The 288,358-nt window shown below is 39.9% G+C and overlaps 2 protein-coding genes and 2 long non-coding RNA genes across 4 annotated transcripts; 3 read left to right on the top strand and 1 right to left on the bottom strand.

Annotated features, from left to right (window-relative positions):
- Positions 1 to 77,600: 77,600 nt before the first annotated feature.
- Positions 77,601 to 149,869, bottom strand: BEND2 (BEN domain containing 2; the record flags this gene model as incomplete). The annotated part of the gene is made up of 16 exons (XM_084788640.1): positions 77,601 to 78,032; positions 80,285 to 80,488; positions 83,251 to 83,440; positions 86,433 to 86,554; positions 87,678 to 87,878; positions 92,078 to 92,212; positions 95,233 to 95,379; positions 101,681 to 101,827; positions 103,114 to 103,239; positions 107,855 to 107,974; positions 108,225 to 108,546; positions 109,614 to 109,691; positions 128,613 to 128,779; positions 133,627 to 133,770; positions 138,287 to 138,496; positions 149,632 to 149,869. The coding sequence occupies 16 exons, from the start codon at positions 149,867 to 149,869 to the stop codon at positions 77,905 to 77,907; spliced, it is 2,679 nt and encodes an 892-aa protein (XP_084644766.1). The 3' UTR covers positions 77,601 to 77,904.
- LOC311602283 (sex comb on midleg-like protein 2) lies at positions 149,744 to 222,141 on the top strand. Its single transcript, XM_084790156.1, has 16 exons — positions 149,744 to 149,919; positions 154,590 to 154,632; positions 160,723 to 160,793; positions 161,663 to 161,897; positions 165,204 to 165,292; positions 172,102 to 172,345; positions 187,351 to 187,434; positions 188,916 to 188,999; positions 192,871 to 192,936; positions 194,312 to 194,395; positions 196,855 to 196,938; positions 201,210 to 201,514; positions 212,835 to 212,949; positions 214,993 to 215,196; positions 216,081 to 216,263; positions 219,951 to 222,141. Exons 1-16 carry the CDS (start codon positions 149,914 to 149,916, stop codon positions 219,962 to 219,964), a joined length of 1,911 nt encoding a protein of 636 aa, XP_084646282.1. The 5' UTR covers positions 149,744 to 149,913; the 3' UTR covers positions 219,965 to 222,141.
- Positions 222,142 to 224,090: 1,949 nt separating this feature from the next.
- On the top strand, positions 224,091 to 225,561 carry LOC311602284. The gene is made up of 3 exons (XR_014780715.1): positions 224,091 to 224,178; positions 224,759 to 224,897; positions 225,524 to 225,561. It is a non-coding gene; the product is annotated as an uncharacterized lncRNA (long non-coding RNA).
- Positions 225,562 to 225,573: 12 nt separating this feature from the next.
- LOC311602285 lies at positions 225,574 to 255,243 on the top strand. The gene is made up of 3 exons (XR_014780716.1): positions 225,574 to 225,688; positions 226,078 to 226,155; positions 255,212 to 255,243. It is a non-coding gene; the product is annotated as an uncharacterized lncRNA (long non-coding RNA).
- Positions 255,244 to 288,358: the final 33,115 nt, after the last annotated feature.

Raw genomic sequence — 288,358 nt, 5'->3', positions numbered from 1 at the left:
TGGGTTGGTGATCTGGGAAGGTCTCTGTTTTGTCAGGAGTCTGGAGGCCTCTCACCAGGACAGACAGACAAGCCTACTGATCTAGTCCCCAGCCGCTCCTGTTGCTGCTGCCATTCCTACACTGCTCCACTGGCCACCAGCCTGGATGACAGCCCCAAATGCAGCCTGAGAGTTCTGACAGTCCAATAGCTGCCAAGTCCCCTGCCCAGAGTTCCCTGCCTTAGCTGCTGCAATTGGAATGACTCTTTGCAGTTCCTAATGCAAAGCTTTATGTTTCACAGACAGAGCTCAGAGACTACCACAGGGAAAAGGAATATGCCAAGTACACACAATTTGTCTCTTTAGAACACTGTTCCCATTTTTCCACATAACAGTTGCTTTTTCATAGCTGCTTCCACTGGTCACTGGCCTCCCTGCTTCCAGCAAACACAGCTCTTCCACCTCCCAGTGGGGACAGCCCTAAGGAAGTAATCTCTGACTATGTGAACTCTTTTATATATAGTCTACAGGGGAGGTCCACTGGGAAAAATTCTGTTCCATGTGATTTCTCAAGTGGGCAACCATTTTCTGATATGAAATCCTCCTGAATGATCAAGTAAACACGTCCATTCACAGATTAAGCCCCCACAATGCAAAAACTAAGTCGACTTTGCCTGATAGAATGGCTGTGTTTTCCAGGATCCGAACTATTTCCTCAATCCTGGGAGCTTCTCCAGACCCATATCAACAAAAGTCAAAAGTGAAAGTCAGCTTGGCAGACAGCAGAATAGTCAATGGGCACTCTGCTTTAACAGGGTTGCAGGGGAATGAAGACCATCAGAAAGGCTACTTAGGAATAAGAAAATTGTCAAATCCTTGAACTAAATCGTACTGGTTCTAATTCACCTTCAAGAGCTTCACATGTTCCTTTTCCCTCACCCCAATGTTAGCAGAGAGCTTTCTATTAATATTTCTACTATGGGAATTCTGGAAGTACTATTAGCAAGTCAATCTAATACCCATTTTCATGGATGTCATAATCAAAAGCAGAAAAATTGACAACCAAGAGAGGTAAGCTTGCGTGCCAGAATTTTCCTACTCCAAAATGAGACACCCTAGCAAGTGTATCCAACCCATGACCTATACGGGCTGCTAGTGGTCCAGGACAGCTAAGAATAAAGCCCAACAAAAACTCACAAACATCTTTAAAACAGAATGAGACTGAGAGGAGGTGTTAAAAGTCCCATTGTGATGTTTTCAAAAATAAATTTTGCAGATTATATCATGTCTCAATGTCACTCACACATATAACATACAAAAATATCAAAAGAAAATAGCATTAAGTTCATGGAAGCAAATTGAGAACATTCTAAACTTGATAAAGTGCTAAAACAACCCACATGTTCAATGGTTTCTCTCTGTGGTTGGGAATAAAGAAAGGATTCTATTTTTCTTCTTAAAAAACATAATTTATGTATAGTAACACGTTTTTCATATTAAATAACACTATAATAGAATGATTTTATATAGTTTTACACAGAAGAAAAAGAAAAAAAAGGTTACAGAACTCCTCACCTGGAACAGTTTTTTTATTTAAGTAAAACTCACTTTTTCTAAGTGGGTGAGTAAGACAAAAGTATTCCATTTTCAATAATTTTTGCAGGTGTGTGTGGTTGTGCATGCATGTATGTATGTTGTTCACATATGTGTGAACATGCATATAGAGGGGTAATGTTGATAGACGGTGTCTTTCTTTTTTTTTAGACCCATATTTGTCACCATGCACAAAACTCAAGTCCAAGTGGATCAAAGACCTCAACATAAAACCAGACACATTAAATTGGTTAGAAGAAAAAGTGGGCAAGAGCCTGGAAGACATTGGCACAGGAGACAACTTCCTGAATAGAACACTAACAGCCTAGGCCTTAAGGTCAACAATTAATAAATGGGACCTCATGAGGCTGAGAAGCTTCTGTAAGGCAGGAGACACTGTCAACAGAACAAAGCGACAGCCTACAGATTGGGAAAAGATCTTCACCAACCCTACATCTGACAAAGGTCTAATATCCAAAATATATAAAGAACTCAAGAAATTAAACACCACCAAACCAAATAACCCAATTGAGAAATGGGGCTCAGCACTAAACAGAGAACTCTCAGCAGGTGTCTTTCTTAACTATGCTACACTTTTATTTTTTGAGGCAAGGTCATATTTTTGGTTGTGAGCCTAGCCTTTAGCAGCTGAGCCATCTCTCCAACCCAGAGGGAAAGTTACTCATTGAGCTTGGAGTGCCAGTGATCTCCTGTCTCTGTCTCCTGAGTTCTGGGATTCCCTGTGACCACCATTCATGCTGAGCTTTTACATGGATGCTGGACAGCTGACCTCTGATCTTCACACCTCCACAGCAAGTGCTTTGTCCACTGAACCATCGCCTGAACCCCCCTTTGCCATCCTTAGCCAGCACAGCACCAAACATTGCAGGAGGCATGATCAGCCAATAAAATGAAAGAATATACAGAGAAACTGAAAAGAAAGAAAACTGGTGCAGATGAAATTATTGTCTAAAATAGAAAACCCCAAGTAACATTTTAATTATAAAATTAATAATATGACTTATAGGCCTCATATAGACAAGGAAAATTACCCCATTTATATGTACTAATAATAAACACAATGAAAACCAAAATTTAGAATACAATTCCATTGCATTTACTCTAAAGAATTAAACACTTATATATAAATTATTTTGAAACACGTTTAGGATCTGCATCCTTCAGATTACAAAATGATGTTGAAAGAAATCTTAAAAGCCTGAAATAAATGGAGAGACTTACCAAGATCATAGATTAAGAGACCCACTATAGGGAAAATATCCTCAAAATGAAATCTATAAGCTTAATACAATTATTGTAAATATCCTAGTAAGACTTTCAGAAGACATAGACAAGATTATTCTAAAATGTATATGGGATGTCAAATGGCCTACAATAGCTAAAATAACCTTTAAAAAAATAAAATGGGAGAAAATTCTCCTAATTGGTACTAAGACTTACTTTATAGTCATAGTAAGTAATAAAGTATGGCATTGCTAGAAACCAGACACAGATAAATGGAAAAGGATAAAGAACCCAAAATATCTATCTACAATGGATTTCTGACAAACATGTAAGAGTAAATCAATTGAGGAAAAAGCCAGGCATGGTGGCGCATGCCTTTAATCCTAGCACTTGAGAAGCAGAGGCAGGCGGATCACTGTGAATTTGAGGCCAGCTGGTCTACAAAGTGAGTCCAGGACAGCCAAGGCTACACAGAGAGACCCTGTCTTGAAAAACAGAGAGAGAGAGAGAGAGAGAGAGAGAGAGAGAGAGAGAGAGAGAGAGAGAGAAATACATAATTTTTAGACATCCAGCATAGGGGCAATTAGTCATTCATATGCAGGAAGAATATGAACTTAATTATTATACCTTAGATGAAATTAATTCAAAATATAAAATGTAATTCAAAGAAAAAGATAGGAAAAATCTCTTGAAATTTAGACAAAGACAAAATTTTAATTTATTGGTAAATCCAGAAAGATTTCTGGAGTTAAGAAACAAACCAAAAAGCACAATTCATAAGAGAAAAAGGTGACGAGTATATTTCATAAAATGTAAATCTTTTGCTCTGGGAAGTATTCTTTGGAAAGGATTAAAAGACAGTTATACACTAGGAGAAAATATATGTAATGCACATGAGACTTGCACCTAGAATTTCTGAGTGCAGCATTAGAATGAGCAAACCAGTCAACTAGAAAACAGGCAAAATATATTTAAAAAAGCATTTTATCAGAGAATACACAAATGGCAAAAAAAGCATCATCCACCATTAGGAAAATATGGGTTTAAACCATAGCGACATACCACTATACACTAATATGAATGTGTAAAATAAAAACTATTGAAAAAACCAAATGATACTGTAGTTCTAGAGAACATTGATTACTTAGACTCTTCTGGGAGTGCAAAAAGGCACAGACAGCCTGGCCAATAGGTTGGTAGTTCTTATAAAACTAGGTATGTGTTTATCATAGAAATCAGGTTTGCAGAAAGAAAGAAAGAAAGAAAGAAAGAAAGAAAGAAAGAAAGAAAGAAAGAAAGAAAGAAAGAAAGAAATCAGGATTGTACATACCCTAAAGAAATAAAGCCTATGTTCACTCAAAAACCTATACACAAATGTTCACTACAACCCAACATGTAAAATGATAGCCCTAATGTCTTTCAGGAGGTGAATCCTTAAACAACCAGTGGAAAAGAAATCCATGGAAATGAAAAGATTATGTGCAGGTCACACTTGGAATCCCAGCACTCAAGGGTCTAATATGTGAGGATCACTTCAGATTTGAGGATAGACTGGTCTACATAATGAGTTCCATAATAATCTGTGCTATAAAACCCCTATCTCAAAATGAAGAATAACAAAAAGTTCATGTATACAATGTTGAAATTACAAGCTAGGCATAGTGGCACATGCCTGTAATCCCAACACTAAGGAGGAAGAGGAAGGCATATCAATGTGAGTTCAAGGCCAGCTTATTTTACAAAATGAATGTAGGACAGCCAAGGCTACATAGAGAAACTCTGTCTTGGAAAAACCATAAGGAGGAAGAAGAGGAAGAGAAGGAAGATTACGAAATAATAAAACTATAAAAATTTATAGACAATAATATTAGTATTACAAAGATTAAGGAACATACAATGGCTATAGAGAACCAGCATAAGACCTCATGACAATGGACGAATTCTGCATTCTTTTTTGTTTTTAAATATATTTTATTAATTTATTCATATTACATCTCAATTGTTATCCCATCCCTTGTATCCTCCCATTCCTCCCTCCCTCTCATTTTCCCCTTACTCTCCTCCCCTATGACTGTGACTGAGGGGGACCGCCTCCTCCTGTATCTGCTCATAGGGTATCAAGTATCTTCTTGGTAGCCTGCTATCCTTCCTCTGAGTGCCACCAGGCTTCCCCCTCCAGGGGACGTGGTCAAATATGGGGCACCAGAGTTCATGTGAAAGTCAGTCCCCACTCTCCACTCAACTGTGAAGAATGTCCTTTCCAGAATTCAGCATTCTTATTGTGACTACATAAAGTTGCACACATGATACAGACATATGTACATGTATGCACACAAGAAAATATGTATAGCTAGTGAAATCAGAACAAGATCTCAAGATTATGTCGAGGTTAACTTTAGTTCAGTACTGTAGTTAAGTAAGAGGCCATCACTGGTGGAGATGGGGTGTGGAGTGCAGAGGGCCCCCCCATATATACCTTTACAATTTCCTGCTGATATATAAGCATTTTAAAATAAGTATGTTCCATATTTTTTACATTAAGAATCCTTCATATAGCTTTAAAAAGTGATGTCACAGCTATCATTGGATCCTACATGAACCTTCCAGTAGCTTAAGAGATTGTGTAGGGCAGAATTGTTCAACTCTTTTATGGGGAAAGAAATGCACATAAGCAGTTGCCCACAGTCATTCAGTTGCCAAGAGATGGTGGAAACAGATAGTTAACCTCAGTTTGATGATAATGTAGACAAATGTGTTCTGTCTCCTTTTCCTCTCCCCAGGCATGAAGCTTTCTGTTGGGAATTCATCTGAAACAGAAGTTTATTTCATTGTATTCTTTAAAGCTGAGTGATTTGAGTTCTAAATACTGATTTATTCATGCTTGTAGGAAGCTCTTTTCTTTCTTTCTTTCTTTCTTTCTTTCTTTCTTTCTTTCTTTCTTTCTAACATTTTAGGCTCTCTCTTTCATGTCCTGTTATCACACAAAAATCTTGAAGCCTTTTGTAATGTCTAGGAAACAGACAAAAGGCTGTGCCAGCTACACAACTGACAGAGAAAATCTGTGCCAGCTATACAACTGATAGAATTAATATCTACAATCTTTAAAGAATCCAATACAACAGCAAAAAAACCCCACCACTACCACCACCACCACTACCACAACCCTCCTAAATCATGCAGACAATGAATGAGCAAATGAACTAGATTGTTCTCAATAGAAGAAAACAAAGAGCAACAAATTCTTGTAATGATGCCAGGAAATAGAAACCCTTATACACCAATGATTAGATTGTAAATTAGTGCAACCATTACAGAAATCAGTGTGTCAATTCCTCAAAAGATTGAAATTAAAACTAAAACTGTCATAGTTTTTGGTTATACCACTACTGGATAGACAATCAAAAGCATCTAAGTCAGCAAACCACAGAGATAGCTGCACATGCATGCTTATCACAGCCACAGATGAATGGATAAAAGAGTTAACCCAGAAGCAGAAAGAGTTAAATGGTATATACTCACTTATATCTGCATACTAGCCCAAGGGGCATGTCCCAGAAAAGCCTTCACTTACCAAGAAAGTGGGACAGAGGGGAGGACATCCTATTGGAACTCTAGGTGAGAGAAGCATGGGAGAATGGGGAAATAGAAGGATCCAGAGGGTCCTAGAAACCTACAAGAAGAACATTATGATGGGCGGATGTGGGTCCAGGGGTCCTGCTCAAACTATGGCACCAGCCAAGGACAATACATGCAGTAAACATCGAACCCCTACCCAGATCTAGCCAATGGACAGGACATTCTCCACAGTTGACTGGAGAGTGGGGACTGACTTTCACATGAACTCTGGTGCCCCATATTTGACTACGTCCCCTGGATGAGGAGGCCTGGTGGCACTCAGAAGAAGGATAGCAGGCTACCAAGAAGAGACTGGATACCCTATGAGCATATACAGTGGGGAGGTGGTCCCCCTCAGTCACAGTCATAGAGGAGGGGAGTAAGGGGAAAATGGGAGGGAGGGAGGAATGGGCGGATACAAGGGATGGGATAACAATTGAGATGTATTATGAATAAATTAATAAAATATATTTTTTAAAAGGTGTAGAATATGGGCTAGTGAAATGTAGTAGATATAGTAGGTAAGGCTGCTTGGTACAAAGCCTGAAAACCTGAGTTCTATCCCTAGGACCTACAAGTAGAAGAAAAAGTTATTCTCTGACATCTAAGCATAGTCACAGATCAAACACACACACACACACACACACACACACATGCTCAAACCCTCAAAATAAATACGTGAAAATGTAAAAGTATAAAACAACATGGTATATACAAATAACAGAGTTTTATTTTACATAAAGAAGAGTGAAGTCATGTCATCTGCAGAAAAAAATGTATGGAACTGTTAACTGTAATAAAACAGTATCAGAAAGACAAATATCTTCTGTTTTCTCTCATATGTAGAATTTATATTTTAACATAGATACATGAAAGTAGATGAAAGACCATTTGTGGTAAAGAAGGGGCATAAAGTGAGGGGAAGGAGAGCAGGAGAGGGCACTGGGAAGGACAATACATCCTGTGCAATCAATACTTGTAATAAGAAAGCATAACGGGAGTGAAGAGGGTCCAGTGGGGGAAACATAAACAAAGCACATCATGTATTTATATGAATATGTTGTATTGAAGCTTTTCACTTTGTTGTAACTGAAAATATTAATTAAAAAACTGTGTGTGTGCACAAGACCTGAACAAGATCAAGGGAGAGAAAATCCCTGCATGGAGGTAGGTGATACTCACAACATCTTACCCCTAGCTAAAGAGCTATTGGTGACTGATCACTGCTGGAGAGAGAGTCAGCTTTCTGTAATGACACAGTCCCTGAGAGGCTGCCCGTGCTTTAGTAGATGGCCTATAGCTATGCACATACTATGCCCGTGCTTTAGCAGATGATGGCCTATAGCTATGCACATACTATGCCCGTGCTTTAGCAGATGATGGCCTATAGCTATGCACATACTATGCCCGTGCTTTAGTAGATGGCCTATAGCTATGCACATACTATGCCCATGCTTTAGTAGATGGCCTATAGCTATGCACATACTATGCCTGTGCTTTAGTAGACGGCCTATAGCTATGCATATACTATGCCCGTGCTTTAGTAGACGGCCTATAGCTATGCACATACTGGCAAGAAACAAAAATGTGTGAAGTTGGGAGAGAATGGTGGTTGGGAAATGGAGGAGCAACCAGAGTGGAAGAAATGTGGGTGCACTTGAGTAAAACACATTGTACACACACACACACACACACACACATACACACACACACATACACACACACACATACACACACACACACATACACACACACACACACACGCACACGCACACACACACACACACACACACACACACACATATATATATATATAAATTTTTCAAAACGTTAAAAAATATCAGTCACATTTAGATTAAATGTTATTCCTCTCTCTCTCTCTCTCTCTCTCTCTCTCTCTCTCTCTCTCTGTGTGTGTGTGTGTGTGTGTGTGTGTGTGTGTGAGAGAGAGAGAGAGAGAGAGAGAGAGAGAGAGAGAGAGAGAGAGAGAGAGTCTTTGTGAAGCTCCTTTACAGAGGAATTGTGAGCTGCCTTGCCTACCTCATGTCTTTTATGAAGAAATGCTTTCAAGTATATGTAGCTGAGCCCATATGTTCAAGGAGTCAATTGTATATATATTTCCCTGAACTAAATTCCATGTACAATACAATGTAAAGTCAATGATTAGTTATAAAGGTAATAATTGAGATTTAAATTACTAACGTGCAACAATAAACTATAACAATTACTCAGGAAAATGTTTTCTCAAAAACATTATTCATTTAATTTTTCTTATTTTTCTTAGTTTTTTACTTTCATTATTTTTAGCAAGGTTCATGCTGAGGTCCCAGGCTTGTCTTGAACTTGTGATCCTCCTGAATGCTGGAATTATAGGTGTTCACCACTGACCTCAGTTTTTGCTTCACCTACGAATATGAAGTAAAATGTAATAATTATTAATAATTTGCAGCTACAGAAAACAAACTTTCAACACATCTGTACATGTGTTTTGTTTTGTTTTGTTTTTTTTGCTGAAATTCATGATAGTCAAAGTCTTTCAGGCATCAGGATAAAACACTGTGGGAGAAGTGAACTGCAAATATAATTTCAAAGAACAAAAAGAACGATGTAAAATTTCTGACTGTCAAAGAGCTTGTCATGCACTTTTAAAAATGGATGATAGTGACTGTCATAATTATAGTTCGATTCCAGGAGATACAATATAAGAGTTTTCTTTCTGAGTGTCAATATTTATGCTATACTGCCTATCACATCATTTGGAACTGCTGTATTTAAATATATGAAGGACTGCATGTACCATGTAAGAGAGGGGGGAATTTTGCAAAATTCTTTCAGGGTTGAAAAGCTGACAGATGTAGCAAAGCAAGTTGGGTGATGAATAAGATCATCTGAGTAACATCCTCCCATAGACACAGCACATGGAAAAGCCACTCACACACCAACTACCTTCACACAAAGTAAGGAAATGAGATGATGGGTTATGGTGGCGATTTTTAGTATAACAAAGCCAAAGGACAAAGGGAAGACAGGAAGAAAAGAGCTGCTCTTCTCTCAAGTGGGCCAGTGCAAACAGATGCCTTCTGCTTGGAGATTGGTGAAGGAATTAAGTCAAGGCATTACCAGACTAGCCACAGTGAAACCCAACTTTAAGCAAGAGCTCTCAAATTCTGGGGGCCAATACCTGCAGACTAGACCTCTGGGTCTGCTTCAGGGGTGACAAATAAGTGCTTCCCAAACTGTACTCTAACTTGGTGAGTGCAATGTGGAGGCTTAGGGGGTTTAGTCTTGCAACGTAAGCTAGGCCCACTGTGGTGAGAACAAGCAAGGCAGTATAAACGAAAATGCTCAGATGCAGGCCAGAGCTCAGAGAGCTTTAGACCACCTCGACATTAGGCAGAGACCTGTAAACTGTAGAGTGGACTCAGGTTTCACTCTTCATCATAATCATTCCTAGAGTGAGCCTAGGGAACTCCCACCTCTCCTGAGATACAGAGCAGGCCCTTGTGACTGTGAGAATGAGATGTAACCAACTTAGTGTCCTCTCCAGTGACCAAGGAACTGTCTCTACAGTCTGTCCCCCAACCTTGGGCATAACAGCAGTATCCAAGCCAGTGTTTATAGACAGAGTTGTAGACTGGCTCCTGTACCAGGGAAAGACCTGCGCACAAGTAGAATGGCCTCACATTTCAGCTGCTTCACTGACAACTGTGGCACGCTCCCTTGAAGCTATGCAGGACATGTGCCTTTGAGATTCAGGCACAGCATGGCTTAGGTGGCCAAGGGACTGTCTTTCCCAACCCCCAGCCTCAAGTATTATATAATGCTATATATTCCCATTGAATGAGAGATGTAATTGTAAGTATAAGACTATAGAATTTAATACCAGGCTAGTGAAACAGCACTGTGCAGATCACAATGGTCCCTATGCCCAGGGCTACCTGCATATGGAGCCTCTACAACAGGCCTAGGGGCTGTGGGGAAGAAACATGACTCCAGTCTATCAGATTTCTATTCCTGCTAACTTTACCTGTGGCTGGTTGACGTCATCATGGGCCATGCATGACTCTTTTTCAGCACTAAGCAGTCCCTAGCAGAGTTGGCTTTAGGCCTGCATCAGTGTTGTGCTAGCTTTGTCAAGCAGTGGGCTCATAGTTGTAGCACGATTTGGAAGCACTCCTGGATAGAGGTATTACATAGGAATATTACACATTCATTGTGGCTTGGCTCAGAGCTAAGAAAATCCCCACAGTGCCTGACCACAGGCCAATATGGACTGTATAGCTGGGATCTTGGGACAGGTTTAAGGGGATGCACTTCTTTGTAGACACTTTCCTGGTTCATCCTGAACCACACAAACTGGAGGTGTTGGAACAATCTTGGTCTTGGATTTCCTTCTAGTGCTCAAAGAGTGATAACACAGACTCTTGGCAAACACGGACCTGGGCACCATTCCTTACTGAAATCATGGCGTGAAGCATAAACTCAAAGAGAACAAAACAGTTCATTTGGTATTTCTGCAACAATAGGAACAAGGCCAGGGATTTCAAGACACCAAAACTTCACCTACTAGTCAAAATATGTGTCAGAAACTGACCAGGCAGCGATCAGTAGGAAAGAGGACACAACGTTCTGGTTTCATTCTATTGCTGTGATAAACTGCTCTGGCAAAAAACAATGCAGGAGAAGAAAAAGTTTATTTGGATTATACTTCTAGGTCACAGTTCCTCATTCAGGAAGTCAAGGCAGACCTGCTTGTTATTCTACATAGCCCTCCCATCAAGAAACGTCACAGCCAAGTACAGCAGGGACCAAGGAGGACACCACTTATTAGCTGGCTTAGGAAAATAGGGTCATGGATAAGGAACTTTCTTATTCAAGCCAGGGCCACTCACTCAGGAAATAGTGTCTCCCATGGTGAGGTGGGCCCTCCTACACCAATTAAAAAGAAAGGCAACCCTCCACAGACATGTCGACAGGTCACTGTGATTTAGAGAATTCATCAAGTGACGTTTTTCCTCTCAGGTGATAGCTAGCCTATGTCAAGTTGACAGGTACAGCTAACTCAGCCACATGATAAATAATTTAAAACAGCTAATTGGGGGATAGTTAGTGAACTTCAAGAAAACAGTAGCAGAATTTCATACTGTGATAGAGAAACTCAAACTTACAGAATAAAATGTTTTACAAAAATCAAGAGAACTCAGTGTTAGATTTTGGGAGCATGGTACTAAGTTTCAAAGCAAAGTCCTGTACTTCCTATCCTAGAGCTCAAAACTATTATCAGCAAAATAAAAGTCAAATAGAAAGCATCAGTGTCAGAACAGAAGGAAGAAATATAAGTACTAAGACAGACTGAAAAAATAGTAGCCCTCCATTATACATGTGATGAACAAGCTGAGAAAGAAATCAGGGAAACAACATCCTTCACAACAGCCACAAATGATATAAGATATCTTGGTATAACTCTATCCAAGCAAGTGAAAGACTTGTATGACAGAGATTTATATGACAAGAACATTAAGTCTCTGTAGAAAGAAATTGAAGAAGATACCAGAAGATTGAAGGATCTCCCATGTTTGAGGATTAGTAGGATTAACATAGTAAAAATGGCCATCTTACCAAAAGCACTCTAGAGATTCAATGAAATTCCCATCAAAATCCCAACACAATTCTTTAAGGCCTTGAAAGTGAAACCACCAACTTCATGTGGAAAAATAATAGACCCAAGGATAGCTAAAACAATTCTACACAATAAAAGAGCTTCTGGAGGTATCACCATCCCTGGTTTCAAGCTACTGCAGAGCAATAGTAATAAAAGCTGCATGGTATTGCCGTATAAACAAACATTGATAAATGGAATCAAATCAAAGACTCAGAAATAAACCCACACACCTGATTTTTGACAAAGAAGTCAAAACCATACAACAGAAAAAATAGCATCTTCAACAAACGGTGCCTGACTAACTGGATGTCTACATGTAGAAAAATGCTAATAGATGCATATTTATCACCCTGCAAAAAGTCAAGTCCAAGTGAATCAAAGACCTCAACATAAAACCAGATATACTAAATCTGATAGAAGAAAAAGTAGGGAGGAGCCTTGAACTCATTGGCGCAGGAGACAACTACCTGAACGGAACACCAACAGCTCAGGCTCTAAGATTAACAACGAATGGGACCTCAGGAAACTGAAAAGCTTCTGTAAGACAAAGGACACTGTCCATAGAACAAAATCACAGCCTACAGACTGGGAAAAGATCTTCACTAACCCTACATTTGACAAAGGACTAATATCCAAAAATATATAAAGAACTCAATAAATTAGATACCAACAAACCAAATAATCCAATTTTAAAAATGAGGTACAGAACTAAACAGAGAATTCTCAACAGAGGAATATTGAATGGCTGAGAAACACTTAAAGAAATGCTCAATGCCCTGAGTCATCAGGGAAATGCAAATCAAAATAACTCTGAGATTTCATCTTACAACCATCAGAATGGCTAAGATAAAAAAACTCAAGTATGTAGAGCAAGGGGAACACTCTTCCACTGTTGGTGGGAGTGCAAACCTGTACAACCACTTTGGGAATCAGTCTGGAGGTTTTTTAGAAAGTTGGGAATAACACTACCTCAAGACCCAGCTATAGCACTCTTGAGCATACATCAAAGTTGCTCCATCATAAAGCAAGAACATTTGCTCAGCTACGTTCATAGCAGTTTTATGCATAATAGCCAGAAACTGGAAACAATTTAGGTGTTCCTCAACCGTAGGATGAATAAAGAAACTATGGTACATTTACACAATGGAATACTACTCAGCTATTAAAAACAAAGACATCATGCAAATTACAGACAAAGGATGGAACTAGAAAAGGACATCCTGAGTGAGGTAACCCAGACCTGGACAGACACACATGGTATGTACTCACTTATGAAAAGACATCGGCCATAATGTACAGGATAACCATGCAACAATCCACTGACCATAAGAAGCCAAGGATGGCCCAAGGGAAGATGCTTGAATCTCATGCAGAAGAGAAAATAAAATAGTCATCTGAAGTAGATGGAGCTGCATGGGAGAGCTGGGAAGGGTAACAGGGGCAGGTATCAGGTGTGGGGAAGGGGGAGAGTGGAAGGGGAAGAACCAGGAGAGTGTGGAAATTGGTGAGGGAGCATCTCTGGGACAGATGAGCCCCCAGGAGTCAATGGGGGTGATCCTAGCTAAGAATCCTAGTGGCTGGTATTAAGGAGCCTGAAGTTACCACCTCCTATAGCCAGGTGGGGCTTCCAGCATAGAGAGGGGAACACCAGACTATCCATAAAACATTCAAACCAAATTTAGTCTTGCCTACAACAAGTGTGGGGATAAAGATGGAGCACAGATTGAGGAAATGACAAACCAATGACTGCCCTAACTTGAGACCTATCTCATGCCGTTATTAATGATACTCTGTTTTACTTGCAGACAGGAGTCTAGCATAACTGCCTTCTGAGAGGCTTCATCCAGCAGATGATGGAAACAGATGCAGAGACCTACAGCCAAACAATAGGCAGAGCTTGAGGAGTTTTGTGGAAGAATGGGAGGAAGGATTGAGGGAGCTGGAGGACCAAGGACACCACAAGAAGATCTGGGCACATGGGGACTCACAGAGACTAAACCACCAACCAAAGAGAATATATGGACTGGTCCTAGTCTTCCTGAACATATGTCTTCATGTGACTCCCCTAACAACAGGAGTAGGGGCTATCACTGACTCTGTTGCCTGTCTTCGGATCTCTTTCTTCTAACTGCGGTGCCTTGTCTGGCCTCAGTTAGAGAGGATGCTCTAAGTACTTCTGGGACTTCAGGTACCAGGGTGGGTTGGTACCCCTTAGGGCACACTTCTTCTCTGAGAAGAAGGAAAGAGAGGAATTGGGGGCAGGGAAGGACATGAGGGTGGGACTTGGGAGGGGAGTAGGGAGGAGTTAAGATCAGGCTATAAAGTAACTAAATAAATAAAATTTTAAAAAAATATTGGAAGCAAAAAAAAATGTCACAAAGAACAAGAATAAAATGAAGACACCTCAGATGAATGTATCTACAGGAATAAAAGAGCAACTATTTGAGCTACTGGGTTGTGAGAAGGATCAAGACTACCAACGGAGAGCCCATGGATGGAGCTGTTTTGATTGTAGCGCTTGCCTAGTGTGAAGCCCAGGTTCCATTCTCTAGCTCAGCATAAATCAGTTGTAGTGGCGCATCCTGTAATCCCAGCGCATGGAAGGTGAAGGCAATGGCGTCACAAGACCAAGGCTTTCCTCACCTTGGCAATTTAGTTAAGTTTGCAGCCAGCCTTGGCTACATGTAATCCTGTCTCAGAAGGGAGAAAAAGGCCATAGGAATATAAAGCTTATTCAAAGAGATAACAGAAAACTTCTCAAATGTAGAGAAAGATGTAAATATCCAGGTACAAGAAGGTCAGCAGTCAGAGTTCACCAAACCTCACCAACCCTAAGACCATAATAATCACACTTCCAAAGGCAAAGGACAAAGAGAAAATCCTGACAACTGCAGGAGAAAAAAATAAAAGGAAGCCAGAAGTGTGCCCCATTCACGTTGGCAGCATACTTCTCAACGGAAGCTTCTATGACAGCACCATTCTTAATTTCTGCCTCAGATAAACTTCAATTGCCACACAGCAATGTTACTCATTTTTCTATGTTGACTTTGTATCTTGCAAATTTGCTGAATTTGTTTGGTTATAATAATTTGTTTGATGAAGACTTTTTGAGACTCCTATGTATCATGTTATATAGGGAGACAATTGACTATTTTTTTATTTGAATACCTTTTTAATTTCCCATTTGCCCTGGCTAGAACTTCTAGTGCCAGTGGAAAGAAAGTGGTTGAACTGAACTACTGTTTGCTCCTCTCTAACTATAACTTAGTGCCCATCAGTTGTCTTGTTGCAAATCTTAAGACTGATGAGCTGATGGCTACTAAGTTATAGTTGGGTGAAAGCAAAGAGCTCTGGACTCCCAAGGCTTAACATGGTGACTACAGATAACAATAATATACAGCACACTTGGAAATGTAGATACATCTTAAAATTTTTACCACAAAGAAGTGATAAGCATTTGATTTAAATATTACACCATGTATACATATATCAAAACATTGCAGGTCCACACTAATATGCATATTTTTCCAGGCATGATAAGATACACCTGTACTTGGGAGGCTGAGGGAAGGTCACAAGGCCAAAATCAAGGCCAGCTAAATAGCAAGACGACCCTATATTTAAAATATATGTATAATGTATTGAATTTCAGTGAGCCTTAGTTTTTATTTTGGTTTTTGAGACAGGGTCTGGTTCTGTAGTCCATGTTTGCCTGTATAGACGAGTCTAGCCTCAAACTCACATCAACCTACCTATTTCAGTCTTACCAATTTCAATATTGAACTGAAGATTTTAGAAGTCAAAAGATTGGGCTGGAGAGATGGCTCAGCCATTAAAGGCTAGGCTCACAACCATAAAATTCAAAAGATTTTATATGCAAGCAAAGGAGATTTAGAAAGTTATTAGTTTTGATCAGAGTTTCCCGCTGTGTAGTGTATGGACAAGTCTTCTCTTAGGAATCGGGATTATTTTATGTGGAACAATGATGCTCAGTGATCATGCGGAGAGGTGCAGGGTGAAGGTTAAGGAGATGAAGGCAGGGGTAAATCTCCATCTGCTCCTTGTACTGTCCCATGATCTCTCATCCTCTACCTAGTCAATGCACTCAGTCCTCTTTCTTCTCAGTACCTTTCTTTAACCACTACACCACTGCATTTCCAGCACTGCTCTCTGCTGCCACCAACTTCCCCTCCACCGCTTCTTGCAAAACTTATCTCAGTGGTCCAGACCTCAGATCCATAGTAAACAAACAAAGTCACTTCTCATATGGGCCATCAGAGGGATGGCAAACATTCTTATAGGGCCTCCAGGCCTGGGTTAAATATACAACATATATGTATTGCTCGTGATTTGTTGGCACATAACATCCATTCCCTCTCCATCATTTTTCACTGCACTAAACATTCTAGAAAGTTAGACAGATTTGTCTCTCAGTATTTATAGAGGAGTCATCCAGGATAGCCCCTAGTTTCCGAAATCTTCAGATGACCAAATTCTTTATTGAAAATACTATAGTATTTGATCTAAACTATGACTTATAGTTTAAATCATTTCTAGATTGTTTTAAATATGTAATACAATGCAAGGTTATGTAAATAGTTTTTTTTTTGTTCTGGAAATATAGCTCAGCTTACTATCACATCTGGTTCCTGTGATCCACATGGAAGAAGGAGAGAAATGACTTTGGTGAATTGTCCTCTGACATCTACGCACGTATGATATACATGTGTTTGCATGGAATCTCTGTCTCTGTCTCTGCCTCTGTCTCTGTCTCTGCCTCTGTCTCTGTCTCTGTCTCTGTCTCTCCTCTCTCTCTCTCTGTCTCTCTGTCTCTCTGTCTCTCTGTCTCTCTCTCTGTCTCTCTCTCTGTCTCTCTCTCTGTCTCTCTGTCTCTCTCTCTGTCTCTCTCTCTCTCTCTCTCTCTGTCTCTCTCTCTCTCTCTCTCTCTCTCTCTCTCTCTCTCTCTCTCTCTCTCTCAATGTAATTGGTGGAGGGAAGGCAATGAGATGGCCCAGCAGGTATAAAAGGACTTGCTGTCAAGTCTAATGATCTAAGTTTGATCCATAGAATCCACATGGAAGAAGAAAATTGACTCCCACAAATTCTCCACATGTATAATGTGACATGTTCATGCCCCCCTCTCTCTCACACACACATTAGTTAAAGTTTTAATAGTTATATTATATTGTTCAATGAATAAGAAAAAAGTCTCTACATGTTCATACAGATGAAATTTTCTTTTTTCTCATTAATTAATTTATTTATTCACTTTACATCCTCATTGCAGCCTTCTCTATCCTGTCCTCCCACTCTCTTCCCCTTTCCCCCTCCTCTTCTCCTCCTCCACTGAGGCCAGACAAGGCAGCCCAGCTAGGGGAAGGTGACCCAATAGCAGGCAACAGAGTCCATGTCAGAGACAACCCCCACTCTAATTGCTAGGGGACCCTTATGAAGACCAAGCTGCCCCTCAGCTACATATGTATAAGGGGCCTGGGTCCAACCAGTGCAAGCTCTTTGGTTGGTGGTTCAGTCTCTGTGAACTTTCATGTCCCTAATTTGGTTGGCTCTGTTGCATTTCTTGTGCAGTTCTTGTCCCCTCTGGGTCCCTCTATCCTTTTTCCCCACTCTTCGACAAGACTCCCTGAGCTCCACCTAATGTTTTGCTGTGGGTCTCAGCATCTGTTTTGATCTGCTGCTCGGTGGAGCCTGTTAGAGGACAGCTATGCTAACCTCCTGTCTGCAAGCATAGCAGAGCATCATTAATAGTGTCAGGGCTTGGCTCTGTCCAGTGGGGTGGGTGTCAGGTTGGGCGAGTCATTGTTTGGCTATTCCCTTAATATCTGTTCCATCTTTATCCTTGAACATTTTGTAGGCAGGGTAAATTTTGGGTTGAAAGTTTTGTGGGTGGGTTGGTGTCACCTTCCTCCACTGGAAGTTTTTCTTGGCTATAGGATGTAGCCACTTCAGTCTCCGTATCCCCTGACTGCTTGGAGTCTCAGCTAGAGTTACTCCAATATCCTTTTAGGAACCTACCATGTCATAGGTCTCTAGTTTGTCCCAGATATGTGCCCCCCCCATTGATTTTCTTCTTTCTCTCAGCCCTCTCGACTCCCCACACCCCAACCCCTGCTCTCCCCACACCTGATCCCCACCCTCATTCCCCCTCCTCTCCTACCCAGTTCCCTCTATTTGTCCACTTCTATGTCTATTTTATTTCCCCTTCTGAGTGAGATTCAAGCATCCTCCCTTGGTTTCCCCCCTCCCACAAATTCTCTGACCTCCACATATACAATGTGACACATTCATGGCCCCAATATATACAAAATACATGATGTAATAAATGCTTTTAAATAGTTAAACTTTATTGTATAAGGGATAAGAAAAATATATACATGTTCAGTACAGATGCAACTTCCTAAGCATAGTTTTGATTCCCAGTTGGTTGAATTTGAGATGTGGAACCCAGATATGAAGGGCTTGAATGCGTGCTTTTAGCCTCTCTTTAACTCAGTTGTACAGATGGGTAAGTTTTACCCATGGAATGTCACTTGTGTGCCAGAGAACATGTCTTTGGCCTTCAGCAGAGTCTTAGAATATCTCTGTAGCAGATTCCCACTGTCTACCTTGTTCCTCTATGCTGTCCAGAGTCATCAGGGGCGTGTCCTGCTACTCAGATGCCCTGTTCCAATGGCAGTCTAGGAGGTCACCTTGCTGGTTGCTGTGAGAGGTGGGATTTTGTTGGGCTAGTCATGACCTTCTGGCACACATTCCTGCTTAGCCACCACTCCCAATAATATGAGAACATCTGATTTTCTAAATTCAGATCCCTTCAGTTTACATGCCTAACAAGGCATTTGTTTCTATCACTGAAATCCATCCAGTAGAACCAAGTGCATTGTGGGTTAAACACACTGCAAGGTTCCAACAGGAATGATGCATCATTCATCCACTATCAGCAGAGGTTTTCTAGTTAGTGGTATTCAGAGTGAATCTTTTGCTGGCCCAATCCTGAGAAAAATTCTCTTAGAGTTTCTGTAAGAAAATAATTGAAAATACCCCACTACTAAGACTCAAAAAGTCAGCCTCAGGCTGATTCCAGCCCCTACATTTCTTTTACCTTCTGCTTGGTTGCACTTGACCACAGAATCTTCTCTGATGCCCCTGAACTCTCTCTCCAGGCTAATGCTAGGAGACTCTGCCGACTATTCCTCCATCAGTCAGACCACATGGACAATGCCAAAGGTTAGTTACCACCCACAGATACTTCACAGAAATTATGCAGCTCCTCTGTAATAAAGACAGAGAAAGGATGCAAGTATGGAGAATGATTAATGGCCCCTTCAGAACTGATGGAAAGCAAGGGCACTTGACATTTGGGGTGTTTATATTTTCTCACAGCACAACATTCCCATATGGTAGCAACCTGGGGCACAAAACAACAGCCTTGTTGGGGGGAAGAGGAGGGCTCTGTGTTCTTCAATTTCTCATGAAAGAGAGCATGCCTTTGGGGGGAAGTGTTGTCATAGGGGGCTAGGGTCTCCTGTGGTGTTTGGCAAAGTTGACGTCCGTGAAAAGTCCAAAGGTGATATATTTAATAGATGGACCATTTTCTTTCATCTTTATGGTAAGTGTCTAGTCCCATGGGCAATTCTTAAGGACAAACACAGCAGGTAAGAGGAGATGGCGTCCCTGTGGTAATATTGCTGGAACTGAATGAGGAGGAAGGCTGAAAGCTAGCAGCATGGGATTCTGCTTCTATAAGAAGAATCAAAGGGAACATGATGAAGGGTGAAGCTGATGGGGAGGGGAGAAACAAAGAAATAGAAAGCATACAGCATGGGCATATAAGAAGGATAATGATGAGGGATCCATTTCCATGGGATACCCGGGGGGAAAAGGAAGCTGAAACTCTAGGAAGGGGAGACAGAGCCCCGAGACAGGCCATTGCCAAATAGTTCCCCTCCATAGCCACGGAGATTGGAATGTTTCTGTTTGTCATGGGCCTATTTTTGAACAGCATAAAAATTTTTACAGCACACAGACACACACACACACACACACCGAGAGAGTATATTTAACACTTATCCAGAAGTTATTGCAATTTTTAGAGGTAAAAATTGGGGAAAGGGCTTAAGTTGTTTTATGTTTTTTCCTTCTGATTATAAAAGTAGTACATGTACATTGTGGAAAATACAACTATGTAAGAAAGAACAAAGGCTCTATGCACTTTCAGCACCCATGTCTGTTTTTTTTTTCTTCTTTTTATGGATCTTTCTGAGAAAACAATAAGACCACTCAGTATATGAGGTCATATATCCTCATTTCTTCGCTAAATATAATACTGTATTTTCCTATATCTTATTCTTTGAAACCATGCCTTTTGAGTGAGTATGTTAGGATTTATTTTATGTCAATCTTTCACAATTTTCTGATCATTTTCTTAGCATAGATTGTTTAAAAACTGAATTACTATGTCAATAACAGTTTTAGTTCTAAGGGCTTTATAATTATGCCTATTATTAGCAGAAAATATGTATCAATTTATACTCCTGCTACAAAAAAAAGGTACACTCAAATTTCTTTTTGCTTTGTTTATAAAGCAGCTAGACTCTGTCAATGTGGTATTATTGCTAAAATAGATTAAGAAATCTGATGAGTGAATTGTACATATTTGAGGAAGTAAGTTTGCCCTTTTATGCCTTAATTGTCTTGAAAAATATACTTCAAGCTTACTATTATTTGAAATGTTCAATATCTTTAAATTATGCATATATGTGTATGTCTGCATGTCTGTTTTTGCACATGAGTGCAGTGCCCATAGAGGCGAGAAGAGCGTGTCAGATTCCCCCCCAAAGCTAGAGTTACAAGTGGTTGAGAACCATCTGACATGTTTGCTGGGAACCAAACTCAAATCCTCTGAAAGACCAGCAAATGCTGTTAGCTGCTAAGCCATCTCTCCAGCCCCCTTGAAATTATTTTTAATCAAGAAATCTTTTTGAAGAATAAATGTTCAAATAGCACAATATGAAAGAAATAACAGAATATGAGAAATGCATAGACTGTTGAAAATCTGCTAAGCACTTGTGATGAACAGAATTTAACACTCACCAGAATAGTCCCTAGAATACATTATGAAAGGATGGCTTTACATCTTCTTTATTCACTGTTGTGTTATCATGCAAAAAATATATGCTGGAGACATACAAGGTGTTTATTAATAATATGGAATGCATGAATGAATTCATGGGGAAAAGTTTATTACTTAGATGTGGTCAGTACTCTAATGCTCTGTCAATACCTTTTGGACTATCTACAAAGAATTTATAGTTTGAGTAGGCAGGTGCCCCCATACTGGCAGATTTCTCCCTCTGGCACCTGGATCCCCCTGCTTGAGATTCTATATGACTACTGTAACACGTACAAACCATGCAGAGCATACCAGAAGTGCTAGCAATCAAATGTGAGTACAGTATGTGGCAAATAAATATCCCAGCTATCTTGCCCCTCGGTGGTGCAGCTGAATCTTGTTTGACATCCTCTCAGAGATTCCTCAGTAGTAACAAGTCCAGAGGACCCTAGCAGTAATCTGCTCATTAACACACCCTTTTTTCCCTCAACACCCTCACTTTGCTCTTAGGAAATAGACTGATAAATTCAGACAGAGGGGGGAAACTTAAATAAGATTTTGTGATTCTGTGTGCATGTGCATGTGTGTCCAGAATAGCCTCAGTCTTAAGAATGTTTTGAAAACAGACATCGAGAAAGAGGGTGGGTAGGTAATTCCATTAGAGATTTTAAATGGAATGTTAAACAAAGAAATAGAAACAACAGAACAAGACTGCATTAGCCTACAAGGGGCTCATCTCTATGTTATGCTGGTGAGAGAAAGAGAAAATAAGCTGCAGAGGGGGTGGCAAGGCCGTGAGGTAGGGCATTCCCAAATGTACATGCTCAGAAATCACACTGACAGAAGAGGTTCTGAGCACCCTGAGTCTATTTATTTATTTAGATTAAAAGAACACAACATTTCTTCAAGGCATATACAAATGTCCACCAAACTCTATTCCAGCACTAAACACAATGTCTACATGTGAAATTCAGGTAGAAAAAAACTTTTAAAAATCTGATTATAAGAGTGGAATGTGTACTCAGTGCTGAGGATAACTCAGAATCTGGTTTCCTGGGCTCTAGGGAAGACCTTACTACAAAAATGCCCATCACCATGAATCATCTGTTTGAGTTGCTCAGATAAAGCACTCCAGGATCATATTTTTCTGAATCAGTCCAGGCACTATCACATTGGTGAACACAAAGTAAGTCTTAAAGCAGAAGTCATTTGCTGTTTGAAACACTATTTGAGGATTAGTATATAGAAAGCATAAGTGTCTGTGAGAGAGAGGGGGGGACAGAGACAGAGAGACAGAGAGACAGAGACATAGAATCAGAGACAGAGATCAGAGACAGAGAGATAAAGGGAGAAAGGGGAGAGAGAGTAAGAGAGAGAGAGAGAGAGAGAGAGAGAGAGAGAGAGAGAGAGAGAGAGAGAGAGGCTGAGACAGAGACTCTTTGTCTCTAGCTACAAAGATGCTTGGGAAATTAAAAGCATTTTGTCATCTTGAGAGATATTAGCTTAAAAGATAACCTAATATCCAAATGTAAGAAAGGTGTTCAGAGGTACCACGACAAAAAAGAATTATGATCAGGACAAGTAGCTGGGTTCAAGGACACACACTCTGATACCATCTAGACTAGTGTTATCCAATAAAAATTAGAGTCATGGTTGGGGAAGGGGAAATAAGACGACCCAGATATCCAACATCACTAAAGGCAGCCTCCAGACCCATAAGAGCTCTCTAGAGAACACCCTGCAAAGTAGGTCTTAACCACTGATATAGGCAGTACTGATTGGACTAAGTAGGTAATAAAACACAAAAAATCAGGAGTGGGGGATCTGGAACAAGTATTAGAGAGGGAGTGAATGTGATCAAATACATTGTATACACATATAAAATTCTCAAAGAGCACATCATTTTTTTTTAATTTTAAGGGAAACATGGGACAGCAAGATGCCTCTGCAGGTAGCTCATCACAATTGCAGCTAACCACACTCCATGTGCTCAAGAGCCACATGTAGCAACTGGCTGCCATACTGAATAGTACAAACATATTTTTCAGAACGGAAGCATCCACGCCTTGCTTTCCCCCTTCTCAGCTGAGTTACTTGCCACACTTGTACTTGGCAACCATTTAGAGAATCCATGTTTCCCTTGTAGTGAGAGAGAAGAAGTGCATTACAGATGAGCCAATTTGGAGCTTCTCAGTGCCGAGGCTCTGTCCTCCCGGCTTCCTGACAGTCTATGCTCATAGTCCTCCCCAGCCATCAGCCTTCTGCTAACCCCTCTAGGATATTTCCCTCATAGGGGCTGGTGACCCGGCACTCACCTAGTGTGCAAATTTTAAAGGGTTACCAAAACAGTCAAAAATTCCTTTATTATTATTATTATTTTATTTGACACATCCGAGTGTTTGCTTGCATGTATGGATATGCACTCTATGGATGCCGGGTACCCACAGAGGCCAGAAGAGTGTGCTGTGTTAGATTCCCCTGGAACTGGATTTACAGATGTTGGAAACAATCATGTTGTCTATGAGATCAACGCGTGTTCTTAACCACTGAGCCATCTCTCCAGCCTGAACATCTGTACTTTAGTGAACCATTTCTAAAAACTAAAATCACTGTAAAAAATCCATGATTAAAAACATGTCAAAACTTTAAATACTAACAGTACACAACAAGGCTGGTATTAGGGAGAGGCTAGTTAATTTGGTAGTGGGGACAGGATGAGTCCTTCTCCCTCCTTTTATGTCAAATGTTGTTCAGTGTCCTAAAATGATAGAATGGAACCACTTTCCTAGCACACAGTAGGGGCTCTTGGATAAAAGTATAAGCATTGAGTGAGCTTTATTATTTAATATCATATTGATGTCTGATGAAAAGCAGTGGTGTATCTATTGGGTTGACCCAATCACAAACTCTCCTTAGAAGACCATTTTGTTGCTTTTTTTTTGTCCTGTTTTTTTGAGATTTACCCATGTAACCCTAGCTGTCCTAAAGCTCACTATGTAAAACTAGGAACTCACAAGGACCTCTCAAGGGTTAAAGGAATACATCACCATACCTGGCTACAAACTCTTATTTTTTGTTTTGTTTTTCAAGACAGAGTTTCTCTGTGTAGCTGTCCTAGACTCCCTTTGTTGACCAGGCTGACCTTGAACCCATAGAGATCCAGTTGCTTCCCCAAGTGCTGGGGTTACAGGCATACCCTACAGTGCCTGGCTCCATTAGAGAAACTTTAACTTCACAAATTGATTGTAACATTTACAGTGGTAAGAGTCATGAGTAAGAACATGCAAGGACAAGGATAATTTTAAAAATTCACATCTGGGTAGCTTTCAATCTCCACACTTTCCCAGTCAGGCATACAAAACAGCTCTTCTACAGTGGGCAAATCATACTGTAGGAATCCTTTCTTCTTCCCACACAGAGTCCAACAGGTGAGAGGTATTTAAGCCAATAGCAAGGGCCTTGGTAGGGGAAGAAGAAGGAAAGGTTTCCAATGTGCAACCCATGGCCTGAGGAATTGAGAAATTAAAGAGGAAATAATCAGAATTTCTTATCCCCTAATTTTTAACCCCTCTCTTTGTCCATAGGCCATTCTCAGAGTCCTAGCTACATTGCACTGATCACCTGTCCTCTACTGGACCAAGAAGTGACTCCAATCTAAGTAAACTTTGGAGTAGAACTGACAAGGAGAGGTCACAGACCTGCATCAGATAGTGACCTGAACAAAATATCAATATTTTGGACACTGAGAACATTTTCTTGCTTCAGCTCATGCTCTCACGACTACTGCCACGTCTACTATGGATAGAGACTGTCCCAGTCCCAGAGTCAAGCTCCTCAGTTTACAAAACTGCACATAGAGGAATTTGACCAATAAAAATGGGGAAAAATATCCTTCCTGCTGTAAATGTATATGTCACTTGCCATTTAACCTCAGTCCTTCACACGACTTAAATATAATGTGGGTTCTCCTCCAGAGCACAAAATCAAGAAAAGCCAAAGCACAAAACCAGCCTCTTTTTTAAATATAGAATTTTATATCAGATGGAAAAAATCTTAAAACCCTAGAGGTATCTCCTTGCATATCATGATTCTACTTATTTTTCCCCCTTTAAGAATAAATTTTCCTTCCTGTGAGTCTATTCAGGCAGTCAAAAACACTATAAAAGACTGAATGCTTTTCCTGATCAAATGTACATGGATTATAGAATGTGCCAGCTATGAAATGCACTTTGTTTGAACTTTAAACTCATTTCAGTCCTCAGGTTTATTACATTTTTTTTCCTCTGTATAATTTGCTCAACATTTCTACTCTGTTCAGGGAACAATTGAGAAGGTGGCATATAGCTGAAATTAAAACCTGCCACTTCCCACATAAACAGGGTAAATAGAGTAATGCTGCTTGCATTGTTAAAGGCAAAAACTTGAAATTTTCTTCAGTGGTATTGGAAATATCATGTATTAATTTAAGCCAGTGTCCTTCAGCCCTTCACATTTCTATGAATTTAATTAATGAGAAGAATTAAACATCTATATTTGTTTTTAAAAACATTTCTCAGGCTGGATAGTGATGGTGCACACCTTTAATCCCAGCACTCGGGAGGCAGAGGCAGGTGGTTCGAGGCCAGCCTGGTCTACAATGTGAGTCCAGGACAACCAAGGCTACACAGAGAAACCCTGTCTCGAAAAACAAAAACGAACAAACAAACAAAAAACCCCACAACAACAACAACAACAAAAAAAACATTTCTCAGAAAAGATGTGTAGACATATGGGGATGCAAAGGGCCTATGCAGGTATACATGTGTGTGTAGACATGGGATGTGCTTATATGCACATATAGGAGTATGTGTGCATGGAAGTGTGTAGATGGCCTGTATACATGTGTGTATTGTGCATGCATGACAAAATACCATTTCTAGTGTGACTTTTCAACCTAATTTCTAAGTGTATTCCTGCAATACACTGTGCAGCCAGACTTTTCAGACCCAGACTACTTCAGACAATATTGAAAAGTGACATAATAGAATATTTACTTCTAAACTGTTTCAAACAATGATTGTTATTCTGAAGAAGAAAGTGTTAAAGTAATTTTTTGTTGTTGAAGGTTAATCAACTTGGGTAAACCTTTACAGATGGCTTCTGGTTTATTTAGTGAAATAGCTTTGATCTTGGTGACCTGAGCCTATCATTGATTTCATTTTATGGTTACCTGTGTCCAGGGACATATGTGTAAAGTTAGTACTGTCTCCTGTGTTGGAGTTATGACCAAGTCACCAGCACCAATTGGGAAGCAGCCATGCCCAGGTCCTTTAATTTCTCTCTGATTTGCAACAAACTTGTACCTTGCAGGCTCAGGGTCTTTACTGGTGTCTGAAGTGCACTCTGGGGAACTTCTGGTATTTGGTATCACTGGTGTTCTATGCTTTGTGTTGCTATAATAAATGAAGACCATAATAAATAAAAACTATGACCAAAAAATTTTGAACATTGTTTGGCCTCCATCTGACATCGTCCATTGGATAGAATTAGTTTATTTTCTGTAAATGGCTGAATAGTTCTCTTAATCTCAATTTGTCAAGCCTATGGAAAGCAGCTAAAATCGAAAAGTTCTTTGGTTCCTGCCTTGGAAAGGAATATTCTGATCAATATAACCATAATCAGACTATAAGGAAGCTGGAACTCATAGGGGTGTAGCTCAAAGAAACTCTACAGAACTGAGTGTTTATCTTAGTCACTGTTCTGCTGCTGTGAAGAAACCCCACCACCAAGGGAACTCTAATGAAAGAAAGCATTTATTGGGGGCTTGCTTACAGCTTTAGAGATTTAGTCTATGGGAAGCATTGCAAGGTAGGACTCAGGGATGTCTCTCTTTTCCTTTATCTTTCTTTGATAGGTAATGAGATAGGGGTTGACAAGAAAGAAGGGGGGATATAGAAATATATAGGGATGATAGAACAAAAAGTGTGTGTTTTTTTAAATCTACTCTTCAACTTAAGGTCTTAATTGTTATTAACAAATAAAGTTATTTTTAATTCATTGGTATAGAATTTTGTATATTGATGCAAAATAACTTTGATTTTCATACATTGGTATAGAATTCAAATTTAAGATTATTCTGCACACACATTATATATATTTCCACTCTAATATGAGGTATTGCACCCATACAACTCAGTTATAATACAAGGTTTACTTCCAATACATTGAAAGTGCTATTGCAGGCTGTTTAGGATAATTAAGTAATATAGGCTAATTGTTAGTTGAACAAAGCGTGGTCATGTCAATTGCTAGTCTATTTTTATCACAAGAATATACGTCTTAGGTTTAAAAGATATATAGGATTCTATAGATATATAAGGTAAAATAGTTAGATATGGTCTTCCAAAGCCTCAGAGACCTAGAGAATATTTAAATTAATTCAACATTTAAATATGTTTTCATTATTTTTAAAGATTCTTTGACAACTAGACAGGTTAACTCATGGTAACATCCAGCCTACTTCAAGGAAAACGATGAGCATCAAAGAACCTCCTTGTGGAGATGGCTTCAAATGTGGCTTTAGTCTATTCTTAGTGACTACATAATGATATGGTGTCCAATGTCATTAAAAATACGATCTATATACTAATACAATAGCAGTGGTGCACAACTGAAGTAGATTTGTCTCCTCTCTTGTGGGCAATAAGCAATTTTTGATGGTCCTAAATAGACGAAAACAATCTTTTGTCTCTGGGCCAGCATATAAGTAGCTGGAAGTTAACAGTCTCTTATTCACAGACTAGAACAAACTGAACAGTTTGAAAAGCAAAAACACTTTTCAAAGCCACCAGAGGATGCCAACCACTGGTCTCTAATTTTGGAGAGATGGGCAGATATAAAGAATAACAGCCTGCCACCGGGAGCAGAAGGCTCGATGGCAACGAATAGGAAGACAACCTAAGCTTTAGTTGATGGACTTCTGAGGGCTCCATATGGACATGCCAAAGATATAAAAATAGGAAAGCCAGTGTTTGGGACCCCTAATTTCTGTTACTTTTACCTCCAGCATCCCTAGCAAGTTCTTAGCTTAGAATGCGGAGTGAGAGAGCCCTCTTTTGATTCTGTGAGTGGGACAGTAGCCATTTTGAGATATGCTTAAGAATTTCTGCTTTTTCAGGCACGTCCCTGGAGGAAAACTATGAGAGTCCAGCTGACTTGGGAGAGGGAAGTACCCTCTTCTCTTTCGGTCTTACTAAGGAGATGCTAAGAGAGACATGTGGGCTCACAGCTAATGGACAGGACTCACTGAAAAACTGACATCACACGCTATGGAAAGCAATTCCTCTCCCCACTCTTTGTCATTGCTTCATTAAGCCCAGTATAGTAAGTAACACAAGAAAGCACCTTAAAGAATTACGTGTCTCAAGCCTGCTTTCAGAAGTCTCTAAAGAAACCCAAAGACACAGGAGAAACCAAAACAAGCACACAAGGGAGTATTGGAACATTTAACACTTGTGGCTGTAACAAATAGTAAATAAAGGAAAACTCTTAGTCACATAAGCAATAAAGCAAATTAATACAATAACTTTTTTTTTTACTTTTCAATTTTACAAGTAATGTTTAGATTCAATCCTACCAGATTTAGTGATGAGAACAGCTTCAGTATATTCTTCAAGCAATAAATATTGGTAAGGCTTCCTAGCAAGTGATTTGGAAATATGGATGAATTACATTTGAAAATAATTTTAAACTTCTCCTGAGTAGACTAAGAATTATTTTGGTCCATAATGTCAAAGAGTATGTGATGATGAACGCACCTGAATCATCCTTCCAACTTTGTCTATAATAACTCTCTATTGGGACTAGCCCAAAGAGATGACTAAGTTGGAGCACCGTTATTATTTTCAAGGAACATATGCCCATATGGGGAACTACTCAGAACATAATGGGGAAAGAAGGATATAAAACTGTATACTTCATATCCCAATTTTCTAGAGAATGTATGGGCGAAAACAATGAAGAAATGTTGTTAGTAGTCTCTGTAGCAAAATTACGGGCAGCTTCTAGTTTCTCCTTTATTCTTTTCAATGTGTCCCCCATGTTTTCTATAATAAAAAAGGGTTTATGTTTATAATCAAGAATAAAGTTAATGGAATGTTCTAGTCATTTGTAACTTGACTACATTGCTGCTAAAGGGAAATTCTATCTTGATTATTTGTAAAGTACAACATGTTTGTCAGACTTCAGAGAGTCTCTACACATTAAGAACTGACTCAGATATGAAGATGGGCCTAGGTAACTTCCCAACCCATTGTCTTTCATTATCGCTCCTATATGTGGCACAACTTGGAAGTTGGAGTATTTTGAAGACATAAGACTCCTCAAAAACACATCACAGGTAGCTGAGTAGTCAATGTCACAGAAAAAGTAACAGAAAAGGAAAATAGAGGAGTCTTTTAAAATCATTTATTTACTCTTTACTTATTTCAGAAAGAAAAGAAGAGGGGAGAACACTCCTTAAATAAAAAAGAAAAACAAGGAGGCAGAGGCAGGTGGATCTCTGTGAGTTTGAGTCCAGGACAGCAAGGGCTACACAGAAACCCCCTGACTCAGCAACAACAAAACAAGATACAGGCCAGATACTTGTAGTTCTCACCTCTCATCAAGAAGAAAACTTCTCTTTGCAACAAAGACCACTACAGAGAACCACCACAGATTGAAATGCAGAGCTATGGAGCCCAGTCCCAATGGACACTTCTACAAAACACCCCCACACCTAAAGCTTAGGGAGCATGGCCAAAGAAGGGCTGGGAAGGTTATAAGAGGCAGAAGACTGGGGAGTTTGCTACGAGCTTGTGGCTCCTAGAAATGTCAGAAGCCACACTCATAGCATGACAACCTAAACATGCGCTGAGCAGGGATGATATCAGTTGACATGATAACACAGACAGGGTGCGTGGAACGTGTGTCCACTAGGCCACAACAAGAAGTGCCGGGAGCAGGAGAAATGGTCCTCCCCAGGGAAGAGCATGCCAGTTGGTTGTCCAATACCAAATTGTCAGCCTAGAAAACATACAAGTATCATCATACAGACTGAGTAGGTTGGATTTATATATTTAGGGGTGTGTGTGTGTGTGTGTGTGTGTGTGTGTGTGTGTGTGTGTGTGTGTGTGTGTAAAACAACAATTAAAGAAAATAGGCCATGAATTTGAAAGACAGCAAAGGGAGATACATAGGCAGATTTGGAGGGAGGAATGGAAAGGGGGAAATGATGTATAATCTCAAAAAAAATAATGTAGAAAGGCTGAAGAGTTGGCTTAACAGTTAAGAGCACTGACTGTTGCAGAAAACCTGGGTTCAATTCTCACTACCTACATGATAGCTCAAAACCATCTGTAACTCCAGACCCAGGCGATCTGAAGCCCTCTTGTGTCCTCCTGGGCACCAAGCAGGAACATAGGACACAGACATATATACAGGAAAAACACCGAAACAAATCAAATAAGACAAATAAATCTAAAACAAATATAATGAGAAATAATTAAGGAACGCATTTCATGTCGACATCTGGCCTCCGTACATGCTGACATAGGCAAGTATAGTCCCTTGCATACATGCAAACACACAAATACACACACACACACACACACACACACACACACACACACACACACATCACATGGGCCAGAAAACTGTGGAACTCTGGGAGTTGGCCCAGCAGGGCCCAGAGTAGGTTTGCTCCCTCCCTGCCCTGGGCCTGCATGTCCTGGCACATGCAGTCCTGTGCCTCCACCCTCACCACCTTTGAGGTGGTCGTATAGCCTGGTGGCCACTTTAAAATTCCTCTTCCCTTATAAGGTCATGTCCAGCAGCACTTGGAATTCCTCCTCATGTAAGTAAAACATTCCCAGCACACTGACCTCAGCCAATGATGTACACTCACCCTCATAGCTCCTACTCATCTCACCAAGTTTAAATAGCCTTTGTTCCTCCTCCCAATTGCTGGCAGATGATGCCTGTCTCTGTAGAAGTCTGTTTCTCACTGTGCTTACAGGCACCGAGGTCTCCATCCCTCCCGGCCATTCCCATTTTGCTCCTCCTCCTAGGATCCACATGTTGTGACTGTGAGTGGTCACTCTGTAAGCTGTAATGGTGGGGAAGCAAGGCCAGAAATGACAAACTTACATAAACACACACACACACACACACACACACACACACACACACACACACACATTCTCTCTCTCTCTCTCTCTCTCTCTCTCTCTCTCTCTCTCTCTCTCTCTCAACTTAAAAGTAGAACTATCATATGTTCCAATAGTATTTCTTCTAGGTATATATCTAAAGAAATTAAAGCCAGTGTGTCAGAAACATATGAACTCTCATGTTTATTACAGCATTATTCATTTGTAGCCAAATTATACAAGCAACAAAAAGGTCATCAACAGATTAATGGATTTTTATATTGTAGAATATATACATATATGTATACAGATATAGTAAATACTATTCATCCTTTACAAAGCAGGAAATTTTGCATCAATAGAATAGATGATCCTGGAGTACATTATGCTGTTATTTTTTTAAAGCAAATACAGTAAAACAAATACCACATGATCTCAACTACATGTGAAATCATAATGAGTTACATTAATAAAAGTAAAAAGTAGAATGATGATTTCTAGAGATAGAGAGGCGAAGGACGGGTCCATGAGTGCAGAGTTTTATTTGGATGGGAGGAATTCAGTGACAATAGCAAATAATTATGTGTTATATATTTTAAATGGCTATAATAATTCCTGTGTTTTCTATGTTCTTACAAAAAAGCAGTGGTTAGGTATTTAAGATAACTGATGTGTTAAATACCTTGATTTGTTTATTCCAAAATGTACATATGTATCAAAACTTCATTCTCTGCCTCATAAATATAGACAGTTATACTTTGTTAATGAAAAATAAAACTTTAAGCAGTCTAGAACCACCATAAAGGTTGTTTCCTACGTCCCTGGGATGTTGGGGAGAGGTGTGGATATGAGTTTTGTGTTTGTTGCAATACCCTCTTCAGGAAAAAGTCTCTCCTGCAGGATGAGTTGAGAAAGCCTCAAGACAAAATGAGTCAGTCTGATAGAACCGTAGCCGAGCACTGCCCTACATTGGGACTCTTTCTGCTTTTTACTTTGGGAAATAATTTGCTTAATTTAAAGCCATTTTAATATAGGTTGTCTACCATATAAAACCAAACCTGTCTCTTTTTTTCATTTGCAAAATGGAGACAGAACAAAGCTAGAAGAAAGAAATACAAATGCTTTGCAAACAAAAAGAAAATGCACTCTTCTTGCTCCAGATTCAGTAAAAGTCCTTGCCTTCAGGTCTTCAGGGAATAAGGCAGAGAACGATAGAGAGTAAACCACACAGCCTTGCTCCCATGACTCTTTGTGCATGCACACACCTAGGTGGTTTTGGTGGCAGGGATGGCTGCTAGTACTTAGACTACATGAACTGGTTCTGTTGTCTTCATCCTGGTGAATAGCTTTAACTTTGATTTGCTAAGAATGCAGCAGAAGGCTGAAGACAATGCGCCAACGTTATAGAGAGATTTGGATGATTATTCAGGCAACACACTGTCTCTGTCATCTTCTCATTTGGAAAGTTACTGACTTGCACTCCTGGTATACTCAAGTAATCAGTTTTATTCCTTCTCAAGTCTCTGATAGGGTTGAAGATCAGATACTTTAGTTTTACAATTAGGCTTAGTTATTTAGGGGTTAAGATGTTTTTAGGTCTAGATAGATGTTTTAAGTTGATAATGATGAGATATAATAGATACTGATTTGCATTCAGATTTTTAGATGCACCAAGATAAGAAAGATGTTTTCTTCAAGGCTGTCAAATACAAATAGCCAGATCACTAAGAATGTAACATTTATATAATTCCTCATTGTGTCATGGCTCTTCTTGTTATAGGTAGTTTATTGTATATATGAGTAATAATATAAATATATATGTAAAAAGTATGAAAAAATAAAAAAATAAAATTGTTGGCAAATAAAATGCAGCTGAGCCAGGTCTGGTAGTGTAGATCAATAATCCCAGCTACCCAGGAAGCCTAAGCGGGGAAGATGACAAATCCCAGGCCTGCTTTTGCTACAGAGTGAGGTCAATATCAGCCTTAGCAATGTGGTGAGACCCTAACTCAAATGTGAAAAATACAAAAGAGCTCAGCGGTAGGGCACTTATGAAGCATGCGTGAGGTCCTGTGTTTCACACCCAGTACTGAAGAAGAGTGCATCTGATTGTGAGAGAAACGCAAGGCAAGCAGTTCCCTCTTTGCACAAGCTTCCTGATCATAATAGACCTCTGCCCATCACACACCCTCCTCCTTAAATACTATCATCAGTGGCAGGGTCATTAGGGAGAAAAGCGATGAAGAGGAAATGATTAGAAAAGTTACATCTGCTATTCAGGCAGCTGTTATCTTTCCTCATTAGGACAATCAATCATTTTTCAACATCATTTTTATAACTAGGAAAAGGCTTCATTTATTCAAAGATGAAAGAGCAGGAATAAGGGAGTTAAATCCCAGCGGTCTTTAGCTCATAGGATTTTTAAAAATATTCTGTTCTCACCAATGGACTAATTAAGCTTTCAGAAAAATGATAAACCTTCGGCTCCTCTGTCTCATTTACACACATTCCTCTGCACAGTGAGTGTCCAGCCACCTTGGTCATGCCTTCCCAGCTGACCTTTCTCTCCAGCAGCGTGCTCATAGACTAAAAGATGGCTTCTCTGAAACCTCACAGCCAAGTTGCACACTGTCACACAGGCGTTGGGATGCAGAGCCTGAGAGAATCACCATTCTTATGACGGTGAGCCCACCCACCGTGGGAGCTCATCAACTGCCCAGGGTCCTACTATTACCATATCTTGAGCATTGGGCATGTTCCGTAGCTTCTTGGTGCCCCGGTGTTCTCACCTGTCAAATGGAAACACATGCCTATCTCCTAGGTCGGTTGAAGGTTAACACTAACTGGAAAGCTCTTGAGACAGTGACTGCAGAGTACACAGTAAATGTGAATCCGAAGCATTTTTTTTCCACTTTTTAGTATATATCCATGAGTGTTTTCCTGTTTGTATGTCTGTGCACCATGTTCATGCCTTATGCCCAAAGAGGCAAGAAGAGAGCGTCAGATTGCCTGGGACTAGAGTTACAGATAATTATAAGCTATCATGTAGGAGCAGGGAATCCAACCTGGGTCCTGTGGAAGAGTAGCCAGTGCTCCCGTGGCATCTCCCAAGTCCCCAAAGCCTGCCTGCTTTTATGGCTGTTGCTGCAGTGATTGTCTTGTCCACTTCTTAAGATGCCTATGTCCCCACTGAGCCTCTCCCCCAAATGCCCGGGGCTAGTTAAGCCCAACTGTCTGCCTGTTCCTGTTCTATTCCTACATCCTGGCTGGGAAAAGCTTTGGAGAAGCATCAGGAGAATGTCTAGATTGAAGTTTCATGGCTCCAGTCTAAGTCCCATTCCTCAGACCCTTCACAGTCAAGATCCAGATAGAAAGAAAACCACAGCAACTACCTTAGCAGAGGGAAAGCAGGAGTTGGAGAACTGAAAAGGCGCACAGAGACAGTGCCACAGAAGCAGTAACTTGGAAGAAGTCACTTTGAGTGAGCAGGGTGGATCTTCTAGGTTATGAGGGCCTAGGAGGCAGGAGGGGTGGGGTGGGGGAATAGGGAGCGGAAACCAAGGTCCGTGAAAGAAAAGCCCCACTAGGTCCTGCTAAAATCTCGTGGAGAGCACACAAGGACAAGACTTCTGATAGTGGTGGAAAAGCAAGAACCTGGATGGGAGTAAATTATCACTCTGGAGGGTGGGGTGGGGGCGTTCACAGTAACAGGAAGGAGCACTCTGCCATTCTGGGTTTGACAGTAGACTAAATGTCAAAGCCCATGCTTCTCCAGCCCCTCCTGCATCACTCTCTGCAGTATGGACTCTAAACAGGAGCTCTAGGTATACGGCCCCTCCCTCAGGGCACTCTCACTGCAAAGTGGATGATTTGACACTGCATTCAAAACTCCCTCCCACCACCCTTGTGTGCAAATCATGTGGAACTAATTACATTTACCAACACTGTTCTTACCTGGAGTGCTCATCTCTGGAAAGTCTATGTGGCCTGACTAGTCCTGTGCAGGTGACCTCACTTTAAACCTAGAGGACTTCAGTCAGCAGATGCTTCCACGGCCCCACCCACGTTCTCTTGTTACTCCTTCCTACTTGGGAGGCTGCTTGCCTGGACCTCCAGTGGCTTTATGTCTGCCTGCTGGCAAATGTTTGGTTCAGGTGGGGCCAAAGCTGTACACACTAGACAACTAATGGCCCTAGAGGTAGTCATTGGGAAAGGCTGAATCATAGTCATTGACAAAGGCTGAAGCAAGTGTGATGAATAACTGTTGTGGCTTCGTGGTCCCTGAGCTCCATGATCTGGGGCACATTTTACAGTATTTCCCAGAGTTCCCTGGGAAGATTGAATGTAAGCTGCCTACAGTGTCAAGTAGCTTACAATGGACCTTTGATTCCCTTCCTGCTGTTCCCTCTCTTAATTCCCTGACCTTTCACCTACTGTGAAAGGACTCTGGTCTGCTTGAGCATGGCAAACATGGCTCTGGTAGGCCTTGCCCTTTGCTCTGATTCCCTCTCCCTTGCTTAAAAAATTTTTTAGATTACAACCCTAAAGCTAGCCACCAAGGTCTAGTCCCTTATTTGGCCACTTGCTCCTCCTAAGGTTGACTACAAAGGTCCAGCTATTAAAATATTGGATCAAAAACCCCCTTTGCTCACCTAGTTAACATGCCTAGTTACAATTAATCACCTCATCCTAACACAGGGTTTCCTCTTGTCCTTTTTTTTTTTTTTTTTTTTTTTTTGGTTTTTCTGAGACAGGGTTTCTCTGTGTAACCTTGGCTGTCCTGGACTCCCTTTGTAGACCAGGCTGGCCTCGAACTCACAGTGATCCACCTGCCTCTGCCTCCCAAGTGCTGGGATTAAAGGTGTGCGCTGCCATGCACGGCTCCTCTTGTACTTTTATTAACCGCCATTTTCCTATGGGCCACATCTATCTCCTCTCTATCCAGAGGCACTCCTCTGTCCTCTAGGATAAGTACCCTTTCCCCCTCTCCCTTGTCTCTGTCCCCTCCTTGCCTATCCTCTATCTCCTGTCTTTGTCTCTGTCCCTTGGGGTCGGGGAGGCGAATAAATATCCGTCATACTGAGAACTTGGTCTTGGTGTATCTTGAGCCGACTTTGAGGTTCCTTATCCATGGTTTCATGAGCTCACTTTCCAAGAACTGCAAATCTCCCTTTACGGAACCTAAACAAATATGGTTCTTTCTTTGACTGTGTCTAATGTGTTTGTTGTTGTTGAGGGGTTTCTCCTTCCCTAAGCGCTCTCATTTTTCTGAAAGCCAGAGCTTATTTCATGACATAATGATGGAAATTCAGGACAAAACAGACCAGGAACTATTCTAGGCGGGGATTGCAACACCTGTCAGAAATAGATTTGTCCAGTAGTTTCCCCCCAATCCAATAAACTCCCCCCAAAACCCAAAACTTTGGTTGAACTAAACATCAGCACCAGTCAAATGGTTATAATTGACATCTACAGATTATTTCGGGTAAGGCCATCCTCCACCACCCACAAAGCAAAAACAAAAGACACACTAACTGGGGATTTGCATCAAACTTTGGGTTTAGCGCGCCCTCTAGTGTTAAAATAGTGGTAACACACCAACTGTAGTCAAGGCAAATCTGCACTTAAGGCGCCACCTCGCGGTAAATTTGAGATAGTAACTATATTGAGTAAAAGTTTGAGAGTGTAATAAGTGACTGCCTACTTTGAAAACACAAACAGCAAACCAGATAATCAAGACTGAAATCAATACCTAAGTCTTCAATGAGAAAGTGTAGTCATAATTCAACAAATATTAAGAATTTGAAGATGCTGAAATAGGTAAGGATAATTTGGTTAAGATCGTAAAACTACAGGAAGCAAAGTAAAAAAAAATAGACAAAAAGATATTACAACAAACTAAAACTACATAGAAAACACTGAACAAAAAGAAAAGACAAGCTTTTAAATGAGGGAAAATATTTTCAAACTATGCATATGAAAAGGAATTGATAGCTACAGCATATAAGGAACTCAAAATAAATAAATAAATAAATAAATACTTTAACAGCAAAATACATATTAAACAGTCCTAAAATTTGGCAGCTTGTTGTAATGGTGCATGTCTGTAATCCCAGTACTTGGGACATTAAAGTAAAGAATTGGTCATAAAACCAGAGACACTAAGTCACATAAAACCAGAGACACTAAGTCACTTAGAAGAAAAAGTGGGGAAGAGCCTGGAACATATTGGCACAGGAGACAACTTCCTGAACAGAACACCAACGGCCCAGGCATTAATGTCAACAATTAATAAATGGGACCTCATGAGGCCGAGAAGCTTCTGTAGGGCAGGAGACACTGTCAAGAGAACAAAGCGACAGCCGACAGACTGGGAAAAGATCTTCACCAACCCTACATCTGACAAAGGTCTAATATCCAAAATATATAAAGAACTGAAGAAATTAAACACCACCAAACCAAATAACCCAATTGAGAAATGGGGCTTGGAACTAAACAGAGAATTCTCAACAGAGGAATATCAAATGGCTGAGAAACACTTAAAGAAATGCTCAACCTCCTTATTCATCAGGGAAATGCAAATCAAAACAACTCTGAGATTCCATCTTACACCTATCAGAATGGCTAAGATCAAAAATTCGAGCGACACCACATGCTGGCAAGGATGTAGGGAGAGAAGAACACTCCTTCATTGCTGGTGGGAATGCAAACTAGTACAACCACTTTGGAAATCTATCTGGTGCTATCTCAGAAAAATGGGAATAGGGCTTCCTCAAGACCCAGCTATTCCATTCCTTGGAATATACCCAGAAAATGCTCCAGCACACAACAAGAAAATTTGCTCAACCATGTTCATAGCAGCATTATTCATAATAGCCAGAACATGGAAACAGCCTAAGTGTCCCTCAATAGAAGAATGGATAAAGAAACTGTGGTACATATACACTATGGAATACTACTCAGCTATTAAAAACAAGGAATTCCCGAAATTTGTGGATAAATGGATTGAGCTAGAAATGATCATAATGAGTGAGTTAACCCAGAAGCAGAAAGACTCAAATGGTATATACTCACTTAAATCTGCATATTAGCCCAAGGGGCATGTCCCACGAAAGCCTTCACTTACCAGGAAACTGGGACAGAGGGGAGGACATCCTATTGGGACTCTAGATGAGAGAAGCATGGGAGAATAGCAAAGTAGAAGGATCCAGAGGGTCCTAGAAACCTACAAGAAGAATATTATGATAGGCAGATTTGGGCCCAGGGGTCACGCTCAAACTAAGGCACCAGCCAAGGACAATACAGGCGGCAAACCTTAAACCCCTACCCAGATCTAGACAATGGACAGAACACTCTCCACAGTAGAGTGGAGAGTGGGATATGACTTTCTCACATACTCTGGTGCCTCACCTTTGACCATGTCCCCTGGAGGGGGAGACCTGGTGGCACTCAGAGGAAGGACAGCAGGTTACCAAGAAGAGACTTGATACCCTATGAGCATATACAGGGGGAGGTAATCCCCCTCAGGAACAGTCATAGGGGAGGGGAATAACGGAAAATGGGAGGGAGGGAAGAATGGGAGGATACAAGGGATGGGATAACCATTGAGATGTAACAAGAATAAATTAATTAAAAAAAAAAGAATTGGCATGAGTTGAAGGTCAGTCTGGCCTAAACACTTGGATGCCAAACTAGGGTACACACTGAGTTCAAGGCCAGTTTGAGCTACAGAGGGAGATATTGCCTCTAAAACGGAACATAAATAGATAAATAGGCAAATAGTTTAAGTGAACACTTCTCAAAGTAAGACATGGAAATTATCAACCTATGTATAAAAAAATGCTCAGCATCACTAATAATCAGGAAAATACCAACAAAACCCACAATGGTGTAGTAAGAATGACTATCATTGTAAAGAAAAAGTAACGACTACCAGTGCTGGCGAGTAGGTGAAGCAAAAGAGCCCTTTGCACGTTGTTGGGGGATGGTAAGCTAGTTAGCCACTGAAAAAATAGTATGCACGTTCCTCAAAAAAGAAAACTACATATGACTGAGCCATCCCACTACTGGATAGATAGCCAAAGGAAATGAAAGTAGTATGCCCAAGAGACACCTTTACCCTGCCCTGTAGACAGTATAACATCAGAAGAGAGACAAAGAAACAGACACGAAAACGTTGCTGTCACCAGTAGAAGAATGGAGGCTTGGACTCTTGACAGTCTACATCTTGTGTGCACACATTCACCCGCCGCATCACCCACCCTACCTCTCCTAGGCTTAGCATTACTGCTGTTATTTTGCAAACGGACTTTGTTCTCTGAATGCAGTCATTTATCAAGATTCTGGATTCAGTGAGAGAGTAAACACGTTGCAGGTTTCCTGGGCTTCCGAATCTCAGCTCTACCACATATCCATCACACCATGACTGAGTGCTGCCATGTGTCTCTGCTCACAGCATCTGGGATGATGCAAGTATAATATCTTGTAAACGGGGGAACTCCAACCAAGCACAATATTCTAATATTCAGCTCTTTCTAGAGTAATGGTGCTCAATCTTCCTAAAGCTGTGGCCCTTTAATATAGCCCCTCATGTTGTGGTGACCCTGAACCATAAGATTATTTTGTTGCTACTTCATAATTGTAATTTTGCTACTGTTATGAATTGAATGTAATTCTCTGATATGCAATCCCTGTGGGAGTCATGACCCTCAAGTTGATAAATGCTGTTCTAGAAGCTACTGATTCCTTTTCACTTTTAACCTGGCTTGAACATCAAAATGAAAAGATACCCATTAATGTGTGGGACTCCTACAGTTATCATGTTGATGCCAATTTGCATGTATTCAGGAGATCCATAGACTAGGATGAAATCCAAATAAAAATGTAGCCAACAAATAGCCAGAAAAAAAGATAGCCATCGAAGCATTAGGAAAAAAAAAAGGTTGTTTTGAATTTCTTCAAAGCAGAGATCTACTTTGATATAATTCCATGGCCCACTTCTGTCCTGATAAGAGATGGATAACCAAGACGGCCAGATGTGAGGGATAGTCTCTCTATAGAAATCTTTTGATTAAGCGCTGCTTTCATTTTACAGCAATTCATGTTTCCTTCCCTGCTTCATTTTGCATCCCAACTCCTATTCCCGTCCACAAACCCAAGGCTCTGAATCTTCAAGCCAATACCACAGTGCACCAGAATACGTGATTATGTGTAGTCTAATTTCCTTTTGGTTATGTTCGCGTTCAGTTATTTTATACATATTGAAAATAACTCAGTATGTATAATCTTTCCTTTGAATTTTTAAGCCGTGATTTCAGTCTGCTTGAAGATAAATTGGACATTATTCTTAAGGCTTGGCGTGTTCTGCTTAGCTGCCCTGGGGTTTCAAACAAATGTGTTCCTTTTCTCCTTTTAGTGAAACTAAGCTGAGTCTCAAAGTCTGCCTCTTATTCTTGTGATTTCTTATTATTTCTTTTCATCCCTGGAAGAAACCTCACAGTTCAGCATGAGCCAATGCCTCTGTCGTTGGCTGAGTGATGTTTGCTTAAATAACAGCCCTTCCCAGATGGCTGATGCTAGCTTCAGGTCAAAACATAATGAAACTAGAGAGTGATCAGTGCTCAGAAATCACTGGAGTGTGGCTGGTTATGTTGGTATAATGCAATCCCATCAGCCCCTCTGATTCATGGCATACCTGAGAAGGAAACTGTGGAGAAGGCTTTTTTAAAAAATAATTTTCTTGCTTCAAGAGTTATTGGAAATGGTTGTTTCTGGCTGCTGAAGATAAAAGCCTCAGGGGGGGAAAAAGGAAAAAGAGCAGTGTGTGCATGTGCATGTTTACATGTGAATAATTAGAAATTATGCTCAATAATCATAATATCCTGTTTCCATTGGTCATTCCAGGGAAGAATGTCAAAGATAATAGACTGCACCACTTATTTTCAAAATTATGGAAGACTTTGTTGCCTATTAGGGCTCTTAAAGAACCTGGCAAAAAAAATTAACCTTAAAGGTTAAAATATGTATTTTCCTTTCATTTTATCCTAGTGTACTTCCACAAAAGTATTCAACGTCAAAGGTCAATTAAAATTCCTATTTTCTTTTTTATCATATTTATTATTGTGTGTGTGTGTGTGTGTGTGTGTGTGTGTGTGTGTGTGTGTGTGTGTGTACAAGGGCCATAAGGCCTGGGGATGAAACTCAGACCATTGGCTGAAAGTGGCTTTATCTACTGAGTCATTTCACCCATTTTAATACTTCCATTTTTATCTTATATAGAAATTATTTTGAATGACCACATGAAATGTACTTAGTCTATGAGAAGGGAATGGAACTAGCATTAAAGACAGAACACCCTTTATTCACTACCAAATTTTGTACTCAACAGTAGTAAGTCAGGCACAAATGACTCGTTTTATCTATCTGTTGTTCTGCAATTTCAAGGCATAGTCCCACAGATGGTCTCCTTTCATCTTCACAATACCTCTGCGGACAAGAAGGGCAAATGTTATTTGGATCATTTTCTAGTTGAAGAAACAGGAACTCAGAGGGTGGTGTGGAGACTGGGCAATTGTCCCTTTGCTATGTTGGCATAGACCAAACCTACATTTCCCAAGATCCCTTGGGGCTAGCTATAAATGTAACACAAATCCTCTCTAGTAGAGTAATAAAAATGAAATGTACGGTTTAAGGGATTGATTCATTAAACCTTCATATGTACAAATTCACATTATCCTCCCTCACTGACCAACTAAATGAACATTAATCTAATGATTAAGCCAACAACAAAGCTACAAGATGGAAAAAGTCTGAGGCCTGAGTCATTACTAGGAAGATGGCTGTCCAGGAAAGCTAGCTATCTAAGAATATGTGTTGGATAGTTGTGTGAATAAGGAGTATGTTGTTTTACATGTTTAGCGTTAGTGTACAGAATTCAAATGACTCAGCCAGTGTTATATAGCTAGTTTTCTGAAGATCCAGTACTAAAACTCTGGCTATCTAGTGCAAGTATGTCTAACCTGTGGCCTACAGACCACATATATTCCAGAATAGCTGTGATTGCAGCCCAGCATGGTTGCAGATGACATCATATCATAAGTTCAATAGAACAGACCCCTGATGATGTCTAGTTTAAAATTCAGTTACTCACCAGCATCAACTGTATGTGAGATGCTGGCATGCACCCCGTTCTATTCCAGTAATTGAAGCATTTAAAATCATGACAAACTCACACACAGACTCTAGAGCTCCCAGTGTTCCCTTCATTTTTTGCTTGTGTTTCTGAGTAACTATCTGAGCAACACCTAAATACAGTGATGGATAGCAAGCTTTAATGGTCTAGGAGGACCCATATCTGAAAACTATCAACCCTGAGTGCTTTTCCTTCCTAATAGTATAACCAAGAACTAGTACAGGGTTTGGAAAGAAGACTCAGTAGGTAAAGTACTTGTTAGACAAGGATGAGGGCCCAAGTTCAGATGCTCAGAAGCCTTGTAAAAAGCCAAGGGTGGCAGCACACATCTGTAACCCCAGTGCTTGGGAGGCAGAAAACAGGAGGACCTAGAAGCTTGCTGACTAGTCAGTCTAGACAAAATGATTATATCCATATTCAGTGAAAAAATGTCTCAAAACTAAGGTGACACACATATACACAGAGTTATTAAGATATTTATTTTCTCCTGTTGACAGCCTCAACTGCACTTTTGCTTTAAAAATCTACTAAAAGAAGCACATACCCAGAATACAAAGCATTTTATGTCACACTAGGTGTGAGTTTCCCTAAGGCAAGACTGTACGTGCTAAGGTAGGTAGAAGGGTGCATACATGAGGTGAGATGAACTGGAAAAAGGAAGTTTCCACACCAGATACCCTCAGTGTTTCAGAACCCTGGAGAGCTCCAAGTGCCCCATGGCAGTCAAATTGTTTATTCTGGGACCCAATTGCATGTACCATGATTTCTTCTGAAGTCTCTAGTTGATATGGAAGTGTCTTGGTCTCTTTGTAACAGGAGGCTCATTCTCATTCTTCCTGAAGAGTTCAGGACCTGTGTCCAGGTGGAGGCTGTCATATCCTGGGAAAAATATAGAAAAGTACATAGTAAAGAGACATCATACTTTTAAATTATTATATGTTCTAGACATTCTCTTTCAGGTTGCAAGTTTGTGTTTAAGTGCATCTGGTATCCAAGTATTACAGCTTAAAGAAGCCTTAGTAGATTAGGAGGCACTTTATTAGCCCCTTGACCCTCTCAGGCAGATTGCCTACATTACAGTTCCTTTCTTTTGAGAGGTGTATTGTCAGGCAAGTTGTTGCATTCTCCATGAAAACAGGTATTCCAGTAAAATAACTTTGTTGTAAATGAATGTTTTAAAACCTCAATTGTTAAGCTTATTCTTCATTTTGGGAGACAATTAATGTTTTTATATTAATTAATATATCATTACTTTACATCCCAGTCATAGCCTCCTCCCTCCTCTCCTTTCAGTTCCACCCTCCCTTTCCACTACCCTCTCTTCTATTCCTCAGAAAATAACTCCCCCTACCCACCCACCCCAGCTTATCAAGTCCCATCAGGATTGAGTAGTCTAAGGTACTGATCCAGTTTTTCATGTTTTGTAAAAAATACTTTCCCCATGTTATGTCATTTTTCTATACATAATTTTAATTTATGGATACAACTATTTTGGTTTTAAATATGATTTTTATCACTTCAGACATATAAAATTAAGGAGAATTCCAAGTACCTAAAATTGTAATACTTTCCTTCTTACATTAATTTTTATAATAAAGCCATCTGGCATTATGGACAAAGTATGAGTATTAATCCATTTTTTCTCTAAAATATTAACAGATGTTCCAAAATAATTTATATTACAATCTTCTTTTTATTTTTTATCTTTTGACTTTAACCTTTGGCTCTGGTAAACCGTGTAGATTGAGATATAGGAGGATACATTTTAAATATCAGAAAAGGAAGTAACATGAGGTAAGATAAAATTGCCCAGCCCTTTCCTATGTGGGTTGTACCACCCCAATCTTCAGGGGTTTACAATCTTATCAAAGTTCCAATTTTGTGTATGCTTATGCAGGTATTCATGCATATGCATGCAGAGGCCAGAGGTTGGTGTCAGGTGTCTCCCTTCATCACTCTCTATTTTCCTTTTTCAGATAGGGTCTCACACTGAACCTGGGATTCATTGACAGGTGTAGACTGGCTGAGTATCATGGCCCTGCTCCTCCTGCCCCACTTCCACAGCACTAGGATTACATATGCATGTGACCTCACTTGGCTTTTTGAGTAAATGCTGGAGGTAAACATCAGGTCCTTACACCAAGCATTTTACCAATTGAGTCATTTCTCTAGGCCCAAAATTTAAAAAATTAACCATACCGCTTATGTGTTTGAATATAGCAACCCAGTAGTCTTCAAGAATTTTAAAGTGGATGCTCAAGTTTCCCTAACATAAGACAGACACGTAGTAATGTGTAGTTTCTGAGCTAGATGTGTAGCTCAGTGGCAGAACACTTAATATAGCATGTGCAAAGTCCCCAAGTGCAATCCCCAACACTATAAAAATACGTAGCATTTTTTTAAACCTCAGTGATTCCCCCAACACTTTGATTTGGAAATAAATGTATTGAGGACCATCATCTGTTGCATAACTTTTCCTGAGAAGTCTATTTCTATTTACCCCACATAAAAAAAGACATTGATAGATCAAATAAAGTATTTCATTCAAGTCACACTTGAATATCCAACAAGTTTATTGGAATTACTTACAGAAGTTTACATGAGTCAAGGGAAGCCTTACCAATAGAATGTTATCATATGAAATTTACATTGCTTACTGCTTATGTATCTGTGCTGTCCAGTTTCATGTCAACTTAATACAAGATAGAGTCATCTGAAAGGAGGAAACTTCAATTGAGAAAATGCCTCCATAATACCCAGCTGTAGGGCATTTTCTTAGTTATCAGTGGAGGAGGACGCAGTCTATTGTGCATGGTGCCATCCCTGGGCTGGTGGTCTTGGGTTCTATAAGAAAGCAGGTTGAGCAAACCATCTGAAGCAAGCCAATAAGCAGCTTTCCTTCATAGTCTCTGCATCATCTCCTCCATCCAGGTTCCTGCCCTGTTTGAATTACTGTCTTGACTTCCTCCAATGATGAACATGGAAGTCTAAGCCAAATAAACCATTTGCTCTCCAAGCTACTTTTGGTCATGGTGTCTCATCATAGCAGTAGTAATCCTAACTAGGACAATATCCTAGGTGGAAGGTTGCACCTTGTTAGTCTCCTGAGTCCCCTGCTCCTTACACGTTGGTCCCTAAGCCTTATCTCATAATCACAGCTGTTCTGATTCAAACAGCTTACACAACAGCATCGTGTTGCTCATAGTTTCTGCGGTATACCCCACCCCCAATTTTTTACATTTCCTTCATGTCTCAAAATAAGATGTAATAATTTCTATTCTTTAGAGGTCTTGCAGACCTTTTATTAGATTTACTTTCATGTACTTGGCATTAATTTCAGTTTTCTTGGCTTCTGATTTGAAGAAATAAATTAGATTTGGGGATATATATACACTAAATTGGTTAGATCATTTAGATTTACTGTGAATATAATAATTATCTTCAAATCCTGATAGCTTCTTTTTTTTTGTGCTTCAGCTGTATTTCATTTTCCTTATTTTAACCACTGACTACAACATTGCTTTCAATGTTCAACACTAGTGCTTCACAGGTAAATTCTTGCTTCATTTAGTTTCAGTACTTGTGAGTGTGTACATGTGTGTGTGTGTGCACACGCGTGTGTATTTTTGTCAGAGAGAGGGGGGAGATTTTGTATGTAATATCAGGCTGGACTTGAACTCAGAATAATCCTGTGCTGGGATATTATAGCTCACTGTTAGCAAGCCTTGCAAGAACATATTCGTTTTCCTCCAGGCATCTAGAGGACATTTCAACATTGTATCATTTAATAAAGTGTTTGCAAGCAGGACCTTAGGGGATCAAAGATGTTTTCTGCTATTCTTACTGAGTTTTATTTCTTTATTAAAGCATGGCAGGATGCCTAAATAAAATCTCTATCTCTATCAGAAGAATGCAATTGTTTTCATTTATGCTGATAGATCACAATTGTACTATTTGAGTTTTTACTTTAGAGACAATTTTTTCACTTCAGAATCAAAGCCTAATTGGAGCTGAGAATGGGTATATACACACAAAATTCCAACTCCTTTCAGGAAAGGCAAGAGGATCAAGAGTTTGAGACAAGCATGGACTACAAAATGAGACCATGTTGAAGAGGAGGAGGAAGAGGAGGCCCAACCAGTGAGATGGTTCAGCAGGTAAAAGCACTTGCTGCCCAACCTGAAGACCTGAGTTCAATCCCCAAGAGTATAAGAAGGGGAAAGCTGACTCCTGAAAATTGTCCTCTGACCTTTATAGGTGCACTTTGTGGTATGTGTATGCACACAGGCAATGTACCACATATGTGCATACATTCCACATAAATAAATAGGATAAAAACATCAAGGTCAAAGTCAATTTTGCCAAGTTGTATCATGTTCTAGAACACTTCTGCTACCCTGACTAAGTATATCTTTCAACTATTATGTTTCAGAGGAGAACTGACAAAATCATGGTTCATGGAACTTCATTTGAAAGAACGGAGTACAAGTCTGGTTTTAGATTTGATGAGCTAAGGGCTTGGGAGGAGCTTCTGAGGAAGATGCTCCGCAGGTAATTCAAACAATGAGCTAACTTTTTAAAAGATGCCAGAGACATGGGTTTGAGTGTCATCAGCAAAAAGGTGTCTGAATCCATCTGAATGCAATGTTGTTAGTGTGAGAGGATTGGGAAAGGAACCCGAATCCCGATCACGGTTTAGAAAAGATGTGTAAAGAGGTCCAATCATCATTCAGAGGCTCCCCAGCGGCATGGGCCAGGGTGCAAGGATGGAGGGCAGATGAGTGTGAGTGGAGTGCATGATGCGAAATTGAGAAAGAATATCAATAAAATTTTAAAAAAATAACAAAACACACATAAGCTAAGATATAGGAGGACCAAGAGATAAGAGATGCAGGAGAAGTAAAATCAGTGTATTGAGTTTCAAGTACTAGGGAAAAATGAGGTGGAAATAAGGCTCTAGACTTGGTAGCTGGGAGACCATCAAGCTATTTCCTCCCTTGCTGATAGTTTTTTTTTTCCTTTTCATCATTATGAAGTTCTTTGTTTGTGAACTCATTACAATTTTCAGGACTACTAACCACCATGACAACTACTAAGAATATTGTCTGCCACCCCACAGAAAAATGCAGGACTGAGTCCTTAATGAGCACTCCCTAATTATAGAGCCAGCAGTCAAAAGCTGACCTCCTAAATAGCAAGCTTTCCTAAGTCAGCTGAAAGCACTCACAGAAAAGGGGCAACCAGAAAGAGGTTCTCTTTGCAACATGACTGCCTTTGCAGAACCAGTTACCTGGACTTACGTAAGTTACCATATTAAATCTTCCCTTGTCTGCTTCTTGCAGCTCTTGCCAGCACTAAAGTCCTTGTTGTTTCTCTTCTTTTTCCTGCTAAGCATTCAGTACATAGTCCAGGTGGCTTCTAGATCACCATCCCCTTGCCTCAGACCCCAACAGGCAGGAACTGTAGGTGAGTGCCTCCATGCCAGGACCTCAGGCTCCTTTTTAAAAAAGATTCTTGGGTCACCGGAATCACAAGAAATGTGAAGATGACTACTCTATTCAGATGAGTTCTTTTTCATGTAGCCTTGGCTGTCCTGGACTCGCTTTGTAGACCAGGCTGGGCTACAACTGAAAGACATCCTCCTGCCTCTGCCTCCCAAGCGCTGGGATTAAAGGCATGCACCACCATGCATGGCCTCAGCTGAGTTCTTCAGAAAGAATAACTGATGTTGGTGAAGATTTTCCTGGCTAGCCTGGAGACTGTGTGGTGAGAATAAGGCAAGAAACAAATTACAGTATCATCAGATGCTTTGCAACAACCCTCAGGCGTTCCGTGAATGTCATTTCACAGGATAAATACTTACTGTGTGTTTACTCTATTGAAAGCAAAGGAATAAGCAAGCAAAAATGGTAAGCACAAATATATCCGCAAAACTATGCATTGAGTGCTATCCTTTTTCAGGGAAGCTGTTGTTTTCTGTTGTCTTGCTGTTGTTGTTAGGATGGATTTGGTTTTCTTCAGATAGGGTCTGCTGTGTAGCTCAGAATAGTTTTGAAGTTACAGTCCTCTTGCCTCTACCCTCTGAATGTTGGTGATACATATATGTGCCACCATGCCAAGTTTTAATCATTATTAGCCACCGATTGGTAAATAAATCTGTCTTTATTGAGTGGATGAAAAACAGAAGCCAAATATTTGGCTGCTTATTAAAAGACACATATAAAATATAAAATTGTATTTCTGCTAAAATGAAAGACATATGAGACAAATACTAGACAAATTATCCAAAAACTAATATCAAGAAAAATAGAATTCAAAGGAGAAAGTAGAACTGAAACAGGACCTCATTTGTCAATAAATAACTAACCCACCATGAATCTAGAATAAATTTGAATATCTATGTACTTAAAAGGTACTTTCAACATATATATAAAGCAAATACTTATAATAATCTGACATTAAAGAAAAACTTGCTTAAGTTTTCTCAAAAAAGTTATTAAGAAGTCAAAATATATAGAGAATAGTAGTAAAGATTCAATATGTAATAAAACATAGCTTAACAATATTTATATACAGAACATTGCAGTCAACAAAAACAGAATACACATTCATTTTCATGGAACACTTTAAAAATTGACGACATACTAAGAAAGTTATAAAGAGAATCCCTTCAAGTGTGAAGGTGACAACTATAGAGTAGTTGCTGGCTTGGCATTCCTACTGGAGCAAAATCTACTGATACTTTAAAGTAAGGGACTGTGATGTCCCAGGCCTCATGTGTCTAAGGTAAGAGTAGATGGCTGAGATCCAGAAGTGAGATCATGTAAAAGCCCAAGATGTCAGCTTGTCTTAGTCCTGTTCTATTGTTGTGATGAGACATCATGACCAAGGCAATTTACAAAAGAAAACACTTTAGTTGGGGCTTGCTTACAGTTTCAGAGAGTGAGCCCATGACCATCATGGCAGGGAACCTGGCGGTAGTAGGCATGACACTGGAGCAATAGCTGAGATCTTACATTCTAATCTGCAGGTAGTAGTCATTCAGAAAGAGACAGAGAGAGTAGAGGCAGACAGAGATAGAAAGAGACAAAGACAAAGAGCCAAGGAGACAGAGACAAACTGGGCCTAGCATGGGCTTTTTTACAACTTCAAAGCCCACTCCCAGTGGCATATTTCTATCATGAAGGCTACACCTTCTAATCTCTCCTAAACACTCCCCAAACTAGCGACTAACCATTAAAACATATGAGTCGACCAGGGCCATTCTTGTTCAAATCACCATAGCGATGAATGGGAAAACAAGACACAAATAGTTTGGGTTTGCATTTCCCTAATGGCTATCAATGGTGGAAATGTCTCTATGTACTTATTGGCCATTTGTATTTCCTCATTTGAAAAATGATGTGTGACTTTCACTTCCTCCATGATTTATTAGATTATTTGCTCTTTTGTTTTTCATTTTAGGATTCTTAATATACTCTGGGTATTAACTCTTTATCAGATAAATTTCTAGGAAGCTTTCACATATGAAATCTAAGGGACAAATGAAAAGAATATGACAGTAAAAGAAGAACTCACTATGTAGCCCAGATCAATCTCAAATATTCAGCAGTCTTTCTGTCTTAGCCTCACAAGTGCTGGGACATGAGTCTGCAAAATCAGTTTGTAAAATTAATTCCTTGAGTATTTCACAGATATTTATAATATCATATGATCATATCACCTCTCATCTCCCTTCTTCAACTCCCTCTGGGATCCCCAAAAATATCCCTTTCACATCTTCATGTCATTTCCTTACAAAATAAAAGAAGACTGAATCCTGTTAGTGCTGCTCATAATGTGTGGATAGGGTCTATCCACTGGGCCACGAACAACCTATAGTGACGACACCCCTCCAAAGAAAAATGACTTTGTCTGCTAGCACCTACTTACTGCCAATAGGTCCTCCTCCATCAGTGGAAACTCATGAGCTCTTCTCCAATCCATGTTAGAATTTTTGCTGGCTTAATCTTGTGCAGATCCTTTACTGATAACCACAGGTGCAGTAAACATGTCATGCCAGAAGACAGCATTTCACAGAACTCCATCCTATCCTCTGGCTCTTATATTTTTCTGTGATGCTGCCTGAGCCTTAGTTGAGGGAAGCTATAAAGATGTCCCATTTAGCAACGATAAGGGACAGTTACTTTTTTTCAGCACTTAACTAGCTATAACTCATCCAAAACCATGTTTATAACATTGAGATTGGAAATAGTTATGACGGTTTTGTTTGTTTGGGTTTTTTATTTGGCGTTTTTTGTTTTGTTTTGTTTTGTTTATCACTCTTCCTGAATTCACCTTTGTATCCAGTTGAACTTTCCACTTCAATGGTCTCTTTCTGTAGTACTTTTGTAGATAATATTAATTCATTTTATTTTTAAAATAAGCCCTTGAAATAAAAAATATTGTTTCATTGTGATTTGGTTTGGGATATTTGCCCAGTTTTAGAAAAAATTACTGGGTGGCATCAATATCATATTGTGTTAACAAAATATTCAAATACTGTTCCATGCTTATGCATATCCCTAACCTACCAGCAAAGCACTCATTTTGCCACCAGAGAAGCAGGCTGAAAGTACCAAGGAATAAATGAGTTCGTGTTACCTCAGTTTGGCAAAGTACCTGAGAAAACTAATTTACAAGGTCAAAAGCTAACTTTTGACTCGTGGTTTTGGAGTAGATTGGCACTATTGCTGAAGACAAGGCAGCACATCACAGTTCAACTTATGATCAAAGACAAAAAAGAGAGGAGGAAAGTGGGCTACCACAATCTTTTGGGGGAGCAGTTTCCCAATACCCTAAATTCCTCACACTGAGCCCAGAATTCTTAAAGCTTTCACTATCTCACAATACTTTCAAGTTGGGCTCCCAGCCTTTGGAACACAGGCCCTGAAAGATATTTATTCAAAAATACAGCACTCCATAACAGTACCAGCCCAGAAACTGATAAGCATTGGCATGGAAATGCCTCTGCTTCCTTGGCCATAGGGGGCTTTCTCCCCTGTCTTTTAGTGGTATTGTCTGGATTATTTTACAATATCACCCTTAGTGAATTCTCTGTTGGCCTCTTTCACTTCTTCCTTGCTCCCCACAAGTGTTTCCTTCATTTCTCAACTGAATAACCTGAACTTTAACCTTTGTTTTTCAGTTGATTTCTGTGGGCTTCCAAACTGATAAAATTTCATTCAGAAAAAATATTGCAGCAGATTTTGCATGAGTTCTACTTATTACTTAGTTAGAGATAATTGAACATTTGGTGTTTGTTTTGATTTTGTGTAATGTAGAAACGGTAGACACAAGAAAATTTAGTAGGAATATGAGGGCACGGTAGAGTTAATGACTCCTTATAAGATAGGTATAATAGCTGGGCGTGGTGGGGCATGCCTCTAATCTGAGCACTTGGGGAGACAGAGGAAGAGAGATAACTGTGAGGCTAAGGCCAGCCTGGTCTAAAAATTGAGTTCAAGACAGCCAGAGAAACCCTGTCTTGAAAACAAACAAACAAACAAACAAACAGGATGGGTGTCACAAATATGGGTACTTTGAACTGTGACACAATTATAATGGGGTCTTTCATGACTGAATTAAAGTGAAAATGTAGCATTTAGCCCTGCTGACTCCTTCATGGAGGACTTGTCTTCCCCCCAGAGTTTTCTAGTGAAAATGGTGTCCTTTTCTGAGGAACTGTGTCCCCTCTGTGTAAAATCAGAGCGAGGCCTGACTTGAGGCAGCCCACACCACAGCTCTCACTATTCTCAGAGGCAATTAAGGAGGGTTCTTCTACCCTTTCTTCTTTACAAGAGGATTTTCGGTCATTCATTGTTCCTTCCTTACAATGACCTGACAAGGAAGTTTGGAGAGAGGTGGGAGATTGGTGGGTGGGTTAATCAATTCCAATAATTCCTTGCAATGTGCTCACATCCTTCTTTGGAGAGAAGAAAGTCACTGAAGTTCATACCAATTCTTCCTTTGAAGTGACTAGTAGGACAATGGAAAATAATTCAAAAGGATCTTTTCTGTTCTTTTCTTTTCTAAAATAATTTAAGATTTTACTTCACCACTCGGTAGTTTAGATAACCTTTGGAGTTATATTTATGTTACTCCTCCTGTTCTATACTCAATATCCTAAAAGGCCAAAATCACTCTAAATAATAAGGCTTTATCTGTATGTAATAAACTGAACCTGAAATCCTTTCAAATGTCTTTGCTTCTGGGACTATTACTTTTCATCTTCTTTTGCATAAAAATCTTTCATCTACATAAATGAAGTGTACATTATAAACTGGAAAGGCATGGGGAAAATAATGAGATAATGGATAATTCATATATATACTTATATATGCAACACATATATATGCATACATATTATAAATGTTGTTTCTTAAATATACACAATACAATTTGTTCCTTTAAGATGTAAGAAGGAGAGAGCTGGCAAGATAGTTCAATCAGGAAGGTTCTTGTTATCTATCTAGCCTGATGACCTGAGTTTCATCCTCTGAACCCACACAGTGGAAACAGAGAACCCACCAAGTCTTGCAGGTTGTTTCTGGCCTACACACACACACACACACACACACACACACACACACACACACACACATACACACACACACACACACACACACACACACACACACACACCACAGAATGTTTTTAATTCTTCAAAATTATAAGTCAGCCTTTCCTTGTGTCCTGATACCAAGAAACACTTTCTACCAATACCTCCATTGGCCACACTGGACTGGGACTCAGGTAAGTGATTATCACTATCCTTTCTGTCCTCCATTATGATCTGCCCAGTCTCACCAGCAACCCAGTGACAGCACTCCTCCTCTAACCTCAAGTCCATTGACTCAAGACTCCAACTCTTGGTATAGACCTAGGGTTCCCTTAACAGTCTCATCTCTCTATCCCTAGACATATTCTTTGTCCTAATGCATCCTACTTGTGGAAGCCTCTCCTCCCATCCCAACTCCAACTCCCTAGGAACCCTGCCTCTTGGTGCTGACAGGAGCCCCCTTAGTCTTCCGCATACCTCTTTTTGGCCATTTCTCTGAGCCCATCTCTATTTCTCTCTGCTACCCATTCTCTTTCAAAAGCACTCTCTCCCAGGCAACCCACAGCTACCACACTTTATGAAGATCCTGAGAGGGCAGAGGAAACCAAAGAATGAAACACCCATTCATCAGAGAGAAGACCAGATATCAGAACCTAAAATCACTTCAAACACCATAATTCTAGATGCCTAGACACCAGCACAAAAACACAAATATTAACAGGTAAGACAATATGCCTTTACAAGAACCCAGGAACCTATGACAGTAGGCCCTGAGAAACGCAACACAGCTAAAGCATAAGACAAACAATTGTGAATATGTTCAAGGACATTAAAGAGAATATGAATAAACCCCTTATTGAAGTCTGTGAAAACACAAACAAATAATGAAATAAAATAATGAGAAACAGTTCAAGACATGAAAGTAGAAATAGAATCAATAAAGAAATCCCAAACTGAGATAAAACTGGAAATAAAAAATTTAGAATGTCAAACAAAATCTCAGAAGTAAGCCTCACCAGCAAAGTATGAAAGACATAAGGGAGAAAATCAGGTGTTGAAAACAAAGAAGGAGAAGTGGACTCCCCAGCCAAAGAAAATTTAAAAATATTTAAACACAAAAAAATCCAGGAAATACGGGACATTATGAGAAGATGAAGTCTATGAATAACTGGGATACAATAAGAGAAGAAACCTAGGTCAAAGGCACAGAAAAGTGAAGACAGAAAGCTCCTACTGGCTTGCTGACTAGTCAATCTAGGCAGGTAGGAGAGTTTCAAGTTTAGTAGAGATTTATCTCAAAACAAAAAGACCAGAGTAATAAAGGAATACACTCAAAATTAACCTTTGGCTCCTGCATATGTGCACATGGTCATGCCTACCATCCAACACATATGTACTTCATACATACATATATACATACATACATACATACATACATACATACATACACACACAAGTAAATGAAGTACAAATTGTAAAGAAAATTAAGTAAGATCCAGTACGCAGCTTTAGGAAAACAATAAGAGAAGACATGCTAAAGCTCAGGAAAGACACAACATTGTCCGCATCACCCTCCAAGTCCAACAATCCCACCACCAAGAAACACGCAGCTTCTTGGGAGAAGGGAGAATGATAAAAAAAAAAAAAAAGTACTCACGGGCTTATAATACAATTTAAGGGAAACTCGGGAACACATCAAAGCCCTACTACCACCCATGCCTATGGTCCTAGGCCACTGCCTAAGGCTGGATCCTATCCTCCTTCAACAAGACAGCCTCATGCTCCAGCCCACACCACCACCAAATGTGGCACCAACATGAAACGTAATCCGTGACTGGCCTGATTTCAACTACAATGAGCTTCATGTATGAGCCAGGTTAACATCAGTGATGGCAGCCTAAGGGTTGTATCCAACTATCATTAACCTTGGGCAGCACTGTATAGAGAAAGACTCTTCCTTGGTACTAAGCCACAGGCCCACTACAGTGAGATAAGACACTAGCCAAAGCACAATTCCTGAGCCCAAGGCTTGTGCCTATGGATGGAGCCTCTGAATCAGTCCTCACACCAGGCAGAGACTCCAGCCTTTACCAGCCAGAGATCTATCATATATCCCTTCAATACCAGAAAACCACTGACGGCTTATGCCTTAAACAAACCTCAGTGGCAAAAGTGGAGTGTGGGCTTTGGGCTGTCTCTTGCTGGGCTGTGCACATGGCAAGACCTAGCACCAGGCAAAGGAAAATGAAAAGAAAATAAGAACAAATAAAGAACATTTACAGGAATTATGGCAAGGAAGTCCCAGCAGGGAGGAATAATTGAAAAGCTGACAAGAGAGTCCATGTCAGAGACAGCCCCTTCACCCCTTACTAGAGGACCCGCATGAAGCATGAGCTGCCCATTAGCCACATCTGTGTAGGGGGCCTAGGTCCAGTACTTCATGGTCCTTGGCCTGGTTAATTGGCTCTGTTGGTCTTCTTGTGGAACTCCTGTCATCTCCAGGTCCTTTTTCACAAGACTCCCTATGAGGTTCCACCCAGCAGCAGTTCGGAAATAGATGCTGACACTTACAAGGCTTATTTGAAATACTAATACCACAAAACTTCCCAGAAAAAGATACCAATATATGCATACAGGAAGATCAAAAATCATCAAATAGATTCAGCTCAAATGAGTCAACTCCAATACATAGTAGAATCAAGTATACATAAATTGATGTGTGGAAAAAGCAAATGTTGTTCCATATACACAGTGCAATAATATTCAGCCACAAAAGGATGTAATTCTATCATTTGTGACAACATATATAAACTTGGAGCATATTATGATAAACGAAATAATCCAGACACAGACAGACAAATATTGCATGATTTCAATCATTACAGAATCAAAAAAATTAGGTCTCATAAACACAGAAAACTACAGGCGAGTCTGGGCCCTGGGGTCCTCCGCAAACTATGGCAACAGCCAAGGAAAAAATAGGCAGTAAACCTCGAACCCCTACCCAGACTAGCCGGTGGACAGGACATTCTCCACTGTTGAGTGGAGAAGGAGATCTAACTTTCACACAAACTCTGGTGCCCCATATTTGAACATGTCCCTTGGATGGAGACGCCTGGTGGCACTCAGAGGAAAGATAATAGGTCACCAAGGAGAGACTTGATACCCTATGAGCATATACAGGGGGAGGAGGTTCCCCTCAGACACAGACTTAGGGGAGGGGAGGGGAGTAGGGGAGAAGTGGGAGGAAGGGAGGAATGGGAGGATACATGGGATGGGCTAACAACTGAGATGTAATATGAATAAATTAATAAAAAAAGCCAAAAAAAAAAAAAAAGAAAGTAGAATAATGCTTACCAGAAGCTGAGAAGAGGCTGAAGGAGGGAAAGGGGATGCTGGTGAATGTGTGCACCCTTGCAACTGGAAAAAATTCCCTACTGCATGGTAGGATGACTCTAACTACCAATGAGGTAGTGTACATTTCAAATTTTCTAGAAGGGTTTAAGTGTTTCATCACCAAGAAGTGACCTTTTTTTGAGGTAATAAATATGCTAATTACCCTCATTTTACAATACACCTAGATATCAAAACATCACATTACATACCCATCAGTTTGTAGGATTGTGTTATTTAGAAATACATTTTTAAAAAGAACAAGAGGGCTGGGGAAATGGCTCAATCGCAGCACTTATTGCTCTTACAGAGGTTTGGGGTTTGTTTCCCAGAACAGATGAGTTATCTCACAACTTCCTGAAACTCCACCTCCAGGGAATCTGATGCTTTCTTCTGGCCTTTGAGGGTACCGTATTCCAGTGCAAAAATCCACTTAAGAACACATATAATTTAAAATACATTTAAAAGAACAAGTAATGGATGGCTACTAAGAAATGGTACCTGAAGTTGTCCTCTGGCCTACACACACATATATAGCCAAGTACACATGCACAGAGAGAGAGAGAGGAGAGGGGGAGCAGAGAGACAGAGAGACAGAGACAGACAGAAACAGAGGGACAGACACAGAGAGAGGCAGAGAGAGAGACACACAGAGGGAGAAAGAGACCCTGCATGCATGTATACACACAAAAAAGAAAGTGGAAAATAAGTATACACACATAAAATTGTCACAAAGTATATTCACAGTTTTGCAAGTGCCTCTATTTGGAGATCATGACAATGAAGTATAGTATTTACAAATTATAATGGTGTTTTTACATGTATATAAATGTATATGGGGGGTTGAAATAAAAAAAATAGGCCCAAACTGGCCATCCCTGTTGGTACAGGCCTGTGATCTCAACGATTCCGAAGACTGCAACAAGAAGATCAAAAATTAAGGTCTTCCTGAAGTAAAAGTTCAAAGTCTTCCTGGCTAACTTCATAAGACCCTGGTTCAAAATAAAAAAATAAAATGAAGTCTGTGGATAGCTTAACAGGACGAGTTCAATCCACAATATCACCTCCCAAAAGACAAAGTTGTAAACTTTCAAAATAATATGTTATAAGAATGTGATTCCAACAAACAAATTAAAATGACATAAAGAAAATTTTGGCTTGGATACTATCATTCAGTACCCAGATTTCTTCTTCAGGACCCAAACCCACCCAGAAGCTTCTGTGTGAGCCAATAGAATGCTGGCAACTGTCTTTAGCTAAATAGAGCTGCCCAACCAGAGGTCATACCTCCATGACCGAGAATGGACTCAGATGTTCTTTGCAGAGACGCAAGGGTTTAAGCTAAGGCCTTTCTTGTAGCTGTACCATAGTTGAGACCTTTCTAGTTATGAACTCTGCTGCTTTGTTATGAGGCCATCATCCCACTAGAGTTCCTGCCTGCTTCTTAATGGATGAGCTTGTAAGTGTGTGCATATGGACACTTTGATTCTCAGAGCTATAGCTTGCCAATTGGTAACAGCTTTTTAATTTTTATTCTTCGAGAACTTCATAATGCGTATAATAAAATCATCACTGCCTCCCATATTTTTAGTTTTGTAAGCTGGGTTATGAAATGTTTTTGTTGAAATCATGTGGTAAATATTGAAGATCTGTTTACTGAACATCACTGAAGGCAAGAAGGTTCCGTTTGTAATGTAATATTTTTGTCTTGATTCTCTAGAATTTTTTCATTTTAAATAAATTACACTTGTTCCAACACCTTCCACATTTGCGTGCTGGAAAATTTAATCATAAAATGGTCATTCTATCCAGAGTAATATACAAATTCAATACAACTCCAATAAAAATTCCAGGTCCATTTTCACAGACATAGAAAAATGACATTAAATTTTATATAGAAGCAAAGAAGACCAAAGCTAAGCCAAGAAATGCTCAATAGAAAGGATTCTGTCTGTAGGAGGTATCACCATACCTGGTTTCAAATTATACTGCAGGGAAATAGTAATAAAAATAGCATGATAGTGGCACAAAAATAGATCATAGATTAATGGAATAGAATAAAGGACCTAGATAGAAGTCCACACAAATATAAATACCTGATTTTTCACAAAGATGCCAAAAAATGAATTGGAGAAATGACAAAAACTTCACCAAATGTACTTAGAAACCTGGATATCAACAAGCAGAAGAACAAAACTATCTCCCCACCTCTCACGGGAACTTCAAATCCAAACATATCAAGAACCTTAATATAAGGCCAAATACCCTGAAACTCATTTTTTAAAAAGGAAATACAGTTAAATGATGTTCTAAACAGGACCAATAGCCCTGGAAATAAGACCAATGATTGACAAATGGGCTCTTACAGACCTAAAAGGCTTCTATACAGCATAAAAACCCTGTCGTTCTAATAAAGAGGTGGCCTACAGAGCAAGAAAAAAATCTTTGCCAAATATACATCTGACAGAGAATTACTGTTCAGAAGATACAAAAAATGACCATCAGTTGTCTTATTTTGTTTTCTGTTGCTGTGGTAAAACATCATAGCTAAAAGGCAGTTGGGAAGGAAAGGATTTATTTCAGCTTACAGGTTATAGTCTACCATGAAGGGAAGTCAGAGCAGGGCAGGAACTTGGAGATAGGAACTGAATCGGATGCCAGGGAAGGACTTCACAGATTGAGCACAGAACACCCTTAAGACTAATAATAATACCAGTCTTTTCAAAGAGGAAAAGTCAGACCTTAACTTCTTTAAAGCCCTACCCCCAGCCCCAGACTGGACCTTGCCAAATCTGCCACTGGGCAAGGATACAGAACAAACATTGCATTCCCTTATCCTTTCATCAGAGCACAGCCTTAAAAGATGACATGATATTACAGAAACACCCACACATCCGAGTTCATTCTATTCACAGTAAAGCTAAGAAAGGGAAACCAGTCTAGATTTCCATCAGCTGATGAATTAGTAATGAAAAATGAATGACGAAGATGATGTGAAGCCAGGCACTGGTGATACAGACCTTTAATTCCAGCACTTGAGAGGCAGAGGCCAGTGGATCCCTGAGTTTGAGGCCAGCATGGTCTACAGAGTGAGTTCCATGACAGCTAGGGCTACACAGAGAAACCCTGTCTTGAAAGAAAGAAAGAAAGAAAGAAAGAAAGAAAGAAAGAAAGAAAGAAAGAAAGAAAGAGAAAAGAAAAAGGGAAAAGAATGTGACCATATGATACACAACGGAATTTTATTTTGCTATAAAGGAAACTGAAATGTGTAGAGAAATGGGTGAAAATGGAAAAACTATACTCCAAGAAGCAACCAAGGCTTAGAAGGACAAACATCACATATTTTCTCTCATATACAGATCCAAACTTTGATTCTTTACTTCTGTTTAACATGGAGTACCCTGTGGAATCCAGAAAACTAGGAAGGAGACATGAGGGTGGGTAGCATAAAGGAGAGAAATAGTAAGAGAGATAACAGGAAAGTGGGAAATACTGGCCATGAAAATGTTTAAGTAAGAAGGGAAGCAGGAAAAACGGATTGAGGAGCAGAGGGTGCAGGAATGAAAGAGATGGGGAACAGAGGTGGGGAGGATTAACCAGGACAAAGGGACTATAAAGAAGCCATATGGATGCCCGCTATCCTGTAACCCAAATAAAATATACAAAAGAATTGAAGGGCATTTTCCTGAATGGCTGGATGGTGCTGCTTCTAGAAGCAGTAGCTTACTGACATGGTTTACAGATGCAGATATGAGACTTTCACAAGAGTTGGTCAGGAGTTCTCAGATCCTCCAAATAACACAGGCTTTTGCCGCCCTCTTTTGTTGTCCACCTGAACTGTAGAATAAAGACAAAATTTGCAAAAAGATACCATACACCTCAGATGCAAGGTAGAGAAAAATCAAGATGCAAGGTAGAGAAAAAGCAAACTGGAAACAGCTGCAAGTGTCCTCTATGATGACTAGCATTCAAAGCTCCAGAATCCCCCATGCTAGCTAGTGTTCAAAGCTTCAGAGCGAACCATGGGGGAGAAAAGCCATCATTGGCCTTGCCCAGTTGCGAGCTATCTGTGAACCAGAAGGCCAACATTCCATGCAAGATGGACTCTCCTGTTACAGTAGTGCTTGCCTGTCATAGGCATTAGCAACTGCCCTCTGATTGGATGTGACAAACATCCTGGCATAAGGAGGTGCTAGGCCTAGGTAGAGAGCCTATTACTGTTGTTTAAATAAATAGACATCACTTTTCTTTTCTTTTCCTTCTTTCATTCTTTTCTTTTCTTTCTTTTTAAAGATTTTTTGTCATATACATTTATATTATTACACATAAGTAGAAAAATTACATACAGCAATAAGAACCAAGAAACAATCAGGGATCACATGAATATTATATTCAAGGTGGTTTGGCTAATTGCTTTTGGCAACCTTGTAGAAAACATCTTTCCTATATTGGTGACTCTAAAATTCTAAATGAGAATCAGTATCTATCATCTTACCCACTAAACAGCTTAGGTTAATTGTAAGACTAAAATATCTGGTCTTCAACCACATCGGAGACTTGAGAAGGACTGAAACTGAATTACTTGAGTGAACTGCAAGTGCGGGTTAGCAGCTTCCAAAATAAGAAGGGGGGGGGGGGAAGACAGAGACAGTTTGCTGCCTGAATAGTCACCCAAAACTCTTTATAACATTGGAGCATCATCTTCAGCCTTCTGGCCCTGTAGATCTAACAGACATATTTGTGAGGCAGGAACTATTGAGGACTTGCTTACCTGACTTGGCAGAGTTGGCCGTCGACTCTGCCTGCATCCAAGTTTGCCCATTTTTATGCAGAATTCTGTCCGTGGCAGAAACTTGGACAGTTTCCAGTGGCTGGGTTGCCACATTTGAAGCCATCTCCATAAGGAGGATCGTTGATGCTCATCATCTTCTTGAGGTAGGCTGGGTGGTGCCAGGATTTAACCTGTCTTCTTGTCAAACAATCTTTAAGATATTAAAAGCTTCTTAAATGTCATATTCTGTAGGTCTCTGAAGACCTTATCTAACTTTTTTACCTTATCTATCTATAGGATCATATCTATATGTTAAACCTATGATGTATATTCTTGTGACTAAAAATAGGCTGGTAGTTGACATGACTATAATTTGATCAACTAACTATTGGCTTGTATTACTTAATTATCCTAACCAGCCTGAAATAGCACTTTCCAGGTATTGAAAGTAAGCTTTGAATTATAATTGAGTTGTGTAGGTTCAGTGCCTCATATTAGAGTAGAAATATATATATTGTGGAGAATAGTCTTAAATTTGGATTCTATATCAATGTATCAAAGTTAATCTTATTTTGTATCAATATACAAAATTCTATACCAATGAATTAAAAAATAACCCCCCTTTTTTGGTTAGTAACAAATAAGGCCTTAGGTTGAGGAGTAGATTTAGTAATCTACTTTTTATCCTGTCATCTCTATATATTTATATATCTTCCCTTCTTTCTTTTCAACCCTTATCTCCATACCTGTGAAAGAAAGATAAAGGAAAAGAGAGGCATCCCTGAGTCCTGCCTCGTTTTCTCTCTGTATAAGAGCAATAATAACTTATAACCAACTCCCAATGAAAATAAGCATCTGTAGCCCAAGAAAGCAAACAGAAACCTACCCACCTCCCCTTAGGGGAATTGTGGGTGTCATTCTCTTAAGGTTTTTCCAGCTGATTTGGGGTGAATAGTACCTTTGTACTATTTTGGGGGGAACATGGTTAATCAAGCCAGAAATAGCATTTGTGGTCCAGTTTCAAATGTTGAGAAATTCCAGGCTTAATAAAAGTCCAATGTGGGACATTATAAAATACTGGGTCAGTTTCTATGGATGTGTTCTTTGAAGCTGTCCTGTTTTGATGAATATTTGACAGCACATGCTGGTGAGTATGCGAAGAATGAGGAACAATCCTACATTGCTGGTAGGAGCTCAAACTTGTGCAACCACATTGGAAATCAGTCTGGTGCTCTCTCAGGAAATTGGGAATAATTCTACCTGAAGACCCAACTATACAACTCCTGGGAATATACCCAAAAGATGCTCTACCATACAACAAGGACATTTGCTCAACTATGTTCATAGCAGCCTTATTCGTAACAGCCAGAGTCTGGAAACAACCTAGATGTCCCGCAATCAAAGAATGGATAAAGAAACTCTGGTCCATTTATACAATGGAATACTATTCAGCTATCTAAAACAAGGAAATCTTGGAATTTGCAGGCAAATGGATGGAAAGAGAGACAATCATCCTGAGTGAGGTAACCCAGGCCCAGAAAGACATGCATGGTATATACTCACTCATAAGGTGATATTAGCCACTTAATACATGATAAACATATTACAATACAAAGACAGAAGCACTAACCAAAGACATGTAAGATGTGGGCCTAGTCCCCCTGCTCAGTTATAGTAGATAGGCAGCACAGTCTCCTTGTGGGTCCCACAATACGGGTATTAGGGACTACTTCTGATAGAGACTTTGGCCTTCCAAAGTTGATCACTTCCCCTCTGGCAGGGTGGCCCTGCCAGACCACAGAGGAAGAAGACACAGATATTACAGATGAGACCTTATAGGCAGAGGTTAGGGGAGGAGGGCTTCTTTTTTATTATTAATTTATTCTTGTTACATCTCAATGGTTATCCCATCCCTTGTATCCTCCCATTCTTCCCTCCCTCCCATTTCCCCCTTATTCCCCTCCCCTATGACTGTTCCTGAGGGGGATTACCTCCCCCTGTATATGCTCATAGGGTATCAAGTCTCTTCTTGGTAACCTGCTGTCCTTCCTCTGAGTGCCACCGGGTCTCCCCCTCTAGGGGACATGGTCAAATGTGAGGCACCAGAACACGTGAGCCTCACATGTGAGGAGGGTTTCTTTATCTGAGAACTAGGGGAGGGAGGGAGAGGGGATGAGGGAGGGTGGGTGGGACAGAGAGGTGATGAGGGAGGGGGACTACAATTGGGATGTAAAGAATTCAAACTGCAAAACAAGCAGGTAAGTTGTAGTGCTAAACCCACTAAATGGGAATAGCTCTGAGACTGCCTGAGACATGAATGTACATGCATAAAGAAGGCTTCTTATTGGTCACAGAATGCCTGTGACTTATTCTTCATATGGCATGAATGAATATTAGCAGACGTCTTTTTTCTGCTCATACTAAGAGCAGAGAACAAGCCTTAATTGTTCTGTGCATCATATACACCTCATATATTTACAATTTTAGGACTGTTTAATGCTTGTGAGAATTTATATGTTTTCAGAACAGAAGAACTGGACACTGATGCTGGATCAGACCTGACAGGATTCATTCCTCTCAGCATGCTGGACACTGACATCCTGCATCCTTCATGTTCCAGCCCCAAGTGCATCAGTTGCTGTTACTCATCAGAACAGGACAGCTCTCAGGACAGCTTCAAACAAAGCTTCCATACAAATTGGTCCAGTAATTTAGACTATCCCACACAAGACTTCTTGTTTTTGTTTGTTGGGTTGGTTTTGGTTTTGTGAGACAGGGTTTCTCTGTGTAGCCTTGACTATCCTGGACTCACTTCCTAGACCAAGCTGGCCTTGAGCTCACATCGATCCACCTGCCTCTGCCTTCCTTAGTGCTGAGATAAAAGGCATGCGCATAGCTTTTCTTTAAAAGGCATAGCTTTTCTTTTAAAGGCAATACTTATAGTCAGCTCAAAGGAACGCTTAAACTACATGGTTACTCATGGAGCCTAGTAAGTATCAGTACAGCACTGCAAAAGTGTCTTCAAATTATTTCTTCCTTCCACAGACATCATCCATCACTTAAGTAAACCCACGATTAGGCTGAAAACACAAGTGCTAACGAAGCAAAGTGATATCCTCTAAGATGTTACATTTATTTCCAGGGCATTTACTCTTAAGAAGGCTGCACTTAGGTAGTGCTTAAATAGCAACATTTTCAAACTGCCAACATTCCTCAGTAATTGAGTATGGTGCAGATGTAGATTCACAGTTGTTTCCTGTGTTTGGGTCTGAATTGTCCTGTTGAATTAAGAGTAAAAGGCTGTAATTGTCTGGAATGGATATCTCAGTTAAGCAAGACCCTTAGCTGGTCCTGTGGACATGAGTAAAATATATTGGAGTATAAGTCAATGTCTGTCTGTCTGTCTGTCTGTCTGTCTGTCTGTCTTTCTCTCTCTCTCTCTCTCTCTCTCTTTCCCTCCCTCCCTCCCTCCCTCCCTCTCTCTCTCTCTCTCTCTCTCTCTCTCTCTCTCTCTCTCCCTCTCTGTGTCTCTCTCTCTCTCTCTCTCTCTCTCTCTCTCTCTCTCTCTCTCTGTGTGTGTGTGTGTGTGTGTGTGTGTATTCCTGCACATTTGCACAAGCATATGTATTCATGTTTTTACACATATAGAAAAAAAGAAAACCTGCCCTTGAAAGCTGGGATTTCCTTTAAGCACACATCTGAGATCACTTTGGCTTAAAAACAACAACAACAACAACAACAACAACAACAACAACAACAACAACAACACAGGGTCTCAAAAAAATTTAAAAACAAGAACTCCAAGGGTCAGGGAGGACCACACCCATACATAGAACCTTGGAGGCTCAGACCTCATTTTCCAAACCAGATCAGGACATGCATGTTCACCCTGAATGAACCACTGTGGCTGATGGAAGGAAGGCTCCTATACTCATTGTAGCTAATCACTTTCCATTGCAGCGGTCAGTCCCTATTATCTCTGAATTACAAAGCCTCTGTCATGCCACACATGTCAACTCATTGAGCATGGCATAGAAATGCTCAAGTGACTTTACTAAAGTCAGTGCCTTTCAAATAGCTTTTCACTTCCCCTAATAAGAAAGCTATTTCGTGGAGGTTAGAGAGATTGTTCGATGACTAAAGTGTTTCTTGCAAGGTAAGAGGACCGGACTTCAAAGCTGCAGATACCACATAAAAACTGGGTACAGTGCCCAATGCTTGCAATACAAGCACCTGGTGGCTGAGCAGATAGATTCTGAGACCTCACTGGCCAGCCGCTCTAGCCAAAGTGGTGAACTTCAGCTTCAGTAAGCATTCCTGTTTCAAAAAGTTTTTTTCTTTTTTGTTGTTTTTCTTATATATATATATATTTATTAATTTATTCATATTACATCGCAATAGCTATCCCATCCCTTGTATCCTCCCAGTCCTCCCGCCCTCCCATTTTCCCCTTATTCCCCTTCCCTATGACTGAGACTGAGGGGGACTTCCTCCCCCTGTATATGTTCATAGGGTATCAAGTCTCTTCTTGGTAGCCTGCTATCCTTCCTCTGGGTGCCACCAGACCTCCCCATCCAGGGGAAAGGGGAGAGAGAGAGAGAGAGAGAGAGAGAGAGAGAGAGAGAGAGAGAGAGAGAGAGAGAGAGAGAGAGAGACACAGAGACAGAGCGACAGCGACAGAGAGACAGAGAGAGAGACACACAGAAAGAGGGAGACAGAGACAGACAGAGAAGAGAGAGAGAGAGAGAGAGAGAGAGAGAGAGAGAGAGAGAGAGAGAGAGAATGGTGTTGAGTAAATGAAAAGGTAGTGAGGAACTGAGTGGAGTTGGGGGAGGGAAAACCATGATCAGAAAATATTGTATAAAAAAGTTTTTCAATACAAAAACCTAAAATGGAGAAGTAATCAAGTAAATATTTTTGACACTAGGCTCGCAAGTGAGCATACCTGCATACACACATCACATACACAAAGAAAAATAATTTAACATGGGATCTATTATATATCTATATATATCTATTTTAAGTATAAAATAGACAGAAGTTTCTTAAACCAATTTCTCTACCGCTCTTCTCTCTTCTTACATTTCTATGCTTCTGTACTCTTCTTTTCTTTTTTCTTTTTTCTTTTTTTAACAATGCTAGTCCCACCTCATCAAACTCCCTAAGGTCAAATCTGTGTTTTTGTCCCAGATTGTTGATACATCCCCCACTCAGGTCATGTATCAAAACCCTAGCTTTCAAAATGATAGGTATTGGGAGGTAAGACTCTTAGGGAATGACTTGGTCATGAAAGTGGAGCACTCATGAATGGGATTAATGCCCTAATAAAAGTGATGCCAGCAGGCATGATACACACACCTGTAATTCCAGCACAGGAAAGGCTAACAAGGTCAGCGTCAATCTGTGCTACTTAGTGAAAATTTGTAGAACTTGTCTCAAAAATCTGAGAAAGCCAGGTACAGCAGTGCATAGTCTTCAATCCTAGAACTCAGGAGGCAGAGACAGGTAGATCTCTGCTAATCTGAAACCACCCAGCTCTACATAGTGAGCTCCAGGCAAGCCAGAGCTACATACTGAGACTGTGTCAGAAAGAAAAAAGGAAGGAAGGAAGGAAGGAAGGAAGGAAGGAAGGAAGGAAGGAAGGAAAAGTTTTCTTTAAACTCAACTTTATTTGAGGTGTCTAGGCCTCAACCTCCCTTCCCATCCCCCAACCCTGTGTAGGACAGAGAAGGTTAGTGGGAAGAGGGGGCCCCTTTACTTCTTCCGGCTGTTTATAGCTGGAGGGTCTTTGAGACTATATCAATCTCTACCACCAACAGAGGCAGCCAGCAGTCTCCTCCAAGCAGCTGTTCCCAAAGGCATTTCTCTCCATCTGTCTTCTCCAAACCACTAAGCTATCTGTCTCTGGTCTCTTCAAACTGCTACACACCACGTGCCAATGCCGCACTCCACACCATGCTGTCTCTGAGCTCTCATTTATATCCTCAGAGCCCTAGACCACACCTGGGGCTCCACAGTATTGTTAGTCTGGTTGGCCAGTTCCCTCTGGGGATCTCCTTCCTCTGCCTTCTGAAGTTGGAATTAAAGGTGGGTCACCACACCCACACAGCATTTGTGTGAGTTTCTAAGGATCCAAACTCTAGTCCTAACATTAAAATGGTGCCTTTACCCCCTGAGCCATCTCTCCAGCCCCATACATTTATTTTGCACTGGACACACTGTCATACCACCCAATTTTGCCTACAATAGTATGGCTGTGATTGTAGACTATTGGATATAGTGAACTGTAGGGTTTTTTTTTTTACTGCATACACAGGATTTTTGATCTTATAGAAACCATTTAATTGCAGAAATAAAGGCTTTTAATATTTTCTACAGCAAGTTAAATAAGCTGGTGTATCGCTATACTGTATTATGTTAGAGTGTTTGTGAAAACCGTTGCTTGAGTTGCTAAGTTTTCATTAAAAAATGGTCAGTGGAGCCAACAAATCTGGGTCGGGGTGGGGTGGGGTGGGGTGGGGTGGGGGCACTGCAGAGACTGATACACCAACAAAGGACCATGCATGGTGAGGACCTAGACCTCCTGCTCAGATGCAGTAGATAGGCAGCACAGTCTCCTTGTGGGTCCCACAATATGGGTAGTAGGGGCTACTTCTTACATGGACTCTGATGCCCACATGTTGATAACTTCTTACTGGTGGGTGGCTTTACCAGGCCACAGAGGAAGAGGATACAGACAGTCCAGGTGAGACTTGATAGGTTGGGGTCAGAGGATAAAGGAGGAGGGCTCCCACTTTCTAAGGACTAGGAAGGGGGGATGAAGAAGGGAGACTGGAATGAAGAGATGAGGGAGGGAGCTACAATCGAGAAGCAAAGTGAATAAATTAAAGATAAAAATTAAAATTAAGATAAAAAATAAAATTAAAAATTCTTTAAGTGAATTTTGGCTTGAGATTAGGAAAGAATTTCCAACAATTTTTACAACAGCCTTAAACATATTTTTGCCACTTTTTTGTACAACATGTTTGCCCAAAGTGAAATCTAAGCATTGACAATTACAAAATCAAACTATTGGTACCATTTCAGGAACAGCAGCAGAAATGAGGAATGCCTTTGTTTATTTGGCACCTACTTTCCATAGGCCTCTGATTTAGTGACAGAGTCTTTGTTATAAGGAAGTTCAGCTTAGTAGCAAAGACAAATGATGAAAAAAGTGAGGTTAAGGCCTCAGGGTGCACTCATGCCACCTACTAGAACAAAGGAAAGGAATCTTTCTGGTGCTTGGGTTATGGATTCTTCTTTCAGATGGTGCTTTCAGAGGACATGAGACTGCTTTCATATGGAAATGGCCTTTTATACTTGAAAGATAAAAAGAGGAAAGAAATTAAGTTTTGATCTTCATTCTTTTTACACAAGAATACAAATTCTGGTAACAAAGCTGCTTGGCTTTATTTGTAATGCCTGAAATACTCATTAAACTGTTCCTTGCTGGTGGGTATGGGCATCTCAGGCTGTGAATACTTTTGTTTCTAATAGCCAACTCCAGAGGTAAAGAGAAGATCAAAACCATTAACAGGCTACCTGCACTGGGATCATAAGTGCACACCATGCCTGACTTTTTACGGAGATTCTAATGGTCTAAACTCAGGTTTCCATAAGTGTATAGAAAGCACTTTATCAACTCCAGCTCAAATGATGGTTCTCCCGATGCACCTCCCAAATGCTGGTACTACAGGCACCTACTGCCTTGATTTTATGCAGTGCTAGGGGTTTCGTGCATGGGTGCTCTAATACTCTACCAACTAAACTACATTCCTATTCCTGCCTTGACACACTCTAAATCAGAACCACCGTGCAACCAAGGATCTAGAGAAATTCACATCTCAACTTACCTTTCACCATGGGAAAATTCCAAGAAGGGGGAGTTGTGAAGTGGAGCTGAAGCTGGATAATCTCGCCCCACACTGAAAGACCAATTTTTTGCACATTGCTATGGCTAAGTAAGTGGGACCTACCATTGTCACCACTATTTCTGTCACTGAAATTCCACAGTTATCCACAACTAAAAGTGAGAAAAATTGGGTTATCTAGTTTGGTGGTATTTAATTTCTTCAGCTCTTTATGTATTTTGGATAAACATCCTTTGTCAGATGTACGAGTGGTAAAGGTCTTTTCCCAGTCTGTAGGCTGTCGCTTTGTTCTGTTGACAGTGCCTCCTGCCTTACAGAAGCTTCTCAGCCTCATGAGGTCCCATTTATTAATTGTTGACATTAAGACCTGGGCTGTTGGTGCTCTGTTCAGGAAGTTGTCTCCTGTGCCAATGTGTTCCAGGCTCTTCCCCACTTTTTCCTCTAACAGATTTAGTGTCTCTGGTTTTATGATGAGGTCTTTGATCCACCTGGACTTGAGTTTTGTGCATGGTGATAAATATGTAACTATTTGCATTTTTCTACATGTAACCATCCAAATAGACCAGCACCATTTGTTGAAGATGCTAAACTTTTTTCCATTGACTAGATTTGGTTTCTTTGTCAAAAATCAAGTGTCCATAGGTGTGTAGATTTATTTCTGGGTCTTCAATTCGATTCCTATGATCAACCAGCCTATTGCTATGCCAGTACCATGCTGTTTTAATTACTGTTGCTCTATAGTAGAGCTTGAGATCAGGTACGGAGATTCCCCTAGAGGATCTTTTATTATATAGCTATTCTGGGTTTTTTATTTTCCATATAAAGTTGAGAATTGATCTTTCAATGTCTTTTAAAAATGTGTAGGTATTTTGATAGGGATTGCATTGAATCTGTAAATTACTTTTGGTAAGATGGCCATTTTTACTATGTTATATTCTCCCAATCCACGAACAAGGGAGATCTTTCCATTTTCTTGTGTCATCTTCAATCTCCTTCAGAGAGTTGAAGTTTTTTTAAACAAGTCTTTCACTTACTTGGTTAGAGTTACTCCTACTACTTTATATTACTTGTGGCTATTGTGAAGGGTGTAGTTTCCTTAATTTCTTTCTCAACACAATTCTCATTTGTATACAGGAAGGCCACTGACTTTTTTGAGTTAATTTTGTATCCAGCCACTTTGCTGAAGGTGTTGTCAGGTGTAGTTCTCTGGTGGAATTTTGGGGGTCACTTATGTACACTATCACACCATCTGCAAATAGGGATAATTTGACTTCCTCCTTTCCCATTTGGATCCCTTTGATCTCCTTTTGTTGTCTCATTGTTCTGGCTAGAACTTTCAGCACTATATTGAAGAGATACGGATAAAGTGGGCAGCCTTGTCTGATCCCTGATTTTAGAGGAAATTTACTTGAGTTTCTCTCCATTTAATTTGATGTTGGCTATTGGCTTGCTGTATAAGATATGGGGCTCAGAATTAAACAGATAATTATCAACAGAGGAATATCAAATGCTGAGAAACACTTAAAGAAATTCTCGACTTCCTTACTCACTAGGGAAATGCAAATCAAAACAACTGAGATTCCATCTTACACCCATCAGAATGACTAAGAGTAAAAAACTCAAGTGACAGCACATGATGGTAAGGATGTGGAGAAAGAGGAACACTCCTTTATTGTTGGTGGGAGTGCAAACTTGTACAACCACTTTGGAAATCAGTCTGGTGCTTTTTCAGAAAACTGGGAACCGGGCTTCCTCAAGACCCAGCTATTCCACTCCTAGGAATATACCCAAAAGATGCTCCACCGCACAACAAGGACTTATGCTTAACCGTGTTCATTACAGCCTTATTTATAATAGCCAGAAACTGGAAACAATATAGATGTCCCTTAGTCGAAGAATGGATAAAGAAACTGTGGTACATTTATATTATGGATTACTACTCAGCTATTAAAAACAGGGACATCTTGAAATTTGCAGGCAAATGAATTAAACTAGAAATGATCATCCTGAGTGAGTTAACCCAGATGCAAAAAGATACACATGGTGTATACTCACTTATAATTGGACACTATCCCAACAAGGATGTCTTCTGAGAGTCTTCACTTAGAAGGAGATTGGGATAGATGCTGGGACTTCCTATTGGGACTCCAGGTGAGAGAGGTATGGGAGAATGGGAAAATAGAAGGATCCAAAGGATCCTAGAAACCTACAAGACCATCAAGGCTGGCCGATCTGGACCCAGGGGAGGGTGTCTGCTCAAACTACTGTACCAACCAAGGACAATGCAAGCAGTAAACCTAGAACCTCTATTCAGATCTAGCCAATGGACAACACATCCTCCACATTTGTGTGGAGAGCAGGGACTGACTCTGACTGAACTCTGGTGTACACTATTTGACCACTTCTCCTTGGTGGGGAGACCTGGTGGCACTCAGAGGAAGGGCAAGCAGGCTACCAGGATGAGACCTGATAGGCTGTCATCATATGGTGTAGAAAGAGGTCCTCTTCTGTTCCAGACCTAGGGGAGGGGAATAGGATGAAAGAGGGAGGGAGAAGGAATGGGAAGATACAAGTGAGGGGATAACAATTGAGATATTATCTGAATAAATTACTTACATTAAAAAAATAAAGAAAAGTGAGAAAAATAAAAATGTGCTTCCTAAATAATGCCAAGAGTAATTTCATCATTTTGTATTGGGCCATCAAAGTATGTAGCCAGTACCACACAGAAATATACAATATGTTGGGAATTGAGACTAAACTCATTTCTTGTGATGAAAAATAAAGTAACAAATGGAATTCTTTGATGTTTAGGGGTTCCTAGGATCAAATGAAGAGGGACTGTGCCTGCTCTTATTGTAACTTGTTATGACATGTTCAGTTGACATCCCTGGGAGGTGTGCTCTTTTCTGAAGTAAAGCATGGAGACGGAGTGGATCTGGGAGAGAGAGGAGGTGTGGGAAGGACTGAGAGAAGAGGAGGGAGGGAAAACTGTGGCTGCAATGTAATACATGAGAGAAGAACCAATATTTAAAAGAAAAAAAAGACTGCTACAAAGTGAGTCCAGGACAGTCAAGGCTACACAGAGAAACCCTGTATAAAAAAAAAAAAAGAAAGAAAGAAGAAGAAAAAGAAAAAAGACTGACCACTTGAGTTCAATCCCCAGAATTTACAGTGTAATGAGAAACTGGATCCTTGCCAGTCATTCCTTTACCTTTACCTGTAATGACATGTGCATGCTCACTCCCTTGTCTACATGCTCTTAAAATCAATAAATGTAATTTTAATATGAAAAAGCAGCTGTTCAATAAGAATTGGAGTTTCTTGTTTATTTTTAAGCCCTCTTTATACTCTTACTTGCTCTCCAAGTTCATGGCTTTTGTAATTGTTACTGCATGCATTTATATATTTTTAGAGGCATATACATTCCTAAATATAACCTGCTGAATTCATATACTGTTAATTGTATTATGTTTTCAGGGCTGAGTTTTTTTGCAATGGAAACTATTTTGAGGACAGGAATAAGAATAACTTTGGGCCAAAGGCTAAGGACAAAATGAGATAAGGAGACACCTTATCAGATAGTGGCTAAGAAAAATGAGAATAACCTGAATCTGATACCCTCTCCCCATCATAGAAAGGCCCAAAACATAAAAAATAGTCATGAAAACTCTCACTTGATGATGTTCTCCCTAACCTGCTTCTGCTTCTGCTTTGGATTATATCTGTGCCTCCAAGGAAACTCAAAAGCCCTAAGGAGCCTCAAAGTGGAAATGAGGTTGTTGTAAAAATATAAATAAATTTCTTGCCCACTTATGTCTGTGGACTGAAATCTGCAACGCATTGACCTTCGAAGCTGGTGTTTATTAATTATTTGAGATTGCTAACTAGTACATCTTAAAGGTGAATGAAGTGTTTTAAAAGCATGCTGTAAAAGTTCACTGTAAGCAGTATATTGCCTACTTTTGCTTAACAAAGAAGAAAGCAAGTGTTCTACATGTGTCTCAAGCATGAAACTGACCGAAAAGTACATCATTAACATGAAACACTATAACATTAGCAAAAGTTCTGTAGAATGTGTTTATTTAAAAAATGACCAAACCATTTATGTTAAGAACATTTTAAATGTTTATTCATCTTCTACAAATAGTGCCTGACTAACTGGATGTCTACATGTAGAAAAATGCAATTGGACCTATATTTGTCACCATGCACAAAACTCAAGTTCAAGTGGATTAAAGACCTCAACATAAAACCAGAGACACTAATCTGTTAGAAGAAAAAGTGGGGAAGAGCCTGGAACACATTGGCACAGGAGACAAGTTCCTGAACAGAACACCAACAGCTCAGGCCTTAAGGTCAACAATTAATAAATGGGACCTCATTAGGCTGAGAAGCTTCTATAAGGCAGGAGACACTGTTAACAGAACAAAGCGATAGCCTATAGACTGGCAAAAGATCTTTACCAACCATACATCTGACAAAGGATGTTTATCCAAAATATATAAAGAACTCAAGAAATTAAATACCACCAAACCAAATAACCCAATTGAGAAATGGGGTTCAGAACTAAACAGAATTCTCACCAGAGGAACATCGAATGACTGAGAAACACTTAAAGAAATGTTCAAAGTCTTTAGTCATCAGAGAAATGCAAATAAAAACAACTCTGAGATTCCATCTTACACCCATCAGAATGGCTAAGATGAAAAAATTCAAGCGACACCACATGCTGGCAAGGATGTGGAGAAAGGAGAACATTCCTTCATTGCTGGTGGGAATGCAAACTAATACAACCACCTTGGAACTCTATCTGGTGCTTTCTCAGAAAACTAGGAATAGGGCTTCCTCAAGACCCAGCTATTCCACTCCTTGATATATACCTAGAAAATGTCCCACCACACAACAAAGACATATGCTCAACCATGTTCATAGCAGCTTTATTCATAATAGCCAGAACCTGGAAACAGCTTAAATATTCCTCAGTTGAAGAATGGATAAAGAAACTGTGGTACATTTACACTATGGAATACCACTCAGCTATAAAAAACAAGGAAGTCCCGAAATTTGTGGACAAACGGATGGGACTAGAAATGATCATAATGAGTGAGTTAACCCAGAAGCAGAAAGACTCACAGGGTATATACTCACTTATAATTGGGCACTAGCCCAAAAGGCATGCCCCATAAAATTCTTCACTTACCAGGAGACTGGGATGAATGTGAGGACATCCTACTGGGACTCTAGGTAAGAGAAATATAGGAGATGGGGAAATAAAAGGACCCAGAGGGTCCTAGAAACCTACAAGAAGAACATTGTGATGGGTGGATAGGGGCCCGGGGGGGGCTCTCCTCAAACTATTGCACTAACCAAGGACAATACAAATAGTAAACATCAAACCCCTACTCTGATCTATCCAATGGACAGGACATTCTCCAAAATTATGTGGAGAGTGGAGACTGACTCTGGTGCCCCATATTTGACCACCTCCCCTTGGTGGGGAGGCCTGGTGGCACTCAAAGAAATAATAAGCAGGCTACCAAGTTGAGACTTGATAGTCTATGACCATATAGTGGGGGAGGAGGTCCTCCTCGGTCATAGACCTAGGGGAGGGGAATAGGGTGAAAGCAGGAGGGAGGGAGGAATGCAAGGATGTAAGTGATGGGATAACAATTGAGTTGTAATCTGAATAAATTAATAAAATTAAATTTAAAAAGATGACCGAAGCATTTATGTTAAGAACGTTTAAATGTTTACTCATTACATTTATTTGGACAAGAAAAATAAACATAAGTGTACATATCAATAACAGGTATTAAAATTAGACATTAGTCTGTAAATTTTTCAAAACAACAAAATGTACAATAAAACATCCAGTATTATCATGAAATTTATCTTGTGACATCAGATTTTCACAGAAGACACACACATTATATCTCAAACAATAGGAACTGATTTATACAAATAAAGGCCATTGTTTAGACTTTAAATGTACATGCCTAGCAGTTTTGAGCCTTAAACTGAAGTCCTTCTTATTATAGGATAGAAAAAGTAAATATCCAATATATCTCAAATGTGTCATCCAAACCTATCTAACTCCCAATCTTAAGTCACTCAAAATTTAAATGTAATGCCTCTAATTTTTCAAGTTTTCAATAGTTACACGGGCCTAATAACTATCACGCTGAATAACCTAAGTCACTTAACTGTGTTTCCGTTCCTGTGCAAAGTTCTATTGGAGGGATAATCCAAATAACTTATATTATCAATGAACAAGTTCAATTTGAAATATGTATATACAATTTGAAGTTAAGTTTTGACCAGCATGTAATTACATTTTTTTTTTTTTTTGGTTTTTTGAGACAGGGTTTCTCTATGTATCCTAGGCTGTCCTGGACTCACTTTTGTAGACCAGACTGGCCTCCAACTCACAGCGATCCGCCTGCCTCTGCCTCCCGAGTGCTGGGATTAAAGGTGTGCGCCACCACGCCCAGCTGTAATTACATTTTTTAAGCTATCAAATAGTTGCGTGGATTTATGGAAGACAATGTTATGCTTTTATGTATGTTTACAGCATAGATTTTATTTCTATGTCACCTCACACATCGATACTTGTGAAAGTGGTTAAACTGAACGGTGCAGCCAGAGACTAGCTTAGATGAGTAAGTCTAAATAATTCTTGTCAAAATTCTTTTGTGTAGTATAAAAGAGTTTTAAGACTATCTACTTTTAAAATCTGTTGTAAGCATACTTTAAACACAAAGATGTACATAGAAACACTATAGTTTGCTAAGCTAAAGGAAAATATTCATTTGTTTACTTATTTATTTAAATAAGTCTTAAAGCGTCTATTTTTGTTGTTATTGTTGTTGTTCTTTTGGTGACAGGATTTAACCCAGAGTCCTGGGCATAATAAGCATGTGTACTTCCTTTAGGCTATTACCACAGTTGCCCTTAACATCTAATATGTCATACACAATTTTATAAAACAATACTAGATTATACTAAAAGACTGAGTTTTCAAATAGTTGTGTGTGTGTGTGTGTGTGTGTTCTATAAATTGGGCACATAAATTTCACAAGTTGTGAAAATAACAGGACTTCAAAAATAGTTATACTATTTAACTGACTTACAGTACTTACAGTACCACTTTCCACTGGATTTTTTTCTCTGCTTTATTAAAACACTGAAGATGGTGAAGGTCAACTATGTAAGATAATATTTTGGGTTATGTTGAAGTTTTACATAAGAAAATTTTGCTCAGTAACTAATTTAAAATGTAATTTAAGTGTATATAATTTTGATAGGTTTATAGCTAATAGATGGCATTATAACTAGCAAAATATTTCCTAACCATAAATATTCAAATAATGGAATTATTGCTGTGGCTAAAACATCCAATAATGTTCTCTACAATAAGGGACTTATGTTAAGAACAAAATACTATTCATGAGCAAGTTGGATCTTTTTCGCTTCCCTAATATTCCTGCTAATATCCTTTAAGACTGGTTTTCAACATTCCTAATGCTGCAACACTTTAGTACAGTTCTTCATGTTGTGGTGATCCCTAACCACAAAATTATTTTCATATCTTCCTCATAACAGTAATTGTGCTATGGTTATGAATTGTAATTAAATATCTGACATGCAGGACATGTGGTGTGTGACCCCCGTGAAAGGGTCATTTAATCCCCAAAAGGTCACAACTTACAGGTTGAGAACCACTGTTTCAAGAGCACTTTTCTCTGAATTTCTGACCTATGTTGTCTTATACATGAAACACTGTCAGATTTCAGTTTGTGCGCACTCAACTAGGAGAATGTATCTGAATAATGGTAATATATTAAACCATTACCCAGATACTTCAGAAACCAAAAATAGTTTCTGTGTCTGAATTTGCTCAGATTCCTATTCTTCACAGATGTTGTTAAATTTTAATAAAAAGGAATGTCAACTGCCCTGGTATAGCTTCCTATATTCAACCTGAACAAATTGCATAATAAAATGTTATCAAGAGGTAATTTAGAGAATACTACTCTATCAATAGTATGTCAAGGCATTTAGGTCTTATCCTTGAAAGGCTTAGGTCAAACAAATGTGACAGCCATTTTATTATTGTATACAATATATAAGATAGCTGCTCTGGCTATGAGTAGATAACAGTTCCTTTCTGAATCAACAGTTTATACCTAAGTTCTAAAGTGTCAACTCCTTTGGCAAATACTACTTTTCTACTGTATCCAAGTTATGCTTGAAACATCTTGTATTATCCTAACTACAGTTCTCTACATGTATGTTGCAGACAATCAGATTTCTTCTACCACTAAGTGCTAAATATACCACTTTATATTCAAATAGCCATGTAAAACAATCATTTAAGAAGGTCCTAGTATTCCCCTAACTAGAGGCACAATGAAGCAATACACTGCTCCAGTTTGTCCAGAGACAAACTATTTCTTGAAAGCAGAAAAAGATTGTTTGCTAATTATTTGATAGTCAATACGAAAACTTTGGCATTATGACAATTATAGCATTACAACTTCAGAAACTTACAAAAATATCTACTACTTTAGAAAAAAACTGGCTGAGTGCATCAGTTACTTTCAACAGTCTGGTTGGCTCCATGGAAAGAGTTGTTGCTAGAAATTAGTATCATCAGATTGTAACAGACTTTATGCCTTGTCTAAAGGCTTGGAGACAGCTGTTGATGGCTGTCACACACAATTTCCAATTATATCCCGTTTCTTCTAAGTCATATTCAGGGTAGATGCCCTGAAGAAATTCTGGTGGTAAAAATCCAAAATAAAACAATTACTTCGAAATCACTTCTCAGAGAAATTAATTTATGCACTCATAGCTTTACTGTTTTGTCATTTTCTTTAGTTTAAAATGCTAGGGATCAAACCTGGGTCTACCACAGAACTGCACCACCAACGGAGGGTCTTTAAGAATTTAATGAATTGAAATGCATGGATTAAGGCCATCATTAAATTAGCTGGATAAATCTTTTCATTTGAAAAAATAATAACATGAAATAGCATCATGCAAAAATTATAATCTCTAATGATCTTGTTACATACCAGAAAATAGTAAACCTCAGCTGTCTTAATTACCCAAAATCAAGTCTTATTTTTAAATCTCAATCATGCACCTAGCATATTCATTATCTCAAAAACATGGATCTTAAGTCCTTATAATGTAAAAAACAAAACAAGAACAAACAAACAAACAAAAAACCCAACAATGTCTTCATAGTTGGAGACCCAGAAAGCTATTTTTTTGCTACTGGTGGTCTTATATATAACAAAAATTAAGGGGATTTGGATTTCATTCAGAAGTAGATGGTGCGTAAGAGAAGGTGACAAAAAAACAGTTCAAGAAGCGTTCTTAGAGAAAACGGAAAAACACGAAGGGAAAAGAGAAAACAGGTGTTCATTAGTACAGCAAACTGCTCTCAATTCTTTTGCATGTTAAGGCCCCAATGCCTTTGATCCCTTAACATCTGGTGGTCCCTACATGTCAGCAGCAGTTTGTAACACTGATCTCTTCATTTCTTCAGATTTAATAAGCTACTAAATCAGGACAATGCTGATACCAAAAAATTCATGGCAGTACATATGTCAAAAACTTTCACACCCAGAATACTACTGAGATCAGCAGTAGCCTAGAAAGAAGTTTTGTGATAAGTCACTGGATTCAGGGGCAGAATGTATTCCGATAAACACGTCTTTATTCCTGTGTGTGTATGTGCTGGTTCACATGTTTGTGGGGGGACAGAAGACAGTCTTGGGTGTCCAGCTCAGAAATGCCATGGCCTAGAACTCTCCAATACAGCCGACTGAGTGGCTCCCAGGCCCTAGAGAGCTTCTTCTCCCCAGCCCTGAGATTATAAATGTGTACCACCATGCCATGCATTTTTACATAGGTTCTGAGACTCAAACTCAGATCCTCACGCTTGCAAAGCACACACTTTAATGGATGAGCTATCTCCCTACCCCCTGACAGACACTTTTGTGAAATTAAAACAAGAAAAGGTTTGTCCCATGTTTCCATGACTATAACAATACAGCAGATAATGAATGCATTAGAAGACAAATAGCATTTGTAAAGCTTACAAGAAGGGACAGGCAAGTGAAGTTGGTTTGTGCTTCCAAAAAATGTGTTCTCTGAAACCCTAGTACTAAAAGAAGTTTAGGGGTAAGGTGTGCTTGTGTACATATGAGAAATACAATGTTCTGAAGTTAGTCCTCATTTAGGAGTTTATCTTGCATATAAGTAATCTTAAATGCTCTGAAAACATTAGAGATAGCAATATCAGTAACTTTAGCTGCAAAAAGCAAAAGGGTACAGGTGCTGCAGGGCACACAAATAAGCGAGTTTTATTGCAAAGTGGGTTTTTTGTTTTCTTGTTTGTTTTGTTACTTTTAGATCACACATAAGAATATACTGGGTTGCTGCCAGGTGCGGTGGCACACACCTTTAATCCCAGCACTCAGAGAGGCAGAGGCAGGTGGATCTCTGAGTTCGAGGCCAGTTTGCTTTATAAAGTAGGTCGAGGACAGGCAAGGCTACACAGAGAAACTGTCTAGAAAACAAACAAACAAACAAACAAACAATAATATACAGGGTTGCAATGCACTATGTTTTTTTTTTAGTATGAGTTGAAGTTAAAGATGAAAAGGATTGGATGAGATGATAGTAAATGTTTACAAAGTCAGGTTTCTTTAGTTAAACCTGAAATATCAGTGTTGTTCCAACTTGCTCCAAATTAAATTATGTGATATGAGGAAGAACCAAAAAGGTATCAATAGAGGTCAGGGTTGGAATCAAAGTTATGTATATCTGTGTTGAGCACCAGCAACACCAGAAGTGCAGAGAGAAGTACAAATCATGAACCTTCTTAGTCCCCAGTGAAACACTGAGTACAATTTCCATCTCTAAGAAAAGACTCAAATGGAATGGATTCTTCTTTTTGCCCCTTTCCCCTAACACTACTAACTTGTATTTAATCTCTCATGGTCTATATGTTACAAACCTCGGAGAGCATCAATCCTAGTGGGATCAAGGGTAAACAGGCCACACTCCATATTGCCGTAGACATTACTTCCAATTAGGACTTTCTCTGGAAACAAGTGGAGAACAATGTATTTGGCTGACAGATCTGGATGCAAACAGGCTTTTGCTATTTTCAGTACTGAATATGGTATTTGTATATTTCTAGATGGATCTCCGAGATACACTAGAAGCAAAACAGAAAGGCAGAGATTAGGTTGTATTTTCAAAAGGCACTATTAGAAAGATTAATTTTACTGGAATTTTAGATTTGAGAATTTGAGGGTTTAAAATAATTAAATCTTATACTTCTGGGTTTTTCTTTTATATGTTTTTGAGAGTAGGTAAAAAACCAGAAGTTGGGTAGATAAAGGAGATGGGAAGGATCTGGGAGGACTTAGAGGAGGAGAAAGACTATGATCAAAATACATTGTTTGAAATCTTTCGAAATAATTATTTAATGTGACTTAAAAATTAAAATAAAAAATTAGTAGATTATGAAGCATCATAAAAATGAGACATAAATTACTGTTGGCATAATTTTGTGTATTACCACTGTTTAAAAAGATGACTTTGTGTTCTGCTACCTCCTGGTATGCAATAAGTACTAAAAATATGAGTACTAAAAAATAAGTACTAAAATATTTAGTATAGTCTAAATAATTTTTTGCGTATAATTTCCTTACTCATAAGAAAGATTATTTTCAAAAATAAGCAACACAATTCTTACTGATGCATTTAAGCTTTGAAAAGTAGGCTTTCTAATTATTAATGCTGCCATCTCTTCACAATCAACAAACTTTAAATTATCATAGATAACATATTTGAGATTCTATTAGAACTTAAAATTTGTTAAGTTTTTTTTCCATTTTTCAACTCTAGATTATTAGCATCTACCTGAGACCCACAATGATTTAAACCAATCATACTTGAAAATTATTTGACAGTATATATGACAAAAAGTTACTTTTGGACAAAAATATCTCAAAGAAATATGGTATGAAGAACCTTATGATGGGTAGATCTGGGCCCAGGGGTCCTGCTCAAACTAAGGCACCAGCCAAGGACAATATGTATAGTAAACATCAAACCCTTACCCAGATCTAGCCAATGGACAAGACATTCTCCACAGTTGAGTGGAGAGTGGGGTCTGACTTTCACATGAACTCTGGTGCCCCATATTTGACCACGTCCCCTGGATGGGAAGGCCTGGTGGCACTCAGAGGAAGGATAGCAGGCTACCAAGAAGAGACTTGATAACCTATGAGTATGTACAAGGGGAGGAAGTCCCCCTCAGTCACAGTCATAGGGGAGGGGAGTAAGGGGAAAATGGGAGGGAGGGAGGAATGGGAGGATACAAGGGATGGGATAGCAATTGAGATGTAATATGAATAAATTAATACAATATATTAAAAAAGAAATATGGTATGATTCTTACAAGCCAATAAACATTAAGTCATTACTTAATGTGTATGAGTAATGATATTTAATAGAGAGTAAACTATTTAGAACCATCTCAGTGTGCCTAAGATTTAATTCTGGGAGATTAACCTAATAAGTTTATCAAGGGTCAGCAAAACTGTTGATATACTAACATAATTCAATTCCACAGAACCTAAAAGATCACCCAAAATATCGACTATGTCATTTAAATGGAGGTTAAAAAACACAATAGTGGGTAAGCTCCTTCTACAAATAAACTTTCAACAAAAAGCACTAAACAAAGAAAGGAGTTAAATATTCCAATTAAATAATTTTATTAATGCTCCTGTCTCTTCACCATCAACAAACTTTATATTAAATAAACTGGAATATACCAACTTTGTAATGTTATAAGCCTATTCTTGAGGGAAAATATATTCATATTTGATAAGAGTAATTATATGAAACTTCTAATGTTTTAAACTATTCATAAGAAAAAGAAATTTATAAGAAAATATAAGGGCCCACAATAGTTTTAAAAGGTTTCTTGAGCATAGAATCTTTTTCCCTTTTAAATATTTTTTCCATTTTTTAAGTTAAACAGCATAATATTTCTGCACAGAATATGGTAGCCAGCTGGTTCAATGTGCTTAGTGAAAGTGAAGTTCGGGTTAGAAAAGTGTGACCCATGTGCCCCCAAAAGAAATTTCATTTCTTTGTCAGTATTGTTGCTGATCTGGCTGTTGCCTATATGAAGCTCCAATTGTTTTTGTTGTTGTTCTTGGTTTTTTTAATTTGTTTTGTTTCTTTGTCTGATGGTTTTTATTGTTGTTTAACTCAGCCACTTTGTCCAGGTACAAATTTAACATGTACATAAGTTAAGTTACTTATGTAATAGAAAGATATATTCCTTCATAATTCCTTTTGAACATGATCCCCAGTAACAGTATATTAAATGTTGATATCGATACCATGATAAAGACCACCCCAGGGACCATTCATTTACTAGTGATTTTAATGACCAGCATCCTAAGGAAAATGTCATGAAAAGCACAGTGGCTGGTGGCTCAATTACAGAACCACTGTCACTCGACACAGTATATACAGTTGGCAGAGAAAGTAAAATTCCCTAAGGAATGAGATTTGTTAATTTCCACTCAAACCTCTTACTGAAGACCACCAACATGCCAGCCATAGAGACCAAGGACTGGGAGCTGAGCTCAGCTGTAGCTCCTTCCTGTCACCTGTAGAGAGACCCAGATGGTGTCTCTTCTGAGATCTCTCACCAGTCAAATGTCATCAGAGGGCTACTCTCTTCAGGAATAACATATTCAGTTTAACATTTAAAGTGGTCAATGTCAAACCCAAGTATCATTATTTCATTAACTCATTAGTATAAGAAGTTTACGTTGTTTCAATTTCTTACACAAGTTTTTCAACAAGCATAGAAGTAAACAATAATATAATAAACCCTACAAATAGATTATCAGGATCCACTACCTAGAGAATTTCTTTTTCAAAACTTACCTAGTTCATCAGCAATCATGGCTTCATTATCAGTGCCCTCAGCGTTAGCACTAGCATTCTTTTCAGAATTCCCAATTTCTCTTATTACAGTCTCCCTGACCTCCTGAAGCCACTTGGAAGGGCCCTCGCCCACATCATCACTGCTTCTGGTACACCAATCTCTGGGCACGGGCATAATGAAGTTTCTATCCTGAAACACAAAATCGTGTCTATGAATAAAATTCCATGGTGAGAAAGTATGTACATTTGTAAGCACCTACATATCCCTACCCCCAAGATGGCAAGAAAACAACTAGCCATTTCGAAAATGGAGGAAGGGCATTCATCATAAATACCAGGTACCCCAATCAAACTGTCAAGACTTGATATTTCTTGGGGAACCTGGAAGCTCCACCTAATGAACTGCTCAAAATAGGTGTGTAGTAAACATTCCAGAAAAAAAAATGAACACATGAGTGTTTCCTGTGAATGACAATTTTTGTTTTTAATATTTTGTGCTTTTGTTTTTAATCTCTTTTACAAAGTGTTTGCCTTGTCTTTAAGGAATCACTGCTTATAAAAATACCTTAACTGGACACCACCCTCACCAAACAGAAGATGTAGCCTCTGATATTTATTTTTTTTTCTCAAAACACTGTCTTTTATTTCTTAAATTTCTTTTTTTTTTTAATTAATTTATTCATATTACATCTTGATTGTTAGCCCTTCCCCTGTTTCCTCCCATTCCTCCCTCCCTCCCACTTCCCCCCTTCTTCCCTCCCCTATGTCTGTGATTGAGGGAGACTTCTTCCCCCTATGTATGCTCTAAGATTATTGAGTCTCTTCTTGGTAACTTGCTATCCTTCTTCTGAGTGCCTCTGATATTTATAACACATTATCAGTGTCTCACGTGATCAGGTTTGATGGTATGTTCTTGTAGTCCAGGTACTTGGGAGGTCAGGGTAGGAAGATCACTTGAGCCCAAGTTTGAACACTCTTGATGAGACCAGACCATAGTGAAGCAAGTCTCAATGAACAAAATGTGCCTCCTTTGATTCTGATATGTACAGGGTCACAACCACTATTCTAAATTATAGCCTCTCAAACTTTAGGGTACTTATAAATCATCAGGAGCCAGGGTCTTGAAAAGTGCAACTTCTGCTTCTGTGCATCTGAGGTAGACCCAAGGTTACAATTCTCACGTGGTTTCTGGGTCACAAGGCCACTTTTAATGGCAAGGACCTATATCTGACCTCTTATAAAACACACAGCAGGCACCTGGCAGCTACTGTTTCTTTTCTGAAGCCTAAGCAAATATGCAAATTCCCAATTTCCAGGCAGCATATTGATTTTGCATGCAAATTGTTTAGGATGCAGTTTTTGAGGGCTATAAAATGAAATGTTAAAAATAAGCTAATTTGGTTTCCAACAGATGGTGCTTGAGCTATCACTGAAATCCAGGCACTCACCAAGAAAACATCAACTCAGCTGCAACTACGCCTGGAAAACAGTTTCCATAAACTTACTCTAAAGAGACAGACATGACTAAATACTATAACAATAAAGTTAGGTCTTTAGAGAGACTGGTGAAAATTAGGAATTACTATTAACTTAAATACTTTAACAGGAAGAGACCGCAGTCATCTCTAATGGCCCATTTGAGGTTAAAAACACAACCCTAATGGACTTTAAAGGTGGATCCTATGAGAAAGAAACAAGACTGCTATTGCCATATAGTAACTACACAGGCTATAAAATACATGTGATATGGGCTGGGGTGATAGCTCAAAAGGGAAGAGTATTTGCTGTACAACCATGAGTAACTGAATTCAAATCGCAAATACCTGCATTACAAGGCAAGCATAGCTGTGAACATAAATTCTCTTGAAGTTATTTTTTCTTTTTAAAAACTTTGTTTTTTATAATTATTCACATTACATCCCAATTGTTACCCCCATTCTCTTATCTTCCCGTTCCCACCCTCCCTCCTTCTTCCATCCTATTCCCCTCCCCTAGACCTCTGACAGGGGGGCCTCCTCCCCCACAATCTGACCACAACCTATCAGATCTCACCAGGATAGCCTGCATCTCTTTCCTCTGTGTGCCCACAAGGACTCCTGGCCAAGGGTCAGTGATCAAATTGCAGGCACCAGAGTGGATGTCACAGGCAGTTCCCACTCTCCCCCACCTCCATGTGGAAATGAGCTGTCCATTGGATACATCTGAACAGGAGTCTAGGTTCTCTGCATGAGTTGTCCTTGGTGAATGCATCAGTTTGTGCAGGCCTCCCCTGGGGCTAAATCCACAGGCTTTGATGATCTCTCTGTGGGGCTCCTGAACCCTCTAGGTCCTTCCATTCCCCACTCTTCCATAAGACTCTCAGCACTCTGCCCAGAGTCTCAGCTGTGAGTCTGGATCCCCCACTGGGTGGACTCTATCAGAGGACATCTATGTTGGGCTAATATCTACTTATACGTGAGTATATACCATGTGTGTGTTTCTGAGTCTGGGTTACCCCACTAAGGATGATCTTTTCTAGTTCCATCCATTTGCCTGCAAATTTCATGATTTCATAGTGGTCAAGAAGCACTTACAGAAATGCTTAATGTCCTTAGTTATCAGGCAAATGCAAATCAAAACGAATCTGAGATTCTATCTACACCTATCAGAATGGTTCAGATCAAAAACTCAAGTGACAGCAGATGTTGGTGAGGATGTGGAGAAAGTGGAACACTCCTCCATTGCTGGTGGGAGTGCAAACGTGTACAAGCACGTTGGAAATCAATCTGCCACTGTCTCAGAAAACTGAGGATAGTTCTACCTCAAGACCCAGCTATACCACTCCTGGGCATATGCCCAAAAGATGTTCCACCATACTACAAGGACAGTTGCTCAACTATGTTCATAGCAGCTTTATTTGTAATAGCCAGAATCTGGAAACAATCTAGATTTCCCTCAACAGAAGAATGGATAAAAAATACTGTGGTACATTTACACAATGGAATACTATTCAGCTATCAAAAACAAAGCATGAATATTAAGTAGTGAAGCAAACAGACATTACAATTTGTAAAGGTCACTTCCACCTACCTAAATCAAGTAAATAGCACATGGCCTGAAGATTCTGAGTGCCATGCTATGAATTCTGGAGTTGTATGCAACATAGACACAGCATGTTCTATACAAGATAAAAGGTTACTTACTGTGGGTACTTCTGTTTCAGTAAATGAACTCTTAAACATAAAACTAATTGCAGAAAGACAGTCTTCCCAGTCTTTTCCTTCTTCTCTTAAGTCATAGTTTGGGAAAACTGCCAAGAGGTATTCTGCAGATAGAGAAAGTATTCACAAAAATTAGAAAAGTAACTAACAAATAAGTAAGAAATGTTTTATTTAAAATAAACAAAATGAATTTTTTTCTTCTTGATTGCCATTCCTTTCTCTATTCCCCCCCCCGACACACTGGGAGTTTAGAAGGTATATTTGATGAGGACACTACTGAAATATATCTTTGTTTCATGTATTTGTGAAAACACTCACCTAGGGGAGGGGGCAATACTCAGAACTCTGTGATTTAATTTTTAAAAAGTGCCAACTTTTTCAAGGTTCTAAGACCACTTACGGAAATGTTAAGACCACTTCCAGCTATTTTAGAACTAAAAAGAAGCAGCACTCTGTAAAGGGAAAAGTAAACATGATGACACTGTGCTCTATTTACTGATACACTTGTCGTGTCTGCCTTCTACTATATTATTCCTTCAGCATAAGATATTCTCTGTATATCATTCACCAGGACAAAGACAAAGACTCTTCCAGAAGAAGAGGTCAAATGTTCATCCATAGGGGTGCCTCCTCAGTGTAGCTGTCCGATTCTTAGGCCCCTCAAGACCACTACACTGGGGAAGGATTTCTAACTGTACTCTTCTAAACTGTGAGCAATATTCCACAAGCATAATGATTCTGCCTTATGGTGCTCTCAGTATCTGTAAATCCTAGGACCTCAGTACACATTTCTGGAAGGCAGGAAGGTTGACATGATCTGGATCATCTGTGGGATCCTACTTCAGCGTTGTTAGCCATTAGCCCTAAAATACTATTATTTCTTCCTAGCCTCTATTTATTTACTTATTTATTTGTTCAGCTTTTTCATCTTTCCCTCAACAAGTTTCAGTACTAGAAATATGATCTATTACTCAAAGGAAACAGCTACAATCAATAAGGCTGGTCTTAGTCGACTAGATAGGAATGAGCTTTACTCTTTGAATGCTATAGCCCATTGTGCATTCTTAGACCTTAAAATCAGTATCACACAATACAATAAACATTTTTAAAAATTCACAGATATCATCATTCTTTCTTTTAACAGCCAACAACATTCACTATATGACTAAACTATGATCAAAAACAAGATTTAAAAAAAAAACAAGATTCCTTAGTAACTTTACACACCTCTTATCGCACATACTCTGTTATGATCTGTGGGCATACAATGTGAAGCACAGTCTGCAACTGAGCTTATATGCAGGATTTCCTCAGAGAACATCAGGTTAGCCAAGTAGCAGGCTGCATAAGTAGGAGTTGGCTTATTTCTTGCAGTCACCAAATGAATATTAGGTAACCTGACGTTTCTTCCTGGATCACCAAGATATCCTTATAAAATACAGGGGAAATCAGAATTTTATAGTAAGACCCTATTAGAAAAGATATCATACATTTTGACCATAGGTCATAGACAAATTACCTAACCAGATAGTTTCTTCCCCTGCTAGCTAACTTTCATAGTACCAGAAAGTGCTATGAATGCTTCTGGGGGAAAAGTCATCAACAGTTTTACCCAGCTGTGAACCCTGTGGCCTGCACTAATGACCAGTATGGCAAGATATGCCTAGGGGTGAAATAGTGTCACAAGTGTTATGGGGGTAACTAAAGGCTTTCTTATTGAATGCAAGACCCACTATATAGGACATGGCTAGTCCTGCAAATATAGCCATGGACTCATGCTTCAAAAGCTCATGAGCCCCAGAAAAAAATACTCCTCTTATTATAGTTTCGAGCTGTTCTCTAAATCTGTGTCTCTATATCCATAGATTAGTACAGATGTGAGACCTCATCAAAGAAGCTTCTCTGTGCAGTAGACAGTAGCTAACATAGAAACTCTCAACTGATCACAGTGCAGTGAACACATGTCAATAGAATGCTCACCCACAAATGCAGAAAAGTAGGCTGAAAGATTGTTAAAACCCATAGGTTGGGGAAGACCAGAGTAAAACAATGTATTTAGACATGACAGGGCTGCCATACTCACGAACTCCCAGCAGCTGTGGTCACCTGCACAAAATCAAAACAGTGAACATTCTGGCATAAGGCGGTCTGGGGGTTGGGAGGTGGGAGGTGGGAGGTGGGAGGTGGGAGGTGGGGGGGGAGTGAGGAGGAGAAGGGGGAGGGGCTTTCCAGCCTCTACCACGAATTGAGAAGCTATTATTAGTTGATGGCTTTTGTTAGAGAGGAAAGTCAATTTACTTTAACTTCGTGGTCACTGATATGTTTTCCATGCCCCTGTGTTCAAAGCCATATTCATGAGTAAAGAAGAAAAATGTTGACTCAGTACACTATTAAAAAATAAAGGGAACACAATGTTGGGAGGGGTAACGAGGAAGAAGAGTTGGTGGATCTGGGAGGAGTTGGGGATAGGAGTAAGGGATGAGGAAAATGTATTGTATAAAATGCTCAAGGAATTAATAAAACATTACATTAAAATACAAGGGGAAAGGGAAAGAAAACCTCAGGAAGCATATCATTAAAATGCCCAAGAGCATTAAATTCATTGATTGTTCACACAAATTTTACTTGTGAGAATTTTTTCTATAATTACTTTTTTCATTAAATGGATCTCTTTGATGTTGTCTGTCCATCTGGCAACAGTGTTCATCTTTGCTAGTCTTGAACTTGCACATTTCAACTATCTGTTGATTGGCTTGAATATATTTCATTATCAGGCCCCAGGTAAATATGTAAACATGTTGATTTGTATTCGCCGTGCTCCCTTTTACACTGTAAGTACATTCAGAGTTATATGCGCCTTAAAGATAATATAGGAAGTATGTGGGGGAATATTTAAATTTTTCAAAGAAATAGTATTTATCGAGCTATTCTTACATATTTTGTTAATATTTAACTCTAAGTCCAGTTTCATCACTCGAGCAACTCTATAATCATTACCACTAACCAGATAAGAAAACTGAGACCTAGACATAGATTATTTAAACAAGGTCAGATTGCTGCTTATAGAGCCAATTTTAAAACTGAGTTGTGGAGGCTGAGTAGCTCAGTTGGTAAAGTGCCTGTCATGCAAATTTGAGGACATGAATTCAATCTGTAGCATCCATAAAAAACCAAGGCATTGTCTCGAATCCTAGTGTTGGGAAAGTGCAGACAGGAGGGTTCCGGAATTTCATTAGTCAGACAGTGTAACTAAATCAAAAGGCTCCAGGTTCAGTGAGAGACTCTGTCTCAAAAAATAAGTGGAAAAAGCCAGGCATGGTGGTTTGTTCCTATAATCCCAGCACTTAGGAGGCAGAGGTAGGTGAATCTCTCCAAATCTGAGGATAGCCTGATCTACAAAGAGAGTTCAAAAACATCCAGGGCTAAACAGAAAAACTCTGCCTTGAAATAAACCAAAAAAGAGGGGGAGACAATCAATTTCAACTTCTGGCCTCCACATGCATGTACATGCGCGCACACACACACACACACACACACACACACACACACACGTGAACTGTCTGCTAACTTCATCAATTATTTTCTCTATTTTTAAAATAACAGTTGAAATGATACTTAATGTAAAGGTGAATATTGCTTTTTGCAGTTAATATATCTTGAACAGTTCTGGAAGTTCTAATTTTATTTTACTTTTGTGGTCTGATCCATTTAATTGAAATAAACTGAAAATCAGACAATTTTATCTATATTGTCAGAATACACTGTAGCAGTTAGTACTGAAGAATATTTAGTATTTGATACTATTACTTTTCTCTCCTCATGGATGAAGGAACAATTATTTAGAATTAAACAATAAAAAAAAGTAGTTGAAGGTCATAGGATTAAAACACACTGCTGGCTGGTATGTAAATATAGGCAGGGAGATTTGAAATACCATACACTTAACCACTGTGTTTCACTGTCCCGTATTCCATGAACAGATCAAAAGTTACCTAATTAACACCCTAGTATTGGTTATTTGGTTCAAATTTTTTTATGATTGTATTAAAAAATCAGAAAATTGTGATATAATCTTTTGATTTTTTTTTTGAGACAAGGTCTTGACATATAGCCCAGGCTAGACTGGTATACACCTCAGTACTGCAGATTGATTCAAACTCATAAGCCTTCTTCCTTAGCATCCCAAGTACTAGGTTATATGCAAGCACTACCACATCTGGCTTATGTAAACTTTTAAATGCAATGTTTTATTATACCATCAGGTATAAATGGGATTAATTAATCAGCTAGCATACATGCTTCTGTATTTGTTTATGTAAATAGTTCTTGGAAGTTTTCACTGATTTATAATTCTTATTTATTTTTATTTAAATAATTTATTCAGATTACATCTCAATTGCTACCCCCTTACTTTTATCTTCCCATTCCCCCCTCCCTCCCTCTTTCATCCTATTCCCCTCCCCTAGGTCTGTGACAGAAGGGGATCTCCTCCCCCACCATATGATCATATCCTATCAGGTCTCTTCCTGGTAGCCTGCTTACTCTTCCTCTGAGTGCCACCAGTTCCCCACCAAGGGGAAGTGGTCAAATAGGGGACACCAGAGTTCATATCCAAGTCAGTCCCTGCTCTCCACACAACTGTGGAGAATGTGTTATCCATTGGCTGGATCTGGATAGGGGTTCTAGGTTTACTGCTTGCATTGTCCTTGGTTGGTACAGTAGTTTGAGCTGACCCACCTGGGTCCAGATCCCCCAGCCTTAATGGTCTTCTTGTAGGTTTCTAGGACCCTTTGGATCCTTCTATTTCCCCATTCTTCCTTACCTCTCTCACATACAGTCCCAATAGGATGTCCCAGTATCTATCCCAATCTCCCACTAAGTGAAGACTTTCAGGGGACATCTCTGTTGGGCTAGTGTCCAATTATGAGTATATACCATGTGAGTCTTCCTGGGTTATCCTCAGATTTATAATTCTTAAGAGAGTGTACCAGAATGTGCATTTTACTATATAAATTGTCAATGTTTTCCTACTTCAAGAAACAAAATAACCATTGGCTCCAAGAGTTAGCAAACTGCCATCCATGGGCCAACCTCATAACCTACATAGGTGAGAATGCGCTTGTCTACAGCCATACTCATGCACTGAACGTCATCTGTGGTTGGTTTCTTGTTTCCACAGTGGAGATAAGTACCTGTGAAAAATAATGACATCTACCCCTTTACAGAAAATGTTTGCTGATACATGCTGAAGAGCATTAATAAGAGATAAACACTTAGAAATCAAGATACAAAGAGACTACATTATTTAGAAGGCCTTCCATTAGCCTGGAGTCTCCTCAACTCTGCTTCTGTGACTTGGAAGGCATTACAGTAAGGAACATGGACTTTAAAGTCAGAGAACGAATATAGGGATAGAGTTTCACCAGCTTGAGTCACCTGCTGTGGAACCTTGAGAAAGACAGTAATTAAAGTTCCAACATTGTGAAGTCATTAAAAATGAGACGAGACACACCAGTTGATCATTACTATGCCTTTTACAAAACGTATTACATGCTGTCATTGTTATCAACATCACCTAAATCCAGCCCACTACATCAGAACAGTGGAAGATGATACTAAGTCATTACCTTCATCAATAACGTGTACTACATCATTACTGTGGTCATTCACGTGCCACACGGAAACCAAGCGATTCACTATCTGAGGTGCTTCTGGTGTGACTTCTGTTTGCAACATTTCATTAGGTAAAGCATTGTTAAGTTCTGAAAAACCAAGAAAACTCATCCATTATTTTATATCAATTCAATTCCATCATCCTCCAGGAATGAAGGAGAAATATGAGCATTCTCAGAAGAAAACCTTTGAAAATTTTCACTACATGACTTACCCTTAAAGAATGGCTACATTCAGTTCTTCAATGTGAAAGAATATAATGAAGTAGTCTCGAAGCATGAGGAAGGAAGAAAGAACAACAGACAGAGCAGAAATGTGCATGCGGACAAAGTAGATCATAATCCTATAGTACTGAAGAGAACAGAAAATAGTAGAGGCAGTGCTTTATCCATCTTTTAACTGAAATAAAATGAAAATCAGACTAATTTATCCATGTTGTCAGAAGACCACACAGTCCAGTACAACCAGGGCTACACGGAGAAACCCTGTCTCAAAAAACAAACACAAAAAGTAAAATGAACAAAGAAATCTAAACAATTTTAGAGTCGCTATCATGTCTGTCCAACTTGTATCCTACATTCTACAGGGCTTGCATGCAACCAAGGATAGCAACAAATGTAGCCCAACACCAAATCATAAATTACTTAAAATATTCTGAGATCTGTTGTGAGGTACTTTTGCAACCAGATTGTGTAGTTATTGAATGTGAAAGTTATAGATGACACCATCATTTAACAATATCAAAAGACAGGACACACCTGCACAATTCCACATACCAAATACAAAAATGATCATTTACACATTTGGAGAAAAAAAACAGTAGTGGCCAGCAGGTAGAGACAGGGATGGGGATAATGTTGATTGATGGGAAAGTTGATTGATGTAAGAGGACTACAGGAAGAGATGATGGTGACACTAGATATATTTGAGAGATATGTCCAGGATAAAGGATACATGATCCTCCAAATACTATGAAATGGAAATAAAATACACATTTAAGCACGCTCACAAATAAATACAAGTAACAAAAAGGAAGAGGGCATGGGGAGAGCAGTACAAAGGTGAGTTAGTATATTGATAGTATATTGATGCATGTGTGAAAATGTCTGATGAAATCCACATCTTTATATGTTAGATAAAAGGAATATATAATGAGACAAAATGAATACACATAAAGCTGAAGACATTTCAATAGTATCTGTAGATATCATGTCAATATTATGGTTATGATTTTGTCAGTTTTGGCAATTTTGGATTTTTTCATTTAAGAGAAATTGAATAACAGAAACAGTTTCTTGTTTTAATTATAATCATTAATTCTAACTACACAGAGTAGTAAATTTTTCTGAAAGTAGACTTTAATTAATAAAAGCTACCACTATCTTACACTAATGATGTTAATGAATCTAGATTAAATATGGTGACATCTAGGACATACTACTTTAAACTCATTAAAATGATGAAGCGAGACAATAAGAAAATATTTTGGCAACTGTCATCTTCCAAGAAGGTAGACATTTTTTCTCAGGGCTTCTTCTAGACTAGTTTGTGTTTTTGCCAACATTCCTATTTTAAGATTTTATTTCTTTTGTGTGAGGCAAGGTATGGGACAGGTACCATACATGTGCTAGTTAGAGGAATTAGCTCTCTTCCACCATGTGAATGGAACTGATGTCTCAGGGATTGAACTCAGGTCTTCAAGGTTAGTGGCAGTAGCATTTAATCTACCCACTGAGCCATGTCATCTGTATTTCTAGAGATAAAACAGTTTCAAATATTTAAGGAAAGGGGCCCAAACCACATATTTTCTATCAAGAAACCCTATAAAAACAAAGAGGAAGGGCTGGAAACATAATTCAGTAGTAGAGCTCTTGCTCAGCCTCATGCTCAAAAGGGAAAAAAAGAAGGGAAAACAAAGATGCTCCCACATGAGGGAAAACTTGACCTGTTTGTCAATGATTGAAGTAAACTTAGAGAACGGCTAGTTGGCTGTGTGGTGGTGGTGTGTGACTTTAATCCCAGCACTCAGGAGGCAGAGGCTGAGGCAGAAGCAAAGACAAGCAAATTGCTGTGAGTTTGAGGCCAGCCTGGTCTACAGACTGTTTCAGGATAGCTAGAGCTACACACAGAAACCCTGTTTTGGAAAACAAAAAAGCATGCCTAGTTAGTCATGGTGGCCCAAGCCTATAATGGTATTAACTATCTGGGAGAATGATGTGAATGGGTCATGTGAATCTAAAAGTTTCACAAGGCTGGGCAAACATACTGAGACTCCAATACAAAAGCAAATGTCTAAAGGAAAATCCTCAGATTTGAAAGTGATGAACTGTTAAATCCTGAAGCACTAAAAACAATAAATAAAGATGTCAGGCATGTGAGTCATGCCTGCAATCGCAATGCTTAGGAGGCTGAAGGAAGAAGACTGCCTCAAGATTAAGGTTAGCTTGCACTACATAGTAAATTCCAGGAAAGCCTGAACCACAAATCTAACAAGCAATAAGTTTGGCAGAAAAATATAGATGTGGAGAAACTGAAAACTGGATCACTTATAGCTGATGGGAAGGAACAATGATACAGCCTTGATGGAAAACTGTTTAGCTGTGTTGTATAAAATCAAACATAAAGTTTCCATGTAACCAAGCATTTTACTCTTGAATAGTTATCCAAGTCAAAAGTTATGCTTACACAAAAACTATCCACACAAGAGCAAAGAACATCATCAAAATGTATGAAAATTTTAAAATACTTATACACGAATGGTTGTAGTAACTTACTTATAATTGAAAAGTGAAAGCAATCTAGTGAGGCCCTTAAATAGGTGAACAGAAAAACATGTAGAACTGCACACACAGCATAGAATACAGCATTTGAAAGGGACTATTTATGCATTCACATGCAAGAACATGAGTTATGGTCAGTGGATTATGTTGGGGAAACAAGGGTAAAACATAAAGGGCATTTCTGTATTATTTCTTACAACTGTATGTGCATCTTGTTACCACATGCTTGGAAGCTTAGTTTAAAAAACAGCGACCACGAGCTGTGTGCTAAGGATGTTACTGGATCCAGATGACATAGTTCCACTAGTACTATGTGATTTCAAACTCACCGGTATCTGAAGAGACAGAAGGTGCAGCAGCAGGTTCTTGGCATCCACTATTTTCTGGTATAATTGGACTATTTAGTGTCTCAGTGTTATCGTCCACAATGTCTTCTGGATGAAGTGTCACTTCAATTAGCATTAGTTTTTCAATTACTGAAACACAGAAATTCTCAATTATGACTCTTGTACTGAGTGAAATTACCGTTCACTAAGAAGGAGAAAGGAAAATATACTCACAAAGAAATAAAATTCAAAGAATTTGTCCCAAGAAGATTTGCCCTAAAAATGGCAAACAAACATTCTTCAAAGAGAAATTTTATTACAAAAACAGGGGTCTTGGTACCTCTAGATAGAGACAGAGATGTGCAGAGACTGTATCACCTATGCTTTGCTATGGGGAATGTAAAATGGTTCAGCCTCCTCCCTGGAAAAGAGTTTAGCAGTTTCTTAAAACTAAACATGTTATTTCCATAAGGCACAACAATTACACTTATAGCATTCATACAGAGGAGACAAAAGCAGTTTACATTAATATAAGAAACCATACATAAATGTTCCTAGCAGCTTTAAAACTAGTAACATCAGAAAACTACAAAGAAAAAAATGACTGAGCTGTATAAAAAAGAAGAGTGTTCATATGTATAAAGTCATCATAATAAGAAAAGTTCATCAGTAGAAAGATCTATTGGGGAACCAAAAGTTGCATTTATACATAAATTTGCACACAATTATTCATAGAATCTTTATTGCCTAGAAACACAAACTAAAACAAAACAAAAACGGTGGACTCTGTTCCCTGCTTTTGGATCACTTCCTTCTAGTGGGGCTGTCTTGCCTGGCCTCAGTTGAAGAGAATGCACTCAGTCCTGATGTAACTTGATGTGCTGGGGCAGGTTAATACAGGGGTAGGGGGCTCCCCTTTTCTGAGAAGAAATGGAGGGGAAGAGCATGGGAAGCTGGGACCAGGAGGAGTGGAAGAAGGGGACTGTGTTCAGGTATAAAGTGAATAAATAAACCTAACACACACACACACACACACACACACACACACACACACACACACACACACACACCCCAGATTAATAGTTTAACAAAAGAGTGTATCCAAACAATGGAATCATATTCAATAATAAGGACAACAAACTATTACTTGTTTGCATCACCCTTACTCTCCCAAATTACATCTCAGAAGCATAGACAGAAAGAATGTAAGAGCCATAAGAAAGGTATGGAATATTGTCTTCTGGAAAAGGCATGACCGTTTAACTCACAGCAGCAGTGATTACCTGCACAATGCCTTTGACAAGATGGGGCCTGTCAAATTTATGTCATAAATGGGGCCGGACCAGTGAGGTCCCACCCCTTCCTGAGGTGCAATAGGCAGCCAATGGAAAGGGAGAGACATATTCTTTTTTTTATTAATTTATTCGTATTACATCTCGATTGTTAGCCCTTCCCCTGTTTCCTCCCATTCTTCCCTCCCTCCCACATCCCCCCTTCTCCCCTCCCCTATGTCTGTGATTGAGGGAGACCTCCTCCCCCTATATATGCTCTAAGAATATCGAGTCTCTTCTTGGTAACTTGCTATCCTTCCTCTGAGTGCCATCAGGCCTCCCCATCCAGGGGACATAGTCAGAAAAGGGGCACCAGAGTTCGTGTGAGTGTCAGATCTCACTCTCCACTCAACGGTGGAGAATACCATGTTCGTCGGCTAGGTCTTGGTAGGGGTTCGAAGTTTACTGCCTATATTCTCCGTGGCTGGTGCCTTAGTTTGAGGAGGACCCCAGGACCCAGCTCTGCCTGTCATAAAGTTCTTCTTAGGTTTCCAGGACCCTGTGGGTCCTACTATTTCCCCATTCTTCCATGCTACTCTCGCCTAAAGTCTCAATAGGATGTCCTCTCCTCTGACCCACTTTCCTGGTAAGTAAAGTTTTTCATGGTACGTATCCCTTGGACTAGTGTTTTGATATAAGTGAGTATATACCGTTTGGAGAGACATATTCTAAAGGGGTGTAGCCACTGGTGAGTTGCCAGTGGTCATGTAAATAACACCTTACCCATGTTCCTGCCTGTAAGTAATCCTATTTCAGCTTATTGGCTCACCACCAACAAAGAGGACAAGAAAGTGAAAAGGGGCATAGTTGAGAAGAGGAAGGACGCCATGAGGAATGTAGACACTTGTGATAATTTTTAAAAATGAAAAAAATTACATCTCAATTTCCGATTGCACTATTGTTACTCCTTCTTTCCTGAGGCACCAAGATGCCTGTTTTTGTAACAACCTTTCTATTTGAAAACAGTCTGGATGAATCACTAGAAAATTAAGATGAGTGAAAAGTAAAGCCCAAATATTCTTATATAACAAACGAGACAAAATTGTAGAAATGCAAATGATATCTATGGTAGCAAGGTGGCAGGGATAAGCCATAGGTATAAGGAAAGGTGACTATAATTGGAAAGCGAGACAGGGTAGCTCATGCCTATGTTGCCAGCATTCAGAAGGTTGAGGCAGTAGCATTGCTGGTATTTTCAACATTAGTTTGGGCTACAACGTGCTTCAAAAATTTAAGAAGAAGGACTAGAGGAAAAGGTCAGGGTTTTCTGTGCATCCTGCACTCCTCATACATTTATAAATTCAGATCTGTATAATGATTGTGAGAATTTATATTTTCAGAACAAAAGAACCGGAAACTGATGCTGGATCAGACCTGACAGTGTTCATTCCTCTCAGCATGCTGGACGCTGACATCCTGCATCCTTCATGTTCCTGCCCCAGATTCCTCAGTTGCTGTAACCCATCAGAGCAGTACAGCTTCCAGGACAGTGTTGTAAAAAGCTTCTGACCCCAATTGGTCCAGCATTTCAGACTGTCTCACACAGGACTCCTATTAAGCCTGCAATTTCTCAACATTTAGAAACTGGACCAAAAATGCTATCCCTGGCTTACTTAACCATTTTCCCCAATTATTTTTGGGCCCCTTCAAAGGCATTATTCTCCCCAAATTAGCCTGAAGAAATCTTAAGTGAAAGATGCCCCACTTCCCCTAAAGGGCATTGAGTAGGTTTTTGTTTGCTCTCTTGGGCTATAGAAGCTTATTTTCATCGGGAGTTGGTTATAAGTTATTACTGGTCTTATACAGGGAGAAAATTAGGTAGGATTCAGGGATGTCTCTCTTTTCCTTTATCTTTCTTCCATAAGTAAGGAGATAGGAGCTGAAAAGAAAGAAGAGAGGATATAGAAATATATAGGGATGATAGAACAAAAAAGTCAATTATTGAATCTATTCCTCAACTTAATGCCTTAACAGTTACTCACAAGGTTATTTTTAATTCATTGGTATAGAATTTTGTATATTGATGCACAATAAGTTTAATTTTGGTACATTGGTATAGAATTCAAATTTAAGATTATTCTTCACACACATTATATATATTTCTAGTCTAATATGAGGTATTGTACCCATTCAACTCAATTATAATACAAGGTTTACTTCCAATATCTTGAAAGTGCTATTGCAGGCTGTTTGGGATAATTAAGTAATACAAGCTAATTGTTAGTTGATAAAAGCATGGTTATGCCAATTACTAGTCTATTTTTATCATAAGAATATATATCCTAGGCTAACAGATAGATATGATTCTATCGATATATAAGGTAAAATAGTTAGATATGGTCTTCAAAAGCCCCAGAAACCTAAAGAATATGGCATTTAAAGATGCTTTTATTATTTTAAAGATTCTTTGACAAGTTAACTCCTGGTGACACCCAGCCTACCTCAAAGAAGATGATGAGCATCAAAGAATCTCTTTATGGAGATGGCTTCAAATGTGGCAAACAAGCCACTGGGTAAAATGTCCTTGTTTCTAACACAGACAGAACTTTGTCTTAAAAAGGGTAAGGTTGGATGCAGGCAGAGTCAATGGCCAAACTCTGCCAAGACAGGGTAAGCAAGTCCTCAATAGTTTCTGCCTCACAAATATGTCTATCAGATATACTGGGTCAGAAGGCTGAAGGTGATGCTCCAAGGATATAGAGAGTTTTGGGTGACTGTTCAGGCAGCAAACTGTCTCTGTCATTTTTTTGTTTTCCTTCTTATTTTGGAAGCTGCTAACCTGCACTTCTGATTCACTGAGGTAATTAAGTTTTATTCCTTCTCAAGTCTCTGGTGGGGTTGAAGACCAGATAGTTTAGTCTTATAATTAAGCTTAGTTGTTTAGGGCTTAATATTTTTTACATCTAGATAGATGTTTTAATTTGATAGAGATGAGATATGATAGATATTGATTTTCATTCAGAATTTTAGACTCACCAAGATAGGAAAGATGTTTTCTTCAAATTTGCCAAATACAAATAGCCAAATCGCTATGAATGTAATATTTATATAATTCCTTATTATTCCATGGTTCTTGCTTCTTGCTGTATATAGTTTATTAATTTATGTGTAATAATATAAATGTATATGTGAAAAAGAAATATAATAAAAAAGAAAAAGCATATTAAGTGCTGAAATAAATTTGATTGTCAGTGCTCATGTGGGTGTCTGACAACTGTACATAACTCAACTCCAGGAATTCAAAACCCAATTCTGATCCCCATGGACACTTGCATGATCTTATACACACATACATACACATAATTAAAAACAAAAATAAATGTTTAAGAAAATGGCAAGTTAGGTACATTGTGATGATGGAAATGACCTCTTCTTTGTCCACTGAGGTGGACACACACTTTTATTCATGGGATGAACTTGGAAAGTGCTTGACACACATTTGAAAATACAAATAAATACAAACAAATCTCTGGCATCACGATAAAATTTGTGGATTATACCAAAGTAATCCTGGTTGTGATAGTCAATGCATTTTTTGTAAAAATGTTACTATGGCAGGAGAGACAAATAATATACAAAATTGCCTTATTGTCTTACAATTGCATGTGATGCTGAAATACATTAGCATGAAAAGATTAATTTGATAAAAAAAAGTTGTTCCAGTGAGATGGGAGATGGTTCCATCACTAAAGCACTTGCCATGTAAAGGTGACAACCAGCTCCCACAAGAGAAGGAGGAAAGTGACTCCCCAAGGTTGTCCTCTCTCCTCTACGTGTGCATCATGATATGCATGTCATCCACAAATTCTTCCCTTGATATACACAATAATGATGATGATGGTTATAACACTAAAATATAATTTTAAAAATATAACAGGTACTGAGCACGGTAGGGAAAGACTGTTTTGAAAAAGCCATCACTTGCCACAGGTACGGCAGCACGTGCCTATGAGCACTCAGAAGGCAGTCAAGAGGACCATAAGACTAACCCAAGCTACGTAGTAAGCCCAGGTCAGCTTGGGCTATAATATGATCCTGTCTAAAACAAAGCAAAACAAAAGCTATCACTGACAATATCAAGAATGTTGGGAATGGAGAGATAGCTCAGCAGTTAAGAGCATTCATTCCTCTCACATAGCACTCAGACTCAGCTTTAGTTCAAGCACACATGATGGTTCACTGCCATCTGTAACTCCAGCTCCAGAGGATTCAACACCTTCTTCTGGACTCCAAGAGCATTGCCTGTAGCAGGTGCGCAAACATGTGTACAGGCAATACGTCCACACATAAAATCAAAAATAAATTAAGCTTTAAAATATATTAAGAATGTTAATGCAGAGGGGGCTGGAGTGATGGCTCGGCAGTTAAGAGAACTTATTGCTCTTTAAAAGTCCAAGGTTTGATTCCTAGAACCCACAGGGTAGGGTATAAGTATGCATGAGTCCAGTACAGAGGATCCAATGACCTCCTTGGGGACGAGGTATACACACGGTACACATACATATGTACATACATACATACATAAAAACAAATCACTCACACACATATAAACAAACACCAATTACCATTTATAAAAACCGCTACTTGGCTAATTATCCCCCTGTAACTCCAGTTCCAGAGGATTTGATCCTCTATGGCCTCTGAAAGCACCAGGCATGAAAAAGGTGCACAGACATGCATGCAGACAAAACAGCAAAACACATAAAATAAAATTCAATTTAAAAATGTTAATACGTCTCCATTTAAAACACTGTATTTGGGGAAAGGAAGATAACTCAGTGGATAAAGAGCCTGTCATAAGAGCATGGATAATGGAGTTAGTGTTCCCGGAACCCACAAAAAAGCCATGCCGGCCTGCGATCCCAGCACTCAGAGCATCATTGGTAGGGCACAGACAGGAGGTCCCCCAAGGTAAGCTGGCCAGCTAGAAGAAGAGATCTGCATTAGCAAATGAAGTGGAGTACAATCACAGAAGACAGCCAACAACTTCAGATCCACCCCCACACACAGACATGTATATCCACAAATGCAAACACACCATGCACACATACTAAATACAGACATACACGTGCAAAAATAAAAATACGTCTTGCACTGTGTATGTATTATTCCAAACTCACCCATCTCAGAAGTCACAGAGGCAGCTACAGTTTCAGGATCTGGGGGAACAGCGATCCCCAATAAAGCAGGGTATACTGTCTGTTTGTTGCCATCCACAATCACTTCAGTTACTTTTGGCATTTCTACCAGTACAACTTCTTCAATATCTGAAAGTAAACGATTCCCACCCATGAATTCTGTATAATATAAAGCAATCTTTCTCAGGGGAGGGGGTAAGTGAAATAAAAATGTTCTCAAAACAAAGGAAACTGTGATAAATCTTCCCCTAGTATACCCAGCCCTATAAAGAGCTAACAGAAGAGCCGCAAAGCTGAGGGATATGCTGTAAGGAGGGAAGTCAGAGAGTCAGAAAGGGGTTGGGAGAGAGCAATGGAAAGGTCAGTCACATAAATGTGGAGAAAGTGTTCCAACCTTGATTACAATGACAATGTAATGTCATCACCGTAAGATATTATCCTAAGACCCAGCAACTGCACTCTTAACATTTAGGAAAAAGTAATAGAACTCAGATCTACACAAAAGCCAGTACACAAATGCTTATACTGTTTTACTCCTAAGTGTAAAAATGGATGGAAAAAAAGCGTTATCTTTCAGTGGGTGAACAGCTAAAAACAACAGAGTTGGGGAGATGAGATGAGATGAGAGAGAATATGAACCATCTACAGATACCCACAAGGGGGATGAGCCTAAAGGGAATTATGGTGATGGGAACATCATCTACATACCATAAGATTTTCTCTATATGAGACTAGTAAAGCGACAGAATTATAGAAACCAGTATTAAGCAGATGGCAGTAACCGCTCATGCCTACATTTCCATTTCTCACTCCCAACCCCTTTCCTGACTCTGACTTCCCTCCTCACAGCATATCCTTTAGCTCTGCAGGTCTTCTGTTCACTCTCTACAGGAGTGAGTATGCTAGGGGAAGATTTATCAAGTTTTCATTTGTTTAGAGAACTTGAGTGAGATGGGTAGGGTAACCAAAAAAACAAAACAAAACAAAAAAAACAAAAAAAACCAAAAACACAAAAAAAAACCGAAGCAGCCAATGGTGGTGGTGTTATTCTGTATCTTGGTTACAGTAGTGACAAGAAAAGCTTCTCATATAGCAAGTCTATAAAGAAATAAATATGAGCGCACAAACTAATACAAGAAAACTTGGGACTTCTCAATAATATCTAAGTACCAGATCAATGTGAATATCCTGGTTGTATATTCAATCTTAGCTTTGTTAAATAATATTGTTGGATAAAATGATAAGATACAAAGGGGATTATGTTACATTATTTCTTACAAATACATGAATCTAAAATTACTTCAAAATAAAAATTTAATTTTAAAACTGAACTACAAGCATTTTGCATTAGGGATGCTGAAGTGTTTATGGTTTGCACCGCAGAATGTTTTTGGTAAAGCATATATGCAGCTCACCAGAATCAAAAGCAGGCCCTGTAGAGGAAGATAAATTTTGCAGGCCACTGCTATTTCTCATTTCAGGTGAGCAATTAACAGCCTCGGGGTTGTTTTCCAAGATGGCTTGTGGCATCACTGGAGTATCTACAAGAAAAACATTTTCAAGACTCCCAATTATGAATTCATGCATAGCAAAGCTATCCTTGAGTAATGTACAGGAAATAAACATGTTTTCACTATGACTAAGACCAAAATTACTCATCCTTAATAGACCTATCCTTTTTAAAAGGCTAAAGGAACATCATCTCTAAAGTACATGATGAAAAGAATGAAACCTTGAGAATGAGAAACAATGAAAAGATAAATTATGCATTCAAAGGAACTGTCACTCACAAATACAAGCGAGGAGATAAAAACCGTACAACTCCTTGGGAAATAATTCAGCAATGTCTTATAAAATGAACCCTGTATCATCATATGACTTAGAATTTCATGTAAGTTTATACAAAGCATACATGAAAACTTACAGTGTTTGCTTATTCTAACAGTGAAAAACTGGAAACATCTTCAATATAGTTCAGTGGGTGAACAGACAGATTGTACATCCATGCCATGGAATAGTATGCAATGCTAAAAGAACTACTAGAATATTGAAAAATGTGTTATTAACTTCAAGCAAATATGTTTCATAAGATTATACCCCCAAAATACAGTGCATGTGATTCAACTGAAGTAAGTAAAATGCAAATGAAATATTATAGAACGGAATTAAGCTCACAGATACTCAGCTGATGCTTAGGAAGGAGCAGGATGGGAGAGAAGAGAGATGAGAAAGGGAGATGGTTGTACTTTATAGAGGGGCAACAGGAAATATTCTTACAATGATGCTAGCAATCTTCTATATAATAACCTTAGAGGTAGACAAGTAAAAGCTCATGTGAGAAAACTTAATAAAAGTAATATAAACACTCATGCATACAAATGTGGATTTAAGCCATGTCAATTTCATAGTCATGGTGTTACATTTCTGCAATACACTGTCATTGAGGAAAACAAGTACAGCATAAATGAGGACTCTATGATTTCTTCCCACTAACCCATAGATTTTAAATTATCTCAAAATATAAAGCTATAAGAGGATGCGGTTGAAAAATAAGCTGCAAACTACAAATTCTAATTGACTATCCTTAAATATTATAAGGGAAATATACATTCCTATGAAGAGAACTAAAAAAGCCTAAAATAAAGGCAAGAAGAAATTATTCAAATGGAAAGAACCAACTGTGGGTCATTGGAGAGAATAAATTAGCAACAGAAAGGTCAGAAACGCAAAGGTGGAGAAGATGGGAAATTGGTATGTAAGTGCTGGGAATGAAAAATGTATAGAGTAGAAGAAATGGAAGACTGGCAGTCCTTACAAAACTGGACATGAAGAGGGCTAATTATCTAGAATATGCAAAGAGCTAAAACACTGAACATAAATAAAGAAGAAAATAAATAATCCAATTTTAAAAGAATTAAACAGAAAATTCTCAAAAGATGAAATAGATGCAGTTGAGAAACACTTTTAAAAGGGTTCAACATCATTAGCCACCAGGGAACTACAAATTGAAAGTATTTTGAGATTCACCTCACGAGACATTAGAATGGCCAAGGTTAATAAAACAGAGAACTGCTGAGGATATGGGCAAAGGAAGACAGTTATACATTGCTGAGGGGAGCACAAACTGGACAGTCACTATGGAAATCAGTATGAGGAATTCCCATAAAGCTGAAACTAGACATACCATATGACATACCAGCTCTTCCACTCTTGGGCATATACCCACAGAACTCTACATCTTACTACAGAAATAGTTGCTCATTGCTGCTTTATTCATAGCAGTTAGAAACTGGAAACAGCCTAGATGTCCATTAATGGGTGAACAGATAATGAAAACATGATATATTTACACAATAGGCCTTATTCAGCTGTTAAGAAAAAGATAATCTACATGTAAATGGATGAAGCTACAAATGATCATCCTAAGTGAGGCATCCACAACCCAGAAAGTCCCACCTTTTGTTTTCTCTTACATGTGGATATTAGCTTTTATATTTAAATGTGTCTTGTATTTAGAATGTTCCTAATGGTTAGATAGCTAGTAAGGGACCAGAAGGAAAGGTAAGCAGCCAAGGAAGGGGATATAGAACACAGTGTTAGAAAAGAATACAGGGAAAATTTGGACAGGAAGATTAAAGGGGGAAGGAATAGAATGGAGTTTGAAAAGCTGTATGGAAATCTACTACTATAGAAGCTTCAAATATACTGTGATGGTTTAAAGGAAAATAGCCCTCATATGCCCATATGGAGTAACACTATGAGGAGATCTGGCCTTGTTGGAGTAGGTGTGGCCTTGTTGAAGGAAGTATGTCACTGGGGGTGGGCTTTATGGTCTCAGGTTTTCAAACCAGGCCCAGTGTCTTGCTTTCTTCCTGTTACCTGCTGATGCAGATATAGAACTGTCAGTTAAATCTCCAGTATGGCTTTTACCTCTGTGCAGCCATACTTCTACCATGACAGGAATGGACTAAGCCTCTGAATCTGTAGACCAGCTCCAATCACTGTTTTCATTTATAAAAGTTGCTGTGGTCATGGTGTCTCTTCACAGCAATAGAAACCTCAACTAAGACAAATTCACATATAGAATCATGTGAGCTATAATAACAGCCTGCCTGTAAGATATGCCCACTGTGGCATGAGTTTTGTAAGAGTAATCAAAAAGAGAGGCAGAAGGGGCAGCACAGACACAGACAGGGCAGGTCTGGTGGCACATGCCTTTTATTTCCAGCACTCATAAAGCACAATCAGTTGGATCTCTTTGGACTCAAGGCCAGCCTGGTCTCAAGAGCAAATTTCAGGCCAGCTAAGGCTACAACATAGTGATCATATGTGTCAAAAGCATGAACAAAAGTGTGGCTTGTTCAGTGGTTAAGATTCCTTACAGTTCTTCCAGAGAGGATCAGAGTTCAGTTCCAAGAATCCAGATTGAGTAGCCTACAAATTCCTGGAAGTCTAGTTCTGGGGGCTCTGATGCCTTTTTTGGCCTCTGTGGTCATCCACATATACTACATGCATATATGCACATACACACATTTGAATATTCAATAAGTAATTTTTTAAAAGCTAATATGGCACCATGGTAGAACACTTGCTTAACAAGCACAAGGCCCTTGGTTCCATACCCAGCACTGCAAAATAATCTTATAATGTGGTAAAACTGAATAGAATAGATAATGGCCATTATTAGTATTAATAAAAGTACACTTGAGGACATCTCGATAAAATCTGTGGATTGAACCAATTTAAAACCCTTAGCTTATAATAGTTGTTAACTTTTAAAGACATCGTCACTGGTAACAATAGCTAAACCATAAAATTCTCTGTCAAATGCTTAAGAATGCATGTGAACCTGAAATAACTTCAAATGCGAAGGTTCGTTTTAAAAGAACGGGGCTGGAAAGATGGCTCAGAGGTTAAAAGCACTGCCTGCTCTTCCAAAGGTTCTGAGTTCAATTCCCAGGAACCACATTGGTGGCCCACAAACATCTGTAATGAGATCTGGTGCCCTCTTCTGGCCTGCAAGCATACATGCAGGCCCAACACTGTAAACATAATAAGTAAATAAATCTTAAAAAAAAAAAAGAACGACACAATATTGAACAGGTACAGAGAGACTGGATGTGGGAGGGGCTCAATAAGTCTTTCCAAAAGATGGCTAAGAACCAGAAGATCAAAGAATTTATGGTAAGACTGTGTCTTCTTGTAATACCAGAAGCTACAGTCAAAGTCTCACCAACATGACTGCCTACGCATGAGCTGAATGAGGGTGGCAGCAATGAAAAGCCCCGTGAGGCCTCCACCTTACACAAAGAACTGTAGGCAGCTGAGGAAAGCTGGAAATGGAAGATGTGGTCTTCCTCAGAAAAGAGCCCACCAACTGGTTGTTCAGTGCCAGTCAGCCCGGAAAACATACATATAGTTAGCATTAAACAAACTGAGCAGGTTGTATTTTATAGTATATATGTTTAAACACATATGCATGCACTAATAGTGAAAAAACACATGAATTTAAAGGTGAGTGGGGAGGGCTATATGGTAGAGATTTTAGGTAGGAAAGGGGAGGGAAAGTGTTCTAATTAAATTACAATCTCAAAAATAAAATAATAAATAAAATAAGCCCCACCACTGGCTGAGGAGCTACTATTGATAGCCGCTGAGAAAAAGAGATTCAATTTTCTTTAAGATGAGACTCCTGAGCCAGGAGTGTTGGTGCACACCTGTAATCCCAGCACTCGGGAGGCAGAGGCAGGCAGACTGCTGTGAGTTCAAGGGCAACCTGGTCTAAAAAGTTAGTCCAGGTCAGACAAGGCTAGACAGAGAAAACCTGTCTCAGAAAAACAAGAACAAACAAACAAGAAAGAATGGGGACCCCCCCCCCAGATATGCTACCTAGACTCCGGCAGATGGCCCTATATCCATGCACATAATGGCAGCACTAAGTAGACTCAGTGCATTAAATAAAGAGTGCACATGAGGTTGGAAATTAAACAGGGGGATGTTAGGGGAGGAGGTGGAGAGGAGAGGATGGCGAGGTGGATCTAATCAAAACATTTTATGCATACACAAAATTCTCAAGCAATAAAATCACTGACACTAACAATGAGGTAATTTTGGATTATGGAGTGCTATCTGTAATGGTTGTGATTTTGAACTCACCAATGCTGTGAAAGATTGGTGGAGTGACAATGTCTTGTTCATGGTGATTTTCCTCAGAAGTTGGGTTGTTGATTGTCACAGTGTAGTTTTCAACACTGGCATCTGCAATTTCTGGCATTTCTATAAATAAAGAAAATTAATGTTATAACAGCTTTCATATAGAGACTATAGTCTTCAGGAAAGGAAGAGGAATTAAGGCATTCATGGAAAAAGGAAATTTAGAATAGTTTGTCACCCAGGAACTTACCTATATGTGAGTCTAAAAAGGTCTCAACATAAATCTTATAATTAAAAAAAAAACCTAACACTAGTTTGTGTGACGCTGTTTTAAAATCTAAAGAGCACTATTTATGTGTCGTTACAGACTCACCCAAATGAAGAGGGATGTCATCAGTATCTGAGTTGGTATCCTCAATTCCCACAATAACCTGGTAAACCATATTGTTAGGGTCATTGTCAGGAATGAAGTCTGCTGTTTGCTGACATGTTAGGAGAGCTTCCAAAGCAGGCTGCTCGACTGAGGTAATAATACTGTTGATTCTTTGAACACCTCCATCACAGGGTACTGTGTCAGGGCCAGGAAACAGATCTTCAATACTGGCCTCTGCCACTGGCTGAGGAACTGTTCCCTCAGGATTGTCCTGGCCCAGAACTGCCTGCTCTATTTGGATGAATGACTCTATGCAATGTTCCTGTTGAAGAAAAGAGAGTGGAATGACTTCAACTTCCTCAGTTCCTGGACTTCAGTTCCTCCATGAGATCAGCCAATCAAAACGTTTCTTTTAGTAGTTGTTTTGCTTCTTGAGACAGGTTGTCATATTATTCAAGCTTTCTTACAAATGATGACTCTCCCACCCAGGCGTACTTCACCACACCTGGCTGTTACAGCATTGTTTTTGAAATTAAAACTTTATTATAAAGAACTTGCAAATCAAAAAAAAATGCCCTAAAATAACCAGACCCAAAGTAAAAATATTCTTGTGTGGTGAGCTGGAGAGATGGTGCAGAGGTTAAGAACACTGGCTGTTCTGTCAAGGTTCTGAGTTCAATTCCTAACAATCACATGGTGGCTCACAACCATCTGTAATGTGATCTGATGCCCTCTTCTGGCCTACAGGTGCACATACAGGTAGAGGACTGTATACATATTAATAAATAAATAAATCTAATAAACAAACAAATAAATACATCTTTTAAAAAAGATATTCTTGTGTGAATACATATCATATCTAAAATAACACTAACTCAGTTTAAATCAACTGTGAATACAAACAAAACTTAAAATGTGAATCAGAGATGGCTAAGTATACTGTTCTTCCAGAAGTCTCAAGATTGGTTCCCAGTACCCATAGCAAGAAGCCAACATGTGTCAATAACTTCCATCCCATGGGATTTGGCGCGCGCGCGCACGCACACACACACACACACACACACACACACACACACACAATTTTAAAAGCTGGTCATTTACATTCATTTCTGTTACTTCATTTTCTACTGATAAAGGTAAATCCTGCCTTTCCACTCTTCTCTAGTACATTTTAACTGGGTTTTATAAAAGGTCATTTAGTAACATAAAAGCATTTGTGGTAATTTGGTAAACCTGCATTTAAGCATTTTTCCAATAGAATTTTAGTCCCCTGTATGGTGCTGAAATAAGTGTAGATCAATCAACCGTGTTAATTTTGTGGTTTCCTGTTTCATATCTTTAGTTACTGGAAGTTTAGCAAAATTGTAGGAATCCTTTTGTAATACTTACACAGCTCTCGATTCTTAAAACTTCTTCGTAAGTATTGGTTATCTGCCTGTTAGTCTTTTCAAGAAGATCTTCTAAATGCTATTATAAATGAGAAAATTGTTATGTTCTCATTTTAAAAGAAAAAAATGTGTCTTTCTGGGTCTGAGTTATCTCACTCAGTATGATTGTCTCTGTTAATTCAGGATAACCAGATTACAATACAGAGACTGAAGTGCCAACCAAGGTCCATGTATGATGTGGGCCTAGACCTTCTGCTCAGATGTCGTAGATAGGCAGCACGGTGTCCTTGTGGATCCCAAAATATGGGGAGTAGTGACTACTTCTGACAGGGACTCTGGCTCCTAATGTTGATCAGTTCCCCCCTAGCAAGGTGGCCTTGCCAGGACACAGAGGAAGAGGTTACAAGTATTACAGAGGACACTGGATAATCTGAGGTCAGATGTTAGGGGAGGAGGGTTCACCTTTCTAAGGCCTAGGAGAGGGAGGAAAAGGGGATGAGGGAGGGGATGGCATCTGGGAGGTGATGAGTAAGGGGGTGGGATAAGGATGTAAACAATTCAAACAAACAGGTAACTTATATTGCTAATCCCACTACATGGCTCTGAGACTGACTGAGATATGAATGTCTATACATAGGCAAGGCTTCATGTTGGTCACAGATTCCTTGTGACTTATTATTAGATGCCATTCTTCATATGGCATGAATGAAGATTTGCAGATGTCTTCTGTTCATACAAAGAGCATAGAACCAGCCTTAATTGTTCTATACATCCCGCACAACTCATACAATTACAGTTTTAGAAATGTATAATGGTTGCGAGAAATTATGTTTTCAGAACAAAAGAGCCTGACACTGACATCCCGCATTCTTCAGGTTCCAGCCCCAGGCGCCTCAGTTGCTATTGCCCATCAGAGCAGGACAGCTTCCAGGACAGTGTTGTAGAAAGCTTCTGATCCCAATTGGTCCAGCATTTCAGACTGTTCCACACAGGACTCCTATTAAGCCTGGAATTTCTCAACATTTAGACTGGACGAAAAATGCTATCCCTGGCTTACTAAACGATTTTCCCCAATTTTATTTAGGCCCTTTTAAAGGTATTATTCGCCTTAAATCAGCCTGAAGAAACCATAAGAGAATGAAGTCCCATTTCCTCTAAGGGGCATTGGGTAGGTTTCTGTTTGCTCTCTTGGTCTACAGAGGCTTATTTTCATGGGGAGTTGGACTCAGGGATGTCTCTCTTTTCCTTTCTCTTTCTTTTGTAGGTAAGGAGATAGAAGCTGAAAAGAAAGAAAGGAGGATATAGAAATATAGAGGGAGGATAGAACTTAAGGTAGATTAATGAATCTACTCCTCATCTCAAGGTCCTAATTGTTACTCACAAATAAAGTTATTTTTAATTCATTGGTATAGAATTTTGTATATTGATGCAGAATGAGTTTAATTTTGATACACTGGTATAGAATTCAAATGTAAGATTATTCTTCACACACATGTATATTTCTACTCTAATATGAGGTATTGTACCCATCCAATTCAATACAAGGTTTACTTCCAATACCTTGAAAGTGTTGCTGCAGCCTATTTAGGAGAATTCAGTAATACAAACTAATTGTTAGTTGAACAAATCATGGTCATGTCAAATACTAGTCTAATTTTATCAAAAGAATATATGTCCTAGGTCTAAAAGATAGATATGATTCTATAGATATATAAGGTAAAATAGTTAAATAAGTTCTTCAAAAGCCTGACAAACCTACAGAAGATGGCATTTAATAGAAAGATCCAGAGGGTCTTAGAAACCTACAAGAAGAACATCGGAATGTGTGGATCAGGGCCCGGGGGGTCTGCTCAAACCACTGCACTAACCAAGGGCAGTACAAGCAGTAAACATCAAACCCCTACTCTGATCTAGCCAATGGACAGGACATTCTCCACAGTTATGTGGAGAGCGGGGACTGACTTTGACATGAACTCTGGTGCTCCATATTTGACCACCTCCCCTTGGTGGGGAGGCCTGGGGTGGCACTCAAAGAAAGAATAAGCAGGCTACCAAGGTGAGACTTGATATCCTTTGACCATAAAGTGGGGGAGGAGATCCCCCTCAGTCATAGACCTAGGGGAGTGGAATAGGGTGAAAGCGGGAGGGAGGGAGGGAGGGAGAGAGGGAGGGAGGGAGGAACGGGAGGATACAAGTGATGGGATAGCAATTTATTTGTAATCTGAACAAATTAATTAAATAAAAATTTTAAAAAGATATTTTTATTCTTCTAAAGATTCTTTGACAGCAAGACAAGTTAACTCCCAGCCTACCTCAAAGAAGATGATGAACATCAAAGAATCTCCTTATGGAGATGGATTCAAATGTAGCAAACCAGCCACTGGGCAAAATGTCCTTGTTTGGGCCACAGACAGAATTCTGTGTAAAAATGGGCAAGTTTGGATGCAGGCAGAGTAGACAGTCAAACTCTGCCAAGACAGGGTAAGCAACTCCTCAATAGTTCCTGCCTCACAAATATGTCTGTAAGATAGATTGGGCCAGAAGGCTGAAGATGATGCTACATCATTATAAAGAGTTGTATGTAACTGTTCAGGCAGAAAATTGTCTCTGTCATTTTTTCATTTTGGAAGCTGCTACCTGCACTTCCAGTTCACTCAGGTAATTAAGTTTTATTCCTTCTCAAGTTTCTGATGGGGTTAAAGACAAAATAGTTTAGTCTTACAATTAAGCTTAGTTGTTTAGGGGTTAAGATGTTTTTAGAACTAGGTAGATGTCTTAAGTTAATAGAGTTGAGATATGATAGATATTGATCTTCATTCAAAATTTTAGACTCAACAAGATAGTAATGTTTACTTTATATTTGCCAAATACAAATAGTCAAATCACTATTAATGTAACATTTATATAATTTCTGATGGTTTTGTGTTTGTTCTTGCTGTGTATATTTTATTTTATTTATGTGTAATAATATAAATATACATGTTTAAAAAGAAGCATAATAAAAATGGAAAAAAGAAGCAAACACAGTCATAAACACACAAAAAGGAAAGAAAAAATGCATGAGCAAATTTAGAAAGCATGGGGCTGGTGAGATGGCTCAGCTGTTAAGAGCACTTGCAACTTTTGCTGTAGACATGAGTTTAGTTTCTAGCACCCATATGGTGGTTCACAACTATGTCCAACTCCTGTCCCTCCTTCTGACTTCTCCTGGAAGCATGCATGCATGTGGTATACATACACACATGTAGGTAAAATACTTACATAAATAAAATTAACACATCCAATAAAATTTTAAAACAGAATAATTAATTAATAAAACAAAATATGAAGTTGACTTGAATTCTTGGCACAATAGAAGCTCTTCTGCAGTCATAAATGCCCCATTTCCTTGGTGAAGTCTGGGTGTGACACAAACCACCTGGCTGAGATTTGGACTCTCAGCCTGCCCCTACACTACCTGATCTATGCACACTTGGAAGAGACTCCAATGACAAAAGGTAAGCACGTCACAGCCCCTGACAGCCTCCCACGTGCTACAGCCACTTCCCATCAAGGAAGAGGGTAATTTAGAGAAATGCAAAAATCAAGGGCTGCACCCCACATCTACTGAATGAAGAACCCGAGTGGAAGCAACAGGTTGGGTTTTAACAGGCCCTCGGATGGGTCCAGATACATGATCAAGTGAGAAATGCCCAGGACTGTGACACTGCGCGAAACATCACAGCTTTGGGGAACATGATTGGCTCCAATATCAGAACATTGCCACTAGTTACTCAACTTCTCTGTGTTTCAGTTTTTCTCATGTTCAGAATTACGATGAAATATCCCTTAAAAGTTCTCTTAAGGACAAGCATTGCTGTAGCACTATCTTAATACTAAAGATGCCAGGGATACAAGATGATTTGTTCAACAAGCTCAGTACTCTATTAGTAGGATTCTCACCTCTGCTCACGAGGTAAGGAGCTGAGGCCAAGCTTGCCCATAAGAGCAGAGAGAATCCAGAATCTTAGCTGAGGCTTTATAGAAAACATGCTGAGTAGAACATTTAAAGGTAAGGTAAAAAAAAAAAAGGTGTTGGCAGGGTAAAGATATGTGGAGCATACAGGGCGAAATAATCATCACCTTCAAAAATACCCAGGGAACCAGACAGTGGTGGCACACGTCTTTAATCCCAGCACCTGAGAGGCAGAGGCAGGTGGATCTCTGTGAGTTCAAGGCCAGGCTGGTTTACAGAGTGAGTTCCAGAACAGCCAGAGCTACACAGAGAAACCCCAAATTAAGAACAATAAATAAATAAATAAATAAATAAATAAATAAATAAATACCCAACAAAAACTCAGTAAGAAATTCAAGCTCAATGTTTCAACAGCCAGTGATAAATGCTGGCGAAGGAACTGTGTTCTGAAGGGAGTACAAGTGTGAGGGCTACTGAGAGGGGATGGGCAGGCAAGGAAAATGGTATTCTGAACCAACAGAGGAGAAAGAGCAACAGGGACTGCATACATGATTGAGAGGTGGAAGGCTGTGACCAATAATGAACGTCTGTGAACACAGAAAAGAAGGAAGATGAGGAAACCAGCAAAGGCATCAGTCCTGAGCAACAGAAGACTTTACTCTTTATGAACTAGACTGGTCCAAAGGAGGGTAGGCTCTGGACAGTTTGCTGGCTGTAGAAGCTGAATGTGGCTGTGGAATATTTACCAGGTAAAAGACAACCCTGCCCAAATGGGCTACTCCTCTGTATTCTGCCACCAGCCTATATTGGGCTCAGAGACATACACAAGACGTCTGGCAAGGAAAAGTTGCTATAAGAAACTAGAGAAAATAACCAAGGGCTGAAGTGGTTTGCACAAAGTGAACTTTCCGCGTCTTAATCAGGTTTTCTGTTGTTGTGGAAAAACATCACAACCAAGAGCAGCTTGGGGAGCAAAGTGTTTATCTCGCCTTCCGTCTTTTAAGTCCATCACTGAGAAGTCAGGGCAGGGTCGTGTAGGTGGGAGCTGATGCAGAAGCCATGGAGCTGTACTGCTTACTGGCCTGCTCCCCACAGCTTGCTCAACCTACTTTCTTTTTTAAAATATATTTTATTAATTTATTCATATTTCCTTTACCTGAGGACAACAGATTAAAGAGCACGTAGCAGCCATGATGTTTCACTAGACATCGGTCCCTTCTTTAAAGCATGTCAAATGTGCCTAATGGGACCTGACACACTTCCGCTGTGTATAAAACATCTGAATGGCACATCCTTGTGTTTGGCTCCTCTAAGGACACTTTAAAATCTTATGTTTTTCCTTGTCATCTGGAATTGGTATCAGGACGGAACAGGTCGTGACTACACTCTGAGCCTTCATTATGGTTCAAAATGCATATATCCGTTCTTTAAGTGTGTGCAGCAATGTGTGAGGTCATGAGGAGTAATGATGAATACACTGGCAACCGTCAAAAGCCTTTGCTCTAGGGCCAATGGGAATGGCCCAGAGGGTAAAAGGACTTCTTTTCTTTTCTTTTCTTTTTTCAGACCTCAAATTTCCAAATTAGAAATCCTTGCATTTATTGGTTTTTTTGTTTTGTTTTGTTTTGTTTTTTCCTTTTTTTCATTGAAAAATAAAATCATTCATATTAAAAAAAAAAAAGAACCAAGGGCTGCAAGCAGCACAGTTTAGGGGTATATCAGTGGAACTCAGTGAAAACCAGGAGGCAGTAATATCAGAAATGGAGGTGCCTCAAGGGCAGGTTCTTCAGAAAATGACTTGAAACATCTGTATTTGCCCTGACATCACATCATACCCAGCTTCCTGGTTGCTGGGACCCTGACTAAATACTATACCACAGGTGGCAGGCACTGTAAGACTACTAAGGTCTAGACACTATAGGCCATGTAGCCCTTCTAGAATTCACACTTTTAAACTTATTTGTTATTTTATTTTCACTTTTTACTCGAGATTAAATCTATGACTTCATACATGCCAGGCAAGTGCTCGGATACTAAACCGCATCCCTAGCTCTTTTTACCTTTTTATTTTGCAACAAGATCTCACTAAATTACCCCATCTAGTTGGCCTCAAGACACTCCTGCGTTAGCCTCCCAAGTAGCTGGGATTACAGGCCTGCAGGACCACACCCAGACAAACTTTTGCTTTGCAACCTGTGTCAGCACATTCTACTCAAGAAATCTTATAGGATAAGATTTGCATTGTGTATCTCCATTACCTTTAGGACATTGGTTCTCAATCTTCCTAGTGCTGCAATTCTTTAATACAGTTCCTCATGTTGTAGTGACCCACAGCCATAAAATTATTTTCATTGATACTTCTTAGCTGTAATTTTGCTACTGTTATGAACTGTGTTTTCCAATGGTATAAGGAAACCCCTGTGAAAACAACTGTTCAACCCCCAAAGCAGTCATAACCCACAAAGCAGTCATAACCCACAGGTTTGAGAACCACTGCTCTAGGGTACCCAGTTCACAAAATCACTGATACTTACATATTTCTCTTGGTATCTACTAAAAGGTTAGTTTTTCTCACATACCCTCAAAACAACATTAAGATGAATTCCTCACAAGATATGCCTTTTTGTTTCTGTGGAAATAACTTTGTATGCAGTTAGGCTCACAGGAAAACTGCATCCAAAACAGCCAAATGTCATAAAAGTCTACACTGAAAAACGAAACATCAAAGAATTTCTATGAAATTTAAATTAGCTATACCCCAGGTTCTTTCTTCACATTTAATTTTGAGACAGAGTCTCATTAAGTTGTTTTTTAAATTAATTTATTCATATTACATATCGATTGTTAGCCCTTCCCTTGTTTCCTCCTATTCCTCCCTCCCTTCCACTTCCCCCCTTCTCCCCTCCCCTATGTCTGTGACTGAGGGAGACCTCCTCCCCCTATATATGCTCTTAGAGTATCGAGTCTCTTCTTGGTAACTTGCTATCCTTCCTCCGAGTGCCAACAGGCCTCCCCATCCAGGTGACGTGGTCAGAAAAGGGGCACCAGAGTTCATGTGAGAGTCAGATCTCACTCTCCACTCACTGGTAGAGAATATCCTGTTCGTCAGCTAGGTCTTGGTAGGGGTTCAAAGTTTACTACCTATATTCTCCGTGGCTGGTGCCTTAGTTTGAGGAGGACCCCAGGCTCCAGATCCGCCTGTCATAAAGTTCTTCTTAGGTTTCCAGGACCCTGTGGATCCTACTATTTCCCCATTCTTCCGTGCTACTCTCACCTAAAGTCTTAATAGGCTGTCCTCTCCTCTGACCCACTTTCCTGGTAAGTAAAGTTTTTCATGATACGTATCCCTTGGACTAGTGTCTTGATATAAGTGAGTATATACCGTTTGTCTCTTTTTGCTTCTGGGTGAACTCACTCATTATGATAATTTCTAGATCAATCTTCCTCGTTAGTCATCAGAGAAATGCAAATCAAAATGACACTGAGATTCTACCATACACCCATCAGAATGCCTAAGATCAAAAACTCAAATGACAACATATGTTGGCGAGGATGTGGAGAGAGAGGAACACTCCTTCATTGCTGATGGGAATGCAAACTAGTACAACCACTTTGGAAAGCTATCTGGCACTTTCTCAGAAAAATGGGAATAGGGCTTCCTCAAGACCCAGCTATCCCACTCCTTGGAATATACCCAGAAAATGCCTTACCACACAACAGGGACATATGCTCAACCATATTCATAGCTGCTTTATACATAATAGCCAGAACATGGAAATAGCCTAAGTGTCCCTCAGTAGAAGAATGGACTAAGAAACTGTGGTACATTTACACTATGGAATACTACTCAGCTATTAAAAACAAGGAATTCCCGAAATTTGTGGACAAATGGATTGATCTAAGTTGTTAAAGCTAGCTTTGAATATAAGATCCTTCTGCCTTAGTTTCCTAAGTAGCTGACATTACAACCTGCATTACCAGGTTCAGTTAGTTACAAGTATATATATGAGAGAGAGAGAGGGAGGGAGAGAGAGAGAGAAAGAGAGTGTTATAGCAACTATATTTCTATTAAATTTTTTCACATTAGGATAATATTCTAATTGGCATTTTAAGTGTACATTATAGTGGGATGATAATTACAGAACAGAAAAAAATTTAACGGTATAGTGACATTATATGTAAAAAAATTTCTGCTCAGTATTTTAGAAAATTACATTTAAAAGACAGAAATTTGATACCTCACATAACAATGGAAGTCTCTAAGAAAGTTTCAAATATTTTGTTCCTGTCTGGATATTATAAAAGCAAGCAGTCAGTGCTTAATATTCCTAGCAGCTAAAATAAGCACTAGAAATAATATGTTCAAAGAGTTACCGGTCTGAATAGTTTTTACTTTCACCTACACTGTAAAGGATTTCAGAAATCTAGTAGCAAAGATAAAGTAAGCCAAAACTGGCATTCATATTGGAAAGAGAAAACTAATAAAGGCCGAAAGGAAACAAGTTATAAAAGGATTTAAGTTTAAGTGACTGAAGAGCATTATGATGAACATATTTTAATATAGCTAAATACAAGGTTAGGGATGTAGCTTGTTTGTACAAGACTTGCCTAGCATGTCCAGGGCATTTTTAGTGTGTATTGCAGGGTTTATTTTAGGCCATGTAGAGGGCCTAGCATTACTGACCCAACAGTTAACAATGAATGCACCTAGCATCCAGATCAAGATTTCTTTCCTCTAACCCATAAGGATTCCTTCAGAAGTTGAATTCCTTGGCAGGAGCAGGGAAAATGCCAGTGAACTTGGAACATCATGTGATGCCAGAAAAGAAGACAGTACTCAAGAATGGCGAAGGCAGAGCAAAAAAGCTTTAGGAACCAAAGGAAAAGAGTTCAGAATGACCCAAACTGTAGGATCAGAGCAATGAAATGAGTAGTGTTAATGACTGGAGTGCAAGATATAATCAAGTAAGTGGTGTGTGTGTGTGTGTGTGTGTGTGTGTGTGTGTGTGTGTGTGTGATATTGGCTCATAACTCACAATAATTTTTCATGAGTCTGTTTTGATATGACTGTATATATATATTTACAAGAATGAGAAATTAATGATGGTTCTTCCTAACAAATTCTAATCAATTAATTCTAATAAGCATAGGACAAATGAAGGAATAGAGAGTCACTTTTAGGCAAATATCACAGTAATAATGGTCACAGTTAAAAATCCATGGGCAAATGCTAACTCAATTCAGTGGTTTTTGGAGAAGCAGTATGTTAAAGAATCACAGAGAATGCTGTATATTAATCACTTACAATGGGAAAAATGAGAAGGCACTTTGTGAATCAAGTGATGTATGTTAACTTCACCATTAAAAAGGTATATAGACAACACCTGTCCTAGGATGTGGCTCAAAAAGATAACACCATTTGTGCAGCATTCTTGAGAATGGTGCACAAATTTTATCTATTCAAAAGGGAATATAAGATACACAAAAATTGAGAGATATTTTATAATATAGCCACCTAGCTGTCATCCAATGTCTAGGTCACAATAACATGGAAAGAATGAGGAACGGTGACAGATCCAAAGAGACAGTGGAGACATGGAAATTCAGTGTGTGTGTGTGTGTGTGTGTGTGTGTGTGTGTGTGTGTGTGTGTTGTGACCTCAGTTTCTCTAGAACACGGGTTTCTTCTAGGAATGTGTTTTCATGCTCCTACCAGGTGTGTGGGATAGGATGAATTCACTTTAGATTATTTGTTTCAAGTGGCTATTGTTGTTTCTTCTTATGCCTCTGCGGTAAACGAATGTTTTGGCCATAGGTCCTTGTGATTCTATACTTTTCGCAGGTGACTCTTCTTAGCCCTCAAAATATAAATTGCTGGATGCTGTGAATAAAGCTGGCTATTGCATGAGACTTTAATCTGCCTCACTTGTAGGCCCCACTCTCCCAGGTTCATGCCACCATTTAGAGCAGTAAATACCATCTCAGGAGAATTGATTTATGAACCAAAAGAGAAATAAAGGTAGGAATTAAGAGGAAAGTTCAGGACATCAATTTTTTGAAGAAGCCTGAATGTCTGGTTATTATTGTATCAAAAGGCCTTTCATTGACCATACTACAACAGCAGGAAAGGATGTACTACTGATAGAACTGTATTCTTATTAACCCTACTGCCCTTAAGCCATAATTCCCCTTGAACATAATGCTGTCTGTGCTTCAGGACACGAAGACTAGTTCTTCTAGTAAACTAGAATCATTTCTGCTATGAAAGGAAATATTTCTAACCATAAACAAAGAATCAAATATTACGGGGCTCTTGATCTTCAAATAATCCAACAGTGACACTCTGTGGTCAAGACAGGAAACAATCTTCTTCGGAATAAACCTGGATGTAAATAGCTAAAGAGCCCATTATACTGAATTAAAATGACTATCGAAAAGATAAGTATGGACTTTAAAGACAATATTGATACAAATATATTAAGTAGGTAACAAAATATTTGTTATAAAATACATGATTAAAATTATTTGATTTGCCTTGCATCATACACTTAACCAATAGCCAAAATCATATGCAATTACACTAAAACATGTCCTAGTAGAATGTATTTTTATCAGTCCAACCTCCATTAAGTCACAATAGCCAGTGAACAACACAACCCTTTTAGTACTTCAGATCTTCAAGGCTATGGCTGGCCCTCTTCACTTCTACCATGCATCAGGTCCTAACATCAGAGCCACAATCCTGCAGCTTCCTTAGGCCCCAACAGGACGCTATGGCCCTTTCTTCCACACCACTTTTCCACCTCCCATTTGAAGCTGCCTGTCACCTCACAGCTTCTCTATGCCCTCCTGGCTAATATGATGCTGTGCAATCCTGTTCCCATGGATAAGATCTCACTCCTCAGCTTTGATTTTCATTGCCTTTAGGCAAATCCATGGGCCCCATCCACAAAGGGCCTGGTACCAGGTGCAGCCTCTCCTTGGGCTGTTAACCAGGACCCCTGCTGAGTATTAACCCGGACCCCTGCTGAGTGCAGTGGGGCGGGGGGGGGGGGCAGGGGGGGAAGGACAGGCTGAAAGGGTTGATCCCCTTTGGTCTGCCCTGAGTCCTGAGAATGCCCTCAGCCACAGGCTGCTGGGACATTTTTCCTATACTCCCCTCATCCATGGGAATGGTGACATCCATACCCTCTCATTGCCCTTGTTATGCCTCTTAGAAAACCTCCAGCCTCTCTAGCCTCTCCACCCAGCACCAGACCTAAAGGGCCCAAACTTACTCACTTTTTCCAACAAATATGGTTTCACTATCCCTTTGATAATCAATCCAAATGGCTACCTAATGGCACCCTAGGTTCCCAATATTATTTGGGACTTTAACAACTATTGCGAACAATCAGGGAAAAAGAGATTCCCCATGTCCTACATTCCAACTTTCTCTTATCTTTGCTCCAAGTCCTATCTGTTTGTTTTTCTCTAACCAGCCCCAGCACATTGTATGAATGTGCTTCCTTTTTAAGTCTCTGTTGATGAACCTGTAAGTTTGCTGCAGATGTGGGAGCTGGAGTCAGACAGTGCAGGCAAGGGAGGGAATCAAAGGAATAGGTGTGCACACACTCTTTGCTGGCTAGTGCCTCTCTCAGCTCCCTCCTGCAGCCTTCTCTCTAGCTAGAACTCAAAAACGTTCTTGTCTCTGACCCTTTGTTCTCAGTCTACTGGATTCAGTTTTACAGGATTCAGGTACTATTTAGACATGGATATTATTAAATTCTTGTTTTATGCTGCTCCACTTGGATGAAAAACTGGCTCTGGAATTGGGTTATGGCTCCCTTCCTCCTCCAGACCCAAGTGTGCTTGTTTAAAGGGTTCCTCCAAAATCTCTGTCCTCTGTCAGACAGGCCACCTGACTATGTGACAGAGAAAGGAGAGCAAAACAGGAGACTATCCCAATGGGGATTAGTACTACTCAGCTCATACTCTCTTTTGTTTTCGTTTAACTCTCTAAAATGCTTGCTAAGGTAGAAATCTTACCTTAAGGTTTGTAAGACTGCTAATGTAAACTTTCTGTGCTTCTACATTTTTAAGTATATTGGGTATGGTTAAAAATCTGTAACAAAAGGCTTAATTTAAATCTTGTAACAAGGAGGTTGATAGTTAAAATCTATACATAGGTAACCTTAAAGGAACCATATGGTATGACACAATTTATGGATATAAGCAACACACAGCTTTCCACCATCCTACCTACTGTCTCTCACCAGGATGGAGACAGCCATGTGGCTCTCAGTGGTCCCAATTCCAGGACCACCTTACAAAGGCCCTCCTTCAGTATATCAGTCTGGATCCTAAGGTCTCTGAGATCCTGAGATTGGAAACAGTTGCTTATGATGTGCTTCTCCCAGAGTTGCCCTGACACTACGGTCAAACTTAAATGTCCAGAGAAGGAACTCCTGATGCCAGAGGCACACGTCTTAGTGGTGGCTTTTAAGGTATACAATGGGAGAATGAGAAAACCTGAGGACAAAATACCTGATATTGGCTAAGGCCTTTTAGCTGACCACAGCAACTTCACAGGTTCCCTTGCTTCTGAAAGGCTGAGAACCTCCAGGTCCCTGTTTCAAATGCAGTCAGGAGACTCACTGGGCCTGCCTTTGCCAAACTCTCACAAACCCTATTGACTATGTCTACGGGCCATCAAGAAGGACACTGGGCTGTGGACTGGCCCCTATTGCCCTCCTTGTGTGGAGACATCAGGCCCAGATCACCCTTCAGCCAACCTCCTAGGTCTGGCCATGGACAACTGAGGGGATCTTGGCTGACCATCATCATCTCTAACAGGGAGTCACGAAGAGTGAGGATATCAGGGCAACCCATCGACTTCCTTTTGGAAACTGGGGCCCCTTACTTTTTCCCCCCTTATTATCATGGTAGGTGGACAGCCTTGCCAACCTTACCAAACCTCACCACTTAGTTGTATTTTTAGGGATATTCCCCTTACTCAATCCTCCCTAATAGTACCAGCCTTTCCTGCCTCCTTGCTAGGAAGGGAACTCCTAGACAAAGTGGAAGCCTCTTTCTTTTGCTCCCCCAATCCACTTGACCCCAGGCTCACGGGCCATTCCCCTCTCCTTTTTTCTGCAAACCACACAATCCAACATGCCTTTCCCTTTACCAGCCTTCCAGTTGGATTCCTGAGTATAAGACACCCAAAATCCCTAAATAGCCAAACATCAGTCCCCGTGTCATGCAATTGCAAAACCTACCAATTACATCACCAATGCTCAATATCCACCTTCTCTCCAATGTCTCAGGGGACTTGAGCCTCTTCTTTCTTACCTGATTTTTTAATGATTTCATTTTTAGCATATAGATTATATTATGACACATAAATAAAAATGACACTCACCAAACGGAACCACGAAACAACCAGGGATTATATGAATGTTATATTCATGGTATTTTGGCTAATTTTATTTGGCAGCCTTGTAGAAAACATCTTTCCTATCCCAGTGAGTCTAAATTTCTGAATAAGAATCAATATCTATCATACCTCATCTCGGTCCATTTAAAACCTCAATCTAGACCTAAACAAATAGCTTACCCTAAACAGCTAAAGCTAATTGTAAGACTAAACTATCTAGTGTTCAACCCCATCAGAGACTTGCAAAGAAATGAAACCTAATTACTTGAATGAACTGGAAGTGCAGGTTTGCAGCTTCCAAAATGAGAAGAAAAAAAAATGACACAGCTTTGCTGTCTGAACAGTCACCCAAAACTCTCTATAACGTTGGAGCATCATCTTCATTATAGCTGACAATCATATTTGTGAGACGGGAACTACTGACTGACATGCTTACCCTGAATTGGCAGAGTTTAGCTGTCAACTCTGCCTGCATCCAAGCTTGCCCATTTTTAGGCAGAATTCTGTCTGTAGCAGAAACAAGGACATTTTTCCCAGTGGCTTGTTTGCCACATTTGATGCTCATCATCTTTTTGAGGAAGGCTGAGTGGTGCCAGGAGTTAAACTGTCTTGTTGCCAAAGAATCCTTAAAATATTGAAAGCTTTCTAAAATGCCATATTCTGTAGGTCTCTGAGGCTTTGAAGACTTTATCTAACTCTTTTATCTTATCTGTCTATATGATCATATCTGTCTGTTAAGCCTGGGATGTTTATTCTTGTGATAAAAACAGGATGGTAGTTGACATGACCATGACTTGATCAACTAAAAATTAGCCTGTATTACTTATTCTTAACAGCCTGTAATAGCACTTTCAAGATATTGGAAGTAAATTTTCTATTATAATTGAGTTGTATGGGTTGAATAACTCAGAGTAGAGTAGAGGTATATACAATGTGTGTAGAGATAATCTTAAATTTGAATTCTATACCAATGTATCAAAATTAATCAACACTTGGAAACTGGACCACAAATGCGATTCCTGCCTTGATTAATCATTTCCCCCATTTTATTTGGGCCTCTACAAAGGTACTACTATTCACCCCAAATCATCCAGAAGAAACCTTAAGAGAACCATGCCCCATTTCTCCTAAGGGGGTGTTGGGCAGGTTTTTATTTGCTCTCTTGGGCTATAAATACACATTTTTTTTTTTTTGGTTTTTTGAGACAAGGTTTCTCTGTGTAGCCTTGGCTGTCCTAGACTCGCTTTGTAGACCAGGCTGGCCTTGAACTCACAGCAATCCGCCTGTCTCTGCCTCCCGAGATACACATTTTTATTGCGAGTTGCTTGTAAGTTACTATTGGCCTTATTCAGAGAGAAAACAAGGTTGGACTCATGAATGTCTGTCTTTTCCTTTTTCTTTCGCACATATGGAGACAGGAGTTGAAAAAAAAGAAAGGAAGATATAGAAATATAAAGGCCTAAACCTAAGACCTTATTTGTTACTAACAAATAAGGTTATTTTTTAATTCATTGGCATAGAATTGTGTATTTGATTCTCTTTGACCTCTAAAGAAAAGGTTTTTTTTGTGCCGCACCTCTTCACCGTCTAACACTCACATACTCACAGTTTAAAAAAATCAATGTAACCTACCATTTGGTTCAGGATCTCAGACTTATTAACTCTGCAGTGGTTCCTTTCCAACCCTTAGTACCCAACTCTTCTACCATTGACACAGTGACCTCTTATTTTTTGTCTAAAACTTCAAGGATACATTCTTTCCTATTCCTCTCAATCCCCAGTCACAAAATATCTTTACCTTTACTTGGAATGACCTGGACACCAACCTTTCTAACCAACTCATCCGGAATGTCTTACCCAGGTATTCTAGGACAGCCCACATCTATACAGCAGGCTTTGGCCTCTGATTACTCTCTTTGTCTCCCCCTGAAACCCAAGCTTATGCAATTTGTAGATCATCTTCTCTGTAATCCATCCCTACAAATTGGCCAGGCCAACACTTTTACTCTGCCATACCTTCTGTCTGGCAAGGGACATAGAGTTTCACCCTCTAAGTCCAGCCGTCTGCCTGATAAGTTTACTTATTAGACACTAGCTATTACTCCAATTTACAAGGCCATTACCATAGATAGAAAGTACTTAATTCAGCCAGTCATAGTCCTGCCACCAAGGATGAAATTCTATCCTTTTTAGAATGGGTAGTTTCTTATGTTTTTAGATCCCCTTTCTCTCTTCTTGCAGGCACCCTATATAAGACAGCTAATGGCATCTCACATTAGCACCTCCTTGTACCCATTATCACGCCCTTTCATAATCTGCAATGGGCCTTCCCAGCCAGAGCAACTAATCAACAGGATGAAGTAATAGCTCTTACCTATGCCATTCAACTAGCAAAAGGACTTGGCCACCCTAATCCAAGCTGCTGATCTGACTCAAGATGTTGATTGACTCTCCTAAGGCATATATGGATCCTCTGTTTTTCCTGGCTTCTGTCACACACCATGTTTGATTCTAAATTCTAGGTCTTGTGTCTTCAGCTGCTTCTCCCTCCACCTGCTCTAACCATTCATCTCTCCTCACCTATTTGGCAAGTGTCCTCTTTCTGGCCCCTGGAGCCTGCTATGCCCTCTGGAGGCCCACCATGGGAGCATCTCTCTAGTTACTAAGACAGTTACTCCTTTCACTCTATTCGAACTTCCCCTGCTTCCTTGCTTCCCCCCAACTAGGAACTGCCTGATATGCCAGGTAGCTTCCTTAAGCCCTTCTGGGCCTCTGCAACCTTGTCCCTCCTGTCCTTCAGCTCTCTCCTGGAAGTCTCAGTTTCTCTATGACCTCCTGGCCTTCTTTTGTCTATTAGGTCCCATTTAGAACTCACACAGCTCCCTTAGGCAGAGTTTGTCTTGTGAGCCCTTCTTATTAACTCCACAGCCTCAGATGTATTAAAACCTTGCACTATTACTACAAACAAGATTATCTCAGTATAGCCTAATGAACAAAATTGGCATGCTCAATTTTCAAATTCTCTCAAAGGCAAACACTTTATACCACCTCACAAATCTGAAAATCTTTTATATCTAAAGTTACTCTCTCCTCTTCTATTTCTTTCTAGCTATACCTGTCCAGGGCAGCCCTTACATGTGGCTGTTTAATGTCCCAGAGATCCCCACCTCTAACCAACAGCCCTTCCTAATAGGGTAAGGAAATTTCTCCCTATCAGGCTAATTCCATTTACTATAGCCCCCTTATCCATCTCTCCTTCACTGGGATTTACACCCTGCCCCCAGGCCTGTTTTCTCTATGATCAAGGGAAGGGTACTGTAAAAAGTGGCCAGAAACTTAATGGGAGTTGCCCATATTAGTCCTGCCAATAGCATGGAACACAACTGGGCTGTGTTAATTGCTGTCTCATCTTTACATACAGGAGGGATCCTTCCACCTCTCCATTCAAGACACATGGGACACAAGATGGGAGGAGGGTTTCAAAATACAAAGAATATGTACCCCACTCTCCCAGGATCTAGGTATAAAAAATAGAAATGTAATATAACATTCATTAAAGTTTTTATCTCTGTAATGCCTCCCCTTTTGGATGATATTGATCCCACCTTTCTGTCTTCGTGCTCAGTCCATCTCTTGTTTCAGACCCAAATCTCCCCCTATCTGCTACTAAATACCACTCTGCAGGGCCATTTTGGAGAATGCTGGTTGTGTGTCCCTCCAGGGTCAAATTCATGACCACCATTTGTGGCCTCACTCATTATACTATTAGATTCTCCCACTTCACTGCTCCTTAACTGAGTCAAATACCACTAAAACCCCCATCTCTCCCTCTTTGGAGTTTCAGGCTGCTTTAACTCCTCGGGGACACACCGAATTCCTTGAACTGTAATAATACCTTCACCCTGAGCACCACAACCCAGCCCTTATGTCCAAATGTTCACAATACCTAAATCGTCTACTACACTCAAGTTTCCAACTACCTACCCGCCACGAGTTCTAGGACTTGTGCCTTGGTATTCCTTTTCCAAAAATTAGTATGGCTCATGGAGAAGAACCGTTGTCACTTCCCATCACAGAGTTTTTATAGCAGCACGACGTGACAAATCAATAGTTCAGGTCCTGCCCCTTCTCACAGTCCTGGCTAGAACCCCAGGCACCACTCCTGGAACAGGGGGACTACTCACTTCCCTAACTATGTACCACCACTTTCCCTCATAGTTCATCCAGGAGCCTCAACAGATGACTCAAAGCAGACATCCTTACCCTCCACCCTCCACCCTCCACCCTCCAAATAGATTCACTGGCTACCATTGTGCTACAAGACTGTCGAGGATTAGATCTACTAACAGCAGAGAAGGGGAGAAGAGTGCTGTCTCTTCCTCAAGAAGCAATGTTGCTTCTATGTCACTCAACCTGGTATAATAAAAAAACAACTCCAACAACTCCAGAAAGATCTCCAAAAAGGAAAGGAACAGTAAGATGCCTCGGACCAATGGATCATTGACAGTCCCATATGCAACTGAATACTGCCTTTCTTCATTTCCTTTCCCCTTCTTTTCTTAATCCTGATAATTGCATCCTGTCCTAATAACTTCTTATATAAAATTCTCCAGCAACAAATTCAAAAGATTTCACACCAGGCCTTTAATCAGTTGCTATTGCAGGATTACCAGCCCTTAACTATGGGAACAGGGGCTTATAACTGCCCCTCATCACCCCCGATTATACCCTGACAGGGAAGATCAAGCTTGCACCAGGGACCTTGACATCTCATACAGCAATAGGTAATCTAATGATAAAATTGTTCTTTTTCCTGACTCCTGATTAATTAACAATAGTAAATAAAAAGGGGAGGGATGTGGGGACCAGTACCTAGGGAAAAACACCCTACCCTATGAGTTGATCCTGAAGCTTGGAAATCCACAGCACCATGACTCAGCAATATTAACACACAACCAGCCCCACTATACTTTACCACTAGCTCACTGTACATCCTCCAAGACCCTATGAAAGCCCTCATTCCCGTTTTCCCCAGCCTCTGCTGCCTTTCTACCCATTCAGCAGCAGCCACCATACTATTCTTCTCTCCAGTAAATCTCTTGTGGTTTGTTGCATGGTGAAACTCTGTGATACTTCTTTGCTCCCTACCATCAAGATGTCCTTGAGACAGAAAAACAGTAACTACCTTCCCCTACAATCCATTCTGTATTTCCTTCACCTTTGACAAGCACCTCAACAGGCCTTTTCTCTTTTCACAGAGGAGTGACCTATATCTTCATTCCTGATGGGTCTGTGCCTTTTGTCATCCCATCTGGATTAGGCCGCTGTAGCTTCCCATTGACTTTAATCATGGGAGGTGGAAGCACAGAGGGATGCTCTAAAGAATCTCCTGCACTACAGATATACTCCTTTTCCCCTTGATAATCTGGATCAATCACTCCTCCTAACACTGCTATTTATTCCTTTCTTAGCCTCTGAGCTTATGGGTATCTGAGGCCCCAAGTGGCCAGGGGAAACTCTGAGCTCCCAGATCAATGGAATGTTGGTGGGTTTTTTGTTTTGTTTTTGTTTTGTTTTTTAAGGAATACAGTACACTGAGAACAAAGATTTTCACTTAAATATACGAACCGTAAAATCATTTGCAACATATTGTTGTTCTTCATTTGTTAGGGGAAAATCAAGTGGGCTAGAGTTTTTGCTTTTTACACTTGCCAGATTTTCTTCAAGATCTTCACTGTCATCTTTTTGCTGGTCTGCGTCAATTTCACTCTCCTCATCATATTCATCTCCACTTTCTGAAAAGCAGCAAATAAAAAAAATCACTTCTATACTTGTTACCTAAAAACCTTATTGGAGATATGTTGTGAGCATGCCACTTTAAATTAAAGTCTATTTCAAATTTAGAGTTGAAAAAACAAAAATCTTTTCATGTGCAACTTAGAATATTAAAGCATGGAAGGGATACACACTCCCAATATGAATAAAGTTTAAAAAGCAAGTGCAAACTATGAAGGGGTGTCTTACAACCTACAATCTACAAAGTATATGCTGGGCACAATGATCTGTCACATATGTGTGTGCATATATATGTGCATGTGCAAGTTTGCGTCTATGGGTATATATGTGTATATGTATGTGGATTTGTGTTTTACTCAGTGAACCACCTCTCCAGCCCCAACTCTAAATTCTTTATTCTTTATGAACCGCCTAGTACATCAAATCTGATTTCCTATTTCAGAATTCATTCCACAGTATTTGTGTAATTTTACCTTTTTTATGTTTTACTATTCAATATGCCAAATAAACACCTATCCCATAAACATGTTATTCTGAGATTTTTTTTTAACGGTATAGTTTTTAAAAAATTCTAAAAAGTGTGGTGACATGTGCCTTTAATCCTAGCACTCAGGACACAGAAAGAGGCAAATTTTTCAGAGTTTAAGGCTAGTCTGATCTACCTAATGAGTTCCAAGCTAGTGAAGGCTACAAGGTCTCCATGTGTTTTGTACCAGTTTCACTATATCTCTGCAATATATCTAGAAATATAGAATGGCAATTCTTCCACCATTGTTTTCTTTTGTTCAGCATTGCTTTGGTTATCCAGAGTCTTTTTTGCTTCCATATGAATTTTAGGAATTTTTTTCTATTCATGGGAAGAATGTTGGCATTTTGATTGGAGTTGCACTGAATCTGTACATTTGTCTTAGTAGGATGGTAATTTTCACAATAATAATTCTACCAATCTTTGTACATGGGAAGGTTTTCCTTCTAATGTCTTCCTCAATCTATTTCTTCAGAAATTTAAAGTTTTCATTGTAGAGGTCTTTTTCCCTCCTTGATTAGGTTTATTACAAAGATTTTTTTTTTTAGTTATTGTGCATGGAAATGGTTCTATCATTTTTCTATGCATGCTTGTTGTTAGTATAAAAAATGTTAAATACTTTTGTAAGCAATTTATATCCTGACACTTTGTTGAAGACGTTCATCCTCAAGTTTCTTGGTGGACATTTGGAGGTCTCTTATGTATAATACATTATCTGCAAGTAGGGAAGATTTTTCCCTCTTTTTTTAATAGGTATTCCTTTATTTTCCTTCTCTTGTCTTAAAGCTTATTGCAACAAAGGAAACAATCAATTGAGTAAAGACAGGCTCACAAAGTAGGAGAGAACCTGCTACCTATACATCTGATTGAAGATAAATATCAAGAAGAGACAAAGAACTCAAAAAGTGAAGTAATCAAAAGAAAAAAACAATTAAAAATGGGTTCTGGTTATGACAGTATTCTTAGCAAAAAATATAAAAATGTTTATCAAGTATCTTTAAAAATGTTCAGAAACCTTAGGGATTATGAAAATGAAAATTAGAGACTTTGAAGTTTCATTTTACCTCAATTAGAATGGCCAAGATCTTACCTCAGCTAGAATGACATCAAATGCCACTGACGACGTGGGGAGAGGGGAACCATCATTCATTGTTGGCAGAGTTACATTCTGGTATAGCCACTATGGAAATCAGTGTGGAGGCTTCTCAAAAAGTTATATGACCCACCTATATCAGTACTTGGCCTATGCCTGAAGGACTTGACATCCTATTCAACATATACTTGCTCATCCATATTTATTATTGCTCTATTCACAATAGGTAAGAAATGGAAACAACCTAAATGCCCTATAACCAACAAATGGATAATGAAAATGTGGTACACATATACTATAGAAAGCTCTTCAGATGTAAAGAAAAAATGAGATCTGTAGTTTGTAAACTACAAAGTATACTAAATGAAGTAATCCAGACACAGAAAAGCAAATCCTGCATGTTCTCTCTCATTTATGGATCCTAGCTCCAAATATCTGATCTGCATATATTACCTACAGTAAACACAGGAACCCAGGAATTAAAGGATACTATGTGTGTGTATGGGGGGGTGTGGAACTCTGGGAGCTTGACAGTGAGACACAGGTGCTATAAAGGTAAGAACTGAAAAAGTGGCAAGGCTTTACTTGGGGATGGGGAAGGGATGACAAAACAGAGGGAGACAGAAGTAGGAAGGATAAGGAACACTAAGGATGATTGAAAAATACCACAGGAAAACATATTGTCGGTGCTTACTTAAAATATGTAAATAATTGAAATGAATTGGGGGCAATAGTGCTCCCCAAGCTCCATACACCATCTAACAAATACCCCAGTGAAAGGCATTGCAAACTGCCTATTGAGTTATTGGTCAGGGGAGTTCAAGAGCCTCCCAAAATAGTATGGGCTACTGTTGTTGCCCTTGGTTGCCTACCAGAAATCAAAGGCAAGTCCATATTGCTGAAGGCATCACCCCCTTTGAACACAATCCATGGAGAAATTGAGCTGAAACTGATCTGGAAGGCTCCTCCCTGAAGACAAACTCATATTACATCCAAAGGTGCTATGCAATCTCCCAAGGGAGACAGGCAATGAGTAGTAGAACACAGCCTACAAACCACAACAATGTCCAGCATCTCAAGATATACTCAAGGCTGCAATAATGGCACTTTTACCTCTTGTGTAATTATTAGCTATTTAATTGCACTTAATCACATTCAGTAGGAGGTCCTTATAAACCTCACTGTGGCTGATGGTGTCAGAGACCCTAGAGTTTCAGAAGCCTATTACTGCTATGGTTCTAAGCCAGCATAACTCCTTAACTGCATTATAAATACTTATCTTATATCTACACACAGTATACCTCTCACCCTGTGTCAGAAAAGCTTCTTTTTGTAGTATATCTGTCTCCTGAGAGACTTTAAGCTTTATGTCAGGTTTCTGTTCAGACCTGCACAAATACATGTTGATCTTTTGAGAAATGTTTTTCTCCTTCCTAGAATCATAACACATGGTTGATTTGGCCTAGTCTCCTTCCTCGCCCTCCCAGTTTGAAGACACCATGATGAGTGCCTAAGACTTAGAACATATTTTAAACTACATAAGAATCTAATTTCCTGTATCAGCCAACCTTTATGACAAGATCGCTGGAGCAGAAGAAAAGCAACAGCAGATCACACTCAAGTTTCAGGAACTGTCTGCCTATACAAGAAAAGACAGGATTATTCCTCCTCTTAATCAGCCAATACCTCCTCTGGTTTTGTTTAACTTATAAAAGCAGAGAAGTTATCTGTGAGATGGACCCCCTACTCTCTTCTCTGTCTCTGTCTCTGTGTCTCTGTCTCTGTGTCTCTGTCTCTCTCCCCCCTCCCTAACTCTATCCCTCCCTCCTACTCTGTCTCTCTAAGTGTCTCTCTCTCCCTCCCTATCTCTCTCCCTCCATCCCTCTCTGTATTTCTCTGTGTGTGTCTCTCTCTGTGTCTCTGTCTCTCTCTGAATAAACTTGCACTGTCAACTCCACTGTTTTCTGCTTGGGCTCATTTTTTATTTGTGTCATGCTGAAAGGAAAATCATCTACCATTAGAGGTCTCCTCTGCAAAAGCGACCACCAAATTTCACACAACCAAACTATTATTCATTATAACCAGGAGAATGTGTTCCCCCGAATGCACAAAGGTTCTCAAAATTAAGAAAATCAATAAAATACGCCTACAAAGAGGAGAACACTCACATTATCACCTTAATACTGAAAAGGCAGTTGACAAAATTCAATAGCATTTCATAATATGGTTTTTTCTGGATATTGGAAATAAAAGAAGAATTGTACAACATAATAAAGGTTATTGATAGAAAATCTACAATGAGCATCACCCTCAGTGAGACAAGTGAAAAAAATCTTTCTGTGTCTGGCTGTGATAGTCCCAGCAGTTATGAAGCAGAAGCAGGCAGATTTCTGTGAGTTGGAAGCCTGCCAGGACTAGATAGTGAATCCTGTCTCAAAAGGGGGCAGGGACTTTCTATGTACTCTTGTATATGTAAATATAAATAGCATTGTGCTTTAATTTAAAATTCCAGCTTTTATTTCTGGTATACAGCAAAATAATTTGACTTTTGTATATTAAGGTTACATTTTACAAACAATAACCATCTTTAGTTCAAAATGTTTTTATTCCTTACAATTTTCTACATCGACAGTTAAATCACCTGATTCATGAACTCCAGGCAAGCTGTTATATATTAGCTGTTCACTTGGGTTTTACTATCAAATAGTTTAATTATAGCTGCCAGATATAACTCATTTTCCAAGAAAGAGAATATAGTGTCTGTAATGTTTTCTGAGAGTGTTCCTTTTAGAGTGAAAAAGGCAAAGGGGATCATAGAACATATCAAAGCTGAAAGGAAAACACAAACACAGAAATACTGTATTAGTGTGAGTTTTGGGCTTCTTTGAACATATATAATTGGATGTGTGTGAGTATTTTGCCTGGGTCTATGTATATGTACAGTATGCTTGCCTGGCACATACAGAGGTCAGAAGAGGCTGTTGGATCTCCTAGGACTGGAGTTACATACAGACGGCTGTGAGTTGCCATGTGAGTGCTGAGAATTGAACCCAGGCCTTTTGCAAGAGCATCAAGTGCTCTTAACTGGTGAACCAGTTCTCTAATCCCAAACTCAGGCTTTGTGTACCAAGTAATTACCATGAAGATTACAGAAATATTAAAATGGTTTACTAGAAATGAGGAGCAGACCACAACACTTGGACCAGGAGGAAATTTAACAAAATTACCATATAGTGGTATTTCCACAATGCTGTCACTGGAGTCTTCAAGTTGTACAGTTATGTACGCATCACTGGATGAACTTTCAGTAATATCTGAATAACAATCTTCACTATCGTCAGTCTCGCTTTCCGTATCTATATAAATAATCTCTAAGAATAAGAGAAAAATTAGATTAAGCACCATGTTAAATGAACAGTTTGGAGGACTACTATGTAAATTTATGAGCTGTTTAAAATCCCTATTCTTTGAGACTGCTTCTCTCTCTGTAGCCCTGGCTGGCCTGGAATTTGCTATGTAGCCCAGACAGGCCGTGAATTCACAGATGACTATCTGCTTCTGTTTCTCTCACATGCAGGGACTAAAGGCATGCTCCATCACACACAGCCTAAAAACCATATTTTATCTCACAAAACTATATTTAGTTCTTTTATACCTGTGATAGCTAACAAATCACTTATTTACTATGAAGATTGAGATATATGAATATGTACATAGAAAGTATTACTTCTGGTAGTTATCATTTTGTAGAACAACAATTTCTTCACTGGAGCAATAACTATCTTCTAATTAAAGAAGTATCAGCAGCTTGGAGGTGCAATATGGCAATACAGGGCTTGCCTAGCATGGTCAAGGCCCTGGGTTCAATCTCCAGTACAAGAAAAGACAGGTGTTGCCAAATGTTCCATGTTATGATATGCTTACTTTTTGCTTTTAAATTCCAAATTATAAAACTGTTATTTCATAGCCACTTTTGTAGTGACCAATAATTTACAAGCTTGTTGTCCAAAAATTAATTTATGGTAAGTGATGGTGGATAAAGTACAAAAACAAATATTATTACAAAACAAATTAAATTCAAACTAAGTCTCACAAAACATGAAACAGGTAAGGACACATGAACTGCATAGGGAATATGAACTCAGTAACTATTTTAATGTTTCCATACATTTTGTTTAGCATGATGGCATAGACCTTTAGCTCCAACACTTGAAATGCAAGGGCAGGCAGATATCTGTGGGTTCCAGGCCAGCAAAGCTATCTAGTAAGACCTTGCCAACAAACAAACAAACAAACAAACAAACAAACATATTTAGGAATGGAGAGTTAGCATGAGACTAGAGTTTGATCCCACATGGAAAAAACCAGGCATGGTGACTCATGCTTATTGCAGCACTAGAAAGACAAAAACAGGTGAATTCCTGGAACTCACTAGCTAGCCAACCTACCCGACATAAGCCAGCTCTAAGGCAAATGAGACCCTGCCTCAAAAATCAAAGAGAATAGCTTCTGAGGAATGGCAGCTTAGGCTTCAACACAAATGCACACACACATGCCCACAAGATCACAGACAGACAGACACATATAAGCACAGACACAGACAGACACACAGACACACACACACACACACACACACACACAGAGAGAGAGAGAGAGAGAGAGAGAGAGAGAGAGAGAGAGAGAGAGAGATGTTTGAGCTTAAAGAGCTTATAGGTTATGGTTTCATTGAAGTTTAACTTTGGTTCCTCTATTTATTTCAACAGAGCAAAGTGGAATAAATTTATTAGCTACATGACAGGTGTGTGGTGCTAGATTAGAAATCACGTAATAGCCTGGCATGGTGGCACACAATGGCACATGCCTATTACGCCAGCACTGGGAGACAGAGGCAGAGGCAGGCAGGCAGATATCTGTGAGTTTGATATCTGTGAATTTGAGGCCACCCTGATCTATAAAGAAAGTCCACCACAGTCAAGGCTACACAGAGAAACCCTGTCTCAAAGAAAATATAGCAAACAAACAAAAACAAATCACATAATACAGGTTAAGGTTCAAGTTCTGTTGTTACTCAAAGATATGACTTTGGGACAGATATATCAACTCTCTTTGTCTCTGTTTTCTCATCCATAAAATGTCAAGTCATGTCTGAAAGTCACTTTGAGCACTAATATTAATCATATAAAAATATAATATCAGAAACTACCTACCTAGTTATGTAAATAAAATAGTTAAGTCACAAGGATGGTATGGTAAATAGGCACTGAACAAGTTTATTTTCAAAGAAAATCCACTGATGAACAACATTTGTGTTCCCTCCTCTCTCCCTCCCCCCCCCCCCGTGTGTGTGTGTGTGTGTGTGTGTGTGTGTGTGTGTGTGTGTAAGATGGTATTTCACCACATTGTCCAGACTGGTTTCAAGACCTAGCCTAATCCTACCACCTTGGGTCATTTGTAGCTGGGAGAACACAGTCCACTGTCTCTGGGTTTTTTTTTTTTTCTCTTGTGGTGCTCGGGACCTAACTTGAAGAGTTCCAGGCAAGTTCTCTGTTGATTAAGCTAAATAAATCCACATACTCCCACCTCCACTTGTAAGTTAATTAGTTTTTAAAAACCTGTGTTAATATACAGGATTGATCACTCTCTTAATACTACAGAGAAACTTTTAGAAACATCTCCTCCGGTCCAGGGTGTAGCACATGCCCGTTATCACTATATTTGGGGGGGGGGGCTCAGGCCCTTAAGGGGTTTGCTGTTACCAGATGGTTGAGTTCCTTAGTGAGAACCATTTTTAATAAATAAAGCAGCTTTTACATTGTCTGGACCGCATTTACATACTACAAAGTCTTCCATGTGGAAGATTAAAACAAGCAAATTACATTCCACAACTACCACCACCACCACCACAGTCACTATACTCCACCAGCCCACTCCTGCATCACTAGCACTTCCTTCCTGCCAGACAGGTGAAGTTTAAAATTGGAGCACATTTAATCCCAGCACTAGGGAGGTAGAGGCCGCCTGATCTACACACACACACACACACACACACACACACACACACACACACACACGGAGAGGGAGGGAACCAGAGGAGGGTAAGAGAGGAGGAGAGAGGGGGAGAGAGGGAGAGAGACATAGAGACTGAGAGAGACAGAGAGAGCGTTCAAACAAAGAATAAAACATGTATCTAGCCTAAGTCCTGTTTTATAAAATACCAAGCAGAAAGGTTGATTGGAAAACCACGTTTTTCAACCATTAAAAACCTCTGCCAGTTCATGTCATAAAAATTCTAAAGCAGTCTGAATTCAGAAGGAGCAGGTAGCTTTTTCTATCAAATGACCATGAAGCATAAGGCCTTTCCCAGTAACATGCTGAAAGGCATCCCATCCAGCTTTTCAAGGATCCCCAAATTTTCCAGTTGTTCCCAGACAGCAAATGTGTTCCCTGAAAAACACCTTTATTTTCTTCCTCTTCCTTAACATATCTGCAATAAATTAAGAGCTCTGTCTTCAAACAAACACAGTTAACCACAACGGCACCAAAGCTCTATTTAGGTTCTCACAATCAACTGCTCATGTTCAGAACTCAGTAAAAAAAAAAAAATGAGTATTAGTCCTTCCTTATCTTAGCCTGTTTCCACTAAGACAGTGAGAGGATTAAAAAGAAAAAGGGTCAACTCATCCCAGAAAGTCACACCAAGTACTTAGTTAAGTGACCAACTTACAAAAGCTCACAGGAGCTGGCGCCCTAAGAGAAGTTCCCTCCTAAACACAAGAGTTACTTCGATGTGAGACTACAAAACGCAGCCTCATTCTTCTCCAAAAGAAAATTCTCTCCAGTTGTAGGTGCTGCTAATAGCCTTAGCTGCATACCACACAAGTGTGTGTGTACACACACACACACACACACACACACACACACACACACACACGTTTTAGAGCTTGCGTCCAAATGGACATGCAATAGCCCAGCACTCAGGAGGCAGAAGCAGGCAGATTGCTGTGGGTTCAAGGCCAGCCTGGTCTACAAAGTGAGTCCAGGACCGCCAAGATAACATAGAGAAACCCTGTCTCGAAAAACAAAAAAAATAAATATTAAATTAAAAAAAAAGAGTGTAGTAATCCACTCGAGATACATCTGTCTCCCTGGGCTCGCAATTTCTAGAAACTGCTTTATAAACATTTTAAAACTGTGGAAGAAACTAGCCCAGGTTCAGTTTCCTAAGAGCCGTAGTCTCCTACCACCTCAAAACCCGGAAAACCAACAAACCCTAAATAACTGTGGAAACCACGTGGACGCCATGTCATGGGGATGCCCAGGACCCCCAGAAACACACTGAGTGCCAGGATGTGGAGAACCTATGGACGCCTTCAAGTGCCTAGACTAGGGCCCCCTCTACTCCGGGAAGCCGTCAACTGTGGCATAATTTAGAAGCCCCTCGAAGCCGCAAAAGCAGTCTCTGAGCGAGCCTGTGTGGGCGGGCTTCTCACCGCAGCCTGAGGAAACCAGACCCTTGCGGAAGCCATGAGGCCCGAGATCCTGTGGAAGCCAGGAGAACTGCCCAAGCAAGGCCGAAGCCTGAGCATGAAGGGACGCCACCCCGACTCAGGCTGACCTTCTGGGACGCCATAATGCCTAGAAATACCCAGCCCCCACTGCCCGTCCCCCTGCCCCGCAGTTCTCACACATCAACTAGTTCTGGCTAGTCAGGCGGTAAGACCAGTCAGTCAGCCAACTGAAACTGCAACCGGAGGACCAGCTCTTTTTTGCCGTCGCCAGAGATGTGATCTAAAGAATGGGGTCAGCCTTTCTAGCCTAACAGCTGCTAGTGGGGTCACTTTATCAGGCCTAACAGGCGCTGGTGAGGACGAGGAAAGGGGTTCTTACCTTCATCCCCAGCCATGGTGAGGCCACGGTGCCTTGCAGCAACTGTCCCTGTCCCGGAGAGCGCCTGGGTCGATACTGAGCAACCCCGTGAAAGCAGAGGCCCCCGAGCCACGAGAGCCACGAGAGCGCTGAGGAGCTGGGGGGGGGGGGGTGGCGCGTAAACTAATAGACTTCTGCGGCTGCGCAGTATTATCCGCGCGGTCTGTGAGTCTATTGGGGGGGCAGGGAAAACACCAGCTTTTGGCGCCTGGCCACCTTCCCGCCAATTGGCAGCTACTCAACCCCACCCTTCATGAACTGAATTTAAAAAGTAAATAAGAAGCATAAAATTTTTTAATATGTCGAAAGGTTCCTCCAAGTCGTTGCACTGCTTAAGCTATACTGGTCTGTTTTGCTATTTTCTATAGAGCTCTGTGCTGCATTCCTCCATGAAATAACTGCGAGAATTTAAGTAGCTCTCTTCATAGTTCTAAAAAGCCGGTAGGTATTAGTGTCCCATATAAAGATGAGAAAACTGAGTTAGATGGGCTTTATGGCAAACGCCTTTAATCCCAGCAGCCAGGAGGCAGAAGCAGGAGGATCTCTGTGAGTTTGAAGCCACCCTGGCCTACATAGTGAGTTCCAGGACAGCCAGAGCTACACAGAGTAGGAAAGACAAAACAAAACAAAACAACCAAAAAAAAAAAGGGAGAAAAAGAAAACTAAACCTGACAGAGGAGAGTTTAAACCTGACAGAGGAGAGTTTGATCTACTCAAAGCCATTAAACTCATGGCAATTTTAATTAATCTACTTTTTCACAGATCAGGTCCCATTATGCAGTCCAGGCTGACCATGAATTCCTACATTGAAATGAGCATTTTGTCCCCGCAACCCCTAAGGAGTTGTGTATTTGCACCGCATACTGAGCATCAAGCTCAGAGCCAGTGGTCCCTGCGATCAGACACCATAGCACACTCTCCCTTTCCCTAGTTAATTTACTCCCATCTTAGCAATGTCCAGTAATTCCTCATACTATTCAAAGCCTTATTATTCTTATGTTTCTTTGTTTCTATGTGCGTTTGTAGGGTTTGATGGATTTTATTTGTTTTGTTTTTTAGGCTCTCCTAAAGTCTGGGGCTTGAACTTGTGATCCTCCTGCTTCTGGCTCCAGGGTGGTGGAATTTCAGGCATTTGCCTCTACACAGAGATTTTTTTGTGATAACTAGCACCAAAACACTTATAGAACATTCTGGTAACAAGGGGTCACTCCTCTAGGGTTCCTCAGAAAGTTACCTTCACCTGCACCAAGGCCTCACTCTAAGTTCCTGGTGGAAACTTATTTTATTAAATATAAAACAGAATTTTGCTTCTGTTCCCTTGTGTAGTCAAATATATGATAAAAAATTGTAACTGTGTCTCCTAATCTGGGAGAAACTCTGCATTTCTTTCCCACTAAGAAAGAACTGATATTCATATTGGATAGAATATTGTTGTGTCGTGTCATTAAAACACATCAATAATTCCAACAATTAAAAGGCAAAGCCAGGAGTATTGTGAGTTCTGGGACAGCCTGGGCCACAAAGCAGAACTAAAGATTGTTGGGTAGTAAGGACCCAGTAATGTTCAAAGCCCAGGATCCACCAACTATTGCAAAAGTACCAAAAAGAAATATACAAATAAAATGGGTCTGTGTTTGTCATTGTATGAGAGAGTAAATGTGCATAGGAGGGTTATAGAGAAACTGAATGCTGGAAATTGTCCCTCAGGTTAAACTTTGCCTGGTAAATAATTTTCTTTTCTCTAATGTCACAACTCCAGCTTTGGTTGATAAAAGGCCCTAGAGAGAAATTTTAGGATGAAAAGGAGGTTGTCCCTGGTGCCATGGGTTCTTTGGGGAAGCTGTGGCAGAGTGCAGTTTTCCCCACTCTGTAAAGAGTAAATATCTGGTAAGTCCTAGAAAGCATGCTTCCAGTACCTTGCAGAGAGTATATTTCTGGGAACTTCAGGAAGGTGGGTTTCCATGAAATTTAAGAGAATGGATATGCATCACGTTCCACCAGAATAATTCCACAGTGACATGTCTGCTGTTAAGTCATAGTTGTATACCCTTGGAAAAGCCACTTTAGCCCTAATATTAGTACCTGTCTTGTTTTGTATTTGTTTGACTGTTGAGAGAGGCCTTTAACTTTCAATCCTTCTGTTTCAGCTCTTTAAAAAAAATACTTTATGTGTATGTGTGTGCATGTATTCCACTTCCATGCAGGAGCCTGCAGAGGTCAGAAGAGGCATCCGATCAGATTCCCTAGAACTAGAGTTACAATTTTTATCAGTCATGTCGGTGCTGGGAACCAAACTGGGGTTCTCTGCAAGAGCTGCATGTGCTTTTAACTGCTGTGCCATCTCTCCCTTTCCCAGAATATTGAATGTTGGTATTACATGTGTATGCCACCATACCTAGATTTACTGCATGTTTCTGGCAGATATAATTTATATTCTATTTGGAGTTTTCTTGAATTATTACCAGCCAATTACTCATTATTTCAGTCTTCCATTTTGCTGCTGTTGTTTATGATACTGTTCTCTATAGTCCAGGCTGACCTAGAACTTGAAATCTTCTGTTACATCCTCTTTAGTGGTGGAGGAATAGACATGTCTACTTATACCCAGCTTTAGTATTTGTTTCTCACAGCTGTCATTCATGGTGCTTTTAGCATTTTTCTTCCTCCATCACCTTCTTTCTTTCTTTTTCTTTTCTTTCATTTTTCTACACAGCGTCTTGATATGTAGCCCAGGCTGGCCTTGAGGCCAGCTCACCTTAAGTTCCCAAGTGCTGAAATTATACACAGACACTGCCACATCTGTTTTTTTTTTAAATTAATGTTTGTGGCATGTATGTCTGTATTTGTTCACTTGCAGGTGAAGTCCAGAGTCAACATTGAGTGTCTTCTCCAATTTCTCTCCATCTCTTTTGAGACAGGCTCCCTTTCATCTCAGAGTCCCTGGAGCTCACTGATTCAGCCAGACTGACTGGACAGCAAGAGCCAGAGGTCCTCTAGTCTCCACCTCGCCAGATATGAATCACAGCTGCTGCAACTGGCTTTTCCCATGGGTACTGTGGAAAGCATGTACATTTCCTATGGGGATCTGAACTCCAGTCCTTATGGTTACACAGCCAGTACGCTACCAACTGAGCCATTTCTTAGCACCTTAAAATTATTTTTTAATCGTTGCTTTAATTGCACAAAATATTTTAATCTTTATGCTAAAAAATCTTCTAAAACTTTTATAGTTGTGAATTGCTCTTATAGTTATTATGAAAAATCTAGAAGTGCCCTACATGTACAGGAAACCGTATAATAAACTTCTGAGCATGTATTACCAACCAACAGCAATTTCAATTTCAATGCATACTGCAATCTTCTGTTCTACTTAGTACTTCTTTATATTAAGCTTTCCCCTCCAAATTACTGTGTGTTTTTCTTCATATTAGAACAAACAGGTCCACTCTTTTGGATGTCCTTCTGGCATTTAGTACATGATTGAAGTTCCAAGTTCTTAACAACCTCCTTCATTTTTTTCTGTTCAGTCCTCTGTATGCATATATTTGGCTCTTCTTCTCCAATGAAGGAAATGAAATTAAGGAAAAAAAAACAATTTCCTTACTGTCACTCTTAAGGCTATCTTTCCATTTCCAGACTACCTAAAATGCATAAACTTGAGTATGGCAGAATAATAGTGACCAATAAATAAGGGCAATTTTGCAACACAACAGAAATATCAGGTGTTTGCTTAATAGTCAGAGTAGTCACATTGTGCTGGACTGGCTCATGAAGAATAGCCATCCCCATAAATGTAACTAACCCATATTCTAAAATATTATAACATTAAAGAAGAACATAAAATTAGCAAACACCATCCCCTGCCTCAGATGGGAACTAGAAAAAAAGATTTGTATTCCAAATGAGAACTGATAATAGTTGGTCACCTGAAATAACTGGCAGAAGGTATGACAGGGCAAAGGTTCACCAATCTTGTCTCAGCTGAAGCCATTCCTTATTTAATCTGAAACTGGACCCCCCTTTTTCCCTATGCCATCTTTGAAAAGTCCCATGGGAAAATACTCAACCCTGTTCTAAAATCTCCCAGTAGTTTGCTTTACTTCCATCCATTGGCAATTGCCAACCAGAATGTCAGTTTTCTATATTCTTTGCCTGTAAAAGGCATTCTAGGATGCTCCATGGGAAGTGCTTCTCTCCAGTGCAGTTGCCAGCGGCTTAATAAAGACTTTGGTCATGCTCAATGGTCCTTGTGTCTCTACCCTGCAACTGAAAAGCAAGCAAAAACTCTCTTATGAGGAAAATGTTAACTTACTTCTACAAATACATTTTGGGTAAAATATTCAGCATAAAATGAAATAAAACCAGACTGAGAAGATCATCAGGAGATCAGAGTGTGCCTCTATTAAAAGCACTGGAGAGGTTGAGGTAGGAGTAGAACCCCAGATTCACGGGCTACATGAAATCCTGTTTCAAAACAAAATAAAATTGTAAGAGAAAGAAGCAATACATGCACGCATGGTGAAGGAGTATAGTCTCCTGGTTCACTCTGTCTTGCTACTTAACAAGAAAGTGCTTATCCTGATAGGTTCTGAACCAGTTACCCTGGTCCTCTGAAACCGGCATTAGTATCTTAGAACAAACATTCAGATCAAAAGTCCCAAAGTGTTCAACAAACACTCAGCAAGGCGCTTTCACCATAGGGAAGCCAACTAATTCTGGGAGGCAGGTTCCTGAACCCGCACTTCTGTAGCCTCCCTTTTATCCAGGCTGGATCTGTGGGAGCATGGACAGTACTCAGTGGGCAAAGCACTCTAGAGGACTAGGACCTGAGTTCAGATGCTCAGAAGCCAGAGGCAAAAGTCAGGTGGGTGTGTAGGCCCATCAGTAGTCTCAGGATGCTGAAGGTAGAGACAATACAGGGAAAGGACAAGTTCAAGGACCTCTGTTTCAAGATGTGTCCTCTTCTTATCTCCATGGACTACTATACCCCTATAGGAAGTGGTGACCTTCATTATGCCAATAAGGAAACAGTTGCTCAGGCCATATAGCCAAAGTCTGACCTACAGAACCTGGCAGAGATGTGGCGGTGGCTCAACTCCAACAAGCTGGGGTCAGTCTTTCCCTTTAAAAACTACTGAAAACAGAAAGATGCCCATGTTCTTGCACAGAGAGGATGCTCTAACTGAGAGGCAAAGAAACACCCTAAGAGGCCCTTTGTCAACACTAAAAGTCACTGGTAGTTTGTCCTGAGGATATGGAACCCTGCACACCACTTTCACAGGTGCTTGATGGCATGTCTCCCCGCACAGTGGTTTTCTAGTCAGTTCCCATAGATATACGAAGAAAATTGTGCAGTGTTTACTAAATATTTCCAGTTTGTGGTCGCTGGGTGGCATTCATCTAAGGATAGCTGTGAATGAGGCCCAGCACAAAACTATAAACTTAAATAAAATTTTTACAAAGAATTTATACAGTGTGTGTGTGCACACACACGCACATACGCAGGTGCACATGCACACGTGCGCCACAGTACAAATGGGCAGGTCAGAAGAAAACTTACGGGGTTGGTTCTCTACTGACACCTTTATGTGGATTCTAAGAATTTAACTGCAATCCTTGGGCTTGGAGGGAATTACTTTTATTCTCTGGGCAATCTTGCCAGCTACATTGTATTTTTAACCTTTTTTTTTTTTTTTGTAACTCTATTGCCTTGGTTCTTGAGCATGAACTTTGTAGATGACAACATCATGCGACAATATCAAAAAGCCACACCTCAATTTCTGACTTCGTGTTGATGTCACAACATGTACTTCTGTAGGATGCTGTGTATTGTGGTTCACACAAGGGCTGCTCCTATTGTGGAGCATCTACCACAGAAGACTACTAGGACACTGGTTTAAAGCAATGAGAAAGTCTTAATTAGCCAGCAGTGACTGCACTGGATGCTCAGGATGCCAGTGTAGGCCTGGGCCTTTCTCAGGGTGAGCTTTTAAGGACAAAAGCCATGTTCTCTGTTAACATACTTCAGTTAACAAAAGCAGTTAGCCAGAAGCAGAACAGCAGAAGCCCAAAAACAAGATTAGTATATTTAGAGACTTTCCCAGAACTATGGACTTTGAAGGATTAGTTTTTTTCTTTTCTTTTCTTTTCTTTTCTTTTCTTTTCTTTTCTTTTCTTTTCTTTTTTGGCAGGTGGTGCTATCTGTAAGCTGGCACTTCCATCATAGAAATAAGTTGTGCTAATGGCTGGGAGCCTATTAAGGTCTGGGAATTGTCAGTATCCCATAGTGGTCTTACTGCGGGAGTCAAATTGTGGACTTGCCCTGCTCTAAAGTGGTATTATGTAGTTTAAGATGCAGGGCCCTGATAGTAATGCAATCAGAATGAGAACTAAAGGCCCAACCACTGCTCGTAGCAGAGTAGCTAGCCAGGGAGAAAAAAAGAACAGATACTTGCATCAATTATTTAATTCATATCCTTGTCTTTTACTCTTTTTGAGTTTTTACGCAACTATGGCAAGATTTTTTTTTCTAATTACACGTGAGAAATTAACATAGAAAGAACAGGTTTCTTCCAAAGCCATACACAGTCCCCCTTGTCTCATGAGAAGCAAGCCTAAGCCTCTCTGTTTTGTAGGCCCATTCTGAAAAAGAATCTGTCATTTTAACTTATAAATGGAAACTTTTAATACCTCTAGGTCCTGATCAACCTATCTACTTAGATTTTGAAGTTTTTATATTGCATGATAAAGGCTAGTGTGTTTATGGCAGTTGCTGGCTTCAGCCAGGAGTGGGATGAGGACAGGAGCAGCTTTTCACTTTTTTCTCTGTAGTCCAGGATCCATATTAAAGAGCATTTTCATTTATTCCCCATTATTTAGGTAAATCTGATGCAGAATGTGTACTAAGATACATAAAAGGAACTTCTCCATTTGGAAAACATCAGAGAGGCACATTTAGTCCAATCATTAGGACATGCCCACCAAGCAGTCTCAGGGGCCCAGTTACATTGCTATTGTGCAGATGAATCAACCTGGAAAGCTGAATAGCAGGCAGCAGAAAAGGGGAAAATTTCTAGGTTAAAGGTTTTGGATATAAGCAAGTTCCATCCTCTTGTAAATCATCCTCTAATGGTAATTTGGACTGGCCACAGTCAGTGAGTTTTGCCAATCAATGGGCTGATAGTCTTGTTAGTTCATATCATTACAACGGTCTAAGCATAACCAGCAATCCTGAATGATTTATGGCTGGGAATGATTAACTATGTGGCAGACCTCGTGAAGAGTAGAAAATAGGGATGGGAATCCCTCAGCCTGCTGGACAGCATGAGGAGGCACTTGTGCCCAGTGTGTGTCAGATGCTCTGGAGGGGAGAGTCTGTCTGGGCCTCAGCACGAGTAGAAGGTCTTTGTCAGGACTCAAATGTCTGGGGACCCTAAATGGCAGTTTAAATCTACCTGTAGTGTCCCTTCCTGTGTCATAAAGTCAGATTTCCCATGTTCTCCCTGTTTCCAAATGGCTAGAATCTTTTTAAGGGAATTTTCCAGGAAGCCTCAGTTTCATAACCCTAATTTTTCTGATGGAAACTCCCTTGTTCCTGGCAGCTAGGGAGCCTAGCTGCAAGGTGTGCATACAATTGTAGGCTCTAGGGAGGCAGAGGCAGGCACATCTCTCTTTAGCTATTAATTGAGAGCTTTTGGCTATGAAAGCCTGGCCATTGTCAGACCCCACTGCTGGAGGGAGGCCAAATCAGGGGCAAAGTTTCTGTGGGGCTTTTTAACTACCAGTTGAGCAGTTTCAGTCAGGGTGGGGAACACTTCTACCCACCAGGAAAAGGTATCCTTAAAAACTGGCAACTACTTGTGTCCTCCCTTGGTAGGTAAGATCTTGGTGAAGTTGCTTAGCCCAGAGTTTGCCAGGGCGTTGGCCTTTCATTTGACCCCATCCTGGAAAATGGATCTCTATTTTGGATTTATTTGAATACAAGCCTGGCATCTGGCTAGAATATCCTGTGCCAAGCTGTTCAGTCTAGGTATAATACACCTTGGTCTGAACAACTCAGACAGTTTTGTGAAACACAGAAAGGTAGCTTGGTGAAGGTCACTTACCAGAGTCCTGCCAAGTGTTTCTGCAAGAATGATATTTCCTCTGGTGTTCTCCACTAACCTGTGGAGTTGAGATATCGACTTCATTTCTTTGTATCTTCTAGTTCCTCTTGGTTGTACAATAGAGTTTCAGGAAACACTCAGGCAAAGCACGTCGTCAGAATATCAATAGGTCCCACAGGTTGGGGACTAGATGTTTGGCAGCCACATCAGCAGCCCAGTCACCCCTTGCTTCAGGGACCTCAGCTTTTTGATGTCCTTTGCAGTGGAGGATATAACATAGGAGAAACCAAATATTCTCTGGGAGGGCCAATATTTTCTCTTTGTTTTTAATGCCTTTTCTTCCAATTATAAGAAGCCCTATCACAGCAGAAAATGTTAAAGTCTTAATTTCCATAATTCACCCACTACGTTACTATGAGAGCAGAAAATTTTGTATGTACAGTAAGAACACTACCGTCTATAGAACATAATGGCCTTAAATCTTAACTAAGATGTTTCAGGTAGTAGTGCTTGGCATTGCATAGTGTAATGAAATGCACAGGGCAAACTGCATGCATTACATGTTCAGAACTATGGTTACAAGAAAATGCTGAGATGCAACACAGGTGAGTGCTATCAGAAACACCTCAGGTTCTTTATGTATTTGCTTTCCAATTAATTTTTATTGCTTGGCATTCAGAAACCCTTTACTGTTGATAAATCTTTCTGACACCACATTAAGTTATACCACATTAAGTTCCATTTATAAATAAGACTCACAGTTTAGGAAACACAGACTTGGCTGCAAAGTGGTGGTGCATGCCTTTAATCCCAGCACTAAGGAGGCAAAGGTAGATGGGTCTCTGAGTTTGAGACCAGCCTTGTCTACAGAGTGAGTTCCAGGACAGCCAGGGCTACACAGAGAAACCAACCAACCAAGCAAACAAGCAAGTAACCAACTAGCCAAATAAACAAAAAACCAAACCAAATCAACACATGGACTTGTTCTCTCTGCTTCATTCTTGTGGTTTAAGATGTGAGCCCTGAGCTTCTGCTCTAGCTGACGTGGCTGTGGCTCGCTATCATTCTCCCCTGCATAATGCATTCTTGTCTCTCTAGAACCATAAAACAAGTAAATCCTTCCTTGAAAAAAATATAAATGGACTGAATGGACACACAGAAGCACACAAAAAGGACAGAAAAAAGAAACATGGCCAGCAATAATGGGAGTCTGTAGCTCCAGTGACTCATCTGTCACCAGGCCATCCTATCTGAGTTTGAGGGCAAAAGCTGTTGGCAGTACAGGCATTCCTGTATGTTGTACAGATAACAACCCAGATGATTCAGTGATGAAGATAGCACCTCCTGTGGCTCTACAGTACTTAAGCCCACATATTGTTATTGAAAATAAAAATGAATTTTACATTTCTGTCATGGCGTCCCACTAACAACTTTATATTGAAGTCAATGTCAAAATTTCTGAGGCTTAAAAACCTGATTTCAAAGCAATTGAACACCTTTAAAATTGTCAAGGCCATATGATACAATGGCACAAAAAATGGTTACAAAAGGCATAGGCTGGATGGCGGTGTGGATGGCACATGGTATCTGAACAGGAGAACAGTAGTGATTGTGGTATGACCAACAGGCTCTGCTGTGGACCCCCAAACTCTAGTGTCTGTGTTTCCCAGGTGAGAGGAGAGTCCATCGTGAGTGAGATGAGCAGGTCCAACCTCAGATCAGCTGGCTAATTCTGGGAAAATCTCCGGGTTTATGCTGGAATGCTCCCATAGGTGGATGCCTTCTGGGTACAGGAGTCGTAACTCTAACCTCAGGGCTCCTGATGCCAGGGATACAAGGAAACTGCACCAGGTGCTCAACCCATCTCCCAAAGGAGAATCAGGTTCTCCAAATGGCTGGGCCCAGAAAATACAGTGTCTCAGCACAGTGTCTGGGCAGCTGGAGTTCCTTAACCTCAGAACACAAAAACCAGTAACAGAGCAACTGACTCCAGGACTTCCCCTGGTGATAGAAAGGCCTTCAGGCTCCTGAGAAGCCCAGTTGGTCCTGAGGATCATACATCTGATCCCGGGAATCCCGGGCAATTCTCTGAGAACCACCCTCCAGTCAGAGCTCATACCCACCAATCAGAGGAGAGCTCCAGCAGGAATATCCAGCTTCCTGCCCAAGGCTCTTCCCATACTCCCAAGAACTCGAGTGGGCACCATAAACTACCAGCCAATGCCAAAGACAACTAGATGGCTAATGGTCAGCATAAAAACACAATCAACAAAAGCCAGAGCAATACAGCATCTCCAGAACCCAATTATCCATCAGTAGCAGTCCTGGATACCATAACACAACTGAAATAAAGAAATGACATAAAGCTATGCAAAGGAAGATAATAATGGCCCTTACAGAGGAAACCCTTAAAGAAATACAGAAAGATACAGCCAAACACATTGAGGCCTTAAAAGAGGAAATGAATAAACTGACCAAAGACATACAGGAAAATACCAACCAACAAGCAAAGGAAATCAATCAAATGGTTCAAGATCTGAAGATGGAACTGCAAAGAATAAAGAAAGCACAAACTGAGGTAATCTTGGAATTGGAGAATTTATGGAAGAAAACAGGAACTGAGATAGACGGATGGCTCTATGGACAGACGATGGTTCCATTAGTTTCCTCTTTCTTACCCATTACTTCTCTTCCAGTGATTTCTCCATTTCCAACTGCTTTTCTCCCCCCTCTTTTCCCCCCCGCTTTTTCACCGGACGCCTTTCATCTTTTCACCTTTCTCAACTCTTGTGGAACACATTCCCACTGACACCCCCAAGTTTGCGGTGTGTATTTCTTCTTCTCCGTGGATTTCATCGCTTTCCATACTGTATTCAAATTCTCATCCATTTCCTCTCTCTCTAGGACCCATTTGCAGTGTATCTGGTTCTATACTACTTCCTGCCTCCAAATCCCTCTTTTTGTGTTTCAACTGTGTCTCTGCATAGCCCTTTCCCCTGTTAAATCATTTCCTGTTCCCCACTTTGCCAGTAGTGCATTTGTAATCGAAAACTCCCAAGAGAAAGGCTGCAGGAATTTCTTTCCCTTCCGTCTCTGATAGAATGCCGTTCTGTGCTTTTGAACTGAGCCTTAGTTATCAATCCTGTGTAGGTTCCTCTAACATCTGTGGAACCCAAAAGTCTGGTCTGTGTTGGTGTTTACGGGTCCTGCTTTGAAACAGAGCCAGCTTCCGCAAAGCGGGCAACGGGCTCTTTAATACGCCCCTGGCAGTAGGGGGCAATGTAGAACCGTACACACTTCCGGTTCCCAGAATTCTCTGCAGTCTGAGCGGCACGCTGGGCGTTGGGACCGTGGCTGTGGCAGCACAGAGCCGCTTAGGCCTTTTCGGGGGTTTCTCGCCTGGCTTGTGGACTCTGAGAGAGTTGTGGACCCGGCACATGGCTGCTTAGTGCTGATTTCGGCCCAGTGGAGCCCCTGCTCACCATGGCAGTGAGTATAATGTGGTTCCGGATTCGGCGGGGCACCGCGATAGGTCCTCAGGCTTGTAGCTTAAATACAACCTGTTGACACCTTCCTGGGACTTCTTAGTTCCTTTACTTTTCCCTTAAGCGTAGGTGGTGTGGTCTTACCCAAGTCGAGGTTTATTACGTATATGAGTTGTGTATAACCTGTCTTTCCATACTGAGTAATATTTAACGTTCTTGCCAATTGTTGAGAAATTTTGGGAATGGAATGTTTTTCTTTCCTTATTTAGTTTTTCCAAATCTCTTCCCTCTTGCACACTTTCCAACACCTTTCCCACATCTCTAACCCTTTCCCTGAACCTTTGACTCCTTCCAATCTCTGTCCATCTTACAACTACTTCTTTATACTATGAAGGGTAAAAACATATGGACTTGAAATGGTCTCTTACCTTAAACCCAGTTCCTCTGAAGGAGTAATTTTATATACTAGTTAAAAGCCTGATTACACCTTTTAATAAAATTTCTGCAAATATGAAAATGTAAAATCCTATTAGTTGTTGATTTGTGATGCAAGAAATACTATTTTTTATTAAAATGTTAAATCAAAACTACAGGAAAGGGGTATGAATTTACAGTTGTAAACTGGAATTTTGGAAACCCATGAGTCCACTTTTATTTATCTATTGCTTGACATGAAATGCTGCTTAACTATGTATAGAAGTTCCACTTAAATAATTTTAAAATAGCAAGTGATTCTTTAACTTATAGGTTAGAATTTTTTAGGTAACTTAAAAATATGATTCTTGGATATTTTTTCTTTTTCTTTTCTGCTTTTCTATATTTTTTCTTTGGTACAGGGTCTCATGTAGCTCAGGCTAGCCTTGAACTCCTCATCCTCCTATATCCACATTTGAAGTGCTATGGATTTGTTTTGACATATAAAAGACTACTTTCTAATTTTGGGGGTTAGTTCTTACTAAAATAGTACTAAAATGTATCTAGAAAATTTTACTTCTGTTCTTTGGAGATCTAATTTTTCTTCATTTATTTATTTATTCATTCAATTTACATCCTTATTTAAGCCCCCCCCCTCCTTTCTTCCCATCACGCCCAAAATTCCTACCCCAACTCTACCCTTTCCTTCTCCTCAAGGAAGGAGGAGGCTCCCCCATGGGTACCAACCCACGTTTCCACATTAAATCACTGCAGGACTAGGCACATCCTCTCCCACTGAGGCCAGACAAGGCAGCTCATTTTGAGAAACTGGATCCAAAGGGAGGCATCAGAGTCAGAGAATGCTTTTGCTCCAGTTGTTGGGGGACCTACAAGCTCCCTCAATTAATCATTCCCCCAACTTTTCCATATGACAGTTTGCCTATGGTTCTCGGCATCTATTTCTATCAGCTTCTGGGTGAAGACTTTCAGAAGGTTATGCTAGCTAGGCTCCTGTCTACAAGTGAACTGTCTGAGAATTATAAACCTATATAACCCAGCTCACTTACTTTGTTTCTGTCTTTAAATTCTCAATTGTTCAAGATTCTAGATTGAGTTCTATACCTACATGTCTATATCTCATTTTCATCCTTGCTTCATGGTATAGGGCAAGGAATGTTAGCCATAATTTAACAAGGGTAAATCCCTGAGCCATCTCCATAGCCTTGCATCCTTCTTTATTATCTGCTGTATTCATGCACCTTGTAGTTCTAGCTGCTATCAAATAGTCTCTATTAGTCTGACTTTTAGAGAAGAAGTCAAAGAGGAATGAGAATGTCTTATGAGTTGCATGTGTACGGGTAGCCTCTAAAGCCCTGGGAGAATATAGATGGAACTGAGGACCAAGAGGACATCTGAGCAAAAATGGGTTTCATAAAGCTAGTGGCAATGGCAGGAGCTTCTTTTATGACTCTAATCTGAAAGTCCACTTTGTTCTACTCTGTTCATTGAAACTATCAGCAACCATGCCCCCAACACTGTATGCTTGTACACACATATAATCTCATAATTTCACTATCTGTCATCCTAACAAAAGATGAAACAGAATTGGATCATTTGACCCTTTTTCATCTTAGTAACCACTTTATAACCAGTGTTCTCTTAGATCTGTAGTTGAGTTGTAAACAGTCAAGCCTAAGTGTAATCTTTTTGTGTGTACAGTTTTGGCTTCTTTCTTCCTCTGAAAAATTATGTTAGTTGCCCATAAAGCCACCTTGCTTCCTGTCACAACTCCTCTTTCCTTGGGCATTGGAACTTACTCAGCTTCTTACACAAAGCCTGTTTGGTCTTAGGAACATATACCATATTTCTAGGGGTGCTTTAAGGCCCCAAAATGAAATTTTATTCTTTATATAACAAATTAAAGAAGTATTTTATATTTTAAAATAATTGTTCTTTCTGACAACAGAATATCATTTTAATCCACCTTAATGCCTATAATTTTGTTTTGCTTAATAATACTAGTTTTCTTCTGTGAAATTAACAGCTTTTAAAAATATAGTTTATTTTTGTGTGTTTGTGTGTATGTGTGTCCATTACCATCTCTTGTGAGTGTGCTCTTGTCTGTCTCTGTGTCCATTACATTGTTTTGTGCTTACACTCTTGGAGTTCAGAAGATGTCATCAGACCCCAGGAGCTGTTGTTACAGGCAGCTATGATTTTCCTAATGTGTTTGCATTGAACTGAACTCTCGTCCACTGAAAGAGCTCTTAACCACTGAGCTATAACTCTAGCCTCAGATTCCCAGTTTTTATGTAGTAGAGTGTTTGTCTCTCCCCCACCCCACCAACCCCCATCCTTTTCTTTCTTCAGTCACAAGGTCTAGGTATCAAAGCTGGCTTCAAGCTTCTGTTTGAGCCTTTTAAGTACTGGGATTATAGGCATGTTCTCTTCTGCTAACTGTTGAATGTACCAAGCACATCATATGAATTATATCAATGTTTGTTAAGTAAATGAATAAACCAAACATCAATCACATATTTGTATTGAATAAGGAAACAGTGAAGCTTTCAGAAAAACAGTTATGTTTTTTGGTGGTCTCAAAGCACTGTTAGTATTTTTTTATTTTTTTAATTTATTCAGATTACAATTCAATTGTTATCACATCATTTATATCTTTCCATTCCTCCCTCCCTCCTGTTTTCACCCTATTCCCCTCTCATAGGTCTATGACCAAGGAGGACCTCCTCCCCCACTGTATGGTCATTTTAAGAAGCAGAAGAAGAGGAAAGAATATTCCATGTAGTCAAACGATACAAGGAGTCATTTAAAAAGAAATCTTTTTGAATTGGTGTATAAGGTGTATGCGAGTAATATATGTCTAGTGGTTTTGAAATTGCAGAGGATCTTATCTTACCACACAGAAAGCTCTGAGTTTGTTTAGGTGCATAGCTAGTTAAACAGGAGGGTGATTTGGGAGGAAAACAGGCTAAACTATATCTGACATATGTATTACTATGGAAGAAAAGTACACCAATGGCATAACAAATTTCATAGCTGTGTTGTTACACCAGGTAGAACTGAATGAAAGTATAAACCAGTGAGTGCTGAAGGAGAAAGAAAATTAGGTGTATAGCTACCTAATTAGGTGTTGGCCAAAGATTGAATATATGAGTGAAAGAAGAAAAGATGTGAAGCCATGTATTGAAAGAAGTTTTGGTAATTATGGGAGAAAACTATCAGAAGATGTAGAGTTGAGATATGAGGCTTTAAATGCAAATAAGTCTCCTGGGTTAGAGGTACAGAAGTGTGTCTGGTTGGCTTCAGGAATATGTTCCTTTAATTACCAAATTATATTTAATTTACACACCATCATATCTTAACTACATAACATAGAGTTGGCATAGTGCATTGAGTTTTTCTATGCACCTTACCTATTTTTTAATGCTTATTGTGTGTTCTATTCAAATACCAATTTTGCCCTGTGTTAAGCTCTATAGCACAATCTAATAAATATGTTTGCTTTAGAGTATTGGGGCATGTTGAGGACAACCATATAATAAAAAATCAAACAAATTCATAGCGGTTTGAAACTCTGCAGGCCTCCTAAAAAATAATTTTCTTCTAAAATTAATTTACTTGAATTTTAAAAACAGACTCTCACTGTGTAATCCGGAATTACTTAAAATTCAAGATTCCTCTACCTCAGCTTCCTGAGTGTTGGGATTCTAGGCCTATACTACATTAGTTACTTGGCTCCTAACATGTAATTCTTGTTAGAAGATTAATTTGTATAACTTTTCATTGCATTCATAATTTTTCTACTTCTCAGTATTACTATGTGGGCTTTGTTGTAGGCCTCAATTTCGTTTGTTTGTTTGTTTGTTTGTTTTTGTTTTTGTTTTGTTTTGTTTCCCCCGAGACAGGGTTTCTCTGTGTAGCCTTGGCTGTCCTGGCTCACTTTGTAGATCTGGCTGGCCCTGAACTGCCTGCCAGTTGGCTTCAATTTGAATACCAGTGGCTGCCAGGCTACCATCTACTCTGGTTTACCCTTTAACTTTTGATACCCTCTAAAAGGAAGCCCTATACTTATTCCATTAGCAACTGCTACTCTTACTCTTTTTTCTGGCTCACAACTACCTTATCGTTTTTACTTAGGAGGAAGTTATTGAAGCGATCCGACTCTGAAACTCATTTTCATTACTGTTACTTCTCAGAAATTCATAGTGCTTAAAATAAGGCATTACTTGTTTTTCCTTGTAGGAAAATAAAACAGAAGATAGCATGGAACAAACAGTAAATGAAGGTAGGATTTGCTTATCTAAGTATTGCTTTTAGTTATTTGTTTGTGACAAGTATGTTACTGTATATTGACATTTTGAAATAAAGCCTTTAAAATTTTATGCAAATATCATAGTATGTAACAACTACCTGCTGAGTTATATACCCCTTTCCCCATCAAATACTGCTATCATACTTTGTTTCTAAGGTTTTTCTCCTTGAATTATTTTCTTTTGCATATTTGATAAAAGAAATCCATTCTTAGATTTCTCATTAGACCTGTTGATTAGAGCACAGCATTCCTTTAAGCACTTTTATTTAGAGGATAATCAAGTTATTACAGAACTAAATGTCTCTTAATCTCAATAAATTCTTTGCTTTAGGAATTCTTATATTTGTTTCTAAAAGTCATTGTCCTTTAAAAAAAGATTTTTATTTTGAATTACATGCATGTGTGTATGTCTTTGTGTGTATGTGTACAGTTGCCCATGGAAGACAGTGGAAGGCGTCAGCTCCCCTAGCACTGTGGTTTTAGGCAGTTATGAGCCACCTAAAATGGATAATAGGAACCAAACTTGGGTCGTCTACAAGAGCAGTAAGTGCTCTTATTAGCTGAGTCTTCTCTCTCGACTCCATATATTTTTGTTATTGGTAGAGATATGTGCTTAGAATTTTCAACCGTAGTTTTATGAATACAAAAACTGAAATTCATGGAGGTAACTGAGGAGGTAATACAATAAATAGGCTTTGCAAAGCCAAGGTAAGAATTGAAATCTCCTGGGCCTGGGATTTAAGTGTTTCAGTCACCTCAGCAAAAATAAGATTAAAAATAGTGAAAAATTAGCAAATAAAAAAGAAATGGACACAATTCATTTTCTTAACTGTAATATGGATAAGTGGATAATTCTTTCATCTAGTCTTTCTGTAGTTAGAAGTCTGCTTCTTATTGGCTCATTAATATGCCACACATGTTTATATCTTGTTGTGTTTTATTTCCAATAATATATTCTTCACATATTTGCTTCCTGGTTCCTTTTCAAGGCTTGTATATCTTATTACTTCTGATTAAATGTTGGGTTCTGAATGCCATCCTTCGATTTTGTTTAGTTAATTAGTTTGTTATCTGTGTTACCTTAGTGTAGTATTTATCAATAGGTTCTTGATTTCCCTAGAACAAGACCCATGCCGTTATAACTTTACTCTTTGTTTTAAAAGTTTTTACTATACAATTACTTAGTATTAGTAAATATAAGTGTGTGCTTTCTTCAGATAATTTAAGCAGAAATAAGGCTGTATATTTCTACAACATATTCATATACCAAGACAGGGTATCTCTGTGTGGCCTCGGCTGTTGTGGACTTGCTTTGAAGATCAGGTTGGCCTTGAAATCACAGAGATCTACCTGCCTCTGCCTCCCACAGTACTGGGGTTACAGATGTGCACCACCACACCTGGCTGGACTTCTTAATCAAAACCTGAAAGACACGCTAATCATTAGTGTATGGAGACTCTGAGTCCTGAAATGCAAGCATTCACACTTAAGATAATCAAAGCAGTTTGAAAAACATTGATACTGTTGATTATTTCATGATATTAAGGACTTGGGTTAATTTTTACATTATGCTTGTTTTATATATAATTTTTTCTCATATATACTCCAGTTTGTCTGAGTGACAATGTATTATAGATTTGGCGACATTTCGAGGATTTTGAGTACTCATTTAATTATTTAATTTAAAATAGAGGAACTTTTGATTAATTCATTGAAGCACATTGTAGTTTAGATTGCATGGGATGTCTTGAGCACTGGAAAGCATCACTTTACTTTTAGAAATTATTTCAAACAGTTTAAAGAGCCATCAACAGTTCATTATATATATTAGCATATTTGTTCAACAAATTCTTGAGAGCATTCTATATCCCAGGTTCTGGTCTCTGTAGTAAGGATACAGTACTGAGCAAGACAGAATTAAATGCCTGCTTTTATAAACCTCTCATTTCAGTAGTGAAAAATACAATATACAAACTGGACAAGTGTAGGATGCACTAGAAATTGTTAGAAAACCTAAAAATGAGGATAATCATAAAGCAGGTTCTCATTACAATTAATTTAGTTTTATAACTTTTGAAGTGCTTTCAGATTATTGCAATATTTTCTTCTTTTTTGTGGTTAGAATCAATGAATGTCAAGAAGGACAATCAAGAGAGAGCTACTCATCCATGTACATGTTCTGTGCAAAGCAGTAGGCTTTTAAGTAATTTAATACATCATTTTTCTTCCTCAGTGTTATAGTGAACTCATGAGTTTTCTGTTATATGTATATAGCAGCTCCGGTACCATAAAATCTTAGTTATAGAAAAGGTAAAAAAAAAATTTACTATGACATTGTAACTTTAATTTTATTTAAAAATGAATTGATAAGGATTGTATGAAATTGCAATTATAAGTGCAAAATTTTTCTGATTTTTAATGATAAAAATTTGCCGTTATTTAAATTTATCATATTTTTATTTTAAAAATGAGATTAATCAACTAGGCAATTATAAGACATATTTCAGGACCTAGACCCTATCATTTAATTTTAGTAATTAATGAATGAGTTAGACAGGATTTTGATCTATTTTTTAAGCTAGGACATCTGTAGTACTTAGGATAATGCTTGGCACATATTAGTTGGCAACGTAGGAATCTAGTGCCAAACAGGACAGGTATAATTCCTGTTTCTCTTAACTTAAGTGGGATGTTTCCTGTTCATTGTCTTCACATAGTATATAAACCCAAGCCTGGAACTTGTAAAAGATAGTATAATTCTGATTCACTCCAGAGAAAATCAGGGAAGTTAGTAGAGATTATGTTCCACATGACACATACATTAGACCTAATATATAAATTAGAGTGGACACAGGCTAATAGGAGTGAAGGACCCTTATGGACTCTGTGTGTGTGTGTGTGTGTGTGTGTGTGTGTGTGTGTGTGTGTGTATGTGTGTATGTGTATGTGTGTGTGTGCCAATCAGATTACACAGTTGTGCACATGCACTTGTCTTTTAAAGAGCTATATCAGTTTTCAGACATCACTTTCAAGAAAGAATGACCTCATAATCCCATAGTCTACTGAGAACATGATGCAAACGCAGAACAAAAACTTCAGACTGACCTTGATGGCTGGTTAGGAATTTCAACTGTGGTATTGATGCAAGTATTAGGTGTGTTAATTCTGATACGATAAACTTGGATCTATGTGTGCTTCTATTATTAAAATGGTAGTGATTTTCACATGGACAACCAAGAACAATCTTTAAGGCAAAGTAAGTCTCTGCATAATATATACCATAGATTATCATTGTCTAACAATATGATAGAAAATAATCCTGTAACTGATTGTTAGGTTAGGAGACCATGGAAATAGTTTGACAACTTCATTGTGGACCTGTGGGTCTCCCTTTTAACTTTTGACAAAGCTAAGTATTTACAACTTTAGTGAAAGTTTTTTAAAGATTTATTTATTTATTACATATACAATGTTCTTCCTGCTTGTACTCCTGCATAGCAGAAGAGGGCACCATATCTCATTACTGATGGTTGTGAGCCACCATGTGGTTGCTGGGAATTGAACTCATAATTTCTGGAAGAGCAGACAGTGCTCTTAACCACTGAGCCATCTCTCCAACCAGATATTGGCAATTTTTTATCTTCTGCTTTTATGGTCAAAGAATGAGTAAGCAAGCTTCCAAGATGAGACTTGATAGCCTATGACCATATAGTGGGGGAAGAGGTCCCCTTCAGTCTTAGACCTAGGGGAGGGGAATAAGGTGAAAGCGGGAGGGAGGGAGGGAGCAACAGGAGGCTACAAGTGATGGGATAACAATTGAGTTGTAATCTGAATAAATTAATAAAATTAAAATTAAAAAATTAAAAATAAAATAAATCAATACATTTGATACACCTCCAGCCAAACTTACCATAAAAGCAGAAGATTTAGTGACAGTTTTAACATTAATCTTCACACCACACTATTTATTTAGTGCTCATAAGTGTTACTTCATTTAATTCCAAGCATGCCTGGTACCATATGTAGTAGTTTTCACACATTGTAAATGAGATAACCGAGGCTAAGAAAATTAACTGATATGCTCAGGGTTATATAATGAGAGGTAGAGCCATACTGAAAATGGCAGATCTGAATCTGTAGCACTTGGCTTCAGGATTCTCAATGCTGTGGTAGTACTCTGTATCACGTGGAGGCAGAACCACACTGTACTTTTAGATTATTGGCTAGTTTTGTTATTAAAAACTATATAACCTTATGTATAGCATGTGTGTACATGTGAATAGATACACATGTAAATACATATACATATGATATTTTAGGGCATATGGGAGTGGCTCATGCTGACTTGGAGGAGCTAGTTGTGCACATTTCCCACAACTTTGTACCTGATGGCCTTTGCTTGGCATCCTGCCATCAGCCATGGCGTTGGTATTTATATAACAGGAATCCACACATGCTGACATCAGGATTTTTATTTCCATTTTCTAGAAAATTGATTGGTAAAAATTTTTGTGTGTAGATGTCTGTGCTATCCTTTGAAGGGGGGAATATATTCTAAGACTCTGTCCCAGTAGATACTTGAAACTGGATACATTTATGCTTTACATACCAATGCATGGTAAGGTTTGGTTTCTAAATAAGGCACAATATGATTGGCAGCTATCAGCATAAATATCAGGAACCTCAAAATGCTGTTTTCCTTTCATTGTTGAGACTCTTCACCTTTCCCCTGAAGGAAAGACTAGCACTTTATCGTTTCTCCCTGGATATCTGAATTTCCAACATTACTATTTTTGCACTTTATGGCCATTTTTAAGTTGAAAGTAAGATAAAATATTTGAACACAGGCTGTTTTATAATTTATCAGGCAGTCTGATGACAAAGTTGTTAGTGATTAACAGTCTGGTTGTATTCATGGGATATGGTTCTTGATGGGATGGATTGTGACTAGGTGAGACTTCATCACACTAGTACAATTTAAAACTTACGAACTATCTCTGGAGTTTTCTCATTAATATTTTGGACTGCAATTAAATCTAAATAATTGAAATCATACATAATGAAGACTGAGGATAAAGAAATATCACTGCATGTCAGAACTGGTAATACAGATTCACCTAGGGAAGAGATGTTGAAAATTTTATACTGTTTAACAAGAGTGTAGTAAAACTTCCTGGTTGTTGAAATATATATATAATTTCTAAGCGTTTCTCAAGCGTGGACAGTGAATGCATTGCTTTCTGATAGCATTGTGGTATGTCATTATGACTCCACTAAAGAGCCAAGCAAGGATAGATAGCAGATGTACAGTACTAAATAATCTATTTCAGTGATTGCACTGTTGAGTTTACTGTTCTGTCTTGACTCTTTGGGTGGAGATTTAATAGTGCATTAAGAATAACTCTGCTTCTCAGAATTTTTCTTTTCATAAAGCATTGCAGTGGCAAAGTTCTGTTAGAACACATACTAACAGCCTTAGAACCCAATAAAAAACAAAGTGCTTTCACATTACTGCGTGATAAGTGTTAACACAACAATTGAGCAAATTTATATTTGACACATATCCATAGGTTTTTTTAGTCTATAAAATTTTCCTAGTTGTTTCTGGAGTCCATACTTCCTGCTTGCAATATAGCGTATTGAATCCTAGGCTTGACCACTTCTACACACCTTCCTTCAAAATCACTCTGCTTCAGTCCACAGTTCATTGAGAGGCTATGAGTTATAATTTCTATTAGGACCATTATTATCAGGAAGTTGCAAAATTGAATATAAATTGAGAAGTTTGAACCTGGTTTGTAGAAAGTACTTTTTCACTTTTTATTTTGAGATTATATTGTAATTATAATACTTTTCTTTTCTCTTGACTTTCTTCAAACCCTTCCATACCTCTCCTTGTTCTAGGTATGAACTAAAACTTATTTTATTCAGGAAAAAGATATATGTGTGTATATATATATATATATATATATATATATATATATATATATATATATATATACATATACATACATACATACATACATACTCTAAGCCAACTATATTTTTTGTGTTTTTTTCCAGATTATTTTGATTGGGACAAGTATTTGGAAGAGACTGGATCTGTAAGGGCCCCTTCAGAATACTTTAGACAGGTACGCCATAACTCTGTTGATATTTTACACATTACCCCATAGAAGGATGTTTGTCTGTGTAGTTACAGAATTCTAGTAGTATGAGGATAAAGTAGGATTATGTTTGCACCACTCATAACTAGATGATCTACTTGAAGTAAGTTTTTTATATATACTAAGCCTTTAAAATTGCCAATATGAAAGGAAAGACGGGTATAGTGAAGTGTTATTTAAAAAATGTGATAACCCTATACTGAGAGCGAGATGCTATTTTATATTGTTAGAATTAGGAGAAAGAAAGCATCCAAAATAATTTGAGCATCAAGGGATGACACAGAGTAGCTAGAGTGTAAGGTAGAGGCACCTGTAAGATCAAGATAAAAATATGTAGGGATGTTTGGACTGTTCAGAGAACTTTAACTATATCATAGGCTTTGATAGGACTTCTAGCTTGCTCATTTCCAGTGGAATAGCTTAAAGAGATGATTTTTTTTCGTTTTTTGAGACAGGGTTTCTCTGTGTAGTCCTGGCTGTCCTGGACTCACTTTGTAGACCAGGCTGGCCTCGAACTCACAGCGATCCACCTGCCTCTGCCTCCCGAGTGCTGGGATTAAAGGCATGTGCCACCACCGCCTGGCTGAGATGATTATTTTTAAAAGTCTTTCAGGATGCATTTTATAGGCTATATTTGGGTTTTCTGGATATGCAGATGAGAGAGACTAGTGAGGACCAGTGTTTTCATGCGACATGTCAGTCAAAGGGAATCCTTTGCCTTGAGCCTTGGAACACTGACCTCATTCACTTTCTGCTCCTAAGCATTCTGATAACATAAATTGCTATCTGTCCTTCTTATAGTTCATGCATTTTAACACAGTGTTATCTATGTATAGTCTAAGATTCCACCAACTAATGAATTCCAAGTCGGTATGAAATTGGAAGCCCGTGACCCTCGCAATTCTGCTTCAGTGTGTATTGCTTCTGTTATTGGAACTGCTGGAGCCAGATTACATTTACGACTGGATGGTAGTGACAATAAGAATGATTTTTGGAGACTTGTTGACTCATCAGACATACAGCCTATTGGGACATGTGAACAAAGAGGAGGTATACTTCAGCCTCCATTGGGTAAGGAGAAAGAGTTCATGAAATAACACAGTCTTACTAGGAAGCTATTATGAGAGATGGTTTTAAGTGTCCTTTTAAAATCACGTAGGCCTTCTTGTAAGTAGATGGTCAGGGCGTTACTGTAAATGATATATGATCAGGGGCTGGAGAGATGCCTCAGAGATTAAGAGCACTGTCTGTTCTTCCAAAGGTCCTGAGTTCAAATTCCCAGCAACCACGTGATGGCTCACAATCATCTATAGTGAGACCTGGTGCCCTCTTCTGGACTGCAGGCACACATGCTATATAAATAATAAATAAATTTTAAAAAAATGATACTGAGAGGAACTCAGTACCAACTCACTTTTATACATATTGCACAAGTGTGCTGAAAGGCCTCATTTTTTAGCACATATTAATCTTCAAATGTAAAGTACCAAAGAAGTTTTCTTAGGTCATGCATGTAAATTCAGAAACTCTTTGAAGCCTATAATATTTTATATGAGTGATACAACTAGATAGTGTCCATTGAGCCATTCAACACTTTGAGGATGAGGACAGGAAGCATGTGAGATTCCGTATTATGGGAGGAGTACAAGAATCAGTACTTTACAGCCACGGCTAGAGTTCTTTCAGTCCTAACCATTAGACACCAAGGGACCTAGTTACTGTTAGTCCTTGAACAGGATGAGAAAATGGACATGTTAGCAAAGGGTTCAAATTTAAGAACATGTTTGGGCTGTTTTCAAAATGCAAAAAGATTCTGACATACTTTTGAAAAAATCTTTTGTAAACAGGGGAATATCCAGATAATCTGTAGAAAATAAGTGATTGGTTTATTTGGTCATCACTCTGCATTCTCAGTGAATTTCAATGCTAGTATTTTGTTCTTTACAAGGTTTAAGGTAAGAATTAATGTAAATCTCAATAGCCAGATCATGGAAACAGCCTAAGTGTCCCTCAGTAGAAGAATGGATAAAGAAACTGTGGAACATATACACTATGGAATACTACTCAGCTATTAAAAACAAGGACTTCCCGAAATTTGTGAATAAATGGATTGAGCTAGAAATGATCATAATGAGTGAGTTAAGCCAGAAGCAGAAAGACTCAAATGGTATATACTCACTTATATCTGCATACCAGCCCAAGGGGCATGTCCCATGAAAGCCTTCACTTACCAGGAAACTGGGACAGAGGGGAGGACATCCCATTGAGACTCTGGATGAGAGAAGCATGGGAGAATGGCAAAGTAGAAGGATCCAGAGGGTCCTAGAAACCTACAAGTAGAACATTATGGTAGGCGGATTTGGGCTCAGGGGTCCTGCTCAAACTAAGGCACCAGCCAAGGACAATACAGGCCGTAAAACTTTAAACGCCTACCCAGATCTAGACAATGGTCAGAACAGTCTCCACAATCGAGTGGAGAGTGGGATATGAGTTTCTCACGTACTCTGGTGCCTCACATTTGACCATGTCCCCTGGAGGGGGAGATCTGGTGGCACTCAGAGGAAGGATAGCAGGCTACCAAGAAGAGACTTGATACCCTATGAGCATATACAGGGGGAGGAAGTCCCCCTCAGGAACAGTCATAGGGGAGGGGAATAAGGGGAAAATGGGAGGGAGGGAAGAATGGGAGGATACAAGGGATGGGATAACCATTGAGATGTAACAAGAATAAATTAATAATAAAAAAGAATTAATGTAAAACTCAGAATAAGTTTTTCTTAGTAACGTATTCCCCAAAAACCAGTAATACAGAATACTGAGAACAATTAATAATTTCTTTTCCAGTTTTGTTCATTAAAATTGATATAGTTTAATGGCTAGGGTGTAACCCAGTAATATGAACACATTCTTAACATTCACAAAAACTATATTCAGTTCTTAGTATGAAAAAGATTTATGCTAATGCAGTTTAAAAGGGGTGCACTGAAGTTTACTGGCAGTGTGCTTTATTGATTAGTGGAAGCCTGCTTCATTGGTTTTAAAATTAGTCAGAAATGTGTTTAATTTTTCTTTCTTGTTTTGAGACTGGATCTCAGTAATGTAGCTCAGGTTGGCTTGAACTATTGTTCCTCCTGCCTCAGCTTCCATTGTTGAGATTAATCATATGTGCCACCACACAAAAAGGTTCTTAAAATTTTATTTCCTTTACACTTATTAATTATGTGTTTGTACACACATATCAGGTTCACCTTGGGGAAGTCAACTATCTTCCTTGTGCCATGTTCTAAGTAGCCAACTCAGGTGGTCAGGTTTGGCAATAAGCATTGATCCATTTCCATTATCACCATTTGTTTCCTGGTTTTATATTTTGGGTAATTTCAGTAAAAGATTATTTGAGAATGACTTTGGAGGTTTCAAGGTTTTTTGTTTGCATGTGTTTCCTTGTTTATAGCTCTCTTGCCTTTGGTTCACATGCTTCTCTACCTTAGTGAATCTCTCACAAATGCACATAACTTTTTCCTAATTCTAGCATTGGGGCAGGCAGGTTTTGAGTGCACTTGCCTCAGAAAACAGTGAAACTAGCAAACTTGCATTCCCTGCTGCATATGTCAAATGCTGGTGTAAGTTGGTGAAATTTCTAAACAAGCTTATTTAGGTAACTTCTGTTACAAAGTTTAATATGTGTTTAGAATGTGTGTAAATTGCTAAAGGAAGAGAAGTCTTCTTCCTAATATTTTATGAAAAGTTTCAGACATATACAAAATGTCAAGGAAGTTTAGATTGAATATCCATTATTACTAACTCACTATTTTTTTGTACTTGGATTATTATTGATCTGTCTGTCCATCTATCTTATTTTATGTATCCCAGAGTAGTTGATATTAATATATTTCCCTTAAATACTTAAGCATTCATATTGTTAACTAGAATATGTATTCACAGTTTTTCTCCTTTGAAAACTTATTTTATATATGTGCATTTGTGAAGTTCAACAGACATGGTCTTTCTGAAAGGACAGAAGTCAGGAACTACAAAATGGGCTAGAAGCCTTTTGCAACATTTCCCCACTTGTTTGGTTGGTAAGGGTAGAATAAAAACTCTCTGAGCTGTGGTGTGGTTTACCTGTATCTTCATGGCCTGAACACAACATTAGCATGTTTGTTGGAAAACCCTATTCAATGACTTCTCTAAAATATAAGTTTCTGGTTCCACTGACATTGTTGCCAGACATCAGAGTGGTGAATATATACTCAGGAAGATTCCTCTCCTTTTACTCAAGTCCTTAGAAAGTCATTTTCTAAAGAGGATTGGTGAATGTATTTGTTGTCTATTGCCTTACTTTCACAGGTTTCTCATGATATCTCATTTATAAAACAGGATACAGAATGAACGTTACATCATGGCCCATGTTCTTAGTGCGGACACTAACTAGATCTGAACTGGCCCCCTCAATGTTCTTTAAGATGGTAAGAAAAGCATTACAAAACATGTCTGTCCTCTTGATTTGTGTGCAAGATGAGAAAAGGATCAAATTTCATTCTTCTACATGTAGATAGCCAGTTTTCTCAATACAATTTGCTTAAGCGCTATCTTTTCTCTGATGTATGTTTTTGTCATCTTTGTTAGAAATAAGGTAGCTATAGGTACTTGCTTATTTTTGGCTGTGAGCCCAGCCTTCTCTCCAGCCCAGGTACATATTATACCTAGGTCCTCAATGCTCTTGCATTGATCACTGTACCTGTTTTTGTGCCAGTACCATGCAGTTTTACTACCATGGTTATATAGTATAACTTGAAATCAGGGATAGAGATACCACCAGCAGTGTTTTTTTTTAATTGTTCAAGATTGTTTTGGCTTCCAGGGTATTTGGGGCTTCCTTATGAATTTTAAGATTATTTTTCCACCTTCTATAAAAATGTGTTGGGATATTGGTGGAGATTACATTGAATTTATAGATTATTTTGGTAGGATAATCATTTTTATAATTTTAATCCTACCATTAAATGTGCATTAGAGGTCTTCCCTTCTGGTGTCATCTTCAATTTTATTCTTCAGTGTCTCAAATTTTTCCATGTAGAATATTAGTTCTAGAGATTGGAAGTCTGCTGTGAAGGTGTGGGCAGGACTTCTGAGGGCCCTCACTTTGCCTTGTAGGTGCTGTGTTCTTATGTTTTCATATAGCCTGTGTATGTGATCTTTATGTCTTGTCTTACTTTCCTGTGACTAAAGACTGTTGTATTAGAATTCATGCTACTGTCTTCATTTTAACCAAATAAATATGATGAAATTCATCCAATAACAGCAAATCATAAAAAATATGAGTTATGTTTATACAAATAGTAAAATGAGGCCATTAGTTGAAAATCAGTAGATAAACATTTCCTTTATGACTAAGGATTTTAATTCATTAATTTATTTATTGGCAATTTGTACTATTCCTTTTGTGAACTGTTTGCTTAATTCATGTGCCTATTAACAGTAGTTTTTTGTTCTATTGGCATTTAATTTTTATTCCATTTTTAATCTGGATATTTAGCTCTTGTGAAATAAAAAAATAGGCAAAGATTTTTCTCTCATCCTTTATGCTGTCTCTGCCTTCTGAACATGCTGTGTAGACCATTTAAAATTTGATACAGAGTCACTTGCCAATTCTTGATGTTAGATTCTGGGTTATTGGTATCCTATTTAAAAAGTTTGCCTTTCTGTAGGACCCAAGTTCGATTCTTTTTTTTAATTTTTATTTTTTTAATTAATTTATTCATATTACATCTCAGTTGTTAGCCCATCCCATGTATCCTCCCATTCCTCCCTTCCTCCCACTTCCCCCCTACTCCCCTCCCCTCCCCTATGTCTGTGTTTGAGGGGGACCTCCTCCCCCTGTATATGCTCATAGGGTATCAAGTCTCTCCTTGGTGACCTATTATCTTTCCTCTGAGTGCCACCAGGCATCTCCATCCAAAGGACATGTTCAAATATGGGGCACCAGAGTTTGTGTGAAAGTTAGATCTCCTTCTCCACTCAACAGTGGAGAATGTCCTGTCCATCGGTAGTCTGGGTAGGGGTTCGAGGTTTACTGCCTATTTTTTCCTTGAGTGTTGCCACAGTTTGCGGAGGACCCCAGGGCCCAGACTCACCTGTAGTTTTCCAGGACCCGCTGGATCCTTCTATTTCCTCATTCTCCCAGGCTTCTCACACCTAAAGTTTCAATAGGATGTCCTCCCCTCTTACCCACTAACCTGGTAGGTACAGTTTTTCATGGGGACGTACACCTTGGACTAGTGTCTCGATATAAGTGAGTATATACCATTTAGCTCTTTTTGCTTCTAGGTTAACTCACTCATTATGACAATTTCTAGTTCAATCCATTTGTCTACAAATTTCGGGAATTCCTTGTTTTTAATAGCTGAGTAGTATTCCATAGTGTAAATGTACCACAGTTTCTTTATCCATTCTTCTATTGAGGGACACATAATTCTTATGTGGTGGCTGACATCTGTAATTCTAGTCCCAGAGGAGCTCATGTCCTCTTCTAGCTTCCATGGGTACCAAACCCAAATGCAGTGCACAGATAATGCATACAAGCAAAACATCTATACCCATGATGAAATTTTTTAAAAACGAAGTTTTTTCTTACTCTGTCATAAGTTTTTCTTTCTGTTTTTCCTCTAGGAGTTTCAAAGTCTCACTTCTTAAGATAATTGATTGATGTGTATTGAATTGAATTTTGTTCACAGTAAGAGGAATCTAGATGCATTCTTCTGAATGTGGATGTCCAGCATTCCCAGCACCTTATTTGAAGAGGCTTCTTATTTCACTATCGTACTATTGGTACCGTGGTGAAGAATAAAAAAAATGTAGCCAATTAGTCTTATTTTTGATCTTATATTACATTAGATTATGTGTTCATTTTGGCATCCTAGGTGAGGCAGAGATAGGTGAATCTCTGAGTTCCAGGCCAGCTTACTCTGCAAAGTGAGTCCAAGACAGCCAAGGCCACACAGAGGAACATCGTCTTGAAAAACCAGAAAAATAAGTACTGTGATTCCTCCATTCTTTTTGCCCAGCATTGCTTTGGTATTAAGGAATTTTTTTTTGCTTATGTAAAATTTTCAAAATAGTTTTCAATTCATGCTAAGAATTTCATTGGGGATGGTGAAGAAATGGCTTAATGGGAAAAGCCACTTGCCAGCCAACCTTACAATCTGAGGGTTATCCTTTGAACCCCTATGGTCAGAGGAGAAAACTGGCTCCCCCAAACAGTTCTCCAACTTTCTCAAAAACACTGTGCCGTGAATATCCCCCTATACACAAGTAAACAAATACAAAGCTTTAAAAAGAATGTCATTAGAATTTTGATGTAGAATTACATTGAATCTGCATATTTCTTTTAGTGGTAAGAACATTTTCACAATATTCATATTGTCAATCCTTGACAATCAGAGAGGTTTCTTTTCCTATCTTCTAGTATCTTGCCCAGTTTCTTTTTTCATTGCTCTCTTAGAATTTCTATTATTCTGATGAAGCCTATACTTCCTATCACAAGTCATCCCAGAAGGAGCTCAGGGCAAGAACTCAAAAGAGCAGGAGATGAGGGCAGGAGTTGCTGATACAGAAGCCAGAGAGCTGCAGTACTGCTGCTTACTGGCTTGCTCCTCATAGTTTGCAGTCTGCTTTCTATTTATATTTTAAAGATTTATTTTGATTTTATATTTTTTAATTTGTTCACTTTATATCCTAATTATAGCCCAATCACTTGTCGACTCCCAGTCCCACCCTTGCTCCTTCATCCCCTTCTCTCTCCCTCCCCTAATCCTCAGAAAGGAGAAACCCTCCTCCCCTAACCTCTGACCTCAGCCCATCAAGTCTCACCTGGACTGCCTGTATCCTCTTCCTCTGTAGCCGGCCAAGTGCCGCCCCCACCAGGAGAAAGTGGTCCGCACATGGGTACCAACCTCTATATCAGAAGTAGTCCCTAATCCCCATAGTACGGGACCCACTAGGAGACTGTGCTGCATATCTAACTACATCTGAGAGGAGAGTCTAGGTCCACACCCATGCATGGTGCTTGGTTGGTACATCAGTCTCTGCAGCACCTCATCCTCCACCTGGATTTGTTGGTTTCATTGGTCTCCTTGTGGAGCTTCTGACCCCTGCAGGACCTTCTATCCCCCAACTCTTCCATAAGACTTCCTGCACTCCACCTGGAAGTTTGGCTGTGTGTCTCAACCTCTGCTTGGATCTCCTGCTGTGTGGAGTCTTTCAGAGGACCTCTATGGTAGGCTCCCTTCCTGTTCTTTCTCTTCAACTGCTTCTTGTATCTATTCTATTTGCCCTTCTGAATGACAACTAAGTGTTCTCCCTAAGGTGCTCCTTGTTATTTAGCTTCTTCAGGTCTGTGTGTTATAGTGTGGTTATTCTGTATTATGTGGCTAATATCCGTTTATAAATGCGTATATAATATGTGTGTCTTTCTGGGTCTGTGTTACCTCATTCAGGAGAATGGATAAGCAAACTGTGGTACATTTACATAGTGGAATATTACTCAGATATTAAAAACAAGGAAACCTTAAAATTTGCAGGCAAATGGATGGAACTAGAAACAGTCATCCTTGGTGAGGCAGTCTGCTTTCTTACAAGCACCCAGGACCACCAGCCCAGGGATGGTACATCCCACAATGGACTGAGCCTCACACATCAATCACTAATTAAAATGTATTCCCCCTATCAATCACTAATTAAGAAAAGTACCTACAGGCCAATCTTATAGAGGTATTTTCTCAGTGGAGGTTTTCTCTTTTCAAGTGACTCTAGCTTGTATCAAGTTGACCTAAAACTAGCCAAGTTACTTCCACGTTTTCTATGTACAAGTCTTTAACTCTTTTGCTAGGTTTATGCCTGACATTTTAGCCTTTCCTAAATGGAACTTTTTTTCTGATTTTTTTCAGTCTACTTATTATTGTTATTATGTTAAAATCTATGTTGCTGGTGCATCCCACTATTTTCCTGATAGTGTTTATCAGACTAAGAATTTTATGAAGGAGTGCTTATGACATTTTATAATATGGATATATTATTTGCAAACAAGAATTATTTTACTTTTCCCTTCCTATTTGTACCCCTCCCTTTCTGTTCCCTTATTGTTCTGGCTAAGCATTCAGTCACTGTATTGAGTTCAAGTAAAGGAAGTACAGACATATTTGTCTCTCATTCTTGATTTTAGAAGGACTGTCTTTATTGTTTTCCTCAGTAACTACGGTGTTGAGTATGGCTTATTATGTTTATGTGTTTTTTCTATTCCCAGTTTGTTTAAAACTTTATTCATGAAGGGTTGTTAAAAGTTATTAAAGGCCTTTTTTTGTATGTCTTGGGTTGATCATGTGAATTCTGCCTCTGATTTTATTTGTTACTATTATATTTGCAAATTGGCATATGTCGAATCATTCTTATAATGCTGATACAAAAACAACTCATTCATGGGTGTCATCTACTTAATATGTTTCTGAATTTGGTTTTGAAGTATTTTGTTGAGACTTTATGAGGAAATTTCATGAATTTTTATGATTTTTAAGAATAACTTTCTTCCTGATAAATACCAAGCCCAATTTTAGGTTACTAAGTGTTATAAAAGAACACACTAAAAAGATTGTTCTTAATATATCTTAACTGTGAAATTTTTAAAATGTTTATCTTTATCTGTGTTTCATATTGTGGTAATACTGGCTTTGTAGATGAGTTTGGCAGTGTTTGATACCTTTTTATTTTATGAAATATGAAGCATTAGATCTTCAAGTACTAACTAGTATATTTCATCAGTGAATTCATCTAGCCTTGGGCTTATCTTCAGCTAGGCACTCCATTACTGCTTTTATCTCGTTGCAAATATATGTATGTTGCTCTCTTAAAATATCTTCTTGGTCCTATATTGCTAGAGAATCACTGTCTAAAAACTTATATTTTTCATACCTGTTTTAAAATTGACTGGGCTATAAGTTCAAAATGATCCTCAGTGACTTCTTTCTTTCTTTTGGTTAACTTGGCTGAAGACATGACATCATTGGTTATGTTTTAAAAATAAATCTTTGCACTCATTCTGTAGAACAGGCTGGGTTGTACTCATGGCATTGAATTAAATATGAATTAAAACTGTGTGCCATGATGCCTGGCCTAAAAGAACAAAACAAATAAATACGTAAATAAATAAATATTTTCCAGGTTATTAATCCCAGCACTCGGGAGGCAGAGGTAGGTGAATCTGAGTTTGAGGCCAGTCTGGTATACAGAGCGAGTTCCTGGACAGCAAGACTACACAGAGAAACTTTTTTTTTGAAAAAGAAAAATTGTCTCATTGATTCTTTGTATTTTAGTATTAATAATAGCTCTTATCTTTTTTCTTTTTACTAATTTTAGGTTTTACATATTCTTATTTGGTTTGCTTTTGTTTTAAGACAACAATCTTGCTATGTAGCCCAGGCTGACCTCAAACTCATAATCTTCTGGCCTCAGCCTCCCTAATTTGAGAGTACAAGTATGAGCCACCGGACCTGACTTATTCTTGTTTTCCAAAGACTTTGAGGTGCATTATTAGGTTACTTATTTTATATCTGTCTAATTTTTTAAAAGGTGTATGTATGTGACTCATTTGTGTGTTTGGGCATGCATTCATGTGCACACACATGCATGATATACATGTCTACATCTCCCATCTCACCATTCCCAAGAGTATAGAGATACACAATGCTTTCGTATTCTGTCTCTTTTTCTTGTCATCAGATGCATAACTTTTAAACTGGTAGTTCCCTAAAGCAATATTTAATATTTTTGTTTGTTAGTGAATCATTAATTTCTGTCACATAATATAAGATATTTCTTTTTATATTTATTTGTTTGTTTGTTTATTTATTATATACACAGTAGTTTGTTTGCATATACGGGCACCAGATCTTATAGATGGTTGTGAGCCACCATGTGGTTGCTGGAAATTGAACTCAGGACCTTTGGAAAAGCAAACAGTGCTTTTAACCTCTGAGCCATCTCTCCAGTCCGAACATATTTCTTGTATGAGTGGATTCATCAGGCTAGTTTTGTTTCCTACTAGACTCTTGGCTGTATAGGAAAAAAGTGAAATGTCTAAAGAATAGTTTGTGATTTTTAAGAATAACTTTCTTCCTGATAAATACCAAGCCCAATTTTTGGTTACTAAGTGTTATAAAAGAACACACTAAAAAGATTGTTCTTGATATATCTTAACTGTGAAATTTTTAAAATGTTTTTGTAGGAACCACCACCAATCCCCTTAAATAATTTTAAAGTTGGGATGAAAATTGAAGCTGTTGATAGAAAAAATCCCTTTATGATCTGTCCTGCCACAATTGGAGCTGTTGAGGGAGATCAGATTCATGTTACTTTTGATGGGTGGAATGGAAAATTTGATTATTGGTGTAAATATGACTCCCGGGACATCTTCCCAGTTGGATGGTGTCACCTCACAGGACATGTGTTGCAACCACCAGGAAAATATGGTAAGCTAATACCTAATTACATGTTCTATTATTTTATATCTGATTCTGGTGGCTTTTTTTTTTTTAGTAGTGGTGATATTAGGACTTGAAGTCAAATTACAAAGGCAGGTAGACTGGTAATCACGTTCCTTAATTTAGGTACAGGAAGATTCAAATTAGGATAATTAGAATTCTTGAGAGCTCCCCAGGAGTCTTATGTTCCAGTTCACACTAAGAATAAGGGCACAGCATAAAGTCACATTTAGAATGTTAGAACTGTGTTGTTATAAACACTGGGTGTTTATAGACAGCTATTTTAAAAATCACTTTTAAAATTACTATTGGATTAAAATGTATACATGAGTTCTGAGGATGTTGCTCAGTATACAGTGGGCATGCACAAGGCTCTGGATTCTATTCTCAACACCAAGAGCTTTTTAAAACCTTTGCGCATGTTACTTCATCAGTCACATCCCAAGCATGATTTTAAAGATTGCACATAAGTATTAAAATATATTTTACATGGTTTTGTTTACATTTTAAAGGTAAACTGATACTTTGATATTCTAAAGTAAAATCTGTGTGTGAAGAACATTTTTTACTCCATGGAAGCTGCCAAAGATTTCTGTTCAGTTATTATAGTATTCATCATTTAAAATGATGTTTCTAGATTTAAAACCATGATCATGTAAATACTTTTTTTCAGAGAAATGTCTCCAGAATACCAAAGCTCCCTGGCAACTCATCCAAGGGCTTAAGCAAACCTAATGTAGTCTTATTTGAAGTAATCACTGCTAAGATTTACTGGGCTTGACTTTAATACAAAATTACTGATGGAATCAAATGTAAATATAATTAAAATTTACCTCACTAAATGTTATCTGTATCGGAAAACAGAAAGATAAAATAAGTAGGTAAGCTCTATAGTGGAGATTGGGAAAATGAAAGGGCTTATAGGTATGTTATTCTTGTAGCTGGATGCTATTGAAGTCTTCTGTGATTGAATACATCCTACAATGTACAGTAATGCATACCAGGTCCTTGCTGCTATATCTAGCAAGGAGATAGCAATGGGTAAAAATGTGGGTAAATGTTTCTGTGATGCATGTCTATATATGATACTAAAGTAGCCAAAACATAATATCCACCATCAGGAAATTTATTTTCCAGGGAAGATAAATTGACTATGGGATATACCTGTTAAAAATAACAAAAATAGAAACATATAGCAAATATAAAAGTAGCTCAAAGTCTAGAAAAATAGTGATTGAGCAAAGAAAAGCCTCAGAGAAAATTGAGAGAGGAAAAAGAATTTGCTATGTAGAAGGGAAATATAGGTAGGGTTTTTGTATCGCAAGATGTAAATGCTGAATTTACTTTGAATGCTGATGTATTTTTCTTAAGACATGGTATGTTTGGAATGTGTGAATGAGAAAGTAACTAGTTTCTACATTGAGGTAGCCCTGTGGTAGTGGTTCTGGTTACGTTTTTTGTTTGTTTAGTTAGTTGGTTGGTTGGTTGGGTTTTCTTTTCTTTTGTTCTTTTGTGGTGATAGAGATTATACCCAAGGCCTCTTTCATATGTATTTAGTCCACAATCCTGTATGTAATAACAGGAGTATACTTGTACATCACTATGTGCTTTAAGTAACTTTCAGTTACTCTGCATATTCTACTTTCTTCTTACTTTTCATAATATATTGTGACCCTGTAGATGATCCCTAACTTAGGATGACTAAATTTGCAAGTTTGAGCATTAATGAGAAATTATACTTTAAATGATACATTTTAATAATCTCCTAGTCTGGCAATGTGTGATAAAATATTCTTATGGTATTAGGAAGTGGCAGTTGTGAGCAAGGTAGAAAACAACTGCTGTTCCAGTGTGGTAGTGTACTTCCTTCTTTTGGATACTGTGTTTATGTTTTCAGAACTGCTTATGTTTGCAAAATGCCTATCTGTGTCTCATATCCATATACTTTCTGATTTTTACTTTGAATAGTTTCCAATAAATGATATAAGATTTTATCTTGTAATGGTGTAGTGGTTCAGAAGGAAAGACTCTTTGTTTTAAGAAAATCTACAGAAAATAGCTAAATAATTAATTGCCAAAAATTTTTAGTGTTCTAGTCCAACATTAGTGGTTGTTTTAAATTAAAGCATCCTTTTGAAGAAATACACTATTTTCTGATTATAGGAAACTCTTCTATGTGTAAATCTTCACTTATGTGGAAACATTTTTGAAATTTTTAATGCTTTTATTTATTATCTGATAATTTTTATACATTTCTATTATGTTCATATTCTTTCCCCTCCCTTAACACTTCCTCCACCTCTCCATGCTCTGCTCTTAATGTTCATATTCTCTTTTAAACAAACATGAAAAACATTTAAAAGTGAGAGTCTGCTTTGTGTCAGCTGACTATTTCTGAATGTGTAGCCTGCCTTTGTGTGTCATCTAATCAGTGTTACTCCATTGAAGAAAATGGTTTTTTTTCCTTTTTGCAACAGCTATCAATTCTTGGATAAGGCTGCGATCTGAACTCATGTCCCCTCCTCCATGCTGGGATTTTGTCAGACTAGAGGCTGTACAAGACATGTGCATTCATCTGTGAATTCCTTTGTGCATCTGCTCTGTTGTGTTTTCAAAATGTGTTTGGTTGAAGTCCTTTTCCAGTTCAAGTTTAACTCTTTCTGCCTGTTCTTCCACATAGAGCCCTGATCCATGAGGGGAGGGATACAACACAGTCATCCCATTTATGGTTGAGCACTGCAGTCTCTTGCTCAGTGAATCTTGTCCACCTATGGGTCACTGTCTTAATTACCGCCCACTGTAAAGAGATTCCGTGATGATGCTTGAGTGATGCTCTGAACAATGAGTATAGCAATCTGTCATAGGAGTCATTTTATTTCTATGTTCACTCAGCAGAATCACACTAGTAAGATTTCCCCTAAGGCTTTGGACTTATCCAATCTTAGATTCTTGGCCTGATTAACAGTGTCAAGTATGGGATCCATCTAATGGAGTGGGCATTAAATCAAGTCAAAGAGTGCTTTGCTACTCCCATATTTGTGCTATTTTTGCACCATAATATTTTGCAGAAAGGTTGATTTTGTACATCACACTGTTAGTATATGTGTCAGATTGATGATTTAGTTGCTCCTCTAGTAGTGTGTGTAGCTCCATTTGGCACTAAAAAACATAGCCAGTAAGAATGAAGCTTCTACTTCAGAACTAGCTAGGTGTTTTTCCATGTTCTGTGGCATAGCTTTGTGGTGCATTCCACAAATTAAAATTACATTGAGATTTCATTGTCAATTTTTAGTGGGCAGTAGCATTACCAGTGCCCTGTAGTTTTTAAGGGAGGGGTCTGTGGAACACTTTTGACCTTTTTTTTGAGACAGGGTTTCTCTGTGTAGCTTTGGCTGTCCTGGACTGGCTTACTTGGTCATGCTGTCCTCAAACTAACAGAGATTCAATGGCCTGTGCCTCCCTGAGTGCTAGGTTATAGGCATGTGCTACTGCACCCAGTTTTACAACTAGTTTTAATTAGGTAACAGTTGGTGCCTATTTGGAGAGGGCAAGAGTCCCTTTATTACATGGTCACTCTGGTGTAACTTTAATGAATACCTGTTTCAGTAGGCTTCCATATGTCCCTTCTGAAGGCTTTCTTTGTGTAGTATCCCTCTCCACAATTCCACCTCTATTCAATCCAATCCCCTACCCTATTTTAGAACATGTAATTTTTGTTGTAGTGCTATATGTTCCATCTTTATAAGTATGCCTATGGGCATTCAGTTTGTTGCAGGTTCTTTTCCTTCTTCATAGATGGACTAGGAAAGTTGTGATGCTCCCTAAAAGAGAAGATGTGTGACACTAAAAGTCCTTGTCTGTCCTGCCACACTCACAGTCTTCATTCATGACTATATCACCTCCTCATTTCTGCCTGGGTCCAGTGGTCACTTGCCTTTTTAATTTTACTTACTGGTTTTCTTTGCCTAGCTCTTTATTCAGTTGTATTTTCTATCTAAGTTACAGAGTTTCTCATTCTATCTACGAACAGACTTTCTGAATTTATTTTTCTGTAAATTTGAATCAAACTGGAGGTCATTAATCATCTCTAAACTAGACTTTTGAGTTCTTTATCCTGTATTTTTGCTACGTTTTATTTTGGGACTTGGTTTTTTGAGTTACAAGCTTAGAAACATTTTAAATTTATGTGTATCTATGTCTGCATGTGTATCTTTTTGCACATACATGCAGGTGAACCCAGAGAACAGAAGAAGGTGTTAACATTTATGGAGCTGGAATTACAGGTAGTAGTGCTTCGCTTGGTGTAGCTAGAAAGGAAGCAACAAGTACTCTTATCTTCTGAACCACTGCCTCAGCCCGAAGCATGGTTTTAAGATGGTATAATGGAAATAACTCGAGTCATTCTGAAAGACAGCTTTATTCTATTTTCATATAAATGGGCTGTTGAATGCTTTGCTGAATGGAGAAGAGAGAGATGTAGGAAGGAATTTGACCATAACAAAACACTGTAGGAAACTACTTACAAATCAATCATAACATCAACTTTCTGTTCTGATTACCCTGATGTTACAGAGAGTGGACCATATCCATCCCATGTAGCTATATGTATGATAAAGTTGACTGTTATGTTCTTTGATCTGTTTTGTTAAAAAGCAATCAAGGAAGAACATGTGAAAGAGGCCTGTGTAACCATCAGAATGCTTACTGTCTAGCTCTCTGCAATATGGGATTGATACTCTTTATTCTGTTGCTTCTGACTATAGAGAGTTGACAAACATCTTAGAGGTGAGAGTTGACTCATGCTCAGAAGTGAGGAAGGAAGGGGTACTTCATTTAGAGGTATTGATGAAGATGGACAGTTGGGTGCATGTTGCATCAGGAGTAGAGTAAAGCCAGAAGAAACCTAATGGATTAGATGAAAATGGAGGGAGCTGTGGCTAAACTTTGTAACGAGTGTGTAAGATATGATCAGTTGATCTGAAACTAAACATAGCAAGTAAGGAAATTGAAAGTGGACAGGACACTTTTGTCTTGGAGATAGAAGAATTCCAGAAATTGTCAAGAATATCCATATCAAGGTGTCAGCTGGAATGTTTAGTGAAGAGGCATCAGTGGTGTAGTCCTGGTCAAAATTTTGTAAATGATGACAGGGGGACTATAAAAGAAAAAAAAAGGAAATGGGAGAAACATTACTAGAGATCTTTAAATTGGGATTTTTTTAAGTGGATGGTAAGGTTGTTGTTTAGAATGAAATATGAAGGTGGGTCTGTGGCCGCACACCTGTAACCACAGTACCCCTGGAGTCAGAGGCATGCGAATTCTGTGTGTTGGAGGCCATCATGGTGTACAAAGTGTGTCCAGGAAATCTACACAGAGAAACCCTGTCTTGGAAAATAATGAAATATGAAGAGTCTGGTGTACATAGGTGAAGTTATTTGCAAATGAGGTATAGAGTTTTGGCAGCAGTCAGATGATCTTATATTTGTCGTGGTAGCTTAGTATAGATTGCATCCTTTTTGGTGAGTTGCAAAGAATAGACATATTTGTTGTCAATTGCCCCCTTTATGAATACTTTTGAGCACAAAATAAAATTATAAAATATTTTAAGTTCTGAAATAAAACTCTCAAAATGCGAGTAGTCTTTGAACACAAATCTATTAGGGTATGGGCATGTACATGGTTGTTTGTTTCTCACCGCTCCCTATAAGTAAATTTTATTTAGAATTGATACTTTTTACTATATAAAATCATTTTTATCTGGTAACAAAATTGTGAAGGGGTTGATACTGGAATGTGTCTTTTAAAACTGTGAACATCGACACAAAGAGCATGACAGGTCTTCTTCACAGAAAGCATTGAACTTGTCTAAATGGGATAGTAGGCAACTGAAAGCTGTGCATCATGTGAACATGATGGTAGCCTTTCATGACAGCATAAGAAGAGATATTTAATTATAAGAAGTTTCATTTGATGTGAATACCTGAGCACAAAATGTTTTAGACTTAAATTTACACCATTTTAATTTTTTACTTTTCATTTTATACCTCAACTAAGCTGGGAGAAACCTGAGAGGCAGAGAATTGCCCAAACCTGGCCAAGGTGAAGCCAGACCGGGGAGAAGTGTTGAAACAGCCCCAGGTGATTTTTTTCTGTGTTGACTAGCAAGATAATTTCTCTATGTGGAAATCAATTATAACAGCAACTTTCTGTTGTGATTACTCTGATGTTACAGAGAGTGGACCATATCCATCCCTTGTAGCTACATGGTAAAGTTGAAGGTTATGTTCTTTGATCTGTTTTGTTAAAAGCAATCAAAGAAGAACGTGTGAAAGAGGCCTGTGTAACCATCAGAATGCTTACTGTCTAGCTCTCTGCAATATGGGATTGATACTCTTTATTCTGTTGCTTCTGACTATAGAGAGTTGACAAACATCTTAGAGGTGAGAGTTGACTCATGCTCAGAAGTGAGGAAGGAAGGGTCCTTCATTTAGAGGTATTGATGAAGATGGACAGTTGGGTGCATGTTGCATCAGGAGTAGAGTAAAGTAAAGCCAGAAGAAACCTAATGGATTAGATGAAAATGGAGGGAGCTGTGGCTAAACTTTGTAACGAGTGTGTATGATATGATCAGTTGATCTGAAACTAAACATAGCAAGTAAGGAAATTGAAAGTGGACAAAGACACTTTTGTCTTGGAGATAGAAGAATTCCAGAAATTGTCAAGAATGTCCATATCAAGGTGTCAGCTGGAATGTTTAGTGAAGAGGCATCAGTGGTGTAGTCCTGGTCAAAATCTTGTAAATGGTGACAGGGGGACTATGAAAGAAAAAAAAAAGAAATGGGAGAGACATTACTAGAGACCCCTAAATTGGGATTTTTTAAAGTGGATGGTAAGGTTGTTGTTAAGAGTGACATATGAAGGTGGGTGTGTGGCCGCACACCTGTAACCCCAGTACCCCTGGAGTCAGAGGCAGGCATATCCTGTATGTTGGACGCCATCATGGTGTACAAAGTGTGTCCAGGAAATCTACACAGAGAAACCCTGTCTTGGAAAATAATGAAATATGAAGAGTCTGGTGTACATAGGTGAAGTTATTTGCAAATGAGGTATAGAGTTTTGGCAGCAGTCAGATGATCTTATATTTGTCCTGGTAGCTTAGTATAGATTGCATCCTTTTTGGTGAGTTGCAAAGAAAATGACATATTTGTTGTCAATTGCCCCGTTATGAATACTTTTGAGCACAAAATAAAATTATAAAATATTTTAAGTTCTGAAATAAAACTCTCAAAATGCGAGTAGTCTTTGAACACAAGTCTATTAGGGTATGGGCATGTACATGGTTGTTTGTTTCTCATCTCTCCCTATAAGTAAATTTTATTTAGAATTGATACTTTTTAACTATATAAAATCATTTTTATCTGGTAACAAAATTGTGAAGGGGTTGATACTGGAATGTGTCTTTTAAACCTGTGAACATCGACACAAATGGCATGACAGGTCTTCTTCACACAGAGCATTGAACTTGTCTAAATGGGATAGTAGGCAACTGAAAGCTGTGTATCGTGTGAACATGGTGGTAGCCTTTCATGACAGCATAAGAAGAGATATTTAATTATAAGAAGTTTCATTTGATGTGAATACCTGAGCACAAAATGTTTTAGACTTAAATTTACACCATTTTAATTTTTTACTTTTCATTTATACCTCAACAAAGCTGGGAGAAACCCGAGAGGCAGAGGATTGCCCAAACCTGGCCAAGGTGAAGCCAGACCAGGGGGAAATGTTGAAGCAGACCCAGGTGATTGTTTTGCTGTGTTGACTAGCAAGATAATTTCTCTATGTGGAAATCAACTATAACAGCAACTTTCTGTTGTGATTACCCTGATGTTACAGAGAGTGGACCATATCCATCCCATGTAGCTATATGATAAAGTTGACTGTTATATTCTTTGATCTGTTTTGTTAAAAGCAATCAAGGAAGAACATGTGAAAGAGGCCTGTGTTAACCATCAGAATGCTTACTGTCTAGCTCTCGCAACATGGGATTGATACTCTTTATTCTGTTGCTTCTGACTATAGAGAGTTGACAAACATCTTAGAGGTGAGAGTTGACTCATGCTCAGAAGTGAGGAAGGAAGGGGTCCTTCATTTAGAGGTATTGATGAAGATGGACAGTGGGTGCATGTTGCATCAGGAGTAGAGTAAAGCCAGAAGAAACCTAATGGATTAGATGAAAATGGAGGGAGCTGTAGCTAAACTTTGTAACGAGTGTGTAAAATATGATCAGTTGATCTGAAACTAAACATAGCAAGTAAGGAAATTGAAAGTGGACAAAGACACTTTTGTCTTGGAGATAGAAGAATTCCAGAAATTGTCAAGAATGTCCATATCAAGGTGTCAGCTGGAATGTTTAGTGAAGAGGCATCAGTGGTGTAGTCCTGGTCAAAATCTTGTAAATGATGACAGGGGAACTATGAAAGAAAAAAAAAAGGAAATGGGAGAAACATTACTAGAGACCTTTAAATTGGGATTTTTTTAAGTGGATGGTAAGGTTGTTGTTTAGAATGAAATATGAAGGTGGGTGTGTGGCCGCACACCTGTAACCCCAGTACCCATGGAGTCAGAGGCATGCGAATCCTGTGTCTTGGAGGCCAGTATGGTATACAAAGTGTGTCCAGGAAATCTACACAGAGAAACCCTGTCTTGGAAAATAATGAAATATGAAGGATCTGGTGTACATAGGTGAAGTTATTTGCAAATGAGGTATAGAGTTTTGGCAACAGTGAGATGATCTTATATTTGTCCTGGTAGCTTAGTATAGATTGCATCCTTTTTGGTGAGTTGCAAAGAAAATGACATATTTGTTGTCAATTGCCCCGTTATGAATACTTTTGAGCACAAAATAAAATTATAAAATATTTTAAGTTCTGAAATAAAACTCTCAAAATGCGAGTAGTCTTTGAACACAAGTCTATTAGGGTATGGGCATGTACATGGTTGTTTGTTTCTCATCTCTCCCTATAAGTAAATTTTATTTAGAATTGATACTTTTTAACTATATAAAATCACTTTTATCTGGTAACAAAATTGTGAAGGGGTTGATACTGGAATGTGTCTTTTAAACCTGTGAACATCGACACAAATGACATGACTGGTCTTCTTTATACAGAGCATTGAACTTGTCCAAATGGGATAGTAGGCAACTGAAAGCTGTGTATCGTGTGAACATGATGGTAGCCTTTCATGACAGCATAAGAAGAGATATTTAATTATAAGAAGTTTCATTTGATGTCCATACCTGAGCACAAAATGTTTTAGACTTAAATTTACACCATTTTAATTTTTTACTTTTCATTTATACCTCAACAAAGCTGGGAGAAACCCGAGAGGCAGAGGATTGCCCAAACCTGGCCAAGGTGAAGCCAGACCAGGGGGAAATATTGAAGCAGACCCAGGTGATTGTTTTGCTGTGTTGACTAGCAAGATAATTTCTCTATGTTGAAATCAAGTATAACAGCAACTTTCTGTTGTGATTACCCTGATGTTACAGAGAGTGGACCATATCCATCCCATGTAGCTATATGATAAAGTTGACTGTTATGTTCTTTGATCTGTTTTGTTAAAAGCAATCAAAGAAGAACGTGTGAAAGAGGCCTGTGTAACCATCAGAATGCTTACTGTCTAGCTCTCGCAATATGGGATTGATACTCTTTATTCTGTTGCTTCTGACTATAGAGAGTTGACAAACATCTTAGAGGTGAGAGTTGACTCATGCTCAGAAGTGAGGAAGGAAGGGTCCTTCATTTAGAGGTATTGATGAAGATGGACAGTTGGGTGCATGTTGCATCAGGAGTAGAGTAAAGCCAGAAGAAACCTAATGGATTAGATGAAAATGGAGGGAGCTGTGGCTAAACTTTGTAATGAGTGTGTATGATATGATCAGTTGATCTGAAACTAAACATAGCAAGTAAGGAAATTGAAAGTGGACAAAGACACTTTTGTCTTGGAGATAGAAGAATTCCAGAAATTGTCAAGAATGTCCATATCAAGGTGTCAGCTGGAATGTTTAGTGAAGAGGCATCAGTGGTGTAGTCCTGGTCAAAATCTTGTAAATGGTGACAGGGGGACTATGAAAGAAAAAAAAAAAGAAATGGGAGAAACATTACTAGAGAACTTTAAATTGAGATTTTTGAAAATGGAGGGTAAGGTTGCTGTTTGTGTGTGGCCCCTCACCTGTACTCCCAGTACCCTTGGAGTCACAGGCGTGCGATTCCTGTGTGTTGGAGGCCATCATGGTGTACAAAGTGTGTCCAGGACATCTACACAGAGAAACCCTGTCTTGGAAAATAATGAAATATGAAGAGTCTGGTGTACATAGGTGAAGTTATTTGCAAATGAGGTATAGAGTTTTGGCAGCAGTCAGATGATCTAATATTTGTCGTGGTAGCTTAGTATAGATTGCATCCTTTTTGATGAGTTGCAAAGAATATGACATATTTGTTGTCACTTGCCCTGTTTATGAATACCTTTGAGCACAAAATAAAATTATAAAATATTTTAAGTTCTGAAATAAAACTCTCAAAATGCGAGTAGTCTTTGAACACAGGTCTATTAGGGTATGGGCATGTACATGGTTGTTTGTTTCTCATCTCTCCCTGTAAGTAATTTTTATTTAGAATTGGTACTTTTTACTATGTAAAGTCATTTTTATGTGGTAATAAATTTGTGAAGGGGTTGATACTGGAATGTGTCTTATAAAACTGTGAACATTGACACCAACAGCATGACAGGTCTTCTTCACACAAAGCATTGAACTTGTCTAAATGGGTTAGTAGGCAACTGAAAGCTGTGTGTCATGTGAACATGATGGTAGCCTTTTCATGACAGCGTAAGAAGGTTTATTTAATTATAAGAGGTTTCATTTGACGTCCATATCTGAGCATAAAATGTTTTAGTTTTAAATGTACACCATTTTAATTTTTTACTTTTTATTTTTTACCTCAACAAAGCTGCGAAAAACCCGAGAGGCAGAGGATTGCCCAAACCTGGCCAAGGTGAAGCCAGACCAGGGAGAAGTGTTGAAACAGCCCCAGGTGTTCGTTTTTCTGTGTTGACTAGCAGGGTAATTTCTGTATGTTGAACAATGGTGTAGTGTCTCAGAAAAAAAGACTTTTCTGTTTTAAGCAACAAATGCACAAAGTAGCCTAATGATGAAATGCTGGAACTTTTCAATGTGCTACTTCAGCAGTGATGTTTGTTCTATTAGAAGTCCCCTTTTGGAAGAATTAGACCATTGCCTTCATTTTAGAGAACAAGACTTTTTCTTGATTACATGAAATTGTAGTATTGGTAAAATTTGTATTTGTAGCACCTTTGGTTAAAATTTTTTCTCTGTAACGCTGTTATTCTTTGAAAATTTTATGCAATTTATTTTAATCACATTTCCCCCCTCCCCTAACTCCTCTCAATTGTCTTCTACCACCCTATCCACTAAACTTCATGTTGTTTCTCTCCCTTAATAAAGGAGAAACACAAAAAAGTGAGAGTCTAACTTGTGTTCGTCAACTATCCTTGAACATATGGCTTGCTTTGGAGTGTGTGTGTGTGTGTGTGATATACCCCATTGTTACTCCATTGAAGAAAACTGATTTTCCCTTTCCCAGAAGCTATCAGTTGTGAATCAATTTGGGAAGACTGGGACACTCTGTCCAATTTCCCTTATGCATGCTAAGAATTTGTCAGATTTGAGCTTGTACTAGTCCTGTGCAGTCTGTTTCAGTCTTTCTGATGTTTTAAGTTTGTCTGCTTTGTTTCAAAAAAAATGTCTGGTTGAAATTCTTTCCCTCCTCTGTCTATAATCATTCTGCCTCATCTTTCACATAAATCTCTGTGCCTTGAGGGGAGGGAACAGTGTTATACAATGGCATCCCATTTAGGGTACATCAATCTAAAATCCCTCACTCTCTATATGTTGTACAGTTATTGCTCCCTGAGTTAATTTACTGTCCACTCCAATAAACTTCTCAGAATAGGATAAACATTATTGTGATCAATGTGTATAATTTGTGTTAAGTGTAGATTCATTACTGTGCCCATTTAGCAGAATCAAATTAATGGGATTTTCACAAAGTCTTATGATCTTATTCACATTAACAGTGTCAGATATGGGTTCCGTCTCATGGAGTGGGCCCTAATTCCAATGTTAAAATGGCTGGTTTTTCCAATAGAGAGTGTAACTATTGCATTGGTGAATGTTGCCAGCAATTTGATGTTGTACGTCACAGGATTAATAGATGAATCAGACCGATGATTACTTTTTTCTCTGTCGATGTGTATAGCAACTTTTAGCACTACAATTCCTATCCAGTAGTGCTGAAGCTTCCATTTGAGGAGCATTTCTCTATGCAACAGGACAAAAGGATGTGGTTTATTCAGGTTAAAAGTATCTTGAGATTCTTGACATCAAGTTGATGATGATAATTAAGTACTTTGGCTTTGGTTTGTAGTGTTAGGAATGGATTTTCTGCCATATCTTTCTTTAGCCCTCCAAAAAATTTAACCCAATTCCTGTGTTAAGGGAAATTTTGGGTCATATGTGCTGCTTAATTGAGCTCTGTTCTATCTATTAAATGATCACTCTGCTTAAAATTTTTTCTATGTGTCTATGAATATGTCTATATTTCAGGAACTTTCTACTACAGTTAAGCTTCCATGTTCTTTGGAAAGGCTTTGCCTGTCATGTACTCCTTCCCACCTTCCTACCTCTAACCTTCAATTCTATCTCTCATCCTCTTTAATCCATTTTTTTTGTTTGGCTCACAGGATTAGTCTTTATACATATGCCTGTGGCCATTCAGTTTGCTGCAGATTCTCTTCATTACTCATAGCTGTGATTCCTCCTGAAGGAGATGAGACGGGACACTTGCAGTGCCTGTCTGGCCTTCCATACTCACCATCTTCAAGCCTGTATCTTCTCCTCCTCCCAGCCTGGGACCTATGGTCTATTAAGTTTTAAAGTTTGATTTATTGGCTTTTATTTGCATTGATATTTTGTTCAGACTCACTCTGTTCTGTTTTCTATGCAAGTTGCTAAGTCTCTCATCCTTACTGAACTGACTACCTGAATTTATCTGTTCATTTGAATCCAATAGGAGGTTATTCATCATCCTTAAAAACAGACTCTTGAAGTGTTTTTGTTTGGTTTGGTTTGGTTTGGATTGGTTTGGTTGTTGTTTTGGTTTGGTTTTTGGTTTTTCAAGACAGGATTTCTTTGTGTAACAGCCTGACTATCCTGGTACTCACTCTGTAGAACAGTTTGGCTGAAAACTTGGAGATCCTGCCTCTGCCTCTGCTTCCCAATAGCTGAGATTAAAGGCTGGAGCCACCAATACACCTTGCTAGACTATTGAATTTTTTATCCCAAATTTTTCTCATTTCAGTATGGAGGAGTTAGAGACTTTAAAAACGATTTATTTTAATCATCTGTATGCATATACGATTTTACACTTATATGCAGGTATCTCTAGAGAACAGAGCAGGACATTAGGTCCTATGCAGCTGGAATTAAAAGGCATTTGGTAGCCACTTATTATAAGTGTTTGGAATGAACTCTGGTCCTTTGTAGCGGCAGCACCTTGTGCTTTTAAGATGCAATGAAGTGATTAAATTCATTCTCAAAGACAGACTTTATAGTCTTTATATGAAATAGAGGATTGAATGGTTTGCTGAATGGAGCAGAGAAATATGGAGGTAGAGACTGAAGCTGGAAAAAACCACTGTAGAATGAGAATATACTCATAAAATAAGTTACAAAGAGAGACTTCTTCAAGACTAGTGTAGGTGTTTTAGTGATTCTTACCTAGCCCATGTAGCTGTGACATAAGCATGGTTTTATATTCATTGGTTTTATTTCTAATTTTTATTTATTTCTAATAGCAAGCACACTAGTAAGTTTGGCAGGGACTATATGTAGCTTTGATAATGTTTACTCTTTACAAAACAAAATTGCTAACCTCTATCCTGTTTATTCTGACCAGAGGAAGTTGATGACAAATGACTTGGATGTGAGAGCTGACTCACTGCTCAGGAGTGTTGAAAGAAGGGATAATTCATTTAGAAGTATTTGTGGAGGAGTCACTTGAGTGCAAATTGTGTCAGAAGTAGAGCAAATACAGAAGGAACATAATAAATTGGGTGAAAGTAAAAGGAACTGTGACCAAACTTTACAGTGACTGGGTAAAATATGATCAATTGGTGTGAAACTATAGATAGCAAGTAAGGGATTTGTAGAGTTTTTAAAAAATAGAATTTAAGTGTGAAATGTAAGGCAGTTGGTTAAAATAAATGGCTAGAGTCAAGTGTTTATAAATGAATTAGTTGTTAAATGGGGCAGGGCAGGGGTAAAGTCATGGCCAAGAGTAAGTGATCTTATAGTTGCCCTGGTAGCTGAGTATAGACACTTCTTTTTCAGTAATTAACAAAAGTGGCATAAAAAGGCAGTAGAAAATGAGATATTTGCTATCACAAGTCCTGTTTATGCATATTACATGGTCTCTGTGTAATAAAGAAGCCAGAGACTGTCAACGCAAAACAAAGTGGTACAGATCAAAGCAGTTGAGCTTTGAACACAGATAATTTGTGTCTTTATGTTCTTTACCTGAAAATAACCTTTAGTTAAAATTAGTAATTTTCCTCCCTAAAGTTCATTTATCTAACAACTAAATTGTGACGTCATTGATACTTAAATCTCCGGTTTTGGTTGTGGTTTTTTGTTTTTTGGTTTTTTGTTTGTTTGTTTGTTTTTAGTGTGAACATACACTCAAATAAACCAAAATTTTCTGATTAGACTACCAGGATTCTATAAGCTTCATATCACATGACTGTAGTCTTTTATGTTATATGAAACTTTACTATTTATTATGCATAAAGGAGCATAATAAGTTCCAGCTGTAAATGTACAATATTTTTATTTTTCATTTCATATCTCAACAAAGCTGGGAAAAAACCCAAGGGCAGAGGATTCACCAAGTCTGGGAAGGATGAAGTCAGACCAGGGAAAGGTGTCCATATACTTCCAGGTAATTGTTTCTCTGTGTTGCTTTGCAACATGATTCCTGTACATTGGATAATAGTATAGTGTTTCAGAAGGAAAGACTCTCTTCCATTTATAGGAAACAAAAGCAAAATGTAGCTATTAACTATATACAGCCCATGTAGCATATGTGATAAGATTGGTTTTTATGTTTTATGGTTAGCTCTTTCTTTTATTAAAGCAATCAGACAATGAAATTATGTGAAAGAAACCATATGTAACCATCAGACTGTTTACTGTCTAGCTCTTTGCAGAACTAGTTTGCTAATCTTTATTCTATTGCTTCTTATTGGAGAAAGTAACTGAAAATGTGACCCAGTCAGGAGCTGACTCACACTGCTCAGGACTGATAAAGGGATACTTCATTTAGAAGTATTGGTGAAGGTAGACAGTTGAGTGCAAGTTGGATCAGGTGTAGAAAAAAGAAACAGAAGAAACCTAATGGATTGGATAAAGATGGAACTATGGGTAAACTTTGCAATGAGAGTGTAAAACATGATCATTTGGTCTGAAACCAAAGATAACAAGTAAGGGAGTTGAAGGTAGAGAAAGAGACACTTTAGTCTTGGAGAGATCCAGCAATTGCCAAGAATTACCTTTTCAGGGCATTAGCTGGATTTTTTAGTGATGAGGTCAGTGTGATGGGGCAGCAGTGGTCTGGTCCTGGTCAGTATCCTGAAAGTGATGGCAGGAAGACAATGTAAGAAAAAGTAATGTAAGTAATATTACTAGAGCTTTTTCTTTAAAACTGGAAGCTTTGAACCTAGATGTAAGGTAGTTGTTAAAATTAAAGCTAAAGTCTGGTGTGTATATATGTATATATACACATTAGTTGTAAATGAGGGATAAAGTTATGGTATTGGTTAAATGATTTTACATTTGCCCTTGCAACTAAAGATGGACTATGTTGTTTTGGGGGAATAGTAGAAGTGGAATAAAAAGCCTGTAAAAAGATGAGGTTTTTGCTATCACAGGTCTTGTTTATATGTATGGTATGGTCTTTGGATAATGAAGAAGCAAAGCAGTAGACTGTTTCAACTTTAATAAATATAGTCCTACATTTTAGCGTTGTGTGTATGTATATATGTATGTGTGTATGTGTGTGTGTTTCATATCTCCATCTGCAAATCATTTTTAATTATAATTAGTAGCACTTGTTAGGTAAAATTCATTTTTTCTAATAACCTAATTTTGAAACCATCCATACTGATATTTATTTTTCACTATAAACAGTTAAAAATAACCAGTTGATTATCTTAATACAAAATTATACAATCATCTGAACTGAGCTACCAAGGCAACTGTGTATCACATGAGCATGATGGTAGCCTTTTCATGACAGCATTGGAGGTGGAGGTTCTGGGTTTTATGCTAAGAAGATTTACTATTTAGTATTCATAGAGGAACATAATGACTTCCAGCTGTAAATGTACATCATTTTTATTTTTATTTCATACCTCAACAAAGCTTGGAAAAAACCCAAAGGCAGAGGATTCACCAAATCTGGAAAAGATGAAGTCAGACCAGGGACAGGCCCCCAAACAGCTCAAGGTGGTATTTTTCTGTGTGGTTTGTGGTTGTGTGTGTGTGTGTGTGTGTGTGTGTGTGTGTGTGTGTGTGTGTGTGTGACCACTTACCCTTCTTCATGCTGAGATTTTGTGAGACGAGCTTATACAAGACATGTATATTTTGTTACAGTCTTTCTGAGTCCTTTGTATTCATCTGCTGTGTTTCTGAAAAGTCTTATATGGGAGAAGTCCTTTTCTGCCCCTGCTTAGAGTCGTTCTGCCTGCTTTTCCACATAGTTGCCTGAGCTTTGAGGGGTAAGGCTGTGAGACAGACATCACATTTAAGTTTGAGTGCTCTAAAGTCTCCACTCTCTGAAAGTTGTCCAGTTGTAGGTCTGTACTAAGGAAGCTTTTCTGATGATGTCTGAGTGATACAGTAGTCGGCAAGTATAGCTACATGCCATTAGGAGGTGTTTTATCGAGAGGTCTATTTAGAAGAATCTTGTTTATAGGTTTCTCCTTTAAAATGTGACTTACCTTGTCACAGGTTCTTCTCACTAACAGTGTCAGGTATGGTTCCATCTCATGGAATGGACCTTAAATTCAGTCAAAAAGTGTTTTATTACTCCATAACACTTGTGCTACTACTGTACCAGCATGCATATCTTAGAGAAGGGTGGTTCTTGTAGCTCACAGTGTTAATAGACCTCTCTTGGTGGTCATTTTTCTCCTGTAGTAGTGTTAATAACAGCTTCTAGCTAAATGAACCACAGTGAGTAGGACAGTTTTCAATGGGCGTGTGAATATATTTGTGGTATATTCAGGAAATTAAGATTAACTTAAGATTCTTGGTGTCACAGTGTACAGTGTAACCAATAACATTGGCAGTAGATTGTAGTGTTAGGAGTTAGATATGTGCGGTCCCTTTTGCCAAAAGAGTGGTTCTCAACTTGTGGGTTGCAGCCCCTTTCACAGGGGTCACATATCAGAATTACAATTTCTAGGCCTTGGCTGCAATCTTTAGTGATGCTGTCAGTGTGATGAGTCATCAGTGGTGGAGTTCTAGTCAAAATCCTGAAAATGATGATGGGAATATTATGTAATGAAAAGAAATGTGAATGATATTACTTGTCTTTTTATTTTTTAATTTAAAAAAATGCAAGTCTTAAACATGGAATGTAAGGTAGTTGTTAAGACTGAAATAAGAAGCTAGTTGTAAATAGGTGAATTAGATGTAAATGAGAGGGAAAGTTATAGTGGCAGTAAAAAGAAAGCTACATTGTTATAGTGAAAAAAGTTATGTCATTATATGGACAGTAAGAAAAGTGACAACTTCAGCCCTGGTAGCTTATGATAGACTGCTTCCTTTATGGTGAAAAGAAAAAGTAAAATGTCAAAGCTATGAAAAGTTTTTGATATTTGTTATCTCAAGTTAAATGTATAGATCTTATATTATCTTTGAGTATGGAAAAAGCAAAGCAGTAGACTGACTGCTCTTCAAATTTATGAAGTAAGAAACTCCAAGTAAACATAGTCGACATTTGAATACGTCAATGTCCTTCATCTCTCTCCCTCAAAGGCTTCTTTATTTAGAATTAGTGGACTTTACTATGTAAATTTCATTATTAATAAGGTTGTTTAGGTGTGGATACTAAAATATATCATTGGTTTCCTTATTTCTTTGCTGTGAACATAATCAATATGAACATTTTAATCAATCTTCACCTGCCAGGCTACTGGAAGGTGCATTTTGCGTGGGCATGTTATGAAGCTGCATATCACCTGCGCCTTTTTATGACAACACCATACTAGAGTGTATACATTATAATTAGAGCCTTTTTATATGGCATACCTACTCAACATCAACTGTTCCAGCTTTACGTGTGTATCATTTTGGCTTTTAATTTCATAACACAACAAAGCTGAGAAAAAAATGCAAGGGTAAAGCAGACAGCAAACCTGTGGAAGACCAGTCCACATGTTGGGAAGATGAAGGAGTGGGCTCAGGTTATTGCTTTGTTTTGATATTTATATTATTCACAAAATGATTGCTCTATGTTAAACAATGGTGTAATATTTTTAGAAGGAAAGACTTTTTCATTTTAAGAAAACAAATTTAAAAAGTAGCACACTGATAAATTGATAGAAATTTTCACTGTACTAACTCAAATTAACTGGTTATTCTAATAGGTTCATCATTTTTGAGATACATGCTTTCTTGATTATATACTGTTTAGGGTTTAAAACAAAGAAAGATATTTGAGCTTATAATTTAAATTTTACCTTTTCTTTCCCCTTTCCTCTCTCCAAACCCTACTGTATACCCTTCCTTCTTTTCAAATTGATGGCAACATTTTTTTACTAATTGCTACTAAATGCATACTTTGTATATGTATATACATATATATTCTGAACTATAACTTGTCCAGTCTGTACAATGTTAACTTGTATCTATGATTCAAGGGCTGGCCTTTTGGCACCAAACAACTAAGTTTTTCCTTGGGGAAGGCCACTTCTCCACTTTTCCACTTTTCCTCAGTTGCCTATAGTTCATTGTGTAGGGTTGATGCATCCTGGCCTTTTCTCTTTCTACTTTGGCATGTGACTAGTGAACACAACAGTTACCTGAAGTTGTAGCAACAAATGTTTAGAGAGTATTTGGAGACAGAGTTTCTCTGTAGCCTTGGCTATCCTGCATTCACTTGGTAGACTAAGCTGGTGTTGAACCTTGAACTGACAGTGATCCACCCCTCTGCCTCCCAAGTGCTGAGATTACTGACATGTGTCATCCAGCCTGGCAAAATGTATTGCTTCCTAATTATAGATATTTTCCTGTTATTACAGAAAGTTCTTTCTTTTTTAATAAGATTGTAATTTACTTTCAACTTTAATCCCCTCTTTTTTCTCCCTTCTAGTCTTTCCATATACCATTTCTTCTCTCCTAAAAATTCATGGCCTCATTTCTCACTAACTATTTCCATAAAATACATGTCTGTGTAAAGACATATATAGTACTAAATATAGATTTGGATATTTGGCACCAGACAGCCAGTTAGTACGGTCTTTTCTGAGGACGGCCAGCTCTACTGTCCCCAGCTTTCCTCAGTTCCTTGTATTTCTTTGTATAAAGTTTGGGTTTGATAGGCTTTTCTCTGTCAGGTTTACTTATGTATAGGTGCCATTTTCAGTTAATGTTTGGGCAGTCATGTTGGTGAGAATATATGGGTATCAGTTCTGATATTACTAGAACACAGAGGCTGATAGCAAACTCTGTCATCCTCTGGCTCATAGAATCTTTCTACCCCAGCATGGGCAGTAGTCTCTTATCTTTACTTTAGGTGCAGGAGTGTTCTGTAGATATACTAGACTTTATTAGACTCTGCGTTTTGATTGGTTGTGGTTTTCTGTAGAGGTTTCTTTCTACTGCAAAGAGAAGTTTTTAACATGAAGAGTGAAGACTATAATTGTCTGTGGGTATAAGACATACTGATATATTTTGTTGGGGATTATGCTGGCTTACTAAAATAGCAGTTGTAAACTCTCCCCCAGTGATGTTTACTTCATTCACACTGAGTTGTTAGCTAGGATTCCAGCACCAAGTATGCTCGCTCTCTCTCTTGTTGAGTCCAAATAAAGAGCTCTTGGTCATAAGAACTCAATGTATGAATGCTACTGATCTTTAAGGTTATCAGATATAAATGCTACTTAATGCTGTCTTAAGGTTATCAGGTCAGATTGGGGATTGTTACATATCATGTGAGCAGGATGGTATATTATTTTATGATAAGGCTATATTAGAGGGTATGCAGTCGTATTAGAAGTTTTATTATTTGGAAAGCATAGTGGATTAAACATAAAGTGCCATAGGTTTACATGTGTAACATTTTTGTTTTACATTTCATACCTCAATAAAGCTACCAGAAAACGTAAGCGTGAAACAGACCAGACTCTATCTTTTGAAGATAAAGAAACATGTCCAGGTGATCGGTTTGGTTTTTTATCTATATTATTCACAACATATTTTCTATGTATTCAATATTAATGTAACATTTTCAGTCAGAAAGACTTTTTTCTAAGAAAACAAATGCTAGAATGAGCACAATAATAAATTGGCAGAAAATTTCCCTGTTAAAGTGAATAGTATAATAAGTTTATCCTTTAGGAGAATTAGATTGTTTCCAGATTATAATTTAATTTTAACCCTTCTCCCTGCCCTTTTCTCCTTCCAAACTCTTTCATTTATCCTCTTATTTTCTCTGCCAAATTCATGGTTTCTTTCTGATTAATTGTTGATGCTTACATTTAAGATTATCCCATGTACATATATATCCCTAAATATGACCTTTTCAGTCTATATAATAATACCTGTATAATGTTTTCATGGATTAATTTTTGACTTCTCACAGTGAATTGGTGTGCTCTTCCCTGGAGATTCCCAACTCTCCCTTTCTGAGCTTTCCTCAGTTTTATATATTTCTTTGTGTAGGGTTGAGTCCTCACAGGCTTTTCTCTGTTCAGTTTGTATATATTTTGCTATTATTGTTCATCTCATGTTTGGGCAGTGATGCTAGTGAGATTTTATGTATGTTTCTGCTGATTTTACTAGGAGACATAGTCTTAGTGACAGCTCCCTGACTCTCTAGCTGTTAAGATCTTATTACTCCCTTGTTAGGCAGTGCAGCCTTGCCTTATGTACATGGGTGTTTTCTTGATGTATCCATTCTGATTGTGCTTTATGTTTGTATAATTTTTTATTTATATTACATACCTCAAAGAAAAAACAACCCTAAAGCTAAGAGAAAACCTAAGCATACAGCAGTCAACAAGCCTTGCAAAGACACTCTCTCTCTCTCTCTCTCTCTCTCTCTCTCTCTCTCTCTCTCTCTCTCTCTCTCTCTCTCTGTTGTTGTTTATTTTTATCATCCCTGTCTGTGACAATTAGATGTTTCCCTGTTGACTAGTGCAGATTACAATTGTCTTTTGGTATAAAGACAATGTTTATAGATTGTTGTTAGGGAGTATGCTGGTTTAGTAAACAAGTGGTTACAGATTGGCCTTCCAAACTCATACCATCCCTATACAGTTTGAGCTGGGTTTCCAGTACCAAGCATACTGTCCCTCTTGTTGAGTGAGGCTTAAGTCCAAGGAAAGAAGAGTTGGTTACTTCTAAGATATATGTGCCACTACTTCATGTTTAGAGTTATCGTGCCATACTTCCCATTTGTACACATCACAAGAACAATATGGTAACCTTTCTGTGACTGTATTAAAAACTTTGTTATTTATCATGCATATCAAAGCATATTGTGTTATAGCTTTAAATGTACATGTTTTTCATTTCATACTTCCACAAAGCTAAGAAAAAACCTAAGGGCAAAGGAGTCACGAAACCTTGGAAAGACCAAGCCATACCATTTGAATTTGAAGAAGCAGGTCCAGGTAATTACTTCACTGTGATTGTCTATATTACTTTACCAGATGATTCTTATATATTGAAAAATTATGTAATGATTTTAGACAGAAAGACGTTTTCAAAGAAAACAGTTACAAAAAATATCACAATGATAAATGCATAGAAAATTTCACTGTGTTCAGTAAAGTTGGTCTGTTATTATAAGTTCATCCTTTTTTCATGTTTTAATAGAGAAAACTCTTTTTTGAGATTATAATTTAATTCAACCTTTCTTGTTGCCCTTTCCTCCCACAGGCCTCCCATATATCCTTCCATCTCTATGCGAAATGTATGGGTTCTTTTCTCACTAATTGTTACTACTTACATTCAAGGATATCTATATGCATATGTAGTCCTAAATATAACTTGTTAAGTCTGTAATAAAGTATCTGTGTGTATGTTTTCTTGTGTGGTTTTCCACACCAGACAATCAACTGTTGTTTTCTTCCCTGAGTATTCCCACCTTTCTTTCCTAGCTTTCTTTAGTTGTCTTTTTAAAATATATTTTATTAATTTATTCATATTACATCACAACTGTTATCCCATCCCTTGTATCCTCCCATTCCTCCCTCCCTCCCACTTTCCCCTTACTCTCCTCCCCTATGACTGTGACTGAGGGGGGCCTCCTCCCCCTGTATATGCTCATAGGGCATCAAGTCTCTTCTTGGTAGCCTGCTATCCTTCCTCTGAGTGCCACCAGGCCTCGCCATCCAGGTACTGTAGTTCTTTGATTAGGGTTGAGCTTCATGGGCTTTTCTCTGCCTAGTTTGTTTACATATATATTGGTGTCATTCTTGTTCATCTCATGTTTTGGCAGTGATGATGATGAGATTTTATGGGAGTTTTTTCTAATATTATAAGCAGACACAGTCTTATAGGAAACTTCGTAACCCTCTGGCTTTTTATAGCTTTTCTGACTCTTCATGGACATTGTTCCCTCAGCCTTGTCATATGAGTGTTCTTTAGACATATCCACTCTTTTTTCTTTCTTTTATTTCTTAAATATTTTTTATTTTTTACATATATATTTATATTATTACACATACAGTCAATAAATTACCTATAGCAAGAAGAACCATGACACAATCAGGAATTATATAAATGCTACATTCTTAGCGTTTTGGCTATTTATATTTGGCAGCCTTGAAGAAAATATCTTTTCTATCTTGGTGCATCTAAAATTCTAAATGTAAATCATTATCAATCATATCTTGTTGTTATCAGCTTAAAACATCTATCTAGACCTAAAAACATCTTAATCCCTAAACAACTAAGCTTAATTGTAAAATTAAGCTATTTGGTCTTCAACCTCATCATAGGCTTGAGAAGGAATAAAATTGATTACCTGAGTATACCTGGAGTGCAATAATAAAAACAGCATGGTACTGGCATAGAAATAGGATGGTGATCAATGGAATCGAATCAAAGACTCAAAAATAAACTCACATACCTATGGACACTTGATTTTTGACAAAGAAGCCGAATCTATATAATATAAAAAAGATACCATCTTCAACAAATTGTGCTGGGCTAACTGGAAGGCTACATGTAGAAAAACCAGACATATCCATTCTTACTCTTCTCTACCACTCTGTTTTGTTTCCCTGTGTTTTATTGTAATTGTCTCTGTCTGGCAATCTGAAGTTTCCTTGATGAGGAGTGAAGATTGCGATTATCTGTGGGTATAAAGACAATGTTTATAGTGTTCGCTTCAGCAGCACACATACTAAAATTGGTACAGTAGAGAAAAGATTAGGATGGCCCCTTGCAAAGCTGACATGCAAATTTGTGAAGTTTTCCATATTTTTGGGCAGCTCAGGCTTCATGTGGCTGTCCTGGTAAGAGGAGCAGCAGCTATCTCCGACATGGACAATGTTGCCTGCTTTTTGATCACTTCCCCGCTTCCGGGCTGCCTCTCTATGCCACAGGGGAAGATGTGCTCAGTCCTGATGCACCTTGATGTGCTATAGTGGGACGAGGGGGCTTCCTTTTTTTAGTAGTATGGGAGGGGGGATAGGAGTAAGAGAGAGGGAGAGTGAGATCTGGAGGAGAGGAGGGAGCGACTACAATTGGGATGTAAAGTAAATGAACTAATTAGTTTTTAAAAGGCAATTTTATAGATTCTTGGTTACAGATGGTCCTCTAATAACCTTTACTCTCTAACACAATATTATTAGCTGGGTTTCCAGTACCAGATACGGTTTCCCTCATGGTGAGTGTGTCTTAAGTCCAAATAAAAAGTTTTTGGTTACTGCCTAGGTATGCATGCCACTACTGCATTCTTAGAATTATAATGCCATGATATGTGTTCTTATACATAACGACATAACATGTGCTGGAGTATGCTGTTTTAGAAGCTTTATTGTTTAGCATTCATAGTGGAACATAATGTGTTCTAGATTTAAATGTGAGTAATTTTTGTTTTTCATTTCATAACTCAACAAAGCTAAGAAAAAACCCAAGAGCAAAAGAGTCACCAAGCCTGGGAAAGACCAAGCTCAATCTTCCGATGATGAAGAAGCAATTTCAGGTGATTCCTTTGCTTTGGATTTGCGAGTTGATTGCTCAGTATTGAATAATAGCATACTATATTTTAAAAAGAATGCTAGATTTTAAGAAAACAAATACCAAAAGTAGCACAGTGATAAGTTGATAAAACTTTTCACTGTGCTAAATTAAATATGTTGGCTGTTCTAATAAATTAATATTTTACAGAATCAAGTTATTTCCTGATGATGAAAAATTAATGTACCTACAATTTCATTTTGACTGGCATTTTTGTTTAAAATAATGTTTTTAATGAATTTATTTATTGTTTAAAAATTCAACTTTATATTTTGATCTTACTGTGTTTCCTCCCCCCAGCTCTTCCAATGACTTTCCCCATCTTGCTTTGTATAGGATATCGTGTTCCTATTATTCATTAACAAAAAGAAAGTTTACAAAATAGATGTCTCCGTTGTGTTTATGTACTACATCGTGCCTGTTGTAGAGTGTGGTTGATATGCACCATACCATCTATTGAAGAAAACTGGTTTTTCATTAACAGCCACTGTTGATTTTGAATATAGATTCTTAGCTAAGGGCTGGGACTTTGTATCTTCTCTACCTTATCCATGCTGGAATTTTGTCTGGCTTGGGCTTGTGTAGGTCCTATGCATTTTTCATGTTCTTTGTGAATTTGGCAGAGTGTCTTCCATTGTTTCTTTAAAATACTGTCATCAAATTCCTTTTCTGTCTCTGGTTAGAATCTTTCTGTCTTCTTTTCCACATAGATAACTGACCCTTGGGGAAATGGGGGTGGTACAGATATCTCATTTAGGATTGAGCACTCCAAACTCTCTCACTCTCTTCAGGTGGTCAAGTTGAGGGTCTCTTTGCTAACTACCAACCACTCATGGCAGGAAGCTTCTCTAAAAATTGTTGAGTGAATCACAGCCAATGATTATTGATCATTCATGTATGTCATTCATTAAGAATCATTCTGTATACTATGTCCATTCATCAGAATCATGGTAGGATTTCCCCTAGGACATTTGACCTGTCTTTTCACAGGTCCTTAGTCTCATTACCAGTATGTTTTAGGTTCCATCTCAGGGAGTGCGCCTTAAATCTAGTCTAAAAGTAGTTGGTTAGTCCCTGCCTCTCCCAAAATTTATGCTACTATTGGGCCAGTGGGTATATCTTGTAGGCAGGTGGTTATTATAGCTTGCTCAGTTTGTAGCTTGTTGAGATGATTATTTTTCTCCATTATATTTTAGGAGGCTCTCATTGTAAGTAGATTTCCATTTGGATTTTTCCTCCCATGTTCTGCCCTCTACTTTTTCCTCCCATCTCTTACTGCCTTTATTTGTTCTAATTTCTTCTTTATGAACACTACATTCTATTCCACTTTCCTTAGAACATCCTATGCCTCCTCCCACCTGGTCCATCTCTAGTTACCTAACCTGTATGTGTATTCTAAATGAAGCACATACTGAAAATGTAAATACTGACATGTACATATAAGAGAATATATGTAATGTATTTCATTCTGTATCTGCATTACCTAATTTTGGACGATATTTTTCTAAATTGAACAGTGTACTTACAAATTTTATAGTTTCTTTTTTGTTAGCAGTTGAATAATATTGCATTATATAAATTTATCACATATTCCATTATGCACATTTATCACATTTCCATTTTCCATTCATCAGTTGATGAATATCAAAGATCTTATCAATGTCTAATGATTATGAATAGGGCAGTAGTGAATGTGGATGAGCCAGGACTTCTGTAGTAGGTTGTAGAGTCCTTTTGGTGTATACCAAGGTGCTATAACAGGAGCTTGAGGTAGACTGATTTCTATCTTTTCGAGGAACAGCCATACTGATTTCCATAGTGGCCTTACAAGTTTTCACTCCCACAAATAATAGATGAGTGATCGCCTTACTCCACATCCTAGCCAGTATAAGCTGTCATTTGTTTTATTGATCTTGGCCGTTCTGAATAGGGTAAGGTGAGCTTTTATGTGTTTTCCTGGTGTGTATAGATGTTCACTGTTTTTAAAGAGTTTCTTGGCAATTTGTGTTTCATGTTTTGAGAACTTTGTTCTGTTCCATATCCCATTTTTAAAATCGGGGTAATTGTTTTCTTGGTGTTCAGCTATTTTATTCCTTTTTATATTGCAAATATACTAGCAGTCTTTCAGATATACAGTTGGAAATGGATTATTTTTTACTTTTCCTTACTTTTTTTTCTCAAATCATTGTATCCTTTCCTGTACAGAAGCTTCTTAGCTTCAAGGGGTCTTGTTTCATTTTCATTTTAGTGTACAAACTACTGGGGTCCTGTTCAAAGAGTCCTTTCCTGTATCTATGAGTTTAAGTGTACTCACTATTTTCTCTTTTATCAAATTTAGGATTTTGGGTCTTATGTTTAGGTCCTTAGTCTGTTTAGAGTTTGTTTTTGCAGGTTGAGATAGATGAACCTGTTTTCAGACTCCTACATGAAGCTATTCATTTTAACCAGTATCATTTGTTGAAGATTCTCTCCTTTCTCCTCATTCACAAAATAAAAAAATTGTCTGTAGGTGAGTGGGCTTATAGTCATGGCTTTAATTTTATTCCATTGTTTAGTGTGTCTACTTTTATGCCAACATCATGATGTTTGTATTAACAGAGCTCTGAAGTACAGCTATTTTGATTTTGTATGTATGTTTCTACATGAAATTGTAGATTGTTCATTATAGTTCTGTGAAAATTGCGTTGGAATTTTGATGGTTATTACATTGAATCTGTAGGTTTCCTTTTCATTCCATTTCATTTTTTCATTCCATTCCATTTTCATAATACTAATCCTACCCAATCCATGACCGTGGAGTCAGCATTTTTTGCTGTCTTCACTTTATTTCTTCAGTTTATTAAATTTTTTATCATACAAATCCTTTATTTGCTTAGTTTGAGTTATTCCAATATAACTTCTGAGATATGATGCTGATTTGCTCTGTAATTTGTTTCTCTGATTTCTTTGTCTGTCATTTGTATATAGGGAGGCTACTAATTTGTGTGTTAATTTTGTATCCTGCTGTTTTGTGGAATAAGTTTAAAAGCTATAGAAAATTCCTGGTGTAATATATAAAGTTTTTATGTATAAATCATATTCTCCCCAAATAAGGATACTTTGATTTATCATTTCCTATTTGTAGATCTCCTTCTATTGTCTTAGATCATGATCTTCATGTTCTAGCTAAGACTTAGACACTATATTGAACAGGTATGGAAAGAGTGATTTTAATGGAAATGGTTTTTTAATATTTCCACATTTTCAAGAGTTGTTGATTGTGAGCTTGTTATAAATTGCCTCAACATAATTATATTGAGGTATGTCCCTCATAGTCCTGATCACTTCAGGACTTTATCAGCAATGTTGAATTTTGTTAAAGAGTTTTTTGTAGCTCTGTGAGATGATCATGTGGTTTTTGTACTTTAGTCTATTCATATACTGGATTACATTTGTTTATTTACATATGTTGAACCACCCCTGCCTCGCTGGGATGAACCTGACTTGATGATGGACAATCTCTTTGGTGTGTTCTTGAGTTTGAGTTATAATACTTTATTGAGATTTTTACCTATATTCATAATGGATATTGGTCTATTGTTTTCTTTTGTAGTGTCTTCGTTTATTTTGGTATCAGGATAATGATGAATTTGTAAGACAAATTTAAATTTTTCTCTTTTGCAGAATAATTTGTGATTATTCTCATTAATTCTTCTTTGAACATCTGGTAGAAGTTTATACTCATTCCATCTCTCCCTGAGCTGTTTTTAGTTGGTAGATTTTTTTAGTTACTGCTTTTATGTCACTAGGTATTATGAATCTGTTTAAGTTATATTTGCTTTATCTTTATTTAACTTTAGTAGAGTGTATATTTTAAGAAAATTAATGTTTTCCTGTAGGCTTTTTATTATAGTAGAATACAGATTGCAAAGCATGCTTTTGTAATTCTCCCTTTCATCTCTAGTTTTTCTAATTTGGACCTTGTTAAAAATAATTTTCATGAAGCCGGGCACTGGTGGTGCACGCCTATAATCTCAACATTGAGAGGCAGAGGCAGGTGGTCTCGGAGTTCAAGACCAACCTGGTCTACAGAGTGAGTTCTAGGACAGCCAGAGCTACACAGAGAAGCCCTATTTTAAAAAAAAATGATAATTTTTATGAATAAACTTTGAGAAGTTTTAAAGCTAAACTTTTTTGGATCATAAGATGATCTCATAGCAGTTTACTATATCATATTCTTTAATTTTTGTTGCTAAGCTCTTTTCTCAGCACTTACATTGAAAGATACAAGGAAAACACAGTCTTCTACCTCTGAGAAAACAAAGTCTTCGACTTCTCAGAAAACAGTTTCTTCCACCTCTCGGAAAACAAGGTCTTCCACTTCTAAAGGAGCTCAATCTTCAAGGAAATCTCCACAGAAAACAACTACCCTAGAGCCAATACCACAGACCAGCAAGAAATCAGGAGAAACTAAGCCAACTGGAGATACCTCAGCCACTAAGAAGGACATCACTATTAAAGTTGTCCTACCAAAGAAAAGAGGTGGAAAGTCAGAAAAAAAGGTTAGTCATATCTCTTGCTAATATGTATTATAAGTCTCTGTATTAGAGTATTACTTTTCACATTTGGTTTAGCAATTTCCTAAGACTATGCTGAGGCATTTTAGGGTGGAATTAAATGTGTAAGGCTTTTTTTGTCTTAGTTACATTTTCTATTGTGATGAAACAAAAGCAACATGTGAGGAACTTTCACTTCTGTATCACACAATTCATCATCAAAGGCAGTCAGGGCAGGGACTCAAACAGGGCAGAGAGGGGAATTGGAGTCAGCATGGAGGATGAGTCATATCTAATGTACAATAGTCACTGGACAAAATAACTAGTATTGACTGGTAAAGAAACAACAAAGAGTGGATGAATTGGAGAGTAAAATAGAAGATATCTAATGTGTAAAAGTGAGACAGATTTAAAATATTGAGAAAAGACCTTAAGTTCAGATGTTCTAAACACATGTAATTAGTCAGGAGGAAGAGAGGGGGGGATAGATTGGGACAAGAAAATACTTAATAATTTCTAAGTTTATATCATAGATAGGTATAAATACATAAACTATTTACCTTATGAAAGCCTAAGTGTGAAGGATAAGGACCTATATAAGTTTTAACATTTTATGTGAAATGGTACAGTATGAATTTTTTTGTTTTGCTCTATTTTTTTGTTTTTTTGTTTTTGTTTTTTGTTTTTTTGGTTTTATTTTTTGAGACAGGGTTTCTCTGTGTAGCCTTGGCTGTCCTGGACTCACTTTGTAGACCAGCTGGCCTCAAATTCACAGAAATTCACAAGCCTCTGCCTCCCAGAATGTTGGGATTATAGGTGTGTGCCTCTAGACCCAAATCAGTATGAATTTTTTCTGTGAGCTATGCAAAGTTATGGATGAGCCTCTAGTCTGTTGTAAAAAATGCAAGGTAGGTATACTCAAATTTTGATTATTCAAATAACTCCTGAAAAGCTAGGATAAATGGGACACTAACCACAAAAAGAATAAAAGAAACAAACAGAAAAGCAGACAATAAAATGATTTACCTAGATCCAAATATAATATAGTAACAATTATATTAAATATTAATGGATTAAATTCTTGAATTAAAATTCTAGTATTTAAAAAATGTAGTTTAAAAAATATTCAAATATTTCATGTCTATAAAGTATGCACTCTAAATATTAGATTAAAAGTCATACCAATAGTATCTTACACATATAATATTTTATCAGTATAAATTTTGTTTCAGTGAATGCTGGTCATATGGAATAAAATAACATCATCCTGTTTTTTATTAATTTATTCATATTACATCTCGATTGTTAGCCCTTCCCTTGTTTCCTCCTATTCCTCCCTCCTTTCCACTTCCCCCCTTCTCCCCTCCCCTATGTCTGTGATTGAGAGAGACCTCCTCCCCCTATATATGCTCTTAGATTATCGAGTCTCTTCTTGGTAACTTGCTATCCTTCCTCTAAGTGCCAACAGGCCTCCCCATCCAGGGGACATGGTCAGAAAAGGGACACCAGAGTTCGTGTGAGAATCAGATCTCACTCTCCACTCACCAGTGGAGAATATTCTGTTCATCGGCTAGGTCTTGGTAGGGGTTCGAAGTTTACTGCCTATATTCTCCTTGGCTGGTGCCTTAGTTTGAGGAGGACCCCAGGTCCCAGATCCGCCTGTCATAAATTTCTTCTTGTAGGTTTCCAGAACCCTCTGGATCCTTCTATTCCCCCATTCTTCCATGCTACTATCACCTAAAGTCTCAATAGGATGTCCTCTCCTCTGACCCACTTTATAAGTAAAGTCTTTCATGGGACATACCCCTTGAGATAGTGTCCAGATATAAGTGAGTATATACCATTTGTCTCTTTTTGCTTTTGGGTGAACTCACTCATTATGATAATTTCTAGTTCAATCTATTTGTCCACAAATTTCAGGAATTCCCTCTTTTTAATAGCTGAGTAGTATTCCATAGTGTAAATGTACCACAGTTTCTTAGTCAATTCTTCTACTGAGGGACACTTAGGCTGTTTCCATGTTCTGGCTATTATGTATAAAGCAGCTATGAACATAGTTGAGCATATGTCCCTGTTGTGTGGTAGGGCATTTTCTGGGTATATTCCAAGGAGTGGATAGCTGGGTCTTGAGGAAACCCTATTCCCAGTTTTCCAAGAAAGCGCCACATAGCTTTCCAAAATGGTTGTACTAGTTAGCATTCCCACCAGCAATGAAGGAGTGTTCCTCTCTCTCCGCATCCTCGCCAACATGTGGTGTCATTTGAGTTTTTGATCTTAGCCATTCTGATGGATGTAAGATGGAATCTCAGTGTCGTTTTGATTTGCATTTCTCTGATGGCTAACGAGGACAAGCATTTCTTTAATTGTTTCTCAGCCATTTGATATTCCTCTGTTGAGAATTCTCTGTTAAGTTCCAAGCCCCATTTTGCAATTGGGTTGTTTGGTTTTTGTGGTGTTTAATTTCTTGAGTTCTTTATATATTTTGGATATTAGACCTTTGTCAGATGAAGGGTTGGTGAAGATCTTTTCCCAGTCTGTAGGCTGTTGCTTTGTTCTACTGACAATGTCTCCTGCCTTACAGAAGCTTCTCGGTCTCATGAGGTCCCATTTATTAATTGTTGACATTAAGGCCTGGGCTGTTGGTGTACTGTTCAGGAAGTTGTCTCCTGTGCCTATGTGTCCCAGACTCTTCCCCACTTTTTCCTCTAACTGAATTAATGTCTCTGGTTTTAAGTTGCGGTCTTTAATCAATTTGGACTTGAGTTTTGTGCATGGTGACAAATAGGGGTCTAATTGCATTTTTCTACATGTAGACATCCAGTTAGACCAGCACCATTTGTTGAAGATACTATCATTTTTCCATTGAATAGATTTGGCTTCTTTGTCAAAAATCAAGTGAGCAAATGTATGTGGATTCATCTCTGGGTCTTCAATTCGATTCCATTGATCCACCAGCCTATTGCTTTGCCAGTACCATGCTGTTTTAATTACTGTTGCTCGGTAGTACAGCTTGAGATCAGGTATGGAGATTCCTCTGGAGGATCTTTTATTGTATAGGATTGTTTTTGCTATTCTGGGCTTTTTATTTCTCCATATGAATTTGAGAATTGATCTTTCAATATCTTCAAAATATTTTGTAGGTATTTTGATAGGGATTGCATTGAATCTGTAAATTGCTTTTGGTAAGATGGCCATTTTTACTATGTTAATTCTCCCGATCCATGAACAAGGTAAATCCCTCCATCTTCTGATGTCATCTTCAATATCTTTCTTCAGAGGTTTAAAGTTTTTTCAAATAAGTCCTTCACTTGCTTGGTTAGAGTTACTCCTAGATATTTTATATTGTTTATGGCTATTGTGAAGGGAGTAGTTTTCCTAATTTCTTCCTCTGCCTGTTTGTCATTTGTATATAGGAAAGCTAATGACTTTTTTGAGTTAATTTTGTATCCTGCCAATTTGCTAAAGGTGTTTATCAGCTGTAGGAGTTCTCTGGTGGAATTTTGGGGGTCACTTATATACACTATCATATCATCTGCAAATAGGGATAATTTGACTTCTTCCTTTCCCATTTGGATCCCCTTGATCTCCTTTTGATGTCTTATTGCTCTGGCTAGAACTTCAAGAACTATATTGAAGAGATGTGGGGACAGAGGGCAGCCTTGTCTGGTCCCGATTTTAAAGGGATTTCCTTGAGTATCTCTCCATTTAACTTAATGTTGGCTATTGGTTTGCTGTATATAGCCTTTATTATGTTTAGATAAGTGCCTTGTATTCCCGATCTCTCCAGAACTTTAAACATAAATGGGTGTTGGATTTTGTCAAATGCTTTTTCTGCATCTAAGGAGATGATCATGTGGTTTTTCTCTTTCAGTTTGTTTATATGGTGGATTACATTGATGGATTTCCATATGTTAAACCATCCCTGCATGCCTGGAATGAAGCCTACCTGGTCATAGTGAATGATGTCTTTGATATGCTGTTGTATTCATTTTGCGAGTATTTTTTGAGTATTTTTGCATCAATGTTCATAAGAGAAATTGGTCTGAGATTCTCTTTTTTGTTGGGTCTTTGTGGAGTTTAGGTATCAACGTGACTATGGCCTCATAGAAGGAATTTGGTAATGTTCCGTCCAGTTCTATCTTTTGGAATAGCTTGAATAGTATCGGTATTAGCTCCTCTTTGAACAACTGGTAGAATTCTGCCCTGAAGCCATCTAGTCCTGGGCTCTTTTTAGTTGGGAGACTATCAGTGGTTGCTTCTATTTCTATAGGTGAAATAGGGCTATTTAATTTGTTTATCTGGTCTTGATTCAATTTTGGCAAATGGAATCGGTTGAGAAAATTGTCCATTTCCCTTAGATTTTCAAATTTTGTTGCATAAATGCCTTTAAAGTAGGTTCTTATGGTTCTTTGTATTTCTTCGGTGTCTGTTGTTATGTCTCCCTTTTCATTTCTGATTTTGTTTATTTGGATAGTGTTTCTCTGTCTTTTAGTTAGATTGGCTAAGGGTTTGTCTATCTTGTTAATTTTCTCAAATAACCAGCTCTTGGTTTTGTGGATTCTTTGGATTGTTCTCTTTGTTTCTAATTTGTTGATTTCAGCCCCGAGTTTGATTATTTCTAGGTGTCTACTCCTCTTGGGTGTTTCTGCTTCTTTTTTTTCTAGAGCTTCCAGATGTGTTGTTAATTTGTTTATTTGGGATGTTTCCATTTTCTTTTTAAAGGCACTTAGTGCTATGAATTTTCCTCTTAGCACTGCTTTCAATGTGTCCCAGAAATTTGGGTATGTTGTTCCATCATTTTCATTGAATTTCAAGAAGTCTTTTATTTCTTCCCTTATTTCTTCTATGACCCATATGTCATTAAGTAGAAAGTTGTTTAGTTTCCACATGTTAGTATGCATTTTGTTATTTCTGTTGTTGTTGAAGTCCATCCTTAGCCATGGTGATCTGATAAGATACAAGGTATTATTTCAATCTTCTTGTATCTGTTGATGTTTGCTTCGTGACCAACTATGTGATCAATTTTAGAGAATGTTCCATGGGGTGCTGAGAAAAAGGTATAATCCTTTGCATTTGGGTGGAAAGTTCTGTAGATATGTTAGATTGATTTGATTCATGACATTGGTTAATGAAGTTATTTCCTGGCTTAGATTTTGATTCAAAGACCTATCCTTGAGTGAAAGTGGGGTGTTGAAGTCTCCCACTATTAATGTGTGGGTATCAATGAGTGGTTCACGCTTTGTTAATAACTCTTTTACAAATGTGGGGGCCCTTGTATTAGGAGCATAGATGTTCAAAATTGTGGTGTCTTCTTGGTTGACTTTACCTTGGACGAGTATGAAGTGTCCATCCTCATCCCTTTTGATTAATTTTGGTTGAAAGTCTATTTTATTAGATATTAGAATGGCTACCCCAGCTTGTTTCTTGTGACCATTTTCTTGGAATATTTTTCCCCAACCTTGTACTCTGAGGCAGTGTCTGTCCTTGTGGTTGAGATGTGTTTCTTGAATGCAGAAAAATGTTGGGTCATGTTTATCCATCCACTCAGTTAGTCTGTGTCTTTTTATTGAAGAATTGAGACCATTGATGTTGAGAGATATTAATGACCAGTGACTGCTAAGTCCCTTCATTTTCGGTATTTATAACAGTCGAGATTTTGTGAGGTTGTGATTTTGCAATGGTGTAGTTACTTATTTCTTATGTATTTTTGGTTGTAATTTGACCCTTTGGGGTGGAGTTTTCCTTCTAGTAACTTCTGTAAAGGCGGATTTGTGGGTAGGTACTGTTTGAATTTGTTTTTGTCATGGAATATCTTGTTTTCTCTGTCAATGGTTATTGATAATTTTGCCGGATAAAGTAATCTTGCCTGGTATCTGTGTTCTCTTAGGGTTTGCAGAACCTCTGTCTAGGCCATTCTGGCTTTCATGGTCTCTGCTGAGAAGTCAGGAGTAATTCTGATAGGTTTGCCTTCATATGTTACTCGGCCTTTTTCTCTTGCCGCTTTTAATATTTTTTCTTTGTTCTGTATATTTTGTGTTGTTATTATTAAGTGGCGGGAAGATTTTCTTTTCAGGTCTATTCTATTTGGTGTTCTGTAGGCCTTTTGTATGCTCATATGCATCTCCTTCTTCAAATTGGGGAAATTTTCTTCTATTATTCTATTAAAGATATTTTCTGGGCCGTGGAGTCGGTTGCCTTCTCTTTCCTCAATCTTTATTATTCTCAAGTTTCGTCTTTTCATGGTGTCTTTGATTTCTTGAATGTTTTGTGTCAGGAACGTCTCAGATTTAGCATTTCCCTTGATGGTTGTTTCCAGTTCTGAGATTGTATCTTCAAGTCCCGATATTCGTTCTTCCATTTCTTGCAATCTGTTAGATAAGGCCACCTCTGAGATGCTTGCTTTCTTCTCTGATGCCTCTCGATCATGTTTTTCTTCTGTGTGTTCCCTTATCATAGCTTCCGATTTTATCTTCATGTCTTGAACTGTTTTAATGATATTCTTCATCTGGTTATTTATATTTTTCTGAAATTCTTCAAGTGCCTCTTTATATGACTCTTAAATCTTCAGCCCTCTTGTTTGCCTCCTCCTGCATTTGTTTGTAGATTTTATTTGTTTCTTCCATTATCATCCTCTTTACTAAGGACTTGAGGTCATTTTCTTGACTATCAATTGCTGTTAGGTTCTCCAGGTTGTTTTCATTGGGATTGCTGGGATCTGGAGATGCCAAACTGTTTTGGGTTTTGTTAGCGTTCTTTCGTTGTCCTTTTGTCATTTTAGTGACTCTAATGTTGGAAGGTAGTTTGTAATGGCCTTCGCTGGTTGAGAGTGGATAGTTGATGACTGATTATAGGTTGGGTGCTCTTGCCTGTGGGGATCAGGGAGTATTTCCCTGGAACAGGCAGGTGATCTGGTTTCCACTCCTGGAGATTTTTCTCTGCACCGTAGGCTCCAGGCTGAGTCAGCTAAAGTAGGTTTCTGTTTGGGCCCTTTCACTTTACTGCTGTAATTCAGATCAGCAGTTTCGGGACCTAGAATAAGGTCAGCACACAAGCGCTCTGGTTGTGTAGGTTGATCCCAGCTGCCTGTCCTTCCTGTCACTTTGTAGCCAAGATGCCAGGTATATCAGATCTTCTAAGCTGTAGATGTCTTTTAGCTCTGTCTCTATACCCTGTAGAAGTGTTCAGCCTCTCCCAGAACTATAAGCCTGGGTCTGAAATCGTTCTAGGTCAGCAATTAGACACTGCAAGCACAACCCATGTCTCGTTTCCCAATAACATGAGAGCTCCTGCCTTGCTTGGGCCAGTTGCCCCAGCTAGGATCTCTCCTTTGGGGAGTGCAGGGTCAGCGCCTTGCAGCTGGACAGCCAGAGACAATAGGGTTTCTGAGAGCTGGCGGTTGCCGAGGTGCCTGCTCTTCCCGCAGGGGCAGTGAGGCTCCGCTAACGCTCTAGGTCAGCAATTAGACACTGCAAGCCCGACCTACATCTCCTGATAGGCCTGTGGAAGCAGTCCAAGCTGATTTCTAACTGCCCCTGTTTGCAGGCTCAGTCCGTTGTGTCAGGCGTTAGGTTGGGCCCAGGATGGCCCGCGAGCTGCAGGCCCACTTTAGCTGTCTCTGGTGGGTCCCACCGCCTGTGTTTCCACTTGGCCTGGGCAGGTGACCTCTGCAGTTTGGGGTGGTGTGGGAGGAGGGATCCAAGGGCAGATTCGCCCTATTCACTGAGACTCCTCTGGCTGGGGGCTCCGGAAAATCCCCTCCCCAAACAGCAAGTCGGTGCTTTATATGCCAGCTGCAGTTTGCATGTGGATTCCGTTCCAGAGTTTGGGGAGTGCATTTAGCACCTCCGGGATGTTGCTTGACCCAGGGGTAGGCCCACTGGTGATCTGCGGAGTTTGGGGCCCCACTCACCTACAGTTCTCAAGCCAGCAGTCTATGGCTCCATTCACGTCCCTGGTCTCCTCGGAGTAGATCAGATACGATGCATACTGGTCGACGCCATCTTGGAATCATCATCCTTTTTTAAAATGCTGCTATTTCTACTTAAACATTTAGAATATATAAATATCAGTATAAAGTATTTGTGACTATATTATTACTGTAATTATTAAAAATGAGATTCCATGCAACTATATTAATATAGAGAGATTTATTTGGGGAAGGGAAGGAGAGAGGAGTTAGGATCTGAATGAGCATTGAAGGTAGAGAGACAGAGCGGGGGGCTCCCTTAGAAAAAGTGCAAGAGTGAAGTGTAGGAATGTGTGTGTGAGAGAGGGGGGGGGCAGCAGGTAGGTCCCTTTTATATCCTGGGCCCCTGGCACAGAGTGTCAGGCTGTGATGATGTCAGAGGTTGCTAAACAACCTAGAGGCAGGAATACTAGCAAAGATAAGCATAAAAACAGGTTGTAAGACTAAATATCTGGTCTTCAACCCCATCAGAGACTTGAGAAGGAATAAAACTTAATTCCCTGAGTAAAACGGGAGTGCAGGTTAACAGCTTCCAAATTGCCTGAACAGTCACCCAAAACCCTCTATAATGTTGGAGCATCTTCTTCAGCCTTCTTATCAAATATATCTGACAGACATATTTGTGAGGCAGAAACTATTGAGGACTTGGTTACCCTGTCTTAGCAGAGTTTGGCTGTCGACTCTGCCTGCATCTAAGCTTGCCCTTTTTTAGGCAGAATTCTGTCAGTGGCAGAAATGAGGACATTTTGCCCAATGGCTTGTTTGCCACATTTAAAGCCATCTCCATAAGGAGGTTATTTGATGCTCATCATGTACTTTGCTTAGTCGTTTGATGGATAGCATGTTTTTAGGTCTAGATAGATGTTTTAAGTTGGTAGAGATGAAATATGATAGATATTGATTTACATTCAGAATTTTAGATTCACCAAGATAGGAAAGATTATTTCTTCAAGGTTGCCAAATACAAAGAGCCAAAAATCTATGAATATAACATTTATGTAATTTCTGGTTGTTTCATGGTACCTCTTGCTATGTGTAGTTTGGTGTATTTATGTGTAATAATATAAACTTATATATAAAACAGAAATACTATAAAAATATATTTAAAACAGGTTATTCCCATTTCTTAATGGGAAACAAAATTAAGAAAAGTTGATCTTGAAATTTAATGTGAAATATCCATTTTAAAACTATTTTTTTGTTCATCAAGACAAAGTTTCTCTGTATAGCCTTGGCTCTCCTGCACTCACTTCATAGACCAAGCTGGATTTTTAATTCAGAGTTCCTCCTGCCTTGCCTCCCGTAGTGCTGGAATTACAGGCATGTGCTGCCATGCTCGGTGTGAAATACTATTTTTAGTGTCTTTGAAACACATTCCCAGTTGCTAAGGAAGTTAGTATAAAATAGTGATATAAAATATCTTTAAATATTATCAATTGATTGCTATATTTTCTAGTATTGATGTTAATATAATTTTCATAACATATTTGGGTAAACATTATTTAATGATAGGAAGAGCTAAAACATAAGAACTAAAATTTATCATTTGTATTGTTTCAAAAACACTATTTCATTTCACTATTATCTAACTTTATTATTTCATTAATGATAAAGATGTTCAGAATTTTAGTAACTGAGATTTATGAGGTATAGAAAATATTCTTTAAAAAGGTTCCTTCATGAACTCAATTTTTTTCCCACATTTAAGACTTTTGCACAGGGTCTAGACAGATTGTTTAGTGGTTAATTACTGGGTGATCTTCCTCAGGACCTAGGTTTGGTTCCCAGTACCCACAAGTCAGATCATATCCATCTGTAGAAGCAGGTCCAGGGATCCAATGCTGCCTTCTGTCTTCGGTGGGCACTAGGCAGGCATATGGACCACAGACATTAGTTGAGTGCAGAATGTCTATACACACAAAGCATCAAATGTAATTTTAGAAACTTAAAATCAGATCTTAACCCATTTTCAAAAAAATTATGCATATTCAAGAAGTTGGAGGTTATTAAACATACTGTTTTTTTTAATGTCTCTTCATAGGGTTCAGAATTTAAAAATATTTTAAAAATGAAATTTGTAGTTCAGTACTTCACATAATTTACTAGACCACTATGAATCCAGATGGAAGTCATTAATTTAAAGAAATATATTGCAGCAACCTTAATTGATACTCTTGTGTTTTACTCTTTTGTCCTTTTGTCTTATCTTTCCTTGGCACAAGAGTCCCTTTTGTGATATTGGAGAGCAGTTTAAAAGCAGCTCCTAGAAAAATCCCAAGATTTCACATAAATAAAATACTAGTAATATTTAACTGTGTTGAAGAGACATTTGGTTCTTATGTGCAACAAGCAGTCTTCACTAAACTATAATTTTATGAAAATTATTGCTGTGTTCAGTACAGGGAAATGTAGGCTAGACCCAATGGGAATGAAGGGCTGCCTTGTAAAGTCATCTGCCTTGCTGACATTAGTTTTGCTTATTGGAAAGAAATTTATAGAATTAACAGTGAGAAAAAAATGTTTTACAGGGAACCTCAAAACATCAAGCAAGCTTTACACAGTTAACTAATTTGACTATGGTATCACCAGAAAATAGGATAGGGGAGGGTGTGGTGGCACATGCCTTTAATCCCAGCACTGGGGAGGCAGGGGCAGGTGGATTGCTGTGAGTTCAAGGCCAGCCTGGTCTAGAAAGGAGGCCAGGAAGCCAAGGATGCACAGGGAAACCATGTCTTGAAAAACAGAAAAATTAAAACAAATCAAAACAAACAAACAAACAAAAAAACATAAGGAATCCTACCTAGTCTCTTTCTCTGACACCGGAACAGCTTGTACTCCTGAGTTCAGCTTTCAGAGTACTGTAGTTTTGGTACCCAGATGGTTTCAACTTTGTTTGTTGACTGATAATTTTGTGATCCAATGATGTCTACTTTTTTTTCTCCTTTATTAATTTATTCTTGTTACATCTCAATGGTTATCCCATCCCTTATATCCTCCCATTCTTCCCTCCCTCCCATTTTCCCCTTATTCCCCTCCCCTATGACTGTTCCTGAGGGGGATTACCTCCCCCTGTATATGCTCATAGGGTATCAAGTCTCTTCTTGGTAATCTGCTGTCCTTCCTCTGAGTGCCACCAGGTCTCCCCCTCCAGGGGACATGGTCAAAGGTGAGGCACCAGAGTACGTGAGAAAGTCATATCCCACTCTCCACTCAACTGTGGAGAATGTTCTGTCCATTGGCTAGATCTGGTTAGGAGTTTAAGGTTTTCTAATCTAAAACCTTTTAAGAGAGAACATATACCTGTACTCTTCCTGTCCTTATGTTTGTTTGTTTCTTTTTTCTCTTGCTTGCTTAAAACAGGAGAAATGTATTCCAGTTGTTTGTTCTACATCTTCAGCTTCTCTGCGTTCACTGATGCGAAGTTCTTCATCTAATAGGTCTTCTGTGGGGCCATCTAAAATAGTGATGTCTACAGGTAAGTTAGTATTTTCAAAATATCAATAATAATTATGTTTTGTTCAGCATTTATTTCAGTGTTGATGAAGTCCTTGAAATGCATAAAATTTTAATTTGTTTTGTTATACTGATAGTTCATTTTAATGTTAAGCAGAACCAGTCTATTTAAATGTCACCTGAAAATCACTATCCAACATTTTGAATTTGTGTCATTATCAACTCCTTCTTTCTTTTGAAAGTATTTTGTTATTTCATAGTATGTGTTTTCTAAGGTAACTCATTCCCTTTGAAAATATTTTTTCTGTCAAAAGACACAGTGAATAAATTCTTCTCTGGCAGGCTTGAAAGAACACACACCAAAGAAAATACTTATCATCCCTTTTATATTTTCTTAAGTTTTTCCTATTGTAACTCTTCTTTTTATTTGGTAAATATGAGTATTTTGCCTACCTGTGTGTGTCTGGTTCCCAAAAGAGCGTGTCAGCTCCCCTAGGAGTAGAGATAACAAAGAGTTGTAAGCTGCCATGTGGGTGCTGGGAACTAAGTCCAGGCCTTCTGGAAACAGCAGCCAGTGCTCTTAACCATCTCTCTAGTACTTCCTTTTCTGTTTTTAAAAAAGTATGTCTAACTACTTCATTATATCCTTAATTGCCTCCTTCATACTCTCATATTTCTTTTTTCTTATCTTTTTTCTTTCTTGCTGAAAGGTATTTTTGAAATACCAATTGTTTTTCAAAGACATTTAGTACACTTCATTTTTATTAGTTCTGATTGTTAATGAATTAGCTAACTGAATACAAGTTGATCTTATCTGATCCAAGAATGTAAAGTCTGAACCTTTCGAATACTGACATGACACCAGAGTGAAAACCACCTGACTTCATTTAATGGGCTGAAATCAAAGCACAAGTGTTCGCAAATCATTGTTTCAAACTACCTTCAGGCTTATGTACAAAGTATATCTGAAGAATCCATGAATTTTATGCTCAGACTTATGTCCCGTCCCCAAGTTATCTCATTGTGTTTGTACTAATATTCTGGTCCCAATGATTTCATCTAAGGGGTGCCCAACATGTGTAGTATAAAGATGGTAAAATATTGAAATCTTTTGCTTTACTTCCTGAATGTATCTGTACCATTAGTACCTTGAGTTGAGGTTTTAATCATGGTTTTATTTTTGTGACAAAGCCTTTTCTTTCTCTGGCTGCTGAGTCAGTCAAATTGTCACATATTTCAACATAGTAAAAATTTAAATACAAACTAATAGGGTAAAATGTTCTTGATTTAAGAAAACAGTTTCAGTAATGATAAATCTGCAATATTTTTAGTATAGAATGTTGCAGATGTTGATTTTGGTGAATAAAGTTATCTTCACTTAGCACCATGATTATAAATAAAAAATTTTTGTACTGTATGCTTTTAGTGTACGAATAAAAAAGTTTAACGTTTCCTCAGTGAGTCTGTACATATATAGAAGGAACATTTTATTTTCATAGTTAATGTCTGTATCATTAAAATTTACTATTACCTATACCTTAATCATTTGATCACAGTAAAAATGCTATTGAAGTACACTACTGGTGATCTACAAGAAATTCAGTCAAAAACAAGGATGACAAGTCTTCAAGGGAAATTTATGTGCTATATATACAATGAAGTTGGATGGGTAGAGCTCTAGGAGGAGTTGGGGAAAACCTCAAAATTTAAAGAACAAGAAAAACAGGAGATTGCTCTTTAATTTTTTCACCATTTTTGTAATAATTTTAAAATGATATTATGATCCCTTTGAGTCTTCTCAAACATAAATTTTATATAGTCAGTTTGAGTAGCGTTTTCAAATACTGAATAAGAATTTTTACTATTTGCATGTTCAATATCTTTATATAAATATAATAATATATCTACCTGCATGTTTTGAGAAGCAGAAATGGTCATTAATATTAACTACCTTTAACTTTCCTTTAAATGAAGCCATTAATAGAATATAGAATATGACAATTAAGTACTATTTTCACAAAATTTATTTTAATTCATCTCATTATCCATATGTATTTCTCTCCAGTCTGTTTTTATATAAATAAACTTGGAGACTGTGGCCCCTACCTAGATCCGCAGAAAGTCCAGCAGCTTCCAAACCGCTTTGGCCCAGGCCCTGTGAACGTGATTCTCAGGCGCACTGTGCAGGCCTGTGTGGATTGTGCCATTGAGGCCAAGACTGTGTTTTCCTTTCTTCAACCAGACAATCGCGGAGGAGAAACGATAACTGGTATACTATCCTAATTATTTATTCAACTTCTGTTCCAAATTTGATTGGAGGTTTGCAAAGATAGACTATTAAACCATACAGATTATTTATAAAATTTGTATTATACTATAGTATTTTATTATACTGATATAATAGAAAAATATAGTAGTTATATACTTACAGAAATTTGGAACGTTTACATTCATCAAAACAGATGAGAGCCAGGTATAAAATTACATACCTATTCTCTCTGTACTCAGGGGTCTGAAACAGGAAGACTAATGTGAGTTCAAAGGTACTCTGGGCATAAGTAAAGTACCAGGTCAGCCAGGGCTTAATACTGAGTCCCTGTGTCACATAAACAAACAAAAAACAAAATCAACAGTTAATTTCAGTGTAATACTACACATTTAAGTAAAGGGTACAGATTTTTTTCTTACACATGCTTTGTTAAACTAGTTATTTAGACATTGTACCTTGTAAGAAGCTTTAAAGAACAGTGTGACTCAAAAAGATAATCTTACAATGATAAAATAAAAAGGCTAAGGGGTGTAGATAAGGAGTAGTATGCAAGGTCTACATGCACAAGTGTCTGGGTTTAATCGCTATCACCATAAAAATTAAAAAGGATAATAGAGAAGGAGAGAAATAAGTTGTAGCTGGTGTCCATCATGATTGTATAAGATAACTTTTATACTCATAGGATATTTAGAGTAGAAAGGTTACTATAAACCAAGTCACGTCTGTTATCCTGTTGTGAGTATTTTAAATAGAAATTGCTATCAATTACTTTTAAAATTTCAAAACCCATAAAGTAAATTTGAAGCACATTTCCTGAACTGTTATTGTATTTCTCATTTTTCTGTGAGATGACTGATAACTGACATTGCCTTCCCCCTTCATAGCCTTCTTTGATGGAATAAACCATACCGTTGAGCTCCCACCAGTGAACAGTGCATCATTTGTGATTCGCTTTGTTGAAAATTTCTGCCACAGCCTTCAGTGTGAGAACTTTTTGAGTAGCCAGCCTTTCACACCTAAGGCTCATATTCATACCACTACTATAGGCATTGACCCAAACAAATCCGGTAAGGAAATAGAACTTTTGTATACTATACATTTAAGAAATTGTGTGTGCATGCATGCATGTGTGTGGGATATGTGGGAGTTGGAAGCAATGCACATGTGGCAGTCAGAATAAGTTTGTGGAGTCAGTACTGTCTTTCCATCTTCACGTGGGTTCCAGGAATTGAACTCAGATCACCAGGCTTATGTAGCAAGTGTCTTTATCTGCTGACCCCGAATACGCTTTTGTTTTGCATTTTATACTTAGGAAGGAATCTGGGTGTTTCCGAGTTTTTCTTTCTGTTCTCTTCAAGCATTTAGTCACACTGGACTAAGGAAAAAAATATATGGTATATAAATGTACCCTCTTCACTCAAAGTGAGAAAGTAATTTCTTACTGTGTCCTTAGTGAGCTTGAGAATCAAAGCCAATGTATTATGTTTTGCTTCCTTGTGACTAATTCATAGTTACACATTTTCTGTTAGGTTGAGGCATGGCCTTAACAATACTGACCTTAATCTAAAGAAATTAACAAAGACTAATGAACCCATAGACTATAAAAATAGTTTTCTCAAAATTATCTATGGTCTTCCATAAGACTCTTGAATTGATGACTGAGTAAAAAGATGAGTGTAATGTCGTCCTATAGAATCAACAGTGATATTCTTGTTTCTAATCTCTACGGTAAGAAAGCTGGCCTAGTGCACACCTTTAATCCCAACATGCAGGAGGCAGAGGCAGGTGGATCTCTCTGAGTTCAAGCCCAGCCTGGTCTACCAAGTGAGTCCAGGTCAGCCAGGGCTACACAGAGATACCCTGTCTCAAAAAACCAGAGAGAGAGAGAGAGAGAGAGAGAGAGAGAGAGAGAGAGAGAGAGAGAGACAGAGACAGAGACAGAGACAGAGACAGAGACAGAGACAGAGACAGAGACAGAGACAGAGACAGAGACAGACAGAGACAGAGACAGAGACAGACAGAGACAGAGACGGACAGAAAGAGACAGAGACAGAGGAGAAAGGAAGCTATCTGAGCTTTTTGGCCAATGTTTTGGAAGAAAAATTTGTTGTTCTTTCATATGACTATGACAGGTAACCATATTCTGGTTCTAGAAGAAATTTATATATGCTGCTTTTTTACCTGGCCAAATGCTGCCAATTCTGGAACTGTAGAGTACCATGACAGACTTATTCTCAGTCCAGTGGTTCAAATTTGTGTTCCAGGAGGGTAGAAAACTTGGATATCATTTCCAGTTCCTCATTTTGTAGCCCTCCTCATTATTTTCATTTTTTACTCATAAAGCTTATTGGGTCTGCTCACTGAAGTCTCTTCTGTCTATTCCTTCTTCACCCATTTCCTTGCCATGACCCGCATTCCATGCGGAACCATAGTGGCATCTTCTCTGGTTTTGTAAAGTTATCTCCTAATGGGGATCCCTTTCTGCTTTCTCCCTGCTGGTGTAGCTGCCAAGTGAATCCCTTTGAAATAAATTTATGATATAGAAGCCTTTGCATGAAATTATGGTAATTATAAGGTATTGGAATTTACCACACCTGGGTTCTGATGCTGACCCTGTAGCCTGTATAGTAAAAGTGCATGAAGTCTGGCAGACCTAAACTTTAATCTGATACTTGCTGTTCATTAGCATTATACTTTATGGAAAACATTCTGATCCTCCCTATTCTCAATTTGTCTCTCTGCAAAGTGGCCATTTTTTGAGTTGTGAGGAAATAGTGTACAGCCAAGTTAGTTGGCACAGACCTGTAATCTGAACCACTGGAGAGGATGAGGCAGTCAAGGCCTACATGAGACAGTGTTGATTGAGTTCAAGTCTAGCTTGGGCAGCTTAGTGAAAGCCTGTATCGAAATAGAAAGTAAATCAACTGGGGATATAGCTCAGTGGTAGAGTGCTTGCCTGGTGTGTGTATGTGTCCACAGGATAAAGGAAATTTAGGCATATCCTTCTCTAAATTGTTCTAAATTATTGAAAACACATACACACTAATTCAAGACTGTATGTATGTATTTGTGTGAAAGTGCCTAATGAGCCTAGACAGGGGCATCAGATCTCTTGGAACTTATAGACATTTTAAGCTGATTGATGTGGGTGGTGAGATCTGGTCTCCAGTGTTCTGATAGAGCAATAAGGGCTCTTAGCCACTGAGCCATCTCTCTGTTCCAAGTCTTTAGTATATTACTTTAATAGAAATACCTAATAGGATATAGTTAACCTGTTATGATAATCAAATGGTAGACACTGGTGGTAAATTATAAGTATGCAAATTACTTTGAAACAAATGGTTCATACAGACAATACAAAAATTGCTGACTATAGTAACTATAACATGTACCTTTTTAAATCTTAAAACAATAAGTGAGGATCTGAAGGAAAATTGAAGTCTCAAACGAGTTTCTCCCTTTTGCTCCTGTCTCATCTATGCTTCCCGGAAAGGCTGGAAGACCCTCTAAGTGTAAATGGCATTCACACTCACCAGAATTGAGTAAGAAAGTCCCACAATAACTATCTGTGTATGCTGTTGGTGTAATGGTATTGAGAGTATGAAGTTAAATTCACCGATGTTTGACAGTTAAGTTATTACTTTGGTCACTTGAGTGCTGCAGTCATTTCAGCGATGTACAGCTGTCATTTTCTCTTTGGATTAAAAGATCACTTTAGAATAGCCCTATACATTCTGCTTTGTATTGTCAGAAACTAGGAGAATTAGAAATAGACAACATTATCTGCTTTCTCCAATAAAAGTGTAAACAAATGTGAGAAAGCAAGTCTGGTCATGAGAAATGGTTCTGGAGAATTATGGTCCTAAGAAAGATGTTTTTTAGAAATTTACAACTTGGATGGCATGAATGGAAAGATATACTCAAATTGTCATAAGAAACACAGATATGGCCTCGAATCAATGTGGATTTTTAGGTTAGTGTCCATTACTATGTGTGATAAAGAGCTGGCCATGTACTATGTGTTAGAAGCCTGTCATTCAGTATAGCATGAATTAAGTGAACTGTTGTTGGAAATAATGTATTTCTCTGAATTAAGAATTTCATACATGTATATGATGTATTTTGATCAAGCCCCACCTCACACATTCCATTCTAACTCCCCCTCTACACTTAGACCAGTATTTCCTCTCAATTTCCCTTGTAAAAACCCTAAATTATTATATATTCCTCAAGAGCTACAACAAATCAAAGCATATGTATGTTTAATTCAAGAAGGGGGCTGGGTTCCTTCCCAAGCAGGCAACAACTTGGCAGCTTTGGCCTGCTGGTCTGGCTTTGATTCAAGAAGGATACAAGAGTTAAGGGAATGTGGATTCTTTCTACACCATTAAAAATCTGCTGAAGTTAGGAGTGTATCAGGGAAGTCTCTGTATGTAGGCCCAGAGAGGCCATTGCATGAAGCTGTGAAAGTGAAGCCTGGATTGTTTTGGTGACTCCAGGATGTTGGAGATAACAGAGCTGTAGGATACCTAAAGTGAGGGGAAAAAGTTCAAGAGAGAAATGTGTTGCAATCAAGAAAACTGTAAGCCCTTGGCCATTGACACAGAACTGCAGGATTTGGAGGTTGCCCTTCTAGGTTTCCATCTTTAGTCCAGTATTCCATTGCTATGCCCCTATTAAACTCACTTGGAATGATAATTTGTATTCTGTATCATTGCATGTTAACCATGTGCAATTTCCTTTTGATTTTACAGGGGCTTTCAGTTAAAAAAAATCACCTCAAATCTTAGAAGAGACTTTGGACATTTAAACAATCTTGATATTAAAAGACTACGGAAAGTTTTGGAGTTGAACTAAATACATTTTGCATTATGATATGTCTACAAGCCTATAGGAACCACAGAGTGGAATGTGGTAGAATGAGAATGGCACCCATAGACTCGTAACGTTGACTGTTTTGTCCCCAGTTGCTTGAACTGTTTGAGAAGGAGTTAGAGGTATGACCTTGTTAAAGAAGATGTGTCACTGAGGGTGGGAGTTGAGGCTTTAAAAGCCAACAACATTCCTGGTTAGTGTGTGAACACTCTCTCACCCACTCACCCTCCACTCTCTTTCTCTGCCTGCCTGCCTGCCTGCCTGATTCATGCTCATGGATTATATGTAACTACTCAGCTACTGATCCAGCACCATACCTGCCAACCTATTGCCATGCTCCCCACCTTGATGGCCATGGACTCTAACCCTGTGGAACTGTGAGCTCCCAAATTAATTGCTTTCTTTTGCATTGGCCATTTTGTTTTGTCATGGCAATGGAAAAGTACTAAAACAGCATTCTAGTAAATAGTATTTAAGCTGATAAAGATAGTCTCTTTTTCCCCCTGTAGTGATGTATCCTGAGGGACATGCCATGTCAGAAATGAGAAGTTTTACTGAAACTTCTGAGAATTCATCAGCGTGTTATTCTTTGTGTCTGGTACATACTTAAGTTTTCAAGAGTGTTTCTGAGATTGTGTCAAATACCTCAACTACATTAAATTCCCATGGCAGAAGAAAAGTGAAGGTATATTCAAAGGCAGTGTTTCTCAGCAGTGTGTTTATCTTTTTCTTTAAAGATTACATGTCCAACAACACTCCCTGAATACCTCTTAAAATTCCAAAATCAGAGAGATCACTTTCACATCATTGCCAGGAACAATCATGCATGGCTGTTCCTACCTTCATGGTATCACAGGATCAACTCTGAGAGTCTGCATCACCAACCATATTTGATCGAAGCTTCTCAGACTGTAGTAGTTCTCAAGCAGTTTTAAACATTTCCTGAGGTCCTGCAAGAAGTCTAAAACCTTTCATGACTCTAAAGCCAAGAAGGACACGTTCCTTCTCCTTACTTCTGATGTGCTAGCATATCCGTGGAGACCTTTCCAAGTAGCAGCTTATGTGTGGCTCTGGCATCCTATTTCTGTAACCACATCATTTCTCTATTCACCACACCCTCTTACCATTCCTTTAGGTGTACCAAGAAAAGGTGGCATCTTATTTCTGTAAAAAGTTCACATAGCCTTTCCTGCTGCAACAACTTGCCCCTTTAAGGGTTAAGAGTGCAGGAGAGTAAAGGAATACGAGTTCTATCCATTTTCTCTAGATTGGGTTGATGAGTGAAAGATGTAGAAAACAAGTGACCCCATTGTTTTTTATATCATGGATGCTTTCTATGACCCAACCTCACTATATACATCTGTGGCACATTTGATGTCATCCTTTCTATTCCCCCACCTTCTGTAGCGGTTGTTTCTGTTTTTAAAGAGATACTGTTTAACAAAGATCTAAAGATTGATACCGATTCAATGAGTTCTAAGTATGTTCACTAAATGTCAACTTGTGAAAAATCCTTCCTTAGTAAAAGGATTTAAAAGATTGTTTCTAATGCTAGTTATCTGACTTTCAAATGTATGAGCAATACTACTGGCAATCCTGGGAATGGAAAGACAAATAGTAATGACATTGCTTATCAGTACTTTTATCATCATTATGTGACATTATGTGCCAAGCACATTTTTATATGGCTGCATACTTAATATTATTTTAAAACTTCCTTGAAGAATTGGTGCTGGTAAACATTTTTAGTGAAAAAAATTCAGAAGTCATTTGTTGATGACAAAAGGTAGCTGCGCCAAACCTTGCATCCAGACACTGGCTACCTGTAACTCTAGAGAAGATACAACCATTTTATTTCAAAGATATCTAGAGTTGTAATTATTTTCTTTCAGGTCCTATAACTTTTAGTATATATTGAATTTTCCACTGATATGCAACTCCTATTGTATCCTCCCCCATTATTTAAAAATTTTTAAATTGACTGACTATGCTTTTTGTATTTTATCATATATGTGTGTAATAAAATAAATATATACGTAAATCAAAACAAAAATAAAAAGTCCTTTTTCTTTAAACAAAAGAAAAGACCAGCTTCTTTTTTAAAATAAATATTGAATAAGACGACTTGTTATATAACAAAAAATTTGCTGACTTTTACATTATGAAGGAATTCCAGTAACAGGAGAAATAAAGTCACTTTATTTCAGATATATTTTTTGATATGTCAATCTATAGAGCCAGGAAAAAGTATGACTGGACCTTGACTTTTCTCATGATTCGTTTGTTTCATATATTGAATAATAATCATACAGTGTTTCCAGCCACCTCTGATTATTTTGAATATAAAACCCCAATTTTATTTCAGTAATAGATTAGAAACAGAAGATATTATAGTCTTATTTTAATTTAAAATTAGTTTTATGCTAGACATCATACCTTTACATATAGTTTATATGTAGTTGCATGTCGTGCAAGACATAACTGTACCAGATTCTGATGACAGAAACCTCTTTAGAACCTTGGTTGTTTGGAAAGATGATTAACCTTGTAATTATTTTAGTGTTTGTGCCATTGGTGAGTTAAAGAGAACTGCTCTAATTGCCCTAATTCCCAAATGGTACAGCATTGTCAGTAGACTTGTCCAGCTTGTGGCTTATGGGTCACAACTGTCCCAGGATAGCTGAGAATGTGGACCAACAGATTTTTAATGACATCATGTTTCAGTGTCAGAAAGTTAGATACTGCCAGCTGCTACATTATCACCAGTTTTACCTGAATTGATGAAGTCTGTCAAAATTTGATTTATTTTTATGACATGTTTAGTAGAGAATGCATTTCACTTTACAGTTGTGGTTTTGAGAAGAAATGAAAAATTATAGCTACCAATAGAAAACCTATAATTTTAATTGTCTGTCTTTTATATGCTTTGGGAGGTAAATACTTAAAGTACCCATAAATTTGTCATGACCCAGACAATAGCAAAGAAAAGATATACCTTTTACTAATTCATACCCAGAAATATAAACAGATCTTCCTAGCAAAGTTCAGCAAAGTTCAAAACCTTTTTTAGTTATCATCACACACCAACTGAAGGAAGTTGAACATTCTCCATGAGTTAATGAGTGTTTGAATACAAAGAAATTTCTATACAACTTAGTGAACAGCACCTCTAAAACTTTAGTTGTGTTTTGTCTCATTTCCTTTTTATTAAACATGTATTGCAATTCAGTGAAGCATGAAAGATGGAGCAAATAAAAATACTAAAGCTACTTTGCAAGCTAACTTAGTAGGAAATAATTTTGTTTTTTTTTAATTGAGAATAATATTTAAGCCACTGAGGTGATAATCTAAAGTGTAAAAGTGACACTAAAAATATTCATACTGAATTATTGAGGAGAATATTTTTTTAAAAAACTAATCTCCATCTCAGACATAATGGAGTTACTGAAATACCTTTGGTTAAAATTTAACAAATAGAAGGAATTATAAACATGTAAACTCGAGAGAGTTCCATCATACTTAACAAAATAAAATCAACTTAGAAGAAAATATAATAAAAGAGCAATTTGTGAAAATTTCTTGGATCTGTTCAAAGACGACAGTCTGGAGTTAGCTCAGATTATCCTAATTTGATCTAAGTAGTACCGTTTCCTGTATTGCTTGTGACCTAAGAGGCCTTGGATTGCTACACTTGTTTCATGATCATTAAAGCTTCAAGGTACCTTATGAAGCAAAGCTGTTTCTGCTCCTCGTGTCAGCTGCACTGACATACTCTTATGCAGCATCAGATCATCTTCCTTTAGGCTCTCATGAGATTTTACAACTGAGATCTCAAGTCCTTAAGTACTTCAGAGATGTTCCAAGAGTGAAAGCATTGCTTTCTACCTAACATCTTTTCTTTCAGGATTATGATCTGGCAAAGGATGATTTGGGTTTTTTTTCCCTCCCATTGAAGCTTCAAGTTATATAGCTGTACCTAACCCGATGTCCTGAAAGAAGGCTTCTCTAAGGACCCTTCAACCTGGTCTGTGGATGAAGTGATACAGTTTTTGAAACATAGAGATCCTCACATATCAGGCCCCCCTCGCCGACCTCTTCAGGCAACATGTAATGTATCTTTTGGTCTGGTTTTCCTGCTGCCCTGATACTGAGTTGTATGGATGGTAGGAAACCCAATCAACTTATTATTTTTCATTTGTAAGAAAGGTTACTTTGCCCAACATTCAGGCCTTAAAGGTAGGTTAATTGTCTGTTCTTAGATGGATACCTAAGTATCTATTTCACTAAGCAGCTTTAGGTTTTCAAGAAGTGGTATTACAGGATTGCCACACTCATGTAGAGCACTCCACTCCTTCCTGTGATGACAAATACAAGAGTCCTCCCCAGCCCTGCTCCCTGTTCTACTCTAGGACCACGAGTAGGAGGGGTTGTTCTACAGCAAAGACCAGGGTAGCCTTCTAGTGATACCCAGTAAAACCAGCAATTCCATTAAGATTTGAATACCAAATAATGGGCTTCTATAACATAAATTGTATAATTACAATAATAAATTATTTCAAAAGGATTCCTCGTGACTGTTAAGTAATATGTTTACAGTATTTTCTAACATAAAGCTACTGATTTAATGTCTCATGTACACTATTTTATGTGTGTGTGTGTGTGTGTGTGTGTGCACATGTGTGTACAGGTGCAGATACACGTGTATATATCTTGAGGACAAGAGGACAAAAATCTCAAGTGCCATCTTCAGGAAGGCTATCTAGTCTTCTTTGAGACAAGGTCTCTCGCTGCGATCTGGAGGCTCAACAGTTAGGTTACACAGACTGGTGAGTGTATCCCAGGGACTGTCACCTCTCCTGTGCTCTCAATAAAGTGTATGCCACCATATCCAGCATCTTTACATGGATTCTGGAGATCCAACTCTGGTCTAAATGTTTTCAAGGCAAGTGGTTTAATTGACTGAGCAATCCTTTCCAGTCCCAGCCCTGTAAATATTGGTTTTAAGTAAGTCAGAATTTGTTTCAGCACTTAAGTAGCTTCAGAGTGCTGATTAGCTTTCCTCAAGAAGATGAAAGTGATTATAGCCATTTACACTTTGCATGGATACTGGCATACTCCTTTCCTGTCTCAGGAAGTTAATAACAGTAAATTCATTTCTACTACTCACAGTCGTTTAACCATTTGTCATGGATATGTAGCAGTGTTTTGTTCACTACACAGTAAAGTCATAATTTGATTTTTAGGGCATTATTAAAAGTACTGGGTTAAACCTTTTAATTTAAAAATTATCCAATGAGGCCCCATTGTAAAAACCAAATTTCATAAAAACATATCCAGAGAATATAAATTTATATCTCCAATGGACAACATTTTGTCATATACATTCTTACATATAAATAACTTGATGAGCTGTGGAAGAATTCTTACTATATTGTTCTTCTTCTGTCTGTAGGAAATTGATGGAAAAGCCCTGCTTCTACTCAAGAGTGACCGGCTGATGATGAAGTACATGGGGCTGAAACTAGGACCAGAATTAAAACTATGTTAATATATTTAAAAACTTAAAGAAGCAAATATAATTGAAAATATGCAGATTTAGTTTAGAGATAAGTCTCAGGTATACTGAAACATTTTAATTTAAAAGTAGTTTTCTTACCAGTTTTTATTTCATAGGTTTTTATAAAAAAAATTTATCAAAATTGTACAGTTGTATTGACAGTATACTCTTACTCTTCAAATACAATTTAATATGTTTCTATTAGCGTTCTTCAAACTGGTTATTCGTTATTACTATTTTTACAAGTGTGTTTCATGTAGCCATCAGAGGAAAACTATTTATTTGGATTACTCTTTATATCTAGAACCAAACAATTAAACCTCAATGAGGAAAATACCAATAACTTTACCTCTATTACAAAAACATGCAAATTTTTCCTCAAAAAGAATTTAAAGATACACTTAAAGTCTCTTCTCCTTCTCAATTGTTTCGTATGTCTGATTTTACAGTGTTTTGTCCATGATCACCTGCTACTACTAGAGAAGGAAGAACCATATGAATTGTGTTCCTTTCTGCCCGTGCCCTTGGTATTGTATTTAGTTATACTAAATGGGGAAAAGCAAGTTTATAAGTGTACACAAAATAGTCTGATATTTTTAACTGTTGGATAGATTAAATAATTTTGTACAGGAGATGTTTATTCTATGGGAGAGAATTGGGTAGAAGTGGGTAAGCTTTATATCTATTTTACAATTTTCTATATTTTTGCTAAGCTTAATCATTAGAAATTTAATTCTGACATGTCTATTTCCAAGATCTTTGTGTCCAGATTTTTTTAATTTGGGGGTTTTTATACATTATTCACACAAATACTTTAGCATATTTATACAGTATTCTTTATCGGTGAGAATACATATGTAATTTTTTACTTATAAGATTATTTATTATTTAAATTTTATTCTTTTTAATGAAAATAGATTTTATACAATATATTCTGAGTATCTTTTCCCTTCCCAGAACTCCTCCCAGATCCTCCCCAAATTCCACTTACCCATATTCATACCTTTTCCATCTTTCATTGGACAACAAACTTTTAATACTTCTATGACAAAACCTTTTTTATTTTCCCTTTATAAAGAAAAAGCAGGTCATACTTTTGATTCACCTATGGATTTAGAATAACATAAGCAGAGTATAGAACAGTTTAAATTTGGAAAGAAACAAAGATTAAGGTATTAAGAAAAACTGACCAGTACCATTATGGAAGGAATGCAATCATAAACAATATGATGTTCTGCTTAGAGAATTGTACATCTGACTGCATTTGAAAAACTTCTGCCCTATAGTGGTGTGTGTGTGTGTGTGTGTGTGTGTGTAACTTTTTAAATTCAATATGGTACTTTGCACTGCCACAAAGCTAATAAAAAAACTATATGTAGATGTTTACTCCATTAAAAGCATGTATATACTTTTGTTATCACCATTATCTCTTATTAGTCAAGTGATAAGAAACTCCATAGATTGGCTCCCATGCAGGGACGCTCTTTATCCTATGCAATGTTTCTAATTAATTTTCTTAATTCAGAGCCATCAATTCAGCTGTTTAGAGACATACATCAATTCTTACATTGAGGCTTTATTTTTTATTAATGGAACTTTCAAAGGAAAATAGTGCAGCATGTTATTACTTTATATAGTGAAATAATGCATGTCAGCTATGAGAATCACTTATACACCTATTAGCTATTTATTCTAAATGTCAACAAACATTCACCAGGACAAGAATGTACATTTTCTCTTTAGAATACCAAATGTGCTTTAGGCAAGAATACAAATGAGTAAAAGATTACATCATCTATGTCATTTCTGATCCAACTAGATTCTTACTTAAACTTGATCATCTTGCAAATGAAGATCGTGTTTGTATGGAGATGCTCTGTCCAGTTGAATGGCCCTCAGGTGTTTATAATACTATTTTGTAATCTTCAGATTGTAAGAATATAATAAAGTTAAATAATCACAGCAATTAACACCTAAGCCTGGGACTTCACTTATCTTCTCAAGTGTGTTAGTCTTGAAAAGCAGTTTGAGACGATTAGTAGTGTGCTTAAGAGTAAATCTCAGTTTTTATCAAACTATAAAAGAGATTGTACTTGGAGTTTGCATTGTAAATGAAATATATTGAAATCTCCGGGGCTCATTCTCCAGGCTGAAGCTGTGACATGAAGTCCCCTGAGATGGACACAATGTGAGACAATCTAGGACAGAATATATTCGTACATAAATGCCCACCATCCGAATACATGGCAGACAGACAGACTTTCTTCCTTCTAATTCCTTTGGCTTTCGTAATTTCACGTGGACAATAAACATTTAGGATACTGTTCTCAAGAATGCTCAGGGTCAAGCCCAAAATGATCTATCCCTAAACTGTATCTCCATGTACTTTCATGTTTTCTGTCTCGCTTGTTTAACTTCAACTGACCTTGAACTCACAATGCTTCTAGCCTCCATGGTGCTAGAATTGTATGGGGTGTTTTTCTCCACCTAGGGACTTATTCAAAATTAGTTGATATTAATATTAATCATTTTATTTTTAAAGAAATAAAGTGAGAATTTGCAGAAATCAGATCCCTTATTTATTGCTAGTGGGAATTTAAAGTTTAGGTACTGTGTAAAACAATGACTGTATTATCTATCAAGTCTCAAAACTTGAAAAAGCGCTGTCAGTATAGTAATGCTAGGATATAATTAAAGTGAGGATATGCAGAAGTCAGAGCCCTTATATATTGCTAGTGGAAATTTAAAGTTTAGCTACAGTGTAAAACAATGTCTGTATTATATAGCAAGTCTCAAAATGTGAAAAAGCAGTGTCAATATAGCAATGCTTAGGATATAATTATTTCTAACAGTCAAAAGGTAAGAATGAATCTCTGACACCAGAACAGCGAATGAAGCATGAATCTAAGTACATATGTGTGTGCATGTGTGTGTTAGACTTTAAAGGGAATCCAATTCTGATATATACTGCCACATGAATTATATAAAACCGAGCACAAGAACAAATACTGTATCACTTACATGAAACTCAGGGGGGAAATTGAAGTTAGCAGGGAGTATTGAAAAAGGAATGAGAAGTTATTATTTAATTGACCCAGAATTTCAGCATAGGCTGAATGAAAAATCCTAGTCTCAGATTGTAGTAACGGTGTGCAACACTGTAGATATAGTTAATACACATTGTAGGTTACTGTAAGTGAAGTGTAAATTTGTGTATAAGAAGGGAAATTGGTATAAAGGAAGCACGCTTCAAGTAATAGAGGTGAAATGATACAAAGCTCAAAGCATTTCGTTTTCAGCAAATATTCTCAGGAGTCATGTAGAAGACATCACAGAGAAGAAAAGGAATGCAGGTAAGAATGACAATGTGATCAGTTTGCCCCCCGTTGCTAAAATCAACAGGTATTTAGTCTTGCAAGCCAGAAGGAGCAATCATCAGAGTGGGAAGACCTTCATCACCACCTAAGCACACTGGGTCATCTCACCACTGGTAAATTCTTCCATATACAACACTAGGTGGCTTCTCAATTACCACTGTTCTCTGTGTAGTTATCCAGTTAACTCATACTTGACTTTCAGACAGAGAGATACATGTATTTCAGTTTTCCCACATTTGTTACTCTTTGCATATACCTGAAAACCATTACAACTCTGATTCCTACTGTGCCCTCTTTTCTGTCTTACTACATCCTCTCAGAGCAATTGTTACATTCCTCCATGTACAAGAAGGACACTGCAGTCTGTATTTAGTTATTTCAGTTACTAACTCATAAATGGTACTGTCTTCAAAGGAATTTAGTTGTGATTTCATTTTATCCCTCCTCCACCCTCTTTAATATACCAGAAAAGGCCTTTGAGATTTGTATTTGTAGTACTCCCTGTTTAGCATACTTCCAACTTCCTTCCTCAAAGACAGTCTAGCTCATTGAGCCTCACCACAAATGATTTCCCAACGAGGTGAATTTTTGTGTATCACAATTTGTTTTCACCGTGGTAGTTTACCAATTTTCTAAAAATATGGCCTTTAGCCATAGTTGTCCTAATTGGCCTTTGACAATTTTTGTGGTGGTATCATTTTTACCTGACAAGTTAGACTGTATTTAGGAACTGGGTGTCCTGAGTGTATTCCTGACACCACTCAAGATTTCCCTTTTATAATACAAGTGGAACACCTGGGAACCGTAGGCTGTAATAAATTCAAAGTGTACTATATCCTGAACATATCTGTAGCTCTTCTCACACTCTAAATCAGCTCAACCTTCATAGTGATTTGGAATCTCAGGCTCCACCTTGTGGTCCATCATTCCCTTGGGCCTTGGGATCCTTCCAGGAAGCAATGATGCATGTCACCTTTGTTCACTTTGCTGTGGATTTTGGTCATGTGCCCATCTCTCAGTTTTGCTTCTTCTTGATATCATATTATGACTCATATATATTTTCATTTATTCATTTTTAAAAACATACATTGGTGTGTGCCTCTGTGCCTGTCAGTTTGTCTGTACTTGTACTACATGTGTGCAGTACCCAAAGAGGCCAGAAGAGGGAACCAGATCCCAGAAACTAGAGTTACAGAATGCTTTCAGCTACCTGATCTACAGACTGGAAACCAAATCCATATCTTTTGCAAAAGCAGCAATTTCTCCTAATTGCCGAGCCATCTCTCCACCCTTGTGTTTGTCTTCTTTTCTCTCAACTTTGTCCTCCAAATTCTTCCCTACTGGTAAAGCACCATCCTCATTCTTAGCAAGTGTTGCAGATAACTTCACTATATCCCTAACCCACAATCTGTGCTTTGGGCAGAACTTACTGGGATTTGTTTTCTAATTAATGTCATCTTCTGACTTCTCTGAATGCCTGAGTTTCATGAGAAATTATTTTATATGTAAAGTAGTATGAATGTGGTGATTCGTTGTAGCGTTATTAATGTGGAAGTCAACTTGAAACATTTTATTTTTCTTTAAACTACTTAGCATCTTCACAGATCATTTAGAAAAACTTAACATTCCAAATGCTTGTTGTCATTGTAACTTGTATATTTGCAGTGATTTATTGAGATCCTTTTGTTGTGCTCCTTCTCTTGCTTACATGATGGGCATTGAACTCCAGGACCTATACATTTAGATGAGTGGATATCTCTGAGGTTCCATCTTCAGATCAATTAGTTTTGAGAATTATATCAAATGAAGAAAATAATAATTAATTTTATTTTATATAACTGATTTGATTTCCAAAAGTGGGTTGAGCTTAAAAGCAGTTACAGTCCAGGATCAGTTGAGAGCTTTTGTGTGTAGACTTGAAGAGATGAGCACTAAGGAGGTAGAATGTTTCCTGTGAGAATCCTGTTCATTTGATGGATTGTAGTCAATAATTGGATTTTTTTTCAAGACAGGATTCCTCTGTGTAGCCTTTGTTGTCTTGGACTTGCTTTGTAGACCAGGGTGGCCTTGAACTCACATCAGTCTGCCTCCTCTGCCTCCCAAGTGCTGGGATTAAAGGCATGAGCCACCATGCCTGGCTTAATAATCAGATTTTTTAGAAAGAAAGAATGACAATCTTGTCTTGTGACATACAAAGGCAAGTCTTCTAAGAGCATAGATTCCAGATGTGTAATCCCACACCTGGCTAAGTTAATCTTTAAGGTTGGCTATTTTCTGTGTAACTAGGAATACATGTATAATTATATTGCTATAAGCATTTTTTAATTTTACTTATGTGACTGTGTGTGTGTGTGTGTGTGTGTGTGTGTGTGTGTGTGTGTGTGTGTAGAGGGGTAGGGGGAGAGAGAGAAGAGGAAGAGAGAAAATGTGTGCACTTCTGTCTGTCTCTGTGTAAGTGCATGTGTGTGTGTCTGTGTGTGTCTGTGTGTGTGTGCGTGTATGTGTGTGTGCGCTCGCACATGTGCATGCAACTCCAGGTACCCTTGGAGGGAAACAGATATTTCATCCTCTGAGGCTAGAATTACAGGTGGTTGTGAACTATCTGACTTGGGTTCTGGGAATTGAACTCAGGTCTTCTCTAATAGCAGTATATGCTCCTAACTGCTGAACCATGTCTCTCAGCCCCCTAAAGCATGGTTTTTCACCAATATGTTTATGTAGATCCAAGACCATTTTCAGCTGACCAAAGCCCTATGACACCTTTATTATGTCAACTATGTCTATAATGTATCCTGTTGCAGTGGTAGATATAGTTTTAATTCGTAAACCTGAAAAAAATATTAGATAATTGAATAAACCATCTAGTATAGAATGATGTTTTTACGGTTTCATTTTTTTAATATTATCTAACCCATATCTAATTTGACAGCCACATTTTAAAAGTGATTCATCATCTTTGTTCAATCTTGCCAAAGCGTCCAACATAATTTTTACCAAAAAGGTAAAACTCCCTTTCAGTTGGTTTTCATACTACTAAATTGAAAAACATGCAGCGATTATTTTAAGAAGACTTGAAAGTTTTAGGGAAGAAATGCAGCTGACTTGGGTGTTACCTATATAGCTCAATTTAAGGGAACAGAAGTGTGAAGTAAAGCTTGGAGACAAGGTTCAAGTTTGTAATCCCAGCATCGGAGAGGCTGAGGCAGGAGGATCACTGAAAGTTACAGGCTAGCTTGAGCTACAAAGTAGGTTTCAGGACATTCTGGGCTACAGAGTGAGACTCTGACTCAAAGAACATGGGAGGGTTAAAAATAGCATGAAGGTGAGTTAACTTTTAGTGAAAACACAAAGGTTCCATTGCTATCAGCCAGTCTGTTTTATAGATTGGTGGTTAGGTGAGATATAGGTCAGGTCTGTTAGACCTGCTAAATAGAGACCAGTATGGCTTAAGTACACAGTGTAAATTGTCATTTGTAATGCACTTTATTCTTTTCAAAGCTCCATTAACAATGAATAACATGCTTAAAAGAATCTTGCCAGAAGGTAACTAGTGTTCAGACTGCCTGGAGAAAATCAGTGTTCTCACTTGAGATTTAGCCATGAAGCCATTCCCCAAGAAGAGGTTACCCCTTCTTCAGCCGTCTTCACTTTCTCCCTCATTTAGACATGGGAAATATCTTGCATATTCCTTTATTTCTAACACTTTTCAGGAAGAGTTCAGTTAATCTTTTTCTTAAATTTTTCCTTCATGTAGTTTTTTTTACCTGATATTTCATATACAGTTGGTCTAGCTCAATGAACTGTATGAAAGATACTTTTTTGGCACATATCATAACCTAAACTTGCTGAGATAAAGCTTTTGTTGATGAGCTATAGAAAAATAAGTTGTTTTATATATACATTCAGGCCAGGAAATACATTGATGTAGTTATTCATAACTAAATATATTCTATACATCTAAGATACTCTGCAGTTTATAAAGTCCTGATTTGGTTCTTGTCTGTGAACACAATTATTGCTAGTTCGGTGGGATTGTATGAATGAGAGAGGTTAATTAGAGCCTGAAGGAATTCAAGAAGACTAAATATGCATAGGACCTGAACAGGGTTGACAAGAGTAATGACAGTTCACTTTTGGGGGGTTAGCTACTCAGATCATTACTGCTTTGTCACATTTACCAGTTGCTGTCTCTTTCAAATGTTTTTCCTTTCCATCACATACACCTAGTGTTGCTAGAGTGGTACATGTAATCATGCAATGGGAATAATCAATAACCAGGAAGAACAGAATTAAGGGGTCCCATCGGATTCATGAGGAGGGTGGTACATCAGTTGGCATTATAGGAATCTGTTTGTCCCTTATGCCAGGGAATTCCTTTTGACATGGCATTTCTGCCCTTTGATGATGAGTTCTGTTCTGCAACTACTTCCCACTAACATGAACACCTTGTTATCAGGACTAAGGAAGGCTGAAAGGCTTCGCAATGGCACATCTGAACAGTTGATCCAGTTGAAAGACAGGGAGCAATCACATCGGCTGGACTGGTTTACATCAGTCAGCTCTCAGGAGGTCCAGAGCTCAGCAGCTTGTAGTCCACAGGTGATCGCTAGATAGTTTGTCAGCCAAGTCAAAATCTGCTGAGACAAATATAGACTGGTGACATAATTAACTTTTTCTAGTAATTGGGGAAGGTGAAGTATCCCAAGACCAGGAAGAATTTCCATTTTTAATAACAGGTAGATGTACTTATCTAGAGTCCATTTGACTTGTGGCAAGTACATCCAAGTCATATTCCTTTTGAAGCTTATAAGAATCTTTAAGTTTATAAAATGAGACAAATTGGCTTGGAAAACAATTTAAAATTTAATTAATCTTAAAGCTTTGTACAGGCTTAATAAAACAGCACCTTAAATCATTTATCATCTCTGAAGATTTTATATTTTTTATTTTTATAACTTGCATTTACCAATATTAAAATATATTTTAGTTGCCAGTTTTAAAACATCTTTTTAGACTCTAAAATGTTTTTAATAACTCCTCTTTTATAACTTGTACTTGGTTTCTGTTGTAAAATTGGTCTGCAAAGTTATCAGAGACCTGAGAAGGATAAATAGTATCTAAATAAACAAGAAGTGCAGTTGGAAGCAGCTTCCAAAACTGTAGAAATGGTAGATTTTGCTGTCTGCTTGGACAGTCACCAAATTTATCTCTATGATGTTGGAGCATCATCTTCATCCTTCTGGCTGAGAATGCCTAGCAGATTTTTCTGTGAAGCAGATAATATAAATGAGTTGCTTAACTTGTCCTTGCAAAGCCCGGCAGTCAACTTTTCTGCATCCACTTGTCCAGTATTCTGTTTTCTTTCTAGCTTGCCACATATGAGGCCATCTGTTAATGCCCGGCTGTGGCTCTGAAGAGGTCCAGGGTAGGGTCTCTGGGGCTGGATGCAGGTACCCTTTCAGTTCGCTTCATCTCTTGGGTGGCCAGAGCTCATGGCTCAGGCAACTGATCATGATTGAAAGAAAAGGAGGAAAGGGAGCCCAGGGTTTCTTCTCTAGGGGCTGGCAATACTGCCGCCCAGGAAGAGAACTTAAACTGACCACAACTTTCCTATGGCTGAGGCTGTAAAAGCTGCTTCTGGCTCGAGACTGCACGGGGTCGAGGGTGGGGTGAGGGGGTGGGGGCGGGGTCGTAAAAGAAGGCTCTTTGATCTGTAGATTGGCCTCCTTACAGAGATCTCCAGTATGCTAATGTAAACTTAGGCTCATTAGCCATAGAAGGTTGATGGCCCTGAGTCTGCTAACTTATTTGGGAATCTACAGGGAAATAAGAAATAAGAAAGAGACAGAAAATAAACCACGCACACATTCATTCAAGAGAAAAGGTAGGTGAAATTAGGCATCTTAAATTCAACTGAAGTTAAGTTTCCCCAATTTCAGTACATATATTCAAAAGAAAAGGGTGGATGAAGTCGGGCATCTTAACTTTGACTGCAGTTAAGCTTCCTAATTTCAGCACAGTTCATTGTAGATGACCATACTTATACTTCTGAGAAAAGGGTATTACTTTATAGTACAACAGGTTACATGTTATAAATCTAAACATTTCTTATCTAAGTATCCATTACATAAGTTCACAGTGAGTTCAGAGTGACAAGGCCTAAAAGTTACAAGAATATACACTTATCAATTAGGACTGACCTAACTATATATTATCCAGCTGTCTCTTAGTTCATAATGAGTTCAGGACAATAATTTTATCTGTCTCTCATTCTAAGTTACAGAGTAAATTCAGACATCTCTAGGTAGCTTCATTGTATCTTGGGTTCATGCAAAGTTTAAACAAATTTGCCTATATTTATGGTGAAATAGCAGGATTCGTGAAGCCACAAATCTGCTACAAGGCAAGGCTATCCTTAGTGAGGCATCTGGAGGTCCACAACGGTATTTATTACAGCCATAAACTGACTTTAACTTTTAAAACTATTTTAATCAAATCAGGAAATTCATAATCAGGGATTAATTCATCTGAATAATAAACAGTACATCTTCAACAAATCCTGTAGGAAGTTAGCTCAATGAGAGCTGGTCAGTACCCAGAAAGTAACAGTTCACACCAATGCCAGATGTTTTTACCTTTTGTTTTTTCAAGACAGGGTTTCTCTGTGTAATCATGGCTGTCCAGGATTCACTTTGTAGATCAGGCTGTCCTTAGACTCACAGTGATCCACCTGCCTCTGCCTTCCTGGGTGCTGGGACAAAAGGCATGTGCCACCATGCCTAGTTCTAATGACAGATTTTAGAGAGATGCAGCAAAGCACGATTGACAGGGTAGTCAGAGGTTGGAAGCAATTCTGGGGTACATCATGATACAGAACTTGCAAATACTGGATCACCTCCAGAGATCTCTCATGCCTACTGGACTTCCCCAAACCAATGGCTCCTGACAGCATGTCAGAGGCTGGAAGCAGTTTGGAGGTGCATCATGGTACGTGACCTTGCAAATACTAGACAGCCCACATGCCTAGTGAGCTCCTTAACAGGGTGGCTCTTGGTAGCCATCTTCTAAAGGAGATTTTTTTTTGATGCTCATCATCTTCTTAGAAGTCAAAAAGGGAGTGCTACCAGGAGCTGATATATCTCATTGTCAAAAAATTCTAAAATTGGGGCCTGGAGAGATGGCTCAGCAGTTAAGACTGCTCTTCCAGAGGTCCTGAGTTCAATTTCCAGCAACCACATGGTTGCTCACAACAATCTATTAATGTGATGTGGTGCCCTCTTCTGCCATGCAGGTTTACAGCACTTGTATATAAAATAAAAGTAAATAATAAATTTTTGAGAAATTCTAAAATTAATAAAACACCTTTAAATGCCATATTTTGTAGCTCTCTGAGGTTTTTTTTTAAGACCATCTACCTATTACTAGTATATCTGAATTGCTTGTTTCTATCTATATATTGATTGATTACCTTAGAAAATACCTTGATTAACTAAAGTGGTACCTAACAAAACCATAAGTCTGATTGACTATTAGATTGTGTTTGTCAATTATCCTAAACAGTTTGTGATAGTAGCTTTCGAAAAGACTAGAAATGTACACATGATTTTAAAGAATTAAATAGGTACAATACCTTAAAAAAAAGCTGATACATAGCATTCTGTAACCAAAATATAACCTTAATTTTGTATCAATATATAAATATCTATAGGAGTAGATTCAGTAATCTACCATTTTAAATATTATTTGTATGCCCCCTTTTTCTTTTTAACACTTATCCCCCTACATAAGAACGGATAGAAAAAAGAAAAAGAAACCCCTAATTCTAATTTTTTATATCTTGGTCTTTTTCCTGACTAGGACCATTAACAGTTTGCAATCAACCATCCTTAAAATGACTACAACATCCATTACCCATTGAACAACCAAAAACCACCCACTCCACCTGCTGATTTGGGATATAGCTTCCTTTTAGGAGCCTAAGAAATTGGGACAACAGTCAAGTCTTAAGAAAGCTAGCTGTAACATTTGCTGTCCAGTTTCCAGGTGCGTGAAAACGCAGGCTTAAATGAAGTCCTGACTGGAAGAGTCTGTGAGGATGGACCATCTTGACTTGGCAGTTTTAAGTTGTTCTATATGCAGATTCTTAAGGAAACAGCAATTGATGCAGTCTGTGAGGCTATGCAACGTGGGCTACTTGTAATTCTTATGTGTCTGCATCTACCTCTCAGGTGTTGGGATCAAACGTGTGTGCCTCCCAAGTGCTGGGATTAAAGGTGTGAACTATCACCATCCTGTTTATTGTAACCCTAGAATTTAGAACTACTAATCTATAGAGATATGCCTGTCTCTGCTGAGATTAAAGGTATGGGATACCACTGCCATGTTCAATTTATTAAAAGATATATTTATTTATTTTATGCATATGAGTGCTCTATCTGCATATACATGTACATGCCAGAAGAGGGCATCAGATCCTAGCATAGATGGTTGTTAGGCACCACGTGGTTGCTGGGAAATGAACTCAGGAGCTCTGGAAGAGCAGACAGTGCTCTTAACCTCTGAGCCATCTCTCCAGCCCCATGTCCAATTTTTTTTTATCTTAGCTCCAATTTACTCCAAACTCTTAGTGATTTAGGAAACAAGTTTGAACTGTAGTAACCTTTTGAAGTTACTTAAATTATAAATGTATGATGTGTTCAGGATGCACAGAACAAGTAAAGATGGTTTTCTGCTCTTTACGAAAGCAGAACATTATTATATAGATAATTTTTATTTTTAACCCTTCTCACAGGTGATTATAATATTACCATTGCCAAAGAACAAATAATCACTATCTAATTGAAATCAAAACATGATTGTATAGATCTAAATGTCCTTCTCTAGGCTATGGCACTTGATGTATAGGCTGAGCCCCTACCTGTCTCCTGAGAGAACACTTCCCATTTTAGAGACAGGCAGGTTGCCTTGGGCGATAGAAAAAGCATTATGTTTTAAATAAACTTTATATAAACGTCCAACTAATTTTAGAGTTTAAGCTTACCCTAGGCATCTTATACATGGGTTTTTTCATTTGTTGTAGCTATTTTTATCTCACCCCTTATCTCCATGTGGGATGGACACTTCTGGCCTTTAAATATATAAATTGTAGTTTTGCGGACCTAACTAGTTTGGCATGTACTTTGTCACCTGTAAATCCACTGTGTCTCTTTGTATCAGGCATGACTCCCAGCTGTCCCCCTTGAAAATGTCTCATGATTAGAAGGATAAGCCAGCTGCCAGAGCAGTGTAACACCTCAACTCAGCATTAAAAAGTTTTTTCTGACTTGGGAGGCACGCAGCCTGCATGGTTGTCTCCCGCCCAACCTTGGGTCCTTACAGTGACGAAAAGAACATATCTCTCAGCCCAAACTGCCCTTTGGCATGAGTTCGCATATGGAAGTCTCACTTTCAAGGAGATTGGCTGGCCCTTTTAGAGTAGTGTGACATCATTTCTCCTAACATAAACCTAAGATTGATGTGTATCCATCTTTTACATCAATAAAGACATATAATCCATTATTAAGAAAAAAGAACTTACACTGTAATTTTAAGAAAAAGTAGTCATTTTGAATCCTACACTGTCTTTGTGAGTAGCTTCTCTTATCACTAGGCTTCATCTGCTGACTTACTGCGTAGACCAGGCTGGTCTAGAATTTACAGAGACCCACCTGTCTTTGTCTTCATTGTGTTGGGATTAAGAGCCTGTGCCGCCACCACCCTGCTCGAAGAGTTCCTCTGACTTTCAGTTAAAATCTTCAAAACTATCGAGCAAATTCAAGCAAGGAAACAAGAGTATTCTAAGTCTTGTGTCAGTTGTGCCAATTCGTGCTTCAACAAGCAAGGCTCTGTCCATCATTCCTTGGAATTTAGTCATGGCTACATGGTATAGTTGGACCCATTCCAGAAGAGCTGACAAACATCTCGCAGATAAGGAGCTTTGAATTTCAGCCACTAGCAACTCTGTCAGGAAGAGTCCTGTTCCTTCCTCCCTTCTTGTTGCTGGTAACTTAGCCTCCCATCTCTTAGCGTTCTCCCTGGACTATCTTAGAAAAGGTATGGAAAATTGGGATCACCATTAAGCACATTGCACACAAATTCATAACAACAACAACCAAAACAAAGTCTCAAAAGATCCAAGAGCCCTTTGCCATGTACCCTGAAGAGGGACCATAGCAGTTTCTATTATTTTTTTAAATCTAGGTAATTAGTTCCATTTCCCAGCTGAGTCTAGAAAACTGCCACCCTCCCAGTTCTGCCTCTCCAACCTACTATGTGTCCGCAGCCATTGCTACTCAGTGAGAGTTGAGCTGGCAGGCAGCTGGGAACAGCGCCTGCAAAATGCTCTAGCCCATGGATGCACATGTGTTAAGCTAGCATTCCTGCCTTTTGAACCTCAAAAGGTTTGGGGGTGGACACCATTGCTAAGGAACTGTTTCTCCCTTCTGCCTTTCCAATAGCTAATGTTTCAGAAATGGCTTGTGTTTCCCAGGTGGGTATGGCAGATCAGAAGCAGTCAGCTCTGCTTGGCTAAGTCTGCTCAGTTTGTTTCCCATCAGCCGGAAATAGATTCTAAGCTTGGGTTATAACTCTGGAAGCTAATCCCTCCACCAAACAATGACAAAGTGTGATTTTAAAGGGTGTGGATACTTGAATCTAGCTGGGTGTCAATATGTTGTGGTCAATTTAGAAGCAGGGCCTAATTGAGCAGTATATGTACAATACCTCATACTAGAGTAGAAATATAATGTGTGAAGAACAATACCAGATCTAAATTCCATTTCAATGTATCAAAATTAAACCTACTTTGCATCAATATACAAAATTCTATATTAACAAACCAAAATTAACCCTATCTGTGAGTGACAATTAAGGCCTTAAGTTGAGAAGTGATTCAATAATCTACTTTTTGTCCTATCATCCCTACATATCTCTATACTCCCCTTTCTTTCTTTATAACCCATATCTCCATACCTCTTAATGACAATATATATCTATAGCCTAAGAAAGCAACCAAAAAACCTACCCAACCCCCCTTAAGGGAACCAGGCGTCTTTCTCTTAAAGTTTCTTCAAGCTGATTTGGGGCAGAGAATACCTGTAGAGGGCCCAAACTTTTTTTAAAAAAATGGGTAAACAAGCTGGGAACAGTATTCGTGGTCTAGTCTCTAAATATTGAGAAATTCCAGACTCAATATTAGTCCTGTGTGGGACAGTCTGAAATGCTGGACCAAGTTGGATTAGGAGCCTTCTTTGAAGCTATCCTTCTCTGATGAGGCACAGCAACCAAAGCACTTGGGGCTGGAACATGAAGGATGCAAGATGTCAGCATCTCAGCATGCTGGAGGAATGAATCCTGTCAGGTCTGATCCAGCGTCAGTGTCCAGTTCTTTTATTCTGAAAACATAATTTCTCACAAGCATTATACAGTCTTAAAACTATGAATGTATAAGGTGTACAGGATGCACATGTCTCAGTCTCAGAGCTATTCCCATGTAGTGAGATTAGCAATATAAGTTAACTGCTTGTTTTGTACTTTGAATTCATGTAAACATAGACTTTCTTAAGTTAGCAGTCTCTCTTTTATTCAGGTCTGTTTCATTTTGACCTTTTTTAAAGACAAAATATAACATCACCATTAACAGTGAACATACAATTATATTGGAATCTAAGTAAGATTGTATAGTTCTAAATGTCTTTTTTTTTTTTTAGGCTCTGTGGTGCTTGATGTATAAGGTAGGCTGCAACCTGTTTTATGAGAAAATGTTTCTCGGTTTAGAAACAAGCAGGTTGCCCTGAACAGAAGAAAGAGGCATTAAGTTTTAAATAAACATGAGATAGATTCTCATTTTCTCTTAGGGTTTATGTATATAGTAGGTATCTCGTACCTACGTAGGCAGCTTGTATGTTTGTTTCTCTTTTTAATCTTGGTCCTTATCTTGACCAACAAAATATATTTCTTAGGCCATAGGTATTTTTTAAAATATATTTTATTAATTTCTTCATATTACTTCTCAATTATTATCCAATCCCTTGTATCCTCCCATTCCTCCCTCCCTCCCATTTTCCCCTTACTCCCCTCCCCTATGACTGTGACTGAGGGGGACTTCCTCCCCCTGTATATGCTCATAGGGTATCAAGTCTCTTCTTGGTAGCCTGCTATCCTTCCTTTGAGTGCCACCAGGCCTCCCCATCAAGGGGATGTGGTCAAATATGGGGCACCAGAGCTCGTGTGAAAGTCAGACCCCACTCTCCACTCAACTGTGGAGAATGTCCTGTCCATTGGCTAGATCTGGGTAGGGATTTGAAGTTTACTGCAAGTATTGTCCTTGGCTGATGCCATAGTTTGCGCAGGACCCCTGGTCCCAGATCCGACCATCATAATGTTCTACTTGTAAGTTTCTAGGACCCTCTGGATCCTTCTATTTCCCCATTCTCCCATGCTTCTCTCACTTAGAGTCCTAATAGGATGTCCTCCCCTCTGTCCCACTTTCCTGGTAAGTGAAGACTTTCATGGGACATGCCCCCTTGGGCTAGTATGCAGATATAAGTGAGTATATACCATTTGAGTCTTTCTGCTTCTGGGTTAACTCACTCATGATCATTTCTAGTTCAATCCATTTGTCCACAAATTTTGGGAATTCCTTGTTTTTAATAGCTGAGTAGTATTCCATAGTGAAAATGTACCACAGTTTTCTTTATCCATTCTTCTACTGAGGGACACTTAGGCTGTTTCCATGTTCTGGCTATTATGAATAAGGCTGCTATAAACAGGGTTGAGCAAATTTTCTTGTTGTGTGCTGGAGCATCTTCTGGGTATATTCCAAGGAGTGGAATAGCTGGGTCTTGAGGAAGCCTTATTCCCAGTTTTCTGAGATAGTGCCAGATAGATTTCCAAAGTGGCTGTACTAGTTTGCATTCCCACCAGCAATGAAGGAGTGTTTCTCTCTCTCCACATCCTTGCCAGCATGTGGTGTCACCTGAATTTTTGATCTTAGCCATTCTGATGGGTGTAAGATGGAATCTCAGAGTTGTTTTGATTTGCATTTCCCTGATGACTAAGGAGGTTGAGCATTTCTTTAAGTGTTTCTCAGCCTTTTGATATTCCTCTGTTGAGAATTTTCTGTTTAATTATAAGCCCCATTTCTCAATTGGATTATTTGGTTTGGTGGTGTTTAATTTCTTGAGTTCTTTATATATATATTTTGTACTGGCCCAAGGAGCATGTCCCATGAAAGTCTTCACTTACCAGGAAAGTGGGATAAGGTGAGGACATCCTATTGGGACTCTAGGTGAGAGAAATAGAGGAGTTGGGGAAATAGAAGGATCCAGAGGGTCCTAGAAACCTACAAGAAGAACACTAGGATGGGCGGATCTGGGCCCAGGGGTTCTGCTCAAACTATGGCACCAACCGAGGACAATACATTTAGTCATCATCAAATCCCTACCCAGATCTAGCCAAGGAACAGGATATTCTTCACAGTTAAGTAGAGAATGGGGATTGACTTTCACACAAACTCTGGTGCCCCATATTTGGCCATGTCCCCTTGATGGGGAGGCCCGATGGCACTCAGAGGGAGGATAGCAGACTACCAAGAAGAGACTTGATACCATAGCATCATATTCAGGGGAGGAGGTCCCCCTCAGTCACAGTCATAGGGAAGAGGAATGGGGTGAAAGCAGGAGGGAGGAATGGGAGGATGCATGGGATAGGATAGCAATTGAGATGTAATATGAATGATTTTATTTTTCAATAAAAATGAGGAAAGTTGCCTTGTTTTTATATAAGGCAAGTTAAAGTATATAAATGTAGATAATGGAGACAAGAGATAGAAAAAAAGCAATAGCAACAAAATGTTCAAATTATATAGTGAAGAGGAAGGAAAAGTTCTGTCCTGAAATTTCAAGATAGAGGGCAGGCTATGTCAGCCATGTCCTGTAGCAGATAGGGACTAAGGAGTGTTGGGAGAACCTGGAGCACACGTTTCAGCCTTTTGTAAATGGGTAAGGAGCAAAGTAATTGTCTTAACTACTTCCTGCTGACAGTAGGGCAGTGATAGGGGATTTAAAAGGCTGAAATGTTGGCCAGGTTCTGGAGGAACAGGCTGTTGGATTTGCTGTCCAGGGTCTGAGAACATCTGCAGCTGGGAAGGTTAACGCAGGTCCAGCTAGGAGAAACAATGTAGGTCCAGCTGGCACGATTTCTGGAGTTGGACGTGAGCACTTGTGGGTAGCTGCTTTGATGATGTCCCAGATGTAGGAGGGCTGGCAGGATACTGGAACATATATGTGGGCAGAAGACAAAGTCAGGGAGAAAATTTCCTTTTAGGTATACATTTGAAACTCTTGTGAGAACAAAGAGAAAAGGCTTGAGACAATGTTAATAGTGTGTGAAAATTTTGCGAGAGTAAAGAAAAAGTGTGGATATGGGAGCTTCCTTCCATTTATCTGTTTGTTGGCAATAATTAAAACAGTTTAGTTCTGAATCTGTCCAAGTTGGTTGCAGAGGCATGTAAGCTTTAAGGCAGGTGGTCCCAAAGGTGTGTCAGGAAGAATGGACAACTAGATGTTTCTCATGGGGAGGTGAGGTCAGTAAGCCTTCGGGGCGTCCCCCAAAACAGTTAGTGACCTAAGGGACAGGTACAGACCAGTTAGTAGCTCGTCAGCACTAGCTAGCGACCAACATCCTAGCTCAACAGATGAGTTAGACACAGCCTAACTCAGCAGATGAGTTAGCGACAGGAATGTACCTACGAGTGCAGTCGAATTTTTCAGCGGCTGTCACAGAACAGCTGAGAAAGCTACATCAGGAAACTCACCCGATGGGGACAAGCCTAGTTGGAGGTCAGAAAGAGGTTGGGTACCTCAGCTCCCAATGAACCAGAGAGGTGTCTACAGTCTCTTGGACAAAGGGAATCTTTTTTTTTTTTTTTTGTGACTAGGAAGGGAGAATTTAGCGGGTGTTGGGCGTAGAAAGGTGGCAATGAGGTAGTTAGGGAAAGGGGAGTCCCAAAACCAGGGAAAAGGAGAAGGAATCCCACCCTTAGAGATAGGTGAGAAACTTGGGTTTTGCATTACAGTACTTATCTGGATTTAATTTGACCTGAGAGATGGATTTCCTGTAGCTTACAAGAATCCTTCTAAGTTCATAAAGGGAGATATATTTAGCATCACCACTGTTTGAAGTCTGTAGTAAAATACACATTGTTAGACATGAACACACTGTAGGAAAAGGGTAGTAGACATATATAGCATAGTACAGGCTTGGGAGAAGAACTTTGTGTTAAGAGCACAAACACTCTGAGAGGAGTTTAGGGAAGGCAGATAGGATCGTATAGTGGAATATTTTACCACGATTAGATTAATAAATCAGAGCTCCATTGATCAGTCTCAATGCTTTGAACAGTTAATACAATAGCATAGTAACAGGAAAAAATAATGCATTTGTTGACCTTCATAACTTACATTTACCAACTTAAAACACATTCTTAGAACACCATTTTGGATGCTTTAAGCAATAGGTGAAATTGACAGTTAAAGTTTGGTCTCCTGCATATGAAGAGGCTGGGAAGGTGCCTGAAGTCTCCCATGATAGAAGCTGGCAATATGTCTATGTAATCCGAGTATGAATTTAACACAGACCTGTAGCATTACCCTGGATGGTGAGGCTACTGAATTTAAGAGCCATCTGTACTCTGCCAGGTCAAGGAGCTTGAAGGCTGGACATGTCCACAGCTCTTGTGCAGGTTGAACCTCCAGTGACTAGGCACAGAGAACAAGCCTGCATGTGAGCAGTGACATCCATAGGCCAAATTTGTCAACAGGTTAAGCTTTGGAACCAGTGTCCCATTGTGGTTGTAGCAGCTGTGAGACCGGTGTCTCCTTTTGGATGTATCTGAAACAGGTCCCTGGCAGAGCTGGCTCAGGCTGGACCCCGCCAGGAAGGGTTGTTGCAGACCTCTATTTTTCTCAGGCATAGTGGCTAAGGCCTAGAGTAGTGTGAGCCTGTCAGGAAGGCTTTTTTGGATTTTAAAGATTTACTAGTCCTTGTATGGGGCTTAGGACACATACTCAGCCTTTTAATTAAAATGGCAGTGAGACCACAGTCTTGTCTATCTTAAGAATATTTAAATAGACTACTTTATTTATAGTTTATCTCTCAAGTTGGAACGTTAAAAACACAAGTACAGTCCAAAAACACAGTCCATAAAAGAGAACAGAAAAGTTTTTATATAACCAACAACATCACCTTTAGAATTTTAGGCTAAACATGGTTTAAGGCAATGATGGAAAATCTAATATTGTAAAAAAGTGAATGTTAATACAGTAGAATATTATAGAATAACTTAAAAGAACGTATCAAATCTATTAGCCAAGAAGCCTGTAGTTGGATCCAAGTTAGTTGGTGAGAGGAGAAATAGCATTTATGTACTTGTCTAGGAATTAGCAAAAGCATAAATTAAAACATAGCCAATAAACAATTATATACCTAATAAACAATCACATGATTTTTTTTTTGTCCAAAAGCAGGCTAAAGCAGAATCCTAGTAAGGTGTCTCTCCTTTCTCCTCATGGTGGTCTTTCTTCTTCCCCAACAAATTATTCTTAAGGCTGTTATGCTGTTCAGTATAGCCAATAACAAAGATTTCAGAGATATTCCTATGGACCTTATTTTACAAGTCTAATTAGAAACAGAAAAAAATAATGACCAAATTTATCTTTGTCAAATTTTTATGCAGTGATGAAGAAGGCTGGTTCATCTAAGTTTGCATCCTAAATGGTTAATGTTTTATCATGCAAAGCCTGAACAATAGTCAAATTGTTATGTAACCATCTTTGCCTAATATAATCATAAACAAAATCATCCATGTCCTAAAACTTATTGATATAAAAGGAATATTTTTTTCTTCTCTCTCTCTCTCTCTCTCTCTCTCTCTCTCTCTCTCTCTCTCTCTCTCTCTCTCTTCTCTGTCTCTTGCTGTCTCTACCCTTCTATCTCTCTTCATGTCTCTGTTTCTGTCTCTCTCTCTCGGTGTGCGTGTGTGTGTGTGTGTGTCTTTCTGGGGGACCCCTCCTCATATAAGAAACGCTTGCATACCATATGTGTGGTGGCACATATGTCATATTTAAAACCCTGAAAGAACAGTCAGTGCTCTTAACTGCTGAGGCATCCTTGATCCCAAAGATGCTCGGAGAAAGATCACTGACCGTCGGCTAAATTGATTAAACCAACCAATTAGTTAAACCAAGTTTTTTAACTTATGTATACAGGCTGCCTCCTGTAAGTTGAAGTTAAAGAGCGTCAACCTTTAATGTGAGGAAAACAATGTTTTGATGCCTCAGAGGTAAGGGTTTCCAGAAGTGGGATTTTGTAAGCAAAATAGGTGGGGTTATAGGAGCAGAACAAGCATAACAACTTAGTCACAGTGGATCACTGTGAGTTCTAAGACAGCCTGGTGTACAAAGTAAGTTCCGGGAAAGTCAAGGCTACACAAAAAACCACTGTCTATAAAAACAAGCAACCAACCAAACATAAACACACACACACACACACACACACACACACACACACACACACACACACACAACGGGGGGTTGGGGGGGAACCTATGTCATTCTTACCGAGGACCAAATTTCCTTTAGCAACAGACAAATGACCACTCATGAGGGCCTTGACCTCCAATCCCATGGTACGATGCCCTCTTCTGACATCTGTGGGAACTGCATGCCTGTGGTGCACAGGAAAACATTCAAACTTACAAAATAGTTTCTTTTAAATAGAGAAAATTTAAAAAGTAATTACCCACACATATATATTGAGTACATGAGTGTTTTACCTGCATGTGTGTCTGCAAGTGGTATATGGACCCATTTACCACAGTGACGGCTGTCAGATCCCCTGGGAATGGAGTTATAGGCAACTGTGAGTCACATTGTGTGTGCTAAAAACAGAACCTCAGTCCTCTGGATGACCAGCCAGAGCTCTTAAACGCTGAGCCACCTCTCAAGACCCTGCTCCCCCTACCTCCCCACACACATAAACACACATATTTTGGCTTTTCAAGATACAGTTCCTCTGTGTAGCGTTGGCTGTCCTAGAACTCACTCTGCAGACCAGGCTAGCCTCAAACTCTCAGATATCTGCATGCCTCTGCTTCCCTGAATGCTGGGGTTACAGGTGTTTGCCACAAGACCTGGCTAACATGTTGTATTAATTAATTATTTAGACAAGATTTATTGTGTCCCAGGCTGTCATATAAATCACTGGGAATCATTTGAACTTCTGATCTCTGCCTCCACCCTGTAAGTGCTCAAATTATACTCTTGTGTACTTGGTACTGGGAATCATACCTAAGGCTCTGCTCTCATGCACTCTACCAACTCAGTTATATTCTCACTCTTCAGCATTCTCTCAGTGCCCATCGCTCTACTCCCGGGTGTATGGGTGTTTTGTCTGCGTATATGTCTGTGTACCTCGTACACACAGAGGACAGAAAAGAATGCCATGTTCCCTGAAAGTGGAGTAACAGATGGTTATGGGCCACCTCATGATTGCTGGGAATTGAACCCTGGTCTTCTGGAAGAACAGCTAAGGCTCTTCATTGCTGAGCCATTTCTCTAGCTCTCCTAAGTATTCTTTTATAGCAAGGAGACAGCAAAGGGTTTGTGCCACAGGAGACCCACACTGGTGGCTCACTTTGGCAAAACCCTTTACACCTATATCAGTCCAGGAAACCTGCAGAGTAAAGGCTTTTGACTTTTGTTCGTTTTTTCCAACATAACATTTTACCATTTGGGAATTTTGCACCCTGATCACATTCACTTATCACTTTTCCCAGGTCCACCTTCCCACCCCTGTGCCCTCTCCCCACAAACAGATTTCTTTTTAATGCACCAGTTCCAATTTGTGTTGTCCATAAGCTCCCTGGAGCATGGTCAACTCCCAGTGACCAGCCCCTTAAAGATAACTGAGTCCTTCCCCACCCCACCAGAAACCATTAACTGTGAAGAGCTACACATCAGCATCTTTATCAGAATTTTTAAGGACTGTCTTAAAAAGTATTGATGGCCCCAGGTTTATCGTTGAGAAGGAGAGACATCAAAGGCTTCTGCAACAAGTCTCCCATCCCAACCCCCAAAAGAGCAACAGGCTTTTGACTTTTGAATGGCCATTACTCCCTAAAGTGAAAGAGAAGAAAAGCAAAGCAGAATCACGAAAGGGCTTCTAAAGTGCAGGCAAGACCTGGAATCCAGGCCAGCAGTCTTCTTGGGGAACTTTCACTTGAGAGGAGTCAAGCTCCTTTCCCTTCCCACTTCCAAAGAGGTAAAATGATGGCTTGAGCCTTTCCCCTCCCCAGGGAAAGGCAATGGGGCTTTTGTGAGATTTCCTGCTGTGCCAAAATACAGTCACCTGCCTGGCCAGGTTAAAGCACCTCATGGGCTCCATTGTCCTCTTCCCATTCTTGTATTTCTGCCCAAACAGCCAGGTCATGAGCAAGGGATAAACTAGTCCTGTGAAGACAGGGCCTTGACCCAGGCTGGGCACAGCAGCAGGCAGGTGGTCATAGGGGAAGCCTGTCTATCCATCTGTCTGTTTGCCTGACTGTCTGTCTATCATCTCTTGAAGTATCTATAGATCCATCTATCTATCTGTGTTTGAGTGTGTTATTGTGGGTTGAACAAGTGATCTACTTATAAACTACATCCCTTGCTCCTTTTAATTAAAATATGTTTTGAGACAGGGTTTGGATAAGTCACTCAAGCTGGTTTTGAACTTTCTATCCTGCTGCTAGTGAGGAATAGTTTAATGCAAGTATATTGTCTATGCTGGTCTATAAGTTATTCTGTTTGTTTTTATAATTATTGGTAACATATTTGTATCTCATTAAAATTTGACATCTTAGTCTGGGTAACTGCTGAGAGCCAAACATCATGGATAGACAGATAATTATTCCTGGTATGGTGGCCCACACCTTTACCCCAACACTTGGGAGAGAGGCAGAGGCAGGTGAGTCTCTGAGTTTGAGGGCAGCAACAGGGCTACAGAAGAAACCTTGTGTGTATGTTGGGGTGGGGGGTGGTAATAAAAATTTTCTGAGGAATATGAAATGTCAAATATTTAAAGTGAACATCACAAGAGACAGGAGAACTAGCTCAGTAGATAAGAGTACATGTTGAACAACCATGAGGACCTGAGGTCAGTCCCAGCAGGCAAAGAAAAGGCCAGGTAGAGCCGTATGCATAGAACCTCAGTGCTTTTCAAGTCTCTACTTGAAAAGGAGCATTCTTGGGACAAGCAGAGAGTGATGAAGTAAAAACCCTGATTCTTCCTCAAGATTCTGTGTGTGCACATTCACATTTGCATATGCACAAACCACACACATATTTACACCAACAAAAGGGGGAAATTGGGTATCATGAGTCAAAAATTTCATCAGTATTTGTTTTTCTTTGATATTACCTTTGCATTTATTTTTGTTTGTTTGACTGATTGATTGATTGATTGATTGATTTTGTTGGTGGTGTATTTTGAGACAGGGTACCTCTGTGTACCTCTGACTGTCCTGGGCCTGAGGGTTCCCAGTGTGCTCCTGGAACTTGTTCTATAGACCTGGCTGTCTTCAATCTCACAGAGATCCACCACCTGCCTCTGCTTCCCTGAGTGCAGGGATTACAGGAATGCACCACCACACCTGGTAAATTGTTTTAAAAAGAGCATGAGAGCAATGTTTTTAAGATTTACTATTACTATTTACTGTGTATGTACACAGATAGAGGGAATATGTATATGTAACACATGTGCAGTGCCCAAAGAGGCCAACAGAGAGTCAGATGCCCTAGAGCTAGAGCCTAGGTGGTTGTGGGCCTCCCAATGTGGATGCTGGAAACCAATCTCAGGACTGTTAACAAGGAGTAAGGGCTTTTAAATGCTAAGCCATTGCCCTAGTCCCAAAAATTGTGGTTTACTGTGTTTCTTTGTTTCTTTGTCTGTTGTCTGTCTGTCTGTCTGTCTATCTATTTGCGTGAGTGTTTTTGCCTGCATGTACGTATGTGTGCTGACCATATTCCTTGTGTCCTTGGAGGTCAGAAGAGGGCAATGGATCCCCTGAAGGTGGAGCTACTGATGGCTGTAAATTACCATGTGGGTCTGGGGAAGTGAACTCAGGTCTTCCGCAAGAATAACAAGTGCTTTCAGGCACTGAGCTATCTCTCCAGCCCCCTTAATATATTTATTTGCCTTGTTTCTGTAGATGCTGAGGATTGAACACAGTACCTTAAATATTTAATACACAGGCTTTACCACTGACCTCTTCTTTCAGCCCTGGAGAACAGTGTGTTTAATCTTCACCAGAAAATACAAACTTTTTTTTTCTGAGAGTGATTTCAAAGTTATTATTTAATTTATTTATTTCTTGTTTTTTGATACACGGTTTCCTGTGTAACCCTGGCTGTCCTGGAACTCACTCTATAAACCAGGCCTGCCTTTACCTCCCAAGTGCTGCAATTAAGGGCATGTGCCACTATCTCTCCACAAAGGAAAAATAACACTAAAATTATAAACAATTGACACATCTGATGCATGTAGTTTTTTCCAATCTGTAGAATAAAAGACACCATAAATGGGGCTGGAGAGATGGCTCAGAGGTTAAGAGCACTGGCTATTTTTCCAGAGGTCCTGAGTTCAATTCCCAGCAACCACATAGTGGCTCACAACCATCTATAATGAAATCTAGTGACCTCTCCTGGCAGGTAGGCACAGATGTAGGCAGAACATTGTATGAATAATAAATTAATTAAAAAATAATATCACAAATGAAATACTAAAGTTTGAGATATTTTTATATTACCCACAGCAGACAAAAGCATATCTTCTTTAATAATGGCTCCTCTGCTGGTTAGTTTTATGTCATGAAGACACAAGCTAACATTATTTTGGAAGAGAAAATGCCCCCACCAGATTGGCCTGTGAGCAAGCCTCTGGTGCATTTTCTTGGTTGATGACTGATGTTCTTTGTCCCATCCTGTAGGAAGTAATGTCACACTTGGGCTTGTGCTCCTGGGTGCTATAAAAATAAAAGTAGACTGATATCTTGAGACCTGGGGTTAGACTGTGGGAGGAGGACCCCCTCCCCCATCAGAGGTCTAGGGGTAGGGCAGATAAGAGTTAGGGGATGACAATCAGGATGTAATCTGAATAAATTATAATAAATAATTTTTTTAAAAAAATAAAAGAAAAAGAAAGGAGGCTGAGCAAGCTATGGGCAGCAAGTCAGCAAGTAGAACACCTCCACAGCCTCTGCTTTGGTTCCTTCCTCTGTGTAGGCAAGGCCACCTGTCCTTGAACATGGCCTCTCCTTGACTTATACTCTGCAATACTGTAATCATAGGCATGCACCACTACTCATGGCTTGCAAGAAACATTGAAGTAGGGCTTCCTGTGAGCAAGATAATACTTTTGATGCTTTGTATTATTATATCATTGAACTCATTTTAGAATTATGACAAAGTACATATGTTTAATTGTTCTATCCATTTATTCATTTTTGGCAGCACTTGGGACTGAACTATATTACCTTGAGGCATTTAAAAAATGGTTTGATGCTGGGTAGTGGTGGTGCTCACCTTTAATCACAGCACCTAGGAGGCAGAATCAGATAGATTTCTCTGAGTTCAAGGCCAATCTGGTCTGCAGAGTGAGTTCTATTGCAGCCAGGGCTCTGTTACTAAGAGGAACCCTGTCTTGAAAAACAAAAAAACAACAGTAGCAGCAACAAAAGTGGTTTTATGAGGATCTGTGGAGATAAATCAGGGTGTGGTACAAGTTTGTAATCCCAGCACTAGAGAGGTGGGGACAGGCAGATCGCTGAGGCTTACTGGCCAGCCAACCTAGCATATTCACTGAATACCAGCCCAGTCCAAACCCTGTCTTAAAAAGGAAGGTTGGGCTCTGGAAATGGCTTAGTGGTTAAGAGCACTTGCTGTATTTGCAGAAAAGTCTTGAGTTCGGTTCCTGGCACCCACATCTAGCAGCTTTCAACCCTGTAACTCCAGCCTCAGAATTTTTGACACTCTCTTCTGTCCTCCATGTATATCTTCATGCATGTGCACAGAACTATGCACAGACAGGCACACACATGCACAGAATTTAAAACAATAAAAGCTTTAAAATTTTCTAAAACTGACAGAGTGATACATACCTGTAATCTTAGCTCTTGGGAGGTAGTGGTAAGAGGACCAGGAGTTCAAAACCATCCTCAGCTACTGAGATAGTTTAAGGCCAGCCTGGGCTACATGAGATCTAGTGGTGGGAGTTGAAGGTAATGACTTGAATAGTAGAGTGGTGTGTATGTGAGGAGCCCTCAATATAATCTCTGGTGTTGAACAAACCTACAAACCTGAGTGTTAACTTCTTACATAGTTAATCCAGTTCCCTTCCTAAGTATATCATGTTGTCTTCTCATGAATGCCTTCTCTCTGTCATGAGTTGAGGAAAGAACCTTCTGGACTGTTCCACTGAAAGATGAACAAGTGGAGAACTGATTTCTCATAGATGTAAAAATGGAAAGAGAGGATAGAAAAAAATGAACAAATTCTAGGAAAGGAATGATCAAACCACACTTGGCAGCTCAGATCTATAATCCTAGCACTACAAATACCAAAACATTGTAGACAAAGAAACAACACAGGCTCATATGGTATTTGTTGCAGACTTTTACTATTCTTCAGTTGAATGGGGTAACTGACCAATTTAAACAATAAATGGCTAGTGAGTATCCACTATGTCAGGATACATCCTTTACATTTTACATATTTCCTCCAAATATAAGTTGTCTTAAGGAGAGAATTGATTGGTTCTAAGGTGTAGCCTGCCTAATGGAAAGTGTAAGCATGCGTGAATGCTTCTTCAAGTACATGTAGGAAGATTGTAGGCTACAGGTTTAGAACAAATGTTAGTTGAGATTTATACAAATATGCAGATGATTAAAACTTATTATAATAATTTCCTTGTGATGTTGGCAGCCAAACACAAGGACTCACGACATACTGAGATTTCTGCTTGGAAAGCAATATGATGAATTTAATTATTATCATAATCATAAAAATATATCCTTTCTAGACTGTTTTGTTTGTGTGCACAAAACACACACTTTCAAAAACTAATGCCTGCTTATCTCCACATATGAAAATAATTTATTGTCTTGGAAATTGAGACACACAGAGCTATTGAAACTAAGGTGTGAATTTACCAAAAAGTATGCCTGAGGGTCTATTTTTTTCCCTCTACTGACTGACAAGGAAGTTTTTCTCTTGTAGCCCTCTGCTCAACATGGTACAAAGTATGTCTTGCAGTACTATCCGAGTTCTGCTCCAAGTTCTGTGCACGTTTGTTTCCTCTCATTTTCTATGTCTCCGCTTGGGCTTAGGTGTGGTTTTTTAATATTTCATTTACCTTCACTGAGTGCCATGGTATTTATACCTAAAGGTATCCATTTACTCATACAGTTCCAGGAATCACCTAAATAATGCTATATATGAAATGAATAAGTCACTCTTTCCTTCTTGAGCTACCAGTCATTACCATTTTTGTAGCAATAAAGCATCTTTTGTGGGTGTGGGGCTAAGTGCTAGTGATGAATGTGGTAGTGGTGTGGAAAATGCTTTCAGTCAAATACAAGCAATCCCAGTTGTCATGCCTGAAAAAAAGAATTAAGAAAAAACCCTGAAAGTCTTGGCATGGTGGCATATGCCTTTAATCCCAGCACTTGGGAAGCAGAGGCACTTGTGAGTTTCAGGTTACTCTGAGTGAGTACAATGAGACTCTGATGCCTTAAAAGAACATTGGAAACACCAGGCTTCATTGTTTCCATTAGACACTTTGCAACTGAGGCCTTTCTTTCCATTGTACCACAACACATTGTACACTGTCCTTCCTTTGCTGTGAAGATTGATCTGTGCTTTGCAGTATGTTTTCCTCTGTCAGTACATTGTAAAATCTCACATCAATATTTTGCATAAGTTGGGGCGTGGGGACACAGGCTTACAAAGCCAGGCTGTGGGGAGAAGGATTTCAAGTTCAGCCAGTTCAGGCTACACTGTGAGTCCTTGTTTCAGAAAAAGCAAAATAGAATTGAGGTAGGGACTAAGCATTTTGATTAAACACTCATCAGGCAACTGGCATGTCAATTGTTTCACACACTGGGTCCTATGAAAAACGCTATCAAGAGCAGTCATAGAAGGAGTTTTTAGTAGAATGGGAGGCTTTCAACTGAATGGGACAGGGACTGTTTGAGTAGAGGTGTGAGACCTACAGGATAGAAAGAGGCAGTCAGGCCTGTGGAGGTGTAGTAGGGGGAGGGATGAACTAAGTAAAATGGTACACATCTATGAAGATGTCTGCTAACTTAAAAAATTAACAAGGATGGTGGGATAGGAGGTCCCCTCTGTCACAGGCCTAGGGGAGGATATAGGTTGAAAGAGGGAGGGGAAAATGGGAAGATACAAGTGATGGAATACCAATGGAGATGTAATCTGAATAAATTATTTAAATAAAATGGGAGGATATGGGAGGAGTTGGGGAGGGCAAAACATGATTCAAATATATTGTATAATTTTTAAATAAATATATATTTTGAAGGATAAAAAAATTAACAAGGATAGAGCACATAAATAAAGAAAATCTGTTTTGGCTTTCTTGGCTGTGGAGTAGAATACTGATGCTATGAAGGGTGGAGGGGAAATGGGAGGTCAACTTAAGTAGGGAAGGGGATGGGAAGGCAAAACGTAGGGCTGGAAAAGCAGTAGGAGAGTGAAGGGAAAAATATGGATGTTTGAAAAAGCCACGCACAGACCTATTATTATTAAGATCTCTGGAAAAATACAATGGATGTTTGAAAAAGCCATACACAGACCTATTATTTATAAGATGTCTGGAAAAATACATATATAGCCAGGTGTTGGTGGCACACTCCTTTAGTCTCAGGACACGGGAGGCAGAGGCAGGTGGATTTCTGTGAGTCTGAAGCCATCCTGGTGTACAGAGTGAGTTCGAGGACAGCCAAAGTTACACAGAGAAACCCTGTCTTGGAAAAAATACACATATAAAATATGTACAGACAGTTTAAAGGGAATTACTCCACCTTGGGGAATAATTTCCTCCCCTTGAATTACAGGACAGAGTTTAGAACGAAAAATCTGGTGCCAGTTATGCGAACCCTCCCTTTGAAGATTTGTGGTTTCAGGATTCAAGAGAGCTCTCAAACAATTCAGGCTAGTGCCATTGGTTTGGTTGCTCACCAGAAGCACTTGAGACAACTACCCTGTTGCTCTGCTGGAGAAATGACTCAGCACTTCAGAACAGCCACTACTCTTCCAGAGGACCCAGGTACAAATCCCAGCACTTCTATAGCACCTTATGTCCCTGTTTCTGTAACTCCAGCTCCAAGGGCTCCAGTACCCTCTGTGGCCCTATTCTGTATTCTATGGGCACTAGTAAAACATGTGGTACACAGACATCTAGCAAACTACACATAGAGTTGTGGTAGAACAGAACTCTAACCTTTAGTAAAACTTATTTAAGCTTGTTTTCCCCTGTAAATACTTTTGAGAATCTTGGATGGATGCCTTCAGTACCTTCATGGACGCCAACAGGTTGTCAGCAAATAGCGAAGACAAGCTGTTTCAAAACCCACTCTGAAAAAAAAAACCAAAAATCCAAAAGAACAAAACAAAACAAAAAAACCCCACTCTGTTTTCCCAGCCCCATCACTCCTCGCCCCTTTGATTCTCTGGGGCGGTTCTAAGGTGTCTCACTCTTCCAGTGGGCGGGGCCAGCACTCAGGGGGTGGGAATTGCTCTTCTACTTCCGTTTTCTCTCCGCTTCCAACCAGGAGTGGGAATAGTCAGGGGTCATGGATGGGGAAGGCAAGGCGGGGAGCAGAGATGGATGCTGCTAGTGGTCTCCTCCCTCCCTGGGCCTGAGATTCACAGGCCTGCCCGGCATTGATCAAGTAAGTTTATCCCCACCTCCCCGCACCGTAACTCCTTTTTCCTTTTTCTCTGATGCCCTAGGACTTGGTGGCTTGATTGGTCTCTCTGGTGTCACAGTGTCTCTCCTGCCTGCAGACTGCGCGACCGCGAGCACTGGGAGCCCTCAGACCAGGGAAGGAGGCACCACGAGGCTTGTTCAGCTTAGGGACTCCGGGTTTTGTTCTCTGGGCAACATCTAGAGAGCCTTAGTGGAAGGGCTTCGTGGGGGAACCTGGAAGCACTTCGCTGGGACAGAAGGCCGGAGAAGGTTCCGGGACCATCACCCTAAGCAAGGGCCACCTACTCAGCCAGAGAGGTGAGCAAACTAGTTGCTAAAGCTTGGCTGCCCAGCGTTAGGCTTCTCCGGGTCCCCAAATGCATTGGTAAGAACGTTTTCTTTTGTGGAAGTTTCAGACCAAAAAACAAAACAAAAAAACAAAACAAAAAAAGCCAACAACAACAGAACACATTTGTGCGTGTGTACTGGCAAGTTCTCACAAAAAGCCAGGGTGATTGTTTTTCTGTTTTTCTGTTTGTTTTGTTTTTCAAGGCAAGGTCCCTAGGTAGCTCTGACCCTCCCACTACAAGGCCCCTCCACCACTGCTCTCCAGATGTTGCCCAGAGAACAAAACTCAGTGTCCAAGCCACGTGCTGCCTCCTTTCCTGGCCTGAGGGATCCCAGTGTGTTCTGGGAACTCACTCTGTACACCAGGCTGGCCTCCAACCCAGAGATTCCCCCTACCTCTGCCTCAGAGTGCTAGGAGAGCTCAGGAGTGCCCCCCCCCACCACTGCTTGGCGGCCCTGCACATTTTCATTGCTCTAGACTCTAAGCTCTAAGGTTTTGTGAACATGGGAAGATATGAAAATATGGTCGTGATCACTGATTATGGATACCAAAGCTTGGCAGATGCAAGTATCTGCCACAGAATCACCTGCTCCCTAGAATATTAACAGAATAACGAATGTTTCAAGTAAAAAATTTTTAAACAAATAATTTGAGATACCAAAGTCTATAATAATACAAAATGTGCATAATTTGAGAATGTACTATATAAAAAAGTAGATCAAATAGTATTTACACTTGCTAATGTTAAGTTTGTATTTGTGTAAGCTTCTTTTTCTTCTAATTTCCTTTTTTTTTTTCTTTCCTGCATGGTTTGTGTCCTCAGTCACTGGCCACAGGAATCTTGAGAAGTCTTAGGAATATGCAGGCAAGGACTTGAGCCCAGCTTCTTCTCCAACATTGTGCAAAGGAACTGTCCATCCCAGGGGAAATGTGTGAGTTTCTATGTGTCCTTGTATTCCACTTATTTATTTATGGGTCTTTCTGTGACAGGATCTGTCTGTGTAGCCTCCTAGACCCGCCAATATCGTGGGTGTCCTAGACTTGCTTTGTAGACCAGGCTGGCCTCGAACTCACAGCAATCTAGCCCCCTCTGCCTCCCAGCATGCTGGGAGTTCAGGCTTGCCTTTACAGGCTTGATATTGTCCTTGTACTGTTATTCACACTGAAACAGAATTTCCAAAGCAACATCATTTAAAACATACAAATTCTGAAGAGATACATATACTTTGTAGGTTTTCACCACGATGAGTATTATGTTCACATATAGCCAGGGTTTTCTTTCCTCTGTGTTTTTAGTCGAATGTAGGAAAACTTAAGCTTCCTCTAGTGTCTAGAAGAAAGAATAATGACCTGATATCAAAACCAAAACAATACATAATGTGTTCATTGTCCATTTACTTTTTGTATAGCTACACATTTTATCAAGGTGTATTCAGTAAACCAGTCATGGAACTATATGAACTTAATGTACATAGCCAGCCTTGCCTGTACTTGGAGCTGATTTGATTCCTGTGTAGCTTTAGGTCCTCTGCTTTGTCTTTTATAACGAACTAGTTGTCCTATACCCAGCACCCTCCTGGCTTCATCTGCCTGATGCTGAGGTTACAGGCCTATGCTAACACATACAGCACTCTATAACTACTTTGAAAGTTTATTATTTTCACCTTTATGTATCTATGTGATGGTGTGTGTGTGTGTGTGTCTGTGTTTATGAAGCATGTGAGTGCACTGCATGAACTACTGTGTGGGTGTTGGTCAAAGGACAATTTGGGGATTTAGTTTCATTTTTCACCTTCTCTAGGATACAGTCTCTCTTATTGTACCTCTGCACTGCACACTGCAGCTAACTGGCATTCCCTCTGTTCTCTTCTTTCATTTCTTTTTCTCTCTACTAATATAGGGATGACATGTGCACTACTAGCACTAGCTACTTCTATGGTTCGCAGAATGGTGTACTCAAGGCCTCAGGTTCATAAAAGGACTAGTACAACGGAGAAGCCATGATATTAGATAAATCGTAATATGCCTTGTTGTATTGCACATTTTATATATACAGACAGAGGTTTTAACCAAATATATTGTCTAACCTATTTCTCCTAGCCGGACATCATTATGTGTTTATATTCCTTATGATAATGAAATAGTGGGAGGTTCAAAAGAACTTGGAAATTAACTTCACATAGGAGAGTTGACTAACTTACTGTTGCAGAATATGATCATACATATATATATAAACATATCCGTATATATATGTATATATATATATATATATATATATATATATTTTTTTTTTTTTTTACTTATTGTCAGATATGGGCCCAGGTGCTAATACAAACTAAGAAAATATGAATATACCATGTTCCTAATGTGTCATATTGAGGATTTTCATTAAAATTTTTTTTCTTCTATGAGTGATTAGTAGCCACTTCTGGAAAGATAGGAAGAGAAGTAACACAAAAGATCAGCATCAGGGTCTGCATCTTGGTACATTTGGAAAATATGACCAGCCAGCCGCAGTGCACAAGGCCATCCCTATTCCGCATGCTTTGGTTGATACGACACACCACAACCACAGCTAACATACCTCATTTTGAGGATACACACAGACATACACACACACACACATGCATGGAGACACAGAGAGAGAGAGACACATACACACACACACACACACACACACACACACATGCATGGAGACACAGAGAGAGAGAGACACATACACACACACACACACAGAGCTACGCACTCAAATAAACACAAGCTACTCAGTTTTTCTGGGCTGTACTCAGGATCTCAGGGACAGAGAGCCTTCCTAGCCAAATATCCATTTTACTTGCTAAACCCCTTTCCAAACTTCCTCAACCACCCTTCCTCCTACCCTGCTATTCTGCCTGGAGTTCTCTGGGGCTTTCCTTCTGTTTCTTTTTCAAATTGTGCTCAATCAATCTCCTCCCTCTCTCTCCCTCTCCCTCTCCCTCTCTCTCCCTCTCTCCAGCACCTCTCTCTTGGAGTCCCTATCCTGCCCTACCCTGCCCTGTCCATGGATCTCATGTGGATAAATAGAGAAGGTACTGGTGATACCATGTGGGACCCAGAAGATTGCGAGGTGTGTGTCTGTGCACGAGCGTGCGCGTGCGTGTGTGTGTGTGTGTGTGTGTGTGTGTGTGTGTGTGTGCGCGCGCATGCGCATGCGGGAGCACAAGTGCGAGTGACAACCAAATGGAAGGTGGCAGGGCCCTTCCATGGGGTCTGCATGTCTGGCACCTCTGAGAACTCAGAGCAGGCCTAATTCCAATGGAACTCCCTTTGGAACATCGGAGTGGATGCTTGCAGAAGGCTTCCAAGAGGGAGAGAGTTGGAAAGCCATGGTAATCTCAGGGCTGTTTCCAGGAGGCTGGCAGAGTGATTTTCTTCTAGGGACCATCCTGGAAGGTCTTGTCTGTGCTCAAGTGGGCCCCTGGAGACTTTCAGTGCTCTTGGGAGGAAGACTTCCTGTTGAAGAGTAACAAGCATATGCCCAGAGATCAGGTTCTATGTATCACTTGGTCTCCAGACAGAACTCTCTGCCCTGGATACTGTAGCTGGAACTGTGTAGATCACAGAGGGAGAGGCACAACTGGAGAGAGGAGGAGTGAGAAAGAGACAGACAGACAGACAGACAGACAGACAGAGATAGGGATGGAAAGAATTACAAAAAGAGAGAAAAAATGCCAGAGACATAGGGATGGAGGAAGGGAAAGAGAGAGACAGAGAGGGAGGAAAAGAGAGAGAGAGGAGGAAGAATGAATATCTGCAAATGATCTGTGTAGGTGTTTTTCGGTGTTTTTGTATGCCGCCTGTTGGCAACATCGATTTTTTTTCTAGGGATAATATATTGTCTGTGCTATGGGTCTGGGCCCTAGAGAGAAAGGATGAGGGTACCTGAAATACCGTTTTGTGTTTGGGGTTTTTTTGTTTGTTTGTTTGTTTGTTTTTTGGGTTTTTTTTTTTTTTTTTTTTTTTTTTTTTTTTTTTGGTGAGTAGTCTGGGACTTTTGTTAGAAGTGGACTGGAGAGATGGCTCAGGGGCTAAGAGCACTGTCTGCTCTTCCAAAGGTCCTGAGTTACACTCCCAGAAAACACTAGGTGGCTCACAACCATCTATAATGTGATCTGATGCCCTCTTCCAGCAGGCAGGTGCCCATTCGCGTTAGGGCATTCACACATAAAATGAATAAAATCTTTAGAAAAAAACCAAGAAGAAGTGGCAGAAGAGCTGAGGAGCAGGAATGTGCTGTGGGGATCCTGATGGGCCAAGTGAAAACTGCTCCTCCTTCATTCTTTCTAGGTGCCCTTTGGTCCACTTGAATCTCCTGAGAGAGCTACAAGCTGCATGGGTGCCCAGTCCTGGCCACAGGGAGGTAGGTGGGTGTCCACGGAGGAGGCTGATAGAAGGCTCTGTGTCTGAGAACCACTTGGGGACTGTGGATGGGGGGAAAGAGAGTGAAGTGTCCTGAGTGGTGGCCAGTGGGTTGGGGGGGGCCTGGGGGTTGAGGGTGGGGTCGAAGCCTGGGGAAAGGAGAGAGATTGTGACAGCCCTCCAGGGAGCTCACAATGCTTGACTGGCTGCCTGGTTGCCTGGCACTGCCTAGTAGGTGGCTAGTGTTGGGGACCCAAGGCAGATCCTGGTCGGCATGTGGGCAGATAGGGTTGGAACTTTTCTTTTTTGGTATGTCCTTGTCCTCCCATCTGCGACATTGATGGTCGGGCTGTGCATTCCCCTCAGGTGGGCCTCTGCTGTGGTTGATCCTCCCTCCTGAATCCAGATAGATGGGTACCCATAGGCACCTGCCTAGGTCCATAGGCTAGAAGTCTGTGAAACTGGAACCCTCCTCAGTACTCAATCTGAAGCCTGCACTTTGCCTAGCGGCCATTCCAGAGCCTCCTCCTGCCAGGTGAGAAGCCAGTGCAGTGCTCATGGCTCAAGTGTGGCAGGTGGCCCTCTCTCTCATGTAATCACTGATGCTCTGAGCTTTCTGACACCACCACCAACACCATTACCACCATCACCAGCCTGCTGAGTTACCAGACCAGGGTCAACCCAGGAGTGCCTTGAGGACAAGGCCACATGACCAGGAAGCTTTGTTGTGCCCAGGCTTCAGCACACCCTGGAGAAGCCTGGCAGCTTTAGTGGTTATCAGATTGGGCAGGGATAGGCAGAGAGCTGCTGGGTCTGCCAGGGCGGTGTGACCAAGCTGGTGGTCGCCAAGTCCAGGAAGTTGTTTCTGAGGCTCCTCCCCTATGGTCTGGATTGTCATGAGGGTTTCTGTAGAGTTCCTTTAGGGTAGCCTGCAAGCACAGCTGAGCTCCATCCCTGTCCAGCCCTCAAGTCCCTCAGGGGCTGCCAGGTGCCCTAAGTGGAGTGTGTCAGGGCAGTGCAGTGTGTCACAGGGGTCTTTGTGACCTGTACCAGCCTTCCCTGTGGCACCCTGCTCTACTTGCTCTGCAACCCAGCACCCAGGTCTGTATCATCAGCACCCCACACTCTTTCCCCTCACCCCACCCCCACTGCTCATAATCCTCCCCAAGTACCCTCCACACCCTCAGGGAGAGGGAGCCTTCCTGGGAAATGTCCATGTTATTTATTGAAGCCTTTCCCTGGCCTTTCAAGCACCCTTCATATTCTGCTATTCTGCCTGGATTTCTCTGGGGCTTTCCTTCTGTTTCTTTTTCAAGTTGCCCCCTGTGTTGGAGCTCCCCTCCAGGTGCAGGTCAGGGACTCCAATCTGTCAGGAACAGAGTAACACCTCATAAACCTTCAAGGGCCCTGGGAGGCACCAGCAGGGTCCTTTGCAACCTTGCTGTGTGTACCTAGAGGGCTAGGATCCCCAAGGCAATGTTATGATTTGGGGTGAATCTCAAGAGAAGCAGCCAGAGGAGGGTGTAGACTGAAGGGTGACGCAAGGGCCAGGCAGTCAGCTTACCTTGCAGGCCAGGTTAACTATGAAGCCTCATCCATGTAGGAAACATACTTGTGGCTTCTCCTGACTGCCTACCTCACCAAGCCTAACAGAGAGAGGAGGTTCAAGGGTTGACAAGGCCCCTATCCTGTCCTACCCTGCCCTGTCCATGGATCTCAGGTGGATAAACAGAGAACGCACTGGTGGCACTATGTGGGAGCCACTAGAATGGGAGATTGTGTGTGTGTGTGTGTGTGTGTGTGTGTGTGTGTGTGTGTGTGTGCCTGCATGTATGTTGTGTGTGTCTGTAGTTCTATGTGTATTCATGTGTTTCTTCTCTCTCCCCTTCATTCTCTGTGTTTTTTGTATTAGAAGCTAGGATGTAATAGGCCAGGTGCAAGTCTATAGGACCAAGTGTGTAGCAATTACTATGATGTTTCGTTCAGAGTTGATTGTCAGGAGGAGAGGCTGTCATGTAAAGAAGCCCTTTATGGCTTCATCCCTTTTGCCTGACCTCTAGTGTGTACAAGGGCTGTACTTTTCCATGGTGGCTGGGGTAGGTTGGTGAAGGTCCAGCAGAAATGGTGCTTGGGACCCGTAGTGTGACACCCACATGGAAGGTGGCAGGACCCTTCCTTGGGGACTGCAGGCCTGGTATCTCTCAGAGCAGGCCTATTTTGTTAGAAGTAGACTAGAGAGATGGCTCAGTGGCTAAGAGCACTGTCTGCTTTTCAGAGAACCTGAGTGCCACTCCCAGCAAATACTCGGTTGCTCACAATCATGTAAAATGTGATCTGATGTCCTCTTCCAGCAGGCAGGTGCCCGTTCACATAGGACGTTCACACAAGCAATAAGTAAACTCTTTAAGGGAAAAAAAAAAACAAGAAGAAGTGGCAGAAGAGCAGAGGAGCTGGAATGTGCTGTGGGAATTCTGATGGGCCAAGTGAAAACTGCTCCTCCTACATTCTTTCTAGCTTCTCTTTGGTCAACTTGAATCTCCTCAGAGAGCTGCAAGCTGCGTGGGTGCGCAGCCCTGGCCACAGGGATGTAGCTGAAGTGCCCTGAGTGGTAGCCCGTGGGTTAAGTTGTCTGAAAGTTGGGGATGGGGTCGAGGCCAGGGGAGAGGAGAGAAATGGTGACAGCCTTCCAGGGAGCTCCCCATGCTTGACTGGTTGCCTGGTTGCCTGGCACTGCCTAGTAGGTGGTTAGTGTTGGGGACCCAAGGCAGGGCCTGGTGGGGATGTGGGTAGATTGAAATGGAATGTTTCTTCTTTTGTTGTCTTGTCTTCGCATCTGCGACACAGATGGTCTGGCTGTGCATTCCCCTCAGGTGGGCCTCTGCTGTGGTTGATCCTTCCTCCGGAATCCAGATGGCTGGATACCCAGAGGCAGCTGTCTGGGTCCACAGACTTGAAGGCCGGGGAAACTGGAACCCTCCACAGTACTCACTCTGCAGCCTTCCCTTTGCCCAGCATGGATTCCAGAGCCTCTTCCTACGAGGTGGGATGCCTGTGCTTCGCTCAGGGAGGACATGTGGCAGGTGGCCATTTCTCTCATGTCATCCCTGATGCTCTGAGCTCTCTGACACCACCACCTCCCCCACCGCAAGCAGCAGCCTGCTGAGCTACCAGACCATGATCAGCCCAGGAGTGCCTTGGGGACAAGCCTCCTTGACCAGGAAGCTTTGTTGTGCCCAGGCTTCAGCACATCCTGGAGAAGCCTGGCAGCTTAGTGGTTATCAGATTGGACATGGTTAGACAAAGAGCTGCTGGGTCTGCCAGGGGGTCGGGGCCAAGCTGCTGGTCCCCAAGTCCAGGAGGTTTTTTCTGAGGCTTTTCCCCTATGGTCTAGATTGTAATGAGAGTTTCTGTAGAGTTCCTTTAGGGTAGCCTTCAGGCACAGGTGAGCTCCATCCTTGTCCAGCCCTCAAGGCCTTCAGGGGCTGCCAGGTGCCCTCAGTGGATTTTGTCAGGGCAGTTTAGTATGTCACAAGGGTCCTTGTGGCCTGTGCCAGCCTTCCCTGTGGCACCCTGGTCTACATCCTCTGCACCTCATCACCCAGGTCTTCGTCATCCTCCCCACACATCCCATGCACAACCACACTGCTCATAATCACTCCAAGTTCTCCTCACCCCTTCACCCAGGGACCCAGCCTGAAACCCGTTCCCTTTGAGGAATCCTTGCAGCAGCCCAGAGAGCCGTCTCAGGACTCTCCAGGCTTAAGGGCTTGGTGACCATCTTAGAGTCTAGTGGCAGCTGCCTTGTGTTTTTTTTGGATTTTGTTTGTTTGTTTTTGATTGTATAAGGGCAGAGGGACTGCACCCAGGTCCCTGCCTCACTGGCATCCCTGGTGCACTACTGCCATCCACTGGAAGTCTTTTGCTGATGGCTGCTGCAGTTATCTTGCTTGTGTGCACATGGTGGTGATGGTCCACATAGGGAAGTTCTCTGGTCCTGCCTGGACAGGAAGGACTCAGGTCTCCTGCTCCCTTCTTGGGCCAGGAGGCCTATGGGAGGAAGCAGGGTCCAAGTGACCCTGGGCCAGATCCCATCTTCACAGGGTTTGGCTAGCTGGACTCTATAAGCATGGCCTCCCAGGTCCTATGTCGGTGGCTGTGTTGGGCCAGGGAACTGGACCTAACTACACAGGGCCTGGAGCAAGGGCTGCATCTGGGGTTGGGTTAAAAACAGGTCTTGTCTCCCTGCCCTTCTGCCAATTATAACATTGCTTGTGCTCCCCCACACTTTTGGTTGAGGGGTCCCCTGTCCACCCACAGCTGGATTAGGTCACTTCTAATACACACACACACACACACACACACACACACACACACACACACACACACACACATACATTCACACACCATACACAGTCCACCAGTGTTTTTAGGCCGGGATCAGGATCTCATGGACAGAGAGATTTCCTGGCCAAATGTTAATGTTATTTATTGAATCTCTTCCCTGGCCTCTTAAGCACCCTTCATTCTCTGCTATTCTGCCTGAATTTCTCTGAGGCTTTCCTTCTGTTTCTGTTTCAAATTGCCCTCTGTGTTGGAGCTCTGCCCCTGGTGCAGGTCAGGGACCCCAATCTGTCAGGAGCAGAGTAATAACTCATAACCCTTCAAGGGCCCTGGAAGGCACCAGCAGGGTCCTATGCAGCCTTGCTGTGTGTACCTAGAGGGCTAGGATCCCAAGGTAGTGTTATGATTTGGGGTGAATCTCAAGAGAAGCAGCCAGAGGAGGGTGTAGACTGAAGGGTGAGTCAAAGGCCAGGCAGTCAGCTTACCTTGCAGGCCAGGTGCACTATGCAGCCTCATCCATGCAGGTGACATACTTGTGGCTTCCCCTGACTGCCTAACTCACCAAGCCTAACAGAGAGAGGAGGTTCAAGGGTCGAGAAGGCCCCTATCCTGTCCTAGCCTGCCCTGTCCAGGGATCTCATGTGGATAAATTGTTAAGGCACTGGTGGCACTATGTGGGAGCCACGAGATTGTGTGTGTTCGTGTGTTCATGTGTTCGTGTGTTTGTGTGTGTGTGTGTGTCCCATCTTTCTCTGTGTGTCTCCTGGATTGCAAGCTAGGATGTGAGATACCAAGTGCAAGTCCATAGAGGACCGATTGTGTTGCAATTATTATGGTGTTTAATTCCGAGTTGATTGTCAGAAGGATAGGATGGCATGTAAAAGATGCCCATTAAGCCTTCATCCTTTTTCCTGAGCTCAAGTGTGCACAAGGTCTGCACTTTTCCAGGTTAGCTAGGATATGTTGATGAAGGTCCATCAGACGTGGTCCTTGGGACCAGTAGAGTGACAGCAACAAGGAAGGTAGCAGGACTCTTCCTTGGTGACTGCAGGCCTGGCACCTCTCAGAGCAGGCCCATTTTGTTAGAAGTGGACTGGAGAGATGGTGCAGTGGCTAAGAGCACTGTCTGCTCTTCAGAGGTCCTGAGTGCCACTCCCAGCAAACACTTCGGGGCTCACATCTATCTATAATGTGACCTGATGCCCCCTTCCAGCAGGCAGGTGCCCGTTCACATAGGGCGTTCACACATACAATAAGTAAAATCTTTAAGGGAAAAAAACCGAGAACAAGTGGCAGAAGAGCTGAGGAGCAGGAATGTGCTGTGGGGATCCTGATGGGCCAAGTGATAACTGCTCCTCCTTCATTCTTTCTAGGTGCCCTTTGGTCCACTTGAATCTCCTGAGAGAGCTGCAAGCTGCGTGGGTGCCCAGCCCGGCCACAGATAGGTAGGTGAGTGTCCCAGGAGGAGGCTGAAAGAAGGCTCCATGTCTGAGAACCACTTGGGGACTCTGGATGTCGGGAAAGAGTGTGTGTGAAGTGTCCTGAGTGGTGGCCAGTGGGTTGGGGGGTCTGGAGGTTGGGGGTGGGGTGGAGGCCTGGGGAGAGGAGAGAGGTTGTGACAGAACTCCAGGGAGCTCACAATGCTTGACTGGCTTCCTGGTTGCCTAGCACTGCCTAGGATGTGTTTAGTGTTGGGGACCCCAGACAGGGCCTGGTAGGCATGTGGGCAGATTCGGATGGAACATTTCTTCTGTTGATATGTCCTTTTCCTCACATCTGGGGCATTGAAGTTCTGGCTGTGCATCCCTCTCAGGGGGGCCTCTGCTGTGATTGATGCTCCTTCCCGAATCCAGATGGCTGGGTACCCATAGGCACCTGCCTGGGTCCACAGGTTTGAAGGCGCAGAAAACTGAAGCCCTCCTCATTACTCAATCTGCAGTCTACCCTTTCCCAGTTTCCATTTCAGAGCCTCCTCCTGCCAGGTGGGAAGCCAGTGGCAGATGGCCCGTTGTCTCATGTCATCTGCTAAAATTCCCCAGAGACCAGAGCTCTCTGAAACCACTTGCATCAGCACCACCAGCAGCAGCACCAGCCAGCTGAGCTACCAGGCCAGGGTCAGCCTGTGAGTGCCTTCTGGAAAAGCTCCCTTGACCAGGAAGCTTCACTGTGCTCAGACTTCAAAACACCTTGGAGAAGCCTGGCAGCTTTAGTGGGTATCAGATTGGGCAGGGTTAGGCAGAGAGCTGCTGGGTCTGCCGTGGGGCGGGGCCTGCTGCTGGTCTCCAAGTCCAGGAGGTTGTTTCTGAGGCTCCTCCTCCATGGTCTGGATTGTCATGAGGGTTTCTGTAGAGTTCCTTTAGGGTAGCCTGCAGGCACAGGTGAGCTCCATCCTTGTCCAGCCCTCAAGGCCTTCAGGGGCTGCCAGGTGCCCTTAGAGAGTGTGTCAGGGCAGTATAATGTGTCACAAGGGTCCTTGTGACCTGTGCCAGCCTTCCCTGTGGCACCCTGGTCTACTTTCTCTGCACCCCAGCACCCAGGTCTTCGTCATCCTCTCCCCACATTCCATGCACACCCACACTATTCATAATCCCCCCCATGTTCCCCCCACACCCTCGCCCAGGCACCCAGGCTCAAACCCCTTGCTTTCAGGAATCCTTGCAGCCTGCCCAGAGAGCCATGTCAGGCCTCTCCAGGCCTAAGGGCTTGGTGGCCATCTTAGGGTCTGGTGTTTTTTGTTTTGTGTTTGTTTGTTTGGTTTTTTGGTTTTTGATTGGATAAAGGCAGAGGGGGTGCACTCAGGTCCCTTCCTCACTGGCATCCCTGGTGCACTACTGCCATCAGCGGAAGTCTTTTGCTGATTGCTGCTGCAGTTCTCTTGCTTGTGTGCACATGGCAGTGATGGTCCACTTAGGGAAGTTCTCTGGTCCTGCCTGGACAGGAAGGGCTCAGGTGTCCTGCTCCCTTCTTGGGCCAGGAGGCCTATGGGGGAAAGCCGGGTCCAGGTGACCCTGGGCCAGAACCGGCCTCACAGGGTTTGGCTAGCTGGACTCTATAAGCATCGACTCCCAGGTCGGTCCCAAGTCAGCGGCCATGTTGGGCAAGGGGACTGGACCTTACTACACAGGACCAAGAGCAAGGGCTGCATCTGGGGTTGGGTGGAAAACAGGTCCTGTGTGCCTGGTCTTTTTCCAAGGCCACCATTGCTTGCGACCCCACACTTTTGGTTGAGGCATCCCCTGTACACCCACAGCTGGATTACCTTGCTTGTAAGACACACACACACACACACACACACACACACACACACACACACACACACGCACACACACATACACACACAACATACACGGTCCACCAGTGTCTTTATGCCATGCTCAGGAGCTGAGGGAGACATAACTTTCCTTGGAAATGTCCATGTTATTTATTAAACTTCTTTCCTGGCCTCTCAAGCACCCTTCATACTCTGCTATTCTGCCTGGATTTCTCTGAGGCTTTCCTTCTTTTTCTTTTTCAAATTGCCCTCTGTGTTGGAGCTCTGCTCCAGGTGGAGGCCAGGGACCCCAATCTGTCAGGAACAGAGTAACAGCTCATAACCCTTCAAGGGCCCTGGGAGGCACCAGTAGGGTCCTGTGCAACCTTGCTGTATGTACCTAGAGGGCTAGGATCCGAAGGCAATGTTATGAGTTGGGGTGAATCTCAAGAGAAGCAGCCAGAGGAGGGTGTAGACTGAAGGGTGTCCCAAGGGCCAGGCAGTCAGCTTATCTTGCAGGCCGGATACACTATGCAGCCTCATCCATGCAGGGAACATACCTGTGGCTTCTCCTGACTGCCTAACTCACCAAGCCTAACGGAGAGAGGACGTTCATGGGTCGACAAGTCCCCTATCCTGTCCTACCCTGCCCTGTCCAGGGATCTCATGTGGATAAATAGAGAACGCACTGGTGGCATTATGTGGGAGCCACTAGAATGCGATATTGTGTGTGTGTGTGTGTGTGTGTGTGTGTGTGTGTGTGTGTGTGTGTGTGTTTGTATGTGTGCGTGTGTGTGTATCTTTCTGCCGTCTTTCCTTCATTCTCTCTGTGTTTCCTGGATTGAAAGCTAGGATGTGAAACCAGGTGTAAGTTCCCAGAGGACCAAGTGTGTAGCAATTATTATGTTGTTTAGTTGAGAGTTGATTGTCAGAAAGCCACGATGGCATGTAAAAGACGCTCTTCAAGGCTTCCTCCGTTTTGCCTGAGCTCCAGTGTGTACAATGTCTGCACTTTTCCAGGATGGCTGGGGTGGGTTTGTGAAGGTCCATCAGAAATGGTGCTTGGGACCAGTAAAGTGACAGCCACATGGAGGTGGCAGGGCCCTTCCTTGGGGACTGCAGGCCTGGAACCTCTCAGAGCAGGCCCGTTTTGTTAAAAGTGGACCAGAGAGATGGCTCAGTGGCTAAGAGCACTGTCTGCTTCAGAGGTGCTGAGTGCCACTCCCAGCAAACACTTGGGGTCACACCATCTATAATATGATCTGATGCCCTCTTACTGCAGGCAGGTGCCCATGCACATAGGGCATTCACACATAAAATAAGTAAAATCTTTACAAAAAAAAACCCAAGAAGTGGCAGAAGATATGAGGAACGGGAATGTGCTGTGGGTATCCTGATGGGCCAAGTGAAAATTGCTCCTCCTGCATTCTTTCTAGGTGCCCTTTGGTCCACTTGAATCTCCTGAGAGAGCTGCAAGCTGTGTGGGTGCCCAGCCCGGGCCACAGATAGGTAGGTGGGTGTCCCAGGAGGAGGCTGAAAGAAGGCTCCCTACCTGGTGCCAGGTATGCGAACCCTCCCTTTGAAGATTTGTGGTTTCAGGATTCAAGAGAGCTCTCAAACAATTCAGGCTAGTGCCATTGGTTTGGTTGCTCACCAGAAGCACTTGAGACAACTACCCTGTTGCTCTGCTGGAGAAATGACTCAGCACTTCAGAACAGCCACTACTCTTCCAGAGGACCCAGGTACAAATCCCAGCACTTCTATAGCACCTCATGTCCCTGGTTCTGTAACTCCAGCTCCAAGGGCTCCAGTACCCTCTGTGGCCCTGTTCTGTATTCTATGGGCACTAGCAAAACATGTGGTACACAGACATCTAGCAAACTACACATAGAGTTGTGGTAGAACAGAACTCTAACCTTTAGTAAAACTTATTTAAGCTTGTTTTCACCTGTAAATACTTTTGAGAATCTTGGATGGATGCTTTCAGTACCTTCATGGACGCCAACAGGTTGTCAGCAAATAGCGAAGACAAGCTGTTTTAAAACCCACTCTGAAAAAAAAAACCAAAAAAACCAAAAGAACAAAACAAAACAAAAAAACCCCACTCTGCTTTCCCAGCCCCATCACTCCCTGCCCCTTTGATTTTCTGGGGCAGTTCTAAGGTGTGTCACTCTTCCAGTGGGCGGGGCCAGCACTCAGGGGGTGGGAATTGCTCTTCTACTTCCCTTTTCTCTCTGCTTCCAACCAGGAGTGGGAATAGTCAGGGGTCAGGGATGGGGAAGGCAAGGCGGGGAGCAGAGATGGATGCTGCTGGTGGTCTCCTCCCTCCCTGGGCCTGAGATTCACAGGCCTGCCCGGCATTGATCAAGTAAGTTTATCCCCACCTCCCCGAACCGTAACTCCTTTTTCTCTGATGCCCTAGGACTTGGTGGCTTGATTGGTCTGTCTGGTGTCGGAGTGTCTCTCCTGCCTGCAGACTGCGCGACCGCGAGCACTGGGAGCCCTCAGACCAGGGAAGGAGGCACCACGAGGCTTGTTCAGCTTAGGGACTCCGGGTTTTGTTCTCTGGGCAACATCTAGAAAGCCTTAGTGGAAGGGCTTCGTGGGGAACCTGGAAGCACTTCGCTGGGACAGAAGGCCGGAGAAGGTTCCGGGACCATCACCCTAAGCAAGGGCCACCTACTCTCAGGCAGAGAGGTGAGCGAACTAGTTGCTAAAGCTTGGCTGCCCAGTATTAGGCTTCTCCGGTTCCCCAAATGCATTGGTAAGAACGTTTTCTTTTGTGGAAGTTTCAGACCAAAAAACAAAACAAAAAAACAAACAAAAAAAAAAAAACCAACAACAACAGAACACATTTGTGCGTGTGTACTGGCAAGTTCTCACAAAAAGCCAGGGTGATTGTTTTTCTGTTTTTTGGTTTGTTTTGTTTTTGAAGGCTAGGTCTCTAGGTAGCTCTGACCCTCCCACTACAAGGCCCCTCCACCACTGCTCTCCAGATGTTGCCCAGAGAACAAAACTCAGTGTCCAAGCCACGTGCTGCCTCCTTTCCTGGCCTGAGGGATCCCAGTGTGTTCTGGGAACTCACTCTGTACACCAGGCTGGCCTCCAACCCAGAGATTCCCCCTACCTCTGCCTCAGAGTGCTAGGAGAGCTCAGGAGTGCCCCACCACCACTGCTTGGCAGCCCTGCACATTTTCATTGCTCTAGACTCTAAGCTCTAAGGTTTTGTGAACATGGGAAGATATGAAAATATGGTCGTGATCACTGATTATGGATACCAAAGCTTGGCAGATGCAAGTATCTGCCACAGAATCACCTGCTCCCTAGAATATTAACAGAATAACGAATGTTTCAAGTAAAAAATTTTTAAACAAATAATTTGAGATACCAAAGTCTATAATAATACAAAATGTGCATAATTTGAGAATGTACTATATAAAAAAGTAGGTCAAATAGTATTTACACTTGCTAATGTTAAGTTTGTATTTGTGTGAGCTTCTTTTTCTTCTAATTTCCTTTTTTTTCTTTCCTGCATGGTTTGTTTCCTCAGTCACTGGCCACAGGAATCTTGAGAAGTCTTAGGAATATGCAGGCAAGGACTTGAGCCCAGCTTCTTCTCCAACATTGTGCAAAGGAACTGTCCATCCCAGGGGAAATGTGTGAGTTTCTATGTGTCCTTGTATTCCACTTATTTATTTATGGGTCTTTCTGTGACAGGATCTCTCTGTGTAGCCTCCTAGACCCGCCAATATCGTGGGTGTCCTAGACTTGCTTTGTAGACCAGGCTGGCCTCGAACTCACAGCAATCTAGCCCCCTCTGCCTCCCAGCGTGCTGGGAGTTCAGGTTTGCCTTTACAGGCTTGATATTGTCCTTGTACTGTTATTCACACTGAAACAGAATTTCTAAAGCAACATCATTTAAAACATACAAATTCTGAAGAGATACATATACTTTGTAGGTTTTCACCACGATGAGTATTATGTTCACATATAGCCAGGTTTTTCTTTCCTCTGTGTTTTTAGTCGAATGTAGGAAAACTTAAGCTTCCTCTAGTGTCTAGAAGAAAGAATAATGACCTGATATCAAAACCAAAACAATACATAATGTGTTCATTGTCCATTTACTTTTTGTATAGCTACACATTTTATCAAGGTGTATTCAGTAAACCAGTCATGGAACTATATGAACTTAATGTACATAGCCAGCCTTGCCTGTACTTGGAGCTGATTTGATTCCTGTGTAGCTTTAGGTCCTCTGCTTTGTCTTTTATAACGAACTAGTTGTCCTATACCCAGCACCCTCCTGGCTTCATCTGCCTGATGCTGAGGTTACAGGCCTATGCTAACACATACAGCACTCTATAACTACTTTGAAAGTTTATTATTTTCACCTTTATGTATCTATGTGATGGTGTGTGTGTGTGTGTCTGTGTTTATGAAGCATGTGAGTGCACTGCATGAACCACTGTGTGGGTGTTGGTCAAAGGACAATTTGGGGATTTAGTTTCATTTTTCACCTTCTCTAGGATACAGTCTCTCTTATTTTACCTCTGCACTGCACACTGCAGCTAACTGGCGTTCCCTCTGTTCTCTTCTTTCATTTCTTTTTCTCTCTACTAATATAGGGATGACATGTGCACTACTAGCACTAGCTACTTCTATGGTTCGCAGAATGGTGTACTCAAGGCCTCAGGTTCATAAAAGGACTTGTACAACGGAGAAGCCATGATCTTAGATAAATCCTGATATGCCTTGTTGTATTGACCATTTTATATATACAGACAGAGGTTTTAACCAAATATATTGTCTAACCTATTTCTCCTAGCCGGACATCGTTGTGTGTTTATATTCCTTATGATAATGAAATAGTGGGAGGATCAAAAGAACTTGGAAATTAACTTCACATAGGAGAGTTGACTAACTTACTGTTGCAGAATATGATCATACATATATATATATATATATATATATATATATATATATATATATATATATATATATATAATATTCTTTACTTTGTGTCAGATATGGGCCCAGGTGCTAATACAAACTAAGAAAATATGAATATACCATGTTCCTAATGTGTCATATTGAGGATTTTCATTAAAATTTTTTTTCTTCTATGAGTGATTAGTAGCCACTTCTGGAAAGATAGGAAGAGAAGTAACACAAAAGATCAGCATCAGGGTCTGCATCTTGGTACATTTGGAAAATATGACCAGCCAGCCGCAGTGCACAAGGCCATCCCTATTCCGCATGCTTTGGTTGATACAACACACCACAACCACAGCTAACATACCTCATTTTGAGGTTACACACACACACACACACACACACACACACACACACACACACACACACATGCATGGAGACACAGAGAGAGAGAGACACATACACACACACACACAGAGCTACGCACGCAAATACACACAAGCTACTCAGTTTTTCTGGGCTGTACTCAGGATCTCAGGGACAGAGAGCCTTCCTAGCCAAATATCCATTTTACTTGCTAAACCCCTTGCCAAACTTCCTCAACCACCCTTCCTCCTACCCTGCTATTCTGCCTGGAGTTCTCTGGGGCTTTCCTTCTGTTTCTTTTTCAAATTGTGCTCAATCAATCTCCTCCCTCTCTCTCCCTCTCCCTCTCCCTCTCTCTCCCTCTCTCCAGCACCTCTCTCTTGGAGTCCCTATCCTGCCCTACCCTGCCCTGTCCATGGATCTCATGTGGATAAATAGAGAAGGTACTGGTGATACCATGTGGGACCCAGAAGATTGCGAGGTGTGTGTCTATGCACGTGTGCGCACGTGCGTGCGTGCGAGTGTGTGTGTGTGTGTGTGTGTGTGTGTGTGTGTGTGTGTGTGTGTGTGTTTGCGCGCGCGCGCGCATGCGGGAGCACCAGTGCGAGTGACAACCAAATGGAAGGTGGCAGGGCCCTTCCGTGGGGTCTGCAGGTCTGGCACCTCTGAGAACTCAGAGCAGACCTAATTCCAATGGAACTCCCTTTGGAACATCGGAGTGGATGCTTGCAGAAGGCTTCCAAGAGGGAGAGAGTTGGAAAGCCATGGTAATCTCAGGGCTGTTTCCAGGAGGCTGGCAGAGTGATTTTCTTCTAGGGACCATCCTGGAAGGTCTTGTCTGTGCTCAAGTGGGCCCCTGGAGACTTTCAGTGCTCTTGGGAGGAAGACTTCCTGTTGAAGAGTAACAAGCATATGCCCAGAGATCAGGTTCTATGTATCACTTGGTCTCCAGACAGAACTCTCTGCCCTGGATACTGTAGCTGGAACTGTATAGATCACAGAGGGAGAGGCACAACTGGAGAGAGGAGGAGTGAGAAAGAGACAGACAGACAGAGAGACAGACAGAGATAGGGATGGAAAGAATTACAAAAAGAGAGAAAAAATGCCAGAGACATAGGGATGGAGGAAGGGAAAGAGAGAGACAGAGAGGGAGGAAAAGAGAGAGAGAGGAGGAAGAATGAATATCTGCAAATGATCTGTGTAGGTGTTTTGGGGTGTTTTTGTATGCCGCCTGTTGGCACCATCGATTTTTTTTCTAGGGATAATATATTGTCTGTGCTATGGTTCTGGGCCCTAGAGAGAAAGGATGAGGGTACCTGAAAAACCGTTTTGTGTTTGGTTTTTTTTGTTTGTTTGTTTGTTTGTTTTTTGGGGTTTTTTTTTTGTTTTTGTTTGTTTTTTTTTTTTTTTTGGTGAGTAGTCTGGGACTTTTGTTAGAAGTGGACTGGAGAGATGGCTCAGGGGCTAAGAGCACTGTCTGCTCTTCCAAAGGTCCTGAGTTACACTCCCAGAAAACACTAGGTGGCTCACAACCATCTATAATGTGATCTGATGCCCTCTTCCAGCAGGCAGGTGCCCATTCGCGTTAGGGCATTCACACATAAAATAAATAAAATCTTTACAAAAAAAAAACAAGAAGTGGCAGAAGAGCTGAGGAGCGGGAATGTGCTGTGGGGATCCTGATGGGCCAAGTGAAAACTGCTCCTCCTGCATTCTTTCTAGGTGCCCTTTGGTCCACTTGAATCTCCTGAGAGAGCTGCAAGCTGCGTGGGTGCCCAGTCCTGGCCACAGGGAGGTAGGTGGGTGTCCACGGAGGAGGCTGATAGAAGGCTCCGTGTCTGAGAACCACTTGGGGACTGTGGATGGGGGGAAAGAGAGTGAAGTGTCCTGAGTGGTGGCCAGTGGGTTGGGGGGTCTGGGGGTTGAGGGTGGGGTCGAAGCCTGGGGAAAGGAGAGAGATTGTGACAGCCTCCAGGGAGCTCACAATGCTTGACTGGCTGCCTGGTTGCCTGGCACTGCCTAGTAGGTGGCTAGTGTTGGGGAACCAAGGCAGATCCTGGTCGGCATGTGGGCAGATAGGGTTGGAACTTTTCTTTTTTGGTATGTCCTTGTCCTCCCATCTGCGACATTGATGGTCGGGCTGTGCATTCCCCTCAGGTGGGCCTCTGCTGTGGTTGATCCTCCCACCTGAATCCAGATAGATGGGTACCCATAGGCACCTGCCTAGGTCCATAGGCTAGAAGTCTGTGAAACTGGAACCCTCCTCAGTACTCAATCTGAAGCCTGCACTTTGCCTAGCGGCCATTCCAGAGCCTCCTCCTGCCAGGTGGGAAGCCAGTGCAGTGCTCATGGCTCATGTGTGGCAGGTGGCCCTCTCTCTCATGTAATCACTGATGCTCTGAGCTTTCTGACACCACCACCACCACCATTACCACCATCACCAGCCTGCTGAGTTACCAGACCAGGGTCAACCCAGGAGTGCCTTGAGGACAAGGCCACATGACCAGGAAGCTTTGTTGTGCCCAGGCTTCAGCACACCCTGGAGAAGCCTGGCAGCTTTAGTGGTTATCAGATTGGGCAGGGATAGGCAGAGAGCTGCTGGGTCTGCCAGGGTGGTGTGACCAAGCTGCTGGTCTCCAAGTCTGGGAAGTTGTTTCTGAGGCTCCTCCCCTATGGTCTGGATTGGCATGAGGGTTTCTATAGAGTTCCCTTAGGGTAGTCTGCAGGCCCAGCTGATCTCCATCCCTGTCCAGCTGTCAAGTCCCTCAGGGGCTGCCAGGTGCCCTAAGTGGTGTGTGTCACGGCAGTGCAGTGTGTCACAGGGGTCTTTGTGACCTGTACCAGCCTTCCCTGTGGCACCCTGGTCTACTTCCTCTGCACCCCAGCACCCAGGTCTGTATCATCAGCACCCCAGACTCTTTCCCCTCACCCCACCCCTACTGCTCATAATCCTCCCCAAGTACCCTCCACACCCTCAGGGAGAGGGAGCCTTCCTGGGTAATGTCCATGTTATTTATTGAAGCCCTTCCCTGGCCTTTCAAGCACCCTTCATACTCTGCTATTCTGCCTGGATTTCTCTGGGGCTTTCCTTCTGTTTCTTTTTCAAGTTGCCCCCTGTGTTGGAGCTCTGCTTCAGGTGCAGGTCAGGGACCCCAATCTGTCAGGAACAGAGTAATACCTCATAACCCTTCAAGGGCCCTGGGAGGCACTAACAGGGTCCTTTGCAACCTTGCTGTGTGTACCTAGAGGGCTAGGATCCCCAAGGCAATGTTATGATTTGGGGTGAATCTCAAGAGAAGCAGCCAGAGGAGGGTGTAGACTGAAGGGTGACGCAAGGGCCAGGCAGTCAGCTTACCTTGCAGGCCAGGTTAACTATGAAGCCTCATCCATGCAGGAAACATACTTGTGGCTTCTCCTGACTGCCTAACTCACCAAGCCTAACAGAGAGAGGAGATTCAAGGGTTGACAAGGTCCCTATCCTGTCCTACCCTGCCCTGTCCATGGATCTCAGGTGGATAAACAGAGAACTCACTGGTGGCACTATGTGGGAGCCACTAGAATGGGAGATTGTGTGTGTGTGTGTGTGTGTGTGTGTGTGTGTGTGTGTGTGTGTGTGTGTGTGTGTGCCTGCATGTATGTTGTGTGTGTGTAGTCCTATGTGTATTCATGTGTTTCTTCTCTCTCCCCTTCATTCTCTGTGTTTTTTGTATTAGAAGCTAGGATGTAATAGGCCAGGTGCAAGTCTATAGGACCAAGTGTGTAGCAATTACTATGATGTTTCGTTCAGAGTTCATTGTCAGGAGGAGAGGCTGTCATGTAAAGAAGCCCTTTATGGCTTCATCCCTTTGGCCTGACCTCTAGTTTGCACAAGGTCTGCACTTTTCCAGGATGGCTGGGGTGGGTTTGTGAAGGTCCATCAGATATGGTGCTTGGGACCAGTAAAGTGACAGCCACATGGAGGTGGCAGGGCCCTTCCTTGGGGACTGCAGGCCTGGAACCTCTCAGAGCAGGCCCGTTTTGTTAAAAGTGGACCAGAGAGATGGCTCAGTGGCTAAGAGCACTGTCTGCTTCAGAGGTGCTGAGTGCCACTCCCAGCAAACACTTGGGGTCACACCATCTATAATATGATCTGATGCCCTCTTACTGCAGGCAGGTGCCCATGCACATAGGGCATTCACACATAAAATAAGTAAAATCTTTACAAAAAAAAACCCAAGAAGTGGCAGAAGATATGAGGAACGGGAATGTGCTGTGGGTATCCTGATGGGCCAAGTGAAAATTGCTCCTCCTGCATTCTTTCTAGGTGCCCTTTGGTCCACTTGAATCTCCTGAGAGAGCTGCAAGCTGTGTGGGTGCCCAGCCCGGGCCACAGATAGGTAGGTGGGTGTCCCAGGAGGAGGCTGAAAGAAGGCTCCCTACCTGGTGCCAGGTATGCGAACCCTCCCTTTGAAGATTTGTGGTTTCAGGATTCAAGAGAGCTCTCAAACAATTCAGGCTAGTGCCATTGGTTTGGTTGCTCACCAGAAGCACTTGAGACAACTACCCTGTTGCTCTGCTGGAGAAATGACTCAGCACTTCAGAACAGCCACTACTCTTCCAGAGGACCCAGGTACAAATCCCAGCACTTCTATAGCACCTCATGTCCCTGGTTCTGTAACTCCAGCTCCAAGGGCTCCAGTACCCTCTGTGGCCCTATTCTGTATTCTATGGGCACTAGCAAAACATGTGGTACACAGACATCTAGCAAACTACACATAGAGTTGTGGTAGAACAGAACTCTAACCTTTAGTAAAACTTATTTAAGCTTGTTTTCACCTGTAAATACTTTTGAGAATCTTGGATGGATGCTTTCAGTACCTTCATGGACGCCAACAGGTTGTCAGCAAATAGCGAAGACAAGCTGTTTTAAAACCCACTCTGAAAAAAAAAACCAAAAAAACCAAAAGAACAAAACAAAACAAAAAAACCCCACTCTGTTTTCCCAGCCCCATCACTCCCAGCCCCTTTGATTCTCTGGGGAGGTTCTAAGGTGTGTCACTCTTCCAGTGGGCGGGGCCAGCACTCAGGGGGTGGGAATTGCTCTTCTACTTCCATTTTCTCTCTGCTTCCAACCAGGAGTGGGAATAGTCAGGGGTCAGGGATGGGGAAGGCAAGGCGGGGAGCAGAGATGGATGCTGCTGGTGGTCTCCTCCCTCCCTGGACCTGAGATTCATAGGCCTGCCCGGCATTGATCAAGTAAGTTTATCCCCACCTCCCCGAACCGTAACTCCTTTTTCTCTGATGCCCTAGGACTTGGTGGCTTGATTGGTCTGTCTGGTGTCGGAGTGTCTCTCCTGCCTGCAGACTGCGCGACCGCGAGCACTGGGAGCCCTCAGACCAGGGAAGGAGGCACCACGAGGCTTGTTCAGCTTAGGGACTCCGGGTTTTGTTCTCTGGGCAACATCTAGAGAGCCTTAGTGGAAGGGCTTCGTGGGGAACCTGGAAGCACTTCGCTGGGACAGAAGGCCGGAGAAGGTTCCGGGACCATCACCCTAAGCAAGGGCCACCTACTCTCAGGCAGAGAGGTGAGCGAACTAGTTGCTAAAGCTTGGCTGCCCAGCGTTAGGCTTCTCCGGTTCCCCAAATGCATTGGTAAGAACGTTTTCTTTTGTGGAAGTTTCAGACCAAAAAACAAAACAAAAAAACAAACAAACAAAAAAAAACCAACAACAACAGAACACATTTGTGCGTGTGTACTGGCAAGTTCTCACAAAAAGCCAGGGTGATTGTTTTTCTGTTTTTTGGTTTGTTTTGTTTTTGAAGGCTAGGTCTCTAGGTAGCTCTGACCCTCCCACTACAAGGCCCCTCCACCACTGCTCTCCAGATGTTGCCCAGAGAACAAAACTCAGTGTCCAAGCCACGTGCTGCCTCCTTTCCTGGCCTGAGGGATCCCAGTGTGTTCTGGGAACTCACTCTGTACACCAGGCTGGCCTCCAACCCAGAGATTCCCCCTACCTCTGCCTCAGAGTGCTAGGAGAGCTCAGGAGTGCCCCACCACCACTGCTTGGCAGCCCTGCACATTTTCATTGCTCTAGACTCTAAGCTCTAAGGTTTTGTGAACATGGGAAGATATGAAAATATGGTCGTGATCACTGATTATGGATACCAAAGCTTGGCAGATGCAAGTATCTGCCACAGAATCACCTGCTCCCTAGAATATTAACAGAATAACGAATGTTTCAAGTAAAAAATTTTTAAACAAATAATTTGAGATACCAAAGTCTATAATAATACAAAATGTGCATAATTTGAGAATGTACTATATAAAAAAGTAGGTCAAATAGTATTTACACTTGCTAATGTTAAGTTTGTATTTGTGTGAGCTTCTTTTTCTTCTAATTTCCTTTTTTTTCTTTCCTGCATGGTTTGTTTCCTCAGTCACTGGCCACAGGAATCTTGAGAAGTCTTAGGAATATGCAGGCAAGGACTTGAGCCCAGCTTCTTCTCCAACATTGTGCAAAGGAACTGTCCATCCCAGGGGAAATGTGTGAGTTTCTATGTGTCCTTGTATTCCACTTATTTATTTATGGGTCTTTCTGTGACAGGATCTGTCTGTGTAGCCTCCTAGACCCGCCAATATCGTGGGTGTCCTAGACTTGCTTTGTAGACCAGGCTGGCCTCGAACTCACAGCAATCTAGCCCCCTCTGCCTCCCAGCGTGCTGGGAGTTCAGGTTTGCCTTTACAGGCTTGATATTGTCCTTGTACTGTTATTCACACTGAAACAGAATTTCTAAAGCAACATCATTTAAAACATACAAATTCTGAAGAGATACATATACTTTGTAGGTTTTCACCACGATGAGTATTATGTTCACATATAGCCAGGTTTTTCTTTCCTCTGTGTTTTTAGTCGAATGTAGGAAAACTTAAGCTTCCTCTAGTGTCTAGAAGAAAGAATAATGACCTGATATCAAAACCAAAACAATACATAATGTGTTCATTGTCCATTTACTTTTTGTATAGCTACACATTTTATCAAGGTGTATTCAGTAAACCAGTCATGGAACTATATGAACTTAATGTACATAGCCAGCCTTGCCTGTACTTGGAGCTGATTTGATTCCTGTGTAGCTTTAGGTCCTCTGCTTTGTCTTTTATAACGAACTAGTTGTCCTATACCCAGCACCCTCCTGGCTTCATCTGCCTGATGCTGAGGTTACAGGCCTATGCTAACACATACAGCACTCTATAACTACTTTGAAAGTTTATTATTTTCACCTTTATGTATCTATGTGATGGTGTGTGTGTGTGTGTCTGTGTTTATGAAGCATGTGAGTGCACTGCATGAACCACTGTGTGGGTGTTGGTCAAAGGACAATTTGGGGATTTAGTTTCATTTTTCACCTTCTCTAGGATACAGTCTCTCTTATTGTACCTCTGCACTGCACACTGCAGCTAACTGGCGTTCCCTCTGTTCTCTTCTTTCATTTCTTTTTCTCTCTACTAATATAGGGATGACATGTGCACTACTAGCACTAGCTACTTCTATGGTTCGCAGAATGGTGTACTCAAGGCCTCAGGTTCATAAAAGGACTTGTACAACGGAGAAGCCATGATCTTAGATAAATCCTAATATGCCTTGTTGTATTGACCATTTTATATATACAGACAGAGGTTTTAACCAAATATATTGTCTAACCTATTTCTCCTAGCCGGACATCGTTGTGTGTTTATATTCCTTATGATAATGAAATAGTGGGAGGATCAAAAGAACTTGGAAATTAACTTCACATAGGAGAGTTGACTAACTTACTGTTGCAGAATATGATCATATATATATATATATATATATATATATATATATATATATAAAATATTTCTTTACTTTGTGTCAGATATGGGCCCAGGTGCTAATACAAACTAAGAAAATATGAATATACCATGTTCCTAATGTGTCATATTGAGGATTTTCATTAAAATTTTTTTTCTTCTATGAGTGATTAGTAGCCACTTCTGGAAAGATAGGAAGAGAAGTAACACAAAAGATCAGCATCAGGGTCTGCATCTTGGTACATTTGGAAAATATGACCAGCCAGCCGCAGTGCACAAGGCCATCCCTATTCCGCATGCTTTGGTTGATACAACACACCACAACCACAGCTAACATACCTCATTTTGAGGTTACACACACACACACACACACACACACACAGACACACATACACACACACATGCATGGAGACACAGAGAGAGAGAGACACATACACACACACACACACAGAGCTACGCACGCAAATACACACAAGCTACTCAGTTTTTCTGGGCTGTACTCAGGATCTCAGGGACAGAGAGCCTTCCTAGCCAAATATCCATTTTACTTGCTAAACCCCTTTCCAAACTTCCTCAACCACCCTTCCTCCTACCCTGCTATTCTGCCTGGAGTTCTCTGGGGCTTTCCTTCTGTTTCTTTTTCAAATTGTGCTCAATCAATCTCCTCCCTCTCTCTCCCTCTCCCTCTCCCTCTCTCTCCCTCTCTCCAGCACCTCTCTCTTGGAGTCCCTATCCTGCCCTACCCTGCCCTGTCCATGGATCTCATGTGGATAAATAGAGAAGGTACTGGTGATACCATGTGGGACCCAGAAGATTGCGAGGTGTGTGTCTATGCACGTGTGCGCACGTGCGTGCGTGCGAGTGTGTGTGTGTGTGTGTGTGTGTGTGTGTGTGTTTGCGCGCGCGCGCGCATGCGGGAGCACCAGTGCGAGTGACAACCAAATGGAAGGTGGCAGGGCCCTTCCGTGGGGTCTGCAGGTCTGGCACCTCTGAGAACTCAGAGCAGACCTAATTCCAATGGAACTCCCTTTGGAACATCGGAGTGGATGCTTGCAGAAGGCTTCCAAGAGGGAGAGAGTTGGAAAGCCATGGTAATCTCAGGGCTGTTTCCAGGAGGCTGGCAGAGTGATTTTCTTCTAGGGACCATCCTGGAAGGTCTTGTCTGTGCTCAAGTGGGCCCCTGGAGACTTTCAGTGCTCTTGGGAGGAAGACTTCCTGTTGAAGAGTAACAAGCATATGCCCAGAGATCAGGTTCTATGTATCACTTGGTCTCCAGACAGAACTCTCTGCCCTGGATACTGTAGCTGGAACTGTATAGATCACAGAGGGAGAGGCACAACTGGAGAGAGGAGGAGTGAGAAAGAGACAGACAGACAGAGAGACAGACAGAGATAGGGATGGAAAGAATTACAAAAAGAGAGAAAAAATGCCAGAGACATAGGGATGGAGGAAGGGAAAGAGAGAGACAGAGAGGGAGGAAAAGAGAGAGAGAGGAGGAAGAATGAATATCTGCAAATGATCTGTGTAGGTGTTTTGGGGTGTTTTTGTATGCCGCCTGTTGGCACCATCGATTTTTTTTCTAGGGATAATATATTGTCTGTGCTATGGTTCTGGGCCCTAGAGAGAAAGGATGAGAGTACCTGAAATACCGTTTTGTGTTTGGTTTTTTTTGTTTCTTTGTTTGTTTGTTTTTTGGGGTTTTTTTTTTGTTTTTGTTTTTTGTTTTTTTTTTTTGGTGAGTAGTCTGGGACTTTTGTTAGAAGTGGACTGGAGAGATGGCTCAGGGGCTAAGAGCACTGTCTGCTCTTCCAAAGGTCCTGAGTTACACTCCCAGAAAACACTAGGTGGCTCACAACCATCTATAATGTGATCTGATGCCCTCTTCCAGCAGGCAGGTGCCCATTCGCGTTAGGGCATTCACACATAAAATAAATAAAATCTTTACAAAAAAAAAACAAGAAGTGGCAGAAGAGCTGAGGAGCGGGAATGTGCTGTGGGGATCCTGATGGGCCAAGTGAAAACTGCTCCTCCTGCATTCTTTCTAGGTGCTCTTTGGTCCACTTGAATCTCCTGAGAGAGCTGCAAGCTGCGTGGGTGCCCAGTCCTGGCCACAGGGAGGTAGGTGGGTGTCCACGGAGGAGGCTGATAGAAGGCTCCGTGTCTGAGAACCACTTGGGGACTGTGGATGGGGGGAAAGAGAGTGAAGTGTCCTGAGTGGTGGCCAGTGGGTTGGGGGGTCTGGGGGTTGAGGGTGGGGTCGAAGCCTGGGGAAAGGAGAGAGATTGTGACAGCCTCCAGGGAGCTCACAATGCTTGACTGGCTGCCTGGTTGCCTGGCACTGCCTAGTAGGTGGCTAGTGTTGGGGAACCAAGGCAGATCCTGGTCGGCATGTGGGCAGATAGGGTTGGAACTTTTCTTTTTTGGTATGTCCTTGTCCTCCCATCTGCGACATTGATGGTCGGGCTGTGCATTCCCCTCAGGTGGGCCTCTGCTGTGGTTGATCCTCCCACCTGAATCCAGATAGATGGGTACCCATAGGCACCTGCCTAGGTCCATAGGCTAGAAGTCTGTGAAACTGGAACCCTCCTCAGTACTCAATCTGAAGCCTGCACTTTGCCTAGCGGCCATTCCAGAGCCTCCTCCTGCCAGGTGGGAAGCCAGTGCAGTGCTCATGGCTCATGTGTGGCAGGTGGCCCTCTCTCTCATGTAATCACTGATGCTCTGAGCTTTCTGACACCACCACCACCACCATTACCACCATCACCAGCCTGCTGAGTTACCAGACCAGGGTCAACCCAGGAGTGCCTTGAGGACAAGGCCACATGACCAGGAAGCTTTGTTGTGCCCAGGCTTCAGCACACCCTGGAGAAGCCTGGCAGCTTTAGTGGTTATCAGATTGGGCAGGGATAGGCAGAGAGCTGCTGGGTCTGCCAGGGTGGTGTGACCAAGCTGCTGGTCTCCAAGTCTGGGAAGTTGTTTCTGAGGCTCCTCCCCTATGGTCTGGATTGGCATGAGGGTTTCTATAGAGTTCCTTTAGGGTAGCCTGCAGGCCCAGCTGATCTCCATCCCTGTCCAGCCCTCAAGTCCCTCAGGGGCTGCCAGGTGCCCTAAGTGGTGTGTGTCACGGCAGTGCAGTGTGTCACAGGGGTCTTTGTGACCTGTACCAGCCTTCCCTGTGGCACCCTGGTCTACTTCCTCTGCACCCCAGCACCCAGGTCTGTATCATCAGCACCCCAGACTCTTTCCCCTCACCCCACCCCTACTGCTCATAATCCTCCCCAAGTACCCTCCACACCCTCAGGGAGAGGGAGCCTTCCTGGGTAATGTCCATGTTATTTATTGAAGCCCTTCCCTGGCCTTTCAAGCACCCTTCATACTCTACTATTCTGCCTGGATTTCTCTGGGGCTTTCCTTCTGTTTCTTTTTCAAGTTGCCCCCTGTGTTGGAGCTCTGCTTCAGGTGCAGGTCAGGGACCCCAATCTGTCAGGAACAGAGTAATACCTCATAACCCTTCAAGGGCCCTGGGAGGCACTAACAGGGTCCTTTGCAACCTTGCTGTGTGTACCTAGAGGGCTAGGATCCCCAAGGCAATGTTATGATTTGGGGTGAATCTCAAGAGAAGCAGCCAGAGGAGGATGTAGACTGAAGGGTGACGCAAGGGCCAGGCAGTCAGCTTACCTTGCAGGCCAGGTTAACTATGAAGCCTCATCCATGCAGGAAACATACTTGTGGCTTCTCCTGACTGCCTAACTCACCAAGCCTAACAGAGAGAGGAGATTCAAGGGTTGACAAGGTCCCTATCCTGTCCTACCCTGCCCTGTCCATGGATCTCAGGTGGATAAACAGAGAACTCACTGGTGGCACTATGTGGGAGCCACTAGAATGGGAGATTGTGTGTGTGTGTGTGTGTGTGTGTGTGTGTGTGTGTGTGTGTGTGTGTGTGTGCCTGCATGTATGTTGTGTGTGTGTAGTCCTATGTGTATTCATGTGTTTCTTCTCTCTCCCCTTCATTCTCTGTGTTTTTTGTATTAGAAGCTAGGATGTAATAGGCCAGGTGCAAGTCTATAGGACCAAGTGTGTAGCAATTACTATGATGTTTCGTTCAGAGTTCATTGTCAGGAGGAGAGGCTGTCATGTAAAGAAGCCCTTTATGGCTTCATCCCTTTGGCCTGACCTCTAGTGTGTACAAGGGCTGTACTTTTCCATGGTGGCTGGGGTAGGTTGGTGAAGGTCCAGCAGAAATGGTGTTTGGGACCAGTAGAGTGACACCCACATGGAAGGTGGCAGGACCCTTCCTTAGGGATTGCAGGCCTGGAACCTCTCAGAGCAGGCCCATTTTGTTAGAAGAAGACTAGAGAGATGGCTCAGTGGCTAAGAGCACTGTCTGCTCTTCCAGAGGTCCTGAGTGCCACTCCAGCAAACACTTCTTGGCTCACAACTATCTATAATGTGACCTGATGCCCCCTTCCAGCAGGCAGGTGCCCAATAGCATAGGGTGTTCACACATACAATAAGTAAAATCTTTAAGGGAAAAAAAACCGAGAAAAAGTGGCAGAAGAGCTGAGGAGCGGGATTGTGCTGTGGGGATTCTGATGGGCCAAGTGAAAACTGCTCCTCCTGCATTCTTTCTAGGTGCCCTTTGGTCCACTTGAATCTCCTGAGAGAGCTGCAAGCTGTGTGGGTGCCCAGCCCGGCCACAGATAGGTAGGTGGGTGTCCCAGGAGGAGGCTGAAAGTAAGGCTCCCTATCTGAGAAACACTTGGGGACTCTGGATGTCGGGAAAGAGTGTGAAGTGTCCTGAGTGGTGGCCAGTGGGTTTGGTTGTCTCGGGGGTGCGGGTGGGGTGGAGGCCTGGGGAGAGGAGAGAGTTTGTGTCAGACCTCCAGGGAGTTTACAATGCTTGACTGGCTTCCTGGTTTCCTAGCACTGCCTAGGAGGTGTTTAGTGTTGGGGACCGAAGGCAAGCCTGGTAGGCATATGGGCAGATTCGGATGGAACATTTCTTCAGTTGATATGTCCTTGTCCTCACATCTGCGGCATTGAAGATCTGGCTGTGCATCCCCCTCAGGGGGGCCTCTGCTGTGATTGATGCTCCTTCCCGAATCCAGATGGCTGGGTACCCATAGGCACCTGCCTGGGTCCACAGGTTTGAAGGCCCGGGAAACTGAAGCCCTCCTCAGTACTCAATCTGCGGTCTACCCTTTCCCAGCTTCCATTTCAGAGCCTCCTCCTGCCAGGTGGGAAGCCAGTGGCAGGTGTCCCACTGTCTCATGTCATCTGCTAAAGTTCCCCTGAGACCTGAGCTCTCTGAAACCACTTGCATCAGCACCACCAGCAGCAGCACCAGCCAGCTGAGCTACCAGGCCAGGGTCAGCCTGTGAGTGCCTTCTGGAAAAGCCCCCTTGACCAGGAAGCTTCATTGTACTCAGACTTCAAAACACCTTGGAGAAGCCTGGCACCTTTAGTGGTTATCAGATTAGGCAGGGTTTAAGCAGAGAGCTGCTGGGTCTGCCATGGGGCGGGGCCTGCTGCTGGTCTCCAAGTCCAGGAGGTTGTTTCTGAGGCTCCTCCTCTATGGTCTAGATTGGCATGAGGGTTTCTGTAGAGTTCCTTTAGGGTAGCCTGCAGGCACAGGTGAGCTCCATCCTTGTCCAGCCCTCAAGGCCTTCAGGGGCTGCCAGGTGCCCTTAGAGAGTGTGTCAGGGCAGTGCAGTGTGTCACAAGGGTCCTTGTGACCTGTGCCAGCCTTCCCTGTGGCACCCTGGTCTACTTTCTCTGCACCCCAGCACCGAGGTCTTCGTAATCCTCCCCCCTCGTTCCATGCACAACCACACTGCTCGTAATCCCCCCCAAACCACACTGCTCCTAATCCCCCCCAAGTTCCCCCCACACCCTCACCCAGGCTCCCAGGCTCAAACCCCTTACCTTCAGGAATCCTTGCAGCCTGCCCAGAGAGCCATCTCAGGACTCTCCAGGCCTAAGGGCTTGGTGGCCATCTTAGGGTCTGGTGTTTTTTGTTTTGTTTTTGTTTGTTTGGTTTTTTGGTTTTTGATTGTATAAGGGCTGAGGGAGTGCACTCAGGTCCCTGCCTCACTGGCATCCCTGGTGCACTACTGCCATCCAGCGGAAGTGTTTTGCTGATGGCTGCTGCAGTTCTCTTGCTTGCGTGCACATGGCAGTGATGGTCCACTTAGGGAAGTTCTCTGGTCCTGCCTGGACAGGAAGGACTCAGGTCTCCTGCTCCCTTCTTGAGCCAGGAGGCCTATGGGAGGAAGCAGGGTCCAGGTGACCCTGGGCCAGATCCCATCTTCACAGGGTTTGGCTAGCTGGACTCTATAAGCATGGCCTCCCAGGCCCCAAGTCAGCAGCCATGTTGGGCAAGGGTATTGGACCTTATTACACAGGACCGAGAGCAAAGGCTACATCTGGGGTTGGGTGTAAAACAGGTCCTGTGTGCCTGGTCTTTTTCCAAGGCCACCATAGCTTGCGACCCCACACTTTGGTTGAGGCATCCCCTGTACACCCACAGCTGGATTACCTCTCTTGTAAGACACACACACACACACACACACAGACACACACACACACACACACACGCACACATACACACAAACCATAGACACACAACATACACGATCCACCAGTGTCTTTATGCCGTGCTCAGGAGCTGAGGGAGACATAGCTTTCCTTGGAAATGTCCATGTTATTTATTAAACTTCTTCCCTGGCCTCTAAAGCACCGTTCATACTCTGCTATTCTGCCTGGATTTCTCTGAGGCTTTCCTTCTGTTTCTTTTTCAAATTGCCCTCTGTGTTGGAGCTCTGCTCCAGGTGGAGGCCAGGGACCC

This window comes from Acomys minous, assembly GCF_964271855.1.
Source record: "Acomys minous genome assembly, chromosome: 7".
Taxonomy (NCBI): domain Eukaryota; kingdom Metazoa; phylum Chordata; class Mammalia; order Rodentia; family Muridae; genus Acomys; species Acomys minous.
The sequence above is the reverse complement of the archived record's forward strand: the minus strand, read 5'-3'. Positions and strand labels throughout refer to the sequence as shown.

Excerpts from the sequence above, each read along its gene's own strand:
- LOC311602283 (XM_084790156.1), top strand. Across the intron at positions 187,435-188,915 it reads AGGTGTCCATATACTTCCAG|CTTGGAAAAAACCCAAAGGC; the intron begins GTAATTGTTTCT and ends ACCTCAACAAAG. Across the intron at positions 201,515-212,834 it reads GTGGAAAGTCAGAAAAAAAG|GAGAAATGTATTCCAGTTGT; the intron begins GTTAGTCATATC and ends TGCTTAAAACAG.